General features: G+C 40.8%; 2 protein-coding genes across 2 annotated transcripts in view; one reads left to right on the top strand and one right to left on the bottom strand.

Annotated features, from left to right (window-relative positions):
* The first annotated feature begins 99,240 nt into the window (after positions 1-99,240).
* Positions 99,241-201,049, top strand: LOC124590031 (meiosis 1 arrest protein-like). Its single transcript, XM_047131616.1, has 6 exons — positions 99,241-99,306; positions 112,333-112,678; positions 112,774-112,922; positions 191,459-191,570; positions 191,646-191,860; positions 200,912-201,049. Exons 1-6 carry the CDS (start codon positions 99,241-99,243, stop codon positions 201,047-201,049), a joined length of 1,026 nt encoding a protein of 341 aa, XP_046987572.1.
* Positions 201,050-222,790: 21,741 nt separating this feature from the next.
* The window catches only part of LOC124596533 (intraflagellar transport protein 27 homolog), a 54,042-nt gene continuing 46,291 nt past the window's right edge, over positions 222,791-230,541 (bottom strand). The window contains exon 4 of the mRNA XM_047135708.1: positions 222,791-223,263. Within this exon, the coding sequence (XP_046991664.1) occupies positions 223,168-223,263 (96 nt within the window). The 3' untranslated portion in view covers positions 222,791-223,167. The remainder of the gene's footprint in view (positions 223,264-230,541) is intronic.

Genomic DNA, 230,541 nt, shown 5'->3' with positions numbered 1-230,541 from the left:
AAGAACAAGATGTTGGCCAGGTCGATAAGTAGCCAGGCACGGGGCCTGTTTCAGCATAGTCTTCAATTTCTGGAAAGCCACATTGCATGACGCAGACCACTGAAAAGGCACGTTTTTATGCAACAGGGGATGCAACGGCTGAGCCCCCGAAGGAGCAGACGATAATAACTTATGATAGTATGCTATTTTCCCCAAGAAGGCCTGCAGTTCATTAAAAGATTTAGGGCGAGGAAGGGCATCGATCGCAGCGACAGTTTGCCGAAGCGGTCGAATACAATCCCGAGAGAGTTGAAACCCCAAGTACGTGATAGATGCCTGAAAAAGTTTTGATTTCTGAAGATTACACTTAAGACCGGCAGTCTGTAAGACATGAAAAAGTGTGCGGAGATTTTGAAGATGTTCGTCAGTGGTGGAGCCAGTGACAACAATGTCATCCTGGTAATTTATACACCCAGGGACAGTGAGCGATAATTGTTCCAAAAATCGCTGAAAGAGAGCTGGGGCGCTGGCAACCCCGAATGGCAATCATTGGTATTGATAGAGGCCAAAAGGCGTGTTAAGCACCAGAAACTGCCGGGCGGCATTGTCGAGAGGAAGTTGATGATAAGCTCCTGACAGGTTAAGTTTAGAAAAATACTGGCCTCCAGCAAGTTTAGTGAACAATTTTTCAGGTCGAGTCATAGGGTAAGTGTCAATAAGGCACTGAGCATTTACAGTGGCTTTGAAATCACCACAGAGACGAATATCACCATTTGGCTTAGCAACAACAATGACAGGAGAGGACCACTCACTGGAAGTGACAGGAAGCAAGACCCCTGAAGCAGTGAGATGATCCAGCTCCCGTTTGACCTGATCACAAAGGGCCACAGGAATGGGCCGAGCCCGAAGGCCGAGCAGTGGGTCTGAGCGTGATATGAGCTTCAAAGTCGTTTGCACGGCCTAACTCAGGAGAAAAAAGGGATGAAAATGTCGTCGACAAGGAATCCCATTGAGCATAAGCAATAGCATCAGAGATGATATTGACAGAGTCATCTATGGAGAACCCAAAAACGCGAAAGACATCGAAACCAAAAAGATTCTCCGCATTACTATGGTCGACCACAAATATGGGAACAGTGCGAAAGACAGATTTGTAAGATACCTCAGCATGAAATTGTCCCAAGAGAGAAATCTTCTGTTTATTGTAAGTCCGTAATTGCCTAGTGACAGGTGACAGGATTGGAGAACCCAACTGAAGATACGTCTGAGAATTGATGATAGTGGCAGCAGAACCAGTATCCACCTGCATGTGAACATCTCGACCAAGTATTTGGACAGTGAGGAATAACTTCCCTGAAAGGGAAGAAGTACAATTGACAGACAACACAGAATCAGATTCAGCGGCATGTTCATGAACATTATGTATGCAGTTGGATTTGCAAACGGATGACACATGACCCTCTTTTTTTGCATTGGTGACACACGACCCAACGTTGTGGACAATCTTCTCGTGAATGTTTCATAAAACACCGCGGACATGAAGGAAGTTACCATGGGTTTCTTAGAGGTTTGCTTACGGTTAGGCTGAGGCTGCGCTTGGGAGCGTACTGCAGCCACGTCGGCTGGTGGGGACACGCCACACGCTTCGTCAACATCGCACAGAGGTTGTATTTCCCTGACGTCGCCCCATGCCTCTATTTGCACTCCAGTGGCGTGAGAAATTTCAAAAGACTGAGCGATGGATAAGACTTCATCTAGAATCAGATTTGCCAACTGGAGGGCGCGTTGCCTAACTTCTTTATCGGGCACCGATCGGATAATAGCATCCCATACCATGGAATCGGCGTAGGATTCTTTGTGAACTTCAGTAACAAATTGACACTTTCTACTGAGGCTGTGAATTTCAGCAGCCCAAGCGTGATAGGATTGATTCGGTTGTTTTTGACAATGATGAAAGGCAACACGAGAGGCTACCACATGCATTTGCTTTTGAAAATAGACGGACAGAAGTGAGCACATTTCAGCAAAGGACAAAGACGTAGGATCTTTCAAAGGAGCCAATTGCGACAACATCCAATACATTTGAGGTGAAATACATGAAAGGATCAGAGACTTACATGTTTGTTCGTCTGTGACATGAAATGCCAAGAAGTGCTGTCGAAGACGTTTTTCGTAATCAGACCAGTCTTCCGCCGTCTCGTCGTAAGGAGGAAAAGTAGGTAGAGACAACGACGAGAGACGCCCGGCATTTGATGCTGTGACGAAATCACGAATCACATTTGTGAGAAGCGTTTGTTGTTCTATGAGACATTGCAATAGTTGCTCTAAAGTAGCCATGGAAACATGTGGGTCAACGATGGAAAAGAAAAATCACTACCTCGTCGCCAATTGTAATAACTTCAAGTTGAACAAATATGTTTCAAGGAAGACACAATACGTGAAAGTCACAGATCAAGTAAACAGAGTAAGATGTGTGTACACTTTAACAGTCAAATCATAACTGAGTCCAAGTCTAGCGGCCGCTAGACAGTGATGGGATAGATATTGTGCCTCCTGTCTAAGAAGAAAAAAAGACCAGAACACCGCCCCACCCAACATCCGATCTATCCCAATATGCATGACCAGCACAAACAATAGGGGCACCACTCGAAAACTCGAGTAGATGAAAATCCTAAATGAAAGTGCAAAAATTCTCAATAAATGGTGTGTACATTCAATTGGTTGTGTAAATTTTATTGTAATACACCTTGACGAGGTTTCAGTACCAGTAGGTGTATCTTCTTTAGCTGGAATAATGTAACCTATAATGTTTTTAACATATCACAAAATACTTTAAATATCTAAAATAATAAATGCATTACAACACTAAACTACAGTACATGGAATAAAAGTGTTATTTATATAACTTACAGTGCATTAAAATTATAAGTCAAATAGCAGACACCATAGATCAAGACCACCATGGAAAACAGCAAGAATTACTCTGCAGGTACACCTTACTATGACAACTGCCATGTGCAGAGTGCTAGTGGCATGATATTTCTCAACGATATAAAATTTGTGATTGAAGCAGTAATACATAATTTTAATATATATCTCATTCAAAGTGTAAAAGCAAGGACCTTATCAAAGAGATTACAATAGGAAAAAAATGATTTTTCCTTAAAGTCTACAGCAATGTGTAACAGAGAAATGAACAAAATGATTAGTTAAAAAAATGTCATTATGAAAAATAGTAAAGAATATACTGTAGCAGGAATTTAACAAGATATTTCAGTGTACAAAAAAGAAAAATATTCTTTACATCAAACCTGAATCTGTACTATCTGGTGTGTTATCGGTAAGGAAATACATAGTCCTTAAAGTTAAGGGGAAAACAACATTCCCAAAACAGAAGTGCAAAGAAACAGAAGCCAAAACATCGTGCAGGTGTGAGCAATGGCTTAAAAGCGATAAACAAACTTCTGTTTCTTAACTGTAGTTGTTCATTTAAAATGAGACCATCTTCACTAATCATATGTCTAAAGATCTTGAGCTGATCAAACAATGGAAAATCCAGGATGGAATGTAACATTATTATGTAAAGGAAAGTTGCAACTCACCATATAGTGGAGATGCTGAATCACAAATAGGCACAACAAAAAGACTGTCTCAAATAAGCTTTCAGCCAGTAAGGCTTTCATCAGAAATAGACGACACACACACACACACACACACACACACACACACACACCACACACACAGAGATATATATATATATATATATATATATATATATATATATATATATATATATATATATATATATCGGGTGATCAAAAAGTCAGTATAAATTTGAAAACTGAATAAATCGCGGGATAATGTAGATAGAGTGGTACAAATTGACACACATGCTTGGAATGACATGGGGTTTTATTAGAACCAAAAAATACAAAGTTCGAAAAATGTCTGACAGATGGCCCTTCATCTGATCGGAATAGCAATAATTAGCGTAACAAAGTAAGACAAAGCAAAGATGATGTTCTTTACAGTAAATGCTCAATATTTCCACCATAATTCCTCAACAATACCTGTACTCGAGGAATAATGTTGTGAACAGCATTGTAAAGCATGTCCGGAGTTGTGGTGAGGCATTGGCGTCGGATGTTGTCTTTCAGCATCCCTAGAGATATCGGTCGATCATGATACATTTGTGACTTCAGGTAACCCCAAAGCCAATAATCGCACAGACTGAGGTCTGAGGACCTGAGAGGCCAAGCATGACGAAAGTGGCAGCTGAGCACACGATCATCACCAAATGACGCGCGCAAGAGATCTTTCACGTGACTAGCAATACTTTTTTGTTCTAATAAAATCCCATGTCATTCCAAGCATGTATGTCAATGTTTACCTCTCTATCTACATTATTCCGTGGTTTATTCAGTTTTCATAATTATACTGACTTTTTGAAGAAACATTCCACATGGGAAAAATATATTAAAAAAAGATACTGTGACTTACCAAACGGGGAAGTGCTGGTAGATAGACACAATAAAAACCACACAAATATCAAGCTTTCGCAACCCACGGTTGCTTCATCAGGAAAGAGGGAAGGAGAGGGAAAGACGAAAGGATGTGGGTTTTAAGGGAGAGGGTAAGGAGTCATTCCAATCCCGGGAGCTGAAAGACTTACCTTAGGGGGGAAAAGGGACAGGTATACACTCCCACACACACATATCCATCCACACATATACAGACACAAGCAGGCATATGTAAAGGCCTTTACATATGGGGGGGAGGGGGGGAGTAAAAGGAGAGAAGTAAAAAGACGGTGCGATGGTGGAATGAAGGGTCTGTAGTGCTGGAATGGAAACAGGGAAGGATATGGATGAGTGAGGACAGAGACTAGCAAAGGTTGAAGCCAGGAGGGTTATGAGAATGTAGAATATATTGCAGGGAGATTTCCCACCTGTGCAGATAAGAAAAGCTGATGTTAGTGGGAAGGATCCCTATGGCACAGGCTGTGAAGCAGTCATTGAAATGAAGGATGTCGTATTTAACAGCGTGCTCAGCAACAGGGTGGTCCACTTGTTTCTTAGCTACAGTTTGTCATTGGCCAGATGGCTTGCTGGTTGTCGTGCCTACGCAGAATGCAGCACAGTGGTTGCAGCTTAGCTTGTAGATCACATGACTGGTTTCACAGGTAGCCCTACCTTTTATGGGATAGGTGATGTTAGTGACTGGACTGGAGTAGGTGGTGGCGGGAGGATGTATGGGACAGGTCTTGCATCTAGGTCTATTACAGCGGTATGAGCACCTTGAGATAAGGGGATGGGAGCTGGGGTTGTGTAAGGATGGACAAGTATATTGTGTAGGTTCAGTGAACAGTGGAATACCACTGTGGGAGGGGTGGGAAGGATAGTGGGGAGGGCATTTCTCATTTCAGGCTATGGCAAGACATAGTCGAAACCCCTGGCGGAGAATGCATTTCAGTTGCACCAGTCCTGGGTGGTACTGAGTTGCAAGGGGAATTCTACTCTGTGGCCGGATGATGAGACTTTGGGAGGTGATGGGAGACTGGAAATATAAGGCATGGGAGATTTGTTTTTGCATAAGATTGGGAGGATAGTTGCAGTTTGTGTAGGCTTCACTCTGACCCTTGGTATATTGGGAGAGCGACTGCTCGTCACTGCAGATGCAACGGCCGTGGGTAGCTAGCCTGTATGGAAGGGACTTCTTGGTATGGATTGGGTGTCAGCTGTTGAAGTGGAGGTATTGATATTGGTTAGTAGGTTTGATATGGAAGGAGGTACTGATGTAGCCATCTTTGAGGTGGAGGTCAGTATTCAGGAAGGTGGCCCCCTCTCCTCATGCCCTGAAATGAGAAATGTCCTGCCCACTATTCTTCCCACCCCTCCCACAGTGGCAGTCCACTGTCCACCAAACCTACACAATATACTCTACCATGTCCACACTACCCCTGCTCCCAACCCCTTACCTCATGGCTCATACTCCTGTAACAGACCTAGATGCAAGACCTGCCCCATACATCCTCCCACCATCATCTACTCTAGTCCGATCACAAACATCACCTATCCCATCAAGGCAGAACTACCTATGAAACCAGTCATGTGATCTACAAGCTTAGCTGCAGTCGTTGTGCTGTAGTCTATCTGGGCACGATAACCAACAAGCTGTCTGTCCACATGAATGGCCACCAACAAACTGTAGCCAAGAAACAAGTGGACCACCCTGTTGCTGAGCGTGTTGCCAAACATGACATCCTTCATTTGAATGATTGCTTCACAGCCTGTGCCATTGGAATCCTCCCCACCAACATCAGCTTTTCTGAATTGCGCAGGTGGGAAATTTCCCTGCAACATATTCTACGTTCCCGTAACCCTCCTGGCCTCAACCTTTGTTAGTCATTGTCCTCACCCCTCCAGCCCCTTCCCTGTTCCCATTCCAGCACTACAAAGCCCTCATTCCACTATCACACCTAGTCTTTTTACTTCTCTCCTTTTCTGAGACCCCCCCCCCCCCCCCCCACACACACACACAAATCTCCTGAGCCCTTCGTCTAACCTCAATGTCCCAACTGCACATAGTTGCCCTTCCCTCTCTCCACCTCATCCCTGCCCACCACGCCTACCCTACTAACCCTCCCCTTCTCCACCCCAGCCCCCTCCTTATCTGCACCCAGTCACCACTCCCATCATGCACTGGTGAAGCTGCTCGCAGTGTGGCATCAGTTGCCAGAGACAGCAGTCGTTGCATTTGGGTGGGTGGGTGTGTGTGTGTGTGGGGGGGGGGGGGGGGAGGTTAGTTGTTGTCTATATTTGACAGAGGCTTTGTGGGACTGAGGATGTGTCAGCTCAGAAGATATGATTTGGGTGGTGCTTGCTGCTTTATAGAAAATGACGTAAGTTGTTCTATCATCTGTTATGGTCAAACTGAGATCCAAAAAGTTTAGTCCACATTTTCACTATGTAGCCCGCATGTGAAATTAGTTTTCTCATTAAGTTTATTAAGTATTTCAAAAAGTTGGTGTACTCCATCCTTAGTTCCATTGTATATAATTAAAATATCATCCACATACCTCAAGTAGGACTGAATGCGTAATTCTGTAGAGTCATAACTTCTAAAACAATTTTCTTCTAGTGAATTTATAAAATTTTTTGCTAGAATGCTTACTAATAGATTACCCATTGCAAAATGATCTAGATGTTGCAACAGTTTTCCATTAGATTTGATGTAACTGTACTTAACTACCACTTTTATTAGCTGTACAAGATCTACAATCTGTTCATCTTCCTTATCTTTCTTAAAAGTACACAGGTCTTTGTCCATAATTTCCATTGTTATTTGAACAAGTTTGTTAGTGTACAAATTAGTAATATTGAAAGGTATTAACTTTTTTCTCTTGGTTACAGCCCAAATTTTTAATTATATTTACTATAATTTTCTCTTAGCTAGTGAATAATTATTTTGAAAAACATATGATTGTATAATCTTTCAATGAAGAAACATGGCTAATTCATGATACCCATTGCTAATGCTGTTTATAGTCGGACCAACTGAATGGTTTACTTCATGGACCATGAACTAAGAACATAGCTAAGGATCCTCTGTATTGATGTTAATGAATTGTTTCCTTTGAAAAGGTTTTAACAGATGTTTGGCTTGACCTACAGCACACCTAATTTCTTCTTGTAAAGTGAAAGTCACTACGTCCTCCAATTTGGAGCTATGTTCTCAACTCAAGGTTCATGAAATAAATTGTCCAGCTCTTCAAATTGTAAATATGTGGTGTTCTACCACAGTGGTGTGCAAACTGCATAATTAATACACATACAACCGGTAAGTGCTGATTTATTACTGAGCATTGGAGCTTACATAAAATGTGACCGGTGTGTTACAAGTGAGAGAACAGACTGTCAAAGCAAAGAGAGTCCACACAGTACACTACTGCTGTGAACCAGAGAGAGATTTTTCGCTTGTGGCAGCAATGTTATTATTTGAGTCCCCACACAGCCCCCTCCCCTTCCATAATGTGGAGCAGGGGAAGAAGCAAGGAGCACTTAGTGTTGTTGTGCTATAGTGCATCATGTGGCTGCACCTGGCAGGACATTTTAGGTTATGACATATGCTGTAGAGAGATTGGCTGTAGCCAGTGGATGACAATTAGGTGGTAATCATTTAGGTGTTTCGGTAAACGGCGATGTCATCCGAAGCAAAGCGTACCAGTATCAGTAAGTGTCAGGGATGAGACTGTGGGACATGGGGTTGGTGTGGTGGTTGGACCATCAGCAGTCTGATCTGAGGCTGAGGCTGGAAGCAGTATAATCCTCAATGTCGTGATGTGCAGGATCCCATCGACGGGGAGGTATGACGTGAGTCTGGCCACATTGACGTTGAATGGCAGGGGGCTGGTGTGAGAAAACTGGTGCGCGATAGATCTGTTGTCTGACAGACAGTCATCATGATAGGTGTCAATGATGAGGTGGTTGTCAGCTAACTTGACAGAGATGTCTTGCGGGAGGAAACCATGAACGTCAGTGTTGAATTTGAAAGCACTGAGTATACTTCGCAGTGAAGGAGGCACATTGGGGATAAGCTTGGTGCAGTCAGTGTCTGATAATGTCCACGCGGACTTTAATCTTTTAACGGAGATGGTGAAGCATTGAACATTAACGATAATGTCAAATGTGTTTGTGCCACTTTGGAACACTCTATACTGGCCAGAATTGGGGAGGGGGAGGGGGATGGTGTAGAGCACGACTGACGGTGTCATCACAGAGCATGACATGGGAACATGGGACGAATGCCTGGTGAATGAATGTGAGGCATAGTGTGTCGAGTGGTATGGGGACTGTAAAGGCAGGCTGTGTGATGATGCATGCGTGTGCAACTAGTGTCGGGAATTAGGAGTCATGGAGAGGGAAGGGGGTGAGTTCGTGTGACAAAATCATCAGGGAAGGATAAAGATTCGCCATAGAGGGGATCTGCAAATGGAACAAGAAGTTCCTCTTTGTGGGCTGCCCTTAATCCCTAGCAACAGTCATGGAAGGATCTCAGTCCACTATTTGTCATGGCATATTAGAGCTACCTTGAGGCCCCAGTGCCCACGTTTGACCAGCCTTTTGCTCTGCTGGTGGTATGCTGTGCGGTTTCTGCTGGCATCACATTAGTTACACAATTACATTAATAAGGTGGACTCAAATTGACATACATGATCATTTGTAATAGACACCGTGCATCCAAAATGGAAGATCCAGATATAGACGAATGTTTTGGTGACAGTTTCATCTGCAATGGGTGGGGCTTCCACTCTCAGTGTAACTCTGTCTAGGATGGAGAGGATATATTGGAAACGCTTTCACTTTTGGAGGGGCCCAACAAGCTCCAACAAGCTCTATGTAGATATGTTGGAAATGGCCAAGGGAAATCTCAAGGCATGATCCCATATCTTACAGTATTTTTTTGCAGTCAGTGAGATGAACTGTTCTGTTACATGATTGACTGATGGCCAAATTCCGGTGTTAGATAGATAATGCAGATGGTTGAATTTGATTTTCCAAAAAAGCTCAGGTGCAACTGGGCCAAGTCTGTTCTGGGAAATATCACACAACACACATTTACTAGAGCCCAGAAAGCAATGATTTTTGAAATGTAGTCTGGTATTTGGTTTCTGGAGTACGTCAATGATCTACTGGATGTGGGATTGTGCATTGGCAAGTTGGTCATAGTCCATGTGTGATGCAGTCATAGATGTTTTAGGCAAGTAGTCAGCAATGACATTTTCCACACCCTTAAGGTGTCTGACATTGGTAGGAAATTGGGTGTTGTATTCCATGTTGCGGAAGTGCCCGGGGATGGACTCGATTGATAAGTTTTTGATGACATCTGCTTGGGGACGGTGATCTGTGTAGATTGTTCAGGGTTGGCCTTAAACAACATCCTGAAAGTAAAGTATGGCCTCAAACACCGTGACCAGTTCACGGTCAAATGCGGACCATTTTCATTGGCAGTTAGAGAGTTTCCGGGACAAGAAGTGCAGTGGTTGGGTAACACCCCGAAGTTCCTATTGTAGAATGAGCCGAATAGCATAGTCTCTCGCATACGTTGTGATTGAAGCTGGGATAGAATAGTAGCCTTGCCAAGGTCACATCTGATGCTGTCAAATGCTTGTTGCATATGTGAAGTCTACTTGTACAGGTGCTTGCCAGTTTTATTTATGCCTGACAGTACCTCTGTTAGGAGTAGACAGGTGGCAGCACCATAAAAAAAAAACAGTGTAATTTGTGTTAGTCCAAGGGTGGTGGTAACAATCTGATTTGGTCCTTTTCTTTTTTTTTCCCCCTTCTTCTTTTTCCCCCTCCCCGGGAGTGGGGCAAATACTATTGGCGTCGACCAGGTGGGCAAGGAAGATTACCTCGCGTATTCGCACCTGACACTTGGTGTCATTAATGATCTCACAGTTCTGTGCTAGTGTGTCAAAAACTAATTTTAGGTGGTGCTTGTGCTTGTCTGGTGTGGTGGAGAAAATGATGATATTGTCAGGATAGGCATAACCGAAGGGTAGTTTGAAGAGGATGCCCTCAACAAAATGCTGCCAAGTTTACACTGCATTTTTGAGTCCATACACCATGAACAGAAATTCAAAAAGGATGAATGTCATAATGATAGCAGTCTTTGGAATGTCCTCCTCACTTGTACGAATTTGTAAGTACACTTTCTTGCAATCTGCCACACTGAAGATTAATGCACGCATGAGAGTGTGTGTAGCCTTGCATGTTAGGAATCGGGTAGCTGTCAGTTATGCGTAAGCTTAAAGCTTTGTAATCAGCACTCAAACACCAAGTACCATATTTCTTTAGGACAAGTTTAATGGGTGACGCCCAAGCACTGTCAGAAAGGCGGATGATTCCTGCTTTTAATAATTCATCTGCAGCAGTTTTTGCTGTGTGTAGTCTATGTGTCTAACACATGAACCATCGATGGGTATAGTCTGGTGTACAATTCATTACAGATAGCACTGTGTGCAAGGGGAGTAAGGCTACATGAGGGTAGCATGCCAGTTGCGCTGTCAGCTTCATGCACAGTATCCGATAGCAGCACTTCACTAACCTTGTGTATGAAATCCAGTTAGGTCACTGAGTTGGCCTGTGAGGTACATCGTGGCTCTGTCATGAGAGAGAGAGACAGGGAGAGCAGAGTCAGTGCCTCGTAGTTGAACTCAATGGAGATGGAGGCACGTGGTGATGTCTTAAATAGATGAAATTGTGCTGTGTATCTTGCAGTGAGGCAGTGGCTGCAGTGATACATTGGTGAAGGTCATCATTTTCATTACACGTATGAGCTTTGGAGAAGCATATGATAAAATATTGAGCATTGAGTAATTGAATCTCGTCAAGAATGATAAGGCACTGGATGGTGTTTCCCTGAGTATCGAAGGCGTTTTTCTCTGGGAACAATGATGGTAGGTCAACTGCCATCTTGCCACATTGCACGAAGTTGACGTGCAACGTGACAGTAGGAGGGGACGTGTCGATCGGTGGCATTTTGCTGACGTCAACACCTGTTTTGCGAAGTAGGTAGTTTTCTGTTGTCAAGTGAAACACATGGAGGCAAGAACTGGAAGGTCGTAGACATGGTGCTTATATTTATTTATTTATTTTTATTTGTTATTTTACACATCTAGTTCTGTAGGACCAAATTGAGGAACAAATGTCATGGAATGTGTCAGTACATGAAATTACAAAAGATAAGTAATAATAGATAAAATAAAATGGCAGGTTATAAGTTTCATATAAACGCAATCACCACTGTAGCATAGGAACTAGTTTAATTTTTCATGGCGCTCCTTGACTGAATAGAAGAAGTGAACTATGAGGAAACTCTTTAGTTTGGATTTGAAAGCAAGTGGATTACTGCTAAGATTATTAAATTTTCTGGTAGCTTATTGAAAATAGATGCAGCAGAGTACTCTGTGCCTTTCTGCACAAGAGACAACGAGATGTGATCCAAATACAGATTGGATTTCTGCCTAGTATTAATTGAGTGAAATCTGCTAATTCTTGGGAATAAGTTGATACTGTTAACAAGAAATGACATTAAAGAATGTATATATTGAGAAGTCAATGTCAGTACCCAAACTAATGAACAGGGGTCGACAAGAGGTACGTGAAATTGCACCACTTATTGCCCGAACTGTGAGTTTCTGTATCAAAAATACCCTTTGAGAATGAGAAGTATTACCCTAAAATATAATACCATACAACATAAGCTAATGAAAATAAGTAAAGTAGACTACTTTTCATGTCTGACTATCGCTTACTTCAAATACTGTTCTAACAATAAAAATGGCATCATTATGTCTTTGAACAAGATTCTGAACATGAGCTTTCCACAACAGTTTACTATCTATCTGAACACCTAGAAACCTGAACTGTTCAGTCTCTCCAATCACATACGCATATTGTGTAGAATAGTAGCCTTGCCAAGGTCACCTCTGATGCTGTCAATGTTGAATTGTGTGTCTGAAACTGTAAAAACTGAGTCTTAATGTGACTTAGCATTAGTTTATTTTCTACAAGACATGAACTTATTTATTGAGCTACATTGTTTGAAATAGTGCCAATGTTGTACACAACATCCTTTACTACCAACCTAGTGTCATCAGCAGACGGAAATATTTTAGAATCACGTGTAGTACTAGAAGTAACATCATTTATATAAATAAGGAACTGAATTGTCCCAGCACTGATCCCTGGGACAACTTCATTTAACTGTGCCTGACTTGGACCCCACATCATAGCCGTTCTCAAAACTGTCAGTACTGCAGAGAATGACCTTTTACTGTCTCTTCTTAAACTAAGAGGGGAACCAATTGTGAGCTACTCTCGTATTCCATAATGGTCAAACTTCTGGGACCATCAACACAATACAATTCTTTAGTTAACCCAAAAAAGATGCCTTACATTCAAAACCTTATGTTTAATTCACCCAGTACCGCGCAGAGAAAAGAGAATGTAGGATTTTCAGTTGTTAAACCACTTCTCAATCCGGACTGTACATTTGACAACAAATTATGTGAAATGAAATGATCAATTATCCTTAATACACAGCCAATTCAATAACTTTAGCAAACACTAATGGCATAGAAATAATCTAAAATTGTCTACGTTATCCCTTTCTCTCTTTTTATAAAGCAGGTTTACTAGTGAGTATTTCAATCATTCAGGAAACTGACCATTCCTAAATGGCAAATTGTGAATATGGCTAAATACAGGTTTAACATGTGCATTACAGTACTTTAGTATTCTGATAGGTACTCCATGAAAGTCCTTAGACTTCAGTGGTTTAATTATTGGCTCAATCTATCCCTTGTCAGTATCAAGGAGGAGTATTTCGGATGTCAGTCTCGGAAAGCCATTTTCCAAGAGAGTTATATGATTCCCTGTGGAGACTATATACGTTTTTGTTTAATTCAGTAGCAATGTTCAGAAAGTGATTGTTAAACACTGTACATATATTTGACTTACCAGTAACAGAAACATTTTTACTATGTACTGACTTTGTGTACTCGACCTTATGTAGCTGACCACATGCTTTCTTCGTGATTGAGTATACGATTTTAATTTTATCCTGGGAATTAGCTATTCTGTTTGCATATCACATACTCTTTGCCTTCCTAATAACATTTTTAAGCACATTTACCATGCTGTTTGTAATGGGATACTGTAGCTCGATTGTAACTACTTCTAACGTGTTGATCTAATTCACACTCTGTTGTACTTGATGTCCCACTAGTCAGCCATCCAGGCTACTTTTTACTGCTAGTACATTGTTTTGAACATTATAATGGAAAGCAACTTTCAAAGAGTATGAGACATGTGTTAAGGAAAGCATTATATTTGCCATCTATTATCAGCATTACAAACATCCTTCCACTCTTGTTCCTTAACGAAGTTTAAAAGACACTCTATTGCCATTGGTGTACCTTTTCTACATAGTTTGTAATTAACAATATAACATTTGTTTGAGTTCAATAACCTTTTAATGTTAAAATTTGTGCATCATGTTCTGAAAAGCCATACATCCTTCTACTAACAGAATGCCCATCTAGTAATGAAGAATGAACGAAAATATTGTCTGTTGTGCTACTGTTCTCCTGCAACCTAGTTTGGAAAAATACAATGTGCATCAGATCATATCAATTTAGGAGATCTTCCAGTACCCTTTTTCTTGAGCAGTTACATACATAATTAATACTGAAGTCACCATATACAACAAAATTTTATTCTTCTTATTAAGTGAACCAAGAACCTTCTATAGCTAGAGCTGAAATGCCCTGAAGTCAGAGTTAGGGGACCTATAAATAATTATAATTAAAAGCTCAGTTTCACTAAATTCAACTGCCCCTGCACAACATTCAAATACCTGTTCAATGCAGTGCTTTGATACATCTGCAGATTCAAATGGAATGCTGTTTTTTACATATTTGGCCACTCCCCCACTCTGCAAAGAAGTTCTTGAAAAACAGCCAGCCAATCTGTATCCTGGTAGAGGAGCCCTCTGAATTATCAGATTATTTAAGTGGTGCTCTGATGTACCAATAATATCAGAGTTAACATCTATAAGCAGTTCACTAACTTTATCTCTAATACCTCTCATATTTTGAAGAAATATGCTAATTCCTCCATTACTTGGATACCTGACTTCCTTTGAAGGTGGGCCCTTTGTTAGAGAGTTTTCCTTTAAGCAGGGATACCTATCAGCTGACTTCAATATATATTCATTCCCATGGGTACTGTGCGTGGAGGTGGCTGGACTGATGAGAACAATGTGGTGCGCCTACTGCAGACCATTGTTGGAGTTTGGAAACATACACTGTGACCAGCAGTTGCGCACCGTGTTCAACAGAGGAGGGGGGTTGGCTGAGGTGATGGGAAAGGCTGTGTTGCTGTGTGGGTGGGGATGTGTATCAGCATACTGAATGTTGTTGCCCCTTGTGGCAGCTGGCACTGGTAACTTGGGCAGAATCAGATGAACTCGGGTGGCTTTGGAAGTGTCATGATGGGTCGCACAGCAATATGGCCATGAGTCAGTGACTTGTGCATTGTTAGCTGGCTGATGGCTTTTATTCTATCTGAAAACCCTGATTTCTTATCGGTGAGTCCTGTTCATGTGAAATCATAGCGAGTTGCACCTCTGATGGCAGTTTCAAGACCCACAGAGTCTGATCAGGTATTAGATTCATATGCAACAGTGTTCGGAGATGGCTCTATAGCTGTGGAGGAGTTTGTCACCAATGGCTTCCTCACAAATAACTTGCTTGAGTTGTTGTTATAGTGTCTGTGAGAGGTGCTGGAGCAGCAGCAACTTGGCTGTGTCATACTTGTCCACTGCAGGAGGTATGAAAAATTAGTCACTAATCAGATCCAAGTGCTCACTATGTTGGCCCAGGAGAGTAACGAATTTAGCATTGTCATCTATTATCCCATGTATAGCCATGATGCACACATTGAGGCAAACTATATGATGGGTTGATAGGCGTGGAACAGTGGAAACCTGAATGTTGAATGAAAAGTAGACAGGTTGTCACGAGGTTGTAGGTATGGTATAGGCTGGGGCACGAGTGGAGCCGGTGTATCAGGATCTGGCATGGTAGGCACAGCAGCAGTGTTGTTAGCTAAAAGTTCACATGGTTGTATCACCTGTTGTGACACAGATGGTGAAATTGTAGATACATGTGACGTGATAGGCGCTGCATACATAAGCGAGGAAAACGAACTGTGACATTGCACGGTCATTTGTGTGGAAAGCACTGGAAATGTTGTGTGTGCAGTAAGAACACTGTGCACACTCGACAAAATGTCTTTCTTATGCCACTGTACATGTGGGAGTGTAGACATGCAATGCAGTAGGTGCAGCATACTCAAGTGGCGAAAATGGATCTGAGGTCGGAAAATGCTGAAAATGTCACCGAAGCAGTAGATACACGAGGAACATTCAATGAAGTGTTTCTGTGAAGCCATTGTTCAGGCAGTAGGTGTACATTGTTCAACGTCAGTACAAGGCACTGTTGTATCACATCCTCAATTTTAGGCATAGTCTGATGAGTTGTATGTTGTTGTGGCACAGCATGTAACACGAAGTAGCAGGAAAGTCACTGTCTGTTCGCGGTGTACGGAGTCTGAAAATGGCTGTGTTATTACTGTGTAGTTACCAGTGAGGCTGTACGACAAGAAAATGCTGCCAGATACATTCATTGTGAGTCACCACATTCTTTATTACAGTGGTGGGTAAACAATATAATTAATATACATATGACCGGTATAAAAGACAATTTATTGCGAGACATTAGAGCTTACAAAAAGTGCAGGCAGCATGTTAGAAGTTGGAGAATAGACTTATCATACCAAAGAGAGCCCACACAATATCCTGCTGCCAGGAATCAGAGAAACAGTTTTTCCTCATGTCAGTGTTGTTATTAGTCGAGTCTCTACAAAATTAGTTGTGTGTACGATGAAATAGCCAGGTATATTCATGTCAAGATTTAAAATCATATGCTTTTCAAAATAACTATTCACTACCTAAGAGACAAATCATGGTAAATAAAATAAAAGTTTGGGATGAAACCAAGAGACACATTTTACCTTTCGATATTACTAATTTATACACTAATGTGCCAGTTCAGACAATGATGGAAATTGTGAAGAAAAACCAGTGTTCTTATAAATGAGAGATAAAGGACAGACAAATTACTGATATGGTACAGTTACTGATTATGGTAATTAAATATAGTTACTTTGCATGTAATGGAAAACTTTTCAGCAACCATATGGTCTTGCAATGGGTAATATATTAGTGGGCACTCTAGCAGACATTTTTATAAATTCACTAGAGGAAAATCATTTTAGGAGTTGTGATTCTACTGAATTAGGCATTCAGTCCTACTCAAGGTATGTGAATTATATTTTGATTATATGCAATCAAATTAAGTGTGGAATAGATCAGCTGTTTGAAACATTTAATACTCCTCATGATAAAAATACCTTCACTTTTGAGTTTCAAAATAAAAATCATGAGTTAAATTTTTTGTATCTCAAATTGACCATACTAAATGACAGAATAACTTTTGGTGTATACTTCAAAGTAAGAAGCAACACTCAGTGTTCCTTCTGATTCGTCACATCGTCAGTCCCATAAGAAAGCTTTCTTTCATGCAGATATTCATCACACTGTACTCACACATGTATCACCCACTAAACTAAAGAGATAAATTAAATTCATTAAATCAGTAGCCATAATAATGCTTGTGAACCCTCATTAGAAGAAAACATTTTCAAAGTGAAAACTAATAAAAGAGTTACTACTCAAGGTAACTGTCGAAATGGGTATAATGATAAAGGCTTCAATACATTTAAGCTGTTGTTCGCAGCTGCTTGATATTTTGGATTATGTTTCTTTGCACTTCTATTTTGCAAATGCTATTTTTTCCCTTTACTTAGTGGACCCTGTATTACCTCACTGAGAGCACATCAGATTGTACTGCATCCTTGTTGTAGGGGGTTTACATAAAGAATATCTTGTTACATTTCTGATTTAGTTTATTCTTTATTATTTTTCATAACAACATATTTTTATAATTAATATAATAGAGGGAAACATTCCACGTGGGAAAAATTATATATAAAAACAAAGATGAGGTGACTTACCGAACGAAAGCGCTGGCAGGTCGATAGACACACTAACAAACACAAACATACACACAAAATTCAAGCTTTCGCAACAAACTGTTGCCTCATCAGGAAAGAGGGAAGGAGAGGGGAAGACGAAAGGAATTGGGTTTTAAGGGAGAGGGTAAGGAGTCATTCCAATCCCGGGAGCGGAAAGACTTACCTTAGGGGGAAAAAAGGACAGGTATACACTCGCACTCACGCACATATCCATCCACACATACAGAGCCAGTGGGTGTGTTGGACCTTCCATCGACCTACGGCCCCCATGAAGATGTCTCCCGCAGTCGGATACGAAACGTTGGGAATTGATACAAAATTCATCAACCGACCACGGCATAACAGCCCGGGTAATTATAATGGACATGATATTTCCAGCCGTGAAAGTCTACATTTTAGTACCCCCATGAAGATGTCTCCCGCAGTCGGATACGAAACGTTGGGAATTGATACAAAATTCATCAACCGACCACGGCATAACAGCCCGGGTAATTATAATGGACATGATATTTCCAGCCGTGAAAGTCTACATTTTAGTACCATGATGTAGGGCCATTGTCAGTATACTATGGTTATAACTACAGTAAAAACGGTTGAAGGGGTTTGGCCATTAGGTGTTGCTGACAGTAAGAACAATTTACAAAGCTAGAGGGGGGTCCATGAAATTCTACATAAGATAAAATCAGATGCATTAAAATACAATTAAAAAAGAGCTACAGTATATAAGTGAGGCCAAAACAGAATACTAGTAAAAATTACAGATGTCAGCTCTCATACTGTATCAGAGACATGAAATTACAGATGTCAGCTCTCATACTGTATCAGAGACATGAAAGCAGGGTACTGAGATTTGGAAGAGCTACAGGCACACAGATTCCATGAAAACAGAATCTAGAAGATGCATGCACATGTGATCAAGTCACGGACGGTCAGGGGCGGAAAACAGAATCCAAATGTGAAAATCTACAACAGCCAGTCATATAGTGAAAAATAGATGTATGGTGTAAATTTTTTATGATCAATCAGAATTTTATTGAGGTGATGTTTCTTAAACCCATGGACCTCTATTTCCCCCAGTATGTTTAATAGGTGACCTGTTGGTACAGTACGTACAACATGCATGTAGAAGAAGAAGAAGAAAAAGAAGATGATAATGATGATGATGAAGAAGAAAGAAGAAGATGCTCGTGTACAGCTACTGGAAGAAATAAAAATCTACAGATATAAGAAACACCATCTCAATAAAATTCTGAACAACTTTACACCAACTGGCTATTTTCCATTGCATGACAGACCATTTATATCTTACATATCCAGATGTCATGATTCTGTTTATTTGTTTTCTGTCCCTGTCTGCCCATGTCTTTATCATGGATATGTGCATCTTATCTGCTCTGTTTTCACACAGCTGGTGTGCTACAGCATTTCCCGTGTCTTGACACATTGTTTTCAGTTAATTTCAATGTGTGCCATATAAATAGTGGACACCTGTTTGAGAATCGACATTTGTAATTTTGACCTAGTTTTTTTGCTGTAGACCTGATAATATCCTTTAGCTCTTTTTTATTGTGTTTTAAATCACGATACTTTGGCTTGTGTGGTATTTTAAACATATCTTCTCTGGCTTTGTAACACATTATACTGTAAATTGTGCTTAGCTGGTATTTATTGTTCTTGTGATATGGTTCTTTTTAAATTATATTTTAATGCATTCATTTTAGCTTACCTGGAATTTCAAACATCTCCTCTCTGGCTTTGTAACACACCTTTGTAAACTATGCTTACTGACAACGACACCTGATGACAGTGCCACTAAAGCAGAGTTATTAAACACAATTTTCCGAAACTCCTTCACCAAATAAGACGAAGTAAATATTCCTGAATTCCAATCAAGGACAACTGCCAAGATGAGAAACATAGAAATACATATCCTTGGTGTAGCAAAACAGCTTAAATCACTTAATAAAGGCAAGGCCTCCAGTCCAGATTGTATACCATTCAGGTTCCTTTCAGAGTATGCAGATACAATAGCTCCATATTTAGCAATTATATACAACCACTCACTCATGGAAAGATCCATACTTAAAGACTGGAAAATTGTTCAAGTCACACCAATACCTGAAAAGGGAAATAGGAGTAATCCGCTGAATTACAGGCCCATATCACTAACTTCGATTTGCAGTAGGGTTTTGGAACATATACTGTGTTCGATATTACGAATTACCTAAAAGAAAATGATTTATTGACACACACTCAGCACTGATTGAGAAAATATCGTTGTTGTGAAACACATCTAGCTCTTTATACTCATGGAGTGCTATCGACAGGGGATGTCAAATTGATTCCATATTTTTAGATTTCCAGAAGCATTTCGACACTGTTTCTCATGAGCATCTTCCAATCAAACTGCATGCCTATGGAATATCGCCTCAGCTGTGCGACTGGATTCATGATTTCCAGTCAGAAGGGTCACAGTTCGTAGTAATAGACAGAAAGTCATCAAGTAAAACGGAAGTAATATCCGGTGTTCCCCAAGGAAGTGTTATAGGCCCTCTATTGTTCCTGATCTATGTAAATGATATAGGAGACAATATGAGTAGCCCTCTTGGATTGTTTGCAGATGATGCTGTCATTTACTCTCTTGTAAATTCATCAGATAACAAAAATGAATTGCAATATGATTTAGATAAGATATCTGTATTATGGTGTGAGAAGTGGTAGTTGACCCTGAATAAAGAAAAGTGTGAAGTTATTCCCATGAGTACTAAAAGAAAACTGATAAATTTCAATTACGCGGTAAGTCACACAAATCTGAAGGCTGTAAATTCAACTAAATACTTAGGGATTACAATTACAAATAACCTAAATTGGAACAATCTCATAGATAATGTTGTGGTTAGAGCAAACCAAAGACTGTGATTCATTGGCAGAACACTTAGAAGGTGCAACAGGTCTACTAAAGAGACTGCTTACGCCACACTTGTCCGTCCTATCCTGTAGTATTGCTGTGCTGTGTGGGATCCGCATCAGGTGGGACTGACGGATAACATCAAAAAAGTTCAAAGAAGGGCAGCTCGTTTTGTATTACCGCAAAATAGGGGAGATAGTGCCACAGACATGATTCGTGAATTGGAGTGGCAGTCATTAAAAGAAAGGCATTTTTCGTTGTGAGGGTGTCTTCTCATGAAATTTCAATCACCAGTTTTCTCTTCCAATTTCAAAAACATTCTTTTGGCACCCGCCTACGTAGGGAGAAATGATCATCATGATAAAATAAGAGAAATTATGGCTCACACAGAAAAATGTAAGTGCTTGTTTTTCCCACACACTGGTTGAGAGTGGAATGGTAGAGAGACAGCTTGAAGGTGGTTCATTAACCCTCTGCTGCCAGGCACTTTATTGTGAATAGCAGAGTAATCACATAGATGTAGATGTGTGATGAGTGTTCATTACAGCTTTATCATGTTTGTATTTTACGTGATGATTCCAACATTTACTACACTGGTTGAGAGTGGAATGGTAGAGAGACAGCTTGAAGGTGGTTCATTAACCCTCTGCTGCCAGGCACTTTATTGTGAATAGCAGAGTAATCACATAGATGTAGATGTGTGATGAGTGTTCATTACAGCTTTATCATGTTTGTATTTTACGTGATGATTCCAACATTTACTATCATTTTTATTTGTTGCTTTTACTAGGTTCAAGTAGACAGGTGCATTATTTGTAGGAAACTTCTCAGATAATGTGAATCTGTGTTGCTAATTATACTGTTGTAACTTAACATAATGTACTTACTTATGAATATGCAAATTCTTGTTTAGCTTAATCTGATGATGGTCATTGTAATTGAAACTATTTATTGGACGGAGTAAAAGAAGTTTGTGGTTGAAGACTGTTTTGGATTCCACATATATTTTAAATGCAAATTGTAACATTCACTCTCTCACATAATACTTCTTGAATAGACAAAAAAACCTAATGTTCACCTACATTACATTCATCCATACTACTCAAATCTCCCTCACATTTATTTTTATTTTGTAACTTACATTTATTTTGAAGTTGTTAATCCCAAAACTTCTTTTAACTCTTATCTGTTATATCCATTTTTTTTATTTTCATTCATATTTATATTTAATTAACTATCATCTTCATCACTTACGAGTTTGTAAACTAGAAATATTAACACTTTTGAGCAGCCTGACAGTCTCCCTAAGGGATAGGCAGAGTGTGGGGATGAGTGAATGGCAAGGCAGTTGGGTAGTAGTCTTGGATGAGTGCAGACTATGTCACAGTGTAATATTGTTTGATGTGTATGACTGTGACAGAATATGAACTTTGTATAATTAAATGTGTTTATTTCAAAAGTTTCTCAGGAAGCAGTGCCTGGCAACATTGTAATGTGTATTTTGAGTGAATAAACTGCCCATAATTAATTAATTTCAGTGTTTTTCTTTTCTTTTGTTTTTTGAATAAATATCAAAACCATTAACAATTCTATACCCAATGTGCCCTAAGTTATGTTATTTTGGAATTTCAGTTCACGTTGTTCACCATGAGCGAAGAAACGGAAATGTTTCATGCTGTTTCTGTACACTCTTGAGCTTTGCTGTTTATCATCATGTTTTGAGTTGTCGATTTCGGGAGAAAGCAAATACCAGTCAATGGCTGTGTCACTCAACATGTTGGTCATTTATTATTAATTATTTCTTCAAACACATTATTAAGCCAGAAAACTATGCTGAAGCACCAGAGAAACTGGTATAGGCATGCACATTCAAATACAGAGATATATAAACAGGCAGGATATGGTGCTGTGATTGGCAATGCCTATATAAGACAACAAGTGTCTGGCACAGTTGTTAGATCGGTTACTGCAGCTACAATGGCAGGTTATCAAGGTCTAAGTGAGTTTGAATGTGATGTTATATAGTTGGCGCATGAGCAATGGGACATATCATCTCCGAGGTAGCGATGAAGTGGGGATTTTCCTGCCTGAACATTTCAGGAGTGTACCATGAATATCAGGAATCTGGTAAAATGTCAAATCTCCGACATTGCTGTAGTGGGTAAAAGATCCTGCAAGAATGGGACCAACAATGACTGAAGAGCATTGTTCAACGTGACAGAAGTGCAACCTTTCTGCAAATTGCTGCAGATGGATGTGTACAGGTATGGAGACAACCTTATGAATCCATAGACCCTGCATGTCAGCAGGGATCTGTTGAAGCTGGTGGAGGCTCCGCAGTGGTGTAGGGCAAGTGCGGTTGGAGTGATATGGGACCCCTAATATGTCTAGATACGACTCTGACAGGTGACATGTATGTGAGCATCTTGTCTGATCACCTGCAACCATTCTTAGCCATCGTGCATTCCTATTCACTTGGGCAATTCTGGGAGGACAATGTGATGCCCCACACATCCAGAATTACTACAGAGTGGCTCCAGGAACACTCTTCCGAGTTTAAACACTTCTGCTAGCCACCAAACTCCCCAAACATGAACATTATTGAGCATATCTGGGATGCCTTGCAACGTGCTGTTCAGAAGAGATCTCCACCCCCTCATACTCTTACAGATTTATGGACAGCCCTGCAGGATTCATGGTGTCAGTTCCCTCCAGCACTACCTCAGACCTTAGTTGAGTCCATGCCACATCGTGTTGCAGCAACTCTGCAGACTTGTGTGGTCCATACACAATATTTTGCAGTTTCTTTGGCTCTTCATTGTATTTATGACGTAGAACTTATTCTTCATAACACAAATAAGCACAAACATATACTTTTGCTTCTTAACTGCACTCAGTTTAAGTTCCTATTCTTCTAACAACATTAATGATTTGGCACTCCTGCCTCAACAACAAATCACTTTCCTTATTCTGAACATAAATTATTTAAACATACCTCCACTCAGCCATTACTGTACCTGCATTATTGCACTCAACATGCACCTTTGATAACCATTAGACCCTCTGGTCCCTACACCACTGCCACTGACAGTTGAAAGGCGAAGATACCTTTGTTCTTGCAGCATCAGCTGCTGCTACCACAATTCAATAAACTTTCCATCTGTGATGGACCAATGATACAGAAAGGTTTATGTTCTTATTGCTACTTTTGTGTCATAGTATGACAGAAACTAGTGTGTAACTGCCGCAAAGTGTGTGGCATGTGGAAACTGAGATTGACATGAAGTTGATGGTTAGAAACTTAGTAAAAGACCAGATGTTATGATTGGAAGTAACTTGAGCTCTTTCAGTATTGGTGAACAAAGTCCCAGCCACCTTAAACACCACACATACAATCAGAGTCCCAATTCAAAGTCCATCTCGACAGAAGCTTGTACAACAAATGTGAATTATTTATGCAGCTGCTGGGTGAGACCATCAGATATTCCCATCTGATATGTTCATTGTGACTCTTGGAGTTGAGGATTCCAAAAGCAGAACTGTCTGCTACACTATAATATAATTGCCACACACTAAATATGTCTCTGTATTGCTGGAGTTGCAGAATATTAGAGTTGCTCTGTCAAAACTGTAAACCCCCTTAGACATTTTGCTTTTAGAAGCAAGATATGTCCCTGCCGTACCTGTCAAAAGCATTCCACTTCTCAGTCTTTTGATTTTTTCAAGTGTCTCCTAACATATCCTCTCCTGGGTAATTAATATGTTTTGTTAAAAACACTAGTAATATTGTATATGTGTATGGTAGGCAGTGAAAACCTCGTAACTCCATTTTGTTAAATTTTACAGGAGAAGCAGAACAGTTTCTTAAAAATTCAAGATGGCGGCGTGTGTAGATATCCGCAATTTTACTCCAAAAATAAGTTACAGTGAAGCCGTTAAAAATTCGTGTGTAAGGTGCAAAAGTGAATTATTAAAGTATAATGAGCGTATTGCTAGTTTACAATGTGTAATCAGCAGTCTAAGAATGGAAATCGACAGCCTGAAGTCCGAAAATATGGAACTGAAGTCGAAGCGAAACATGGATCCATTGCTTCAAGACAGACAGAAGGACATAAACTTTTGCCAGAACATGGCTACATTGGTGCAAAATGATGCTGATAAATCATCAGAATGGAAGGTAGTACACAACAAGCATCAAACAATCGGCACTAAAACTTCGTCTACAGCAAATGTTTTGAGGGTCGAGAATGTAAACAATTTTGATGTACTTTGTTCTAGTAATAGTCTCACAGAAAGTGAAAACCATCGTAAGAAGAGTGTACCGATAAACTATCGGAAAAAGGTTAGGTTTGATCTTCCGAAGCCACAACGTTCAGTTAACAGCAATGAAAGTGGCAGTGGTGTGATCCAGTCTGCTGTGAGAGAAACATCAACAAATCATTTCCACATTTTCGCTGATAGTCATGGTAGAGGCATGGCTGATATAGTGAAAAGCAGTTTTAATGCTGCCGATGTTTGTGGAATTGTGAAGCCAGGTGATAAACTTCAAGAAGTTGTAGCGGGGTGTGATCCTGAAAAAGTAAAAAACGAGTGTGTGATCTTAATAGGTGGCTCAAACAACGTTGCCTGCAACGAAGGGAATGATGTCATACAGTCGCTCAGGACGATGGTTCTATAGTAATGCGCTGCCTGACAGTAACCACTTAGCTGTAACCTTTCAATATCTTTCACATGATGTTCACTAAAACATAATACATCAGTATCTTTTATTCCTTGTGGTTCCTCTAACAGAACAGTAATGTCATTTACTTTATTACCAAGTCCTCCCACATTTTGGTGAAAAATCGTCATTTCTTTGGAATTAGAGACAGATGTAAACTTTTGCCTAAAAAATTATCTGTAGCTACAGACACAGTACGTTCATTACTAACAATTTCCTGAAACATTTGAGTTTGAAGCCAAGTCTGACTTGATGGCTGGAGCCATTTAAGTGCGATTGGTTCCAACTTTGGGGTACATTTGTGGACTTCTTCCAATATTTTTGCTTTTAAGAGGCTACCTAATGCTTTTTTTCCTGATCTGTTCAAGTGCATACCGTGTCTTGTAAATAATTCTCGTCCAAAACTGCTTATATCTACAACACAAGTATTTTTAAAACGCTTACACAACTTTGCTAACTTAGAGTTCGTTTGTGAGATAGCCTCATTTACACAGGACTGTGGAATTAAGTCATGTCTCTCTGGAATGTTCACAACAAATACCTTAGACTGATGAAGCGCCGATATTTTCTTCCTGAGCGACTGTATGACATCATTCCCTTCGTTGTTGGAACCAATCGCACTTAAATGGCTCCAGCCATCAAGTCAGACTCGGCTTCAAACTCAAATGTTTCAGGAAATTGTTAGTAATGAACGTACTGTGTCTGTAGCTACAGATAATTTTTTAGGCAAAACTTTACATCTGTCTCTAATTCCAAAGAAATGACGATTTTTCACCAAAATGTGGGAGGACTTGGTAATAAAGTAAATGACATTACTGTTCTGTTAGAGGAACCACAAGGAATAAAAGATACTGATGTATTATGTTTTAGTGAACATCATGTGAAAGATATTGAAAGGTTACAGCTAAGTGGTTACTGTCAGGCAGCGCATTACTCTAGAACCATCATGGAAAAAGGTGGAGTGGTAATTTATGTAAAAAACAACGTATTTTACAATGCATTAGATTTAAAGAGCCATTGTATAGAGCAACAAATTGAAGTATGTGGTGTTGAGATTACTGTAAATGACTTCACGGCTGTAGTGTTAGCACTGTATAGATCTCCCGCAGGGAATTTGAATGTATTTCTTAAGCACTTAGATTCTTTATTATCCATACTGTACTCAAAGTCCAAGGACTTGAAAATTACTGGTAACTTTAATGTTGATTTCCTAAATGAGAGCAATAGTAAAGCTGATTTAGTACATTTTATGGAGTCTTATAATCTGATGGCAATAGTAGATTTCCCAACTAGGGTTACTGTTAACAGTAAAAGTCTGATAGATAATGTATTTATAGATAAGTCAAAATGCAATGAGATCACTGTGCATCCAATCCTTGGCCTTTCTGATCATGGTGGTCAATTGCTTAGACTGAATTACATCAGTGTGTGCAACAGTTCCGAGGATTCTTGGAAATCTTTTAGGATAATAAATGAACAGGGCCTTAAAAAATTCAGTGATAGCCTAAAAGAGATAGATTGGACCCCAGTTTATAGGGAAACAGATGTAAACAAAAAGTACAATTCATTTTCAAATGATTCATGTCTGTATTTGAGTCCATCTTTCCCAAAAAAGTAGTTAGAAATAGTCATATAGGCAATGCCAAGAAGTCTTGGATCACTACAGGGATAATAACATCTTGTAGAACAAAGAGGATGTTATACAGTTCTCTCAGGACTTGTAATGATCCAAAGAAACGACAACACTACAAACTTTACTGTAGCATTCTCAAGAAGGTTATAAATAAATCTAAAAGTATGTGCATAAAATCAGAAATTGAATGCTCAGAAAATAAAATTAAAACTATATGGAATGTAATAAAGAGGGAAACTGGGAGGACAACAGGGAACATGTCTCAGGTAGAGATTAAAACAGGGGACAGTATCATAAAGAAACCTGAGTTGGTTGCAGAAATATTTAATAACCACTTTTTGAGAGCAGCAGAGAAGACAGGCTGTAATGGTTCTATGGAAGAATCATTGTCCCTCCTACAGAAAGCTATTAGCAACAGAATCCCACAGTTATCCTTACCTCCAGTTACTGTAAGCAAAGTCATAAGAGTAATTAGATCATTAAAAAATAAAAATTCTGCTGGTGTGGACAATATTTCTAGTAAAATACTGAAACACTGTTATAAATTTGTTAGTCCCGTCTTATGCAATATATACAATGCATCCCTACAAGATGGGATTGTCCCTGACAGACTTAAGTTGGCTGTAGTGATTCCTCTCTTTAAAAAAGGTGATAGAAGCATTGTTACAAACTATCGCCCAATATCCCTATTAACTACCTTCTCGAAAATTCTAGAAAAGCTCATGCAGAGGATGATTGTAGACCATCTCAACTTCCACAGTATCTTAAGCAAAAATCAGTTTGGTTTTCGTGCCGGTCTTTGTACTGAACAGGCAATATTCTCTTTCAGCAACCAAGTTTTGGAAGCCATTAACAAAAAAATGTCTCCAGTGGGTATTTTTTTGTGATCTTACGAAAGCCTTTGACTGTGTAAACCACCAAATTCTTTGGAAAAAGGCAGAATACTATGGTTTAAGTGGTACTGTTGGCTTGTGGCTACAATCATATCTACAGGATCGGAAGCAGACTGTAATGCTAAATGGCTCTTCTGGAGAACCTGCCTCGTCTGAATTGGGCACGATAACATGTGGTGTGCCTCAAGGCTCTGTTTTGGGCCCACTGCTTTTCCTCATCTTTATTAATGATCTTCCTCTTTGTTCTGAGACAAACAGCAAATTTACCCTGTTTGCCGATGATACCACAATTCTAATTGACGATTTGATTGATCATGATCGTGAACAAACTACAAATACTGTTTTTAATGACATCTTAAATTGGTTCTCCTCAAATAGTCTCTCACTCAATACAGATAAAACTCATTATATGAGGTTCCATACATCACAAAGTAATCCCGATGAAATTAACATAAAATGTAGAGATCAACCAACACAGAAAGTTGAAGATACAAAATTCCTGGGTGCTTACATAGACAGTAAATGTAATTGGTCAGTTCACATTCTTCGTCTATGTAAAAAAACTTAGCTCGGCAACATTTGCATTACAGGTAATTTCTTCAGTGGCTGAAGTTGACACTATTAAGGTTGCCTACTTTGGCTACTTCCACTCATTGATGTCATATGCTATCATATTCTGGGGGAATCAACCACTTGCAAAAAAAGTTTTCACCGTCCAAAAAAAAGCAATCAGAATAATGTGTGGGGTCCATCAAAGACACTCTTGCAGGCACTTGTTTCGGAAGATAGGTATCCTAACAACTGCCTCACAGTATATTTTTTCCTTGCTGACCTTTGTGTGCAAAAATTATTCCATCTACCAAGACAACAGTAAATTCCATGGTTATAACACCAGAAACACAGACAATCTACATTTCGAAATGGAACGTCTCACTCTGGTACAAAAAGGAGTTTACTACTCCAGCATTAAGCTGTTCAATGCTCTACCACTACATATCAAATGTGTTCACACAGAACTGCCAAAATTTAAACAAGTTCTCAAAGATTACCTGACAGAGAAATCTTTTTATACTGTGGATGAATATCTGAAAGAAAATGTATACCATCACTAAACTTATTGTGTCTAGAAGTAGTTCAATTGATTTTATTGTGCATTTGGGCATTAGCACACTTTTTGTAACAACAGATTGGCTGTACATGTATTTACTCTTGTAGGCCTAATATCTGATTTAACTTTGTGCTCTTATCTTTAACCTTTATTTGAAACTCCTTTTTCTGTTAAATGGTTGTTATGTTATCTAGCTGACATTGTATCTGTTACTGTATTTATAGTATGTCTTACTTAAAATATGTACAATTTGCCATTGAATTGCCCTTGTATTTATTGTAAGTTTAAATTGAAACCTGTACAATTTGACACGTTCCATATCCTTGTGATTGACTCACTAACTTGATCTACGGAACAAGAAATAAATAAATAAATAAATAAAATAATGTGAAGTGATACAGATAAAGTTGCTACATGTGTAGCTATATAGTAGATGCCTAGTTATTGACAGATTAGAAAATCCGTATACTTTGAAATTCCTCTTTGATAATTTATTTATTTATTTATTTATTTATTTATTTATTGTTCCGTGGGACCACATTTAGGAGAAGTCTCCATGGTCATGGAACGAGTCAATACATGAAATTATAACACGATTGTAGAAACAGATAAAATGAAATATAAGAAACATATTCAGGCGACAAGTCGTTAGTTTAAATAAAGAAATCAAAAATGTACACTGGAATTTGCTTAATTTTGTATCTCTTCCAGGAGCTCCTCGACAGAATAGAAGGAGTGAACCATGAGGAAACTCTTCAGTTTAGACTTAAAAGTGTTTGGGCTACTGCTAAGATTTTTGAGTTCTTGTGGTAGCTTATTGAAAATGGATGCAGCAGAATACTGCACTCCTTTCTGCACAAGAGTCAAGGAAGTGCATTCCACATGCAGATTTGATTTCTGCCGAGTATTAACTGAGTGAAAGCTGCTAACTCTTGGGAATAAGCTAATATTGCTAACAACAAACGACATTAAAGAAAATACATACTGTGAGGGCAATGTCAAAATTCCCAGACTATTGAATAGGGGTCGACAAGAGGTTTTCGAACTTACACCATACATAGCTCGAACAGCCCGTTTTTGAGCCAAAAATACCCTTTTTGAATCAGAAGAATTACCCCAAAAAATAATACCATATGACATAAGCGTATGAAAATATGCGAAGTATACTACTTTTCGTGTTGAAATGTCACTTATTTCAGATACTGTTCTAATGGTAAATAAAGCGGCATTTAGTTTCTGAACAAGATCCTGAACATGGGCTTTCCACAACAGCTTACTATCTATCTGTACGCCTAGGAACTTGAACTGTTCCGTCTCGCTTATAACATGCCCATCCTGTCTGATTAAAATGTCAGTTCTTGTTGAATTGTGGGTTAGAAACTGTAAAAACTGAGTCTTACTGTGATTTAGCATCAAATTATTTTCCACAAGCCACGAACTTATATCATGAACTACATTATTTGATAATGTTTCAATATTACACACAAGATCCTTCACTACCAAGGTGGTGTCATCAGCAAACAGAAATATTTTTGAATCACCTGTAATACTAGAAGGCATATCATTTACATAAATAAGGAACAGCAGTGGCCCCAGCACCGACCCTTGGGGAACGCCCCATTTAACAGTGCCCCATTGGGACTGAACATCATTACCACTCTCAATATTGTGGAGGATTACCTTCTGCTTTCTGTTCTTAAAGTAGGAGGCGAACCAATTGTAAGCTACTCCCCTTACTCCATAATGTTCCAACTTCTGCAGTAATATTTTGTGGTCAACACAGTCAAAAGCCTTCGTTAAATCAAAGAAAACACCTAACGTTCGCAACCTTTTATTTAATCCGTCCAAAACCTCACAGAGAAAAGAGACTATAGCATTTTCAGTTGTTAAACCGTTTCTAAAACCAAACTGTACATTTGACAGCAAATTATGTGAATTTAAATGCTGCAGTAACCTTGTATATACAACCCTCTCAATAACTTTAGCAAACACTGATGGCATAGAAATAGGTCTATAATTGTCAACATTATCCCTGTCCCTGTCCCTGGAGGTACTGTGTACTGAAATTACAAGATTTTTGCAGACAGGTGGAGTTACGAGGATTTATTTGCCTAACTTTGATATGCAATAAAGACTTTCACTGTCAGGTGTCTTAGGTGCTGGTGAATCTTCTGAGCTGTGTGGTCATAGTCCATGAAACATTTCCATTCTTAATGTGTTTCATCCAGAGCTGTGCTGGACATGTTCAGAGATGTTCCTCATTACATTCAGTCTTACTGATGGACATTAGGGTGCTACCTTGTGGAAAATGGCCATTGTTGAAGTTTACATGTGCATTTAGGTTCCTGTGTGATTGTGTGTGTGAATGTGTACACTACCTGCAGAAGAAAAGCCAGAGCTCGAAAACTGGTCAGGTAATACAGTCTTCTGTTAATGTGTCTGTGCACCACACATCAATCTGCTAAAAGTGACTAATTCGTAGAACTTAAAATGTGGATACATTACTGTGAAAGAAAAGTGTATCATTTTAAGAACTCACAAAAACTATTCATAATGGTTGCATCTCATCATTGATATATATTTTGACTTGTTCCTTATCTCTATGGTTTCTCTTTCATGGTGGAATCGGTAGTGCAAGATGTTCAATGAATGAAGGAATCTGTCAGTCAGTTGACTTCTTGGAGACAGACTTTTGTTCATTGTCATCTGGGGGTTGTTTTGTTTTGGATTATGTTTTAGATATAGTATTCTTTAAATTGGAAATATTTACAGTAAATAATTCTTTTCTTTTTATCAGGCTGCAGTGAATGAGAAATTGTCGGAACAAGAATTTCAAGACTGTTTAAACTTGGGTATCTTATCTGTCATTGAAGAATTTAAAATGAGGCATAATGGTATGGTAAGTCTCAAATAACTGAGAGTCTAAAAATGAAAATTCTGTGCCAAAAAATCGTTACAAAATCAGAGAGACAGAAATGCTGGCCAGTGCTTATATTCGGGAGATGAACTCACACAGTCCTCTCAGATTTCAGAACAATTGGTAACTTCTTCAGTAAGGAATGAGAAATTAGTTGTGGGATGTTGAAAAGGGAGGGAGGGAAGAGGGTCAGTTAGAGTGCCAACTTAAGAAGGACCCACATGTTAATGAAGAGGGAAAGAAGAGAAAAAAAAAAAATGAAGGAAAATGATTCAAAGAGTAAAAAGTACAATTTTAAGAGCTGTGACAGCATCAGTTCATAGAGGATGGAAGGAATGGAGTGAGAACTGAAGATTGATTAGAACCAGAACAGAAAATGAAAACTTGAAAGAATAAAGAGAAAGGAGGAAATGGAAAAGACAAAGGGGGAGAGATAAAGGGCTATTGAATATCTGTGTGTGTGTGTGTGTGTGTGTGTGTGTGTGTGTGTGTGTGTTTGTTTCTTTTTTTTGGAGGAAGAGGGGGAGATTAAGAAAAAGACTGCAATAAGATAAAGTTCCAACAAATACCGTGTAGGAAAGGATGCTGGAGTATGGGTTGGACCACCTGGGATGCAATTCAGGAATGCGTATTGGAGAGCAAATTCCTATCTCTACAATACATGGAAACCTATGCTGGGTCCTCTTAAGTCATACTGTAGAGACCATTCTAAGAAACTAGTTACTGGATGTTCACAGTTCTCTTGCATACATTCCTGCCTTCTGGTAGTTTGGTTGTGGTCTTTCCTATACAGAAAGTTGTTAAGTGAACAGATGTCATCTGTGTAGGGCCCAGGGAGGAGTAGATGGAATGGCGGGTTGGTGGGGCCCAGTGACAGTCTCATCGTTGAGAAAAACACTTTATTAATCTTCAAGTACACATTTGTCATTGACGATGTGAGGCAGACATGCACCAATCTGGCATGGCGGCTGGCAACGGTCAGCAGATATCTGGCTTTTGCTCCATTGTTGTAGGACTCACATGGGCACCCTGTGGTGTGGTCAGCAGCCTGAACAGTGGCCAGCAGTCTATCAGTTGGCCAAGACCCTGATGTCAGCAGTGCTTTACTACTTCTTGCCGTGTCTGCCCTCTGCAGTGAACACCCACATCCGGGCAACTCAGGCACAGCTCACATCGTCTGAGGTGGTGAGGGAAGATTGCATTGCATGGGACATGATCCGCTGCCCCTGTCAGGAGTTGGGAGTTGGGAGGTGGCAGGTGCAGACGGCAGGTCCCACAGGGTGGTCTTAGCATGAGAGGCAGCTGCCCTGAATAAGTTTCTAACCCATCGCTGCAGCTAGTCATTTAGCATACCCCTGGCATTACTGTAGTGCCGCTGGGCTCTGAATGCATCTGTCCAAAAATTAGCAGTTATTTGTACTGCTCTGGGGACCTTTTGTAACACTTTTATCCAGTATCTGATCATGTAGCGCATAATATGGTTCTTGCTCTGGTGTGATGACACCATTCTGCCAGCTCCTGCTGTTGCTGCTGCATAGTAGTGGTTTCACAGAGCATGCTGAAACCATCTTGCAGTCATTTTGCATACATGTTTGCTATAACCACATATAACAACAGTGCGGTACCAGCCAGCATTAGCTACAACAATGCTCCATGGCAGTTTTATCACAAATTCCTCCAAGTTTCTCTTAAAACTAGGCAGCGATGCTACGTCCCCACGTCCACGGGGAAGTCCCGACCGCTTGGATCTTGCTCACAACTGGTTCCCCACGCAGTTACTTCCATCATTTGATTTACAAAATAAGAGACACACTCCCAAGATTATACTAAACTGTAAATCTCATACATTACTTTCAAAATTATTTAATTGGATTGATAAAAAAATGTATTCCCTAAGTGGCAGCAGAACACACATGTGAAAGCCTGTTGTAATTGTCAAGCTTTTGGAGCCAGTGGCTCCTTCTTCAGGCAGAAGGGTTGAAGGGGAAGGAAGAAGATTGAAGGAAAAGGACTGGAAAGGTCTAGGAAAAGGGGTAGATTTCGGGAAAGTCACCCAGAACTGCGGGTCAGCGGAGACTTACCGTAAGGGATGAGAAGGAAGTCTTCTCATCCTGTACAGTAAGTCTCCCCTGATCTGCAGTTCTGGAAATAGACTGTAAACAGACAGAATACAGCACTGCAGTCGGCAATGCCTATATAAGACAACAAGTGTCTGGCACAGTTGTTAGATTGGTTACTGCTGGTACAATGGCAGGTTATCAAGTTTTAAGTGAGTTTGAACATGGTGCTATAGTCAGCGCACGAGCGATGGGACACAGCATCTCTGAGGTAGCAATGAAGTGGGGATTTTCCTGTACAACAATTTCAGGAGTGTACCTTGAATATCAGGAATCTGGTAAAACATCAAATTTCTGACATCACTGCAGCTGGAAAAAGGTCCTGCAAGAATGGGACCAACGATGACTGAAGAGCATCAGTCAACATGATGGCAGTGCAACCTTTCCACAAATTGCTGTATGAATGCCAGGTCACATTCTTTGTCATGGAAGTTGAATTATTTTCCTGAAATTCTTCTGGGTTTTAGACTGTGTGGGAAGCATAGACTTTTAATAAGAGTTTAAAAATGCATATATTTGTTCATTGGACTTGTTATCTCTAGTTACTGTTTTCTTTATGCTTTGAGTTAGACAGTTCTGCTTTTACTAGCAGTTTTCGAGTTGTATTTTCCTAACTGTGAGAGTAGAAAACCATTTCAGTCAAGTACTGTTGAGTCATTGAATTATTAGCATGTTACGTCTACATCTACACTCTGCAAGCCACCTGACAGTGTGTGGCGGAGGGTACTTTGAGTACCTCTATCAGTTCTCCCTTCTATTCCAGTCTCTTATTGTTCGTGGAAAGAAATATTGTCGGTATGCCTCTGTGTAGGCTCAATATCTCTTATTTTATCCTCATGGTCTCTCTGCGAGGTATACGTAGGAGGGGGCAATATACTGCTTGACTCCTCTGTGAAGGTATGTTCTCGAAACTTCATTAAAAGCCCGTACCGAGCTACTGAACGTCTCTCTTGCAGAGTCTTCCACTGGAGTTTATCTATCATCTCCGTAACGCTTTTGCGATTACTAAATGATCCTGTAACGAAGCGCACTGCTCTCCATTGGATCTTCTCTAGCTCTTCTATCAACCCTATCTGGTACGCATCCAACACCGGTGAGCAGTATTCAAGCAGTGGGCGAACAAGTGTACTGTAATCTACTTCCTTTGTTTCCGGATTGTCTTTCCTTAGGACTCTTCCAATGAATCTCAGTCTGGCATCTGCTTTACTGACGATCAACTTTATATGATCGTTCCATTTTAAATCACTCCTAATGCCTACCCCCAGATAATTTATGGAATTAACTGCTTCCAGTTGCTGACCTACTATACTGTAGCTAAATGATAAAGCATCTTTCTTTCTATGTATTTGCAGCACATTACACTTGTCTACATTGAGATTCAATTGCCATTCCCTGCACCATATGTAAATTCGTTGCAGATCCTCCTGCATTTCAGTACAATTTTCCATTTTTACACCCTCTCGATATACTACAGCATCATCCGCAAAAAGCCTCACTGAACTTCCGATGTTATCCACAAGGTCATTTGTGTATACTGTGAATAGCAACGATCCTATGACACTCCCCTGTGGCACACATGAAATCACTCTTACTTCGGATGACTTCTCTCCATTGAGAATGACATGCTGCGTTCTGTTATCTAGGAACTCTTCAATCCAGTCACACAATTGGTCTGATAGTTCATATGCTCTTACATTGTTCATTAAACGACTGTGCGGAACTGTATCAAACGCCTTGCGGAAGTCAAGAAACACGGCATCTACCTGGTAACACTTGTCTATGGCCCTTTGGGTCTCGTGGACGAATAGTGCGAGCTGGGTTTCACACAATCATCTTTTTCGAAACCCATGCTGATTCCTACAGAGTAGATTTCTAGTCTCCAGAAAAGTCATTGTACTCGAACATAATACGTGCTCCAAAATTCTACAACTGATCGACGTTAGAGATATAGGTCTATAGTTCTGCACATCTGTTCGATGTCCCTTCTTGAAAATGGGGATGACCTGTGCCATTTTCCAATCCTTTGGAATGCTTCGTTCTTCTAGAGACCTATGGTACACCTCTGCAAGAAGGGGGGCAAGTTTCTTCACATACTCTGTGTAAAATCGAATTGGTATCCCATCAGGTCCAGTGGCTTTTCCTCTTTTGAGCAATTTTAATTGTTTTTCTATCCCTCTGTCATCTATTTTGATATGTATCATTTTGTCATCTGTGTGACAATCTAGAGATGGAACTACAGTGAAGTCTTCCTCTGCGAAACAGCTTTGGAAAAAAGACATTTAGTATTTTGGCCGTCTTTAGTCTGTCGTCCTCTGTTTCAGTACCATTTTGGTCAGAGTGTCTGGGCATTTTGTTTTGATCCACCTACTGCTTTGACATAAGACCAAAATTTCTTAGGATTTTCTGCCAAGTCAGTACATAGAACTTTACTTTCGAATTCATTGAACACCTCTCGCATAGCCCTTCTCACACTACATTTCGCTTTGTGTGATTTTTGTTTGTCTGCAAGGCTTTGGCTGTGTTTATGTTTGGTGTGAAGTTCCTTTTGCTTCCACAGCAGTCTTCTAACTTGGTTGTTGTACCACAGTGGCTCTTTTCCATCTCTTATGATCTTGGTTGGCACATACTCATCTAATGCATATTGTATGATGGTTTTGAACTTTGTCCACTGATCCTCAACACTATCTGTACTTGAGACAAAGCTTTTGTGTTGAGCCGTCAAGTACTCTGAAATCTGCTTTTTGTCACTTTTGCTAAACAGAAAAATCTTCCTACCTTTTTTAATACTTCTAATTATGGCTGAAATCATCGATGCAGTAACTGCTTTATGATCGCTGATTCCCTGTTCTGCATTAACTGTTTCAAATATTTCGGGTCTATTTGTCACCAGAAGGTCTAATATGTTATCGCCACGAGTCAGTTCTCTGTTTAACTGCTCAAGGTAGTTTTTAGATAATGCACTTAAAAAATTTTTCACTGGATTCTTTGTCCCTGCCACCCGTTATAGACGTTTGAGTCTCCCAGTATATATCTGGCAAATTAAAATCTCCACCCAGAACTATAACATGGTCGGGAAATCTACTTGAAATATTTTCCAAATTTTCCTTCAGTTGCTATGCCACAACAGCTGCTGAGTCAGGGGGCCTATAGAGACATCCAATTACCATGTTTGAGCATGCTTTAACTGTGACCTTCACCCAAATTATTTCACATTTCGGATCTCCGTCAATTTCCTTCGATACTATTGCACTTTTTATCACTATAAACACGTCTCCCCCTTCACTGTCCCCCTTCAGTGTCCAGCCTGTCTCTGCAGTATACATTCCATTCTGAGTTTAGAATTTCATTACTGTTTACATCTGGTTTCAGTCAACTTTCTGTCCCTAGTACTATGTGGCCACTGTGACCGTTTATTAATGAGAGCTGTTCTGGGACCTTTCTATGGACGCTCCTGCAGTTTACTATTACCACATTAATTTTGTCATTCCTGTTGCGTTTTGCCTACTACTACCTTGTTGAGTCTCAGGAGGCGTCTTGTCGGGCCTAGGGAGGGAATTCTCTAACCTAAAAAACCCACATGTACACTCCACACGTACTCCCCTACCCTTTTAGCGACTTCCTGCATGTAGTGCACACCTGACCTATTCAAGGGGTCCTACATTTGTCCAGCTGATAGTTGAGGTCGAGAAATTTGCACCCCAGATCTCCGCGAAATCGTCTGAGCCTCTGGTTTAAGCCTTCCACTCAGCTCCAAACCGGAGGACTGCGATCGGTTCTGGGAACGATGCTACAAATAGTTAGCTGAGATTCCACCCGCGAGCAAGGCTTTCTGCCTTCACCAACTCCGCCAACCGCCTGTATGAACTGAGGATGACCTCTGAACTCAGACGGCAGGAGTCATTGGTGCCAACATGAGCAACAATTTGCAGTCAGGTGCACCCAGTGCTCTCTATCGCCGCTGGCAAGGCCTGCTCCACATCTCAGATGAGACCCCCCAGCAAGCAGACAGAGTGAACACTGGCCTTCTTCCCCGACCTTTCCGCTATTCCCTTAGGGGCTCCATCACCCGCCTAACATTGGAGCTCCCAGTCACTAATAAACCCCTTCTCATGTGTGTCTGCTCAGACCTTGCTGAAGAAGCGGCCACATGTCCACTCACAGGCAGAGCGGGCGAAGCCACACGGCCAGCCTCCACATTGACCCTCTGCCTCATGCAACACGAACGCTGCAGAACCCGCCACTCCCCTAGGGGAGAGGGTGGCCCAACCGTGCTCGGTACCTGTGAAGATGCCTCGACAGCAGGGACCGTGGGTAAAGCATGTAACACCTGGGGTGTACCATGCATCACACCAGACTCCCCACTGCTGCTACACTCCAGGACAGCAGCCTGAAGACGGCTGACCACGGCCATCAACACGTTCAGCTGTTTGCGAGCAGTGGCTAGCTCCTCCTGCATCCCTACACAGCAGTCACACATCCTACCCATCCTAAGAAATCAACAATTTACTGTAGAGAGTTAATCAATTTTTTTAACTATACTGCTAATTCACTAAAGGCGGCTGATAGCTGACTAAACTGTGGTTACTAGACACTTCTTGTCGGAAACAATGAAAATAAGCACTACCTGTCTCTGGACTGTATTCAAAACAAACACGAAATCTATAGAACCTATTACTAGTACTCGAAAATTAAAGCTTCCTAAAAGCAAAAACACACAGAAAAAGAAGGGTCAAGTAAGAAAAACACAGTTAATACTTAAATTAACGTGGCTTGCTGCACAGCAGATGTGAAGCAGATGGCAATTACTACTACACTAGCACTACTGGTACTACAGCTGACTAAAGGGACTCTCTCTGACTGTATTCAAAAAACACGAAATCTATGGAGCACTATTACTAATACTCGAAAATTAAAACTCGTAAAAGTAAAAACACATGGAAAAAGAAGTGACAAATAAGAAAAACACAGTTAATACTTAAATTTACATAGCTCACTGTACAGCAGACGTGAGGAAGACGACATTTAATTATGGATAAATCCTATAAATAGGTAACCCCTGAAATGTGAGAAAGTGCAGGGACCCCAGTAAATGTACAATGTCAAATGGTGACTTTACGGCATGAAGTCAAACATGTACAGATGGAGACATATCTTTTTCAATTGCCAAAGGATGTACAAAAGCAAATTAACTTCCTTCAAGTTCAAATCAGGACATGAAAGGTCATTAAGTTAACCTCCCATGGGCAAGCAGTTTGCCCACTGATGCCAACACAGTTTCTGCTCCACAAACTTAACAGATTCTGGAGTTTGTACCAGAAAAAAAGAACATTTACACAAAACACCATTATTAGTGATTACACAAAATGTGCAGTGGCAGTTAACAGTTTGGATGCTTGAGCAGTCACCATTGTTTTGGATGTTATATTGAAGCCTTCTTCAGAGCAGCAATAGCTCCATTCGAGGAAGACTATAGTCAGGCAGATGTGCAAATCATTGGAGTAACATATGCAGCAGATATTACAGAGTGAGTGTGTCAGTGACTGAATGCAGTTGGGGTTCTGGTGGCACCTAAGAAGGATTGTTGAAGAAGAAGTAATGTCTAATTCAACATTACGCCATGTGTGGTTGATACAACCACTCTTACTAGTGAAGACAGTTGTTGTGCTGTGTGTGAGAGAAGTGCAATTAACTCTGTACTTGCAGTAGTAGACAAATTTTACACAGTGGTAGAGCAAGCGAATGCCTCGATGGTGACGCAAGTAGCTGATGACGCCAGCTTTGAGAAGGCTGCTGCTATACAGAGTAAGTGATAGATGGACATTAATGAACAGCTTCAAAGTCTAAAATGCCAAATAGACACACAGCAGAATCAGCCGTCAGCACTGACAGTTGGTAACTGGACTTGCACCAAGCAAAATGAAGAAGATAGGTATCCATCCTTCCAGCAGAATCAAGCAGATGGACAAATGTCACAAGAGAAGCAAAGAAAGCAGACAGTTGCTATCTGGAATTGACTTGGGTTCAGACATAGGTATGATACCATTTAGGCAAAGTGAGAACACAATGATAGTCACGCCCCTCCACCCTAAGACAGACAATAATTCATCTATAACAACAGACACTGATCCTGTGGTGCTGATAGTTCACCTGGATGTCCGTAAAAAATTCAAATGGAAGTTTGTGCTGGTAAATGGAGCTGAGCCAATGTTGGGAGCAGGTTTTATTCATCATTAAAGGCTGGAGATAAATATCAGTATGGTACAGCTTATAATGTACAGTGAGCTGATCACAGGTACTGTAGGCACAGGTGCTATCAATATCTTGGCCTGACCCAGTAGCTCGATTATAGTAGCAACCTGACAGGAAATTAGTGGTCATTTAGGTGAAGTGCTGCGTACCACAGTGCACCATATTAAGATAACACCTGGGCAACTGGTCTCTCAACAGCCACCGATAATACCTCATGGCCTGTTTGGGAGGAGTTTAGTTTTAGTTTATTTTTCTGAAGCACAGGTGGAATTCAAATAAATGTTGCAAAATGGCATCACATGCAGATTGGACAGTCTGTGGTTATCATGATTGCTTTTGATACACTCATGTTCGTAAAAAACAGAACACTTTGAACGACTAGATATAGGACATTTGTATTTGTGGGACATATACATTAGTATGTTCTGCAGAAATGATTAGCATTTCAGTCAGCATGTGTCCCACTGCCTAGTAGACATAGGGTCCACCATGAGCCCTGATAACTTGTTCCATGCATGATAGCATCATCATGTATAAGGCATGAATGGTGTCCTGTAGTATAACTATCCATGCTGCATTCATCTGTCCATGTGTCATAGCATTGACATGTATAAGGTGTGAATGGTGTCCTGTGATATATCCAACAGCACTGTACTCATCTGTGGTGGTTGGCATTGGGTCACAGCGGTGGACCTGTTGTTTCACCATGCCCCACATATTTTCAATTGGCAACAAGTTTGGTGGGCAGGCGGGCCATGGAAAAAGGCTGACATCCTGTGACAACAAAAAGGCACATGTTTGTGCAGCAACATGTGGTCATGCATTTTCTTGCTGAAAAATGGTGTCAGGGGTGTTGTGCAGAAAGGGTGTGGCTACGGGTCGCAGGATGTTATTCACATAGGCGACACTAGTCACAGTGGCCTGGACACGCACCAAAATAAATGTGAGGCTTTTTATTAGCAGTGTCTCATATATTGTACTCTTATTTACAATAATTGTGTATTACAAAGTTGTTGCATGATGTGGAACATTCAAAAACACTGATAACAACAAATTACAAAAATATTCTGTATTCAATAACAGATGTCAATTGGATATATCTACATAACAAGTTTTCGCTTGTCCCTGTGATGTCATAGGCTTTGTGACAGCTGTCTTTCCTCCATGGTACATGCTGTATCTCCAAGGCAAGAAACAATGACACGGAATAAACCGCCTGACCGGTAGGTACTGTGAACATGATAAAATTTTTATCATTGTCCCGACATGCAGATATGCTGTCTCAAATCATCTCATGATACATGCAGATAATAAATCATAAACCCAAACATTAGATTACCTAATACATTAGGAAAACAAGTTTTTTATAATGGTGATCATCATTTGTCAGTTTGAAAAATGCTTGTGCAACACATCATTTCATCACTGTGATATGTTTCACTACAACACCTCACACACAGGATTTCCATCAGGATAGTGACATATGGGTGAGGGAAGAGAAGAGTATTGTGTGGCAGAGCATGCAGGGACTAGACGGAGCCATGAAGACTGCCAGGATCCAAATGGCCTGAGTTGCAAAATAGCCATTTAAATCAAGCATGTCACGTTCAGCTAGATTAGATAAGTACTTGTTCCGTAGATCATGAATACGACACTTCGTAATGATGTGGAATGTGTCAAGTTAATAAAAGGTGTCTATAACATTACATAAAATATTACATGACACTTTTTGTGTGTGTGTGTGTGGGGGGGGGGGGGGGGGGGGAGATTGGGAAAATTACCCACTTACTATATCATTAGATGTAATGAGTAGATGGAGTTGCCATTAAGAAATTCTTTTAATTTCCTTTTAAATGCTATATGGCTATCTGTCAGGCTTTTGATGCTATTAGGTAAGTGACCAAAGACTTTTGTGGCAGCATAACTTACCCCTCTGAGCCAAAGTTAGATTTAACCTTGAGTAGCGAAGATCATCCTTTCTCCTAGTGTTGTAGCCATGTACACTGCTATTACTTTTGAATTCATTTGGATTGTGAATAACAAATTTCATAAGTGAGGCTACAGTGAAGATCTCTAGCTCTTTAAATAAGTGTCTGCAGGATGATCTTGGATGAGCTCCAGCAATTATTCTGATTACACACTTTTGTGCAATGAACACTCTTTTACTCAATGACGAGTTACCCCAGAATATGATGCCATATGAAGGCAGAGAATGAAAATAGGTGTGGTAAGCTAATTTACTGAGATGAATATCACCAAAATTTGCAATGACCCTAATAGCATAAGTAGCTGAACTCAAACGTTTCAACAGATCTTCAGTGTGTTTTTTCCAGTTCAACCCCTCATCAGTGCATACCTTAGCTACCGATTTCTGATCAAAGTCTCTATTTATTAATGGTGTCATTCCATTTACTGTGTGGAACTGCATGTACTGTGTTTTGTCAAAGTTTAATGAGAGCCCATTTGCTGAGAACCACGTACTGATTTTCTGAAAAACATCATTTACAATTTCACCAATTAATTCTTTTCTGTTGGGTGTGATAGCTATACTTGTATCATCAGCAAAAAGTACCAGCTTTGCATCTTCGTAAATATTGAATGGCAAGTCATTAATATATATTAAGAACAGCAGAGGACCCAAGACTGAACCTTGTGGCACCCCATTCTTGATTGTTCCCCAGTCAGCTGCACATCATGCCACACAGCAGTCCACTTTGCTCTTAGCCACAGTTTGGTGGTGGCCATTCATCCTGGTGAACGGCTGGTTGATAATCATACCAATATAAAAAGCTGTTCAATGATTGCAGAAGAGCTGGTATATGACAAGGTTGCCTTCACAGGTGGACCAGCCTCTGAAGGGGTGGGATAAACCTGTGGCAGGACTGGAATAGGAAGTACTGGATGTGGAGTTTGGCAGGAAAGGTATATGATTCCTGCAGAAAGGGGTTCGGATTTGGAGTGGCATAGGGTTGGACTAGGATTTTGTGGAAGTTGGGTGGGCAACAGAACACCATTTTAGGAAGGGTAGGAAGGATCTTGTGTTGTGTGTCCATCATTCTGGGGCATGATGATAGATTATCAAAACCCTGAAAAAGGATGTGGTTCAGCCTTTCTTGTCCATAGTGGTACTGGGTGATGAAGGGGGTACTCCTTTGTAACTAGTTCTCGGAGTGGTGGGAGGATTGGTTATGTGCGGGGAAATGGCATGGGAGATCTGTCTGTGAACTATGTCTAGCGGATAACGCGTGTCTGTGAAGGCCTTGGTGAAACCTTCAGCATATGGGGCAGGGGGTTTCTTGGCACTGCAGATATCCCGTCTCCAGGTGGTCTGACTGTATGGAAGGGAGTTTTTGCTTTGGAAGGAATGACAGCTGTTAAAATGCAGGTGCTGTTGATGGTTAGTGGGTTTAATGAAAATGGAAGTGCCCTCCAGCACCTGGGGGAGCATTTCAGACACTACCTCCACATGTGATCCAACCTGTTGATATCCTATTGCTCCTTGGGTCACCACTATCTAACCCCTATCCTGCCCACAGTGTTCCTCCTTGTCAACCTCTTATAGCATCCAGACACTGCCTGCCTGCCTTTTTGAACTTTCCACATCCCCCCAGAACTCCCTATCAACACTCCGCTAAATCCAGAGCCAAAATATTCCCAGAACACTGTTGTTAACCTTTCCACCAAAATCCTCACACTTAGCCCTACATCCAAATTTAACCATGCTGGCCTTGTCAAAGACCTACTCTGCTTCTCCTGATCCCTGCAACGGGTATACTGCTTTGCCACCAATCCCTCCAGCGAAAGCCAACTTAATCCAACCAGTCAACCTTTCGTCTCCTAATCCATACCCCATCTAACCATGATCCTCCCTCCTCCCACCTAACCATTCCCTGGTCACCTTCCAGGAATTCCCTATCTCCCACTTAGCCTCACCATTCTTCCCCAGGTCCTTTCCTAAGAACACCAGCCTTTCAGCAGAAGAAAGGACAGCCATGCACAACCTCAAAACAATTACTTATCTAATCATCCTACCTGCAGACAAAGGTTCCACCACTGCCACTGCCTGTGTGGCGGAAGGCCTCTACCAATTATCTGACTCCTCCATCTATAAACCTATAAACTCTGCCTTAGTGATACCATCTCAGAAGTCCAACATAACCACCAATCCCTGCTTAAAGCCTTATTCCCTTCCCAGATCCTCTCCCCTGAACCCATCTCCCTCCTCACCCCTATTGATATGTCTGCGTAAGCAGAAAAAACTTAACGATAAAAGTCTGAAAACAATTTATTGGACTGTTCAGTTAACCAAAACAACTTCCTCAAGTATAACGCCAACACAAAACAGTGATCCATCTTTGAATCACAACTACATACAAGAATAAGATAGAAAACAACTGAAATAATGTCCTAATAGTCTCCGCCAGAGACGTGTCCGATATACCAAGCCTAATCCAGAGATCAGCAAGAAGATCCAAGCCGGGCTGCCGGGGCGGCAGCTATCCAAGTCTGCTGGTGGTCGATGAACTGCCGATGTGTGGCCAAGCGCCGGCCTTTTTAGCGCTTTGGCGGATGAGTACCTCAGAACTATTTTCCATCACATGGTTTGACGTGCGAAAATAGTTCCGGGATCTGCAACGACCTCTTCCTTATGTGTATGTGGGCTGGTAATGGCCCCTGGTGGCCGCTGGTGTCTTTGCTGTGGTGTTGTTGTTGTGGTTGTTGCTGTGGCTGTTCATCAATATTGCCTGTCGGTTGTGTAGTGCTTCGGTGTGCCTGCGAGGCGAGCAACCCGCGGCTGCAGGCTGTCAGTTTGATTGCTGATACTCTAGGCACCATGATGTCTAGTGGAGAAGGCCACAGCAAACCTCCCACCCCCACCCCACCCCCACTGGCCAGAGTGGGCGGCCAGCCCATGTCGACGTCCAGCCTTGTGTCGGCAGAAGAGAAGAACCCTGGCCTTGGGGAGGCATCCACGTCCATGGGTGTAGGGACCGCCTCAGGACTGACCGCCCGCGCTGATCCAGGAGACGGTGTAGACGGCGGCGGGTGCGGAGGCGGAGTGACAGGCAGCGGCGGCCGCGGTTGGGGCCCAACGGGAGGGAGGAGGGACAACCCCCCCACACCAGTAGATATGTTGGCGCTGCTTGTCCCACGTGAAGGAGTTCTAAGGCACGTTGGTGGAGAGAGGAAAGCAGGACCACCCTCTAACGATCAGCATCTCCCGAGATGAGGAGGACACCGTCGCCGGCAGTGAGGTCCTGGCGCCGATGCCAATAAACGCGGACCTCCAGGGACTGTAGGTGATGGCTGTCCGACAGCCACCCCTGTTGGACGTAGCACAGCAAAATCCGGACGGTAGGGTTCTCGGCCATGCGACAAGCCACCAGCTTGGCATCCAACAGCAAGGCAGCAACAGTGTCAGCTTCAGCAGCATCCAGGTGGAAACAAGCCACAGGGTCGGCCCCCACCGGTAGGCGAGATAGACGGTCAGCATTGGCATGTCGCGCCATGGCCCGAAACAGGGTGTCATAGGAATAACCCATGAGGAACAGAGCCCAGCGCTGGAGCCGGCGAGCAGACCGGGTGGGGATGGCGGACGTAGAGCTGAACAACGAAACCAACGGTTTGTGATCAGTGTACAAGGTGAAACAACGACCATATATGAGATCGTGGAACTTCTTGAATGATCACCAACACTTCCTTCTCGATCTGGCTGTAGTTCCGCTAAGCCGGAGAGAGCGTCTTCAAGACGAAAGCCTCCGGGCGCTCCACCCCGCTGATGATGTGAGACAACACTGCTCTGATGCCATACTCAGACGTGTCAGCAGCCAATGTGAGAGGCAATGCGGGATCGCACAGAACTAGGCAAGCCGGTGTCAGGTGAGCCGCCTTCAGACGGCGAAATGCCCTATCACAAGCTGGAGACCAGTCCCAGGCAACGTTCTTCCGAAGGAGACAGTGGAGAGGTATCACCAAGGCCGCGGCGTGTGGAATAAAATGGCGGTAGTAGTTAATCTGGCTCAAGACGGCCTTGAGCTGGGAGACGTCCCATGGAGGCGGCAGCTTTTGGATGGCCACGATATATTGTGGAGTGGGGCGAATGCCGGAGGTGCTGAGGACATGGCCGAGGTAGGTCACCTGAGGCACAAAAAAAACACACTTCTTCATGTTGCAACGTAATCCAGCAGCCTGAATGACACGGAAGAGGTGACGGAGGTTTCAGGCCAAGTCCAGAAAAGAGGTGCCCGTGACTAAGATGTCATCCAGGTAGTTCGCCGTACGCAGAACGTCCTTCGTCACAGACTCCAGATAGTGCTGAAAAATGGCTGGAGCGCTAGCGACCTCAAAAGGAAGGCAGTTATAGCGGAAAAGCCCAAAAGGAGTGGAGATGACCGAAACAACTTTGGACAGCTCATCCAAAGGTAACTGGAGGTATGCATCCCTCAGGTCAATTTTGGCAAACACCTTGCTGCCAGCCAATTTCGACAAAATGTCCTCAACCTTCGGGATGGGGTAAGAATCAATAACAGACTGAGCATTGGCAGTGGCCTTAAAATCGCCACAAATGCGCAATGACCCACTGGGTTTTTCAAGAACGACGATGGGTGTAGCCCAACGGCTATGGGGAACGGGGCTGAGGATGCACTCATCCTCCAGGCATTGAAGCTCCTGCCTAACTTGTCATGGAGGGTGAAAGGAACCGAGCGAGCCTTATGGAATTTCGGGACAGCCGAGGGATGGGGTTCGATGTGGGCCTCAAACCCTGAAACCCCCGGAGACATCTCGGAGAAAACATCAGGGAATTCCTGCAACAGTTGTTGGAGGTGGACACCCACCAGAAGAGACTGGACCGCTGGCTCCGAATCATGGATCTCCAAGCCCAATAAAGGGAAAAGATCTATGCCCAAGAGGTTGGTGGCCGTGGGCGCGGAGAGGACCAATACCCGAGCCTGAATATCATGCGAGCGGTACTGGACCCGAGCAGGGAACCACCCTTGGAGGTTAATGACATCATTACTGTTGATCCGCAGGGCCACATGAAAAGGGCAGAGAGGTGGGGAACCCAGACGACGGTGGGAGTCAGAATTGATGATGGTGGCAGAAGACCCTGTATCCACCTGAAACAGGAGGGGGACACCATCAACCTGTATTGTCAGAGTGATTGCCGCCCTGGAAGGCAGAAAGACAGACTGCACAAAGGAAATCTGTGGTGGAGGGATGGAGTCGTCCTCCAGAGAATCAGGAGCGTCGACAGACCTGTGGTTCACGAGCATCGGAGAGGACGACCAGCACACCTCCGCCTTGTGGCCCCATTTTCCGCAGGCCGAACAGGTCACAAATCAAAACCAACAATCAGCTCGCTGGTGCAAAATGAGACATTGCCATCAGGACGGTAACCCTTGCCGCTGTTGTGACTGGGGCGGCCGACACCGCCGTCGTGGCGGCTGGTCCGGTGGTGGAGCGACCGCACCCCCCCAGATCTGGGAATGGGAGAGGACCCTCCAGATGGGGGAACCTGCGAGATCCCTGTGGGGCACACTGGCACTGCGACGGGTGTGTGACAAAGACCTGCGCCGGGGGAAACAACTCGATTGATGAGCGAGTAGACTGCTCATGAGCACGGGCAACATTTAAGCAAGTATCCAACGATGGATCCTTCAGCTTAAGAAGGTCGGTCCGCAAGGAGTCATCTGGAGCATGTATGAGAAGCATGTCCGAATGAGCGCTGAACCATATGGCTGTTTACACTAGGGGTTACCACAAAAAAACCGACAGTCCCGGGAGGGGCCTTGAAATGTAGCAATCCACTCCCTGTAAGATTGGGAAGGGAGGGTCTGACAACAAAAAAACTTGTGACAGGCAGCTGCCACGTGAACCTGAGAATCAAAATACTCCAACAAACTCGAAGTCAGCTGTTCGTACGAGAGAGTGTGCGGCTCCGTGTCGGGGTGCAACTGCTGCAACAGATGATAGATTTCCGGACCGACATAGGCAAAAAAAAATGCGCGCCTCTGCACGTCGCCAATGACGTCATGCGCCAAAAAATGTTGTTCCAACTGTGCTACATAATTGTTCCAAGGCTCCAAAGACTTGTCAAACTTAGGAATAGCGGGATGCGTGGCCCGCAGCCCTACAAGCGGGGAAGCGGACAGAGCACTCGCAGCAGACAGAGCCTGCAACTGCTGAATAATAAGTTCATTCCTCTGCTGCATACTCACTAAAAGTGCGAGGACACGTGCCGAGGGCTGATCGATTCCCGGAATAGCCTTTGCCATGGAGGAGAACAAGCAACAAACATGTGAAAACTACGAACCAACTCGTTGCCACTTATATGTCTGCATAAGCAAAAAAAAGAAACTAATGATCAAAGTCCGAAAACAATTTATTGGACTGTTCAATTAACCAAAACAAATTCACCAAGTATAACACCAACATAAAACAGTGATCCATCTTCGAATCACAGCTACATCCAAGAATAAGATAGAAAACAACTGAAATAATTTCCTACTAGACTCTGCCAGAGACTTCTCCGATATACCAAGCCTAATCCAGAGATCAGCGAGAAGATCCAAGCCGGGCTGCGAGGGTGGCAGCTATCCAAGTCTGCTGGCGGTCGATGAACTGCCGATGTGCATCCGAGCGCTGACCTTTATAGAGCTTCGGCGGATGAGTACCTCGGATCTATTTTCCATCACGTGGTTTGACATGTGAAAATATTTCCGGGATCTGCAGCGACCTCTTCCTTATGTTTATGTGGGCCGGTAGTGGCCTCTGGTGGCCGCTGGTGTCTTTGCTGTGGTGTTGTTGTTGTGCTTGTTCCTGTGGCCATTCATCAATATTGCCTGTCGGTTGTGTAGTGCTTCGGTGTGCCTGCGAGCCGGGCAACCCCCCAGCTGCAGGCTGTCAGTTTGGTTGCCCTTACTCTAGGCGCCGTGATGTCTGGTGGAGAAGGCCACAGCACCTATGACACCAAGCACACACACCTTCTACATGCTCCACAAAATCCACAAACCCTACAATTCAGGACTCCCCATTGTGGCTGGTTACTGTGCCCCCACTAACCGAATTTCGGCACACATTGACCAACACCTTCAACCACTTGCCCAAAATCTAGCTTCTTTGTTAAAGTTACCGATCACTTCTTTTACCAGCTCTCCATCATCCCGACCCTTTACCTCCTGTATCCCTGCTCACTACTGTTGATCCCACCTCCCTATACACCAACATCCCTCACGCTCACGGCCTTGCCGCCGTTGAACATTATCTTTTCCAGTGACCTTCAGATTCCAAACCCACTACCTTATTCTTTGTACACCTTACTGGCTTTACGGTTCATGGGTTAGAATAGGTCTGCGGTATTCCTACCTGTTGCAAGAGGAGACTAAAAGGAGTCTCAAACATTTCGGCCTATGTGATAGTCCCCTCTCGGGTTTGACCTCCATATTTCAAAATTCTTCCAAAGAGCAAGCCAATTGGGGAAGGGCACCTCACATGGTGCCTTGTGTCCATCATGCATTGAGACCCTTAGCCAGCTTTCTCCTCGTCGCATTGCCATCGCACTCGTTCTCCATCTCTTGGGCGAGGATACATTCCTGGGTTCGATTTCCACCATGCTTTGTACAGTGTTGCTTTTTGCGGAACCGACGACTATGGACTTCCTTGCACCTAATATTCAGCACGGTAGCCAGTCCATTGTGATGGGGCCGCCATGTACTATGTTTGTTGTAGCCCCCTGACAACACAGGGATTGCTCTGCTGATGCCTGTGCTGTTAACTCCCATGTATGCCAAGGAATAGATGCCTATCTCCCTGGGGCATCGGGACACCTGGCAACGGCCATCCTGCCAGGTGGCCCTTGCTGAGGCTGGGTGGTGCCCTTGGGGAGGGTTCTTCGTTGGAGTGGGTGGCATCAGGGCAGATGACCCGCAATGAAACGTGATACATCACCTCTTGGTGGTGGCCAGCGGTCCGCAGTCTGTAAGCGTTCTTGAGCTCAATTCAATGCTCAGAAATACAATCCCAAATCGTTCCCCTCCCTGGCCACACCATGGGAGGAGCGTAAGGCTCAGGATGGCAGGGACACTTATTCGCCCTGGTTCCTAGTTTGTACGAGAGCTGATGGGGAGTCTTTCATGTCAACAAAGCCTCAATTCTTCGTAGAGCATTTAGAGGACAAGTTTGGGTAGTTGGAGGGCTCGTCCAAACTGCACTCTGGATCAGTATTGATAAAAATGGCATCCTCTGCCCAGTCAAGAAGGTTACTTGCTTGTGGCACGTTGGGGGATGTTTCAGTTACCATCACACTCCATAAGAGTTTAAATATGGTCCAGGGTATTATTTTTCCATAGGGACCTTCTTTTGCAGTCTAATGAATAGCTGCGAGCCAGTTTATAGCGTCAAGGTGTTCATTTCGTCCAGCGGGTTCATCGGGGCCCAAAGGATAATCAGATTGCTACCGGTGCCTTCATTTTGGCCTTCGAGGGTGATACATTAATGGAGAAGGTCAAGGTGATGGTGCACCGCTGTGATGTCAAGCCCTATATCCCTCCCCCGATGCTGTGCTTTAAGTGCTGGAAGTTCGGCCATATGTCTTCCCGCTGTAATTCCAGCCTCACATGTTGAGATTGTGGATGCCCATCACATCCCAATACTCCATGTGCCCCGCCTACCATCTGTGTCAACTGTGGAGAGCATCATTCACCTGGCTCACCAGACTGCAGGATCTTACAGAGAGAACAGAAAATCATGGAATATAAGACCCTGGACCGACTGACCTATACTGAGGCTAAGAGGATATATGAACGACTCCATCCTGTGTGAATGACTTCCTCATATGCCGCTGCCACGACAACCATGATAGCCCCATCAGTTCAGCAAATTCCAGTCAGCTCACTGAGCCGTACAACTCCACATGCCCCCTTGCCCATGGGGGGCACTACCCACCCTGTTGCTCCTGCGCCTTCTACCTTGGGAGCAACATCCCCCCCACCCATCAGGGACACCAGTCTCCGCTTCTAAGCTGGAGAAGCGTAACTTCTTTGGCTCCTCTCGCTCGCAAAGGGTCCCTCCCTTCCCAGGTTTCCACAAGTGGGATGGATGACGCCCGACAGTGGCATAAGTGCCCACAAGCAGCTGGTTGTAGGGCTTCTCGATCCTCCTCCGTCCCGGAGACTGAATCAGTGAAGCTCTCCCAGCCAGTGAAACCCAAGGAGCAGCGAGAAAAGTCAAAGAAGAAGACCTCTAAGACGAAGGAACTTGCAGTGGTACCCACCCCACCACAAACTACAATCTCTGTGTCTGAGGGCGAGGTAGAGATTCTGGCATTTGCTGAGGACCTAGATCTCTCCAGACTGTCAGACCCAATGGGTCACTCGCACAGGTACTCAGTCGGTGGCAGCAGGTGACCCAGTGGCATAATCTGCCTCCTCGGTCCCTTCATGCCTTTCACGGCCAAGGACTGTGTCATCCCCCAGTGGAACTGCAGCAGTTTTTTCCACCATCTTGCTGAGCTCCGACAACTTCTCAGCCTTCACCCTTTCCTCTGCATTACTCTTCAGAAAACTTGGTTTCTGGCCGAACCCCCGCCCTCCATGGCTATCGGGTTTATTATAAGAACCAGGCAGCTTATGAGAGGGTATCTGGTGGCGTCTGCATCTACGTCCTTCACTCCCTTTACAGCGAGTCTGTCCCTCTACAAACACCTTTAGAGGCTGTTGCTGTTCGGGTGTGGACGCCTCAAGCTGTTACTGTCTGCGTTCTCTATCTTCCACTGGATGGTGATATCCCGCAGCATGTCCTGGCTGCACTGATAGCCCAATTGCCACCACCTTTTCTGCTACTGGGCAACTTCAGCGCCCATAACCCTCTGTGGGGTGGATCAGTGGCAACAGGCTGAGGCAGCATTGTTGAGCAAGTATTGCCACAGCTTGACCTTTCTCTTTAAATAATGGTGCCTTCACACGTTTCAGTGTGGCGCATGGCACGTACTCAACCATCAACTTTTCGATCTGCAGCCCTAGCCTATTACCGTCTGTCCAATGGAGTGTGCATGACGACTTGTGCAGTAGTGACCGCTTTCCAATCTTTCTGTCACTGCCACAGCGTCACTCTTGTGGGCGCCCCTGCAGATGGGCTATGATAAGGCTGACTGGGACTTGTTCACCTCCATTGCTACTATTGAGCCTCTTTCCAATGATGCCATTGATGCGATGGTTCACTCGGTCACCACCGGCATCATTACTGCTGCAGAACCTGCCATTACCTGTTCTTCTGGGTCCCTTCGGCAGCGGACTGTGCCTTGGTGGTCGCCCAAGATCTCTGAGGTGATTAAAGATCGCAGGCAGGCACTCCAGCGTCACAAGCAGCATCCCTCATTGGAACACCTCATCGTCATTAAATGGCTCTGTGTGTGAGCCCGCCACCTCATTCGCCAACGCGAGCAGGAGTGCTGGGAAAGGCACGTCTCCACCATTGGCCTCCGTACCTCCCCATCGCAGGTTTGGGCCAAGATTAGGCAACTCAATGGCTATTGGACCCCCGTCAGCGTACCTGCACTTTCGCTGAATGGAGAAGTCTGTACTGACTCCGACACAACTGCAAACCACTTGGCGGAGCATTTTCCTCAGAGTTCCACTTCTGTGAATTACCCACTGGCCTTCCGCTCCCTGAAAGAGCGGTTGGAACGTTGGAGCCTTTCATTTCACACGCGCCACCCTGAACCGTTCAGTGAGTAGGAATTGCAAAGTGCTCTAGCCTCTTGCCCTGATACGATTCCCGGGCCCAATCGCATCCACTGTCAGATGCTCAAACACCTCTCGGTGGATTGCAAGCGATGCTTCCTAGACCTTTTCAACTGTATCTGGGTTGAGGGTGAGTTCCTGTCGCAATGGTGGGAAAGCGTCGTAATCCCCCATGTTGAAACCTGGCAAGAACTCACTGGAGGTGGACAGCTACTGCCCCATTAGCCTCACCAATGTTCTTTGCAAGTTGCTCGAATGTGTGGTGAGCCGGAGGTTGAGTTGGCTACTTGAGTCTTGGGGCCTTCTGGCTCTGTCTCGGGGTGAGTTCCGTAAGGGCCGCTCTACCGCCAATAATCTGGTGTGCCTGGAGTCTGCCATCTGTATGGCCTTTGCCCGCCGTCAATATCTGGTCGCCGTCTTTTTTGACATGTGGAAGGCATACGGTATGACATGGCAACATCACATCCTCTCTATGCTTCATGGTTGGGGTCTTTGAGATCCGCTCCCAATTTTCATACAAAATTTTCTGTCGCTTCATTCCTTCCGTGTGCAAGTTGCGGCCTCCCATAGTTCCTCCCGAGTTCAGGAGAATGGGGTACCATAAGGATCTGTCTTAAGTGTCTGCCTCTTTTTGATTGCAATTAATGGGCTCACTGTGGCGGTGGGAACGTCTGCCTCAGCTTCCTTGTATGCTGAAGACTTTTGCCTATATTATAGCTCCACTGGCATTGCAGCTGCTGAACGTCAGCTACAGGGTGCTATCCGAAAGGCGCAGTCTTGGGTTGTAGCGCATGGCTTCCAGTTTTCGGCTGCCAAGACCTGCGTTATGCATTTCTGCCGGCGTTACACTGTTCATTCTGAGCCATGGCTTTATTTTGACGGCGAACCTCTTGGTATGGTGGAGACGCATCGGTTTTTGGGATTGGTTTTCGATACCCAGTTGACTTGGCTGCCTCATATCTGGCAGCTTAAACAAACGTGTTGGCGGCATCTTAACATTCTTCGTTGCTTGAGTCACACCAGCTGGGGTGCTGGGTCCTGATTGGTCTACCCTTCTACAGCTGTACTAGGCATTAATTCAGTCCCGTCTAGATTATGGGAGCCTGGCTTACAGTTCGGCATCCCCTTCCGCATTGTGGTTGCTGGACCCCATCCTTCACAGTGGGATCCGACTCGCCACTGGAGCTTTCCGGACAAGCTCTGTCATCAGCATACTTGTGGAGGCAGGTGTCCCTCCATTGCAGTTCTGGCACCAATGATTACTGGCCGCTTATGCTACACACGTTTGTAGCTTCCCCTGGCATCCCAATTATTGTCGCCTGTTCCTTCAGACGGTTGTCCATCTTCCAGAACAGAGGCCCCGGTCAGGGTGTACAATCGCTGTTCATGTCAGATCTCTTCTCTCTGGGCTTGAGGTTTTCCCTCTTCCACCCCTTTTCCGGGCCCCTCTGCGCATACCCCTGTGGAGTGTGCCCCGCCCATCCCTTCGGCTCGATTTGGCACAGGGCCCGAAGGACTCAGTCCTTCCTGAGGCCCTCTGCTGCCACTTTCTTTAAATTCTTGCCATGTTTTAAGGCTCTGATGTTGTCTATACTGACGGTTCGATGGTCGCTGGTCGTGTCGGTTATGCTCTTACTCTAGGGGATCATTATGAACAACACTCACATGTCTGAAAGAACAGACACCATATCGATATAAGTATATAGTTCTGGCGATACCGGCCATGACCTCCTTCTTCTGTGCAGATGCACACATATTCCTCATACTCTTACGGGACTTGGAGGAATGTCTTCCACGAGTAATGAGTGTGTTGGGGTGGGACACTACAAATGTAGTGTGTGGACATACATGGTGAGAATGTGAGTGTCGTGGGAGGCTTGTGCAAGATAGTCCCTGCAGTCGCACTATCGTCTGTGCCCTCGGTGGCTCAGATGGATAGAGCGTCTGTCATGTAAGCAAGAGATACCGGGCTCGAGTCCCGGTCGGGGCACACATTTTCACCTGTCCCCATAGATCTATATCAACACCTTTGCACAGCTGACGGTATTAACATAATTCTAATTTCGTTTTAGATGGCTGCAGGTCATCAATGGTGTCTGTTCTTTCGGACGTGTCCTGTTGCAAAAGCCCCTCTGCCCATGAAAGTGGTCATGAGTGTGTGAGTTGCTTTTGTGTGAATGTGTGAGAGTTTTACTTCTGAAGGAGGGCTGTCTGAAAGCTAAAAATATTTCCAGTATTCCCTTCATTATGCCTGTCTGTGATTCAATGCCTCCTCTATGTGGAAGGTAGCAACTATTCTTGTTGGTGCACCTCCTGTACTTCCCACTGTATGACTGAATCCTCACATATTACATTTTGACTATCCTTGTCATTGTAATGTCTTTTTTATTATTCTCAATTTCAGTATAATAGATGCAAAATTCTATTTAGTTATGGTATGGAACAAATTAGTCCATTCGTGCTGACTAACAAATTACAAAAATAATAAAATATTTTCCTTTTCCTTGCAGCCTGGTGGCAGTACTGGAAATTTTATGCCTTTACTGCAAATTACTTTAATTACAAGAAAAACTGGATTACCAATTCTTGAATTTCTTGAGAAATTACTTCACAGTATTGAAAAGACACAACTCAAAAGGATACAGGTAAATTCTCATATAAAGAGACACATTTATATTATAAATATATTCCCATCCGGTACTTATTGGTAAGGTATTAATAGATGACAGGAATATGATTTTATATAGTTTTCATTTAGTTAGTTTCTTTTTGATTAACTCTAGATATTTTAGTGTAAAGTATGTGTTTGCAGTATATACTTATTTAATTTTACTGTGAAAAAGACAATTGCTATTAACCATATAGTGACGCTGCTGGCTCAGCATCCAGAGACTGTGGTCAAGCGCGCGCACGCACGCGCCTGTGTGTGTGTGTGTGTGTGTGTGTGTGTGTGTGTGTGTGTGTGTTTGGCTTTTTCTGACGAAGGCCTTATTGACCAAAAGCTCACTTTCTGACAGTCTTTTTGTTGTGCCTATCTGCTACTCAGCATCTCCGTTATGTGGTGAGTAACAACTCTCCTTTTCATAATATTGTTACATTCTTTCCTGGATTTTCCATTGTTTTATTTAATTTTTTTTGAAATTTTAACTTATGTTAGTGTAACAAGAATTTCTATCTAGTCTTTGTTCATGGCAGAGAGACCTCTACTCAGGCTGTGGAATGTGTTAAAGTTGACACCTCTAACTACTTCTTTATGACAACACGCAGCTCAGCAGTTTACAAGCTATTTTGCAAATTCACATCCACACTCCATGAGAGTGTTTGCTGAATACTTTCTCATACCTTAACATAAAATAAGATCAGTCTTTGCTGTAAAATGGCTCAGTTGAGTCATTCGATGATTCCTGTGGCAAAAGGATTTTGAGATTCTTCAAATTTATCTACACAATTAAATGAAGTATCCTTCTGTTTGATTAAACACTTCCATGTGAACATTAATGTCATGTCCATTTTGTTACTTTAATCAGAAAATTGTAATAAAATTGACATCAAATGCATTAGTTATCTTTATGTCTCAGGTGGTATCAGTATGAACATACTCCCAAATAATATGTCAGAGAATATCCCAAGCAAAAACAAGTAAAAACCATGATTTTGAATACAACATAGTGATTAAATTTTATTACAAATAATTACAAGGAAAAATTATATGTTTCTTTAATCAAATGTGTAAGGAGAGAATTTTAAAAATAATATTAATAAGCTATTCAAAATTTTCAAACTAAATAACATATAAATGCATGCAGATATTTAATAGCTTTTAGTAGCTATATATGTGTAGTCTTAAAACAAATGACTGGCTAGTAACAAGTGATGAAAATCTGACTTGGCAGTTATGTTTTTCATTACAGCAAGTTTGATACAATGTCCGAGCTCATTATATCTCTTGCTGATTAACTGTGGTATTATCATTTTCAGTTAATGCTATAAACTGATCAGACTAACAAACTCATTTCACTCTTGATTATTATTATAGAGCATGTCCTATAACTGCAGCACAAAAATGTGTAATATGGCTTTCAATCTTGATTGACTCATTTATTTCCCTGGTGAAATAACCATTTTGTTATGGTTCTGAATTGAGAATTAAATGGAAAACCACCTGAATGACTTTAGAAAATCTAAATACTTGTAAACATTAAGAGGACAACTATCAATCTGATCTGAGAGGATTCCTTAAACGTGTATTTTCCCAGGGACTTCATTATGGGAGTTGTCGGGAGAATGCGCATTGGCTGATACAGATATTTCCAGTGAGAAACTGCTGCTGAGCATCAAATGCCCCACTTGAAGAAAACACACTCCAAGGAATCAGCATACCATTTACTGATGACTGCCAATCATTCTTCACACTGCTTCAGCAATAGTCAACAGCAGGTTCCCTCTCCATACAGTACCAGAAATCAGTCAAAATAAATTTCTCACTTTTTCCACTACACCAAATCAATAAAGTCAACACATTTTAAAATTGTGACATGATGGCATGCACAGTAGAGGAGACACAACAAAATATAAGGGACTCTTGCTAACACTGTTTGTCCATTAATAGGCCCATAGGGAAGCCACAGCAACCATGGCCAAAATGTTAGTTTTATCCACTTAGTTGCAGTTATTTATTACTTGACTGAAATCTACACTCATGAAACTTTTATGTTAACAGTCTGAGCTGTCAAAGTCTATGAACTTATCTCATAGGAGCTTAGTTTTCTGAGTACTAAGCAATTAATTCATGAAGTTCTTCTATCTGTCATACCATCTGCGAACTACCTTTGAACCTGGTATTGTCATATATTTGCATTGCATGTTTTTCATTCTCTGGAAAAAACTGCCTGGTGTCACACCCCTTCTTGATATATTTACAAACAATTTTGATTGATTTCAGAAACTTACAGTGTATTATGTTGATCCCCTCCCCAAACTGTGGACCTCGGTGAGGTGGGTGGCTTGTTTCTTTAACAGTGCAGATCACTGTACTGTAGATTCAATCACAGTGGAGGAATATTTGTGGAAACGACAGACTAGCCCATGGTTCCTGAAGGAGGACAGCAGCATTTCACTAGTTGCAGGAACAATGGTAACATTAGCCAAAAAGGCCTTGTTGTGCTGGTACTGCTACCAGCTGAAACCAAGAGGAAGCCACAGCTGTTATTTTTTCCCTGCATGCACTTCTGCTGTATATCTTAATGACGATGGCATCCTCTTGGGTAAAATATTCTGAAGGTAAAATAATCCTCGAAGTTTTTTTCCTGTTGGTTTATGATTCTATGTAGCTACTAGCTCACTCCCTCCCTCAGTTGAAGCTGAGTCAGAACACTTCATGAGGTCTGTCTCCCAACATAACCACTGATGTATTTACCATTTTCTTTCAAATCAGCCACCATAGTCGATTCTCTTGAAGTATAGGCCTTGCTAATCAGTGTCTCTGAAATCTCACGTGTCGCCAAGAAAAGGCTTGACTTCTTCACGTTCTGCTGCTGCTGCTGCTGCTGCTGCTGCTGCTGCTGTTGGAGTAAAAGAAGATAACTTCTATTCATATCATGAAAAGGCACATCCACTACTTTCCTTGTACAAACATGTATTTCCTTGAATGGATGTACAGATCATTGGTGGGATTCATGAATTGTGTAGAACACAACTTTACATACTACATATGCCTCGAAGGGTCAACATGACCATCAGGATTACAATATATTTAATTTGTTCCAAAATTGTCGTGTCTTTTGTTTTCATTCTTGGAGAGTGTGGTTGCTCCTTGATGGTCAAGCCACCTCCAAGCCATGATGCCAAAATGTAAAAAGCCCTAGCCCCAGCAGGTGAAGCCATTTATTTGTTGTCACCTCTTGCTGTTTTCTCATATTCTTCACCTCCCATTTAATGTCTGCACATACAAAAACAAAACACCCATGCGCAATATATGTTCTCCAACTTACTCCCAACTTAATATTGTTCTGTCACGATCATCTTTCCTTGTGCTACACAAGGAGTGTGAAATATCATTTGCCTAAGTGGCATGTAACACTTTGTATCCCCCCATTTAAAGGAAAAATGTAGGGACCTCTCACAGTCTCCAAGGGAATTTGATTCTTATTAACATACAACTATAAACAACCAAATTACTTAAAAAATTACTTATTTACTTACTGTGTTGGCCACACAAACCACAGTTGATCTTTGGCCTTACCAATCAGCCTCCTCCAGCGTCCTTGATCCATTATTTAAAAACACTTTATATTATTTCCTTCTTTTAAAGGAATAAAACATCATTTTAACAACCAGTTTTTTCAATTTTGTTGTTTCATTTCAGGTAAACTATGCTAAACAGTGTAGCTCTATTTTGTGTTTGTCCATCTTTATTACTTCACATCCTGTGTGATACAAGAAACTGTCCTACAGTGACCAGTCTTTCCTTATAGCAAGATATCATTGAAATATGTGTATTTGTATTGTGTTAGCGTACTTATGGTTTATATGTCTGTTTATTTATTTATTTATTTATTTAACAATGCAGTGCTTTCAATCCCACATACTTAGAGTTTCAGTTCACTTCTTGAATATGTACATAGATAGTTATCTTTTACTCTTTCTCATGTTATTATTACCTGAGTAGTTGCTTGTTGGGTATATGCCTACTATTACGTCTCTAGAGTAAAATCTCAGTACAGGCTCTAGTCAACAAACATGGAACACTCTTGCTCCAACCTCTCTAATGTCAGTGAAGTCTACTCAAGTACAGAACTAGTTTAAAGAAAACTTTCATATCATGACCACCAGTCGAACCGTGCCGTTGGTGATGACGGAAATGTTGCCGGCGGCGCAGGAGGCGGTTTGTTTACAATGTGTGGCAGGCGGGCAGGGCGAGGCGTGGTCGTGGTGTTTGGAGACACTTGGCGGATCCGACGGGAACTGAGGCGGCAAAGTGTCCCAGGAGTCAATGCTTCAAGATGGCCGCCGGCCCGAAGCAGTGGCACTGTGGTCGGGTGAGCTTGGTAGAGCTCGTGAGCTGTTAGCGAGACCATTGTCCGAGGGCACAACCTGTGACAGCATGGTCACGGGTGCAGAGCTAGGCGCGAGTGCACTGTTTGTGTTGTCAGTGACGGTCGCATGGTGGCACGCGGGAGCTGAAGTTGCATAGTTAGAAGTGCTGTCCGTGAGGGGAGGGGTTGGAGCTGTCAGTTCGGAAACACATGACACTCGTCGTGCAGCGCACTTGTGTCCGGCCGAGTGTCAAATGCCACAGGGCCCTGTGGAACTGTCAGTACACATTATGGCAGACTTGATAGCATAGTTCGAGGGGCAGCGGGAGGTTAGCACACGGAGGCTCGATTGCTGGGATTACAAGCAGATTTGGCGCACTTACTGACCTTGCTGCAGTGTCAGTAATTCCTTTGCTGCATCAGAGAGCTGGAGCTGTGTTTTGTGGAGCTGGAGGGAGAGCTCAAAGTATTCCTTCCGTAGGCGAGCGACGTGTTCGAGCTCGACAAGGCACTTATGTGTGATTTCTTGTAACGTCATCGACAGAGACGAGCGTGTACGGATGAGATGAGCCCAGCTCGATTTGTCATGGGGGGGGAGGGGGGGGGGGGTTTGCTCGCCGAAGCACAGGGGAAGTGAGTCTTGGATGGGTGATGAAACACAGTGTTTCGCACTAGGTCCAGTGAAAGTTTGTGGTGTCGCAAGAAGTCAATGCTTAGTATGGGTTTGTCAGTTTTGCACACTAAAAAAGTCCACTCGAGTTTGCAGTTTGCGGAGAGTGAGACAACGTGGGAAGTTGAACCCAAGAATTGTAGTTTAGTTGAATTCACAGCCTGCAGTAAAGTATGATGAGGGCAGATGTTCGACGATGCTAAGGGCGTAGGCAACAGCGAAACATCGACGCATGTGTCCACTAGCAAAAGGTATCCCGACGAAATGTCTTTGATGTAAAGTCGTCCGCAATTATCCGGTTGTTCCTGGACAGAATGTAGCACTGGGGGGTGCCTGTCATGTTGTGCACAGGAAGTGTTTGGGAAGTAGCAGGGTGGTCTGCAGTTCCGTGCCACCTCACCAAACCATGTGTGGAAGTAACAGTACGGGTAGTGTGGTTGCATTACCTGCAGAAAGTTTGTAGCCAGTGGTGGTGGATGAGGTTCGGTGGCCGCAGCAGATTCGGTTGCAGGAGGGGGCGTGAGCGTAGGCGGAGCCGGTGGTGTCCCAGTTGCTTGTTTACTGCTTCCCAGAGCGAGTGGAACGGTCAGCACAGTATGGCCCCAGCCGTGTCCCACCACAAACATAATATAATAACTCCAGCACAGCACAGATATCAGAAAGGGAAATCAATGGAAACAGCAATTGAATCATTAACAGAATCAATCGTACAGGCCTTGGACAACAAGATGGTAGTGTCTGGAGTTTTTCTTGATCTATCCAAGGCGTTTGACACATTTGATCATACAGTCCTAGTAAAGAAACTAGAGAATACTGGTATTCGTGGACATGCAGCAAACTGGATAATACCATATCTAAGTAACAGGAGGCAATATGTAGCCATTAATAACTAATACAGATTAGAAGTTAGAAGCATTAAGTATGGTGTACCTCAAGGATCTGCAATGGAACCTGTTCTCTTCAATTTGTATGTGAATTATATACAAACATGTGAAAATGAAATCAAAATACTTCATGCAGGTGATATGACTGTGCTAAATGTTTCCGACAATTCGGAGGCACTTGAGCAAAATAGATTCATATCAGTTAGTAGTACAGCACAATGACTCTCTGAAAATGAGTTAATTATTAATCTGGAAAAAAACTATGTACATGGTCTTCAGAAATAAACAAAAAGTAGAACATATGGATGTTTCCTTAGTTGAAAAAGGACTGGAAGAAGTAGCTTCAGTTTCGTGTTTGGGCGTTACAATAGACAGTGAGCTAAATTGGAAACAGCTGATAAATGCTGTTTCCAGTAAGCTAAGCACAGCGATATTTATAATGAAACATTTGGCTCAGTATACCCACGGAGACCTCTTGTGCATTGTCTATCATGGACTTTTTGAACCATACATGTGATATGGAATCACAGTATGGTGGTACTCAACTATCACAGGAATGGAGAGAATATTAACATTACAGAAGCAAGCCATTCGAGTTATATTGGGAAAGAAGCATTCCATATAGACTTAAGATATCTGAAAAAGGACCCAGATACTCTGGCATCAAGTAAATACAAGCAATGCCAAGGGAATTACAAGACCCCAAAACTGAGAAAACGTCCCCAACAACTCTAAAAAAGTTTCTGATACAAGGAGAATTTTACAGTGTAGCTGACTACATTAGCAAACAGTGATCAAAAGTTCATCCTGAGAGTGATAAATCTCACGCATCATAAAAAGAACTAGCAACAGAAATCAGTGTTAAAGAAATTAACCATAATTAAGAACCACTTATGCCTCCCCCCCCCCCCCCCCCATGAACCATAGACCTTGCCATTGATGGGGAGGCTTGCGTGCCTCAACGATACAGATAGCCGTACTGTAGGTGCAACCACAACGGAGGAGTATCTGTTGAGAGGCCTGACAAACGTGTGGTTCCTGAAGAGGGGCAGCAGCCTTTTCAGTAGTTGCAGGGGCAACAGTCTGGATGATTGACTGATCTGGCCTTGTAACATTAACCAAAACGGCCATGCTGTGCTGGTACTGCAAACGGCTGAAAGCAAGGGGAAACTACAGCCGTAATTTTTCCCGAGGGCATGCAGCTTTACTGTGTGGTTAAATGATGATGGGGTCTTCTTGGGTAAAATGTTCCGGAGGTAAAATAGTCCCCTATTCGGATCTCCGGGCGGGGACTACTCAAGAGGACGTCGTTATCAGGAAAAAGAAAACTGGCATTCTATGGATCGGAGCGTGGAATGTCGGATCCCTTAATCGGGCAGGTAGGTTAGAAAATTTAAAAAGGGAAATGGATAGGTTAAAGTTAGATATAGTGGGAATTAGTGAAGTTCGGTGGCAGGAGGAACAAGACTTCTGGTCAGGTGAATACAAAATCAAATAGGGGTAATGTAGGAGTAGGTTTAATAATGAATAAAAAAATAGGAGTGCGGGTAAGCTACTACAAACAGCATAGTGAACGTATTATAGTGGCCAAGATAGACCCGAAGCCCACGCCTACTACAGTAGTACAAGTTTATATGCCAGCCAGTTCTACAGATGACGAAGAAATTGAAGAAATGTATGATGAAATAAAAGAAATTATTGAGGTAGTGAAGGGAGACGAAAATTTAATAGTCATGGGTGACTGGAATTCGACAGTGGGAAAAGGGAGAGAAGGAAACATAGTAGGTGAATATGGATTGGGGCTAAAAAATGAAAGAGGAAGCCGTCTGGAAGAATTTTGCACAGAGCATAACTTAATCATAGCTAACACTTGGTTCAAGAAACATAAAAGAAGGTTGTATACATGGAAGAATCCTGGAGATACTAAAAGGTATCAGATAGATTATATAATGGTAAGACAGAGATTTAGGAACCAGGTTTTAAATTGTAGGACATTTCCAGGGGCAGATGTGGACTCTGACCACAATCTATTAGTTATAAACTGTAGATTAAAACTGAAGAAATTGTGAAAAGGTGGGAATTTAAGGAGATGGGACCTGGATAAACTGACTAAACCAGAGGTTGTACAGAGTTTCAGGGACAGGATAAGGGAACAATTGACAGGAATGGGGGAAAGAAATACAGTAGAAGACGAATGGGTACCTCTGAGGGATGAAGTAGTGAAGGCAGCAGAGGATCAAGTAGGTAAAAAGATTAGGGCTAGTAGAAATCCTTTGGTAACAGAAGAAATATTGAATTTAATTGATGAAAGGAGAAAATATAAAAATGCAGTAAATGAAGCAGGCAAAAAGGTATACAAACTTCTCAAAAATGAGATCGACAAGAACTGCAAAATGGCTAAGCATGCATGGCTAGAGGACAAATGTAAGGATGTAGAGGCTTATCTCACTAGGGGTAAGATAGATACAGCCTATAGGAAAATTAAAGAGACCTTTGAAGAAAAGAGAGCCACTTGTATGAATATCAAGAGCTCAGATGGAAACCCAGTTCTAAGCAAAGAGGGGAAAGCAGAAAGGTGGAAGGAGTAAATAGAGGGTCTATACAAGGGCGATGTACTTGAGGACAATATTATGGAAATGGAAGAGGATGTAGATGATGATGAAATGGGAGATATGATACTGCGTGAAGAGTTTGACAGAGCACTGAAAGACCTGAGTCGAAACAAGGCCCCAGGAGTAGACAACATTCCATTAGAACTACTGATGGCCTTGGGAGAGCCAGTCCTGATAAAACTCTACCGTCTGGTGAGCAAGATGTATGAGACAGGCGAAATACCCTCAGACTTCAAGAAGAATATAATAATTCCAATCCCAAGAAAGCAGGTGTTGACAATGTGAAAATGACCGAACTATCAGTTTAATAAGTCACAGCTGCAAAATACTAACACGAATTATTTACAGATGGGGAAGATCAGTTTGGATTGCGTAGAAATGTTGGAACACATGAGGCAATACTGACCTTACGACTTATCTTAGAAGAAAGATTAAGGAAAGGCAAACCTACGTTTCTAGCATTTGTAGACTTAGAGAAAGCTTTTGACAATGTTGACTGGAATACTCTCTTTCAAATTCTAAAGGTGGCAGGGGTAAAATACAGGGAGCGAAAGGCTATTTACAATTTGTACAGAAACCAGATGGTTGTTATAAGAGTCGAGGGGCATGAAAGGGAAGCAGTAGTTGGGAAGGGAGTGAGACAGGGTTGTAGCATCTCCCCGATGTTATTCAATCTGTATATTGAGCAAGCAGTAAAAGAAACAAAAGAAAAGTTTGGAGTAGGTATTAAAATCCAGGGAGAAGAAATAAAAACTTTGAGATTCACCGATGACATTGTAATTCTGTCAGAGACAGCAAAGGACTTGGAAGAGCAGCTGAACGCAATGGACAGTGTCTTGAAAGGAGGATATAAGTTGAACATCAACAAAAGCAAAACAAGGATAATGGAGTGTAGTCGAATTAAGTCGGGTGATGCTGAGGGAATTAGATTAGGAAATGAGACACTTAAAGTAGTAAAGGAGTTTTGCTATTTGGGGAGCAAAATAAGTGATGATGGTCGAAGTAGAGAGGATATAAAATGTAGACTGGCAATGGCAAGGAAAGCGTTTCTGAAGAAGAGAAATTTGTTAACATCGAGTATAGATTTAAGTGTCAGGAAGTCGTTTCTGAAAGTATTTGTATGGAGTGTAGCCATGTATGGAAGTGAAACATGGACAATAAACAGTTTGGACAAGAAGAGAATAGAAGCTTTTGAAATGTGGTGCTACAGAAGAATGTTGAAGATTAGGTGGGTAGATTATGTAGCTAATGAGGAGGTATTGAATAGGATTGGGGAGAAGAGAAGTTTGTGGCACAACTTGACTAGAAGAAGGGATCGGTCGGTAGGACATGTCCTGAGGCATCAAGGGATCACTAATTTGGCATTGGAGGGCAGCGTGGAGGGTAAAAATCGTAGAGGGAGACAAAGAGATGAATACACTAAGCAGATTCAGAAGGATGTAGGTTGCAGTAGGTACTGGGAGACGAAGGAGCTTGCACAGGATAGATTAGCATGGAGTGCTGCATCAAACCAGTCTCAGGACTGAAGACCATAACAACGACAACAACAACCTTGTTGTTGTTGTTTTTTGTATATATCATGTATCATAAGTAATTTTGTACCATGTTATATTATGAACATACTGCATCATTGTGTATTATGTAATATTATATATATACTGTTAAAGCTCCTATGTATTTTTAATGTGTAAGCTATTTTATATACTTTTATATTTCATATTATCTAGACTGTAAGCCTAATGACCTGTCCTATGTTACAAGTACATATCTGAACAAGAGGTAATTTATGGGACCAATAAAAATCACAACCATTTTTTGTTATGTATCCACTGAGAAATATCTCCTCTCAAAAAATCTTCCTCCATCTCTATCCAAACAATTTTTCTGATACCACCTTTTATGTCCATAGTTTTGTGTAATATGAATGCTGTGGTATGTATTTTAGTTGGTTATCAGAACATGACCATTTGTTCTGGACTCCCTCACATCTTTCTAGAGGTAACATTGCCAAAATAGTCGACATTTCTCCCAATTTGGACTTCTTGTGTTCAGAAAGAAATTATGCCTTGAAAATGGTGCAGGAAAACATTGCCTAAAATGGCATGAATATAGTGGTCATGCATCCAAACCACTTTGAATGTGAACTAGTACTTCCTTCCACCTATTTCTAGTTCCACATTGTGCCAACATTTTGGGTCAGTTACTTTCTTTTCCAGTCCATGCAGTCAATAGTGTGGCAGTTTAAATTCATGAACGAGTGTAGATTTAACAAACAAAACACTAATTTGTGCAGCTGTACAATGGCTTCAGCTGCCAGAGTCTGCAGTCATGTGTGTGTGAGTTGTGTTTGCGTATGTGTGTGTGTGTGTGTGTGTGTGTGTGTGTGTGTGTGTGTGTGTCTGTCACCTATTTTTGACAAAGGCCTTGTTGGCCAAAAGCGTATAGTTTGACAGTCTTTTTGTTGTGCCTATCTGCGACTCAGCATCTCCACTATATGGTGAGTGGCAACTTTCCTTTTCTTAATATTGTACAATAGTAAAGGTAGTTAGTCTACATTTTATTTTACCTTGCAAAATTGTATTTGCCACCCTATAATGTATGTCTCCTTGCTGGCAGATGAAAGTGAGAGAAAGGTTTAAATTAATAAAATGTATGCTGTTTATGAGTATAGGTTTGCCTTGGGAAAGACACATTACAAATTCAATGGGACAATTTGGTTAGGAATTTTACACACATAAATATATAATTAATCCTTTTGACAAAGTAGAAAAAGATAGATTCCTACTTACTGTAAAGATGAAACATTAAGTTGCAGACAGGCACAATTAAAAGATACATACAAGCTTTTGGCTACAGTCTTCATCAGAAAAAGAAAGAGAAACTCTCACTATCCATTCACACTCACAAGCACATTTATTTATTTATTTATTCTCCATGGACAAATGCAAGGGTTTGTTTGGTCATTTCCCCTTATAGCATTGTGGGAAACAATTATATACAATATGTCTAACAGATAAAAAATTATTTTGCAACTTTTTTGTACATGTAAATACTATTTATACAAATGAAAGTGTTCTACTTCTGTGAGAGGAATTCCTTAATACTATAAAAACACTTATTGCTGAGGAACTCCTTCAAGCCAATTTCAAGGAAGCTTCCACTTAAGCTTTTTAATTTTTTTTTAAGTTTGTTATAAAATTGGATCTCCATGTAATAGGGGCTCTTGTCTGCACTTTTTGTATTATTTCTTTCCAGGTGATAATCATCATCCCTCCTAGTATTGTTCATGTGCACATCTCTATTTAGATGATTGCACTGCTTGTATTTTAGCATCAGCTGAACAGTTTTATAAATATATAGTGATGGGGGTGTTAGTAGTTTCTTAATTTTAAAAATTGCTTTGCAAGACTCATTATATCTAAGCTTACACATGATCCTAACTGCCTTTTTTTCAAGGATGAATACCCTATAGCAGCACATTGCATAAATTGATTTGCTAAGATTTTGGCACAAGAAATCGATATGATGCTCCCAAGAGAGATGCTGATCTAACGCCAAGGAAGGAAAGCTTAATCTTTCAGTTTTATTTCTGAACCATCATCAGACACAACATTCCATTGCATTTTATCTTGTTTGTGGTGTATTTGAAATTCAATTAGATTTGTTTTATTGATATTTAAGCTTAAGTGATTGTTTTGGAAGTAGTTTATTTATTTATTTATTTATTCCATGTGATCTGATGGTACACAGTGTGCTGCAGATGTCGGAAAATATCAGTTAATATTGTTAACATATATTAACATAGGCCTTATAGTATCCTAATGTATTATATTGCTCAGTGCTTTCAATTTAACACAGATAGCAAGATTACTGTTCTAAGTATTCATTTACAGAGTAAAAACAGTGACACAACAAATATGACTTCACAGCTTTGCTAAATTTTATGTTGTCTTAGGTGGACTTAATACTAGTGGGAAGATTGTTGAACAGTTGGAGGCCCATGTGGAAAGCTCCCTTTTTACACAGTTGAGTGTTTCTGCATAAAACATGCAGATTTGCATTTTTCCTGCTGTTGTGTTCATGTATTTCATTATTTTTTACGACTTTGGTGTCAGTTGGCACTACGTGGTTTCTGAAAAATTTAAGAGTCTCGAGAATGTATAGGCAAGGCAGTGTAAGGATTTCCAACTTTCTGAAGATGGGTTTGCAGGAGTCTCTGGGTTTGCTCCCAGTAATAATCCTCATTCTTCTCTTCTGGATTCTGAATGTGCTCAGAGCAGTTTGAGAATTACCCTGGAATATCACACCATATTTTAGGTGGGCTTGTATGTAAGTGTAGTACGCGCTGGTTAATGTTTTCAGGCTAGCACATGATTTCAGTACACTCAATGCATAACAGCCAGTACTAATTCTGGCATTTACCTTTCCTGTATGTGTATTCCATTTCAGGTTATCTTGAACCCACAGACCAAGGAATTTGAAAACAGTGTCGGTATCTATTGGCTGGTTATTTACAGTGACAAATTTCTGAGAGGAATTTGCATTTTGTGTTGTGTGAAAGTTCATGGAAGCTGTCTTCTGGTGTTGATAGTTAATCTATTGATTTCAGCCCAGTTGCTGAGTTGTTCAGTGGCCAAGTTCACAGCTTTTTGCACAGCCTCTGTATTCTCCCCTTTGAGGAGTACAGTTGTGTCATCAGCAAATATTATTGTTCTGTGTGCATCAACATTCAGGCTCAAGCATTGATATACAGGAGGAGAAGTAGGGGTCCCAATACTGAGCCCTGTTTGATTGATTGATTTCTTTATTAATCCATGTAGCAATTTACATTGTGTGGATTTCGTCAGCAAAATCATATACAATACAATATACCTACAATTATACAAATATTTTTGTATTTACACACATTTTTGAGGTATCTTAAATTAGTTTTATATCCTTGTGTAATTTGTAATTTTCTTATAGTACTGTACAATTTTTTATTTCATATTATAACTATTTCCTCATGTATTACAATGAAGGCTACTTTAATTACACTACATGTTTTAGTTCAGATAGTCCATTACTGCGTAATAACTTTTATTTAATAAAAAAAATTTTAGTTTTGTTTTGAACTGTCCGATTGTGTCAGTATCTTTTATTTTTTGGGGTAATTTATTATATAATTTAACAGCATTGTACAACAAGCTCTGCTGAGTTTTAACTTTATTTTTCCTCTCTAGATGCAGATTGTATTGGTTTCTAGTTTCATAGCTGTGTACTAAAGAATTTTTCATATAGCAGTCAATATTTTTTTTTACATACATAACACTTTGAAAAATGTATTCACAGGGGACAGTTAGGATTTCCAGCTTTTGGAAATGTTCAAGGCAGTGAGCCCTACTGCCACTCTTGGTTATTATACGAATTGCTCTTTTCTGTAATTTGAAAACTATTTGAATATTTTTACTGTTGACTCCCCAAAATATTATTCCATAGGTAATAACAGAGTGGATATAAGAAAAATATACAGATCTGACACATGTAGTATCACAAACTGCAGTCAGTATTCTCAGAGCATAGCATGCTGTAGCGATTCTGTTACTAAGTATTTTAATATGTTCTTCCCACTTTAACTGACTGTCAACATGCATACCAAGAAATTTTGTGTAGTCTACACATTCTATAGTTTCATTGTTTAACTTAAAGTTGTTATAGTGTGGTTTTTTGCAGACATAGAAGTTAACAGCATTTGTTTTTTTAAGATTTAGTGTTAGTTTATTATTGGATGCCCACTCACATACACTGTTTAGTGTTTGTTTGGCTTTTTCTTTTAGTGCATCTGGTGATTTGTCACTGATTAGAACATTTGAGTCATCTGCAAACAATATTGTTTGTCCATGCTTGATGCTCTGCGGGAAGTCGTTTATGTAAATGAGGAATAGCACTGGTCCAAGGACACTACCCTGTGGGACACCTATATTTACATAATTTGGGTCTGAAGTATACTTTACAATATAGTTTGAGCAACTTGAAATATGTGAGATTTCAGTTATCTGTCTTCTATTTTTTAGATATGACTGGAACCATTTGTTCACAAGTCCCCTTATTCCAAGTTCATCTAACTTATTTAACAACATGTTGTGGTCTACTGTATCAAACGCTTTAGTTAGATCAAGAAATACACCTTGCTTTACAGTTTTATTACTTGATAGGATTTCGGTTATTGAGTTGCTTTGTCTATTAGTGTATTTCATGCTGACCCTCTGCATCTGATTGGTTAGGTATGTAGCAATCCAATTATTTGCAATTCCTCTGATGCCATAGTGTTCCATTTTTTCCAGCAATATTTTGTGGTCAACACTGTCAAAAGCCTTTGACAGATCCAGAAATATGACTGTTATTGGTTGTTTTCTATCTAACAGTTCTAATAGCGTATTTATGCAATCATATACTGCAGTTTCAGTAGATTTGTTGCTTCTGAACCCATGTTGAGCTAAACCTAGTAAATCTTTTTTTTTCAATGAAGTCCATAATTTTTTGTACATTATATTTTCAAAAACTTTAGAAAAGCAGGATGAGATCAAGATAGGCCTGTAGTTATTCATATCTTTATTATCACCTTTTTTGAAGACACGAATTAGTATAGAAACTTTCAGAGCTTCAGAAAAAATACCTGCCTGGAAAGAACAGTCGCAGAGGTGAGTTAGTGGTTCAGCAATTGTGTGTACACAATTTTTTATTACAGCTGCTGGGATACCATCAATTCCAGCTGAATATGAATTTTTTAACTCTGTGAGGGCTTTTGCAACATCATTTTCAGTGACTTTGGTAATGAAAATTGCCTTTGCACATGTGTGATATTTTTGGTTTGCTGGTTGGTAATTTGTGTTAGGATTATTTTTGACCAATTTTTCAGCTATGCTCATAAAGAAATTGTTGAAAGAGTTCACCACAACTTTGGGATTAGATGTAGATACATTGTTGAGTTTGATTTCTATGTTCGTGTGTGGAGCTTTCATTGCCCCTCTTTCCCTTTTTATGATATTCCACATTGCTTTCACTTTATTGCTGGATTTGTCAATGTACTCATCATTTTGCATCCTTTTTGCTTGTCTTGCATCACTCTTCTTAGGATACATGTGTAGTTTTTATAGTATTCTGTCAGTTGGGGGGGGGGAGTCACTACTTTGTTTACATAACATGTGGAGTTTTCTTTTATGTTTGCAAGAGATTTTTTATAGCTGGTGTAATCCAACTCTTGTTTCTCTTATTATTATTATTTATACTTACAGGTTTTTGTGGAAAGGCCTCTTCAAAGTGGTGGTTCATTTTGTCAAGAAATATGTTGAATTTCATGTTGACATTATTGGCTGTGTACATCTCTGTCCACTTTTCTTTACCAAGGAGGGCATTTAGCTTGTTCCAGTTATCTTGGGTGATAAACCTTTGTAAAGTTTTAGGTGGGACTGGGTTTGAGGTATCTTTGCTAACATCGACCTTTAGAACGACAGCTTGGTGGTCGCTGAATCCTGCATTGTATTCTTCTAGAGTCGGGTTAAGTTTATTTCTATTTGCAAAAATTTGGTCTAGAGCTGTCTTGGATGTGGGTGTTATTCTAGTGGGCTCGTTTGCAAGGCCATGCAGATTATAAGTTTCTGTTGTGGGTGAGAAAGTCTATGTTAAATTCACCACATATAATCACATCCTGTTTGCACTGACTTATTTAGGATAGAAACAAGTCTATTTGTGACAGAAAATCATTAATACTACTGGAGGGGGGACGGTAAATTGTAGCTACAGTTAGATTTTGATCTGTAAGCTTTATGGCTGCACATTCAAAGATCTTGTCTGTTCCTATTTCCTTTAGGATAAGAAGTGGGCTATATTCAATGTGTTGTTTGATGAAGATGGCAACCCCACCATGTCCATCATTTGATCTGGAGTAGTGTTCACACAATTTGAAGTTTGGTAGTGAGATTAACTTAACTACATCAGTGCAGAGCCAGTGCTCTGCTAGGCATATTACTGAGATATCACCGAGTTCACTGGTCAGCAAAATGCTTAAGTCATCAGTTCTGTTGCTCAAGGATTGGACATGGTGATAGTAGATTTTCAGGTCTGAGTGGGTATTACTCAGGGTGCTCAAAGTCATATTTACTGTGTCACTGACCTTTAGTTTAAATTGTGCTGTATTCCAGGTATGTTTACTTCCGAGCAGTTGTGCTGATTCTGTTGGTCGTCCTTGGCAGCTGACTCATCTTCCAGGTGGGCCTGAAAAGTATCCACATGCACTTCATACTGCTGAGGCATCACATTGACGTTTTGGAGGGGTGTCTAGATAATGTTCACCATCACATTATTGATCCTTTCAGGTTCCTGACCTGTTTCAGGGGTCAGGGGGTTTATGTTTTGTCTCTGTGACTTCGTGACCCATTTGTCTAGTGTAGTTTGCACAGTATGGCCACTATTACTCTTTTTATTTCCCAACTTGTTTGTCTTTATCCAATTGCTTATTAGCGTCTGCGTATGGTTTCTGACTTTTGGTTTCTTATTGTCCCCCATAGTTGTCAGGAAGGCCAGTCTATTGCAGATAATCTCCTTGCCATATTTGATTAGGTGTAAACCATGTGCTGTGAAGTGGTTTCTGACTAGTCTCTCTATTTCAAAGTTCACAGCAACACAATTTTTGTGTGGATGTTTTGCTAAATTCAGTGCTTGTATCAGGTGGAGGTTTGCAGTATTAATTTTACTATTTCAATTATGAACATCATATCTCCTGGGTATAGGATGGATAATGATATTAATTTTGTGACTTAGAGTGAGTATTGGTTCCAGTGGTTCTACCACATGTTCCAACATTAGATCGAGAGGTTTGTCTATGTCATTAGAACCCCCTATTACAATCAAAGTATCACGTGTGCTGAAGCTTCTTGTCAAATTTTCTGCATTTTTTACCACCTCTTTTAGTGGGGCGCCAGGTTTTACTATGCTTTTTACCTGGTATGAGGGCTGTAGTTTGTCTTGCAGTATTTGAGCAAGTCTCTTCCATGACTGTCACTAAATATTAGTACTTTAATTTTTTCCGGGAATTTCTTGTTATGTAACGTTCTGGAATTTCTTCCGTTTTTGTCCTGCACATTTATTGGTGCTTGAGAAATTATGTTCATTGGCAGATTACTCATACACTTTGTGGTGGATTGTTCACTTTGGGTTAATTTTTGCGTAAGATCTTGTGCGAAGTTAGACTGTAAATTGACCTTGCTAGCATCTTGCACCAGGCGGTTATCAGAAGCTACACTTTTAAAATCACTTTCTGGATCCATTTCACATAGGCCTACCCTCACATTTGCTTTGCTTTTCGTTGCAGTTTGTTTACATGCAGATTGTACAAGGCTACGATCACACGTAGCACTAGACAACACACGATTTCTGAGCATTGCATTCTGAGCACGATTTACGGCTTGACTATTTCTCGTAGTACGCTGTCCCATCAAATGCCAGTTTTTTTTACCGATATTTACATTCGGGGTGCGGATAATGAGTTCATTGTTCGTGGTTTTATTGGTTACTGCCAGTTCAAGTTCATTACACTTCACTAATGGTTCATGATACTTCACCAGTAGGCTTTCATGCTTGAGTTTGAGGTCCATTATTTCTTGTTTCAATTACGTAATTATGTGATCCTGCGTTTTTAGAGTATTGTTTACTTTGTATTCAGTAACTAGTATGATGTACTGGCGGCATGTCCACTGTTCTTCACTGTTGAAGTATTTCAGGTTAATTTTTCATGGTACCAGTAATTACAGTTAATACACAGAATACCTCGTAAAACTCTTCTTGAATATATTTTGCAACGTCTTGCATTACCACATCTTCAATCAAAATAAGACATCAGAACAATTTTGGGCCAAATCATTCTTGCTGGTTCCCCAGTTAACAATGGTTGTGTCATCCGCATAGTTAAGTACCTTACTGTTGTGTTCTGCGGGCAGATCAGTAACATATAGTATGAACAATAAAGGACCTAGAACTGACCCTTGGGGCACACCATACTTTACTATTGCTGGACTGGAGCAGTACTTCTTAATAACATTGCCCACTTTGTGTGTGGCATGTGTGACCTGATGTCTGTCTTGTAGGTATGACTGTATGAGACTTTTGACTATTCCTCTAATACCATAAGTTTCCAGTTTCTCAAGTGGCAGCTCATGAGATACTGTGTCGAATGCACGTGATAAATCTAGGAACAAACATGCCACCCTTTCTGTTTCATCTAATTTCATAAGTATCATATGTACTACATTACATATGGCAGATGATGTTGAATAGCCTTTCCTAAAACCATGTTGGGTTTCTCGTAGCACTTTTCTTTGACAAGAAAGTTTCTGTATTGCTGAAATTTCAAATGTCATTTCCACACTAAGTTCTGTGATAAAATCCAGTTTTGTGACATGTAGATGGTCTTTACAGTATATGGCAGCTCCCCCACTTTTATGTTCTGTTCGACAGAAATTACTACTCAGAGTATAGTTGTCGAATTTAGTCATTGTAGTTAAAGTATTAGACACTTTATGTTCTGTAAGAATAACTACTTCTCACTTAGTGCTTGCTGTAACTGTATGCACTTTTTGCTTAGGTACTGAATGTTTTAATGTAACACTTTGACACCTGTTTTGTTTTTTGTTTCTTCAGGACGTTCCTCCTAAAAAACTGCCTTTTCACAACTTTGTGATGTCTTAGATGCAGAAATGTGTTTAAATAGTTTACTACCCCCATCAAGATATATTAGTTTCCCTTGTTTATGATTTTGCAAACATCCATATACATTTTACTTAAAACTGCAGAGCCTAGTCTGTTCATATGAAAGCCATCCCTCCCTAGACATTTATCATTTAAAAATTTATTAGGATCAATGAATAATTCTCCAAGTCTGTTTGCACTGCTCTCTCACACCACTGTTTATTTACACATGAGCACCAATGTCTGCAGCTCAGACCAGAATGCATTTGCATACACAAGCACAACTCTCACACACATGACTGCCAACTCCTGCAGCTTGGACCGGAATGCATGTATGCATGAGGTGTGCTTGTGTGTGTAAATTAATGGTGTGTATTTCTCATTTTTTCTGGTGAAGGCTGTGGTTGAAAGCTTACATGAAAATGCAGACCTCTCTAAATGAGAGTATATGTGAAAATGTCATAAAGGGAAAGTTGAAAAATTATAATAAAAAGACCAAAAATGATAGTGATCTGTATCTATTTTCAATAAATACTTTGTTCCCAATACCATGAGACATAATTAACATATAACACTTCTGAACATTTTTTAAGTAGACCTATAAAAATTTGTAACTTTTTGCAAATTTCGAAATTATGTTTTGAAAATATGAATAGTGACAGGGAATCTAAAATCAGAGTGGGCAATATTTGTCCGTTACGTAATGTGAGAAATTTTTTTAGGTAGACCTAGCTCTGCTCTCAAGGTCAAAAAATCATGGACACTTAAATATCTAAAGTGATCTCTGATTTTAAGTAAATGCCATGCAAAACTGATATTTCTGATCAAAATAATTGCTTTACAACTTTATAAATGAGTGAGACAACAATTCATAATTTTCTTGAAACCATTTTATAACAAAAATGAGATATATAGAATATTTAGACCCATTTTTTCTTTTTGATGATATTATTCACAAATTATTATTGTCTTCTGTCATGATATTACTTCTTCATGACTTTCCATGAATTCAAATTGCCTACAATGTAACAGTCAGCACTGCACTGTTGAAAAGAGTTCATTTGTTTTTTTCGTCTGCTTCTCATTGAACTTGAATAGCCGAGCTGTTAACTTGTATAGTTGAGCTGAATTTGCCACGAACAAGGATGATCCAACAAGAGCAGTATTTGGGAAATTTGAACTACAGACTGATCTTCTAATTATGGTCATTTGAAAGCATTACCAGGACCATGAGGTGTCATAAAGGAGACGGTTATACCTTGCAGCTCATGGGAGACACTTATTATCTGTCCCACCCACCACTGATTGTCATACACGCAAGAAATTAAGTGGCTCACTACAAAGTCTTCTAATGTATAGTGTGGCCTCTGCATTTCACATAGAGTGACAAACTGCATTTTGTGGAGAACTGTTCTTGCACTCCGGGATGCAACCCATTAGTGACTTGATTGAGTTCCTACTACAGACTTCATAGCAGACCACTCTTCTCCCTTTTTTAAATGGAATTCCCTCAATTTACTTTGATTTAGAATTAAGAGTTCCATTTTGTTACTAATGTTGATGTGGTGTGTACAAATACAGTAGCTCCTCTTAGAGCATCAACACCTTCATGCTGGAGATTAAATCTTGTTGCAAGATGTTTACAGAGACTTCCTACTCCATCATGTGCACTTTTTCCATGACCTGTTTCTGAAAATATCCATTTTTTATCTTAATTCCTCTACTACAGCTCATAAAGCTGAAAGAGATTTTTAAAATGAGATCCTGCTCCGTCAGTCACACACACATGTGTAGAAAATACTTGGCCTCTTGATTCTGTGTCATCAATTATCGTGCTGATGGTGTAGTATGCGTGTGAACTGTCATGAGTAAGATCATCAGTGACAGTAGGAAATCAGGGTGATGTTCCAAGGAAGTGTACAACACATGTGAATATTGATACCTGTCGTGTGTGCTAGTGATAACTTTGAATTTCATTCTGCAAAGCAACAGACCAGTTCTCAGCAAATTTTAAATGAAGAACTAATGTGTCAGTATCCTGCTTTTATTTGTGATATGACCTGTCTCTGCATACTCTGGAAATGATGGTGAGCTATCCCTTTCATGACCCAATTCCTAACTTCTGTAACAAGCTTCTTTAGCTCTACTATCTTTTTCAACAACTCTCCTCCCTCCCACAATGCATAAGTTATGTCATTGTCATTATCCTGAGGGTGTATGCTTGAACACTCATCACTTCAGCACCAGGACACATTGCACACTCCTGCAACCAACATTTATCCTGTAGCTCTTGACAGATACACAAAAGCATCAAGTCCATCTTTGTATACTTTTATCCTGCAACATGGCTTATGACAAAATGAACAAGTTTCAAATTAGTGCAGTAAACAGATGTGTATACTTCCTTCAGTGTCTGGTATTTTATGCATTTTGGCCATAAGGAGTAGAATTTTGTGAGACCACTTTTTCAATTTGGTTTCTCCTTTTTCATTAGGAGATGTACTTCTCTTATTAATCTTGTCATACATCTTTCAACTTTTTAAAATTTTCCACCATTTTCACTAACAGAGATAGCATCAACCTGGCTAGGACTTTCCCTGCTGCAATCTTTATCATCACTTAGATAATATTCCAGAGCAACAGTAAGCATATCATCTTGCAATGGATGCCCACAGGAAGAATCTGGGCATCCCCAAATACCTTTGCCAGTCTTTATTTTATGAGCTTTTAAAAATCAAATAATGTGAGGAAGTGGGTGTGCATTTCTGTATCTGCTGCGTAGAGTAGTTACCTGATTCATGTCAGTAACTGTACTTCAGGTTCCGTACCAAGTGCATGTACATTATACACTTAAAGTTTTGAAGATGCTGCTTGTGTAAAACTTGTTTCAGTTCCTTCCACTTTTTTAACATACTGTTGTCTTCTTGTGCTTCTTATCTTTTCTGGATGTTTAAGGGGGGATATAGTAGGGGCTACAGCAGAAATTCTAACATTCAATGCATCAACAACGTCACAACCAGGAATATAAACATCTGCACTGTCTTCTTCAGTTTCACATTTTGGTGATGGTGATCATTTAGGTGGGTTATCACTAAATTTCTTCTTATAGTGAGTGTAGCAATTCCTGCACAATGGATGTGACACTAATATTGTTACTTGAGGACCAAGATATTTCTGCAATACCTCTGACAGATTTCCAACAACTGTGGAGTGTTTTTCACTTTTCTTAAACACCACCTTCTTGTGTCTTCTTTCATAGATCACACACCTCACTCTTTCACTACTGTAGTTAGTTTTTTTACTTGCAAGATAACAAAAATTAACTTTTGTACACATTTTCGTGATATTTTGAATTTTTTTTTTTTTAATTTAAAGTTCATTCATATTAAGGTCATGAATTCCATTATATTTTTGACACTGCCTTTTCATTGGATCCTTTATGCTCTTCAGTTTATGCTATTAAAAGTTTGTATTTCAGTTTAATTGTGTTATAGAGTTTTAATTTCAGTTTTCAAATTACATAACTGTGTTTTACAAAACAAGAGTTTGTCATTGCATTTCTATGACAGAAGATTGAAAGCATTGCTATGCAATGGGTGGCAAGTGTCCATGGAAGGCTGTGATGTCCACAAGGCAGGCATTGGCAATGGTCAGGCCATCACTGCTGCTATGCTGCCTCTGTTGCAGTGTTGTGATCCATTGAAGTCATCATTGATCAGCTGATCTTTTCCATCGAGTTGAATAGCTGCGCATCGGGATTTATTACGTGTAATGATCATACAGGAGTATCTATTGTATGCCCGCCCGGTTGGCCATGTGGTCTAACGCACAGCTTTCCGGGAGGGAAGGAGTGCCTGGTCCCCGGCACGAATCCACCCAGCAGATTTGTGTCGAGGTCCGGTGAACCGGTCAGTCTGTGGATGGTTTTTAGGTGGTTTTCCATCTGCCTCGGCTAATGCGGGCTGGTGCCCCTTATTCCGCCTCAGTTACACTATATCGGCGATTGCTGCGCAAACAAGTTCTCCACGTATGCGTACACCACCATTACTCTACCACGCAAACATAGGGGTTAACTCGTCTGGTGTGAGACGTTCCCTGGGGGGCCCCACCAGGGGCCAAACTGCGCACTAACCCTGGGTTCGGTGTGGGGCGGCGGAGGGGTGAAGTGGACTGTGGTAGTCGTTGTGGGGTTGTGGACCACTGCGGCTGCGGTGGGGACAGAGCCTCTCCGTCGTTTCTAGGTCCTCGGTTAACATACAGTACAATACAATACAATCTATTTTATTGTACACTGAAAAATAATGGTGTTAGTTGGTCGATTCTTTGTTTAAAAATATGTTTTTTTCACCAAGTTTTCTGTTTCTACTGATATGTTTGAATCTTATTGTGTTCCAATAGCTGCAGCAGCTTATAAAATCTCACCATGGTCTCCAGTTTTTGTTTCTTCCTTTGCACTGCTGATTGATTAATTCAAGTCATGGTCCCCTCCCCACCTCCAGGTGATGGGTTATATCCTCACACCCCCACCCCTCAAACCCCACCCCACTCCCATCGTCCTGGTGATGAGTTGATCTAAGTCAGAGGTTTCTCTGTCATGTACACTGCCTACTGGCGTTTCATTGTCATCTGTGGGCATCATTTCAGACAACTTTTATAAACACTTATACAAAATCAAGAAACAAAAAATAATGACTGGTGTTTTGCATGTGAAATAATAAATAAAAATTTTTGTAGTACTTAACATTTATGGTAGATTACAATGCAGTAGAATTTGTAACCTTTCCATTGTGTCCATGTATTTTATCACTCTTATTAGTCCTATTATGTTTCTAATGAAGAACTGATTTTAGTTTGAGTTCTGTAGTGGAACTACTCAATGATGAGTGGAATTTGCTCTGGAAAGACAGACCTCATATAGATTCACAGCTGCATACATACTCTGGCAACCACTGTATGGTATATGGCAAAGAGTGCATTGTACTACTGCCAATCATTTCCTTTCCTGTTCCACTTGCAAATAGAGTGAGGGGGAAACAACTGTCTACATGCCTCTGTACAAGCCCTAATTTCTCTTATCTTAGCTTCCTGATCGTTATGCAAAATGTAAGTAGAATCATTCAGCAGCCAACTCAAATGCAGATTCTCTGAATTTTCTCAGTACTGTTTCCAAAAAAGAATATTGTCTTCCCTCAGCAACATAGCCCATGGACATAACAATTGACACCTGAGGTGTCCCATGTCAACTGCCATTTGGGTTCATGAAGCATTTCTATAATAGTCACATTTGAATCAACATACCATTGACAAATCTAGCAGCTTGCCTCTGAATTGCTTTGGGCATCTGAAACACTTGAACAGTGTTTAAGAATAAGTTACACCAGTGTGCTATATTTGGTCTCCTTTACTCACCTTCCATATTGTCATACGAGGGTTGGAACTTAAATAGTGGCAACTATTTATTCACAACTGATACAAAAGAGTTACATGTTTGTACTTGTTACTGTCCTTCAAAGTAGTCACCAGTATTGTGTAGAACCCCTTGCCAGCGATGTGGAAGGCATAGTATACCATTAGCAGAGCCTGTTATGTTGATAGTGTGAATGGAGCTGTCTACTGGCTGTTGAATCTCTGGAACAGTTCTGAAGCAAATGCCACCAAGTGGTTCCCTCATCTTTCGAATCAAATCAAAGTCACAGGGAGTCCAGGGAGTATGGTGGATGGTACCGTACTTTCCGTTCCCATCGACCAAACAGAGCAGCCACAGCATGTGCTGTATGTGCCCATGCACTGTCGTGCAAAATGGTGGGTGGGTTGCACAGAAAATGTCGCCACTTCTTTCGTAGAGCTGGTTGCACGTGATGCTCCAAAAGTGAACAGTAACACGACTTAAGTCCTTGTGACTTTGATTTGATTCCGAAGATGAAGGAACCACTCCATGGCATTCACTTCAGAACTGTTCCAGAGATTCAACAGGCAGTAGACTGCTCCATTCGCACCATCAAAAGAACAGGCTCTGCTAATAGTATACTATGCCTTCCACATCACTGAGAACAGGCTCTACACAACGCTGGTGATTACTTTGAAGGACAGTAACAGGTGCAGACATGTAGCTCTTTTGTATTAGTTGTGAATAAATAGTTGCCACTATTTAAGCTCCAACCCTTGTACTTACATGCTCATTCCATTTTATATCACTTTGCAACATTATGCTTTGATATTTAATCAATTTGACTGTGTCAAGCAACACTCTACTAAAGCTGTATTCGGGCATTACAGGGTCATTTTTTGCACTCATCTGCATTAACTTAATTTTTTTATGTGTAGAGCAAGCTGCCATCCATCACACCAACTAGAGGTTTTGTGTAAGTGATCTTGTATCCTCCTGCAATCTCCAATGATGACACCTTCTGTACACCACTGTCTCATCAACAAAAAGCTGCAGATTACTGCTCACTCTTTGCATCAGATCATTTATGTAAACAGAGAATATGAATGATCATATCACACTTCCCTGGGATGCTCTTGACAATACCCTTGTCTCTGATGAACACTCGTCACTGAGGACAATGTACTGGGCTCTATTACTTAAGAAGTCTTTGAGCCATTCACATATCTCAGAACCCATTCCATGCTCATAACTTCATTAACAATCTGCAGTGTGGCAGTGTGTTAAATGCTTTCTGGAAATCTAGGAATCTGCCTGTTGCCCTTCATCCATGGTTCAAAGGATATCAAGGGAGAAAAAGGCAAGCTGAGTTCCACATGTGTGATGTCTCATAAATATATGCTGATTTGTGGACATAATCTTTACTGACTCAAGGGAGTTTATTATCCTCAAACCCAGAATATGTTCAAAAATTCTGCAGCAAACCAAGCAAAGTATATTGCTCTGCAATTTTGCGGATCCATTCCTTTACTCTTCTTATATACAGGAGTCACCTGCACTTTTTTCCTGTTGCTAGGAACTTTGTTCTGAGCATGAAATTCGCAATAAATGCCAACTATTAAGTGGCCAGTGTCATAGATTACTCTCTGTAAAACGAATTGGGGTTCCAACCAGACTTGGTGGCTTATTTATGTTCACCTCTTTAACCTGCTTCTCTACACCTGGGATGCCTATACATTAACTTCCAAATGGGAGTCTGTGCGATGGTCAGCTGACTGCTTACCTTTTCTTTCTAGTAAAAATACACATCTGGCCGTCTTGATGGCTTTATTAATTTTAGTAAACAGCATCACTATGTTGATACCATGATCACTGTCCATGTATTTATACTGAAGCAATCAATATGGTCAGGACAATTTGTAGCTATAATGTCTTAAGTATTTCCATTGCACAAGGACTGTCTAACTAGTTGTTCAAGGCAGTTTTCAGAACTCGTGTTCAAAAGTAATTCGTAAGACTGCCTGTCCACACTACCTGCAATGAATCTACAGATGTCCCAGTCCTTACAGGTTAAAAGCACCTCCAGATAATATTACTTGATGTACATCTTTCTGCACTATTGCACTTCGAAGTTCTTTGAATGATTCTAAAACTGTCACAGTGGAATTGAATGGCTGGTAGCTCTATTACTTGCATCCAGATAACTTAGCAATAAGACTGAATTTTTACGTCAATAGACACAATAATTCTGTTGACTACAGTGGACACTACCTCTCCTATGGCATCTAATCTGTAATCTGTCCCCCTCCTCCCCATACATTGAATGCAACAGTTTTCATGGAGGGCAGTAAGGACCTTTATTATGAATATTTCAACAATTTACTGTTGAAATTTCTCGGTCAAAGTCTCTTTACTTTGTACGTGGTTTGATTTTGCTCTCTGCATATTGACTGGAGAGCCTTCAGCAAAGGAGCTCTAATTACCGCCTAGTCTAAAACAACTCCACCCCATAACATAGGTCCAGAAATCTGCAGCCAAAATCATCACAGAATCAGTGTAGACTTTGGTTCCTCCACTTGAATCCAAACAAGGAACCTGATCAATTCTTGAAACAATGCCACAGATTGTGAGCTCTGCTTGCACACTGCAAGTGAGGCCACATTCTTCACCACCACCGCCAGCTGCCCACACAAATTGATGGCCTTAGAACACAAGTGGCAGAAGTTGTTGATGCCAACATGAGCCACAACTTGTAATGAGGCCACCTGACATAAATGCCAAGTGCACAGTGGATATCTTTTGGCCTTTGAGGTTATTTCTCCAATGGGCTCCATAGTGCACCTAACATTGGAGCATCCGATAACTAGCAAACCCCTCCCACCATGTGCTTGCTTATACATACCCTGCTGAAGGAGTGGTCACCTGTCCACACACAAAGGCAAAGGAGTAAGGATAGATGGCCATCTTTCACGCTGACTGTCTGCCTCGAGTGGCACAAACACTTTGCCACCCTCCACTCACTCTGCAGTGAAAGCAGGGTACACATCAAGGTACCTCGGCAACATAGCCCATGGGCATAACAATTGACACCTGAGGTGTCCCATGTGAACTGACAGACTCTCTGACAACATGACACCCCAGTACAGCAACCTGAAGGCATCGGGCAGCTGGAATCTGACTTAAAGATAGCTTGCATGTTTCCGACTGTGTATAAATGTAAAAAGACAAGGCAGGCCCTGACTGATCGTTTTGTACACTGTTTTTTTATATGAAGTTCAAAATCAGTTTTTGCATTTCTCTCTCTCTCTCTCTCTCTCTCTCTCTCTCACACACACACACACACACACACACTCCCTGTCTCTCACCCCCCCTCACCTCTCACCTCCTCCTCCACCCCCCCCCCCCCCACACACACCATATTTTCTATGCAATGTGACATCTAATCAGTATTTCAAACTCACTTGAACATAATCCTAGGCAGAGCACCCATACACTGACATAACTTCTCATCTACACTCCTGGAAATTGAAATAAGAACACCGTGAATTCATTGTCCCAGGAAGGGGAAACTTTATTGACACATTCCTGGGGTCAGATACATCACATGATCACACTGACAGAACCACAGGCACATAGACACAGGCAACAGAGCATGCACAATGTCGGCACTAGTACAGTGTATATCCACCTTTCGCAGCAATGCAGGCTGCTATTCTCCCATGGAGACGATCGTAGAGATGCTGGATGTAGTCCTGTGGAACGGCTTGCCACGCCATTTCCACCTGGCGCCTCAGTTGGACCAGCGTTCGTGCTGGATGTGCAGACCGCGTGAGATGACGCTTCATCCAGTCCCAAACATGCTCAATGGGGGACAGATCTGGAGATCTTGCTGGCCAGGGTAGTTGACTTATACCTTCTAGAGCACGTTGGGTGGCACGGGATACATGCGGATGTGCATTGTCCTGTTGGAACAGTAAGTTCCCTTGCCGGTCTAGGAATGGTAGAACGATGGATTCGATGATGGTTTAGATGTACCGTGCACTATTCAGTGTCCCCTTGACGATCACCAGTGGTGTACGGCCAGTGTAGGAGATCGCTCCCCACACCATGATGCCGGGTGTTGGCCCTGTGTGCCTCGGTCGTATGCAGTCCTGATTTTGGCGCTCACCTGCACGGCACCAAACACGCATACGACCATCATTGGCACCAAGGCAGAAGCGACTCTCATCGCTGAAGACGACACGTCTCCATTCGTCCCTCCATTCACGCCTGTCGCGACACCACTGGAGGCGGGCTGCACGATGTTGGGGCGTGAGCGGAAGACGGCCTAACGGTGTGCGGGACCGTAGCCCAGCTTCATGGAGACGGTTGCGAATGGTCCTCGCCGATACCCCAGGAGCAACAGTGTCCCTAATTTGCTGGGAAGTGGCGGTGCGGTCCCCTACGGCACTGCGTAGGATCCTACGGTCTTGGCGTGCATCCGTGCGTCGCTGCGGTCCGGTCCCAGGTCGACGGGCACGTGCACCTTCCGCCGACCACTGGCGACAACATCGGTGTACTGTGGAGACCTCACGCCCCACGTGTTGAGCAATTCGGCGGTACGTCCACCCGGCCTCCCGCATGCCCACTATACACCCTCGCTCAAAGTCCGTCAACTGCACATACGGTTCACGTCCACGCTGTCGCGGCATGCTACCAGTGTTAAAGACTGCGATGGAGCTCCGTATGCCACGGCAAACTGGCTGACACTGACGGCGACGGTGCACAAATGCTGCGCAGCTAGCGCCATTCGACGGCCAACACCACGGTTCCTGGTGTGTCCGCTGTGCCGTGCGTGTGATCATTGCTTGTACAGCCCTCTCGCAGTGTCCGGAGCAAGTTTGGTGGGTCTGACACACCGGTGTCAATGTGTTCTTTTTTCCATTTCCAGGAGTGTATTTTGTAATATATCATTGAACAATTATATCAATTTTTAAACAATTCAATCATGTTATGAAAGGTGGAATATGTTGAATTTTAAATACTAATCTCTTGTGAGCAGTGCATTGTCATATTTTGGGTAGAGGAGTGAGAACTTAAACAAACCGCAGAATGAAACACTGACTTTTACCATATGTAAATTCTGAACATGGACTGTCGTTGACTGTGTCAGATACATCACAGACAATCTGGACCAATTGCTTGCATAGTTGTATCCCATAAATGTTGAAAAAACATACAGATATTAGAACATTTATTTTATTTTATTATTTTATTTATTTATTTACTTATCCATCCATAGACAATAAATATTGTATGGATATTATCCAAAAGTACATGTAAATTTATGAGAAACAATTTGTGCAAAAGGAACATACAAATTTTTAGATTAAGTAGTACACAGAATAAACAATACAAAATTTACAAAAAATGTACAAAGAATAATACTTGGTCATTCAAGACACAGTAATACAACTTTTTATGCTTGTATACTAACAGTAATGTAACTGCATAGTCTGTTTGCCCTAAGGCTTTACTTTTGTCTTCCCTAAACAGGAAACCCTTATATTCACTACAATAATTCAGTAAAGATTTTACCACACTCAGCAGCTGTCCATCAGATATATAAAACTAACAGAAACTTTAGGGGATGAAAGGCAGTGTTTTCAGTTTTGCCTTAATATAAACATTATCATAATTATTTATTGGCATAAATAGTCATTTACTGAGTAAAAACACTGTTCAAATAGAAATTCTTTAAATTCTACTTTAAATCTGTTTTCATCTTCTGACTTTCTCATGTTGATTGTCAGTCTGTTGTAGAGTATTGTACCTATACAGCTCACATGCCTTTATACTTATTGTGGGAAATTAAATATTCACATGATTGTCAGTATGTATACATACAGGGCTATTACAAATGATTGAAGTGATTTCATAAATTCACTGTAGCTCCATTCATTGACATATGGTCATGACACCCTACAGATACGTAGGAAAACTCATAAAGTTTTGTTCGGCTGAAGCCGCACTTCAGGTTTCTGCCGCCAGAGCGCTCGAGAGCGCAGTGAGACAAAATGGCGACAGGAGCCGAGAAAGCGTATGTCGTGCTTGAAATGCACTCACATCAGTCAGTCATAACAGTGCAACGACACTTCAGGACGAAGTTCAACAAAGATCCACCAACTGCTAACTCCATTCGGCGATGGTATGCGCAGTTTAAAGCTTCTGGATGCCTCTGCAAGGGGAAATCAACGGGTCGGCCTGCAGTGAGCGAAGAAAAGGTTGAACGTTTGCGGGCAAGTTTCACGCGTAGCCCGCGGAAGTCAACGAATAAAGCAAGCAGGGAGCTAAATGTACCACAGCCGACGGTTTGGAAAATCTTATGGAAAAGGCTAAAGCAGAAGCCTTACCGTTTACAATTGCTACAAGCCCTGACACCCGATGACAAAGTCAAACACTTTGAATTTTCGGCGCGGTTGCAACAGCTCATGGAAGAGGATGCATTCAGTGCGAAACTTGTTTTCAGTGATGAAGCAACATTTTTTCTTAATGGTGAAGTGAACAGACACAATGTGCGAATCCGGGCAGTAGAGAATCCTCACGCATTCGTGCAGCAAATTCGCAATTCACCAAAAGTTAACGTGTTTTGTGCAATCTCACGGTTTAAAGTGTATGGCCCCTTTTTCTTCTGCGAAAAAAAATGTTACAGGACATGTGTATCTGGACATGCTGGGAAATTGGCTCATGCCACACTTGGAGACCAACAGCGCCGACTTCATCTTTCAACAGTATTGTGCTCCACCGCACTTCCATCATGATGTTCGGCATTTCTTAAACAGGAGATTGGAAAACCGAAGGATCGGTCATGGTGGAGATCATGATCAGCAATTCATGTCATGGCCTCCACGCTCTCCTGACTTAACCCCATACGATTACTTTCTGTGGGGTTATGTGAAAGATTCAGTGTTTAAACCTCGTCTACCAAGAAACGTGCCAGAACTGCGAGCTCGCATCAACGATGCTTTCGAACTCATTGATGGGGACATGCTGCGCCGAGTGTGGGAGGAACTTGATTATCAGCTTGATGTCTGCCAAATCACTAAAAGGGCACAGATCGAACATTTGTGAATGCCTAAAAAAACTTTTTGAGTTTTTGTATGTGTGTGCAAAGCATTGTGAAAATATCTCAAATAATAAAGTTATTGTAGAGCTGTGAAATCGCTTCAATCATTTGTAATAACCCTGTATTCTCTGTGAATGAATAAGAAATTTGAGATAATCATTATCATTAGTGATGCATGTCTGTTGATCTTGCTTGAGGATTGTTGCAAATCCAAAGAGACAGCACGTGTTGACTAGTCAGCAGGTGAGACAGGTGGTGTTTGCATAAACATATGAAAGTGTGTTGACAATGACTGCGGCGTGAAGACGGGTGTCCAAGTGACAGACAGGATTGGTCCAGCCTCCATTGTATGTGACTTTGAGGGTGTCTGTCCAGCGAAGCCGAGTTGTTGAAGTGACCCCTCATTGTTTGAGTTGACGAGTAAGTTCAGAGGGACGTCAGTAGTGCCTTGGCATGACCTGCTGTAATGAGCAGACAGGGGGCGATTACACGGAAGTTATGTACCTTTGGTTGCTGAGTGAGTATAAGGATCCTCGTTGTGTCACTGTTTTTGTGAGGAAGGTTCTCCTCATATCCCTGAATTCTCTCGGAATCCTTCCATTGATTCTAAACTTTTGTACCTGAACAATAAATCATGAGACATTAATTTTGTAGACAAAATATTCATAGATTCCAATTGCCTTCATTTGCAGATCATCAAGGACAAATGCACTATTAAGTCATGAGTAGAAATGTTTTTAAAGTCGTGTTTAAAGTGATTAATACTTCAAATGTTTATATACTGGATGAAGAGCCACCTTTTTATATTATTTCCTAGAAATTTCCTTGATATAAAATTATGAATGTTTGTCCAAAATTTTTATCCAACAACTGGAATGACATTAAAATGAAGTTTTATCTGTATCAGCCCCTCAAGATATAAAAATTTGAAAAAAAGGAAACATTTGTTTGCATTTTTTAGCATTTTTGCATGAGAATTGCAAGTCTGTCTCAAAATGATTGTTATAAGTAATAATAGAAAGATGTTTATCTTTTATTTTTCCTTCAGTGTCCGAGGTTGATTTTATGAATGTGCTCATTAGTAATAAGACTCTTAAGGGCTTTATGTATGTAAGACTGAAGAATCCAAATGATTCTTGTTTTCAATACTTATTATGATTTTGTTTATCATAAATGCCAAGTACTTGCTAGAAGACGTAACAATTTAAGTGTAACTGAAAATACAGATAGTGTGTTGCATAAGAAGCTGAAGCCTAGCATATGTAGCGGTTCGCCTTCTTTGGTTCTTCTCTTGTTGATTGTCCTTGGCGTTGATGTACTGGTTGAAAAAATAATGGGTGGACATGCAACTACTGTCCACTATAAATGATGCATCCAGCAGATGCACGTTTGCATTTCACTGTCTTTTACTTTCACTTTTCACAACCCCCCCATGAACGCATTTATATGGCCAGTGCACCATAGTTTAACTTTCGGTAAGCTTCATTAATAGTTTGCAGGTGAACATCCACATACTGCTACAATAGTTTACTGTTGAACATCTATGAGCAGTAAAAACCTAACTACAACGTTCACAGTTCTTTGAAGAATTAACAGGTATGTATGGAACAGACACTGTTATTGCTTTAACACATGGGCTATTGGTGTAACACTTACTTCACTGTTAAGTTGATACATTGTTGTTGTTCTAACCAATACAGGTTTCTCGTCTGAAACTCAGCCATGTACTGACTGACTCATGACCAAAAATTGGACCCTTATATATCATCACAATAATAGGTGCTGAAACTACGCATTGATCGAAGTTTGATTTACAGAAATTACAATTAAAACTTAACTCATTAAATTAACTTACTACATCGAAAAATTGGTTCTTTTTAACAGTTTCTTCTACTACAAGGGTTAAGCCGAATTATTTATTTAAATCATGAAATTAACAAATATAGTTATGTAAACAATACTTTTGACAAAACTGTTAATTACTTTGGAATTAATGAAGGTTTGGCTTTGCTAACATGTTTTCGAATAGAGCCAAATAAATACTTTAAGAATACTATGAGTTGTTCCTCCAAATGATTGTAACTAGTACAAAATTTATATTTGTTAATAGAGGGAAACATTCCACATGGGAAAAATATATCTAAAAACAAAGATGATGTGACTTACCAAACGAAAGCGCTGGCACGTCAATAGACACACAAACAAACACAAACATACACACAAAATTCAAGCTTTCGCAACAAACTGTTGCCTCATTAGGAAAGAGGGAAGGAGAGGGAAAGACGAAAGGAAGTGGGTTTTAAGGGAGAGGGTAAGGAGTCATTCCAATCCCGGGAGCGGAAAGACTTACCTTAGGGGGAGAAAAGGATGGGTATACACTCGCGCGCACACACACACACACATACCCATCCACACATATACAGACACAAGCAGACATTGGTAAGTCACATCATCTTTGTTTTTAGAATTTATATTTGTTTATACATCAACAATAGAATTTAAGTTACGAAACAATTACTGATGTCACACTATAACAAATGATACTAACTAGGAATAGTTAAAATATATTAGAAAATCAGTTATATACATAGAACTAATCACAGAATTAGATCTGTTGTTATATTCTTTAAAACTGAGGGCCAACCTCTCTTTTATGAAAATACAGATTATACTCATGTATGTTAATGGTAATTAGTTCAAAAATGAAAAAACTAATTTAAGTAGGCAGATGGCAAAACATGAGGGGAAGAAAAAATATCCCAGCTTGCTTCATCACACATAGATCTTGTGCATTTCAAAGCTATGAACTAAGTGAAGTACTTCTTTCACATGTGACATTTGCTGTAGAACTGAACTGCTGCTAGTGCATGGTTTGGTCTTATCTAACCACGTAAAGTGAACAAAAGACATATACACTCCTGGAAATTGAAATAAGAACACCGTGAATTCATTGTCCCAGGAAGGGGAAACTTTATTGACACATTCCTGGGGTCAGATACATCACATGATCACACTGACAGAACCACAGGCACATAGACACAGGCAACAGAGCATGCACAATGTCGGCACTAGTACAGTGTATATCCACCTTTCGCAGCAATGCAGGCTGCTATTCTCCCATGGAGACGATCGTAGAGATGCTGGATGTAGTCCTGTGGAACGGCTTGCCATGCCATTTCCACCTGGCGCCTCAGTTGGATCAGCGTTCGTGCTGGACGTGCAGACCGCGTGAGACGACGCTTCATCCAGTCCCAAACATGCTCAATGGGGGACAGATCCAGAGATCTTGCTGGCCAGGGTAGTTGACTTACACCTTCTAGAGCACGTTGGGTGGCACGGGATACATGCGGACGAGCATTGTCGTGCTGGAACAGCAAGTTCCCTTGCCGGTCTAGGAATGGTAGAACGATGAGTTCAATGACGGTTTGGATGTACCGTGCACTATTCAGTGTCCCCTTGACGATCACCAGTGGTGTACGGCCAGTGTAGGAGATCGCTCCCCACACCATGATGCCGGGTGTTGGCTCTGTGTGCCTCGGTCGTACGCAGTCCTGATTGTGGCGCTCACCTGCACGGCACCAAACACGCATACGACCATCATTGGCACCAAGGCAGAAGCGACTCTCATCGCTGAAGACGACACGTCTCCATTCGTCCCTCCATTCACGCCTGTCGCGACACCACTGGAGGCGGGCTGCACGATGTTGGGGCGTGAGCGGAAAACGGCCTAACGGTGTGCGGGACCGTAGCCCAGCTTCATGGAGACGGTTGCGAATGGTCCTCGCCGATACCCCAGGAGCAACAGTGTCCCTAATTTGCTGGGAAGTGGCGGTGCGGTCCCCTACGGCACTGCGTGCATCCGTGCGTCGCTGCGGTCTGGTCCCAGGTCGACGGGCACGTGCACCTTCCGCCGACCACTGGCGACAACATCGATGTACTGTGGAGACCTCACGCTCCACGTGTTGAGCAATTCGGCGGTACGTCCACCCGGCCTCCCGCATGCCCACTATACGCCCTCGCTCAAAGTCCGTCAACTGCACATATGGTTCACATCCACGCTGTCGCGGCATGCTACCAGTGTTAAAGACTGCGATGGAGCTCCGTATGCCACGGCAAACTGGCTGACACTGACGGCGGCGGTGCACAAATGCTGCACAGCTAGCGCCATTCGACGGCCAACAACGCGGTTCCTGGTGTGTCCGCTGTGCCGTGCGTGTGATCATTGCTTGTACAGCCCTCTCGCAGTGTCCGGAGCAAGTATGGTGGGTCTGACACACCGGTGTCAATGTGTTCTTTTTTCCATTTCCAGGAGTGTATTTTTCTAAAAAGTATGAATTTACAGTGAATTTATGTATTTACTTAAAATGCCAACTTAAATGTAGTCAAAATACAATTTTCGGTCTTTATCTTTAAATTATATGGTAATATACAACAGAAATTTATTAAATAAGGGGTATGTTTATGTTATGAATTTTAATCATTTATTCTCAAGTAAGTTGTTTTTAATGAATCTGCCCATGTTTATCAGTAAAACAAACATAAGGTAACAGGCAATAAATTATAATTATGAACTTTCTAAATGAATGTTTGTTTATTGTGAACTTTCCAGATTAAACTTAGTGAAAAGTAAAAAACAAAGACTGTCATTAATTAATGTAGTTGTGAGCTGTTACTGTCTTTATAGCTCCTCAAAACTATAGGAGACTACAATGACAAGCTTTGGGAAATATTATGGGAATTTGTTGTGAGTGACAAAATGATTATATTAATTATAAACAGATAAGAGACACATACTGTCTAAAGGCGCATACTTCATTAGAAAACATGTGTTAGTTATTTGGAAACTAAAACAGCATCAAAGGAATCGAAAGTAAAATAGGTATCAAGTATTTCATATGAGAATTTAGCCTGTTTTTGAGTTATGCTACAACATGTTTGTAATTTAGTATATGAAGTGAGATGAAGAACTTCACTGTCTACAAGTCATTAAATTACATTTAATTGTCTGAAATATCTTTTAATACAAGTGGTAGTAACTAAAATTGATGCAAAATGCAGGTAAGTATAACAATACTCATGTACTGTTAGATATCATGTAGTACTATTGAAAACTGTATTTTCAACTCCCACATGGATCTAATATCAGGTATTGCATTACATAGATCTTTTAACATGGAAGTTACATCTCAACTGGCAGACACTTGAAGATAGATGCCTGCTGTCTTATATGTGCTTACTGGCAAAGTTTAAAGAACATATATTAAGTGAAAAATGTAGTAATATATTACAACCATTATACATTGCTCTCAGAGGGATGGCAAAGACATCTACATTATATACCATGCAGATCACAGTGAAGTGCAGGGTAGAGGGTTCTTCCAATTGCCCAAGCTATTAGGCCTTTCTCCCTTCCATCCATGTATGGGGCCTGGGTGCACACTGTGCACTATAGCGGGACTTTGATTTTCACCGCACTACACTCATTCCCTCAGATATAAATTATACTGTCACAGCTGTATGAGTGCTCGATGGCAGAGAAAATATTTATAAGAAAATGAAGGTACAAAAATTGTAACTCTTTTTGTTTTCTACCTGCTCTTGTCTCTTGAGAGCAGAAGCTTAACTTCACTTATTCTCTAGTTTTGGTATGATTCAGATTAAAAACTTATTTGTTAGTCTTGGTCTGATTAAGATGTAAAACTTATTGATGTACAGACATATTGTATTATGGAAGCTTGTATGAAATTTGGAGGATGGAAGTAGCTGTAAAATACATTGCATTCAATATCGAGATGGTTTTAATTCGTAGACATTAGTAATTCCTGGACGATGAAATTTACTGCAAGGTTTTGGAGCAGCTATGATTTTTTCATGCAGAAAAGCAGGAGATTGTTGGAGAACAAGACGAGAAAAGACATATTAACGTGGTAGTGAATGAACTCTTATCTACGCCATTTCCCCTGTTAATCACATTTTGTTATTCTCTGTTCTCTTTCAAATAATTTTTGTAGTGGAAATTGGTTTGACTTTTGCTCAGAAACGCCACAAGGACCACCCCAACAATAGCTTTTCCAAATCACGAAGCCCGATAGCTTTTCTGTAATACGAAGTCCGATTTGCATTTCATTCTTTCCCTTTTTAACGGTCATTAATGATTTTAAAATCCCCTTTTTATTCACCATTTCTTCCCACATTTTCAACCTTTTCTTTTCTTCTCTTTTTCTTTTTTATTAACCACTACAGCACATTGTAATTATCCTGTCCTGTCTTTGTGATTCTTATGAGGATTAACTAATAACAGCAAACACAAACTCATTTAAACAGTCATTCTTCCAGTGCTCCATACACAAGTGGAATGAAAAGAAAACTTAATATTGAGTACAATGAGAAATATCTCCTGCTAAGTACTTTTGAGTGATTTGCAGTAGATCTACATAGCTGCAGATACTCAGCAGGTTTCATTTGCAATAGCATTCCAGCAGCTCTGAAACTATGAGTGAATTTGATTATCTAGATTGAAAGGAGGATTAAATTCATTTTATTTTTTATAGGAGTTATTCGCAGCACCTAGAAGCTGTTCATTGCAATGTGTTACTTATTCTTATATACTATTAACATTACCTTGTTCTCTGTGCTTTTTTAAAAAAATTCTCTACCTTTTTTTAATTTCTTGTGTCAGAGTGCTGTTCATTATGTAGTGATGCATTCCATTAATGGCTTTTGTTCAAGTAACCCTACAGAATCTTAGAGAAAAATTGAAATAAAATGCATATTGTTGGCTTTCAGAGGGGGAGGGGGGGGGGTTCCCTTTTCTGTCATCTTCCTCTTGAAACAAAGGTTATGTGACTGTCTTGCAATACTTTTCTAGCTGTAGTCTAACTAGCAACTTTATATTTAAATTATATGAAAATTACTTGTATTTTATGGTATCAGTAAAATGAGGACTATATTTTTTTGTTATTTCTTTCTCACTATGAATTATAGGCAACAAGCCTCCATTGTTTGAGCTTAAAGTTTTTCATGTAAAATATTAATATAGCACCAAGTGAGTGCATATAGTGTCACATGTGATAGTCCCCCTGTCACCTGTCATACCCACTGACCAACCACTCCTGTGACTAAGTACCACCCAGAACTCAAACAAGTGAATCAGGTTCTCTGCTCTGAAATGAGAAATGTCTTCCCCACCCCAATATCCTTGTCTGTTTCTATTCCACTCCTTCCCCCAACTCTGTGCCCCATGGCTCATATTCTTGTAATAGGCTTAGATCCAAGACCTGCCCATAATACTCTCACTGCCACCTACTCCAGTCCTTTCAGAGGCATCTCAAGGCTGGGCCACCTGTGAAAGCAACCATATGGTCTACCAGCTTTGCTGCACCCTATATGCGGCATTCTAAGTGGACATCACTGCTAACAAGCTGTCTGTCTGCAAGAATGGCAAAGAGACAGCTGGGTCACCCAGTTGACAAGCATACTGCTCAACGTGGTATGCTTGATTCTACTGACTGCTCCACAGCCCTTGTCATCTGTATCCTACCTACCAGTACCAGTTTTGTTCCTTAATTGCCCTGCCCTGAACCTTTGCTAGTCCCTGCACTCCACCTGCCTCTGTACCCTTCCCTGCTCCCAATCTAGCCTCAAAAATGCCGTCTGTCTCCTCAGGACACCTGAAATGGGACTACCTTCCTGTTCCCATCTGAAATTCCTTCCTCATGTCAACATCCTCTGAAGAGGTCAATTTAGTTCGAATTTTTTAACTTTCTGGTCTTTATACTGTTATGTCTATACCCAGTTCCCATAGAAAACTGCCCTTTAAAAAATTTGTGTAAATGAGTTTACTATCTCAGATTAAATTTAACATTAATATGTTACCCAGTTTGTACTAGCAACTAAGGGGAGTAAGCTATTTGTTAATAATCAAACTTTGAAATTTTATGTAATGAGCTGTGCAGTCATGTTGCACAATTTATTCTTGAAAATTTACTTCTCCCCTATTTCTAAAAAGCTATGAAGTTTATTCATTATGGTTATTTAAAATAATAGCTCTAGCTGTTCAAAAAACCCTTAACAATATTTTACTCAAAGTGATTTGTTTATAATTAACTAAAATGCAATTTAAATTGTTGTACTGTCAAACTCATTGAAATTGTATATGAAATTAAATAAATTTTTCCAAATTGAATATCATAACATGTAGGGAAATATGTGGCCCACTTTTTTATGTAAGTAATGAAAAGCATCTAACAACTTTTAATTGCTATTTTGCAAATCTTACATTTAACGGTCTATTCGATTGCTTAGTTTAATTAAAAGGAACTGGCTCATGAGCCCCAGGCAGTAAGAGTTGAAGAAAATGAGACAGACAGTCAGAGGCAGTGAGAGAATCATTGAGTCTGAATTATTGTCTTTCAAAAGCTGTTTCTGTGAGCCTCTTTCGGAGGCTGTCGGACGAGAAATGCATATATCGTCAGTGTATATACATCCAAATTAGTCGTAATACAAATCAAGAAAAGTGATACATTGTGTTTTATTTAAAAATTAGTACATCAACAACATCAAATGCTCGGACTTTCTGAAGCAATGACCCCCGAGAATATTAGAGTTGAGTATCTCATCACATGGAGCAGCTCAGTTATTATGTGAACTTCCATTAACTGTGATTGAAATTTTCTAGTTTTCACTTGTATATGTACTTGTGAGTGGTGGAGACTCAAACTATTAAGTTGCTCTGATGGTATGATTGAGAATTCACTAATACCACTGTCCAATTATTGACAGAACTACGAAAACTTAATATTTTATTCCCACTCAGTGCTTCCCTCCTCTCACATATTTAGGGGTGGCGTTTTAATAAACAGTATTTTTCCCTACTCTCTTGTCTGCTCCTTCCCCCCCCCCCCCCCCCCACCACCCCCACCTTCTGCACCCACCCACCCTCCTTCTCCTCCCCCTCTACCTCATCTACCACAGCCTCCTGTTACTGCGCCTAACACCCCACTTTCCTGTTTCCACTGCATCCCTGCACATGTAGCTCTGCAGCATCTTCTTCCACCTCTGCCCTACTATCCCTCACCCTCTCCCACCCCAGCCAAGATTGCTACTCACTGCAGTCAGGCCTCAGTGCCCACTGATGACAGCGACAATATGTATGTGATTTGTATATAATGAATGTTTTATGTTTCTCTAAATCTGATGAAGAACTTCGTCTGATAGTTAAATAATACCCAACAGTCCTATTTTAAGTGTGCATGTCTGCCACTCATGCCACTTGTAAGAGGTGAATAGCAATCTATCTTAATTCGTATTGTTGTTATTCCATTGCAGTATTCTGTTGTACGATTTTGCATATTATCTAATGATCATTCTCGTTTTAATGGTGTAATTTGTGTTCTCATTGAAGAAAACTGTAGCCTTTCTTCCCTTGTAAGCTCTCTGGACATACGAGACACAAATGATATTGGTACCTTTTGTACTTTCTAGCATAAACTAGATAGTGAATTTGCCATACTGATGTGGTAGGATACAATAAGAAAAGGAGGTTAGATCACTACTTATGAAGCAGAAGAGGTGTAGTATTAAGAGCCAACAGTCGCTTTCTTCGTCACTTAATCTTACTGTGAAATACGAGGCCAGTTCAATAAGTAATGCAACACATTTTTTTTCTCGGCCAATTTTGGTTGAAAAAACCGGAAATTTCTTGTGGAATATTTTCAAACATTCCCGCTTCGTCTCGTATAGTTTCATTGACTTCCGACAGCTGGCAGCGCTGTTCGGAGCTGTTAAAATGGCGTCTGTAACGGATGTGCGTTGCAAACAACGGGCAGTGATCGAGTTTCTTGTGGCGGAAAACCAGGGCATCTCAGATATTCATAGGCGCTTGCAGAATGTCTACGGTGATCTGGCAGTGGACAAAAGCACGGTGAGTCGTTGGGCAAAGCGTGTGTCATCATCGCCGCAAGGTCAAGCAAGACTGTCTGATCTCCCGCGTGCGGGCCGGCCGTGCACAGCTGTGACTCCTGCAATGGCGGAGCGTGCGAACACACTCGTTCGAGATGATCGACGGATCACCATCAAACAACTCAGTGCTCAACTTGACATCTCTGTTGGTAGTGCTGTCACAATTGTTCACCAGTTGGGATATTCAAAGGTTTGTTCCCGCTGGGTCCCTCGTTGTCTAACCGAACACCATAAAGAGCAAAGGAGAACCATCTGTGCGGAATTGCTTGCTCGTCATGTGGCTGAGGGTGACAATTTCTTGTCAAAGATTGTTACAGGCGATGAAACATGGGTTCATCACTTCGAACCTGAAACAAAACGGCAATCAATGGAGTGGCGCCACACCCACTCCCCTACCAAGAAAAAGTTTAAAGCCATACCCTCAGCCGGTAAAGTCATGGTTACAGTCTTCTGGGACGCTGAAGGGGTTATTCTGTTCGATGTCCTTCCCCATGGTCAAACGATCAACTCTGAAGTGTATTGTGCTACTCTTCAGAAATTGAAGAAACGACTTCAGCGTGTTCGTAGGCACAAAAATCTGAACGAACTTCTCCTTCTCCATGACAACGCAAGACCTCACACAAGTCTTCGCACCTGAGAGGAGCTCACAAAACTTCAGTGGACTGTTCTTCCTCATGCACCCTACAGCCCCGATCTCGCACTGTCGGATTTCCATATGTTTGGCCCAATGAAGGACGCAATCCGTGGGAGGCACTACGCGGATGATGAAGAAGTTATTGATGCAGTACGACGTTGGCTCTGACATCGACCAGTGGAATGGTACCGTGCAGGCATACAGGCCCTCATTTCAAGGTGGCGTAAGGCCGTAGCATTGAATGGAGATTACGTTGAAAAATAGTGTTGTGTAGCTAAAAGATTGGGGAATAACCTGGTGTATTTCAATGCTGAATAAAACAACCCTTGTTTCAGAAAAAAAATGTGTTGCATTACTTATTGAACTGCCCTCATACAATGTAAGCCATACATCCTAAATAATGTTGTAAACTATTTGTTCTTTGCTGTATACTATTAGAAGACTCTCAGCTTAGTAATTGGCAGGACTACTTGAATTGATAGAAATCCAATAGCATTTGCTAGAATTAACAAATTTCTGACTGTTGATAACATGGACACGCAGGCAACACTCTTTAGTGGATCTACATCTGTGAGACCAGAAATGACACACAGAGTTAATTCCGTGGCAGCTGCAGAAGACATATCAGTAGACAGCACAGTTGCACTGCTGTTGGCAAACAAACTCCTGAGGTAAGGCAAGAGTCACACGTGACCCATGCAACATATCTGCATGTGTGGTGGCTTAATATGCAGGGGTACAGCCCTGCATATTACATTCCTCCTCTTAAGGGAGATGGTGCAGCCATCTCAGAGAAGCACAGCACCCAGGGGATGAGCCACTGAGCAGCCACTAGAGCTGCAAAACAACAGGATAATCGGTCAATAAACACAAAAAAATTGATCCCGGCCAAAGAAGCACACCTCCTCCATGTAGGATACAGCAGCTGGAAAGGCTGGACATATCCAGGGCTGGCAGCACGAAGTCCAAGAAGGTGCAAGCCAACACACGATGAGACTGCTGGATCACCGACGACAGCCAGCTGGATACAGGGTTGGCTGTGCAGGGGGTGGTGGGAGTGACAGGACCAGCATCAGCTGCAGAGGAGACCATATGATTGGCCGCGATGATGGCTGTGACAATGGTGATGGTGTACAGCAACAACCAAGAATGGCGTAGCGAGGGCTGGCTGTGATAGGGCTGATGAGGACTGGAGGTCTGGTGAGAAAGCAAACAGGGTAGGCCAGCTGTGAAATAAATGGCAATGACTGGACAGATGCTGAAAGTGCTGACAATGAGTGGGTCAGTGTGTGATGGTGTCACATGCAAGGTCTGTGCCAATACCAAAGGGACTTTTGGTGTGGGACTTCGAACTAGAATGAAGTGCCGCAAGGCATCACAACATGGAAAATAGGCTTGATGGCAGGAGCTCCAGCTTGCAACACACAAAATTCCTGAATGCCCTGTCTGATTGGTGCAGAAAAAATTGGAGAACCAGAATGGGCTAAATGATGCACTGCAGCAGGTCCTGAATTGCTCAGTCTTTGAATGGAAGAGTTGAAAGCAACAATGAATTTAAAATTTTAGAAAGTATTCTGGTATTGGAGCAAAGTAACAATTGGCACGAAATGCTAAACATTAAATAAAAACAGTCTCAATCATGTTTTCAGATTTTTATTCATTAGCAAGGTCTATGAAATGTGGGAGTGAAATGATGTCTGTTAACTACCACAAGAGCAGGACATTCCTGTAAAATTTTTATGGCCACATTCATTCAAATGTGAAATGCTTTAGTGAATCACAAAATACTTTAATATCTGATAATGGTTCTATGTTGAGCTAGTGCTAAGTGTTCAATATTCTGTGTGTTATAGAAAATTATATTTACTTTACAAGATGGCGGCGAGTGTAAAAGTAATTCGTGTATCCCCACGAAAAAAAGTAAATTTCGGTAGTAAAAATAATGCGCGTGTAAATTGTAAAGGCGAGATCTCAAAGCTAAACGAACGAATATCCAGTTTACAAATGATAATTGGTTCTTTAAAGCTGGACATACAGAAACTTCATGCAAAAAAATGTGAGTCGCTGAAGAAGCAAGAAGACTCAACCTCTGCACACAAGTGGCAAACAATGACAGGAAAAAACTGCACTCAGAAAGTACAATCCCAAAATAGCAGTGAAACTTCAGTATGTATAAACAGTGAAACTTTAATGCATAAAAACTGCACTCAGAAAGTACAACCTCAAAGCAGCAGTGAAAGTTCAATGTGTATAAACAGTGAAACTTTAATGCATAAAAACTGCACTCAGAAAGTACAATCTCAAAGCAGCAGTGAAACTTCAATGTGTATAAACAGTGAAGCTTTAATGCATAAAAACTGTCAAACTAGAACGTATAACGACCTTGTGGGAGTATTCACTACTGAAGATTCAATGAACATGCCAGCCGAAGTCGAAAAGTTTCGAAATGAACCACAAAAAGTAAACAAACCGTTGCACGGTGAACTTCCAACTGCTAACATTGTAAAATACGGAAAAATATCCGTGTTAGGCGATAGCCACGGCCGTGGAATTGCTGCATTGCTAACGGAAAAATACAATTACAAGGCAAATGGTTTTGTGAAGCCTGGGGCTCCATTAAGTGAACTGAAAAACCTTACAAAATTACGTGAAGCAACTAGTTTGTGTAAGGATGACTTTGTTGTATTGCTGGGAGGATCAAATGACGTATATAGAAATGAGTCGTTCAAGGCTAGAACAGAATTGAGAAAATGCCTCAACACTTTATCTCACATGAATGTACTCGTTGTAAATATCCCGCATCGTCACGATTTACCTAGGTGGTCGTGTGTAAACAGTGAAATTCATGCCGCAAACAAGAGTTTCAGTGAAATATGTTCTCACTTTGTAAATACAGACGTTATTGACATAAACAGTTTGGAGCGAAGGCTCCATACAGTTCACGGTCTTCATTTGAATGCATTAGGAAAGGAGGTACTTACGGAAAAAATTTTTACTCGTATTTTGCGGTGCAATGAAGTACCCAGGACAAGTGGAAATCAATCGCAAGTAACAAAGCGTTCTTTTCATGCAGCGAACAATATAGCCATCAATCAGTGTCAAATCACGAAATGGTTTAAAACCAATAGGCCAGAAAGTAACATTCAAGCTGGGAAACAAACTCAAATTACGAAATGGTTCAAGCCAAAAAGAAATGAAGCACAAATTTTGCAAGCTCCAAAAATACTGGAAGAAAAACAAGCTGCTGTACGTGTGTCTTCCAGAACAAGGAAAGCTCCAGAGAGGAACATTGATTTTTTATGGCTGGCACCAGGGAAATCACTTCAGCACCATCCAGATCCAGTGCCATCAAGAATCTAACTATGGATGTAAGTACACAACATCAAAGTGACAAAGAAATATACAAGCCAAGTGAGCAAGATGATGGGATGCTACAGAAGAATCCAGATCTACCCTTTTGTGAGGATGGCTCATTATTAAATATTAGGCCTTTAAAAATAAAATTGATGATCTTAGTAGTAACTATATAATGCATTGTAATATAAATGGTTTCAGTGCTGAATACTCATGTGACAGAAGCTCTAAGTTGGATGAGCTACAAGTTTTCTTATCTGAATTTCTAAGTGTTAAAGTAATTTGTTTAAATTAACACTGGTTTAGTAGTGATACCATAAAAATCTTAAATAAAATTGAAAACTTCAAGGTAGCTACCAGCTTTTGTAGGATAAATAAGTCACGAGGAGGTTCATGCATACTCATTCATTCTGATTTACATTACCATGTAAGATGTGACTTCAATTGTTTTAATGAAGAGTGTATTTTTGAAAGTTGCTGTGTTGAGTTAAAGGACTTAAATGTTGTTATAATATCAATTTATAGAATCCCAGGGAAAGTGACAACTGAGCATTTCCTACGTAAATTTCAGAGTTTGTTAGAAAACCTCAGTAAAGAAAAGAGGAAAAAAATTGTGGTTGCTGCTGATTTCAATATCAATGTGTTGAATGAAACATGTGAGGTATCAAAATTTACAGACTTAATAAAAAAATATGGCTTCAAATTAAATTTTTCTGAATCTACAAGAGAAAATGCTCAGTCAGCCACATGCATTGACAATATTTTAACGAATTACGTATTTGAAAATGGATATAAATTTTGTCTAGATCTAGGAATTTCTGATCATTTAGCATTATTCATTGAGCTACCCAGAGCAGGTAGAGAAGTCCCATGTAAAAAAGCTTATGTAAAAAAGGATCTTCAACCAAGAAACTTTGACTCTATTCCATGATAAGCTCAAGGAGACAGAATGGCACTTTGATAAAAATATTTCATGCACGGCAAATTTTGAAGCATTTCTAAGGGATTTTCTAAGTGTTTTCAGTGAAATGTTTCCACAAAAAACTTACAAAATTAAAATGGATCACTAAAGGTATAAAAATCTCCAGTGCTAAGAAAACGCAGCTACATAAGGAACTAAGGCATAATAAAAAAATTGAATTTATTGAATATGTTAAACGATACAAAAGTACATTTAAGAAAGTTGTCAAAGCAGCAAAGCAAATGACAAATAATAAATTAATCTTAAAACACGAGAATAAATCAAAGGCAGTGTGGTCAGTTGTAAAACACGAATTAGGTATCAAAGCCTCTAGACATGGAATTAGTACAATTAAGCTTGAAGATGAGATCATTGTAAATCCGGCTCAAATTTCAGAATGCTTCAATGAGTTCTTCATTAATGTAGTGAAACCAGATGTTAATGTTGCAGATTATGCGAACAATGTATGTCCGTTTGGACTAAATCATAATTCTGAATGCCTCACAAAATTCAAAACAGTTTCAACAATAGATGTAGAAAAAATTATATTAAAACTAAAAAACTAAAGTTCTGCAGGTTGGGATGGAATACCAGCAAAAGTCCTGAAATTTGTGTGTAAAATAATAGGATACCCACTATCTAAAATAATAAACCAATCCTTTGAACAAGGAAGCTTCCCAGAGGTGCTGAAGTATGCGGAAGTAAAACCGTTGCTCAAAAAAGGGTCAAGAGAGGATATGGGGAATTATCGTCCCATCTCCCTCCTTCCAGTCCTTTCAAAAATCTTTGAAAATGCTGCTGCTATGCAGATTCGAAATTTTATCGAGAAATATGATATTATTACGGAAATCCAATTTGGTTTCCAGCGTGGCAAAAGTACTACTGATGCAATTAACAAGTTTATCGACAAGATCAGCACATCATTAGACAACCATAATAAAGTTGCAGGAATCTTTTGTGATCTCACAAAAGCCTTTGACGCTGTAAATCATGCACTGCTTATCTATAAGCTTGACAAGTATGGGATCAAGGGTAATGTTCTAAATTGGCTTACTTCATACTTATCAAATAGGAAACAAAGAGTGATTGTCTCATCAAATGCAGCAAATTACTATTCAAAATGGAAAACAGTAGCCCAAGGTGTCCCTCAAGGCTCAATTCTAGGACCTATTTTGTTCTTGTTCTATGTTAATGATTTACCGAACAATATAAATGGTCCATCTATTTTATTTGTAGATGACACATCTGTATTAATTGAAAACCAGGAGCCAGAAAACATCCCTCTCTACATAATAAACACAATGAACGAACTAGAAACATGGTTCCAACTGAATGGATTAAGATTGAACATCCCCAAAACCCACATAGTCCAGTTCAGAACAAAACAGTCAAAGCCCCAAGAAATTAAAATAACTCATAAAAATCAGGATATAAAAGAAGTAGATTCTGTAAAGTTTTTAGGGTTAAACCTAGATAAAAATTTAAATTGGAATAAACATGTTGACTACCTGTTAAACAAAATATGTAGCTTTTCATTTGCTATGCAAATATTAGCTGGTGCAACAGACATGAATACAAGGAAAATTGCATACCACAGCTACTTTCAACCAGTTGTAAGGTACGGTATTATTTTTTGGGGAAATTCAAGCAATATATTGCGCATACTAAAGCTACAGAAAAGAATAATAAGGAACATGTGTACCGCCCATCCAAGGACATCATGTCGCCCACTATTTGAAAAACAACAGCTATTAACAGTTCCCTCCTTATACATCTATGATATTATCAACTTTCTACTTAGCAATTTAGAGTTATTCGAGAAAAACTGTTTCAGTCACTCATATAACACAAGAAACAAAGACAATTTTATGCTTCCCACTCATCAATTAAACCTACATGAGCAGTCTCCTCAGTATATGGCAATGAAAACCCATAACAAGCTAAAAGGAATGAATGTTCTGAGTATGAAGCTAGAGACACTGAAAACAAAGCTATATGATATACTTGTCAAACGCTGCTACTACACTGTTGAGGAGTTCATGAAGGATGAACTGAACATCTGAGCAGGATAAATTTACATATAGTCTTGTGTGTAAATGTAGCTGTCCTTCACAAAAGGGAGGAAAGAAAAATAAAAGTTTTATTAATGTTAAAATTCTTTGTATCAATTAGGCCTAAGTTGTGTTATCCATTTTTTGACGTTTCTCCTGTACATTAATCATATGATTAGAAATTGTATGTTATGAGACGAATAAAACACTATTCACTGTAACATGTTTTGGCCTTTTCCTCTGACCATCTTCAGGCTTTTCCCCACTACAATACAGTAATAATATGTATTCAGTATAGAGGGATGAAATGTGACTAAACAATGTCTAAAATATAAGCTACAGTAATTAAAAAGTATGATGATATACCCATTATAGCTGCTTGTGGTGGCAGATGGAGCAAGATCTGCCAAAGAACAGATGTCACTGCTGAAAAAGACAACTTTAATCGAGATTATAGCTCCACCCATTGTCTACAGCATTACATCATTGACAAGCAGTCATGTGTGATGAGATATGATACATTGATCAGTTTAGTTCAAATTATAAGCAAAATTTCATGTATGTAATTTTTGTATTTATTTCTGTATCAATTTTTCTTATAAATTCAACTAAACCAATAAATACATCGTATCTCGCACATGATTGGTGGTCAGTGATGTAGTGCTGTAGGCAATGGGTGGAGCTTACAGTATATAATCTCTACTAAAGCTGCCTTATTCAGCATTGATATTTTTACTTCTACAGGTCTCACTTCATCTGCTGCTACCAGCAGTCTTAATGGGTATAACATAGTAATTTTTAATTATTGTAGCTTATAGTTTAGACATTGTTTAGTCATATGTTCATCCCTCTATGGTGAATATGTATTATTACTGCATTGCAGTTGGGAAAATCTTGAAGATGGCCTGAGCAAAGTGTAGAAACTGGTTGCTAATGAATAAAAATCTGAAAACACGATTGAGACTGTGTTTATTTGATTTTTAGCAACAGTGAATTGCCCAACACCTGAAATGGAGGGCTGGAGACATTTGACGATAGCTTCAGCAGTGGATAATACACTCCAAGTGAAGTAGAATTTCAATAAATATAGAAACATGAGGAATGCCCAGACCAACAACTGTCAAATTACGCAGAAGAGAGAATATTGCCAAGTGCCGAAAAATTAATCTCATTAATTCCATATATCTAAACATTTTTTATTATATATATTTTTATTGTTTTGACCCATGATGTCCTGGTGAAAAATACAGAGTTTATTGTTTTCTACACTTATGTTTCACAAGTAGTCACTTCAACTCGTGGTATGATCTTTAGAAATCTATTATCACAGCGTTCCATCTTCAGGAAAGTGTGGTTAATGTCATGCTGTTTATCTTCTTTGGCTGCAGTTTTATCCTTGTCACTACTTGGAGTAGGCAGTTATGAGATTTTTTTATGCTAAAAAAATTATTGTCCAAGGAAAAATGACAGTTTAATGTTTTCTACAAACTTATTTTCTGAGTTACAAGACACATTCCAAGATTGTTTAAATACAGCCCATGTCTGGTATGGAATTTTCAACCTACAGTACTAATAATACAATTGCAGCATGGTCCACAGCTACACTACATAACACAAATAAAGGATCCCTTTTTCAAAAACTCATAATTGACTCCCATTGTGATGCAGATGTTTGAAATTTGGCTCAAAGGTACCTATAACCTTCCTCTATAATCACACAAAAGCGTGGAACCCTGTGATGTTACCCTTAGGCTCGGTGAAGATTAAAAGTAAGGTGTCAACACATATGTAAAAAAGCTGGAGCTTAGAAGTTCATGTAGATTAGATTAGATTAGATTAGATTACTACTAGTTCCATGGATCATGAATACGATATTTCGTAATGATGTGGAACGAGTCAAATTTTCCAATACATGACATAATTAGGTTAATTTAACAACATACTTAAGTTAATATAACAACTTTATTTTTTTGTTTTTTTTATTTTTATTTTTTTATTTTTTTAATTTTTTTTAATATTTTTTTTTCTTAATTTATATCTAAAAATTCCTCTATGGAGTAGAAGGAGTTGTCATTCAGAAATTCTTTTAATTTCTTCTTAAATACTTGTTGGTTATCTGTCAGACTTTTGATACTATTTGGTAAGTGACCAAAGACTTTAGTGCCAGTATAATTCACCCCTTTCTGTGCCAAAGTTAGATTTAATCTTGAATAGTGAAGATCGTCCTTTCTCCTAGTATTGTAGTTATGCACACTGCTATTACTTTTGAATTGGGTTTGGTTGTTAATAACAAATTTCATAAGAGAGTATATATACTGACAAGCTACTGTGAATATCCCTAGATCCTTAAATAAATGTCTGCAGGATGATCTTGGGTGGACTCCAGCTATTATTCTGATTACACGCTTCTGTGCAATAAATACTTTATTCCTCAGTGATGAATTACCCCAAAATATGATGCCATATGAAAGCAATGAGTGAAAATAGGCGTAGTAAGCTAATTTACTAAGATGTTTATCACCAAAATTTGCAATGACCCTTATTGGATAAGTAGCTGAACTCAAACGTTTCAGCAGATCATCAATGTGTTTCTTCCAATTTAATCTCTCATCAATGGACATACCTAAAAATTTGGAATATTCTACCTTAGCTATATGCTTCTGATTAAGGTCTATATTTATTAATGGCGTCATACCATTCACTGTACGGAACTGTATGTACTGTGTCTTATCAAAATTCAGTGAGAGTCCGTTTACAAGGAACCACTTAGTAATTTTCTGAAAGACAGTATTGACAATTTCATCAGTTAATTCTTGTTTCTCAGGTGTGATTACTATACTTGTATCATCAGCAAAGAGAACTAACTTTGCCTCTTCATGAATATAGAATGGCAAGTCATTAATATATAATAAGAACAACAAAGGACCCAAGACTGACCCTTGTGGAACCCCATTCTTGATAGTTCCCCAGTTTGAGGAATGTGCTGATCTTTGCATGTTACGAGAACTACTTATTTCAACTTTCTGTACTCTTCCAGTTAGGTACGAATTAAACCATTTGTGCACTGTCCCACTCATGTCACAATACTTGAGCTTGTCTAGCAGAATTTCATGATTTACACAATCAAAAGCCTTTGAGAGATCACAAAAAATCCCAATGGGAGGTGTTCGGTTATTCAGATCATTCAAAATTTGACTGGTGAAAGCATATATGGCATTTTCTGTTGAAAAACCTTTCTGGAAACCAAACTGACATTTTGTTAGTACTTCATTTTTACAGATATGTGAAGCTACTCTTGAATACATTACTTTCTCAAAAATTTTGGATAAAGCTGTTAGAAGGGAGATTGGACGGTAATTGTTGACATCAGATCTATCCCCCTTTTTATGCAAAGGTATAACAATAGCATATTTCAGTCTATCAGGGAAAATGCCCTGTTCCAGAGAGCTATTACACAGGTGGCTGAGAATCTTACTTATCTGTTGAGAACAAGCTTTTAGTATTTTGCTGGAAATGCCATCAATTCCATGTGAGTTTTTGCTTTTAAGCAAGTTTATTATTTTCCTAATTTCAGAGGGAGAAGTGGGTGAGATTTCAATTGTATCAAATTGCATAGGTATGGCCTCTTCCATTAACAGCCTAGCATCTTCTAATGAACACCTGGATCCTACTATATCCACAACATTTAGAAAATGATTATTAAAAATATTTTCAACTTCTGACTTTTTGTTTGTAAAGTTTTCATTCAATTTGATGGTAATACTGTCTTCCTCTGCTCTTGGTTGACCTGTTTCTCTTTTAATAATATTCCAAATTGTTTTAATTTTATTATCAGAGTTGCTGATTTCAGACATGATACACATACTCCTGGATTTTTTAATAACTTTTCTTAATATAACACAGTAGTTTTTATAATTTTTGATAGTTTCTGGGTCACTACTCTTTCTTGCTGTCAGATACATTTCCCTTTTCCGGTTACAAGATATTTTTATACCCTTAGTAAGCCATGGTTTGTTACAAGGTTTCTTACGAGTATATTTAACTATTTTCTTGGGGAAGCAGTTTTCAAATGCATTTACAAAAATGTCATGAAATAAATTATATTTTAAATTGGCATCAGGTTCATGGTACACCTCATCCCAGTCTAACTGCTATAGGCTTTCCCTGAAATTTGCAATTGTTAAATCGTTGACTGAACGTACTACTTTGGAGGACTGTTTAGTATTGCTGAATGGAGCTATGTCATATATTGTAACTAGCTGTGCACCATGATCAGAAAGACCATTCTCAACAGGCTGAGCATTTATCTGGTTAAACTTATCTTGGTCTATAAAGAAGTTATCTATCAGTGAGCTGCTATCCTTTACCACCCGAGTAGGAAAATCAATAACGGGTGTCAAATTGAAAGAACCGAGTAATACTTCAAGGTCATTTTTCCTATTACCCTCTTTCAGAGAATCTACATTGAAGTCCCCACAAATAATAATTTGCTTCCCCCTGTCTGACAGATAGCACAACAAGGAGTCCAATTTTCAGAAATAGATGAAAATTTCCTGACGGGGACCTATATACAGTTACAATTATAAATGTGCCTTTATTTAATTTAAGCTCACAGGCACATGCTTCTATATGTTTTTTGTTTCTATACTTTTTGCACAATGATAACTTTTGACATATATGGCAACTCCTCCTTTCTCCATATTTTCTCTCATTACATGTGCAGAGAGCTTATAACCACTTACATTTACCTTATCCATATCAGTAACAATGTGATGCTCAGACAGGCATAGTATATCTATTTCATTCTCAGCTTCTAAATCTTCTAAACAAACCAGAAGCTCATCTACTTTATTCTTTAAACTCCCAATATTTTGATGAAATATACTTACATTATTTTTAATTGTACTTTTATGAGAACCTTTCCTTATTCTAACATTTGCAGTACTCTCCTGTCTGAGTTTCTCATTGTGCTTAGGCCTAGTTCCTATACCAGTGGTCACATGGTGTTCAGAGAGGCAGATTATGTCAATTGGGTTGGGTGACTTTAATTCATCAATGGAATTACCTAGGACTGAGATACAACTTGGCGGAGATAAAATTTCTGGTGATTGGTGAAAATTTATAATTGATAGTTGTGATTGGTGATCCAATGTGCTACAATTGTGCTGTTTAATTTCTTTCCTAAACTGAAGATTTGTTTCAATCCTGACCTCTCGTAGAACTTGACATCTTTCTGTCTTACCTATCCTAAAAAAGGTGCTGCTCCAACACCTGTAACCACTGGTATTTTACCATTCATGGCAGTGCCTCCCCCCCTTAAATTTCCTGCTATTACCCCAGCCAGTTTCCCCTTCCCTTTCCTGTTGAGATGTAGGCCGTGCCTGGTATAGTCCCACCTACTGAGATAATCAACAGGAACCACACCAATATGAACCCCCGCACCCAATCCAAGCAGCCGTTCCAACTCCAAATTAACTCTCCCAACAGAAGAGTTCAAATGCGGCCGGTCATGGCGTCTCAGGACAGATACAAATTCAACATTGGTGTGTCTCGATGCTGACGCAATCTTTACCAGGTCACACTCTATACTGTACCCAGGATCTCTGTCGATGCTGTTCCCTGGCCCTCCCACAATAACCACGGTGTCTTCCCTGGTAAATCCTTTACAGAGTGAACCTAAATCCTCTGTCACCTGATCCAGACTAGCACTTGGTTTGAAAAAATTTGTGACCTGGTATTCTGGTCCTAATTCCTCCTGCAGAAGTTGGCCTACACCTCTGGCATGAGAACTGCCTAACAACAAAACTTTCTTCCTTTTCGATGACTTTCCTACATTCTTTTTCAATTTCCTATTGAAAGTTTGTTGTGTCCTGTCTACACCTACCTCTGCTTGAGGCTCATCAGTTTCTAACTGAAGCAACAGGTCAAACTTATTTTTGACATTCACCACAAAACTGTCAGACTTAGTTCTAGGCCTATTCCTTCTGCTACCTGTTGCCACTTCCCACCTCTCTTTGCCCTTCTCCCTCCTTAACCTGTCCAGATCTTCCCTAGCCTGATCTAGCTCAGCCTGAAGGGCAGCAATTTTCCCCTCCTGTTCCACTATCTTCCTATCTCTGAGATTTAAGGTGGGTTAATGATGTCACATTCACACCAAATTTCACCACAATTCTGCTCAACACCTTTGAGCCAAATTTCAAACTTCTGCATGCACTGACATCGAAGACACTTAAGGTTTCAAATAGTGATCCTTTAATTGTGTTACCCAGTGTATGGAAACCATCTTTGGAGGGGAGGGGGGGGGGGGGGGGGGGGGAGAAGAAGAAGTTTAGTGTATCATCTGCTATTTATTTCTGTTTTATTTTGTCTGCTATTATGATTTGGCTTTGTGGAAATTTAGAAGTAAAATGTTTAACCCATCAACTACATGTGTTTTGGTTAACAGCCATTTCCATAGGCAGTCCATGATTGGCCAGATTATTGAGTTTGAAAGCTGTGTCCGTGCACCATTTAATATTGTCAGGGAGCACTGAACTGTGTGCAGCAACAACTGACAGTAGGAAATGCCATGGCTGTGTGCTACTATTTGCTACTGTACTAACTATTATATCTATAGAGTTTCAAGCCCAATAATTTGGCCAACCACAGACTGCCCATGAAACTGACTGTAACTCAAAAAAGACTGGGGTATCATTTTAGCAGTGTTCTTCAAAAGTTCACGTATGCCTTAATGCAAGTTGGCACAAAAATGTAGTTTTGAGACAGGAAACTGTATAACTTCCCATGAACAACTAGACAATTAACGAAATGTAACTTATGCAGTTACTGATGAAGCCATAGTAGTTCTTGGTGTGGTCATTCACATTATGCTAGAATTTCCAAAGCCTACAGTTTAGCAGGATCATAGACAATTATTTCTGGAACCCTATGAGAACTCTGTGTAGAATAAAACGTCAGATTACATGGAAGCAGATGTAGTATTAAGTGTGGATTCAAGGAAAATACTACAAACCCAATGCATCACTTTCATAGGGATCACAAAAGCAAGATTACATATATGCCAGAGCAAGCAGAGGCAGTTAAACAATCACTTTTCCCACGATCCATATACAAGTTAGATGGGAAGAAATCTTAAAATGTGGTACAATGGGAAGCAGTCTCTGCTGTACAACTCACAGTGATTTGCAGACTTTACATGTTGATTTCTAATAAGTCTAGTATGTGACACTGCATAAGTAGCTCATTTTCATTAATAAATATCAATATTCTTCTTCAAACACAAAGTATCAGTAGCAGAGAAACAGCAATCTGGAAAGCAGCATTAAAAATAGTTTGTTTATTCTTATGGTTCTTGTGCCACTGCTAGCTTCTCTGGGTGTTGCCATTTCAGCTATTTATGTGTCTCAAGTGTCATAGGTGTAGCTGTTTAGTCATTGTGATGAGTAAAAATAGAGTGTGTTATCACATTTATGTTACTGATGATGATTATTATGAGGGGAAGGACAGGGTGAAACATAGTGCTAGAACACAACTTTCTCCTCTTGGGACACATCAGGAGTGCTGACATGTGCAATGTCCTTATTCTATGGATGGATCACCTTGGACAGTGTGCATGTTCTCACAATGTGAGGTGCTTAAGAGACATGCGCACTTTATCCATATCATTCAAAAATTTTAGTGAATATGAATGTGACAAAACTTTTCTCCATTTGGTATCCAAATACTGATGATGAAAATTTCTTCCACCTCTAGGATTCAAATTGGCTATCTCCGTGTCAAGTGCCACTCCATTAATATGCATTAACAACCTCAGTTTCAGAAGCTGGTTTTTCGTTTTTTAAGCAATCAGTTTCTTTTTGTAATTAATTGAAATTGATTTTTGGTGAATGTCAAACTTATACTATATCCATTCTGTGTTGACCAAGCATTTCACTCAGTAATGTAACAATGTATATTTCTTTTTGCGTAGGTAGCTGAACTTACATCATATGGTGAAAACTCTTTTCAACTATTGCATATGCCAAGCAGAAGGGTTCAAAATTCTTTGGCATTTATTGAACTGGTTTATCTCACTGATTCAGAAGATAAAATGCAAGAATTTTTTAAAATTTGGTTATGTGACTGTGACAGTGATCAAGAACATTTGCGTTTGTTGTTTCCTGGAAAGTCAAAAACTAAAATTGATTTTACTGTAAAATGTGATATCAGAGAAAGTATAATCAACACGCTATCTTTGCCTTATGGACATCGTTATCAGATACAAACTGATTTCTTCAGTTTCCAATTTGGAGGAAATAGTGTGGGGAAGAACTCATGTATGTATGATTCAATATGTGGTTTTCCTAAGTCTCCTTTTTTTTGTAGCTTCTGACGTTATAAATTTATTATTATTATTATTTTTTTTATACAGCAAAAGATCTGCCCATATTTGAATTGGAAGTTATTGCTCGTGTTTCCCTAAGTGGGCTTTGTGAATCTTTTGTCTTCGGATTCCCGCACAGACTTTATCCCACACAGTGTTGGAGACTAGATTGGGAAGAAATCCTTTATAACCAACAGGTAGAGAGTGTTCCTTTATTTTTAATGTTAGCCCATCATTACAGCTGATAAAAGTCTGACATTTTAGACAAGGATTAATCATCTATTTATTAATCATCTATTTGTAGTGAACAACATTTTAAATGTTATGTGGCTTGTATGCTAATACAGTTAATTTTATGACCACAACGTGATCTGCATATCTCTATAATATCATGGGTTATCTATTTTCACACTTTTTTAATTACTTTATACTCATTTCCCAATATATTTATTCCTGAATGGCTTTTGTTACTGATGATAATAATTAGTTTAAGTTGAACTATGATGTATACAATCACAATACAGGATGCTGACTACATATGGAGCTCTCAAGGAAGAGAACATTGAAGTAATGAGAAATGAAATGAGTAGAATAGAATGGGCTAGAATACTAACCATTGACAAAGATATAAATGAAAGCTTTTCTGCATTTATATCCAATATAAAAAATACATTAGACAGTAAATGCCCTCTTATTACTAAGAGATGTAACGGTAGCAATATGCATAAACGACAACACACTAAAAAGTGGTACACTCTACACCTCATTAAAATTAGAATCTTTCTACTCATGCTGAAGGACAAAATTGAAGGCAATCAAGAAAACAAGAATAGATGTATAAACGTAAGAAAAATATACAAATCTGAAATTATAGCAGCAAAAATGAAAGCAAATGAGGAGTATATTTTAAATTCTAACAACAAATGTAAAGCTGCCTGGAACATAGTTAAAAGTGAGATAAAAATAAGGAAAGAAGAAATCAGTAACCCAATTAATTGCAACATTGTCAACAAACACTTCATAAATTCAGTAAATGCCCAGGTACCAAAAAGTGATGATTAAACTGATGCAGAAACTTTTCTTTCGCAATCACAGAATAAAACAGATAAAAGATTTAACTTGAGTAGAATAACTGCTACAGATATAAATAATTCTGTAAACAAGTTGAACAGCTCTAGAACAGAAGACTACTATGTATTCAGTAACTTTGTAATGAAGACTATAATTAAGGAAATTAGAACTCCTCTACTCTACCTTGCAAATAAAATCCTTGATGGTGGTATTTTCCCTGATTGCCTTAAAATTACAGTTACACTCCCCATGTACAAAAAGGGTGACAGAGAAATGCCAGATAACTATAGATCAATATCAATTGTCCCTATACTCGCCAAAATCATAGAGAGCTGCTCACACACACAGATTTACATGTATTTTGAGAGCAATAAATTACTTAATGACAGCCAGTTTGGATTTAGAACTAATCAGTCAACCATAAAAGCTATTGAAAGCCTGATAACTGAGATCCACAATGCTTTTGAAAGGAAACTGATCACCTGTGCTACAGTCATAGACTTAAGTAAAGCATTTGATTCAGTATCACATGAGATAATTGTTAAAAACTTAGAATATCATGGTATTGCAGACAAACCACTTAATTTGATTAAGTCATACCTAAATAAGTGGCAACAGTCAGTGTATGTGAACAATGAAAGATCAGATTCAATGAAAATTAAGAGAGAAATTCCACAGGGCTCCGTTCTTGGACCCTTCCTCTTTATTATCTACGTTAATGACTTCTCAAATTACATAGCCTGCAAAAATGTTTTATATGCTGATGATATGACCATGATCTCCACAGGTGAGAGTATGCAAGAGGTGATGAAAAAAATAATGAACTTCTTGAAAAATGTAGTGTGTGATGTATTGCTAACGAGTTATGTATAAACAACACAAATACAGAGGAAATTTATTTTAATATGAAGGTACAGAAAGCAGAGAATCAGAGTGTCAAATTACTGGGACTAAAAATAGACCAAAGGCTCTCATGGGATGACCATACAAGCTATCTGACAGGCAAACTTGCACGCGTAATATTCCTGCTGTATAAACTAAGAAATTCCGTCAGTAAAAGTTTATTGATGCTTTGCTGCTATGCATTCTTTCAGTCACAGCTACAATATGGGATTCTGTTATGGAGTAATTCACCAGGCACAAACTGCGTATTCAAATGGGAAAAAAAAAGCAATTAGAAGTTTACAAGGACTGGGTCCAAGAGAAAGCTGTAAGGACCACTTCAGTATATTAAACATAATGACACTCCCAAGTCTCTATATGTATAACTGCTTAATATAAGTAAAAGAAAATATACAACAATTTACACAGAGAGAGAACTTACATTTGCACAGCACTCGAAACAACTGCATGCTTGATATACTGTATTCTAGGCTGTCACTGACACACAGCAGTCACAAACACCTACATCTAAAGTTATATAATAAACTGCCACAATCTGTTAAAACCCTCACCCATTTTAATTTAAGGAGGTATTAGACACATGGCTCAAAAATAAAGCATATTACTCGATTGAAGAATATCTTGGAAGTAATTTGAAAGGAATGTATAAACAATGAAATAATGTAACTATCATTAACTAAATGTATGAATGTAAACTGCATAATGATTATTGCTGAAATTGTCTGATTAGTGAAAAGTTTATGTATTTATGTATATGTAAAATGATGATGTGAGTAAAATGTTCAAATTACTAACTATTAAAAAAGATGTATGTATATGTATGCATAATGTATAATGTAAAAATTAGTAACAACTATACTTATATGAAATATGTAAAATGTATTTTGATGAAGCCAATTGCGTGGCATACATGCTGAAGGGCTAATAAATAAACATATGAAACATATACAAAACGCAATAGTAAGTTTCATATAGACTTTGCCTTCTTGTCTAGGGTTCAGAGAGGAGTTATTTACTGTGCTCCAGAGGTACGTAATGAGCGCCAAAACAACATAAATCAAGAAATTGAGGTTTTCTATAAATAAATAAAATGACACATTTCATTAGACACTCTTTCTGCAAATCATCTGAATATTTAGATTCAAGGATTCAGACATTATATTAGCTACATGGCAAGTAATAGTCTATTTTAAAGCTGTATGCCAATTGCTAATGTACTTCATATAGCAGTTAGTGTTCACAGATGTAATTATTTTCTTCGAAAAATACCACCCAAAAGAGGTAAATCTTTGGCTACTAACAAAATAAAAGAAGCAGATATTTAGGATTGTGGCACCGATGAAATCGACACCAACATCGATATGCATTCATCTTTGGACTCTAAGCATTATCTTTGGCTGTTCCGCCATGTTCAGTTCAGTTCTTTGTGATCCTTGTATGTGTTAAGGTTAATAAATGAACAATTGCCAAATGGGTGTGATTATTGGTGCAACCAACCCGGTAATCCTCCTCCGAGTTATAACGTCTTCCGTTTTCGCTGTTTTACTGTGTCCGCGACCTCCGCGTCGGTTATTTTCGCATGTATTACATCGACACAGCATTCGAACAATCGCCTAACGCCAGATTTTGCAATTGACATGCATCGTGTTGCGGACGATGTACACCCGCCAGGACTGCAACACGATGCCTCTCACTCGATGATTTCGCCAGACGTTTTCGAGCCTGCAACAATAAGTGAGGTTAGGAGTGTGCATGACTCTGGCTATCAAACACCTTTGTTCCCTCCACATGTGCCCTGCCTCATTGACTGTGCAGTTACCTCTTATGGATCTTTGTGCAGTGTGGGACCAATGCCGATTTCTGCAAATGCTTCGTCGGACAACCTACTAACGCCAGGACAACGATTTGCCACGCCGCAGTCCATGCAGTACCACACGGAAACCTGCCATGTGACCGGAACTGCTTCGTTCACAGTTCTACCTCCTCAGCATCCAACCACACCCGTGCCTGCCTCGGTTCAGCATCAGCACATTCCTTCCAACTTTGATACCTCGGCCTGCAACAGGAACAATAACTTATTATCTGTGTCTGACCTCCACCTCCGTCCCACTGCTACACCTCAGTGTTTTGTGCCACGACATTCACCATATTCGCACACCGTTTCGAGTGGTGTGACTATGAACAGTGAACATTCACACATTCTGTCCCATGTTCAACATCATTTCCCACACTATGCTTCTGGACAGCCCGCACTTCCGCAGCCTCCCTGCAACACAGGTGGCCCCGGCTCTGATCATACGTTGAGCTTTCCGCAGACAAACATGCGTTCTCAAACTTTGAACTTTTTCTCACCTGTTGCCCCTGCACTGGCTCCAGTCGAGCTTCCACAACCGTTCTCGGCACATCTCGGTGCCTCATCCGTGTCGGTCTTCCACGACGCGTCAATCCGAACTCACCCGCAATGGGTTGAGCTTCCGAGCTTCTGCAACTACTATCGACACATTATGGTGTCTCACCCGCGTCGGCCTTCCGTGTCGCGACGGATCGCACTCAACCACAACATGTCACCTTCACACTGCCACCCGAACAGCCCTCGTTGCCACATACCCTGGAGGCACACTCTCCTGGAATACTACAGCAGCAACAGCTCAATTCAGGCAGTGCCCCAACGAACTCAACTCAACCTGTTCTTCCGAACATTCTACAACACTTACCGATGCTGCCGCCGTTTAATTCCGACAGAGCAACAACCTGGTTCAAAATTGCGGATGAAGTGTTCGACCATTACCAACTCGACGAGTCAATCACGTTTCTGTGCCTCATCACCCACCTGCACGACCAGGAGGACTTTATTGTTGACCTGGTCGACGCCCCGGACTCATCTACCCGGTACACTCTAGCCAAAAAGAGTTCTATGTCGGCTTGCATGCTCAACTCAGGCAGTAATACGGCAAGTGCTCCACGTCGAGCAACTAGGCAATGACAAACGTTCCCAGCTCTGGAGATGGCTACGTGCCCTGGTCAGCGCCGATTTATTCTCTGACACAGCTCTCCTCGCCATCTGGTCAGATAAAATATCTCCTCACATCCGCTTTGCTCTGGCTCAAAGGTCTCCTGAACCTGTTGAGCAAAGAATGACAATTGCTGACAAGCTACACGATGCATCACTGCTCTATTTTGCCAGCCACTGCCTACCTGACAAGTCTCAGGTTCAGGCTCATCGCCCTGCGGCCGGACACAGCCGGGGCCATACTGTGCCGACCGTTCCGCTCGCTCCAGGGAGCAGTAAACAAGCAACTGGGAAACCACCGGCTCCTCCCACGCTCACGCCCCCTCTTGCAACCGGATCTGCTGTGGCCACCGAACCTCGGCCACCGCCAGTGGCAATGAACTTTCTGCAGGAAATGCAACCACACTACCCGTACTGTTACTTCCACTCATGGTTTGGTGAGGTGGCACAGAACTGCAGACCACCCTGCTACTTCCCAAACGCCAATCGCAGGTAGGTCCAGGTGCTGCCTCCTGCACACAATGTGACGGGCACCCCGCAGTGCTCCATTCTGTCCGGGAACGACCAGACAATTGCGGATGACTTTACATTAAAGACATTTCGTCGGGATACCTTTTCCTAGTGGACACAGGTGCCGATGTTTCGCTGCTGCCTACGTCCATTGCGTCGTTGAACACATGCCCTCATCATACTTCACTGCAAGCCATGAATTCAACTAAACTACAATGCTGGGGTTCAACTTCCCACGTCGTCTCACTCTCCGCAAACTGCAAACTCGAGTAGACTTTTTTAGTGTGCGAAATTGACAAACCTATACTAGGCATTGACTTCTTGCGACACCACAAACTTTCACCGGACCTAGTGCAAAGCACCGTGTTTCATCATCCGTCCAAGACTCACTTCCATTGTGCTCCATCGAGCAACCCCCCCACCCCCCTCCCGCTTATGACACATCGGTCTGGGCTCGTCTCATCTCTACATGCTCATCTCTGTCGACAACGTTACAAGAAACTACACACTAGTTTTGTGTTAGCAGAAGAGCCAACTCCATGTTACGAGTGGAGGCCGAAATGCACTCGTTTTAACTCCCACAGGCTGGCGTGAGGAGGGAAGAACTATACTGACGTGAGGTCTGGATCATGACAAGGAATGAGAATTCAGAAAGCGGGTGTAATTAGTTTGATACTTAACTTTAATCCATTAATGATAAACGTCGCTCTTGATGGTACATGATTCACAATATTATCTGTTCAGAATACATTTTTGAAGTAATTATAGTAACTGAATTTGGCGCCTTGCTAGGTCGTAGCAAATGACGTAGCTGAAGGCTACGCTAAACTGTTGTCTCTGCATATGAGAGTGTATGTAGACAGTGAACCATCGCTAGCAAAGTCGGCTGTACAACTGTGGCGAATGCTAGGGAGTCTCTCTAGACAGGACCTGCCATGTGGCTGCAATCACTGGTAGTGGCGACATGTGAGTCCTGCGTATACTAACGAACCGCGGCCGATTTAAAGGCTACCACCCGTGTCGGGCGGTGACACCACATTCCTCCCCTGCAAATCGGCGGACAGTTGTGGTATAAGGCCTCCGCCCGCTGTGGGGAGGACCCCATGTTGACGTATGCGACGAGGGAGAGAGCCTAACAACAGACGAGGCTGTGCCATCTGCACCCTGCCATTCGGACCGCGGGGAGCTAGGGACTGCCTGAAAACCTACTCCAGGGTGCACGCCAACATGCGGTGTGTGTGCCCGTAGAGAGACAGGAGGGGCCGAAGGGTCGACCTCCATCGGGCTGGGACACCCGACGGGCGAAGACGACATATGGTCCGGAGTGGGCAAGAGTTCCATGTCGGAGGACAATAGATCCCAGGGAGCGATCGGCGGCACGTGACCCAGGGGGGCACCCATCGGCTGCAGCGACGCGTCCACTGCTGGCATCGCTGACGGGAGAACAGGCAGTGCCGGCGGCGTGTCGCCATGGGGCAAAATGGAAGGCAGCATCGGTAACACCTGGGGCTGAGGCGAGCCAGTAGATGGGTCCGTGGGGCGCTGACCGGACGGCACCGTCGCTGAAAGCAGATGGCGAGAGGCAGATCCCTTGCGACGACAGAGGCGCAGCTCATTGAGATGCCAGCGCACCTCACCAGAGGCCCCCTAAACCAGATACATAGCGTGTCCAAGGCAGCGAAGAATGCGCCCTTCGAGCCAACACTGTAAACCTCGATAGTGGTGGTAGCAGACGTCGGCTTGGGCAAAAGCACTCATCTGCCACTGCACAGGAACTGGATGCGGCAGATGTAGCAAAGACATCAAGGTTCGATGAGGGCGACCGTGGAGCAACTCAGCCGATGAGCGACCATCTCTGGGCTGAGAGCAATACGAGAACAAAAAGAGCAATAACGCATCCTCCCGAGAATGCAACTCTTTCAACTTCAACATCTGTGACTTGAAAGTCCTGACCAATCATTTAGCAGCACCGTTGGACTGTGGCGAAAATGTCGCGGATGTCAGATGTTGAATACCATTGGCCTTGCAGAATGACTGAAATTCTGTGGACATGAATTGTGGGCCACTGTCGGAAACAATTGTCTGTGGAAGACCTTCAATGTAAAAGATAGCAGATAATGCTTGGATGGTGGCAGATGATGTCGTGGAAGACATCCAGACAACAAAAGGAAAATTACTGAATGAATCTATCACAACCAACCATCGACCAGCAAAATCGATGTGTAAGTGTTGCCAAGAGAAAGTGGCTTTTGGCCATGCAAAGAATTTCCGTGGTGATGCCGATTGTTGTTCAGCACACACCATGCAAGAAGAGCACATATTCGTAATTGTGGCATCGATTCCGAACCAAGTACAGTGCTGATGAGCAAGGTGTTACGTTCTCACTATACCCCAATGTCCTTGGTGGAGAAGCTTTAAGACAGAGGACTGTAACGAACGTGGTACCACGACCCTGGACTGATAATTATCAGAACGCAACAGCAAAACACCACATTGAACAAAAAGTCTCTCCTTGTGAGCAAAAAATCAGCGAACCAACGGGTCCCTGATCCATGACTTTGACAGGGGCCATTGCATAGCAACAAAACGCAGAACGGTAGCAAGGACAGGGTCAGCAATTGTGGCTGTAGCTAAACGACAAAAATAAATCGGAAACGATTCGACCACGTCATCGGTTTCCGAATCAATGAACATTCAAGCAAGTTCGGAGGAATCAAATGCCCTCAGCAACAGGCAAACGGGACAATGCCTCGGCGTTTCCGTGCTTAGCAGTGGACGGGTACAAGATATCGTAGCGGTACTGCGAGAGGAAAATAGACCAGCGAATGAATTTCTGCACTGTACGTGGAGGTACAGGCTTGTTCGGATGAAAAAGTGATGTCAAAGGTTTGTGGTCTGTGATTATGGTAAAGTGACGACCATACAAGAAGTCATGAAACCTTGTAACACCAAATACGAGAGCCAATGCTTCCTTCTCGATCTGTGAATAATTTCTTTGTGCAGACAAGAGCAATTTGGACGCAAAGGCAATAGGGCGATCGTGGGAGCCATCTTTGTGCATAAGCACAGCACCGATCCTGAAATCCGATGCGTCCACCATCAACAAAAGGGGCTTCTGGGGATCGAATGGCGTAAGGTAAGTATTGGAAAGCAACGCCGATTTCAACCGGCGAAAGGCGTGTTCGCATTCCGTCGTCCAGACTAACGGAACACCTTTACGGCGTAAGCGATGAAGCGGAGCTGAAATGGAAGAGGCATGCGGCACATATCGGTGATTTTTTCCAGCACACTCTGTAGCTGCTTCAAATTCTGCGGCGAAGACAAGTCTTGTATGGGACAGAGGTGCGTGGGACTGGGATGTATGCCTTGGGCATTGAGTACATGTCCCAGGTATGGCAAGTCACCAGCAAAAAACACACATTCGTCTTTCCGTAAGTGAAGACCATTTTGTCACAAGACCTGAAATAATGTTCTGAGATTGGCCAAATGTTCTTCTTCTGTCTTTCCGGAGATCACAATATCGTACTGATAGTTTGCTGCAGTAGGAACCGACGCACAAACAGTTTGTAGATATTGCTGAAACAATGCAGGGGCGGATGCACACCTGAATGGCTGACATTTGAATTGATACAAACGAAGATTCGTGTTAACCACCAAAACATGCTGGGATTCCTTGTCCACCGGTATTTGCAAGCACGCATCTGCTTGGTCCAACTTAAAAAATATTTGCCCAGGCACAGTTTGTCAAAAAGATCTTCCGGGCGGGGTAAAGGAAAAGTTGCAATCACTAGTTGTGGATTCACTGTTGCCTTGAAGTCCACACAAAGTCTCAATTTTCCTGAAGGTTTTGGCAAAATTACTAAGGGTGATGCCTAGAGAGAAGCCTGCACACATTCAATGACACCTTGTGATTCCAAATCGTGTAATGTTTTTGCGACCTCATCACGCAATGCGTGGGGAACATTGCGTGCTCTGAAAAATTTCGTTGCGCGTTCACTTTCTGTTACAAATGTGCTTTATAGTTTGTAGCGCAATGAAGGCCCGGTGCAAAAATGTCTGCAAATTCTTCACATAGACGAGAAACACTGTCTGAAGGGACAGTCTGGTTCACTGATAGGACCTGATTTACTATAGACAAGTTAAACAACTGAAATGAATCGAAACCAAACAAGTTCACTGCAGAAGACGAACGAAGGATGTAAAATGACGTAAGTTTTGTTTGTCCTTTGTATGTTGCAAGAAGGCTGCACTGTCCTAACACAGGTATCTCTTGACCTGAATAGCTAGTTAACTTAACATTTGCGGCACGCAACGGAGATGTGCCCAGCAGTTTGTAAGTTGTCTTGGCTGATCAGTGAAACTGCAGCTCCAGTATCAAGCTGGAATGGTATCACTTTGACATTAATGTTCAAGTCTACAAAAATTTTACTGTCCTGCTGATGACAAGAGAGACTGTCTCGTGCAACGTGAATTGACACTGGTACAAAATCACTTGCGACTTGACGGTAGTTCCAGCGATGTCGACGCACACTATTTGTGGGACGAACACAATCACTGTTAGATAGAGTGGCACTGGGCGGAGTGGAATGAATGACATGAATGTCCATGGGCGAAGTTTCGTGAGCCTGAGTATCCATGGTTTGATTCCGATTCCTGTGCAAAGCAAAGGGCTAGGAATGGGTTTGAGTTTCCGATCTGAGCTTTTTCTGGCAAACTCTCTGAACATGTGATTTTTTATTACAGTAAAAGCAAATAGCTTGGCGTGACGGGCAATTCTCACGCGAATGTTTAGTAGCGCTCCATGGACATGATTTAAGCACTGCATTTGCTTGTGGGCGTGGCACACGTGGCTGAGAGCCTGGTGGCAACAGTGCGGCCGGGCGCGATGGCTGTTTACTGCACCGTGCAGCTCGCCCCGGTTAACCTGTCACACGGCTTGTGAAGTTTCAAATGATTCCTGAGCAAAGTCAAGTGTGTCCTGCTGATCCAATATGTCCATCACTTGTTGAAGGGAGGGATTGACTAGTTTCAAAATCTGTTCCCATATACGAACATCAGAAACCTTCTGTGCAATTGCATCATGTACCATAGTATCTGAATATGGGAGTCCACATTGACACTCAAAAGCAAAATCCCTAGTAAGGCCTTGCAAGGTTGCAGCCCACTCCCGATTAGTCTGACCTGCCATACGTTTTGTACGAAAGAAAGTATACCGTTTCACAACTACATTGACTGATTGTTTGAAATATGCATCTAATGCAGACAAAATTTCTTCATAGGACAGAGTTGCTATGTTGCGTCGTGGAAATAATTTGACTATCACACGGTAGGTTTGTACACCGATGGACAACAAAAGAAAAGGCTGCCGCTCGTTACCTCGAATTCTGTAGGCGGCAAGGTGGAATCCAAATTGGCGTGACCATTCCGTCCAGCTTTCCAGTGCAGCATCAAAAGGTTTGAAGGTCAGTGCAACTGCGTGTTGTGGCTGCATTAGCGGTGGAGCGGCGGCTGCCGCATCGTTCTGCATTGCACGTTGACCCTGGACGAGCTGTCCAAGGGCATCCAGTAATGCCTGCGTCTGCTGATTCTGTAAGCGATAAAATTCAGAAGACAGTACATCTGGAGATTGTGGTGAAGCCATTACACAATTAAATCAGGGCAGTCTCAACGACATATGTCAGTATAGTTAAGTACACCGTTTTTACTCCTCGTCGCCAATTTTGTGTTAGCAGAAGAGCCAACACCGCGTTACGAGTGGAGACTGAAATGCACACGTTTCAACTCACGCAGGCTGGCATGAGGAGGGAAGAACTATACTGACGTGAGGTCTGGAACATGACAAGGAATGAGAATTGAGAAAGTGTGTGTAATTAGTTTGATGTTGTTGTTGTTGTGGTCTTCGGTCCTGAGACTGGTTGGATGCATCTCTCCATGCCTATACTGTGCAAGCTTCTTCATCTCCCAGTACCTACTGCAGCCGACATCCTTCTGAATGTGGTTAGTGTATTGATCTCTTGGTCTCCCTCTACGATTTTTACCCTCCACGCTACCCTCCAGTACCAAATTGGTGATCCCGTGATGCCTCAAAACATGTCCTACCAACTGATCCCTACTTCTAGTCAAGTTGTGCCACAAACTCCTGTTCTCCCCAAGTCTATTCAATACCTCCTCATTAGTTACGTGATCTACCCATCTAATCTTCAGCATTCTTCTGTAGCACCACATTTCGAAACCTTCTCTTCTCTTCTTGTCTAAACTATTTATCGTCCATGTTTCACTTCTGTACATGGCTACAGTCCCTACAAATACACGGGTGATCAAAAAGTCACTATAAATTTGAAAACTTAATAAACCACGGAATAATGTAGATAGAGAGGTAAAAATTGACACATATGCTTGGAATGACATAGGGTTTTATTACAACCAAAGAAAAAAAGAAAACAAAGTTCACAAAATGTCCGATAGATGCGCATTGTTTGGTGATGATCGTGTGCTCAGCCGCCACTTTCGTCATGCTTGGCCTTCCAGGTCCCCAGACCTCAGTCTGTGCAAGTATTGGCTTTGTGGTTACCTGAAGTCGCAAGTGTATCGTGATCGAGCGACATCTCTAGGGATGCTGAAAGACAACATCCAACGCCAATGCCTCACCATAACTCCAGACATGCTTCACAGTGCTGTTCACAACATCATTCCTTGACTACAGCTATTGTTGAGGAATGAATGTGGACACATTGAGCATTTCCTGTAAAGAACATCATCTTTGCTTTGTCTTACTTTGTTATGCTAACTACTGCTATTCTGATCAGATGGAACGCCATGTGTCGGACATTTTTTGAACTTTTGTATTTTTTTGGTTCTAATAAAACCCCACATCATTCCGAACATGTGTCAATTTTTTTTATTCAGTTTTCTAATTTATACTGACTTTTTGATCACCCAGTACTTTCAGAAACAACTTCCTGACACTTAAATCTATACTCGATGTTAACAAATTTTTCTTCTTCAGAAACGCTTTTCTTGCCATTGCCAGTCCACATTTTATGTCCTCTCTACTTCGACCATCATCAGTTATTTTACTCCCCAAATAGCAAAACTCCTTTACTACTTTAAGTGTCTCATTTCCCAATCTAATTCCCTCAGCATCACCCGACTTAATTTGACTACATTCCATTATCCTCGTTTTGCTTTTGTTGATGTTCATCTTATACACTCCTTTCAAGACACCGTCCATTCCATTCAACTGCTCTTCCAAGTCCTTTGCTGTCTCTGACAGAATCACAATGTCATCGGTGAACCTCAAGCTTTTTATTTCTTCTCCATGGCTTTTAATACCTACTCCAAACTTTTCTTCTGTTTCCTTTATTGCTTGTTCAATATACAGATTGAATAACATCAGGGATAGTCTACAACCCTGTCTCACTCCCTTCTCAACCACTGCTTCCCTTTCATACCCCTCGACTCTTATAACTGCCATCTGGTTTCTGTACAAATTGTAAATAGCCTTTCGCTCCCTATATTTTACCCCTGCCACCTTCAGAATTTGAAAGAGAGTATTCCAATCAACATTGTCAATAGCTTTCTGTAAGTCTACAAATGCTAGAAACATAGGTTTGCCTTTCCTTAATCTTTCTTCTAAGATAAGTCGTAGGGTCAGTATTGCCTCATGTGTTCCAACATTTCTACAGAATCCAAACTGATCTTCCCTGAGGTCGGCTTCTATCAGTTTTTCCATTGGTCTGTAAAGAATTCGCGTTAGTATTTTGCAGCTGTGACTTATTAAACTGATAGTTTGGTAATTTTCACATCTGTCAACACCTGCTTTCTTTGGGATTGGAATTATTATATTCTTCTTGAAGTCTGAGGGTATTTCGCCAGTCTCGTACATCTTGCTCACCAGAGTGTTGTCTGGACTGGCTCTCCCAAGGCTGTCAGTAGTTCTAATGGAATGTTGTCTACTCCGGGGGCCTTGTTTCAACTTAGGTCTTTCAGTGCTCTGTCAAACTCTTCACGCAGTATCATATCTCCCATTTCATCTTCATCTACGTCCTCTTCCATTTCCATAAAATTGTCCACAAGTACATTGCCCTTGTATAGACCCTCTATATACTCCTTCCACCTTTCTGCTTTCCCTTCTTTACTTACCGGTAGTACTGGGTTTCCATCAAAGCTCTTGATATTCATGCAAGTGGTTCTCCTTTCTCAAAACGTTTCTTTAATTTTCCTGTAGGCAGTATCTATCTTACCCCTAGTGAGATAAGCCTCTATATCTTTACATTTGTCCTCTAGCCAACCCTGCTTAGCCATTTTGCACTTCCTGTCGATCTCATTTTTGAGACATTTGAATTCCTTTTTGTCTGCTTCACTTACTGCAATTTTTGTATTTTCTCCTTTCATCAATTAAATTCAGTATCTCTTCTGTTACCCAAGGATTTCTACTAGCCCTCGTCTTTTTACCTACTTGATCCTCTGCTGCCTTCACTACTTCATCCCTCAGAGCTACCCATTCTTCTTCTACTGTATTTCTTTCCCCCATTCCTGTCAATTGTTCCCTTATACTCTCCCTGAAACTCTGTACAACCTCTGGTTTAGTCAGTTTATCCAGGTCCAATCTCCTTAAATTTCCACCTTTTTGCAGTTTCTTCAGTTTTAATCTACAGTTCATAACCAATAGAGTGTGGTGAGAGTCCACATCTGTCCCTGGAAATGTCTTACAATTTAAAACTTGGTTCCTAAATCTCTGTCTTACCATTATATAATCTACCTGAAACCTTCTAGTATCTCCAGGGTTCTTCCACGTATACAACCTTCTTTCATGATTCTTGAACCAAGCATTAGCTCTGATTAAGTTATGCTCTGTGCAAAATTCTACCAGACGGCTTCCGCTTTCATTTCTTAGCCCCAATCCATATGCACTTACTATGTTTCCTTCTCTTCCTTTTCCTACTGTCGAATTCCAGTCACCCATGACTATTAAATTTTCGTCTCCCTTCACTACCTGAATAATTTCTTTTATCTCATCATACATTTCATCAATTTCTTCATCATCTGCAGCGCTAGTTGGCATATAAACTTGTACTACTGTAGTAGGCGTTGGCTTCATGTCTATCTTGGCCACAATAATGCGTTCACTATGCTGTTTGTAGCAGCTTACCCACACTCCTATTTTTTTATTCATTATTAAACCTACTCCTGCATGACCCCTATTTGATTTTGTATTTATAACCCTGTATTCACCTGACCAAAAGTCTTGGTCCTATTGCCACTGAGCTTCATTAATTCCCATTATATCTAATATCTATCCATTTCCCTTTTTAAATTTTCTAACCTACCTGCCCGATTAAGGGATCTGACGTTCCACGCTCCGATCCGTAGAATGCCATTTTTATTTCTCTTGATAACGACGTTCTCTTGAGTAATCCCCGCCCGGAGATCCGAATGGGGGACTATTTTACCTCCGGAATATTTTTCCCAAGAGGACGCCATCATCATTTAATCATACAGTAAAGCTGCATGCCCTCAGGAAAAATTACGGCTGTAGTTTCCCCTTGCTTTCAGCCGTTCGCAGTACCACAACAGCAAGATCGTTTTGGTTAGTGTTACAGGACCAGATCAGTCAATCATCCAGACTGTTGCCCCTGCAACTACTGAAAAGGCTGCTGCCCCTCTTCAGGAACCACACGTTTGTCTAGCCTCTCAACAGATACCCCTCCGTTGTGGTTGCACCTACGGTACGGCTATCTGTATTGTTGAGGCACGCAAGCCTCCCCACCAACTGTAAGGTCCATGGTTCATGGGGGGTAAATTAGTTGAATACTTAACTTTAATCCATTAATGATGAATGTCGCTCTTGATGGTACATGATTCACAATATTATCTGTTCAGAATACATTCTTGAAGTAGTTATAGTAACTGAATATGGCGCCTTGCTAGGTCTTAGCAAACGACGTAGCTGAAGGCTATGCTAAACTGTCGTCTCTGCAAATGAGAGCATATGTAGACAGTGAACCACCGCTAGCAAAGTTGGCTGTACAACTGGGGTGAGTGCTAGGGAGTCTCTCTAGACTAGACCTGCCGTGTGGCGGCACTCGGTCTGTAATCACTGATAGTGGCGACACGCGGGTCCGACGTATACTAACGGACCACAGCCGATTTAAAGGCTACCACCTGTCAAGTGTGGTGTCTGGTGGTGACACCACACAAGTGCCTTGTCAAGCTTGAACACGTCACTCGACTATGCAAGGAAAACTTCAAGCTCTCCCTCCGGCTCCACGAAACACAGCTCCAGCTCTCCAATGCAGCAAAGGAATTACAGACGCTACAGCAAGGACAAAGCAAGATCAGTATGTGCGCCAAATCTTCTTGCAATCCCAGCAATCGATCCCCCATGTGTTTACCTCCTGCTACCCCTTGCAACTGTGCTATCAAGACTGCCATAACATGTACTGACAGTTCCGCAGGGCCACACCCTCCTAATACAGCAGCGTTTGACCCTCGGCCGGACACAAGTGCGCATGTGCGATGAGCATCATGTGTTCCCGAACTGACGGCTCCTGCCCCACCCCTCGTGGACAGCACCTGAAACTATGCAACTTCGGTTCCTGCGCGCCTCCATGCGACCGCCACTGACAACACAAACAGTGCACTCACGCCAAGCATTTCACCCGCGACTGTGCTGCCACAGGCCGTGCCCTCAGACAATGGACTCACTAACGGCTCACGAGCTCACCCGACCACAGTGCCACTGCTTCGGGCCATCGGCCATCTTGTCGCATTGACTCCTGGTACACTTTGCCGCCTCGGCTCCGGTCAGTCTGCCGAGTGGCTCCGAACAACACAACCACGCCTCACCTGCCCCGCCCGCCACACATTGTAAACAAATCACCTCCCGTGCCACTGGCAACATTTCCGTCTTCACCAACGGCACAGCTTACAACCTTCACCTCATGCCAGGTCCCCCCGATCTCCAGTAAACCATGTCAACTTTGTCCCGAGTGCCTCTCCGACCTTAAAAATCAGATTTCTGATCTACTAAGCTCCAGCGTCATTGAACCCTGTGCCAGTAGCTGGTCTACGCCCATACATATAACACCCAAGAAAGACGGGTCCTGCCGCATGTGCGGAGACTACCATCGACTAAACATACGAACAATTATGGACACCTACCCCATACCCAACATTGCCGACTTTACCAGTTCCCTCGAAGGTGCGACCACGTTCTCTGTCATTGATTGCCAACGAGCCTACCACCAGATCCCCATGGCACCTGAAGTCATCGAGAAGACAGCAATCACCACCCAGATCAGGCTATTTGTTTCAATTCATGCCCTTTGGTCTGAAAAAAGCGACTTAGACCTGGCAACACTTCATCAACGAAGTGTTATTCGACCTAAAATTCTGCTTTGCATATCTTGATGACATTCTTGTGTTCAGCTCCTTCGTCGAGGACAACATTGGACATGTGCAAACTGTTATGAACACTCTCACAGCAGTAGGCGTCGAGACCAACCAGGACAAATTGCAGCTACATCAATCTGTGGTCACTTTTCTTGGTTTTCGGGTCTCTGCCGACGGCATTTCACTGTCCCCTGAGAAAGTACAAACAAACAAACAATACTAAACCTACGCAGACCTTTGTCATTCAAATAGCTCCGGCACTTTCTGGGGACAGTTAATTATTAACACCGACATCTACCTTGGGCTGCGGAGATTCAGGCTCCACTGACGGATGCCTTGGCAGGCACCAAGACTTCTGAATCTCGGCCCATTCCATGGACCCCTGCTATGACTGCTTGCCGAGGCCTGCACCATCACGCATCCTCATCCCAATGTGCAGCTTTTCATCACCACAGACGTGAGCGATACTGCCATCGGTGCTGTCCTTAGCCAGACAATCAACAGCCAAACTTCGCTTCTGCAGTTCTTCTCGCGCAAGCTCACCAATGCACAATGCAAATATTCCATGTTTGATCCTCCTGGGCATTTCCAGCATATTCACATTGACATTGTCAGCCGTCTCTGCTCCTCCAACAGCTTTTGTTATGTTCGCTCATCTATCGACCGAACAACTCGCTAGGTTGAGGCTGTCCCCCTCCCCAATATTATGGCATAAACTGTTGCTCGAGCTTTCGTCGAGTCATGGGTATCGTGTTTTGGATGTCCAGCTATCATCACGACTGACCAGGGCAGACAATTTGAGTCGGCCCTGTTCAACGGGATTTGTAACATTTGCGGCATGCGGCGCATCCGTACCACAGCATATCACCCGCAAAGTAATGGGCTACTCGAGCACTGGCACCGCACTCTCAAGGCGGCTCTTCGATGTCACGACTCTCTATGGATGGAGGCCCTTCCCCTTGTGCTATTCGGCATTCGAGCGATTTATAAGGAAGACCTCAAAGGCACAATAGCCGAGTTCATATACGGCCAGAACATTGTTCTCCCTGGAAAACTTGTGAGCCCTTCCGCTTCTCTCCCTCAGTCTGACTTACCTTCCTTCGTGGACCGCATCAGACGCCATTTCATCAACTTCCATATCCCTCCGCCCACCAGCCATTCTCGCCCTAAGGTTCATGTCCCGAAGTCTCTGGACAATTGCAAGTACGTCATGTTCTGAGATGACACTGTCGGTGCTCCCCTCCAACCTACATATACCGACCCGTACCAAGTTCTCCAGCACTCAGCCAACACCTGTGACATCCAGATGAAAGATTCAGCTGTTACAGTCTCTCTCAACAGACTTAAGCCTGCTCATGTCGAGCCTTCTTCTACCCCCCTTCAGGCCACGACCACACCACTCACTGCCGTGGTTCACGGCGCTCCGACCACTCCCTCCACATCGGAATTACACACTCCTTCAAATGACATCCAACTCCAATCGTCAAGCTCTCCTCCAACCTCGCCCTCTGCTCCGGTCTCATGTACTCCGTCGAGTGACCACATGCTCCCCACATCGAGCTTACCTACGATCACGCCCTCGCCGCCGGGCCCTTCACCAGTCCCTTCGACCTCTCCACCGTCGCCTGCCTCGCCCTGTCGAGGTTTCTCATGGACCCCCGTCTTGAACATGCCCTCGCTCGAGGTGTTTGTGCCTGTCCCCCTGAACATAATCCTCGACATTTAAATAATACTGCGTGATTATACACTGTTCGTCATGTGTTTCTCTTCATCCAGTGCTCATGACACAACCTCCGCCATTCCCTGCCACCTGGTGAAATGTGTTCCCCTCCCATCCGATGTTGACCTGGACATGCTTCATGTGTTCGCCACGCCCACCGGAGACATCATTGTCATTGCTCCGTCCCACCCGCAAACCGCCGGCCTACCTGTCACCGCATGACCGGCATGCCCGGTACGACACCCGGCTCGCTTCACTGACTTTCAGGTTCGGTGGCCGAACCTTCCTTCACGACATCTACCCACCCACACTGCTCCCCAGCGATGCTGTCGAGCTGACTGTGGTCCAGCTCCTGCCGACCACCCCTGTTGACACCGCAGTCACCCCCCCCTCCCCCCCGGCCTCTTAAGAGTACTCCGTACTGTGGGGGAGGGGGGGGGGGGGGGGCGGGCTGGGCTATGTGGTGCCGATGAAATCGACACCAACATCGATATGCATTCATCTTTGGACTCTAAGCATTATCTTTGGCTGTTCTGCCATGTTCAGTTCAGTTCTTTGTGATCCTTGTATGTGTTAAGGTTAATAAATGAACTATTGCTAAATGGGTGTGATTATTAGTGTAACCAACCCGGTAATCCTCCTCCGGATCACTGAGGAGGTAGCAGTGTTTTTTTTAAATCACAGCCTTATTTCTAATTTACTTGATTAAATTTTCCCAACATAAGCATGAATCCATAAAACAGTAAGTGATAGTTTACTACTGACATGCATACAGACTAAACTTCTAGATTTATTTGTCTTTCATTAATGTATACCCTGATTTGTTCCATATGGTTGTCCTCCTTTATGTGGTCTGCGAATTTGGTTAGTAACTGAACAACAAAACTGGTTTTAGCCACCCGACTATTGTATTCCCCTGCAGTGTTAAGAGTTGACTACCAACATGAAAACTGTAAGATGTTCAGAATTATTTCAGAATTACTCAGAAACAAGAGGCATATTTCTTTTCGGTTTCAAAGTATGATGTTAAATTAATGTTGGTACTGCTCTACTGACCTCGAAAGTTATATTATGATAATATGCTTGGATTTGTTTCAACAGAAAACAATGTACAAGAATGAACCTAAATAGGAGGTCTACCTTGTACTCTCTACGATTTTTCATGAGATTGCCCTCAATATACCTCTATGGCTAAGAATATATGGTGGACAATTTAATGCACTCTGAGGATACTGAAGCAGACAATATGCATTAATGCCATGAATGCTCTGATTTTTTAAATTTGTTTTTCTAGTTATTTCACTTTTGATCATTTTACAAGCTATTAATGTCAATAGATTGTACAAATTGAATGATTGATAATGAACATAAATAATCAATTTTTGAAAACGTAATGTAAATGTATAGATAAAAAATTAACTCACCATGTGACAGCAGCAGAACACACCTATAAATGTACTAAAATTTGCTAGCTTTCAGAGCCAGTGGCTCCTTCTTTGGCAGAAGGGATGAAGGGGAAAGAAAAGGACTGGTGAGGTTTAGGAAAAGAGTTAGAGTTCAGAAAATTCGCCCATAACCTCGGGTTAGGGGGACTTACTGGATGGTCCATAAAGTGATGGAATGAAAATATTTCACAACTCTTGTCTTTAGGTGAACATGAGGCAACACCACAATACACTTCACCACAATACTTGAGCAAAACCACCATGTGCTATAAAATGCTTCTTTGTTGTCATAGTTACAGTCATTATTTACAGTTGTTGATGATCTGTTCTTTGTTTTCATCCTATGCTTTCATAATAAAGTTATTATTGAATACTGAACAATATTTATTGTGCATGAGAGAAGAAGTTTGAGTTCCCATAGAGGTGACCCTGAAAAGGAAAAGGAAAGCAAAGGACAAAAGTGAAATGCATCGTCAAAAATAATGGATCTGTTGGTGCAAGCACAAGAAACTGGAACTGGAACAGAACAATGCTTACCGCTTGACCCAGGACCACTGTCCACAACTCTTAATTTGCCACAAAATGGCATGATAGATATAAATATGCAAGACAGGAGTCTGTAGCACAACATAGAAATGTTAAGCTTCCTACTTTCTGGTTGACCTGATTTCAGCTCTGGTTCACACAAGTTGATTGCGTATTTCAATAGTATCAAGTGTCCGCCCCTGGTAGCTGAGTGGTCAGCGCGACCGAATGTCATACCTAAGAGCCCGGTTCAATTCCTGGCTGGGTCGGAGATTCTCTCCACTCAGGGACTGGGTGCTGTGTTGTCCTTATCACCATCATTTCATCCCCATTGACACGCAACTCAACGTGAAAGACTTGCACCAGGCGAACGGTCTGCCCAACAGGAGGCCCTAACCACACGGAATTTCCAATAGTATCAAGTGTTCGATAACACTGATAGATTTCATATCATGGTTTCACATCTGGATTTAGAAGTGAGTGAGGAAATTGAAGAACCATTGTGACAGCAAAATTACACTGTGAAAAGAAAGCTCTTGTTTTGTGCTGTCACTAGAATGATGACCGCAAAAGATTTTTGCAGATTAAAATGTGGGAGATAAGACACTATCAAAGTGCTCAAAACTCTACGTACATTAACAGGCCCAGAACTTTTATGCTGAACGTTCATTCTGCACATTGTGGCTTTGTAAATTTCCAGCCATCATCAGCACTATCATTGCAGCACAAACATGTGTGCCATTGCAATTTTTAGCAAAGTAGGCAGATGCCATTGCAAACAGATTGAGTGAGGTTTCCTCCTGTGCAAAAATCAGCAACAGTCAAGACAAGGACTCAGGAACAGGCAGAGAGGTGGAATGCACACAAATATCTCATATTGATTGCACACGCAAGCCAAACCCAGGAAGGAACAACTAGCAGTACAAGTGGCAAAACTGAAGACGCAGCTAGCCACACACCAACAGCAGCTATTAATAGTTGTAAATATAGGAAAACTGTTGTGGAACAAGACTCACGAATGGTATTGCTGGTACCTTAGGCACTTCCGTAACACAGCCCTCAACCCTACAATAACACAATTCAAAGGCAGGTGCTAACATTAATTGGCAACAACACAAGCACCCAGACCAGAGAAGGTCAATGAGATATGCAAATTCCACGTTAGTAGCAGTCAAACAATCACACCATTTATTTATGCAGAACCAGTTATCAGATAACAAGTTTCTCATTGATACAGGTTTGGAAGTCGGTGTCTGTCCAAGAGGCACCAGTCCCACACTGATGGCAACAACACAACATATACTTACTGTGGCCCGTGACTCCAGGATTGTCACCTATGGTGAAAAAAATTTAGCACTGCAGCTGGATTCAAACTTTCACCCAACATGGACTTTTGTGATTGCAGAAACATAATGCAATGTGCCTGTGGCTCTATACACGAAGATTTCCAGCATCTCTACTGTTCCATCCATGCTGGAGGATATTGATTCATTCCTCTTCCTACAACAACATGAAGTGCACACATGTGGACCATACAAGAAGAATCCCAAAAGTCATAACAATAGTTTGCTGTTGGCAATATAATGGCATTTTTTGAGGAAAACTTTTGCATAATCTACTACTAGACTTTCCAGCACTCACCAAACCCTTCTATGCCACCAGGAAACGCTTACACAATACTCAATATCACATCTGCATGACAAGAGTTCAACCCATCAAATTCTACCCATAGCATCTGCATTCAGAGAATCTTCTCGTAGAGTGAGCAGAGTCCAATCAACTGCTGAAAGCAGGTATTGTGACCAGGTCAGTTAGTTAGTGGGCCTCTCCTGTCTTCATGGTTCATAAAAAAGATAATTCTTGGAGTGTATGTGGAAATTAGAGAGTGCTTAATAGATGCTCAATTCCAGACTGCTTTTTGTACCCAACATAATGGATTTTAATAGCACTATTAAAAACATAAATATGTTCAGTGTGATAGACTGCACCAAGGCATATTCACAAATTCCAATGGCACCAGCCAACATTAAAAACATCAGTGATCACACCATTCAGCTTGTATGAGTACTGTTTTATGCTATCTGACCTCAGGAATGCTGCACAGTTCATTCACACAGTGCTTAGAGAATTACCGTTTGTTTTTTGCTACAGAAGAACAGCATGCAACACACCTGAAGCAACTTTTCAGCTGTCTAACAGAATATAGTATAATTATTAACATAGTAAGTGTGCGTTGGGAAAACAAAAGATTAAGTTTTTGGGATACTTTGTCTCCTGGCAGAACTGTTGCCCTTGCCAGAGTGGATCAAAGCAGTACAGCAGATACCTCTTCTCACAACATACAAGAGACTTTGCAGGTTCTTATGTATCATGAACTATTATTGACGTCACCTGCCTCACCTAGTTGTTATCCAAGAGCTACTCACAGCATTACTTGCCAGCATGGATACTGCATGGAATCTTCAGGTACTGTGTACCTGGTATACAAAAGCAGCTTTCTGAGACCTCAAAAAACGTCTAGCGCGGGCATCGCTGCTGGGCACCAAGACTGAACACCACCTTGCCGCATAGGTAGATGCATACCAAACAGCTGTGGGAGTGGCTGTGCAACAGAATGCAACAGTAAGCTGAAGGAAACTTGCAGCCACTTGGCTTTTTCTCTAAGAACCTGACTTGACAACAGCAAATGTGAAGTGTGATTGATTGTGAGTTGCTTGCTATTTATTTAACAATTAATCATTTCTGCCCTTTGGTTGAAGTGAGCCTTTTTGCAATTTTTACTAATCACAAGCTGCTGGTAGTTGTTTTTCACCATAATGCTGATCTCAACTCACTGTGTCAGTGCAGGCAAGCCAAGTACATTGCACAGCTCTGAAGCGATGTGTGGCACATAGCAGAGAAAAATGACATGGTTGCAGACTGACTGTCTCAGAATTTTGCCAGTTTAAACTCTATTCATTGGACAGAGATTGCATTAAAACAACAGGATGACCCCCATTTGCACTGTATCATAAAGGAGCAGTGAACCGGAGTGCAGCTCAGATGTGGACCAGCCCTGGATGTGCTGGATGATATTTGTTGTGATGTGGAAAGAGGGAAGCAGTGACCTTACATACTGGAACAATACCATCAGGAAGTTTTTCAGCACAAATTAGCACACCCAGGAGTCTGATTGACAGATAAATTGGTCTCCAATAAATTCATGTGTTCAGAGTGCAGAAAGATTGTCACGCATGGACACATACATGTCGGATGTGCCAGCAAAAGTTTGACAGGCATGCCTTTGCACCTGTTGCCCATTTCCCAATGCCATCAGCGAGATTTGCACACACATGTTTGTACAGCATAGTTCCATTACTGTACTGTGCCAGTCAATGTTATTTTCTAATGATCATTGATGATTTTACCAGGTAGCTAAACATTGTTGCTAACAGGATATCCCTGAATCTCTGGCAAGATTGTTGCTACACTCTCAGTTCTCCAGGTTTGGCATATCATGAGGAACAACTAAGATAGCAGGAAACAGTATGAAAGGCAATTTTTCAGTGAGCTTCTCTTACTGTGCAGCTGCAGCAACCTCTGCACTACAAGCTACCATTGAGCAAGCAATGGAATGGTAGAGCAATTCCACTGTACATTCAAAATGACCATAATGTGTAGTTCATCATCATGGTCAGAAGTGTTACCACTGTTTCTGCTCGAGTTGAGAATGGCTGTGGAGAAGGACTCACCAGCACAATTGATGTGGGGTGAGTGACTGAAGCTTCTGGAAGAATTGTTCTTGCCAACGTCTGCACAACTGGTGCTTCCAAAGCTATGTATCCAATTTGCACAACAACTCAGTCACAGAATAATGACTATTCAGCATACCACTCCTGTCAGACATGGAGACTGGTGGGTGTTTGTTCATAAAGACCTAACAAAAATGCCATACAGGACCATACTAGTAATCACCCATGGGAGCTGCACTTCCAAGATTGAAAAAATGATAAACAGTAGACACTGGTCACTAGAACGATTCAAGCCTGCATACAGTGATCATGGTACACCCTTTCTCATGTCACATCATCACACTCCAATGAGGATACAGAGCCTGTGGCATCAGTAAAAGACACCAAAGCATCTACCTTGGGCCAGGAGCAATCTTTGTGTGCGCAAACTATTTTCCCGGAGAACTGGCAGGCAGATTAAGTGCAATTTCCATCACATAACAGCGCCACCTGGTTTCAGAAACTGGGAAGTGGGGGTTGCCATGCCAACACTACAATACAATTCACCGCCATAAGTGAGTAAAACTAATGCAGGCTATAGAAACCCTCTTTATCGCTGTCATTGTTGATCCTGTTCTTTGTTTCCGCCCTAATAAAACTATTATCAAATATTGAGCAGTGAATGAGAAAATAAGTTTGACTTCTAGTAAACACAATGAGAGGTGCTCCTTATGGCAAAATTTGCTAAAGTTAGCCTCTTGCTAGCTTATCTGTACACTTATCCATGTTAATTTATTTTGAGATGTTGAGTCATAGACAGGCACAACAGAAAGACTGCTATAAGTCTAAGCTTTCTGCAAAAAATCCTTCTTCTAACCATGTAGTGAAGATGTTGGGTCACACACAGGTGCAACAAAAAGACTACTAAAAATGTAAAATTTTGGCCAGAAGGCCTTCTTCTGAACTAAACAACACTGACACGCATGTTCACACAAATGCATCTCACACACATATGCCCACTGTCTCTAACTGCCAGGGCCAGACTGTGAGAAGTGCATGCATGATGGGTAGTGGGGGTCTCTGTGGTGGGAAGGAGGCAGAGAGTAGGGTACAGATGGGGGACAGTAAATTGCTCTTTGTGAAAGCATACAGGAATGGGGTGGTGAGAGGGTAGGGCACATAGGTGCAGTCAAGACATTAGGCGAAGGGAGGTGAGGGGGGGCTGGGGAGGAGAGAAGTAAAGAGACTGTGGATGTGCTTGTGGGATAAAAGGCTGTGGAGTGGGAAGAGGTAGGTGGCTGAAGGACAATGGCTAATCATGTTGAGGCCAGGAGGGTTACAGGAATAGGTATAGAAATTCTGGAAAGTCTGGAAGCAGTGGAAGTGGAGGTGGGGCTGGATCACAGTTGGAAGGAGAAGTGAACTGAGTCATGCAACCATGATCCACCCCCACTGCCCCCAAGTCATCCCCTGTTAACTTTTCAGAACCTTGCCTCACCACCATTCCCCAAATCCTTCAATGTCCAAGCTAACCTTACATCTACGGAAAGAATGGCAGTCCACCACCTAAAATCTGATTCTGACCTTAATATCCTACCTACTGTCAAAGTGTCCACCACTGTTGTTTTGAACTGACAGGACTACCTGGCAGAAAGACTCCACCAGCTGTCAAATTCATCCACCACAGTGAGCCCATTCCAGAAATCCAGCAGTATCTCCAGTCTCTCCTCAAATCCTTAGACCCATTCTAGAACCTGTCCCCAGAGTCTACCTCTCTCCTTGCCCCTGCCACTCCCTGCACTCCTACCTTCTACATGCTTCCTAAAGAACATAAATCCAACCACCCAGGATGCCCCATTCTGTCCAGTTACTTTAGCCCCACAGAGAGAATCTCTGTTCTCATAGACCAACACCTTCAGCCTATCACCCACAACCTACCCTCCTATACAAAAGATACTAACCATGTCATCCACTGACTCTGCACAGTTCCTGTTCCTTTACCACATGGTGCTGTGCCTCCTCATCACCACTGATGCCACTTCCCATTACACTAACATCCCTAATGCCAATAGCCCGGCCAGTATTTAACACTACCTTTTCCAGTGCCCTATGAATTCTAAACCTACAACCACCTTCCTGGTCACCATGATCAACTACATCCTCACGTGCAATTACTTTTCCTTTGAAGGTATCATCTACAAACAAATCTGTGGTATGGTAATGGGCATCCACATGGCACCACCGTATGTCAAACTATTCATGGGCCATCTAGAGGAATCCTTCCTAACCACCCAGAATCTCAAATTCCTCACCTGGTTCTTATTTGTTGACAACATCTTGGGGATCTGGACTGAGGGTGAGGTCACCCTATCCATATTCCTTCAGAACTTCAACACCTTCTACCCCATTTGCTTCACCTGGTCCTACTCTACCCAACAAGCTACCTTCCTCGATGTTGCCCTCCAACTCAAAAATGGCTACATCGATACCTCCATCTATATCAGACCTATCGACCACCAATACCTCTACTTTAATAATCATCACCCATTCTATACCAAGAAGTCCTTTGCATACAGTCTAGCCGCCCCTGGCTGTTGCATCTGTAGTAATGAGCAGCCCCTCTCAAACTATACCAAAGGTCTCACTGAGGCCTTCACAGACCGTAAGACCCTTCCAACCTTGTACAGAGACAGATCTCCCATGCCTTATCTCTCCAGTGACCCACCACCTTAGAGAGTCCCACCACCTGGCCACAGAGGAGCATTCCCCTTCTGACCCAGTACTACCCAGAACTGGAGCAACTGTGTCATATACTCTGCTAGGGTTTCGACTATCTCTTGTCATGCCTTGAAATGAGTAATGTCCTACCACTATCCTCCGCACCCTTCTCACAGTAGTATTTCAGCACTCACCAAACCTACACCAAATCTTCGTCCATCCCTACACAACCCCTGCTCCCAACCCCCGCCTCATGGCTCACATCCCTGTAATAGACCGAGGTGCAAGACCTTTTCCATACATTCTCCCACCACCACCACCTACTCCAGTCAGTCACAAGCATCACTTATGCAAGGCAAGGCTACCTGTGAAATCAGTCATGTGATCTACAAGATAAGCTGCAAACAGTGTGCTTCATTCTGTGTGGGCATGACAACCAACAAGCTGTCTGTCCGCATGAATGGCCACTGACAAACTGTGGCCTAGAAACAGATGGAGCATCCAGTTTCTGAGCATGCTGCCGAACACAACATTCTTAATTTTAATGACTGCTTCACAGCCTTTCCCATATGGATCTTTCCTACTAACACAAACTTTTCTGAATTGTGCAGGTGGGAACCATCCCTGCAGCATATCCTACATTCCCGTAACACTTCTGACCTCAACTTCATTTGTCATTATCCTTTATGCACCTATCCCCTTCCCTGTTCCCCCACTCCACAGCCTTCTATTCCACAAGTACATTCACATTTCTTTTACTTCTCTCCTTTCCTTCCCTTGATTAGTATGCTTGTGTTAATAGCAAAAATCACAATTTTTAAATCAATCTTTAAAGTCATTGGAAGATCATTTATATATGTTAGGAACAAGAGCAGGCACAGTACAGATCTTTGTGGAATTCCACATGTTACATCTCCCCATTATGATGGGTTTTTCTCCCCAATGACGTAGTCTGTCAGTGAGAACCTTTGCTTTCTGTTATGAAGGTAAGACTCCCTGCATCCAAGTAACACTTTAGTTTGTCAAGTAGAATTTTATGGGACACACAGTCTGACTTTGACAAGGTTGCAATGTACAAACAAGCTAATATTTCTTGTTTAGCTTATAATGTAACCAGGTATCATGGCTGCATTTCAATTACTTAAACTGTTGGTGGGTGATGACTTTGATTGAGGTGCGTAAATCAGGTTTCTTAAAAGTCCATCACCTGGAATAACATCTGAGTCCATTTTTCTGTATTCCAGGAAATTTTTGTCATGCTAACCAAAACGTAACATATCTACATCTGCATTTACATCCATAATCTGCAAACCTCCTTGAAGTGCATGGCAGAGGGGATGTCCCATTGTACCAGTTGCTATAGTTTCTTCCCATTCCAATCCCATATGGAGTGCAGGAAGAATGATTGTTTGAATGCATCTGTGTGTGCTGTAATTATTCTAATCTTGTCCTCACATAGGGGGTAGTAGTACATTCCTAGTGTCACCATTTAAAGCCAGTTCTTGAAACTTTGTTAGTAGAATTTCTCAGGATAGTTTATGTCTGTCTTCAAAATTCTGCCAGATCAGTTTCTTCAACATCACTATAACAGTTTCCCATGGGTCAAACAAACCTGTGACCATTTTGTGCTGCCCTTCTCTGTATACATTCAATATCCCCTCTTAGTCCTGTCTGGTACAGCCCCCATTCACTTAAGCAATATTCTGGAATGTGTCTCATGAGTGATTTGTAAACAGTCTCCTTTGTGTACTAATCACACTTCTTCAGTATTCTACCAACAAATCAAAGCCTACCACATGCTTTATCCACAACTGTGTCTATATGACCATTCCATTTCATATCCCTACACAGTGTTACACCCAGGTATTTGTATGAGTTGGCTGATTCCATCTGTGGCTGACTGACATTCTAATCATAGGATACAACAGTTTTTCATTTTGTGAAGTGCACAATTTTACATTTCTGAACTTTTAAAATAAGATGCCAGTCTTTGCACAACTTTGAAATCTTATCAGATACGATTAAATATTTACCCAGCTTCTTTCAGACAGTACTTCATTATAGATAACTGCAGCTGAGGTTTCTATTCATATTATCTGCAAGGTCATTAACATACAATGTGAACAGCATGCTTCCCTACACATTTCTCTGGGGTGCACCCAAAGTTACATCTATATCTGACAATGATTCTCCATCCAAGATAACTTGCTGTATCTTCCCTGCCAAAACGTCCTCAACTCAGTCACAAATTTCATTTAATACAATTGAACTCTTGACAATAAGTGCAGGTGTGGTACTGAGTTAAATGCTTTTTGTAAGTCAAGAAATACTGAATCTACCTCACTGCCTTGATCCAAAGCTTTCAATATGTCATCTGAGAAAAGTGCAAGTTGGGTGTCATATGATCAATGTTTTTGGCTTCCATTTTGTTCAAGATACCTCATAAATGAAACACTCAAAATACTTTTTAAGTATGTTTATTGCACCACAAACTGACATGGGTTTGGTGTCTAGAAGATGACATAGGGCTGACATTTAAAACTGAAACAATACCCATTCAATTTGGCTGCTGTTGTTGCTGCTTGCATAGATTTTGAGAACAATGTAGTTACATTCTGCATTATTTCAATCAAACTTATCTGAATTTACAATCAAGGTTTCGATGCTTTTACAAAACTAGATATGAAATTTACATTTACAGATCATTGCAATCTGTCTGTTACTGCTGGCATGTCAGAATATTACAATTCTCATATCAAAATTGTGTGAAATGTGCAACATTTACAATGTGTTGATTATTTTTGTTAATTGATTTATAAATACAGTGTGATTTTAATTCCTAACATAAATCCCATCTATTTACAGTTGGCTGCATTGTAATTACTATCATTTTTCTGTGTATGAATTCCATGAATGATGAACTGGCCATTTGTTTACATTATCTTTTACTAATGTAATAGAGGGAAACATTCCACGTGGGAAAAATATATCTAAAAACAAAGATGATGTGACTTACCAAACGAAAGCGCTGGCAGGTTGATAGATACACAAACAAACACAAACATACACACAAAATTCAAGCTTTCGCAACCAATGGTTGCTTCATTAGGAAAGAGGGAAGGAGAGGGAAAGATGAAAGGATGTGGGTTTTAAGGGAGAGGGTAAGGAGTCATTCCAATCCCGGGAGCAGAAAGACTTACCTTAGGGGAAAAAAGGACAGGTATACACTCGCACACGCACACACACACACACACACACACACACACACACACACACACACACACACACACACACATATCCATCTGCACATGCACAGTCACAAGTAGACATTTGTAAACGCAAAGAGTTTAGGCTGCCCAAACTCTTTGCGTTTACAAATGTCTGCTTGTGACTGTGTATGTGCGGATGGATATGTGTGTGTGTGTGAGTGTATACCTGTCCTTTTTTCCCCCTAAGGTAAGTCTTTCCACTCCTGGGATTGGAATGACTCCTTACCCTCTCCCTTAAAACCCACATCCTTTCGTCTTTCCCTCTCCTTCCCTCCTTCCTGATGAAGCAACCGTTGGTAGCGAAAGCTTGAATTTTGTGTGTATGTTTGTGTTTGTTTGTGTATCTATCAACCTGCCAGCACTTTCGTTTGGTAAGTCACATCATCTTTGTTTTTATCTTTTACTAATTTATAGTGCAATATCTTTATAAATTAATCATAGTTCATCTTCCCTGATTTCAATTCATCTTCATTTGACTTTATGTGCATCAACACAGTAATCTAGTGACCTGACAGTTCAGGCCCTTGCTTCACTTGGTAATGTCATATTCTTCAATTTGTTCAGGATTGTAGTTTTCATTAAATGCTGTCCTGTTCTATTACATTACATACCAATAAAATACTGCACGTAAGAACTATAAGTGGACTGTTGTGGCATGCATGCGACAGAATAGGAAGGTTGTGATTCAAAGTGACTATGATGTCCGTTCCTGTTGGTGAAACAAAGTAGCAACAAATTCTATTCTATTACTAATACTGTGCAGAAATTTTATTCAAAGAATAACTTACACATTTGTTCATATCATTACATAGATTATTAACATATATTTCTTTTTATAAATGCCTTCTTAATGATCTTTCTTTCCTCTGTGACCTCACAGGCACTGCCAAAATTTGTATTTGAAGTATCATCTTTCAGTGACCCATTTTTCCTCAATTTCATTCTGATGCTTTATCTTTCTCTCAGATAGCACACAGTCTCCATTACTAACAGTTCAGCCAGATCACAATACAGAAAATGTTTACAGTTTTAAATGATTGATGCACAATTAAGCCTTAAAGTTTCTAATATTATACAATTAAATGTCTCAGATAATTATATTTTTAAATAATATAATATAATAATAATTCATGCTTCAGATAGCAAAACTCAATCATATATACAGGTTTTTAGTTACTAGAATGTTTTGTCCTAGCATTGGGTGAATGTAGCAATCACATTGTAGTGGAATATGTGTCAAGTGCATTACAAATGTCCAGAATGAAATTTTCACTGTGCAGCGGAGTGTGCAATGATGTGAAAGTTACTAGCAGAATAAAACTGTGTGCCAGACCAAGATTGGAACTCTGGACTTTTGCCTTTTGCATTCAAGTGCTCTACCAGACTGGCACACAGTTGTAACCTGCCAGGAGGTTGCATGATAAACGCGTTTTGTTTTTCCAGTTACCTGTATAAGTGTTCTCCTTTATTTTACAATCTCATCTCTGTCCTTCATTTGACATAAAGTACACTCTTTGATGCAAAACCTGGCTGGCAGCAGGCCGCTGCAGAGTATAAGCCCATGTCTATTGCATAATGACATTGGCTAGCTGCATCGTCTTGCGACACTGTAGGCTGTGGCAGATCGTGAGGAAGTCTTCTCTTCTGTTCAAAGTATTATGCTATGTGTTCACCCATGCTCTAGCAGTGATTAGCACTTCATCTGAAATTTTTATAGTGCCTTTCATCTGAATGATGATGTCTGTAGTGTAATGGTAGCACAACTACAAAGTACTTTACTTTTTGACACACCAGTAATAACAGTTTGTCCAATAACATTTTTATGGAAGATTTCATGGCAGACTGTCCGTCTCTGAACGCCACATGTATCAAAGCTTTCCCCCACTTGATGGTGCACAGCAGTGGGTGCTGTGCTTCTTCACAGTTTGTCAAAAGCACCAGCTAACACTCATCACTTTGAAGAATATAAAATGCTTTACTGATGTTGAGCGATGCTCCACAAAACATGTCTACAATTTGCAATTTCACACTTGATAGCAATGGAGGCGGACGACCCATTTTTATATGATGACTACTGTATTACAGTAATATGTAAGACATGAGTATGGCCCTATTTAATTTTATAGTTTGTGATCAAATCTAACTAAATTACTGTGTTGTTTAATGTTATTCTTAATGTTTTACATCTCATTTCTTTCACCTTTAAAAGTGATTCTTCATTCCATGTTGTCACCAGAAATTCATATATTTTCACCAAGCCACAGACAGTAATTGTGATGTGAAAAGTTTTAATGTCATAATTTCATTTCTTACATTAAATACACATGGTAAACTGTGTGAACACTTTGCAGTGCATGCTCTATAGCAACACAAGCACACAGCACATTCTGAGTTCCATGTGTGGATTCATGGAAAACTTAATGCAGATCGAAAGTGATATTTAAGGTATTTAATTAGATTTAAACCAACAAAATTGTGCAATTTTGGAGCTACCCAGAGTGGAAGAAGTTGCTGATGTCAGTGTCAGCAAATATCTACATGGGTGTTATTTCACAGATATGGCACAGATGAACGATATTCACTTAATAACTATTTCCCTGTCATAAGGGTCCTATGTGATGAGCAGAACTCAAATTTGTGTGGTTGGCATTCGAGATAATGTTCTTCAGAGATGTTTGATTAGTGAAGAAGCTTGGCATTCACAAAACAGACATCTATGACCATTAACACAGGTTACTGAGTCGAGCTTGTGAAAAGACCTAATGTGTAAAGGTTTTCTTCAAATTTTGCTAAAGAATTTCTTCTAGAACTTTGCAGCTGCATTAAAAATTGGCAAATATGAACCTAGAGTGCACTAGTCTGCATCATGACAAGAACTGTGAACTCATGCCAGCCTTGCACCTCCAGACAGGTGGGGAATGACAGAGCTAATGAGATGCTGCTGGAAGCAGGTCTCTCTCATTGCAATATTAGTTGCTGAGCCTCATAATGCAACACTAAAGATATAAACAGTTGTTACTTATCTGAAGTACAGTATTCGTGGTGTCAAAAAAATTAAATTTTCTGTCTCGGTTTCTCATCTTACACGAGACATATGTAGCATAAGTCATTGAAATGGAAAGATAATTCCAGGATTTAGAAGAACAATGCAGGACCACATGAGGAAGTAGGCGCATTATCACAGTGTTGCCAAATATTTGCAACAATTTTGCTAATTATTAGCTGTGTTAGGGACAGCTATGTAGCTAAATATTTGTCATGTTCATCTCATATGGATCCTCAGAAGGGAGGCACAAGTGTGACTGGTTTTTAGCAGTTTATCTCCTGATACTTTCTGGCATCACATATTCTCCATGCCAAAACAATCAACATTCCATCCACCCAGATTCACTGGTCATGTGCATTGGCACCAAAACGGGATAAGAAAGCTCTTGGGAGTGAATAAATAACAACAAGAATAGTGTCAGTAACAAATTAATGATAAATGAAGTTTATTACATTACAGAAGAATGTTGACAGTTAAAAATAAAGTAGGCTGATGTTCAGTTAGCTGAATTTAATTCCAGAGAAAAAAGAAAAAACTGGCAATACTCATCAGCAGTCCGGCAAGATCTGAACCAGCAACTAGCCTTGCATTAGACAACCAGATGAACATGGTGCCAGGGAGCACACAGGAGACTGCTTCATTTAGCTCTCTGCTATTGTTGTTATGGTAAATGGAAATGAGCGTTTGGCGTCATTGGCCGGGAGGCCCCTTACGGGACAGGTCTGGCCGCCATGGTGCAGGTCTTATTACATTCAACACCAGATTGGGCGACTTTCATGGTGGATGGGGATGAAATGATGATTGATGAAGACAACACAACACCCAGCCCCTGAGTGGAGAAAATCCCCAACACAGCCGGGAATCGAACTCGGGCCCGTAGGATGGCAATCTGTCACTCTGACCACTCAGCTATCAGGACGGACGCTCTTATAGTAGTTAATGCAGACAGTTCACGACATGAAATACAAAACCAGTTGTAATTTAAGTATGGAATTACCATCCTAGGGTCAAAAAATTAAATTCATGATCTTTATCTCATATAAACACTATGACTATTAAGATTTCTTCATCAGTATGAAAGAGAGTATGATGAGAATTTAGCAGGCTTACTCAGCACCAGTCCTAAATGTTATTGAATAATATCAAAGTGCCAAACATCATCAACAGTACTGACAAGTCTCAAGTGCACTAGCAATATGAAGAGCTCCATGGTCAGCTGACAATGTCTTCACTGCTATCCACAGTCTGCTCCAGCCAGCCTTTAGTAGAGTTGCTTTGCCAGACACTAATCTAAGGAACAACCTAAAACTGACAGTAGATTGAACCTAGAAAAATACAAATGACTTGCACACTTGTTCTGTTTAGCTTGCAGTGAAAACTCATACTGTGTACAAAACAACGTTGTCCAAAATGGCAATAAACAGTAAGATACTATGGACTGTTGACCTCAAATGGACTGTATCTATGTCCAATATAGTGCATACACAACTGGAATGTAAGGAACACTACCACAGCGTGGAGATATTATGGCTAATAGACTAATATATTGATGTCACAGAGTAATACACTGAGGTAACAAAAGTCATGAGGTAGTGAAATGCACATATACAGATGGTGGTAGCATCACATCCCGGGATTGGAATGACTCCTTACCCTTTCCCTTAAAACCCACATCCTTTCGTCTTTCCCTCTCCTTCCCTCTTTCCTGACGAAGCAACCATTGGTTGGAAAGCTAGAATTTTGTGTGTATGTTTGTGTTTGTTTATGTGTCTATCGACCTGCCAGCGCTTTCGTTTGGTAAGTCACATCATCTTTGTTTTTAGATTTATAATTAATTATTCAGAAGTGGTCAGTCACATGTGTTAGCTAATATCACCATTGAAAAGACGTACCACAAGACACTTCTATCCTATCAAGCAGACATAAATACTTGTATAAAGGGTATTTAACAACATATTGTTGTCATTTAATGTGAGCACTCTGGTGCAAGAATACTGGCTAATTTATTTATGAACAAACCTTTATTTATATTTATTGTGAATGGTCTTAGTGTGACCTAATTTTTATAACATTTCTTTATTTAAAAATTGCTGTAATATATTAATGTAGAGTGATGAGGGTCTAGTTAATTTAAAATCATATCTGCAACATGTGGTGACTATCGACTTCGAGTAACTGCTGCCTACAAAGGGCGGAGTAAACAGTCTTTGGGGTCTTGGAGTTCTTTGGATCGGTCTTGTGGACTTTGGTTGCAATGTGCGTGTTGTGAAGTTCTGTAGTGTTTTTCTTGTGTTTTGTGTAATTACATGAACTTAATAAAAGTGCCTGGTCATAATTGGAGTTTTCTGTGCACAGTCAGTCAATACAGCCAGGAAACCCACATTGGTGACCCCAAGTTGTAAAAATACATTTCATTCGCTCCCTGTGCACCACCAGTTTCGTGCCAATAGACAATGTCGCAACATCCAGTTTTTCCGGCAGTGCAGGATGCTGTGACCGCAGAATGGACATTTGACTATGAAGCACAATGCTTTACCCCATGTGCTACTAATACACTGGGAATGTTTGTATCTCCGGTGTTTGCTTCGACGTGCCAGACAACCCTAACCTCCACTGGCACACTGTACACGTCGGCACGGACACCTTCTATGGCATACTATGCTTGACAGAATGCTCCTCCAGCACAAGATCCTGGAGACCCCTCACCTACATTTCTACTGTGCAACATGGACCATGCAGCTGTCCAGTTTTGGGGCCCACACGCATGGCCGTCCCCTCCTCAGAGCGGTCCACCGTTTAAAGTGTCCCCCTCTGTGTCGGTCGAAGGGATACTCGCGTCAAATGTGTCGGGCAATGTATATGCCTGCCCATCCTGCCGCCCCCCGCACACTTCAGGCAATGCACCTACCATGGTTCCGCCCTATCCTCGGCACTCAATCACAATTTTGCACCTCTGCTCAAGATTTCATCTGCATCAGCTGTTGATCCTTTCGCGCCCGCCACACCATGCTCTTAGTGTGCCCCTGCCACACCATGCTCGTAGTGTGGCTGTACAGATTTCCTGCCTACAAGGACGGGATATCACATCTCACCTGAGCAGCTAATGGATGTTCAATGCAACACATCGTCCGTCACTGAGGCACAGTTTACATCAGTGAACACCGTGCAGAATCCCCATACAATTTGTGCTTTTCCTACACCCCTGCAAGCACCAGTCCCTGGTTGTTTTCCAAAGCTGCCACCATTACAGCCGGACAACCCAGTGATGTGGTTTTCCTTGGTGGACAACATGTTGCACATACATGGTACTGCAGATGACAGCTCTTGCTTTGTGTGTTTAGTGAACCAGCTGCATGACCACCCTGATCTCATCAGTGACTTGATACTGAACCCACCCAAGAGCGACAAATATGTCTCAGCAAGTGCACTACTCACCAAATGCCTTTCTTGTCGGCCAGCAGATACGATTCACAACATTATGTATGACGAGCCTTTAGGTGACAGACCCCCTCACAGCTGTGGCGACGCTTGCTTACACAGGTCAGTACCGAGATCTTGCCGAATTTAGTGCTCTGGCCATTGTGGTTGGTGAAACTGCAGCAAGAACTACAATTACATTTGCTCCCACATACTGCAAGATCACTCAAGGATAAACTATGGCTGGCTGACCAGGCATACGCCATTATTCGGCACCGCCACCTCCCTCAGCGCAGCACAGTGCCTAATACCGCCGAGGTTGGTAATCCTGTGAGTGTACTTCCACCATCAGGCAGTAGAGGCTGGGCACATGCATATCATGGACAGCACACGGAACAGCAGCCATCTAGCAGCCAAGATGGAGTACCACAAGAGGCCCGGCAGCAGCCTCTCCCCATCCCAACTGGGCTAGTGCCTGCCCACCCCACTTTCCCCCCTCACCTGATGCTTCAGCTGGCAGGACGAGTACAGCCAACTCACGCATATGCTGGTTCCACACCACTTACAGGGATGCCTCTTGCAATTGCCACCCACCCTGCGCATTCCCAAACACCGCACGCAGGTTGCAGTAGGCGCCACAGCCCGAGGATGCATGCAAGGGCGCCCACAGACGTTGCATTCTGTCAGATCCCCCACCTCACGAGGACATCTGTATGCCTTGGATTTAGGTCCCCGCCAGTATTTTCTCGTCGATACCAGAGCAGACGTTAGTGTCGTACCTCCCACATTTACCATAAAGAACACGACACCAGCCAAACTGTTCCTTCGAGCAGCAAATAAACGCCACTTCATGTCGACGGTTTGGCCGAGTTACCTATTGAACTCATACCTGGCAAACAGTTCATTTGGTCCTTCTACATGGCTGACGTAGAAGACTCAGTATTAGCATTGACTTCCTTTTTCATTTCAGACTTTCTCCAGACCTCCAGTTGGCCGCATTATTGCACCACGCCTCGTCCACTCATATTGTGTGTTCAGTCACCTCTTCGGCCCCCCCTCCGCCTTAGCTCCCCGATGATTTTGACACGTCTCTCATCGAATGTTCTTCACTGGCAGACAGCATCACAACTTCCATCGCCTGGCTTCGGTCCGAGCGCACTGCAGTCGATGATCTCTGTGCTTGCAACGCCGAACTGAAGCACGCCATATCTTCGGCTAAGCAAGCTGTCGCTGAGGCATGATGCCTTGTACAACTCCTGTCAACACCGCCACCATCTGACACCAGCAATGGACTGCATGGGACTTTGATGCTGCCGCTGCCCAACACTGGTGACGCACATCGTGGAACTTTGTCGCCACCAATGCGAACAGCTTCCCTGGCACATCAGGTTGGTGACTCTTGCGTGCTACCGACTCCTGTGCACGTCAGCCCCCGAGCGAGTTCGCCAGCCCAACTGAACGCTATCATGAATGGCAAGACACACAAAATTGTCATGACAGATGGGTCACCAGTGCATCATAAAGCGCGCCGACTGTTGCCTCATAAACTACGCCTCTCTAAGGCCGCAGTCGAGGAACTTGTGCGGGCAGGTATTGTTTATCCGTCAGACAGTAACTGGTCTTTGCCCATCCAATTAGTTCCCAAAAAGGTTGACACAGTGCGCCTCTGTGGAGACTATCACTGTCTCAACACGCGGACAGTGTTAGACAATTATCCGATACCTCATATACAAGACTTCACGCAAGTACTTAGCGGAGAACACATCTTCAGTGTCTTGGACTGCTGCAAGGCATATTTACAGATATCTATGGAACAGAGTGATATACCAAAGACAGTGTTGATCACACCTTTCGGCCTCTACGAATTTTGTTACATGCTTATGGTCTCAGAGCAGCCCAATCTTGGCAACGTTTTATACACCCACTTATGTTAAACTGCACATATTGTTACACATACCTTGATGACATACTCTGACACTGAACACAAACTCCACCTGGCCATGATTCAGGTCTTACTGGCACGTAATGGAGATGAGAGCAATAATGACAAGTCACAACTCTGCTGCACCACTGTCACTTTTCTGGGGTACACAATCTCCTCAGAAGGTATACGCCCCCCTCAGGAGCAGGTTGACTGCATTCACGATCTACCTCTCCCAGTGTCATTTCGTCAATTACGCCAGTTTTTAGGAACTATCAATTTCTACCATCATAACCTGCTGATGGCGGCAGCAATTGAAGCCCCTTTGACTGACCCATTGGCCAGGAAACAAACCTCGGGCAATCACTGAGTACAGTGGTCTGACAACATGGTGAGAGTTTTTGAAGACCTTAAGTCAGCATTAGCACTTGGTGTCACTCTCACCCATCCTTTTCCAGATGCCTGCATCTCTATTACAGCAGATGCAAGTGATTTTTCAATCAGTGCAGTCCTCCAACAGCACATCGGTGACACGACACAACCACTCCATTTTTTTTTTTTTTTTTAAACTATCTACGGTTCATTGTAAATGGTCAGCATTTGACAGAGAATTGCTTGCTGTTTATGAAGCTGTAAAATATTTCTGCACAGACATCAAAGGAAGGAACATAATTTTCAAAGTCCATTGCCCCCTCAATAACAATTTTCACAGACCAACGCCCCCTCGTGGAGTCTATCTGTAACCCTGCTGTTGACCTTCCCCCATGTAGGTTTCAGCAGATGGTCTTAATCTGCCAATACTCAACAGACATCCGTTACATCCAAGTTCAGAAATGTGGTGGCAGACTACCTATCACGTGTCACTGCAATTTCGTCCCCCATTAATGTTGATGAATTGGCCTGCTTACAGGACAATGATACTGAATTGCACAACATCCGACTGGACCCAGATACTTCCCTCCAGATAGTTTCCCGCAATTACTGGGCTCGGTCAGGCCACTGTGGTGCAATATGTCCATGGTCACCACCCGGCCTATTGTTCCCCCTGTGCTGCGTCACCAAGTATTCACTACATTACATAACCTTTCACATCCTGGTGCTAAGGCTACTATGTGCATTGTTACAGAATGCTTTGTGTGGCCAGGTGTGAAGAGGGATTGTCATACTTGGGCTCGTGCTTGTTTACAGTGCCAGTGCAGTAAAGTTGGCAGACACACATAACCCCGTCTAGGTAAATTCAACATCCCAAAATGCCACTTCCGACATGTACATCTGGATCTCGTAGGACCGTTACCCATGTCTGATGGTTTCAAGTATATCCTGTCTGTAATTGACCGCATTACCACGTTGGGTGGTGGCAATACCCCTGCAGGACATCCCAGCGGATTCCGTAGCACGCGCATTCGTATCACCCTGGATAGCTCGATTCAGCTGCCCTACAACCATAACCACTGACCAGGGAAGGCAGTTTGAATCCCTGCTGTGTAAGAGACTCTGTGTACACTGTGGGGTGGATATATTCTGCACTATGCCTTATCACACACAGAGCAAAGGACTGGTCCAGTGGTGGCACAGGACTCTGAGAGTGGCCCTCATGTGCCACAGTGGTGAGTGGTCTCATGCCCTTCCCTGGGTTATGTTAGGAATACGCATGGCTTACAAGACAGACCTCCAGGCTTCAGTTGCGGAGGTTCTGTATGGGGAGATCCTAGTTCTCCCCACAGAGCTCGTCAACGACAAAACAATCATCAACCTGTCCAACCTCCCCGCACTAGTTGAGCATGTACAGACATACATAGCTGCAATCCATATGCCCCCTCCACAACCAGACACCTGTTGTCGGGTCTTTCTGCATTCGGCACTGGACTCTAGCGAGTTCATTATGTTACGGGATGACACAGTCAAACCAGCATTACAGTCACCTTACTCTGCCCACATCGAGTAGTGGTTCACACAGACAATACTATGGACATTCTCATCAGTGGCCATCAGCAGACTGTTTCCCTTCAATGCACAAAACCAGCCTGGACGATGTAGGAATCGGTATCACACCCTCTTGAGTTGAGTGTTCCTCCGTCAGGTGACAACTCAAAACTCACACAGACCGCCAACTCCCCTGCACCCCACCATGATCATATGTGCACTGAGCCTACACCTGTGGGCAGCTCAGTTGTTGCATGTGACAATACTCTACACATGCTGCACTCAAGCACTGCTTGTGACAACCCACAACCTCAGGCCCAACCAGATGTAGCGTGTGACATTACCCTGTCGCAAGTGTCGGCGGCCAGTGCCACCACAGAGTGTTCCAGTGTTGCTCCTGGACTATGTTATTTTTACCCACCACCTCCCCTAGTGCCCCCTATGTCCACTGTCAACGAAATTTGCATCTTGATCAATGCCTATGAGTGCCCACACGACAAGCTTTCCTTGCAGCTCCACGAGGGATCCATCTTCGTCCTCCGCATAGGGGACACTTCACGTGAGTCCATTCCCATGTCACATATCACCATCCTGCGCACAGTCCCCATCCCAAATAGGGTGGATACGGCTGGCATAGCTGCAACATTCAGCACCAATGGGATGCTGAAAATTCGCATCCCCCTCTCCACCTGTACTGCAACACCAACATCTTCCTTACCAGTCCAGTTCACACGTGCACGTCGACCAGTCCATCCTCCCTACCGGATGGTGGACTGTACCAGCACTAGTCCACCCTGCACAGACAGCATGGACTCTTCGCACACGCCTCTGCCAACCAGCAAGCATCCCACAACACCACTACACAGGAAGACACCCACGTCCTTCCCCCACTGCTCTGCACTCCCGGCGGAGGGGGGGGAGGGCTCTGTGGTGACCATCGAGCGCAAGTAACTGCCACCTGCGAGGGGCCGAGTAAACAGTCTTTGGGGTCTCAGAGTTCTTTGGTTTGGTCTTGTGGACTTCGGTTGCAATGTGCGTGTTGTGAATTTCTGTAGTGTTTTTCTTGTGTTTTGTGTAATTACACGAACTTAATAAAAGTGCCTGATCACAGTTGGTTGGAGTTTTCTGTGTGCAGTCAGTTGCTACAGCCAGAAAAGCCACACAGTACATAAGAACTGTAAGCTTACCCGCCCACATATCACTATTAAATTTTTCTTAGTATCTTCATTTTTGAAAAGTTTTGAGAGGCATAAGTTATACAAAAGAAAAACTTTTTACTTATCTTCATTTTGTTTTCATGCTGTTGGCTGGTTATTGTGTCTATGGGTACATTTATGTAGCTGAAAAATTGCTTTATAACATTGTGGGTTCCTGATGACTAAATAGCTAATGAAGATTTGCCTGCATTTTTTTTGAATTTTATTCTTTGTCACAGTACTAGATATCACACCACCTTTACACTTTACACTTAATATTCCAAATTACATTGTTAGTGTTGACCATAAAAAATTACATCTGTATCCATCACAGGTCTGCCCACTACTACTAACATTCTGTGGTACTCACAAAATTCCAAAAAGTTTACAAAGTGAAAGAGTTTCCAAAGTGAAAGAGTTTACACACTTTCTTGACAAAAGAGGAACCATCACAAAGTTATAACATTATTTTATAAATGAGTCCAGAAACAAATTTAATAATTTTTGTTAGCTTGTGCAATTAATAATATGAATTTTAAGTATGCTAGAAATTTCATAATTTCAAATTATTCTATAAGAAGAAGAATTTTAGCTGTATTGATTGTAACAACTTAATTTATTGTTATACATTTTAGTCTGAAATATAATACATCATATACAAAATCAAATGAAATTCTTTCAGTGAAACAGCTGAGAAGGTTCACCTGTACAAGAATCAATTGTACACACAGTATCGGTTATCTCTAATAAACAAAAAAATAAAAATTAAAAAAATGGGCAATGTTAATAAAGGCTATCCCATTACAGAATGATGTATTTTGGTGGGGATGGGCATCAGCCAATGAGAATCACACAACGATGGAACACTACTGGAGTTAATTGGAGACAGACACTTTATGAGTGTTGCACTCAGGGGAACAAGACACTTTATGTCAGTTCTGGAAGAAGGCAGACCTTCCTGTGGTAATGTGTGTTATTTGGTCGTGTGTGTGATAGATTCTGGTAGGGAACAGCTTCTACAGTCCTTTAACTTTTGATGGGACTTCAACTGTCACAAGGGCTGAATGTTCTCCAGTGCAGAATTTTAACTTTTTCAGCTTGCATTACAGAACTGAGATTAGACAGAGTATGAGTACCTACTTATTATCTCACATGTGTTAATTTGTAAATCATCATAAGGAACTCTGAGTTCTCAACTATTTTGAGCTGGCAAATATTTTCTGTATTGTGGTCACAAAATGGACATAGTTTTTCACATGTTTTGGATGACCATTTAACTTGGGGTTTTGCTGTCACTCTCATAATGTTTTCAATGCAACTTTACTGTGTTTCATAAGGGTAACTTTTCCTGGATAATTGTAGGATAACTTTCCATTTATTTGAGTTTTACTTTCTTGAATAAACATTATTCAGCATAGTTCCCTGTCATCAATGTCAGTTACAGACATTAGAATATGAGCCTTATTATTAAATTATTCATTTACCTTTCATTTAATATTTTGTATGGTTTATTAATTTGCAGTTCTAGCCAATGCATAGAGTATGAAAGTGCAGGATCATAGCTATAGGTTGTTATATGCACCAAGTTAACTGCTGGTCATGACAGCTGATGTGTGTGGCTCGACCCAAAGACATTATGAAGATATTCATTTTCAAACAGTTGCATATCACAGTTACGGTAGGTGTGAGTGCCATGAGGTAAAGTTGCAGCTGATGTGCTTGTATGTAATGCTGGCAGGGGAAGCCACATTAGGTAACACCTCAATTGGGATTTTCTCATCCAGGATATGAATGTAATACCTTTAGAATTACAATTTTTATTTCTTATGGTCTACAGTATTACATGATACAGGTCCCATACCTATTGGATGATAGGTAGTTTGCATGGGGGCTCCAAGATTAATATTTTGCAGCAGTTGCATGCATGAGAATCAGTATCAGAAACTAGATGTAGACAAGTTGGGACTTCAAGAAAGAAGAAGAAGCTACAAAGAGGCTTGCTGAATTCCAATTTTATGATATTATGAAGCAGTTCAATTTTAAACAGCCCAGAACCTCTCCTCAGAGTCCATCTCTCTACTTACCACTACCACTCCCCACACTCCCACCTTCTACATGCTTCCTAAAGTCCATAAACCCAACCACCCAGGACGCCCCATTGTGGCCAGTTACTGTGCCCCTACTGAGAGAATCTCTGCTCTCGTAGACCAGCACCTTCAACCAATTACCCGGAACCTATCCTCCTATATAAAAGATACCAACCATTTCCTCGAGCGACTCTCCACGGTTCCTTTCCCTTTACCACATGGTGCCTTGCTCATCACTATTGATGCCACCTCCCTGTACACTAACATTCCCAATGCCCATGGCCTTACTGCGATCTAACACTACCTTTCCAGATGCCCTATGGATTCCCAACCAACAACCTCCTTCCTAGTCTCCATGACCAACTATTTCCTCACCCACAATTACTTCTCCCTTGAAGACATTACCTACAAACAAATCCACAGTTCGGCTATGGGCACCTACATGGCACCATCCTATGCTAACCTATTCATGGGCCATCAAGAGGAATCCTTCCTAAAAACCTAGAATCCTAAACCTCTCACCTGGTTCAGATTCATTGATGACATCTTTGCTGTTTGGATTGAAGGTGAGGACAACTTATTCACATTCCTCCAGAACCTCAACAACTTCTCCCCCATTTGCTTCGCCTGGTCCCACTCAACCCAACAAGCCACCTTCCTAGATGTTGACCTCTGCCTCAGAGATGGCTACATCAGTACCTCCATCCGTATCAAACCTACTAATCACCAGCAATACCTTCACTTCGACAGCTGCCACCCGTTTCATACATAGAAGACCCTTCCGTACAGCCTAGCCACCTGTGGTCATCGCATCTGCAGTGACGAGCAGTCCCTCTCAAAATATACTGAGGGTCTCACTGAAGCCTTCACTGACCGTAATTATCCTCCCATCCTTGCACAAAAACAAATCTCCCGTGCCTTATCTTTCCAGTCTCCCACCACCTCCCAAAGTCCCACAGTCCAGCCACAGAGGAGCATTCCCCTCGTAACTCAGTACCATCCGGGACTGGAGCAACTGAATTACATTCTCCGCCAGGGTTTCGATTATCTCTCATTATACCCTGAAATGAGAAATGTTCTACCCACTATCCTTCCCACCCCTCCTACCCTGGTATTCTGCCGTCCACCGAACCTACAAAATATAATCGTCCATCCTTACACAACCCCTGCTCCCAATCCCTTACCTCATGGCTCATACCCTTGTAATAGACCTAGATGCAAGACCTGTCCCATACATCCTCCTACCACCACCTACTCCAGTCCGGACACTAACATTACCTATCACATCAAAGACAGGGGTACCTGTGAAACCAGTCAAGTGATCTACAAGGTAAGCTGCAACCATTGTGCTGCATTCTATGTAGGCATGACAACCAACAAGCTGTCTATCCACATGAATGGCCACTGACAAACTGTGGCCAAAAAACAAGTGGACCACCCTGTAGCTGAACAAGCTGCCAAACATGATACCCCTCATCTCAATGACTGCTTCACAGCCTGTGCCATATGGATCCTTCCCACCAACACCGGATTTTCTGAATTGTGCAGGTGGAAACTTTCCCTGCAATACATCCTATGTTCCTGTATCCCTCCTGGCCTGAACCTTTGTTAGTCACTGTCCTCACCCATCCACCTCCCTCCCTGTTCCCATTCCGGCACTACACAGCTGTCATTTCATCGCCACACCCAGTCTTTTAATTTCTTTTATTTTTAGTTTTATTTCTCTCCTTTCCACTACTTACTCCCGCCCCCCCCTCCGCACCTTCTCTCCTACCCTCAGTCTAAACTGCAACATTTCATTGTCCACCACTACCACCATACTATCCCTCCCCCTCCCTGCCCCAGCCTCCTCCTTACTCCCACCTAGTCACCACTCCCATCATGCACTGATGCTGCTGCTCACTGCTCACAGTGTAGTTTCAGCTTTCTGAGACTGCAGATGTGTGCGCTAGTTGCGCTTGTGTGTGTGTGTGTGTGTGTGTGTGTGTGTGTGTGTGTGTGTGTGTGTGTGTGTGCGTGCGAGCGCGCGCGTGCATATGTGTATGTGTGTCTATTGCTGACAAAGGCCTTAATGGCCAAAAGCTATGTTTGTGTGAATCTTTTTATTGTGCCTATCGTGGCTCAGCATCTCGGCTATATGGTGAGTAGCAACTTTACTTTTCTCATATTGTTACATCGAGAATGCAATACTTCATCTCTAAAATCACACATCCTCATCGTCCTTCTACATATGGGAGAGTTAGACTGTGTCTGTCTAAAAACAAAAACTGTACAACAAATTGAATGAAAAAATGTTTTCGTTTGTCTGCACCTTACTGCGCATTCATAATTGACATCTTTGTCAACCCTCTGGTTACTCAGTGGGGGCCTGTCATCATGTACTTATACAATTGTCCCCACACTGTACGTTGATATGTTGTGGAGCTGTACAGTGTTTTTTTTTTTTTTTTTTTTTTTACATAAATTTGCCGATAAGGGTTGATGTCCTATATTGTCGGCTTCTCTTTCTTTTTTTTTTGGAATGGATATGTCAGCTTATCCTATGCGTGTTAAAGTTCTACATGGAATTGAAATATTATATACATTATTATATACCTTGGTCGGACACTTGATCATTGGTCAGATAATCAAACGAATATGAGGAGTCTTTTATTGAAAGAATCCACCAGTTTGGACAGTCACAATGAGATTATCCAGGTGAAGACACTATTCGGATATGGTGGGGTGTCACATTGAGGACAAAGGCGAGTCAGAGTGCCTACTGATGCACTGAATGAACAAACAAACAAGAAACATACTCCACATAAGAAGGTGCTAAAATCAAACAAACCAGGAAGTTTTTCGTATTTTGCAACAGTAAATATTAATTCTTTAAGGAAAGTTAGTAAATTGAAACATTTAACAGATGTCTTAGATCAACAGAACATAGTTATCACAGCCCTTCAAGAGTCACATATTACTGACCAGGACACGATCGAATCAGGAGGATATCGACTTTAAAAGGGACCACCAGGAGAAAGGGTAATAGAAAATCTTCCCCAATTTGGTATGGGTTTGTTGGTACACAACAGAATATTGGATTCCATTGAGAATTTTTCATCCAATTCCTCAAGAATGGCATTGTTAACAATTAAGGTGGAAAAGAAAAGATACGCACTGATAAATATTCATGCTCCAACTAATGTTAAAAATAGAACTGACAAGGACGGAACGGAAAAATTCTGGGGTGAACTTGATCAACTAGTACGGACCATACCGGAAACTAACATTAAAATTCTGCTTGGAGACTAATGCAAAGATAGGACGAGAGAAGAAATTTCGAGGTGTGGTGTGGCGATGGCCAGCACATAAACTTACAAACAAGAACGGGGAATGGTTAATTGAATTTCGTACTACAAATGGATTGGCTCTGAAGACAACCAGGTTTAAGAGAAGACCACATAAGTTAATGACATGGAAATGTCCTAACGTCAAGCTCAGAGAGTTCCAGATAGATCATGTGGCCATGGATCAGAAATTCCATAAGGAAATCTATTATGTTAAAGTGCTACGTGGCATCAATGTTGATTCAGATGACTACATTTCAAAAATTAAAATCAAACTGATGCCTAAAAGAAAAAAACAAACCTCAGAAGTTAGGTACAAAGAGAACATATGACCCTAGTTGTATTATTAATAATCAGATATATTACGAGAGATCAAGAATACTTTTAAGTCACAATCTAGAAGCCACTGTCAACTGATTAAAAGCCTTGGCTGAAGAAGTAACTCCTGTACAAAAACGCAAGAAACATGATTGGTGGAATGAGGAATGTGATGTAGCGATTCAACGTAGACGGAAGGCCTGGTTAAATGTCCAACAAAAGAGAACTGAAAGCTCGAGGGAGGAATTAATAAATGCTAGACAATCAACTGCCAAAGAAATTAGAAGGGTGAAAAGGCAATTTCATAAGAACTTGCTAAAATCTATCGAGGATGCCTTCAGTCGCCACAAGACAAGAGATTTCTATCAGACATTCAAACAGTACCAGCCAAAATATACTCCACTTATTCTTATGGTGAAGGATACAAATGGAAAGATAGCACATAACAATTATGACAATTCAATGATATAGGCTAAATATTTCAAACAGTTACTAAATAGTGTGGAACCTGAACATCATTTGGACTTTGACCCCTATCCAAGAAACAAAACGCTTTTAGAAAAAGTTATACCACCGCAGCCAGATGAAGTACAAGCAGTGATTAACTCACTTTGGAATTACAAAGCAGCAGGTGAGAACAAACTAGTGGCAGAACTTTTAAAATATGCAACTGTACAAATTATTGTGAACTTACACAAACATCTTACTGACATTTGGAATACTGAGAAGCTAACAGAGGAATGGGATGTTGCAATAATCCATCCACTACACAAAAAAGGCAATAGATTGGAATCAAATAATTATAGGGGTATATCCCTGCTGGATATTACTTATAGAATTTTTTCCAAGGTTCTGTATTTTGGAATTCATGAACAGCTTGATGGTGAACTAGGTGAATATCGAGGAGGCTTTTGTCCAGGATGAAGCTGTCCTGATCAAATTATTAGTCTGAAATGGATAGTGAAACATCAAAGGGTAGGGACAAGAAAATAGTTATCACATTTGTCAATTTTAAAAAAGCCTACTATAGGATCCATTGTGAATCTGTACTGTCAATTCTTAAAGAATTTGGTTTACATCAGAAACTTGTCAACCTCGTTGGAGTCATCCTTCAAAATACTAAAGCTAGAGTAAGGTTCAGAAAAGAATTCTCTGAACCTTTTGAGATTCATACTGGCCTTCGACAAGGATGATGGATTGTCTCCATTATTGTTCAATTGTGTGCTGGAGAAAATCATGTGTGAGTGGAACAAGATATGCCCACCATCCATTAAGGTTGGAAGAAAAATTCAATTTAACTGCCTTGCATTTGCAGATGATTTGGCACTGTTGGCAAACAATATTGATGAAGTAAAGGTTCAGATAGAACAACTACAATGAGTAGCGGCAATAGTCAGATTGCAAATTTCGTTTTAGAAAACAGAAATGATGCCCAGCTTCCCAGTTGACACATCCCATGTCATACTCCCTTGTTGTTGTTGTGGTCTTCAGTCCTGAGACTGGTGTGATGCAGCTCTCCATGCTAATCTATCCTGTGCAAGCTTCTTCATCTCCCAGTACCTACTGCAGCCTACATCCTTCTGAATATGCTTAGTGTGTTCATCTCTTGGTCTCCCTCTACAATTTTTACCCTCCACCCTGCCCAGTACTAAATTGGTGATCGCTTGCTGCCTCAGAATATGTCCTACCAACCGATCTCTTCTTCTAGTCAAGTTGTACCACAACCTCCTCTTCTCCCCATTTCTATTCAATACCTCCTCATTAGTTGTGTGATCTATCCATCTAATCTTCAGCATTCTTCTGTAGCACCACATTTCTAAAGCTTCTACTCACTTCTTGTCTAAACTACACTCCTGGAAATGGAAAAAAGAACACATTGACACCGGTGTGTCAGACCCACCATACTTGCTCTGGACACTGCGAGAGGGCTGTACAAGCAATGATCACACGCACGGCACAGCGGACACACCAGGAACCGCGGTGTTGGCCTTCGAATGGCGCTAGCTGCACAGCATTTGTGCACCGCCACCGTCAGTGTCAGCCAGTTTGCCGTGGCATACGGAGCTCCATCGCAGTCTTTAACACTGGTAGCATGCCGCGACAGCGTGGACGTGAACCGTATGTGCAGTTGACGGACTTTGAGCGAGGGCGTATAGTGGGCATGCGGGAGGCCGGGTGGACGTACCGCCGAATTGCTCAACACGTGGGGCATGAGGTCTCCACAGTACATCAATGTTGTCGCCAGTGGTCGGCGGAAGGTGCACATGCCCGTCGACCTGGGACCGGACCGCAGCGACGCACGGATGCACGCCAAGACCGTAGGATCCTACGCAATGCCGTAGGGGACCGCACCGCCACTTCCCAGCAAATTAGGGACACTGTTGCTCCTGGGGTATCGGCGAGGACCATTCGCAACCGTCTCCATGAAGCTGGGCTACGGTCCCGCACACCGTTAGGCCGTCTTCCGCTCACGCCCAACATCGTGCAGCCCGCCTCCAGTGGTGTCGCGACAGGCGTGAATGGAGGGACGATTGGAGACGTGTCGTCTTCAGCGATGAGAGTCGCTTCTGCCTTGGTGCCAATGATGGTTGTATGCGTGTTTGGCGCCGTGCAGGTGAGCGCCACAATCAGGACTGCATACGACCGAGGCACACAGGGCCAACACCCGGCATCATGGTGTGGGGAGCGATCTCCTACACTGGCCGTACACCACTGGTGATCGTCGAGGGGACACTGAATAGTGCACGGTACATCCAAACCGTCATCGAACCCATCGTTCTACCATTCCTAGACCGGCAAGGGAACTTGATGTTCCAACAGGACAATGCACGTCCGCATGTATCCCGTACCACCCAACGTGCTCTAGAAGGTGTAAGTCAACTACCCTGGCCAGCAAGATCTCCGGATCTGTCCCCCATTGAGCATGTTTGGGACTGGATGAAGCGGCGTCTCACGCGGTCTGCACGTCCAGCACGAACGCTGGTCCAACTGAGGTGCCAGGTGGAAATGGCATGGCAAGCCGTTACACAGGACTACATCCAGCATCTCTACGATCGTCTCCATGGGAGAATAGCAGCCTGGATTGCTGCGAAAGGTGGATATACACTGTACTAGTGCCGACATTGTGCATGCTCTGTTGCCTGTGTCTATGTGCCTGTGGTTCTGTCAGTGTGATCATGTGATGTATCTGACCCCAGGAATGTGTCAATAAAGTTTCCCCTTCCTGGGACAATGAATTCATGGTGTTCTTATTTCAATTTCCAGGAGTGTATTTATCGTCCATGTTTCACTTCCATACATAGCTACACTCCATACAAATACTTTCAGAAATGACTTCCTGACACTTAAATCAATACTCGATGTTAACAAATTTCTCTTCTTCAGAAACACTTTCCTTGCCATTGCCGGTCTACATTTTATATCCTCTCTACTTCGACCATCATCAGTTATTTTGCTCCCCAAACAGCAAAACTCCTTTACTACTTTAAGTGTCTCATTTCCTAATCTAATTCCTGCAGACTCACCTGAATTAATTCGACTACATTCCATTATCCTTGTTTTGCTTTTGCTGATGTTCATATTATACCCTCCTTTCAAGACACTGTCCATTCCGTTCACTGCTCTTCCAAGTCCTTTGCTGTCTCTGACACAATTACAATGTCATTGGCGAACCTCAAAGTTTTTATTTCTTCTCCATGGGTTTTAATACCTACTCCGAATTTTTCTTTTGTTACCTTCACTGCTTGCTCAATATACAGATTGAATAACATCGGGGAGAGGCTACAACCCTGTCTCACTCCCTTCCCAACCACTGCTTCCCTTTCATGCCCCTCGACTCTGCTTTCTGTACAAATTGTAAATAGCCTTTCGCTCCCTGTATTTTACCCCTGCCACCTTCAGAATTTGAAAGAGAGTATTCCAGTCAACATTGTCAAAAGCTTTCTCTAAGTCTACAAATGCTAGAAACGTAGGTTTGCCTTTCCTTAATCTTTCTTCTAAGATAAGTCATAGGGTCAGTATTGCCTCACGTCTTCCAACATTTCTACGGAATCCAAACTGATCTTCCCCGAGGTCGGCATCTATCAGTTTTTCTATTCGTCTGTAAAGAATTCGCGTTAGTATTTTGCAGCTGTGACTTATTAAACCGATAGTTCGGTAATTTTCACATCTGTCGACACCTGCTTTCTTTGGGATTGGGATTATTATATTCTTCTTGAAGTCTGAGGGAATTTCGCCTGTCTCATACATCTTGGTCACCAGATGGTAGAGTTTTGTCAGGACTGGGTCTCCAAAGGCTGTCAGTAGTTCTAATGGAATGTTGTCTACTGCCGGGGCCTTGTTTTGACTTCGGTTTTTCAGTGCTCTGTCAAACTCTTCGCGCAGTATCATATCTCCCATTTCTTCTTCAGCTACATCCTCTTCCATTTCCATAATATTGTCCTCAAGAACATCGCCTCTGTATAGACCCTCTATATACTTCTTCCACCTTTCTGCTTTCCCTTCTTTGCTTAGAACTGCGTTTCCACCTGAGCTCTTGATATTCATGCAAGTGGTTCTCTTTTCTCCAAAGGTCTCTTTAATTTTCCTGTAGGCAGTATCTATCTTATCCCTAGTGATATGCACCTCTACATCCTTACATTTGTCGTCTAGCCATCCCTGCTTAGCCATTTTGCACTTCCTGTCGATCTCATATTTGAGATGTTTGTATTCCTCTTTGCTTGCTTCATTTACTGCATTTTTATGTTTTCTCCTTTCATCAATTAAATTCAATATCTCTTCTGTTACCCAAGGATTTCTATTAGCTCTCGTCTTTTTACCTACTTGAACCTCTGCTGCCTTCACTATTTCATCCCTCCAAGCTACCCATTCTTCTTCTACTGTATTTCTTTCCCCCATTCCTGTCAATCATTCCCTTATGCTCTCCCTGAAACTCTGTACAACCTCTGGTTTAGTCAGTTTATCCAGGTCCCATCTCCTTAAATTCCCACCTTTTTGCAGTTTCTTCAGTTTTAATCTACAGTTCAGAACCAATAGATTGTGGTCAGAGTCCACATCTGCCCCTGGAAATGTCTTACAATTTAAAACCTGGTTCCTAAATCTCTGTCTTACCATTATATAATCTAAGTGATACCTTTTAGTATCTCCAGGATTCTTCGATGTATACAACCTTCTTCTATGATTCTTGAACCAAGTGTTAGCTATGATTAAGTTATGCTCTGTGCAAAATTCTGCCAGGCGGCTTCCGCTTTCATTTCTTACCCCCAATCCATATTCACCTACTATGTTTCTTTCTCTCCCTTTTCCTACTCTCGAATTCCAGTCACCCATGACTATTAAATTTTCATCTCCCTTCACTACCTGAATAATTTCTTTTATCTCATCATACATTCCATCAATTTCTTTATCATCTGCAGAGCTAGTTGGCATATAAACTTCTACGACTGTAGTAGGCATGGGTTTCGTGTCTATCTTGGCCACAATAATGTGTTCACTATGCTGTTTGTAGTAACTTACCCACACTCCTATTTTTTTATTCATTATTAAACCTACTCCTGCATTACCCCTATTTGATTTTGTATTTATAACTCTGTATTCACCTGACCAAAAGTCTTGTTCCTCCTGCCACCGAACTTCACTAATTCCCACTATATCTAACTAACTTATCCATTTCCCTATTTAAATTTTCTAGCCTACCTGCACAATTAAGGGATCTGACATTTCACGCTCCGATCCGTAGAACACATGTTTTCTTTCTTCTGATAACGACATCCTCTTGAGTAGTCCCCGCCCGGAGATTTGAATGGGGGACTATTTTACCTCTGGAATATTTTACCCAAGAGGACGCCATCATCATTTAATCATAGAGTAAAGCTGCATGACCTCTGGAAAAATTACGGCTGTAGTTTCCCCTTGCTTTCAGCCGGTCGCAGTACCACAACAGCAAGGCTGTTTTGGTTACTGTTACAAAGCCAGATCAGTCAATCATCCAGACTGTTGCCCCTGCAGCTACTGAAAAGGCTGCTGTGCTCCTCTTTAGGAACCACACATTTGTCTGGCCTCTCAACAGATACCCCTCCGTTGTGGTTGCACCTACGGTACGGCTATCTGTATCGTTGAGGCACGCAAGCCTCCCCACAAACAGCAAGGTCCATGGTTCATGGGTGGGATCATACTCCATAATGATCAAAAACGTTTTTTACTACCTTAATTATTTTTTTTTCGTACTCCATAATGATCAATAAATTAAGGTAGTAAAAAAGTTTAAATATCTTAGTGAGATTATTACCTGAAATGTTAATGAAAGAGCATCAATAGATAGTAGAACATTAAAACTTCAGCGAGTGCAGAGAACCACGTGGTCAACCTACAAAAAACGATCTCTCTCAATAAATGCTAAATTTCGACATTACTCCTTCGTCGTTAAATTGGAAGCAACATATGCAAGTGGAACACTATTCAGACTAAATACACAAGCAACAACTGACAAATTGCAGAAAGTTGATAGAAGAATACTCCGAACAATTATCAGTAAGAAACACCAAGTTAATGGGCAGTGGAGACTTTTGCCCAATTCAGTAGTGTATAAAGAAAGTGAATCCATTATTGATACAATGCGGAAAAGAAGGATTGTATTTTTCGGCTACATATCTCGCCTACCAAATACTATAATTCTGAAGCAACTTTTTACTACTTTTGGAACAGTAAAACCAAAAACATCTGGTTTAAAGAAGTACAAAGTGATATGGATGAAATGAACATCACCACACACCAAATTCTACAAAGAGAAGAGAAACTGGTTCTGAAGAACAAATACACACGGCCAGCATTCAAACCGTCAGAATGGAATGAGCAGCCAGATCACAGAAAATGAAGAAGTTTTGGGAAATGAAGAAATTGCTGACTGCTAAGACTTAAACTTAGTTATTGTAGACTCTGTTGTGTTATGTCTGATTTTAGTACTCCAATGTGGGTGTAAACTATGTAAATAAATAAATAAATAAATTATATACATAATATGTAAGTCCATTACATATTTAAATTTAGTACGCTAACAATAATGTCCAGAATGAGATTTTCACTATGCAGCAAAGTGCGCGCTGATATGAAACTTCCTGGCAGATTAAAACTGTGCGCCCGACTGAGACTCGAACTCGGGACCTTTGCCTTTCACGGGGAAGTGCTCTACCATCTGAGCTACCGAAGCACGACTCACGCCCAGTCCTCACAGCTTTACTTCTGCCAGTATCTCGTCTCCTACCTTCCAAACTTTACAGAAGCTCTCCTGCGAACTTGCAGAACTAGCACTCCTGAAAGAAAGGATATTGCGGAGACATGGTTTAGCCACAGCCTGGGGGACGTTTCCAGAATGAGATTTTCACTATGCAGTAAAGTGTGCGCTGATATGAAACTTCCTGGCAGATTAAAACTGTGTGCCCGACCGAGACTCGAACTCGGGACCTTTGCCTTTCGCAGGCAAGTGCTCTGCCATTTGAGCTACCAAAGCACAACTCACGCCCGGTCTTCACAGCTTCATATCAGTTTCATATCAGCGCACACTTCGCTGCAGAGTGAAAATCTCATTCTGGAAACATCCCCCAGGCTGTGGCTAAGCCATGTCTCCGCAATATCCTTTCTTTCAGGAGTGCTAGTTCTGCAAGGTTCGCAGGAGAGCTTCTGTAAAGTTTGGAAGGTAGGAGACGAGGTACTGGCAGAAGTAAAGCTGCGAGGACCGGGCGTGAGTCGTGCTTCGGTAGCTCAGATGGTAGAGCACTTGCCCGCGAAAGGCAAAGGTCCCGAGTTCGAGTCTCGGTCGGGCACACTGTTTTAATTTGCCAGGATGTTTCATATCAGTGCACACTTCGCTGCAGAGTGAAAATCTCATTCTGCAAACATCCCCCAGGCTGTGGCCAAGCCATGTCTCTTCCATATCCTTTCTTTCAGGAGTGCTAGTTCTGCAAGGTTCGCGGGAGAGCTTCTGTAAAGTTTGGAAGGTAGGAGACAAGATATTGGCAGAAGTAAAGCTGTGAGGACCGAGTGTGAGTCGTGCTTCGGTAGCTCAGATGGTAAAGCACTTGCCCGCAAAAGGCAAAGGTCCCGAGTTCGAGTCTCGGTCGGGCACACAGTTTTAATCTGCCAGGAAGTTTCAATAATGTCCAGTTTGTTTCATTCTCATTGCCGGGTTTTACGCTGGTGCACTGGCTGATTTGGCAGCAATAACTAGTTGCCAACAGTCAACATGCTATATGCTACTGGTTACCTGTGTACATTCATTTTCTTGGTGTCGATGTCAAATTTAGTGTCACACTTTCACCTGAGTGCCACGTATCGAAGAATCGCTGTGGTTTTTGCCTTCATTCTGGGTGCAGTGAGTGTGTGCCTATTGTTCAGAATCTGATGCTGTGGCAGAATATCTCCATTTTTACTGCCCAGGCATCATTACTACCCACCGTAGTCGCATTTTCAGCAGAGAGAACCCTGACCAACAGCATCCGTCAATGAGGTACCTGCTCGAACAACTATAGTTCACTTGTCCATGTATCAAGCATTGCGAGCGACGTTGGTCATAAGTTATTTCATCGCACATGCATGTTCATGTCACCACACTTGACCGTGCACTTGTTGAAAGACACGTATAGCCATCCCAAACATTGGATAAATTGCTTGTCTTTGACGTTCATTTCTTCATATAGAGTTTGGTTTCCAATGAAAATTCATACAAGTATTGAGTTACAACAATAGACACAACATGATAGCTTATACCTATGTCTGATGTTCCATCCATTGGTTATATCATGAACATAAATTTCTTAAGTTCTAAAACGTCATAAAAATTTTCATTAACTGGATTTTGTTACTACAGTTCATTTGTTAGTTTCATTTTATCTTCGTTCACATCACATATACAAATTAATTACGTATCACATTTTTATGACACAATACAAGCACATGATACATTTTTGCTTCTTTTATAGATAGGCTTTTATCACTTATGGGAGCTTATTTCTTTCTTAGGTAGAGGAGGGGAAAAAACATTGGAAATAGGACTACGGTAATACATAGTGCATTGCTGGCCTAACTGCACTTTGCGATGCCTCCTTTGTTTGGAAGGGAAGGAAGGAAATACTCATCCACTGGTTCAAGGATTTATGAGGAAATGTTACTTGTACAATCATGGACTAGTTGCCAAGGAACTTTTGCTTCATCAAAATAATGTGTACTGAGTAATCATTGATGAAGTGTCAGGTTGTTTCTTCAATTACTAGTGTTGTTTACTTCAGTTCACAGATAGCTTAGTGTGAAATCTGGTGCTTTAACCATCATATAGTTATCTTTCTCCAATACCTGGAAATGCCACTATTCAAGCTTTCATGTGTGACGATAAGAAATTAATTGGTTTTTGTAAAATCACATGCTTAAATGTTTGTGTACTCTGCAGTGACTAGGTAGTGATAATTGTCACTGAGACACACTGTGATGATGAATGTTTCATTTTCCTTATGACCTTTATTGTAAATATCCTTATAACTAAATTGTTTACTTGAGGTGTGGCCCATTTCTTAATTTGGTACCTTCTACTCTTAACTTAATTCTCTTCTGTGCTGTGGATGATGCACTGGTCACTGAAATAAAAAAAAAAAAATAATAACTCAAAACTAATTGCATTTTGTAGCTCGATGGCCACTGATACAACCAGTCTTTGCATACATCCGCAGATATTTCGATATTTTGTTTAAATTCATAGACATTCATTTATTCAGTTACCCTTTATGATCATTTGCCCTGCGAAGAAAATTATATGACATTTCTTACTCTATTTTGTCGTTCAGCCTTAGCTTACACGTCTCATACAGTTTTTCATAATGCTTCCTTTTGGTTGTAAATGTGTTGTATGTAGCTTTGTATTTTATTAAATCTCTGTGTACATATATCAATAGGTTCCCTAGTTCTTAGAGAGCAGATGTATTTGCGTAGTATTTCCGTTCACTTTGTATTTAAGTTAGGTACGTATTGCATTCCTATTTTGGTTGCACCTTCTGCCAGTCTATTGTGCCTGCGCACAGGTCAATGTCTCCTCTGCTGCCACTGGCATCTGCGTGTGTTGTAGAGTGCACAACAGCTGAGCCGGAAGCTAATTTCATTTATGCTTTCGCTTTGCAGGAAGCAGTATGTTACTTCTCATTGCAGATAATTTTTATGCCTATGTGTACAAATCAAAAGAATCACTTATGTCTATACACATTACTTTATCTTATAATGCACTCTAGAAGAAAAAATACACTTAGAATTATGTACGCGATGTACAGTTACCGTGTGAAAAAAAATGTCCCCATGCTTTGTCATTCTATAAAGGCTTTTATATCTTTGTGAGGGTAGAGACCTGTGTCTCTTCCTGTTTTCTCATAAGCTAATCTGTACGTCCCAGGATATGGTATTTTGCAAATTACATATGGTCCTGAATAGAGTAATTGCCAAATTTTGTTGATTTAGGGTGAGTCCAAAAGAGAACTCGTTGCCCTTCAAAAAACTGTGTAGCACATTTCAGTTTCTTGTTATAAATTTTCCTTCTATACTCAGACCTGCTTTCTAGAGTAACTATGGCTTGCTTGATTTTATCTTGTAGTGTCATTTCTGTAGTGGGTACCTTTGGTATGGGCAACTCCCACTCATTCATTTGCTTTGTCCGGAATATCAATTCATTAGGTGTGAAAACTGTTGAAGAATGTGGAAGGTTATTGACAACTTGCATAAAAAGAGTTACATATTCTACCCATTGGGTATGTTTGTGAGGGGTGTATGTCCTAATAAACTGGTTAAATTCTTTAAAGACTCATTCAACTGTGCTTGCTTCTGGGTGAAGAAAGCTTGGTAATATGTGCTTTATGCCCTGTGAGGTCATAAATTGTTTCCATTTCCACCCAACGAAAAATGAAGCATTATCAGTTAGTAGTACCTTTGGTTTACCTACTCATCTCAAATATTTTTACTCTATTCTTTTTCTGACATTTGTGGCTGTTGCAGTTTTAGTGGCGTGCACTTTGATATGTTTCAAGAAAATATCATATAGTGCTACTTCATATCTTACTCCTTCTTTACTTCTTGGATATGGACCAGCTATGTCCAGGGATACAATATCTAGAGGGTTTTTATGTGAGTATTGGGTGTAGCTCAGTATATTTTGACACATTGGACTGTTTTGATTTTTGATATATTGCACACTTTCTTAATACCTGTAGGACTCACCTTCTCAAATTTGGAAAATAACAAAGTGTTGCAATTTTTGCAGTAGATTTGCTCACTCCATAATGTCCCCATACTTCATATGTGTGGCATATAAATTCTTCAATATAATCTTCCGGGATACACACACACTATTGATCATATTTTTCATGTTTCCTATGAAACAAAACGCCCTTGTACTCCTGATACCATTTACTTACCTTTCCACCTTCATCTTGCTTAAGGTTTTGCATGACTTTACTCCGTCTGCAATCTTGATGTTGTATAATTTTCATCTGCTTACAAAACTTACGATAATCAGACTGTTCTGTTGTACCTTGCATTAATAATGTTTTGATTTCTGCATCTTGCTCTGTTAATTCACTAAATTCCTCTAAACTCTGTAGTAGCCTAGACAAGGTGTCTGGAATAACGTTCTGACTTCCATTTATATAAATGATTTCAAAATTGAATTACTTTAAATATAGACACCCCCTAGCTAATCTACAGTGCTAAACCAAGTGTGCTATGCCCTTCGAATCATTGCATACTGCACAAGCTCAGAAACTGTCCACACAGCCTTCTATGCACAATTCCACAGTGTAATGCAGTATGGTATTATATTCTGGGGAGACTCTACACATAGTCCAAACATTCTCCTCACCCAAAAGAGAGCTGTAAGAATAATGAACAAGGCAAAGCCGGCTGATAGCTGCAGACCTCTCTTCCAAAAGTTGCTCATCCTACCTCTTAGCAGCCTGTATATACTAGACTATGCAAATTTGTAAAAAGTAATATTACAAAATTTAATAAAAATGTAAATGTCCATGACTATGGTACTAGACAGAAAATGGAACTCCATGTTAAAGAAATGTGCACCTCTGCCTTTAAAAACTCTCCCTTCAACAAAGGCACTAAAATATACAATAGCCTGCCATCAGGAATAAAAAACAGTAATTCCCTGATTGTATCTAATAAAAAATTAAAATCGTTCCTATCTGATCATTGTTTCTACAGTGCAAGTGAATTTCTGCTCCACATTGGTGGAAAGAAACATGAAACAAATTGCAGCAAAGAATTTTGTAAACAGTAAAACATTAATGCATGTATGTGCAAAAATCTTGGATCTGTATCATCTGCTACTAAGCAAACAAGTGCAGAAAGAATATCCAACCAGGTACTGTTGTGCATATGTGTTAGAGGAATATAGCACTAAAATACAAATGTGTAACTGAGTATGTAATTTGTGTGTCCATAACTTCTCAGAACATATGTATGTAAGCTCATGTTTGTGTAAACTTTTGGCGTATTACTTCATGCCAGCAAATTATCACAATCTCCAACATCAAATGTATGTTTGTGCATCACCATGTGCATGTCATGTACAATAAATAAATAAATAAACAATAGTTTACATGTTAAAAGAAATGACAGTGACTGGTGGTCACAGTAAACTTTGGTATTCTTGCCCAACAAAAAATATTCAAACTTTTTAAATGCCCATATTACTGCTAAACTTTCCAATTTTGACACAGAGTAAGATCTTTCTGCATCTGATAATGTGCGACTAGCAAAACTGGTGACATTGGGTACTTCCTTACCTTCTTCCTCTTGCATCTGGAATAAGTATGCTCCCAGCCCTTGAGATGAGGCATCTGTGCATAGACAAAAATCTTTGGACATGGCAGGGTGAATAAGAATGTTTGCATTTACCAATGCCTGCTTAATGTTATTAAAGTCCTCTTGACACTTCTCATCCGATAACCAAAGCCTATCTTTTTGTAACAAGTTGAGCAATGCACCACTGTTCATCAGTTGTTGTGGTACGAATTTACAAAAAATCGAAGCTAGTCCTAAAGAGGCTTTCAATTGTTTTTTATTCCTTGGAGCTGGACAATACAATACATGAAATTGCAGAGTAATGAAAATGAATTCTATGTTTTTGGCGATTCTATACTAAAAAATGTAGTTTCACCAAACTGTGAAATCGATGTTCGCCCTGGTATCCAACCTCATCAGCTCAACAAACATTTTAAAAATCTCTTAAGTGCAAAACAGTCTACAACTAAAAATGGAAGCAATCCAAAGACCAATCACGAAGGTATTTTTATTCATTCTGGGACGAATTCAATGTGAAGCAGCAGTCAGGAAGAAATTGTAAGTGAGACGAGAAACATCATTCTTTCAGCAAAAGCATTGTGCACAAACTGGTTATAAGTGGAATTCAGCACAGAAGGCCAGTAAGCAGTTCTTATATAAGCAACTTAAACAGTGCTATCAGGGAACAGTGCGACAAACTCGGCACAATATTCATTGACCGCAACAAATTTTTAAGTGACAAATGCTTGGGAAAGGATGGTGTGCATTTAAACAGACTAGGCTCAATGAATTTCAGTGAAATGGTTACATACATCTGTAAAATCATTAAGAACAAGGGAAACTGATGCCCTGTGGAGGGGGTGAAAATTCAAAATTGAAAATTGAAAATAAGGCATAAATTCCAATATAAATATAAGTACTAAGGATCATAAGTTTCAGAACTCGTGTTTAACTCCAAACCTGGCGGTATTTCATCAAAATGTACAATTGCTATCCAAAAAAGTAAACGAATTTCAAATTTTGTTGAAAAGTGACATGAAAAACACCTCTGTATTATGTTTTACTGAACATTGGCTTGACAAAGTGAAACTTCATGTGCTATGCATTCCAAATATTGTATTGGGTAGTTATTTTTGTCGGAAATTGTATAAACATGGTGGTAGTTGCATTTATGTTAAAAATAGCATAAATTTTAAATGTATGCCATATGTAGAAAAATTATCCACAGAGAAAGATATTGAGGTAAATGGAATTGAAATCACGGACGAAAAAATTGCTATAATTTGTCTATACAGGGCGCCAACTGGCAATATTAACATCATGTTAAAGAACCCTGAAAATATCTTACACAAGACTACACAAAAGATAGAAAACTAATTATATGTGGGGATTTCAACACTGACTTTGCAAGTGAGTCCAATCAAAAACTGCTTTACTGAACCTCTTAGTAACTTTCAATTTAAAGGCTACTATAGAAACGCCAACACAAATCACAAAAACCTCAGCCACAAGCCTTGATCAAATATTTACAAATGTGCCTTTGAAACATACAACACAAACTCACAATACAGGCTTTGGGGACCACACAGCCCAAGAAATTAGTATAAGATTAGGAAAACTGTTTAGTTCAACTGAATGTCTAACTACTACATCTAGGAAGTATAATGACCAGAATATACAACATTTACTTAACTATCTGTGTAAAGAAACTTGGGAAGACATCTATGAATGTAAAAGTACAAATGATAAGTTCAACAAATTCCTAAATAGTTTTAGCTATTATTTTGAACTTTCCACTCCATAAAAAGACAGTCACAAAAAAGGATCTGAAAATAAAATGAGTCACAACAGGGATACAAATATCTGTGAAGAAGAAGAGATTACTTCATGAAATATCTAGACAGCACACCACATCCCCAGAATTTGATTCCTATTTTAAGAATTACAAAAAGATTTCAACTAAAGTCATAAAAGAAGCAAAAGAATGGCAAATAGTTCCTTCATAGCAAATGCACAAAAATAAAATGAAAGCCATATGGGACATTGTAAGGTATGAAACAGGAGTAAAACGGAGAGAATACCATAATGTCAAACTGAACGAAAACACTTCTGTAACATCTGATCCCCAGCACATAGCAAATAATTTTAACTCATATTTCTCTGAGACAGCTGAGATTCTGGTGAAGCAAAACTTTCAATATGCTGTCACTGCAAATCAGATTAAAACTACCTGTCATAACAAGTCTCTCTTCCTATACCCAATAGATGAACAGGAAATGCTAAAAACAATAGGGGAGCTAAAATCAAAATTTTCCTCTGGTACTGACAACATACCAGACCATATCATTAAAAAATGTGCACCCTTAGTAGTTAGGCCCATGGTAGACATATGCAATAGTTCACTTTCTCAGGGAATCTGCCCAGAAAGGTTAAAAATAGCTTAAGTGAAGCCATTGTACAAAAAGGGTGAAAAAACAGATATAACAAATTATAGGCCAGTCTCTCTACTGTCTGTTTATTCTAAAATAGTTGAAAAAATCTTTTATAAAAGACTCGTAGATTTCCTTGAAAAAAATAAACTTTCCTCAGCTACACAGCATCATGGTTTCCGAAAATGTAAATCCACTGAGACAGCTATTATCGATTTCTTAAATGAAGCTTTAAATGCATTAGATAAAAAAGAACACAGAGCCGCAATATTCCGAGATCTTTCAAAAGCATTTGACATCATTAACCCTGGTTGATTGCTTAGAAAGCCAGAAAATGTTGGTGTCAGAGGCCCAGCCTATGAGTGGCTAAAGTCATATCTACAAAACAGACACCAAATAGTTGAAGTCCTGTACAAAGAAGGAAAAAATTTAACTTCCTATCAATCAGAAAAACAGTGTGTTAAATACAGTGTGCTGCAGGATTCTGTACTGGGACCGATCTTGTTCTTACTGTTTGTAAATGACCTGGAACCATCCATCCCTAAATATAAGTATATTAAATATTCTGATGATACAAATATACTTATCAAAGGAAAGACCCCAGAAGTGCTCCAAAATGAAATAAAAAAGAGCACTTCACATGTATCAGAATGGCTCACAATGAACAACTTAATAATAAACACACATAAAACAAACACTATGCATCTACACACAGTGCAGAATAAACAGCCTTTAACTGCAACCATAGAACTGTTAGGTAAAAGACCTGAAATTTTAAATAGCACCAAATTTTTGGGAGTTTGGATCCAAGATGACCTAAGATGGCAGAAACACACACAACTACCTATAAGGAAAATTGTACATGAAAATAGCAAGATTGCTCCAAAAAACCAAAACATCCATTCATACAACACAAGGAGTAATCAAGATTTACATATGCAGTTTTCACATACAACACTAAAACAGAAAGGACCCTTGCAAGCAAGAAAAAAACTGTATAACAAACTACCTAGAGAAATTAAGGCAATAACTGGCATGCATAAATTTAAAACTGCAGTGAGTGACTACTTGCTACAGAATTGCTACTATAGTGTTGATGAATTTTTATCTACAATGTAAATATGTGAAAAATTTAAATAGTTTATACAATTAAGGCCAAAATGAGAAATGTGTGCATGTAGATGTATCTGTGTATTATATGTGGTCTATTACATATATGTGTATGTCTGTACAATCAAGGCCGAAAGTATGAAATGTGTGCATGTAAAATTTATTTGTATATTTGTGAAATGTTATTCCCATATGTTAGAGTTATATTGCTACATACTGAAAACCATACAATAGTTTTTCTGTTAAACTTCATTGCAAATTATTTGACTTGTCCTATATCATTATGTATCCCTGTACAGTGTATGATTCACAGGACCAATAAATATACAATACAGTACAATACAATACAATTGCGTATGACATCAAGTTTTTTCAGATCAGGTAATATACTTTCTTCCAACACAACGTGTCCTAAAAATCTGACCTGCTCCTTACCAAAACTAGACTTTTTTAAATTGGCTGTTACTTCGTAATCTGCAAATCATTGAAGCACCTGTTCAATGAGCCTGATATGTCCTAACTAAGCAGATGTGGCTATTAGCAGGTCGTCTACAGAGACAGTGACTTTGCTAAGCAATTCTGGTCTTGAAACCTTGTCTAATGCAGATATAGACACTCCTGCACTAATGTTCAGTCCAAAAGGTAGAACACAGAATTCATAACTTCTGCCACCACAAACAAATGCTGTTTATTTTCGACTTTCTTCATGGAGTTTTATTTGCCAGTAGGAAATTTTGAGAACAAGTACACTGAAATATTTTGTATTGCAAAACTTTAGAAGCTGTTTGTCCAAATTCTCTGGCCTTATGCAGACTGGTATTATAATCTTATTGATACATCTAGCATTGAGAACTAACCTAACAGAACCATCTGGTTTCTTTACTGGTAATATTGGACTACAGTAGGGTGCAAATGAAGGTTGTTTAATTCCCCATTTAATCATACGATTGATCTCTTCCCTTATTGTGTCTCATTTTGCCCATGGAATAGGATATGACACTACACAAAATGTCTCATGTGGATAGACTTCAAATTTATATTCATGGTCTTTGGTTACTCCTGGCTCCTTACTGAAAACACGGCATACTTAAATAACAAGTTGAAAAGTTCTTGTTGCTGGATATCATCTAGTGCCTGTGATACACTTAGTTTCTGCTCTACCATTTCGTAACTAACCTCAGTGTTCACTTCATGTTCAGTATCAAATTTGTTTGTGAGATACACAGCTGGAAAGGAATATTGTACTACGACGTTTGACTCTGGTTTGTTTTTCTTAATTTCTTCAAGTGTTTTGACTACATCAGTAGAAAAGATCTGATCCTTCACATGAAAGTAGCATTTACCATTACCTATGTCAACCTGTGTTTTGTACCTTCTAAATGTGTCCATGCCAATAAGACAATTAACTATAAGTTTGTCAATTATAAGAAAGTTGCACTTCACTGTAAAATGTTCAATTTGTACTGGAATAAGTGCTTGATGCTTAACCAATTCATTCTTACTGCCTGTAGCAGTTTGTACCTTGCAATTTTGTACAGGAAATGTTGGGAACTTTCCTCTCTTCTTCAATTCACAAAAAAATGCATTTTACATTAGGTTGGTAGATGAACCTGTATCTAAAATTGACTGTGTGTCAATGTTAAATATTTTCACCTTAATGATTGCTTGTACTTGTTTTTCCTTGACTTTATCTTCTACACCTAACTCATGTTGATACAAATCATCCTTGATGTCACCTCATTTGTCAGATCTTATGAAACATGTTTGTAGTTCTGCCTTGCCCCCACTCCCTGTGTGGCCAATAGCATGGGGCTTAACTATGACCGGTTGGTGTTTTCCGGCAGTGTAGTGTGACTTAGTTCATTACCTGGAGAAGTTTCAGTGAGTTGCACTGTGTGTGTACTTCACCAATTTGTGTTGTTTCCTGCTGTGCAGTTGTTTTGCTGCCCAAAGGTCAGGTGCAATACAGTGTAAGGCATGGCATTGTTGCAGTGTGCCAGCCACTGCTGTGGCTGACTGTTTCTATTCTTTTTTGGCATAGGGCCTTGTGGTGGTGAATTGTAATTCACTCATGTGTGGAAACTACCAATGTTGTCTTGGAAATTTCTTTTAAATCATTTGTTTTCCATTCCCATTACTGTATTCATTACTTCTGAGTATGTAATTTTGCTGTTGTGTGTACCAACCTTGCTGTGTGTTTAAATAACATTTTACTGACTGATTTACACAATTATGTTGTTGTTATGCCTGATTTTCTGTTGCTCTATGGTGTACAGGTCTTCCCTCATAGATTAAATCGATAGAATCGAACACAGACAGAAAATATTAAGTGTCGTGCTCAGGCGTTGTGACTAATTTTCCTCTAATGTGCAATGGTAAACGACTTTTCAAAATTTTTAACAGATCTACCTGTGATATTGGGTTCGTCCAGTAGCGTGTCTTGTTCAGGTATTTTTCAAAGTATCAACGTAGCTACCATATTTGCCATTCAATGGTGCATGGTTGAAAACCTCGTGTCAGAGTCTTTCTTGCACTGCCTCAGATCAGTATTTCTCGAGGTAAGCTTGTTCAAATTGGATATAAGTGCTGCAACATTCAGCCACTTCAGTTGCCCATATGAGCACATCACCTGGCATGTATCCCATGACAAATCTTATTTTCTGTGCTTCCATCCTGTTGTGTGGAAATACATGATGAAAAGTACTAATAAATACTATGGGATTCATTCTTTTACCTACAGTAGTAAATGTAGGAAATTGTCGATGTCTCAGCAAAACTTTGTCTGCAAAAATAGTTGATAGACTTGTGGAATTTTTGATCGTGTTTATGTTGTTTTCTGTAATTTTGGCTGGTAATTGCTCAGATATTGGAGTTGTGGGTATGTTTACCATTTTGCAATCTACAATTGTCACTGTTACCTGCTGTGGGACTTGTGACAGTTTGTGAATGGATACCAACAGGTTGTGGTTTGTTCACTGTAGCCTGTGTATTATTTACATGCATATTTCGAGATCCGGTAATATTTTCTTCTAACAGATTGCAGATCCTATTTTCCGTGGCTTGTAGGTTAATGTTTACTTTGTTCACAATTTCATTTTCTTTTTACTGAATGACCTTTTCTACTGCATCTGTGTATAACTTAGAATCAGTTACTCACTTCTCTGCAATGGTGTTACCCTTATCTAGCTTGCCTGCTTCAGCTTGACTAATGATATCACTCAGATTTTCATGAATCTTCTCTCTCTCCTTCTTAGCACATGCTGAGTCTACTTCTAATGTCGCTACCCTTTAAAGTAAGCTCTTCTACAGCTAGAGGTGTGCCTTCATAGTCTTTATTTAGTTTGTTAACGACAGTGGTTACCTTTTTTTACTGTCGAAATCAACTGGTTTTGTGTGGCTTCAATGTTTGTGTTTGCAATTGTGATTTTCTTTATCCATTGTTCTACTAGATTGTGATGGTCCCATCTACCTTCTGTTTTACCTCTGTAACGTTACTGTTAACTTCAGAAAATACTTCATGCTTTACCTGTGTTTTCATATCATTCAATTTTTCCTCGATTTCAGTGCGAACATTTTTGGCTAAGTCATCACATTTCTGAGAGACCATGTCTTGAAAATCCTTGAATACTTGTTTTTGTTCTTGCTTCATTGTGTTTAGATCTTGTGTAACAGTGTTTTGTTGCTGTTTTATCGTGTTCATATCTTGTGTGACGGTGTTTTGCTGCTGTTTTACCATGTTCATATCTTGTGTCAAATTACTGAAATTGGTGTTTAGTGTTTCATATCATCAAATTTCACATTTATGTTAGATAGTAGCTGCCATAGCAGTGCTTCAGTTGTACTACTGTGATTGCTGTCCACTGTACTTCCCAAATTAATGTTTGTGTTGCAATCAAGTGATGTTTGTAACATGTTGTCAAGATTCATATTAAATCGCTATCTGACGTTTCATTCATGAATGGTGTGTCGCTCTGGGAGATGCGTGACATTGTCTCATCAATTGTAAACATTGTGTTGTCACGGTTATTCTGTTGTGGAGTGTTGCTATCATTTGTCACTCCTGCAACACTTATCTCTGATCTACTTAATCCTTCAGCAGTAGGCGTGCATGGCAGCTGAACTTCAATTGTTCGATCTTGCAATTCTGTGCCATCTTGGCTGATTGCACTTCCGCTATCACTATCAACAATGGGCATACATTTTTCAGCCATGTTATATGAATTTGCAAAAAATGGAAATTTTACAAAAATGTTAAAAATTTCATACAATAATTATTACACTTAATAAATGTAAATTATGTAATGTCAAAGCCTGTTTTACATCTATTATGATGCTCAAAGTATTGTGTCACAAATCTTTACGTTTTACTGACAATGTGTATCACACCGAAAAATTTCTCGCCAGTAAAACCCAAGGAAGGAAATAATGAGGAAAAGGTTTCTATCTACATCAAAAGAGGCACTACCAAGTGTAACCATGCAAGCAACTTGCATGGCAGTCCTACTTTTGCTGCACCAAATAAAACTGCTTACTATGGAAAAAATTTTACGTAACCTGCGTCCAATTCTTATCCCTTTCAAAAATTTTCTCCTCAATTTTTGCCTTTTTGTAATACTTGTTCCCTGCAGTGATTCATGCAAACAGAGAATACAGGCAATTAGTTTTTATAATTCATAACAATGTCATAGAAATTTCTTACTATAACAATAGTTAACAAACATTACTCATGACTGGTGCCCAGAAGTCCTGGCACACAGGTCAACAGTTGTACAATAAAAATGAATAAGAATAGTAATATGGTTGCATTGTTAAAATGTTCTGTGCTTATTGGTATCCTTTTGGGCATCGGACTTCCTTACATTTTTGTTGAAGCTGCAGACGGCGGAGGACTCAGGGCACACTGGCACTTATTGTAATCACAAAAATCCTCTTCCTGTAATTTTCCTCTTCATTTACTTCAATAAATAAAATATTTGATACGGTTCTTTGACATTATATCAGGTCTATAACTTTGCTTCTGGCCTTTTGCAGTAGACGGCGTTAGTGGAAAGTAGTGGTGCAAGTCGTAGGTTGTAAGTGTCATACGTAAGCTTAGGCATTTGTGAACATAACACCATCAGAATATTAGTCAATTTCTGATTGCATCTTAAAGTTATTCTTGGCTGAATATGTCAGCTTATGAGCCCAATCTTCATCATCTGTGGGAGGTTTTAATTTTCTGCTCTTTGATATGAAGAAATCTGCACCTGAAGCTCATAAAAAGCTGGGTAAGACCTATGATGAGACGCCTGATAGTGACAGAACCTTGCAGAGAATGGTTTTCATGCTTCAAGAACGGTGATTTTGACGTTGAAGACCGGCATGGTTGTGAAAGGGAGAAAGCTTTCGATGCTATTGCAACCAAAGAGAACAATCACAGGAGATCATTATTGAAAGTAATTGATGTGTTTGAGCCAAGCACTGAAAGACAAATGGCCACAGTACAATGATATACGTGAAAAGGTGATTTTGCAGCGTGACAGTGCTCGACCCCTTGTTGCAAAACGCACCAAAACGTACCTGAAAACGTTGAAATGGGAAATCCTACCCCACCCGCCGTATTCTCCAGACATCGTTCCCTTTGACTAACAACTTTTTAGTTCAATGGCACATGACCTGGCTGCCCAGCACTTCCTGTCATATGAACAATTGCAAAACTGGATCGATGCATGGATCTTCTCGAAAGATGCCTAGTTCTTCTGCCACGGGATTCGTATGCTGCCCAAAAGATGGGAGAAAGTAGTGGCCAGCAATGGCCAATACTTTGAAATGTAAAGTTTTTGTAAGGTGCTCACAATAAAGCCTCGAACTTTGAGAAGGCGGTGTGTGTGTGTGTGTGTGTGTGTGTGTGTGTGTGTGTGTGTGTGTGTAAATCTTAATTTTACAGCGTCCTGGGGGCCTTTCATCATGTACTTATACACTCTTTGTCCAAATATTTCAGTTTGTTTATTCAAAAGTGACAGAAACCTTTCACAGTCGCCAGAGTCAAATCTCTCTTCTCCCCAAAATTCACTCAAAATTCTCTGCTGCTTCTCTTTGGTCCAATATTAATCTAAAAATGCTTTCTCAAAGCTTTGTCATGAAGTACAACAATCACCTACCTGAGCTGCCCATCCATAAGCATCCCCTTTCAAAAAACCTCTCACAAATGGCCTTTTCTCTTTGTCATTCCATGTTTCAGCCAAATTATTAAACTCCCTAATAAAATCCAGTGGATGCACTTCCCCATATGGTTCAAAATTACTAAATTTCTTACAGCTAACAAATGGAGGACTGTTTGGGACACTACATACTCTCCATACTCTATGCTTTCGATTTTGTACCTCTTCCATCTTTTTCAGCAAATTCTGAATCTAAATTTTTATTTACTTTTACCAGATTTTCCTCTACCACTACTACACACTTGGTTTCTACCCCCATTTCAAAATTATTTGTAATCTGATCGATTTGGCTCTCAAGTTTCACCCTGTTTTCAGCACAAAATTTCCTGGCATCTTTGACTTCATCCTTAAACTATTTTTTGGAAACCTCCACCCTTCTACTATAGTCATCACATAGTTTCTTTCTCTCTACTACACATTTGCTACTCATTAATGTTAAGCTCTCATCAGCATTCTGCTCTACTTTCTTTATCTTTTCATCACAAATCTTAGCTACTGCCTCAATTCTGTTATTTAATTTTGAAAGATTATAGTTGACTATCTGAACCTTCTTTTTAATTTCTTTCTTCAGTTCATCCTTTGAGCCAACCATGTCAGTTTTAATGCTGTCAGTTTTCTTTTCTACCTTTCACATAATACTGATAATATGCCTTAACATTGCTTCCAAGTTTCCATCTGCCATAAACTGTTGCTCTTGCTGACTTTTGCTACTACGTTCCTCCTTCTTAACGATTTCACCCACTTCAGTACTGTTTTCGTCCATTTTGTTCTTTACAAAAGGACATTCACCCCCATCCTAAAAAGTTAATTTCATGTCTAATTTATAACTACATTCGTCTACAGAACTATTCCTACTTAGGTCTTTCTGTTCATTTAAAAACTTAACCCCTACAGCTTTGTTCTCAGTCACACTGTCTTGTTCCTTAGGGTCACTCATTATGTTTCACTTAATACAACACAGCTTTTGCAATGAATTACGTTGTTTTAATTACTCATATGCTGCTGATCTGCTGTGGTTCTTGCGGTTGTCATCTGTAACTGCACGGCTGTGGCACGTTGTGATTCTCTCAGCAAGGCATCTTGTTTGTCTCTGGTCAGCTGTGTCCACCTGCATGCTGACTGGCTGCTCCTGCACTCAATGGCTGCTTCCATACAACCCGCTCACTGGTTGGCTGCTGCACCTTTTCCGTTATGAAACCCCAGTGCTGACTGGCTGTATCACTTCTTCCATGTAAAACTGTACTGTAAACCACTTGAGTTCACACTTCACTTTCAACTTTCATGGGTTCTAGTTTATTGTGCCCACATACAATAATCCTCATGTTGGGGCACCACATGCAGCAGTTCGCCTACTTTTATTCTTCATTTGTTGATTGTCCTTGGTTTTGACGTACTGTGTTGCTACACTTGCTGGAAAATGGGGTTTGTAATTTGGACACTGACTGCAGTAAATAATGCAGCTGACAGGTGCATAGTTGAATTTCACAAATGTTTACTTTCACTTTTCACAACCCCCTATATACACATTTAATATGGCCAGTGTACTACTGTTTAACTTTCCATAAGCCTCATTAATAGTTTGCAGGTGAACATCCACATACTGCTACAGTAGTTTACTGTTGTACATCTATGAGCAGTAAAAGCCTAACCATACAGTTCACAGTCTTTCAAATAAATTGAACAGTCACTGTCATTGCTTTAGCACACTGATTATTGGTGTAACACTTATTTCACTGTTAAGTTGATGCATTTTTGTCGTCTAACTAACACATGTTCCTTGTCTGAAACTCGGCCGTGGACTGACTGTCTCGTGACCAAAAATCTGGTTCTTATATGTCATCGAAATAATAGGCCCTGAAACTACACATTGTTCGATGTTTAATTTACAGAAATTACAATTAAAACTTAACTCATTAAATTAACTGAATACATCAAAACATTGGTTCTTTTTAACAGTTTCTTCTACTGCAAGAGTTAGGCCGAATTACTTGTTTAAATGATGAAATTAACGTATATGGTTACATAAACAATACTGTTGACAAAACTGTTAATTACTTTGGAATTAATGAATGGCTGGTTTTTCTAACATGTTTCCAACTAGAGCCAAATAGATACGAGGCCTATCCACAAAGTACATTACGTTTTGGAATTAAAAATAAATAAAGTGTTGGAAATTTTTTTTATTATATACAGATGGTTACCTCTTCTTGAAGCTGTGTGTCGTCATCAAAACACTGCATAGCCAACCACTTCTTCATTGCTGGGAATAAGTGGAAGTCGCTCGATGCCAGGTCGGGACTGTACGGCAGATGAGGAAACAATTCCCACTTAAAATTTTCGAGAACTTCACGAGTGGCATTTGCCATGTGGGCCCGGGCATTGTCGTGAATCAGCAAGATCTTTTGAGCCCAACTTTCCCCTGTGCTTGTTCTGTATTGCTCTTCTGAGGTTGTGCAGAGTTTGGCAATACCTTTGAGAGTTTATTGTAGTGCCTCTTTCCAGGAAATCCACAAAAATCACACCTTTTCTGTCCCAAAAGAAGAGGTAACCACGTGGTTGAAGGCGCAGGTGGCCGATTTTTACGACGAAGGAATTTCCAAGCTCGTCCATCGCTATGATAAGTGCCTTAATTTAAATGGCAACTATGTAGAAATGTAGTATTTAAGTGTGGCTTTCATCTGTATAAAATAAAAAAAATTTCCAATACTTCATTTATTTTTAATTCCAAAACATAATGTACTTCGTGGATAGCCCTCGTATTTTAGGAATCCTAGCATTTCTTCTTCAAAATCTTTACAATTATTACAGAATTGGTATTTGTTTATATGTCAACAATAGAATTTAACTTACAAAACAATTACTGATTTCACCCTATAACAAAAGATACTAACTAGGAATAGTCAAAATAAATTGGAAAATCAATTACATACATAAAACTAAGCACAAAATTATAGGGCAGATGGCAAAACAAGAAGGGAAGTAAAACTGTCACAGCTTGCTTCATCACAAACAGTGAAACTTTTGTCATAGTTAACCACTCCAAAAATTTTAAAACATTGACAGTATTACTACAAAAATGTTTCAAAGAAAATCAGTATGGTTTTTGGGCTGTTAATGAGAACTATAAAATAGAAAAATAAGATGTCTATGGCAGACTAAGGACTTGCAAGTAGGTCATCTCACAAGCTCTGCCACCCAAAAAAAAAAAAAATATGAACACAACGATCAAAATCTTATAAGGCATTATTAACTGCATAATTAAACTTATAATAAAATGTTCAGATATCAAAATATATATGAAACCTACTTATGTACTTAACAAAATAGAGGTAAACATTTGACATAGTTACCTAAAGGTTAGATATATCTTTAATTCAAAAATTAATGAAAAACATCATTTGACAGCTGATGACATGCTGATCTTTCTGGAAAATTCTATGGAAGTAAATTTTGGTAAAAGAATGAACTGAAAGCCAAAACTGTGGCTGCATGACTAAAAAGTAATTACAAACTCATATGTAAGTGAAAACAAGCCTGAATAAGTTAATAGCTATGTACAGAATGCTTGTTCTACACTCCTGGAAATTGAAATAAGAACACCGTGAATTCATTGTCCCAGGAAGGGCAAACTTTATTGACACATTCCTGGGGTCAGATACATCACATGATCACACTGACAGAACCACAGGCACATAGACACAGGCAACAGAGCATGCACAATGTCAGCACTAGTACAGTGTATATCCACCTTTCGCAGCAATGCAGGCTGCTATTCTCCCATGGAGACGATCGTAGAGATGCTGGATGTAGTCCTGTGGAACGGCTTGCCATGCCATTTCCACCTGGCGCTCAGTTGGACCAGCGTTCGTGCTGGACGTGCAGACCGCGTGAGACGACGCTTCATCCAGTCCCAAACATGCTCAATGGGGGACAGATCCGGAGATCTTGCTGGCCAGGGTAGTTGACTTAAACCTTCTAGAGCACGTTGGGTGGCACGGGATACATGCGGACGTGCATTGTCCTGCTGGAACAGCAAGTTCCCTTGCCGGTCTAGGAATGGTAGAATGATGGGTTCGATGACGGTTTGGATGTACCGTGCACTATTCAGTGTCCCCTCGACGATCACCAGTGGTGTACGGCCAGTGAAGGAGATCACTCCCCACACCATGATGCCGGGTGTTGGCCCTGTGTGCCTCGGTCGTATGCAGTCCTGATTGTGGCGCTCACCTGCACGGCGCCAAACACACATACGACCATCATTGGCACCAAGGCAGAAGCGACTCTCATCGCTGAAGACGATACATCTCCATTCGTCCCTCCATTCACGCCTGTCGCGACACCACTGGAGGTGGGCTGCATGATGTTGGGGCGTGAGCGGAAGACGGCCTAACGGTGTGCGGGACCGTAGCCCACCCTCATGGAGACGGTTGCGAATGGTCCTCGCCGATACCCCAGGAGCAACAGTGTCCCTAATTTGCTGGGAAGTGGCGGTGCGGTCCCCTACGGCACTGCGTAGGATCCTACGGTCTTGGCGTGCATCCGTGCGTCGCTGCGGTCCGGTCCCAGGTCGACGGGCATGTGCACCTTCCGCCGACCACTGGCGACAACATCGATGTACTGTGGAGACCTCACACCCCACGTGTTGAGCAATTCGGCAGTACGTCCACCCGGCCTCCCGCACGTCCACTATACGCCCTCGCTCAAAGTCCGTCAACTGCACATACGGTTCACGTCCACGCTGTCGCGGCATGCTACCAGTGTTAAAGACTGCGATGGAGCTCCGTATGCTACGGCAAACTGGCTGACACTGACGGCGGCGGTGCACAAATGGTGCGCAGCTAGCGCCATTCGATGGCCAACACCGCGGTTCCTGGTGTGTCCGCTGTGCCATGCGTATGATCATTGCTTGTACAGCCCTCTCGCAGTGTCCGGAGCAAGTATGGTGGGTCTGACACACTGGTGTCAATGTGTTCTTTTTTCCATTTCCAGGAGTGTATTTGATTCTGGGGGGATCATTAAAACCGTAAGTCCTGGAACCAATAGCTTCATAACAATGTTTCCCAATCTGCCATGTTGCAATAAATTACAGCCGCCAAGAGAGTTAAGGCAAACAGTGTATGTGATTGTCAGGTAACAGGAACATTTCAGTTTGAAGTATGATGTAGCCAGAAAAATTTCCTTTTTGATCATTTGTTCATTAATATATTCTGGTCACTGCCCGTAAAAACTATGGGCACATTGTGATTTCCCTAACAGTCAGTGCTAAACGATCACTGAGTGTGGTTTTCCTGATTGTCACTTCATGATGTACATTTCCAAACAGTGATGGCTTGAAGTCATTGCTCACTCTTTTAGTGCTTTGAAGAGCTGCTAAATGGATGTTCCAGCTTCCACAAGGTGCTACAAACTTGAAAAACGTATTTCAGGTGTGATCACTTCTTGCACATTCATTGGTGCAGTGTGCTTCCATAATTATCTCAACTGCAAAAGTTTGTCACAAAATGGGAAACCATAAATACACTAGCAGATTGTCTACAGTTTGATATGTAGACATTCTGCTAGTGTATATATGGTTTCCCTATTTTGCTGCAGACCTGAAGGTGGTCATTATAGATTGAAACCGGTAGCCTGATGACAAAAAATTTGTGACCACAGATGTAAAGTTAAGGAAATTTATCCTATATTCGAGTCGCTGTTTTATTCGCAACCATGTCGCACCTTTTGATTGATAATAATGGTTTTGAATCAATGACAGTATTTCTGAAATGCATGGTAATCTGCTTGAATGCTTTATTTTATAAGCAGGAGCCACACACAAAAGTCGAAAAACTTAACAATGTCTGGCGGACTGCAGCAGTCACTGCAGCCTAGCTGGAATGTGTTAAATATAGACACTTCATGTGACCTATATTCTTTCAATCAGTTTCGATTCTCAAGCAATGACAACATGTGCCTATTGTCCATTGAAATCTCATTTAAAGCAGCTAAAAACTGATGTAAAAAAAGTCATTGACCTTTTTTCTTTTGAGTTAAGCTGCACAAAACACATATGACTCAGATTCATGCCAAACCAATTGCAATTCTTTGTTTTTCTGAAGACCAACCTACACGCTGTAATTTCATGATGGATTTAAGGTAGAACTTGAGTGATACTTGTACTGAAAGATTCCCAGTTCTAAATCGCTTAACTAATGACAGATTTACTGCTATATTTTGCAAAGATTTGTGTAATCCAACCCAGTTCAAAAGTAATAGCAGTGCGCATAGCTATAACACCAGGAGAAAGGATGATCTTCACTATGCAGGGTTAAATCTGGCTTTGGCACAGAAAGGGGTAAATTATGCTGCCACAAAAGTCTTTGGTCACCTACCAAACAGCATCAAAAACCTGACAGATAGCCAACTAACATTTAAAAATAAATTAAAAGAATTTCTAGATGACAACTCCTTCTACTCATTGGCTGAATTTTTAGATATACATTAAGGGGGAAAAAATTAAACATTAGTGTCATGCAATATTTTGTATAATGTAATATCTTGTTCAGACATCTTTTATTAACCTGACATGTTCCACAGCATTACAAAGTGCCGTATTCATGATCTATGGAACAAGTATTAATCTAATCTAATCTAATCTCTAATCTATATAAAAAGACGCTGTCTTCTCAAAATATCTTTCTTTGATTTTGAAACTAAAGCTACCTGTTTCTGTCAATGCACACTTACAAACCTCTTTTAGATGAATAGATGACTGTATTTAAGATGAATACCCCCAGATAAACACTAGTGCTTTTGAATAATGAATTGAGAATCAGTTTGATTTTATACACAGCAGAAAAATACAAGTCTGGCAAAGCTGAATACAATGGAATACAATGGAAAATCCAGACTGAAATAATGAAGTATTATGAAAGGGACAGATTGCTACTCACCATATAGAGGAGATGTTGAGCAGCAGATGGGCACAAGATAAAACTGCTAAACATGTAAACTTTCAGCTAAAAGTCTTTCTTCTGACGTAGATAACACACACATACACACAAGCACAATTCGTACACACATGACCACTGTCTCTGGTCACTGAGGCTGTTCCTATTAAGTTCCAGGTCTGTTTAGGCTCTGGATTCTGTATGGTAATGGGAAGTAGTTTCTGAGGGTGTGATAAATGTAATAGGCCTGCTAATCAGGCTTTTTAGCTATATGAGGGTATGTTTGGAGGCTGTTGTAGAGTTGGTGGATAGTGGTAGGCCAAGGTGAGTGTAGAAGGTGAACAGGTTGGAGAGTTTTTTGATGAAGCATTGTACATGCTGCTCTAGTTCCTGGAGGGCCAGAGTTTCATTGTGAGAGGCAGGACACAGTAATTTAGGATTACAGAGCAGGAGAACCTTGTGGTGAGGGCTAAGGACTGGCAGAATCTGAACACAGGGTGGCTCATTGCATAAGGAGGGGTCACAGCAGGAAATGGGTAATTTAATGGTAAGGCCATTTGGGGGATTCCATATGCCAGGCAAGAACACAGAAACAGTGAGTGAGGCTGGGTTCTGGCTAGGGATAAGGAAATGTTTCTGTACTGGTGCAAATAGAAAGAGCAAGGATCCATGGTGGAGGATTAAAACTCATAAAGATACATGCATTGTGTAGAAATGAGTGCAAAATACATGCAAAAATATGCAAAATAAATAAAAATACATGGGAAAAATCACAACTACTAGGGAACAGATGAAGTATAGGGAAACAAGGCGAAGCCTGAGGGACTGGAGCTGGTAGTGAAAGGAGAAAACAAACTGAAATAGGCATGAAAACACAATGAGATCAAAGAGAAAATATTAAATAAAGATGATAGTGTGGGGCGAGTTCAGTGGGTGAGTTTGTATGAAGAAGAGGGGACATCAGATGTGACAGGACTAGGTGACGTCAGTATGTACATACTAAAATAAAAGGGGATAAAGGTTGGGGGGGGGGGGTAGGGGGGGAGGTTTGGTAAGACGAGGTACAACAGATTTGTGTGGCACAGGAAGGTACAGAAAATTACATATTAATTATATCTGTGGAAATAATGTGGCTCTTCACTGACCAAATACAGTGTTCATGTGAGTATGAGTTGTGCTTGTGTGAATGTGTGTCTGTTATCTACTTTAGAAGAAGGCCTCTTGGCCAACAGTTCACATGTTTAGCAACCTTTTTGTTGTGCATGGCTGCAACTCAACATCTCTTCTACATGGTGAGTTAGCAATATACTCCTTTCATGATACTGTCAGTACTCCACAAACATAGAATTGTATTCTACCATTTCATCTTGTGATGGTCATTGAAGTAATGTTAAGAGTTTGACCAGTCACTAACAATGTAATGTTCCTGAACAACAACAGTGTATGTGCCTCTTGCTCAATCCCTATTGGAGATGGGAGTATTGTGCTATTATTTTTAGTTGTGATAAAAATATAGTTTTGTGAAATCATTCAATACTTTTCAGTTACCAATAGGTGAAGAAATACTTTACAATTATTAACAGTTCCTTTTTGTGGTTTTTTGAAATTAAATACATGTTTAAGAAACAAATTAATGGATAATTATTTATGCAAATGCATTTCAGCAATGAAAACAGGTAGAATTTCTGAATTGAAGTATTTGTAATGTTAATATGAAATATGTGTTTTCTGTTTTGCTAGTGTTTTGCAACTATATGCCAGTATCTGACTGAGAATGAAATATATCTACTTACCAGGATAAAAGCCCAGCATCGCTCAGATCAAGTTTTTGGCTTCTATATTTTAGTAGCAGGTAAATATTTTGAAACAATATCTAACACACACACTCACATAGGAAACACTGTTCAAAATGAATTTAATATTACAGGGGACAAGTCACTTCTTCTAAAGTCAGTAGCCTCAGCTGAAATTACTCTTCCTTCGCAAGATGCTGCACATAGTGGTCAGATATCTGAGGAACTTCTCATCAAAATGAGTAACAACTTGACTGACCTACCACTGATTCAGGACTTCAATCCGCAGTTGTTCATTTCAGGACTATACACAGCCCTGAACCATAACTTAATACATGTCAGCTCACTGGTAATGTCAAAATTTTGTTTAACTGGTACTTCACATTCATTGTATGAATATTTGTGCTGTCCTTAGTTTCATTTGTTGCTCATGAGTTATAAAATATTAAATAAATAACTTTGTGCTTCATGTTTGTTCAGGTAATGCGAACATGTAGAGAACAAATTTTGGACTTTTTGTTCAGTTTACAATGTATATGTTTAACAACTCAAACACTTGTCATACAAATATGATTGTTATTTATATATTTACATGTCTAGTTCTGTTGGTTCGAACTGAGAACCAAATCACCAGGGTCACTGAATGTGTCAGTACATGAAACTACAACATAAAAGTAATAACAGAAAATATAAAATGTTTATAAACCCAAAAGAAGTCAAGCCATAAGTTTTAAGTTCCATATCAACAGTTTTCTTTTTTTGTTTAATATGTTCATGTAGAGAACTTATAGAATTACTGTGATGCCCAAGCTACAAACTTCACCATGAAGAGGCCACTTAGTGCAGTTCATGGTACTGCAAACTCCAAGGAATGATGTAAGCACAGTTTTTGTCACCACACAGTGCTCCAGGAACACCTTGGAAATATAACAACAAACAAACAACACCAGAATCATATCAATACCTTAACTAATAATACCCAAAGCTGTCTGAACACGCTATATTTGAGACTATTCATTACACAATTACAGCTATTGTTGAGGGTACAGTTGTTCTACTCATATCTCCCCTGTTTATCAAACATGCCTTTACCATTATACTACTATAGATTACATCTAATTACAAACTTACACTGACAAACTGACTGCATGACTCTCTTTAACTTGATTGACATACCACAATTAACTGAAACATGGTACAGCCATGTATGCAAACCAAATGGATTGCAAAGGTACATCATGAGATGAATAAAACACAATTCACAATCATAAATGACTTGTGGAGTTATCAGTTACATACACATACTTTACAGTGTTCAAATGGTTCAAATGGCTCTGAGCACTATGCGACTTAACTTCTGAGGTCACCAGTCGCCTAGAACTTAGAACTAATTAAACCTAACTAACCTAAGGACATCACACACATCCATGCCCGAGGCAGGATTCAAACCTGTGACCATAGCGGTCGCTCGGTTTCAGACTGTAGCGCTTAGAACTGCACGGCCACACCAGCCGGCTTTTACAGTGTGCAACTTTTTATTATGTAATAATAATAATAATAATAATAATAATAATAATATTTATTCAACATCGAATAATCAAATACAATCCCTAAAAATAATACAGTTTCAGGACATCATACAGATTATTCTTCTGAATACGTCAGTTTATAAATTACAAACTAAAGATTTGTTTGTATTAATAAATTTTATATTTTGATGGATTTTACATTTGGTAGTATGCAATCACGATATTACAAATATTGTTTTTATCAACATTATATTAGTTGCAGGTTACTTAAAACTATGAGCTTGACATACTTATGAAGCACTTTTCATACAGATATAATACTCGTCTAGGGAATAAAAAGGGTTTTCAATTAGAATTTTTTTTAGCTGATCTTTTAATTTGTTAGTAGGAAGGGTTGTGAGACTTTTTGGTAAGGCATTGGCTAGCTTCAGCCCAGCATGAAGTGCATTTTTTTCATATAAAGCTGTTCTGTGGCTATTTACATGGTATCTGAACTTTTGCCTTGTATCATACTGGTGCAGGTCACAGTTGAAATTTGGATTTATTGTTTTCACAAGCAATATAACTTTCAATATGTATACACCTATAATGGTAAGCACACCTAATTTTGGGAACAGATTCCGACATGATTCTCAAGGTTTGGCACCACAAATAATTCTGATAACTTTTTTCTGTAGTATTAATAATGTACTTATGAATATAATAGAGGGAAACATTCCAAATGGGAAAAATATATCTAAAAACAAAGATGATGAGACTTACCAAACAAAAGTGCTGGCAGGTCGATAGACACACAAACAAACACAAACATACACACAAAAGTCTAGCTTTCGCAACCAGCAGTTGCTTCGTCAGGAAAGAGGGAAGGAGAGGGAAAGACAAAAGGATGTGGGTTTTAAGGGAGAAGGTAAGGAGTCATTCCAATCCTGGGAGCGGAAGGACTTACCTTAGGGGGAAAAAAGGATGGGTATACACTCGCACACACACACACACACACACACACACACACACACACACACACACACACACACACATATCCATCCGCACATACACAGACACAAGCAGACAAATTAGAACAGCATGCCACCTTTCACCTCAAATGTCTGCTTGTGTCTGTGTACGTGCGGATGGATATGTGTGTGTGTGTGTGTGTGTGTGTGTGTGCGAGTGTATACCCATCCCTTTTTCCCCCTAAGGTAAGTCTTTCCGCTCCTGGGATTGGAATGACTCCTTACCCTCTCCCTTAAAACCCACATCCTTTCGTCTTTCCCTCTCCTTCCCTCTTTCCTGACGAAGCAACTGTTGGTTGCGAAAGCTGGAATTTTGTGTGTATGTTTGTGTTTGTTTGTGTGTCTATCGACCTGCCAGCACTTTTTTTTGGTAAGTCTCACCATCTTTGTTTTTAGATATAATAATGTACTTAGGTTGGCTTGAGTTGTTGCACCCCATATTTCTGCAGCGTAGTTTAAGTTTAATGAGAATAGGGCATGATAAGCAGTTCTTAGTACACACATGTCCTTACAATATTTGCTAATCATATTTATAGCAAACACATTCTCTGACAGCTTACATGCTAAGGAATCAATATGCATGTCCCATTTGAGGCTGTCCTGGATTGTAATTCCCAAGAACTTTGTCCATTTTTCCTTTTTTACAATGTCATTTCCTATGGATAATTTCATGTCAAATTCTATTTGTTTCCTTGTGTTAAATTCCATCATTGCAGTGTTTGAAGTACTTACATTTAGATGGCTTTCATTAAAATACTTGACTATTTCATTAGTTACATTGTTGCACTGTACCTCCAGACTCTGATAGTCTTTGTGTTTACACACTATTGATGTGTCATCTGCATACAATATTTTTGCACAGTTAGGAGAACAATACTGTATATCATTAATATAAATCAAGAAAAGAAGGGGTCCCAAGACAGAACCTTGAGGCACTCCATATTTGATATCAATAATTTTAGATTTGTAAGACCCACTGTTTCTTTTAAGCAAGACAAATTGTTTTCTATTGCTCATATACAATTTTATTAGCTCATAGCCAGTTCCTCTGATACCCAGGTTCCACACCTTGTCAAGTAATATGGTAATGTTGACACAATCAAAAGCTTTTTCTAGATCAAGGAACACTCCACTTACATACTCCTTGTTCTCTATGGCCGTTATTATTTTGTCTATTAATTGTGCTGCTGCTACTGATGTTGACTTGTTTTTCATAAAGCCATTCTGATTTTCAAATATTAAATTGTGTTGACTCAGGAATGTCATTAGTCTAGTATAAATAACTTTCTCAACTACCTTAGAAAATGCAGGTAAGATTGAGATGGGGTGGTAGTTTTCAATTTTAGATTTATCACCTTTCTTGTGAATCGGGGTTATTTGTGCTGTCTTTAGACTATCTGGGAAACAACCTGATGCAATTACATCATTTACTGCTGTGGCCATGGCATCAGATATGTTGTCTATGCATCTTTTCAGTGTACTGATAAACAATCCATCATATCCTGCTGATTTTGTATTTTTTAATGACATTACTATGTTTTTGACTTCCTTGTTATTGGTTGGGGCCAAGTATATGGTTTGTTTGATTGGAATGCCCCTATATCTATGCTGAAGATTCTTAAAATGGTCATTGACAGATTTTCCAACAGAAGAAAAGTACTCATTAAAAACATTTGCAATCTGACATTGACATTTCATGATATGCCCTTTATGGTTTATAGTAAAATCACTTGTTGATCTGTCCTTACAATCCCTAAAGCTACTTGTTACTTTCCAAACAGGTAAACCTGTGTTAGTAGAGTTTCTTAACATTGTGGCTACATATTTACTTTTCGTTTCTAGCAGAAGATCTTTATGGTAATCCTGATAGTTCTTAAATTCTACCTTTAGTCTATTATTATTGTTATTATCTATCATTGCATATTGGAAAAGTGTAAGTTTCTCTCTTGCTGTTTTTACTTCATGATTTATCCAGTTATTCTTTTTTTTTTTTTAATTTTTTTGCAGTCATTTACTGTAAAGGTCATTTCTGGACATGAGACATCGAAGCAATAATAAAAATCTGATGAAAACTCACTGAAAGTAAAGCTGTTTTTTTCACCCCATAGCAGGCTTTTTAGCAAACTGTTGAAATCTTTAACATTGTCATCATTGGTCATTCTTTTTGTCACATATTGTTTCTCTTTTCTATTGACATGAAGATTTTCAGCTTCTATCAATACCTGTACCGCGTGGTGGTCAGAAATGGCAAGCTTCAGAACTGATGCACTGAATGTTAAGTGGGACATGTTAGTTATAATGTTGTCAATGCATGATTTTACACTATTGACCTCTCTAGTGGGCTCGTTTATCAGAAATGCTAAGTTAAATTGAGATAGTATTAGCATTAGCTTTTTAGATACAGAGTCAATGGACAGCAAGTCAATGTTTGTATCTCCAGTTAGTATTATGTTAACCCAGCCATTTTTATTGCAGTGTTTACTGTCAATGTCAACAAGCAGGTCATTAAGAACATCAAAGAAACTATCTAGGCTACCAGGTGGAGGTCTGTATAGGCCTGTAATAATTAAGTTCTCTTTCCCCCACTTATAATTAATTGCTGCTAGTTCTATTACACCCTCAATGCTGAAAGCACTTACATCTATCACATTATAATTACTACCACTGGCTGCAAAGATAGCTACCCCACCACCACGTTTCTCTTTTCTACTGAAGGCAGAGCAAAAGATCATGGAAAGTGGCTTACATACACTAATTAGCTCATCTGTGTACCAGTGTTCACTTATAACTAAAACATCAGGGTTATCAATTGCTGCAATGGTATCCAACTCGTTGTGCTTATTGCCAAGACTTTGAAAGTTCCGCTGAATTAATTTGAAAGTGAGTTTGGATTGTTGAACGCTTGATGGACGTGTCGCCCTACCAGAACCACTTATACATTTATCCCTAAAAAAGAAATATCAGTTGACAGAGTGGGTTTGGTATTTTTCACTATCCATTTATTCGAATTGGTCTGTTTCCATGTACTGGGAGCCTGTGAAGACTCAGCTTTACCTGTTGTTTTCAGCAGCTATTTGTCCAATGTCGTCTGTCTATACCCATTCCTGCAGTCTTCTTGTGTTGTGGAGCACTCATTCTTCGAATGTGTGAGTTTTGAGTATACGTTGTTCCTAGCATTTACGATGATTTCACAAATAATGGACGCTAAGTGACTTTTCCGCACTGATTGAGGTGAAGGCCGTGAGTGGTGTAAAGATCTCTACTAAAATGTTGCACGTTAACCATTTGTATATTTGCATAACGGTTGCAAATTTCTGCATATTGACTGTATATGCTACTGCCCTGTTTACACACGAGAATTGAGGCGAGTCATACCTGTGTGAAATATTGAGAACAATGATGATTGAGTCATTTAGATGGTTTAGAGCAGATTTTAGGGCATTAACAGCATGCAAACCATCGTTGTGTGCGACGTCATTTGCACCACCACATATTACAATGAAGTCTTCCTTCATTGTCTTTCGAGAGATATTGTTTACAGTTGAAAGCACTTGGTCAAGCATTTTACATAACATTACTTTTATGAGAAAGCAAATGATTTTTATTTTCTGCATTTACATGGATACTCTGCACATCACACTTAAGTGTCTAGCAGAGTGTTCATCAAACTACCTTTACAACAGTTCTCTATTATTCCAATCTTGAAAAGCGCATGGAAAAAACAAACACCTATATCTTTCTGTGCGTCCTTTGAATTCCCTTATTTTATTATGATGATTGTTTCTCCTTATATAGGTCAGCTTAAAAAAATATTTTGCATTTGGAGGAGAAATTTCATGATTGAAATTTAGTGACGAAATTCCGCTGCAACAGAAAATGTCTTTGAACATAATTGTAAAATATAATTCAAAGTATGATGATTGTTTCTTCCTACATAGGTCAGCGTCAATAAAATATTTTTGCCTTTGGAGGAGAAAGTTCATGATTGAAATTTAATGATAAAATTCCACTGTAACACAACATGCCTTTGAACATAATTGTATAATATAATTCAAAATTTATGAATTTCTTATTTTACAAATCATATTTATGGTCAAATTTATGATGAATCCTTCATTATAATTTATAAACTTTTTGAAACATTTATGAAGTACAAAAAGTGACTGGTCAATGCTACAAATTGTACCAGACTATTAAGATTTATGAAATTTATGTCCACCTGCTTAGCTCGGTGGAAACATGATTGCCTTCGATGCAAGTGGGCCCAGGTTCGATTCCCGGCCTGGTTGGAGATTTTCTCTGCTCGTGGACTGGATGTTGTGTTGTCCTCATCATCATTTCATCCTCATCACTGGTGTGCAATTTGCCCAATGTTGCGTCAAATGAAATAAGACTTGCACTTGGCGGTCGAACTTCCCCGAATGGGGTCTCCTGGCCAACGATGCTATACACTCATTTCCTTTTTTTAATGAAATTTTTGCACAGTCATTAAAATTGCAATCCAGAAAGGATAGCAAATAAATAAATTTCACTTATTGCACATGTGCAGTACAGCAAGAAGAACAGATGATTAAATTTGTTGCTGATTTTTCAGTATAAAATTTAGTACACTGAGCTGCCATCTCTGACAGCAACAATGGCTGGGTATTGAGCTGAACTGAGCTTATGTGAATGCCACAGGTATGTCTTACAATGCTGCTTCAACTCTATGCTGGAGTTCATCAATCACAGTGGCTAGTGAGTGGTGGTGTGTCAGTATCTCAGCACTTCATGGGAGGGCAGATGTAGTATTGATGAACTATTCCATTTTTAAAAGGCACAGTGCACAAACTATTCATTGCCTCTCCATCTTGGCTTTGGCTGTCAATCTCTCCACCTCGCCACTTCCTTTCTCACAGTCCACTTTTTTTTTCTCTGGCTTCCATATATACCTTCTTTCCCAGCATTTTCAGTGGTTGTGGAGATTATGTGTCACTCTGCCTGTGTCACTGAACTGTAAATAAAAGTTTCAAAAAGCTTGTTTTGATCCTCCATTCTTTAAAATAACTCATTTTAAAACAAATCTCTGTTTTGACACATCTAAACCAATACTTTTTTATTACAAATGTAATAATTTTCTGAGATATAGAATTTATGCAAGAAGAATCTCTAAATCTATATCATCTTCAATATATCTGCTTTTCTGAACAGCACATAATGTGTCTTAGAATCTTAATGTCTGTCCACCACCCATCATCAAATGACCACCTCATTCCTCCTGTGATACCAGAGTTCCAATTGCTCATGGGTTATTACAGCAGTACCAAAGATAATTGGAGGGAGTTCAGTACTTGGAACTCTCAGTTTCTCATTGGTTAACAGAAACAGATGATTTTGAAGATGAGAGAAATATAGGATCCCTCCTGTTATTTATTTGTACATATGTATGTTAACTGCACTTGGAGGATATTGGACAGACCATCTGTATCTTTGTGAACTTAACAAATTTATGAATGGAATTATTCAATTAGTCATATTATGTCACATTATACAGGATAATTTTTTCCATTGTGTACAAACTCTGTGGACTGATCAAGCAGAGGATGTGGAACAAAACAGGTCTAATAAACTTATGGCCAGAAATGCATGGTTTCCATGCTACAGACCATTTATTCAATCATACAGTATTACATAGACTGCAGTCTAACACATGCTGTACCATGCAGCCACGGTTACAGTATGCATGGTTTCCCCCTAGAGGGTGGTAGTGTTTCTCATACATCATGCCCTAGCGCCCTCACCTGCCATAGTCGTTTGTAATGTTATGTACCCAAAATGATCGGACACAAAACTTGGAGGAAAATGTGATTAACAATGTGGAAGGCGACCGCCGTGTCAATACCAGACAGTTGGCTCACCAGCACAGGGCAAGCCAGATGACCATGTGGAACATTCTTCATGACAATTTTTACCAGCTACCCTTATCACTTACAGCATGTGCATGGCTTATTAGTGACAGACTTTCCACATCAGGAGCATTTTTGTCATTGGTTTCTTCACCAGGCAACCATGATTCCAGGATTTGTGTCATCCATCCTACTCACAGATGAGGCCTTCTTTACAGGGAGTGGTATCTTCAACTTTCATAACAGTCATCTCACGGATAGTATGCAGAATGCCAATAGTATAATGACAGCGAATCACCAGCGTTGGTGCAGCCGGAATGTGTGGGCAGGGATAATTGGCAAGCTTATTGAGGGACCAGTCTTCCTTCTACATCGCCTAACAGGCTGCAACTATCGGTGTTTCTTGCAGGTGACATTCCCTCACCTGCTGGAAGAAATGCCATTGATGATTCGAAGGGTTATGTGGCTGCTGCATGATGGTGCTCCAACCATTAATGTCTGGACCACCTCACTTGTGTCTTCTCTGGTCAGTGGATCAGATGAAGGGGTCCAGTTGCATGCCCTGCTCATTCACCAGATTTCAGCCCATGTGATTTCTGGTTATGGGGACATCTCAAAAGAAGCAATGCCCATTCCAGATGTGAAGACACTGAAGCAGTGTATTCATGAACATGGCACTTACACACCTGCATTGAGGCACATGGAAAGCATTTTCAGCACACAACACATACAGTAACTGTGGCTGCATGCTACAGTGCGTATTAGACTGTGGTCTCCATAACAATGTACGATTGAATGAATGGTCTCTATCATGGAACCTATGCACTTCTGGACATAAGTTCATTAGACCTTTTTTGTTCCGTATCCTCCCATTGATCAATCCATAGAATTTGTACTCAGTGGAAAAAATCAGCCTGTATTTAATCAAATTTTGTGTGAAACATAATTATCTTCAATTTTCTGCTTGTTATCAAAGGGTGCAGAAAGTGGGTTACGGAGCTTTCATCCAGCATTTGATAATTCAGAGCAAGAAGATGGAAAACACAAGAGGACCAAGAAGATCTCTCAACAGCAAAGCTCTTTGCAAACAGACTTAAATCCAAGTTCAAAGTAACATAATGTACAAATGACAGAGCGATACTTCACTGTGATCTTAGTAACAGTTAATATAATAATATATTTTGATTTTTATGGGTTCATTTTCATTCTGAAGTTGATTTACTGATAGCACAGTGCACTGTGAATTATTTACCAATTGTAAGTGGTTAAGATTACACTCTGCTGTTCATATGTAGAATTAAAAGAAAATAAATAATGTATTCTAAAACTTTCACATCAATACCAGACAGTTGGCTCACAAAGTGTTCTGTTCAGACCATCAAAAGTCATCATTACAGTAATGATCAGAAGAGCATTATTTATTTGATTCACGGCATGAAATATGATGGTCGAACATTAGAATCAAGCATATGTTGTATACCGTAAACAACAAAGGTGAGGAAAGACAACCACTCACTCACAAAAAGCATAGATATACTCAACACCATGGATAATTTCATTGCTTTCATGCAAACAAGCATCCGTTTTCTAGTTTATGTATACACTCTCTTTCTCATGGAGCAGGAAAAATGCTGGTATGTCATTTTAAAAGGATTCAACCAATTTCTTTCTCCTTTCTTCTTCAACCATAGCTCAGGCTTTGTCTTTAATGACCTTGTCATTGGGGAGAGATTTTTTTTAATAGTGTAGGTGTTAATGTGTATGTGTCTTGTCCAAATAGATAAAATGGTATATCGTACTTCCCAAAATTCTTTGCTCCAGACAGTTTATTACTTTTGAAAATTTATCCAAAGTTGGTGAAAATGTGTAAGTGGTTGACACCATTTTTGATCATTAATATGTGGGAAGCAGGATTAAATGTCACCCTACTTCTCCTCAAGGTCACCCTTGTATAATACATTCCAAAACTGCACTCACAGATGTAAACTTGAGAAGGTGTACAGTAAGGTATTGAATAATCAGTGATTAAAGTTTTAATAAATAGCTGATGGCACATGCATACCGGGAACACAAGAGTGGTTTTACATCAACAGCTAACATTGGGAATGTTGTTTTTAATTTGGGTGCCTCTTTTTGCTGAATATTAATCAAAAGTTAATGGAAAAAATATTTGGACTACTAAAAAAAACTGTTTTTATTTGATAATTTGTTACTTTGAATGATATGTTATCCAACACTTCATGCAGTGAAAGCAATAGGTGCAAGCCAAAATCTTTACACCAAAATAAAAAAAAAAATTAATCTAGGTTCACCTGCCAAGAATATATGACCATTGTTGCCTGAGATCTAAAGGGAACACTACCACTCCTTGATTACCTTGCAAAGAGTAAAACATTGACTGATGAGTCATCTGGATCAACCAGATGAAAAAATTACATAAGAGGGAGGGGGGGGATTGCAAAATAAGGAAAAAATATATATTGCATCTGGATAATGCATTTGCAGATAAAAATGCTTTGGCAGTAATAAGACTGATAGAATGTCCAACAAATTTACCACTCCTTGTCATAGAGCTATTCCCAAAACTAAACAAAGTAATAAGTGAAAAAATTTGCTTTTACTTGTTATTTATTCATCATATGATGAAAGGAAAAAATACTAGACAGTTACAACAATAAATAGACATGTTTCTGCACAGGTATACATACTCTCAAGTTCATAATGGGTTTGTACCCTACACCCATGTTTGAAATCCAGTCAGAAGCTTCAGCAAACAAATTGTGAATATTTTCCATTGTCCCTCTGAGCTCTGAGGAAACATTCAAATGTTATATGATGTGCAGTTTGCTGCTCTTCACTGCAGTCACACTGAGTGGTGGACTACTATCCCCATCGGTGCAGCAGTGCTCCATATCTGCCACAATCAGTTACAATTCAATTCATTACACACCTGTGTTGCTGGGACTGATGAAAAGCTGCTGCTCACTCTCCAGTAGTTTTAATTATTTGGCGATTCATCAAGAAATTTTGCTCCCAACCTTGACTGTTCTAGGCATCTTGGATGTCGAAATGACTGTTCTGCACACTGACTGCCGCACACCAAGATGGTTTTCTAGACCTTAATTGCTGGGGTACCAATAATGAAAATTCTGAATGAATTAGTGATTCTGGTTTTTTTTTAATTCTTGTCCACATGTTAGGCAAAGTCTGTGATCTTCTTATGGGTGGTGATGAAATATTGGTGAGTACCGGTAGACAGTTTATGCTTGTAGGACAAATATACCATGTGATGAGATATTTCTTGACTGAGGTGTGACAATTATTTTACTGAGCCAGACAGAACAACAGTATTCTGCGACTAAGTACGGAACTGGAATGTCAGTCAGTGACCAGCTAGTTACCAAAACCAGAGATGATACATATGCAGAACACATGACATTTGTGGCAGCCACATCACAACAAACTCTCATTGCTGCATATAAATACTGGCCATCTGACCAGGTTGATCATATTGGTGAGTCACTGAGTTTGCATCCACTGTATTGTGGTCTTCTGCTGTGCATGGGTTAATCATCATCCTGTTAGGGTCACCTGCCGGGGAGTTCCTTCCACAGCATTGATGGACCAAGGTTCGAACAGAGGACCTTGTACTCACTGAGGCCCTGAGTATCTAACACAGTCTACAGGTTGAAGGTTCATATCTGGATGCCTCTGTCACCTCACAACAGGCCGACTGCCAACCTGTCCGCCTGTGGCCTAGCCGGCTGTGCCATTTTACTCAGCAGTAGCGACAGTGCCACTGGTCACCTGAGTATGCATGCATTACGAGGTCTCCTCACTGTCATGCTGAGCTAGATGTAGCAACACCCAGCTAAGTGCACTGTGCACTGCAGTTCATGGGTGCAAGGCCCATACGCTAGTACCCGCATAATATGGGCACAAGTTATCAGTACACAATGGGAATGTGAAGTGTGATTTATCAGCCTCACTACATACTGTATACAAATCATTATATCTGCTGTACAGGAGACACATCAAGTTTGAAAAGCACATATAATGCTTTCCAAAAGACCTTAAAGTTATGCATTATATATAGATTACCAGTGATGCAAAACGCATATAATACTACAAAATGTGTTATATACTAACCACTTACAGACTAATAGTCTATGTCTTTCTATTGTTCAAAGTGCAAAACTGGCTTCCATGAATTCTTCAGTGGTATAGTAACATTTTTCTACTAAAATGTTATGGAGTAATTTTTTCAAAGAGCTAAGGTCCATGTTTAATATGCTCCTACCTTGTGGTTTCATATATCTTTAGCCTCATGTACAGTGATGTCTGAGTGTAAAGCTTTAAGTGATGTGAGGGAAGTTTAAAGTTCTCCTTGCTGTGACTTCCATTGCTTTGATTAAAGCAGTACTTTTCAAGTTTATGTTTGTTACTGTATATAAAAATCAAAATCCAAAAATGTAAATTGAAGGAATGGCCAATATTTGTAATTGCTTAAATAATGGGTGACACGACTCATTTTTATGGGTAGCACAAATTTCTAATGATTTTCTTCTGAATAATTTAAATTAATGGCCTTGTGCTGTTTGTAGAATTTTGTCAGAAAATTACCCCACACTGAATAACCAATTCAAAATAACTATGATAGACGGTCTTTCTAGTGTCAATATGAGTACCAGCAGATAAAATAAACATTTCAAAAGCTAGAGTATATAATTTATTTGCCAGGAAGTCTGTATGTGTCTCCCAGTTTAGACTTTTGTCAAGGTTTAGGCCTAATAATTTCACATGGCTTTCTTCTCTCATCAACTGATTATTATGAGCTATTTTTACAGGGTACATTGCTGATGATGGGTCTCTGTGACATCCAATTTTAGTCCATTTTATGGAACCAGGAGTAAAGTTTTCCTAGAGGATATTGTACACTATCTGGAACTTTTTCAGTAGTGCCAATTTCTGTCACAGGTGTCATCTATGAACAGGACTGAATGAGCATTGGTGAATCATTCACATACAAGAACAGTTATGGACCCAGTATTGAACCCTGTGGGACCCCATGGGAAACTATTTTCCATTCAGAGTAGCAGTTACCTGAATTTGATGTTAAAACAACTCTTTGCTCCTTTTTGTCAGATAAGAACTGAACCACTGTAATACACTATCCTCAATCCTGAAGCTCTTAAGCTTGTAAAGTCATAACAAGTGGTTCACTGAATCAAAGGCTTTTCTTAGGTCACAGAATATTCCTGAAACCTTTTTACCCTGCTCTTATGAAATGCTTATGTTTTCTGTAATTTGCTGGTGGCATTTACTATGCTTTTTCCTATTTGAAACCGAACTGATTTTTAGAAGTAATGTCATTTTCTTTAAGAAAAATTTCAAATTGTTTTGCCACAAGTTTTTCAATCATTTTAGAAAAGACTGGAAGGAAAGATACAGAATAATAATTTTCCATAGTTTCTGGTGCTGTAATTCTGCCAGAGACAGCAAAGGACTTGGAAGAGCAGTTGAACGGAATGGGCGGTGTCATGAAAGGAAGGTATAAGATGAACATCAACAAAAGCAAAACGAGGATAATGGAATGTAGTCGAATTAAGTCGGGTGATGGTGAGGGAATTGTTGTTGTTGTTGTTGTCTTCAGTCCTGAGACTGGTTTGATGCAGCTCTCCATGCTACTCTATCCTGTGCAAGCTTCTTTATCTCCCAGTACTTACTGCAACCTATATCCTTCTGGATCTGCTTAGTGTATTCATCTCTTGGTCTCCCTCTACGATTTTTACCCTCCACACTGCCCTCTAACGCTAAATTTGTGATCCCTTGATGCCTCAGAACATGTCCTACCAACCGGTCCCTTCTTCTTGTCGAGTTGTGCCACAAACTTCTCTTCTCCCCAATCCTATTCAATACCTCCTCACTAGTTATATGATCTACTCATCTAATCTTCAGCATTCTTCTGTAGCACCACATTTCGAAAGCTTCTATTCTATTCTTGTCCAAACTATTTATCATCCATGTTTCACTTCCATACATGGCTACACTCCATACAAATACTTTCAGAAACAATTTTCTGACACTTAAATCTATACTCGAAGTTAACAAATTTCTCTCCTTCAGAAATGCTTTTCTTGCCATAGGCAGTCTACATTTTATATCCTCTCTATTTCGACCACCCTCAGTTATTTTGCTCCCCAAATAGCAAAACTCCTTTACTACTTTAAGTGTCTCATTTCCTAATCTAATTCCTTCAGCATCACCCGACTTAATTCGACTACATTCCATTTTCTCCTCGTTGTGCTTTTGTTGATGTTCATCTTATACCCTCCTTTCAAGACACTGTCCATTCCGTTCAACTGCTCTTCCAAGTCCTTTGCTGTCTCTGACAGAATTACAATGTCATTGGCGAACCTCAACGTTTTTATTTCTTCTCCATGGACTTTAATACCTACTCCGAATTTTTCTTTTGTTTCCTTTACTGCTTGCTCAATATACAGATTGAATAACATCGGGGACAGGCTACAACCCTGTTTCACTCCCTTCCCAACCACTGCTTCCCTTTCATGCCCCTCGACTCTTATAACTGCCATCTGGTTTCTGTACAGACTGTAAATAGTCTTTCGCTCCCTGTATTTTACCCCTGCCACCTTTAGAATTTGAAAGAGAGTATTCCAGTCAACATTGTCAGAAGCTTTCTCTAAGTCTACAAATGCTAGAAATGTAGGTTTGCCTTTCCTTAATCTATTTTCTAAGATAAGTTGTAGGGTCAGTACTGCCTCACACATTCCAACATTTCTGCGGAATCCAAACTGATCTTCCCCGAGGTCGGCTTCTACCAGTTTTTCCAGTCGTCTGTAAAGAATTCGCATTAGTATTTTGCAGCTGTGACTTATTAAACTGATAGTTCGGTAATTTTCACATCTGTCAACACCTGCTTTCTTTGGGATGGGAATTATTATATTCTTCTTGAAGTCTGAGGGTATTTCACCTGTCTCATACATCTTGCTCACTAGATGGTAGAGTTTTGTCAGGACTGGTTCTCCCAAGGCCGTCAGTAGTTCTAATGGAATGTTGTCTACTCCCGGGGCCTTGTTTCGACTCAGGTCTTTCAGTGCTCTGTCAAACTCTTCACGCAGTACCTTATCTCCCATTTTGTCTTCATCTACATTCTCTTCCATTTCCATAATACTGTCCTCAACTACATCGCCCTTGTATAAACCCTCTATATACTCCTTCCACCTTTCTGCCTTCCCTTCTTTGCTTAGAACTGGGTTTCCATCTGAGCTCTTGATATTCATACAAGTGGTTCTCTTCTCTCCAAAGGTCTCTTTAATTTTCCTGTAGGCAGTATCTATCTTACCCCCAGTGAGATAAGCCTCTACATCCTTACATTTGTCCTCTAGCCATGCCTGCTTAGCCATTTTGCACTTCCTGTCAATCTCTTTTTTGAGACGTTTGTATTCATTTTTGCCTGTATCCCTTGGACCTTCACATTGACGATGAAACACATGAATTGCATCGGGATTGAATACAAAAGACACAATGCCAACTTAAGTACAAGAAAAGTGACTCTTTTAAGAGTTTGCGCTTTGAGCCTATCCTGGGAGAACAGTATTAGATTCCGATGGACCAATGCAGGTTTACTGTACCCCTTAGACCTTCACATTGTCGATGAAACACGGAAATTGTATCGGGATTGAATACAAAAGACACAATGCCGAATTAAGTACAGGAAGAGTGATTCTTCTAAGAGTTTGCGTTTTGGGCCTTTCCTGGGGAAACAGTATTAGATTCCAATGCACCACTGCAGTTTTACTGTATCCCTTGGACCTTCACATTGACGATGAAAGAAAGAAATTGCATCAGGACTGAATACAAAAGATACAATGCTATTTTTATATTTTCTCCTTTCATCAGTTAAATTCAATATTTCTTCTGTTACCCAAGGATTTCTATTAGCCCTCGTCTTTTTACCTACTTGATCGCCTGCTGCCTTCACTACTTCATCCCTCAGAGCTACCCATTCTTCTTCTACTGTATTTCTTTCCCCCATTCCTGTCAATTGTTCCCTTATGCTCTCCCTGAAACTCTGTACAACCTCTGGTTTAGTCAGTTTATTCAGGTCCCATCTCCTTAAATTAGCACCTTTTTGTAGTATTTTTGGTATTTAATCTACAGTTCATAACCAATAGATTGTGGTCAGAGTCCACATCTGCCCCTAGAAATGTCTTACAATTTAAAACCTGGTTCCTAAATCTCTGTCTTACCATTATATAATCTATCTGATACCTTTTAGTATCTCCAGGATTCTTCCATGTATACAACCTTCTTTTACGATTCTTGAACCAAGTGTTAGCTATGATTAAGTTATGCTCTGTGCAAAATTCTACCAGACGGCTTCCTCTTTCATTTCTTCCCCCCAATCCATATTCACTTACTATGTTTCTTTCTCTCCCTTTTCCTACGCTTGAATTCCAGTCACCCATGACTATTAAATTTTCATCTCCCTTCACTACCTGAATATTTTCTTTTATCTCATCATACATTTCATCAATTTCTTCATCATCTGCAGAGCTAGTTGGCATATAAACCTGTACTACTGTAGTAGGCGTGGGCTTTGTGTCTATCTTGGCCACAATAATGCGTTCACTATGCTGTTTGTAGTAGCTTACCCGCACTCCTATATTTTTATTCATTATTAAACCTACTCCTGCATTACCCCTATTTGATTTTGTATTTATAACCCTGTATTCACCTGGCCAAAAGTGTTGTTCCTCCTGCCACCGAACGTCACTAATTCCCACTATATCTAACTTTAACCTATCCATTTCCCTTTTTAAATTTTCTAACCTACCTGCCCGATTAAGGGATCTGATATTCCACGCTCCGATCTGCAGAACGTCAGTTTTCTTTCTCCTGATAACGATGTCCTCTTGAGTAGTCCCCACCCAGAGATCCGAATGGGGGACTATTTTACCTCCAGAATATTTTACCCAAGAGGACGCCATCATCATTTAATCATAGAGTAAAGCTGCATGCCCTCGGGAAAAATTACGGCTGTAGTTTCCCCTCGCTTTCAGCCGTTCACAGTACCAGCACAGCAAGGCCGTTTTGGTTAATGTTACCAGGCCAGATCAGTCAATCATCCAGACTGTTGCCCCTGCAACTACTGAAAAGGCTGCTGCCCCTCTTCAGGAACCACACGTTTGTCTGGCCTCTCAACAGATACCCCTCCGTTGTGGTTGCACCTACGGTACGGCCATCTGTATCGCTGAGGCACGCAAGTCTCCCCACCAACTGTAAGGTCCATGGTTCATGGGGGGTAAATTGGGGGGGGGGGGGGGGGGGGGGGGGGGAGGGGAATTAAAACATAACTCGTTAAATTAACTGCATACTTCAAAAAATTCATTCCTTTTAACAGTTTCTTCTACTACAAGGTTTAGGCTGAATTATTTGTTTAAATGATGAAATTAACAGATATGGTTACGTAAAAAGTACTGTCGACAAAACTGTTATTTACACTACTGGCCATTGAAATTGCTACACCTTGAAGATGATGTGCTACAGACACGAAATTTAACTGACAGGAAGAAGATGCTGTGATATGCAAATGATTAGCTTTTCAGAGCATTCACACAAGGTTGGCGCCGGTGGCGACACCTACAACGTGCTGACATGAGGAAAGTTTCCAACCGATTTCTCATACACAAACAGCAGTTGATCACCGTTGCCTGGTGAAACGTTGTTGTGATGCCCCGTGTAAGGAGGAGAAATGCGTACCATCACGTTTCTGACTTTGATAAAAGTTGGATTGTAGCCTCCTGCGATTGCGGTTTATTGTATCGTGACATTGCTGCTCACGCTGTCCAGATCCAATGACTGTTAGCAGTATATGGATTCAGTGGGTTCAGGAGGGTAATATGGAATGCCATGCTGGATCCCAACGGCCTCGTATCACTAGTAGTTGAGATGACAGGCATCTTATTCGCATGGATGCAATGGATCGTGCAGCCACGTCTCGATCCCTGAGTCAACACATGGGGACGTTTGCAAGACAACAATCATCTGCCCGAACAATTTGACGATGTTTGCAGCAGCATGGACTATCAGCTCGGAGACCATGGCTGTGGTTACCCTTGAAGCTGCATCACAGACAGGAGTGCCTGTGATGGTGTACTCAACGACAAACCTGGGTGCACGAATGGCAAAACGTCATTTTTTTGAATGAATCCAGGTTCTCTTTACCGCATCATGATGCTCGCATCCGTGTTTGGTGACATTGTGGTGAACACAGATTGGAAGCACATATTTGTCATCACCATACTGGTGTATCAACCAGCGTGATGGTATGGAGTGCCATTGGCTCCATGTCTCGGTCACCTCTTGTTCGCATTAACGGCCCTTTGAACAGTGGACATGACAACAACATTTCACCAGGCAACGGCGGTCAACTGCTGTCTGTGTATGAGAAGTTGGTTGGAAACTTTCCTCATGTCAGCATGTTGTAGGTGTCGCCACCAGCGCCAACTTTGTGTGAATGCTCTGAAAAACTAATCATTTGCGTATCACAGCATCTTCTTCCTGCAGGTTAAATTTCGCGTCTGTAGCACATCGTCTTTGTGGTGTAGCTATTTTAATGGCCGGTAGTGTAAATGCATATGATGTCTTCACTGCAGGAGCCATGGAAATCTCATAAGTGCACAACAAGTTGGCACTACAAAGTATTTCTCTCTGTCGTGACCACGCACAAACTGCTCCGCTCTCCTAGTCTTTCCCGCGACTGTGCATCCGTCGCGTCATACTGTCCAGCACTCTCTCTGTGTCCTTTCCTGTACTGTCCAGCCACTCCCACTTCCATACAGTCTCTCCACATGTCCTTTTTGGAACGATCGCTGTGATTGGCTAGAGCACCCCCGCCCTGTCTCCAAGCCAACGCATACTCATAAACGTAATAAAACACATTCGAAATACTGGATTTACATTTAAATAACTTGAAATTAAATAAATATTACTACAACTGGACCATAAACACGCTCTAACACACATTATTAAATACATAACCAAATTAAATAAACATAAATCAAAGGAATAGAACAGAAGTAAGCCAATAGCCTAATGTCTCTGTGCTTTCCAAAACACAAATTATTGACCAATTTCTTCATGAATAGTATATATCAGATATAAACAAAGGCATAGATGAATAAATATATTTTTAAGCATACTGCTACGGTTTTTTCATGTAACTGTGGAGTATTTATGGCTGGCGCGATCAATAGTAATCGGCCACTTTGACCTCCAATCACTCATGTACTATTCAAGTTACACGCCTGTTATTTATACCAATTTAAGTTTACACTAACAGCGTTCTAAAGATGCATCGATCGCCAAAGTCGGATGAAGCGTTTAGATTTTGGAAATTTGTTGCTGGGTGTTACTTGTATAACTTATCGTAAGATACTAAACTTTAAACTAATAAATATATTGAAAATCTGATTACACCATCAGAATCGTTGTGCAAATAATGGTATTGTTCATGTTTGTTTTTGGGGTATCATGAGTCATCTGGCTACAATTAATTTCTATACCAACTGTGAAATGTCTGCCATTAAGGTTTTACAAAGTTCGCCATCTTTGGCACTCCCTGCATGTCTCCTTCATCGACACAGGATCACCATGGAATTCCCAGCCACGTAGCTGGACCATGTGGTCCGGCCAGTACGCGGCATCACACAGTTGCTAACAAGCCCCGGCTTGCCAAGCGGCCTGAGCGGTGGCCGCCAACTCTGAACTTAGAATATTTCCAGTGCGCCACAACTCGCGCATTACCTCACAACCCCCATTCAGAAATTATCAGTTTCCCTTGCTTTTCATTATTCAGCAGATCTCTACAAAAATTTTGCTGGAACTCATTGAACCTAGTCCATTCACATATGGTCGATCCTTTCCCACCCATTTATCACTTAAAAATTGTTTGAGTCAATTAAAATTGCACACAGTTTGTTGCACTGTTCCATAATTACAATGGTTATCTTATTTATATGTAAATGACTTACCGACTTGCTGTGCCAGAGTCCACTAACAACAGTTCATGAACTTGTAAAAACAGTGTTGGCTGAGTGAATCAAGTTTCAAGTTTTACTGGTTATTTCTTCCTCACTGCTGTTCTGGATGTAAATTAAAATATCTGCTGTCAACAAGCCGCTCTTGACTCACCCTGACCCAACAACCTCCACCAGGGAACATCCACTTCAATACAGTGTTTTATGACGCCCTCTTATCATTTGATATCATTTATAGAATAAGTGTAAATGAAAGAAAAATTACAGAAAAATGAACATAACTGAATACCTTTAATGTAATACCATTAAATAATATAAGAACTGACAAAGTAGCTAGGAAAAAATTGAGATATAGAAGTGTACCCTGAAGTACACTACTGGCCATTAAAATTGCTACACCAAGAAGAAATGCAGATGATAAACGGGTATTCATTGGACAAATATATTATACTTGAACTGACATGTGATTATATTTTCACACAATTTGGGTGCATAGATCCTGAGAAATCAGTACCCACAACAACTACCTCTGGTCATAATAACAGCCTTGATACGCCTGGACATTGAGTCAAACAGAGCTTGGATGGTGTGTACAGGTACAGCTGCCCATGCAGCTTCAACACAATACCACAGTTCATCAAGAGTAGTGACTGGTGTATTGTGGCGAGCCAGTTGCTCGGCCACCATTGATCAGACATTTTCAATTGGTGAGAGATCTGGAGAATGTGCTGGCCAGGGCAGCAGTCGAGCATTTTCTGTATCCAGAAAGGCCCATACAGGACCTGCAACATGCAGTCGTGCATTATCCTGCTGAAATGTAGGGTTTCGCAGGGATCGAATGAAGGGTAGAGCCACGGGTCGTAACACATCTGAAATGTAACGTCCACTGTTCAAAATGCTGTCAATGCGAACAAGAGGTGACCGAGACATGGAACCAATGACACCCCATACCATCATGCTGGGTGATACGCCCGTATGGCGATGACGAACACACGCTTCCAATGTGCGTTCAGTGCGATGTCGCCAAACACGGATGCGACCATCATGATGCTGTAAAGAGAACCTGGATTCATCCAAAAAAATGACATTTTGCCATTCCTGCACCCAGGTTCATCATTGAGTACACCATCGCAGGCACTCCTGTCTGTGATGCCGCATCAAGGGTAATCGCAGCCATGGTCTCCGAGCTGATAGTCCATGCTGCTGCAAACATCATCGAATTGTTCATGCAGATGGTTGTTGTCTTGCAAACGTCCCCATGTGTTGACTCAGGGATCGAGACGTGGCTGCACAATCCGTTACAGCCATGCGGATAAGATGTCTGTCATCTTTACTGCTAGAGATACAAAGCCATTGGGATCCAGCACGGCGTTCCGTATTACTCTCCTGAACCACCGATTCCATATACTGCTAACAGTCATTGGATCTCAACCAATGCGAGCAGCAATGTCGTGATATGATAAAATCGCGATAGGCTACAATTCGACCTTTATCAAAGTTGGAATCGTGACGGTACGCATTTCTCTTCCTTACACGAGGCATGACAACAACGTTTCATCAGGCAATGGTGGTCAACTGCTGTTTGTGTATGAGAAAGCGGTTGGAAACTTTCCTCATGTCAGCACATTGTAAGTGTTGCCACCAGCGTCAACCTTGTGTGAATGCTCTGAAAAGCTAATCATTTGCATATCACAACATCTTCTTCCTGTCAGTTAAATTTCGTGTCTGTAGCACGTCATCTTCTTGGTGTAGGAATTTCAATGGCCAATAGTGTATATTAGTTGTGTGTATCATATTGTTCAACAGGTGAGTCTCCATCTGTTACATTACAATACTTCCAGTTTACGCTGCTCTCTAGGGGGCAAATAGTAGGGATGTCATACATAATATAGTTTTGGCACTGTGTCTAGCCTGAGCATTGTGTCTGCTTGAAAGAGCAGTGTGTTTCCAAGTTCTGGTATAAACTGCACCTTAAATTCCCTGCATAAGTTTACTACTGCAGTAATGGTGACCATAGGTCCATAGACTTCATAACTGAAAAGCCAAATGCTGAAAAAAAAATTGAGCCAGTTACTTTTGGTACGGTTACAACTAGCTGTCATTAGGAATTTTCTTTGAGTTTGCTAAGCAAGATTAGAATGTAGAGGCTAGAAATGACCTGCTGAACTGTTGCTATGTCTACTTGTTTAATAAAGGTACAGATGATCCAATTTCTATTTGGCACTGAACATCATAGTAAAAAATAGAAAGAGATAAAAACAACTTGCATATAGTATGTATTAAGGGTTAAATTGTGTATAGCTTACTATCTACCTGCATTTCCATGGCTTCCATGTAGGTGGTCTGGAATATAATAAAAGTCACTGTGCCTCTCCTGAAAGGCAAGAGTCACAATCATGCGAAATAAAACACTTCTTACATAATGGAAGTGATGTGTAATGCAAGAATCCACAGTCTTTACCTAACTTGACACTGAAGAGGGAAATTTACAGCAAAGATGTTTTGCAACTTCCTGGCATCCATACTAAGTTGTGGTGTACAGATTGATTGCGTTATTGGATGTTGATTGTGGGGAAAGAACTGTGTTGTGACATACAAATTCAAGCTACTTCTGTCTCACACTGCAAATGCTCTTTCAACGTTTTAGTGATTTTAGGGACTTTATCAATCATTTTCACTTGTTTTAGGCAAGTATCTGATCTGAAATTCAACTGCAATGGGATTAGCTCTTTATGTCACAGCCCTGGTGGAACTTATGAGGGTTCTCAATAAAGAAACCTCTGTTTTCATATAACATGGGAATTGCAGGAGTAGTAGTGGAGGGGTTAGGATACACAAACAATTGCTACTATGCTGACTCACACCGTACATCAGTGTACTTAGAGCTGTGATAGTGGGAAGACCACATTGCTTCCCATTTGGTTGCAACAGCTATTTGAAAAGAGCACTGTGACTGAAAATCCTACCAAATGAGAAATCTGTTTAGTGTTATGGTTTTTAATATAATAATTTCAAAGCAATTGACATTCATGAGGAAATATGTGCTGTATAAAGACAGAATGTGGTTGAAGGTGTTGTGCATCAAAGGCATCAGTTGTTCAACACAGGAAAGATGAAGATTCATGATGTGATAGAAATAATCATCTATTTACAGTGTGTTCATTTTAACTTACGACATTGAAATACTGTACCTTGAAAACTACACATCAGATCAACAAAGGTTATAGTTCCACACTGTGACCACAACTGCTGTATCGTGAAGACACAGAACAGATAGTGGCCCTACACATTCAATGGTTGCAGAACAGACATGCAAGTGACAATGAATGTTGCAACCACAAAAGAAAAAAATGAAATGATGCTGATTTATGGTGATTGTAGGCTGCTGTTTCCTTGTACCCCAAGCATTTTTCAGTGAAAACTCACTCTTGTTCACTTTTTACAACATTGTGAATCCCTTTATGTCTAATGGCAGTGTTCAGACTGGCAAAAGGAAATGAAACAAACATGTGACAGGAGAAGCTAATGAAATAGCTGTACTAGCAGCAGTGGACCACAACCCCTGGATACGTGCCTGGCAACTACACTGCAACTGTGGTATGTACGTCAGTAGTATTGTCACAATACCGCAATGTCCTAAGTACCATCAATACCATGTGTTACTGCATCAAGAACTCCATGGTGCCAATTTCCATAACTGGGTAGTGCTTTGTGAATGATCACATCAACAAATGCAAATGACCCCCATGTTCTTTGCTGAGGTACTATTTTGCGATGAGTTCACATTCACAAACCCTGGTAGCGTTAACCTGCATAATATGCATTACTGGAGTGTAGACAATCCCCACTGGTTACAGGAAGTTGGCCATCAACATCCTTGGTTGGTTAACAAGTGGTGTGGCATCATGGGGAACAAACTCATTGGTCCATATTTTATCAATGGCAAGTTGAATGGATGCAATTATCAAACATTGTTAACTACCAGTATTACTGCAGGATGTTGGCCTGGACATTCGACAATGTACATGGTTTTACCATGACAGCTGCCCAGTACATTATGGAACTGCAGCATGAGAGATATCAAACAGTGTTTACACTGGTCAGTGTATAGGCAGAGGTGGCCCCGTTAATCGGCCTGCTAGGTCACCAGAGTTGACATTGCTGGATTTCTTATATTTAAAATACAAGGTGTAATAGCAAGTGCCAACAGGTCATAAAGACATGATTGGCTGCATCAGAAATGCCTGCACTGACATTCCCTCAAATATGCTCCTGTCCTGTATATGGTCATTTGAAAAATGGATCACAAAGTGTATTGAAGTCGGCAATACTATACTTAAACACTGACTCTGATTGGAAAAGTAGAGTAGCATTCAACTCAAGCCTTGGCCACAACAGCACATCAATTAGTCCCTTATTTGATACGTCAGAGGAATAAAACATTGTGAATGGAGTTTCCAATTAAAAGTTACGAAACATTGGACTATCCCACCATCACAGCATGGATGTGCCATTGGATATTCAAGGCCATTGAGTAGCAAGTCATAACTTATGATTGTGTACCCATTTCTATTCCTCTGACTACACATTATCTGTGGCAAAATGAAGAAAATGGTTCAGACAAAACATTTGTAGATTTTACCATAATATCATAATCTGCAATGAAAATGGGGGTTTGAAGATTTCAAAGTTGCCTCACCGGCAGCCACACACATGGTGGGGTGGGGGGAATCAACTGTGGTATCATTGGATGTCCCCCTATAAAACAAACAAATTGTAATTACAACTTTTTTCAACCAATGTGTAGTTTTTGAGATATTTCAATGTCTTCAGTTAAAATGAACACCCAGTATAATCAGTAATGAAGTAGCACAGAAAATTGACAATAAAGTTCATGAAAACTGACAATTCCACAACTTTTCAGTGATTTATGAGCATTTTTAGCATGAGATCACGACTAAGCAATGAGGGTATCACAAGTTCTATGGTCTTTTTTTAGATTTCAAAACTACATTCTGAGACTCAATAAACTCAATAGATGACTGGTTCTATGGGATTTCTTTTTTGTTACAGTGAGGAAGGGGAAGGTACACTGGACTGAGTCATTATCAGTGAGAAGACAAACGTTTTATATGTCATGTAGAGGCGAAACAGTATTCAATAGTGGGTGGCCATATGCTTTACCCAACAAATCCAAAAAGGGTATGAAACTGTGTCAGCTAGAAAGCTTGTTGCCACCACTTTTTGGAATGGTAAAGGAATTGTGTTTACAGATTTGACAGAATATGGAAGGACAATCAATTCTGAAACTTACTGTGAAATACTTATAAAACTGTGAAGAGCCATTTAAAACAAGAAACATGGTCCTTGACTATCAGTAGCACAATTTTGCTTAACAATGCTTGACGACCCACTACCCGGTAGACACAAGAATTATGTCATTTCAAATGGGATGTATTTGAACATCCACCGTCCAGGTGATTCTCATCTCACCACACATACTGGGATGTTATCAAGCCTAATGCGTGTTAGAAATCCTACAATACTGGTGGGTATCAATCACTTCATTTATTAAAAAAATTATAACTTTGTGTAAATTGATTTATTCACGTGAAATATTTTATGAACTGCTTTCATTTGACATGAACAGAGTAATTTTTGAAGTTAACTGACAAGGAACATAACTTGTAAATTTTATAAAGTTAGTTACAGCAGTTTTTCACTAAATATCATTACATTTCCTAAAAAGTATATGCCAAGTCAATTTTAATATTTTTGTTGCTAGATCATTGATATCTTTGCCTACAGTTTTAATCTCTCTTCCTTGGTGGCAAAAGACAGTGTAAAGTCAGATGTGTTTGTGCAGCCATAGCCTATGTGAGCAGGTGGAAATTACACTCCTGGAAATGGAAAAAAGAACACATTGTCACCGGTGTGTCAGACCCACCATACTTGCTCCGGACACTGCGAGAGGGCTGTACAAGCAATGATCACACGCACGGCACAGCGGACACACCAGGAACCGCGGTGTTGGCCGTCGAATGGCGCTAGCTGCGCAGCATTTGTGCACCGCCGCCGTCAGTGTCAGCCAGTTTGCCGTGGCATACGGAGCTCCATCGCAGTCTTTAACACTGGTAGCATGCCGCGACAGCGTGGACGTGAACCGTATGTGCAGTTGACGGACTTTGAGCGAGGGCGTATAGTGGGCATGCGGGAGGCCGGGTGGACGTACCGCCGAATTGCTCAACACGTGGGGCGTGAGGTCTCCACAGTACATCGATGTTGTCGCCAGTGGTTGGCGGAAGGTGCACGTGCCCGTCGACCTGGGACCGGACCACAGCGACGCACGGATGCACGCCAAGACCGTAGGATCCTACGCAGTGCCGTAGGGGACCGCACCGCCACTTCCCAGCAAATTAGGGACACTGTTGCTCCTGGGGTATCGGCGAGGACCATTCGCAACCGTCTCCATGAAGCTGGGCTACGGTCCCGCACACCGTTAGGCCGTCTTCCGCTCACGCCCCAACATCGTGCAGCCCGCCTCCAATGGTGTCGCGACAGGCGTGAATGGAGGGACGAATGGAGACATGTCGTCTTCAGCGATGAGAGTCGCTTCTGCCTTGGTGCCAATGATGGTCGTATGCGTGTTTGGCGCCGTGCAGGTGAGCGCCACAATCAGGACTGCATACGACCGAGGCACACAGGGCCAACACCCGGCATCATGGTGTGGGGAGCGATCTCCTACACTGGCCGTACACCACTGGTGATCGTCGAGGGGACACTGAATAGTGCACGGTACATCCAAACCGTCATCGAACTCATCGTTCTACCATTCCTAGACCGGTAAGGGAACTTGCTGTTCCAACAGGACAATGCACGTCCGCATGTATCCCGTGCCACCCAACGTGCTCTAGAAGGTGTAAGTCAACTACCCTGGCCAGCAAGATCTCCGGATCTGTCCCCCGTTGAGCATGTTTGGGACTGGATGAAGCGTCGTCTCACGCGGTCTGCATGTCCAGCACGAACGCTGGTCCAACTGAGGCGCCGGGTGGAAATGGCATGGCAAGCAGTTCCACAGGACTACATCCAGCATCTCTACGATCGTCTCCATGGGAGAACAGCAGCCTGCATTGCTGCGAAAGGTGGATATACACTGTACTAGTGCCGACATTGTGCATGCTCTGTTGCCTGTGTCTATGTGCCTGTGGTTCTGTCAGTGTGATCATGTGATGTATCTGACCCTAGGAATGTGTCAATAAAGTTTCCCCTTCCTGGGACAATGAATTCACGGTGTTCTTATTTCAATTTCCAGGAGTGTATGTTACTGAGGAAGTTGAACAATTATTGTAAACCAGTCATTCGAATGTTTAAAGAAAACAGAAGCTAAAACGATCGAGCTTTTATTATTTAGTACTTAAAGTCATCCACAAAACTATTGTTGTTGTGTGTTGTTGTGGTCTTCAGTCCTGAGACTGGTTTGATGCAGCACTGCATGCTACTCTATCCTGTGCAAGCTTCTTCATCTCCCAGTACGTACTGCAACCTACATCCTTCTGAATCTGCTTAGTGTATTCATCTCTTAGTCTCCCTCTACAATTTTTACCCTCCACGCTGCCCTCCAATACTAAATTGGTGATCCCTTGATGCCTCAGAACATGTCCTACCAACCGACCCCTTCTTCTAGTCAAGTTGTGCCACAAACGTCTCTTCTCCCCAATCCTATTCAACACCTCCTCATTAGTTATGTGATCTACCCATCTAATCTTCAGCATTCTTTTGTAGCACCACATTTCGAAAGCTTCTATTCTCTTCTTGTCTAAACTATTTATCGTCCATGTTTCACTTCCACACATGGCTACACTCCATACAAATACTTTCAGAAACGACTTCCTAACACTTAAATCAATACCCGTTGTTCACAAATTTCTCTTCTTCAGAAACGCTTTCCTTGCCATTGGCAGTCTACATTTTATATCCTCTCTACTTCGACCATCATCAGTTATTTTACTCCCCAAATAGCAAAACTCCTTTACTACTTTAAGTGTCTCATTTCCTAATCTAATACCCTCAACATCACCCTACTTAATTCGACTACATTCCATTATCCTCATTTTGCTTTTGTTGATGTTCATCTTATATCCTCCCTTCAAGACACCATCCATTCCATTCAACTGCTCTTCCAAGTCCTATTACAATTTTAAAAAGTCCCAGATTTCTTTGTAAAGGTAAACTTCAAGACAAAAATCATATCCCAAGAAAACAACAAAGCCGAAATAAGACTGATAAGTAACAGATTAATAATTTATCAATGTAGACATGATTTCCTTCAAGTGTAAGCAAGTGATGAACGTAAGTAAAAATTGATGTGCCATTGGAAGTGTTATCATTATTGAAAGATCATTTCACAATATGAAATATTAGATTGCCTCTGAAAAAGAACAAGAAACAGTTACAGTCTGGCTGTAATCTCAGGTTGCAAAATATTATGAGAGGCAATACAAAGATCTACTTTCAAGATTTTTATAATAAATTTGCTTGAACAAATACAGTATTTTATTTATTTTATATTATTTTTCTCCACAGCCCTCATAAATCAGAAAACTACTACACTGTTCTAGCTATGGGAAGATGTCTCAAATGTATCACTCATTTCATAAATCATCCTAGGAGGATTAGTTCAGAAATGAAATATAAAGTAACTGACTTACACCAAGAAAGAAACAGGGATTTCTAAGGGGATTCATCTGTTACCCTCTAGGCTATAGGGTGTTGTTCAACTTGATGTAAGTGTGAGCTACATTATTTGTTTAACTGCTTGAAATAAAATAATTGAATTGAAAGGGTGAGCTTTGTGTATATCACGGTCTGTTTCTGCTGGGGGTGTTGCAGTTTCATCAGTTGTTCCAATTGTTCTTGCTGTTGTCTCAACAGCTCTTGCTTTCATTTCAGCACTCCTTCTCATTTCAAATGCAGCTGCTGTCACCACCACCAAATTTTCACAACTTTTGGCTCCATGTGAGTCACCAGCTCGAGTCAACTCTCTTGTTACCAATAAAATATTGCTGTAAAAATATAATAAAATGCTTAATTCAGGTGGAGAGTCATTGAAGCAAAAGACAAATTAGAGCCTAACACCATAGGTGAAGATGAGATTTCATAGAATGGAACACATACTATTCCTCATAATTTGTTGGATCTGAGTTAAAGTAAGGATTTCCACATCTGTTGAACAATGTTCTCACCTTTGCTAGCAGCTGAATTGAGATCATTTGCTGATCATGAAGTGCTGGCAGCACTATAGTAATCATTAGCAAAGTCAAGAGCAATGCTGCCTGTATGAATTCTCTTGTTTTAGGCACCAACCCCTACACCATTCCTGACATAATGCCATCTGCACCTATAGCTTCAGTGGTAGATTGGCACCACCTGCAGCATGTTTACCTTCTCAGCTTCCACCTTGTCTCACTATCAAAATCCTCAAGTGTAGATTGACGGTTCTGCTAGCATATGACCAGTAAGCAAATTCATATAGTTGACCCTAGGTTCTGTGATTCAAATGTGCTCAAGCCTGGGCTGAGAGCGCTGTGCAAAAAACTTGGGCAAAGATGTAGTACTGTTAATGTGTCTCAGGAAAATCTTCAGTCCTGGGATGAAAGTGTATCATGGGCACAGCTGTCAGAGGCTGCCCTGCAACATGTGAGTGCCTGAGACATAAGTATTCTGGCCCAGATGAAAGATGATAGGAGTAGTGAAATGAAAGAAATCGGGCATTGGTTTCCAACCATGGGGCACAATCTGGTACTAGGGTATTCTCACTTTGCTGCATGAAGTTTGACTAAGTAGGAAATAATTTAGGTGTTAAAAACTTGACTCCTTATAGTTTTTATATTGGTAGTATTTTCACCTTACATGCTTTATCAAAGGGAACTACTCCAACTAAAGATGAAATAATGTGTATCACAAACACAGTGTGAAAACAATCAAAACACTTGAATCTTGTGTAGAAAGAAGTACAGTATTCTGGCACAGAATAGTTCAGTGTAATTCCATCACACAACCAAAGTGCTGTTAGTACTAGATAATTTTAACTAGATAATTTTTTCCTTTGGGGGGGTTACAAAAATGGCTGAGGTCATAAGTGCACAAATAATGACTTAAAACTGACTGTCTCCTAGGGAAAGCACCTGTGGTTCTTTAAGTGTGTTGACATATATATGCCTAAACTGCACTAGTAGATGAATAATGACCATGAGCCTGGAATGCTGGTCATAAGGAAACAAACATATCAGTGAAGTAAAATGAGCAATTGTGATGACCTTTTTTTTTAAGAGGACATTCGGTAAGAGTTTCTGTATTGGTGTCCACAGCTGAAAATTAAATCTCTTCACCATGTTCTACAGCCTGTGCTATATCGTTTGTGACATTGGATAGCTCAGATGATAAGCACACATTAAAGTGTAAGCAGTTATTAAATTGACATTGGGTTAAAAAGTGGTACACCATTGTCACATATTCATGTAACAATGAAAAAAGCAAGGCACGTTAGGAGTATGTGTCAAGAAAGAAAACAAATGAAACTGAAATAATGGAACCTCTAAACTAACAAAAAACATTTTCCAAATAATTTGAGTTAAATGCAATAGATTACATTTTATCCATGTTTAAATGTCATTAACTGTTTTATGAATATTGAAAACATTATTATTATTATTATTATTATTATTATTATCTAATTTTAATTATGAAGAATGCTAATACAAATACATTTTTAAGTGGCTTGTGAAAATTTAATGAATAAAATGTTGGTACAGAAGTATAAAATTGTTAAATTGTGAATATCAGAGCGTATTTAGTTATTACACAAAGCTCAAGACTGGAGTTTTGTAAATGGATATCTAAAGCAGCTATACAATAAAATACATCAATTTTCATGACTAGAAGATACTCTGTGACATCAAGTCCACAGTAACCAAACAGACATGTAACATCATCACACAAATTACATATTACTACCTGTAGAAAATATCAGAAGACTAACAAGATAAATTGCTTTTGTAAATATAGTGAAGTGGTTGGAGAATATAATCAAAATTTTATATTTTATAAGTAAACAAAGAAGCACATTAAAGTTTTTAAGGTATTTTATGAAATATACAATCAAGTTCCATTAGGAAACACCAAAGTTTCTTGGTGTTCTGTGAACTATTCCAAACCATTCTTGAGCCAGCAGAGAAAATGGTTCCTTCACACCTAGGTTCTGCTTCTGGAAAAAAAAAGTCAGTGACTCAACAGTAAAAAATGCAATTTACTTCTTTGAATTGTGCCATGATATGTACATGAAAATGTTTATATTTGTATAAAAAAATGACGAGTTGCACCATGGTTGAGTGAACACATTAAAAGGTAGGTCCCCCTATAATTGGCTGATAGTTCAGTTGAAAAGTTGGAGGAAATAAAGGACATATCATACCCAACAGGACACAGGGTTGCCACAAGTTTCCCCAAGTGAAATTCCTTGATATTTCCCTGATTTCCAGACAAGTTTTAGCATTTTTCCCTGACAAATTTTGAGATCTCAAGGGTAAGTTAAAACATAAGTTGAGAATCTGTCTTTGCAGCTATGGTACAAGAAACAATAATGCAAACAAGGAAATATCTAAAAAAAACTTTCAAAAAGATGATGTTTCCTGATGTGAGCAAAAATCTTTAAGTACTAACATCAACATCTTTTGTAATGAACTGTTTTTATACGGAGAAAGCAAGCCAGATGGTATGTGTTTTTCATTAAGACCACTGATGTTATTTTATTTCACTAAAACTAAACACATTTGGTGGCAAAAATACACATTTCCTTAGAGTCACAGTACAGATTTAAAATATCTTCACTGCTTTCAGAAATAACCTCAATAAAAAGCAGGCCTCTTGAAAGAAGTGTATAAGGTAGGAAAGAATTGTGTAAACCAAGACTGTAGGTGACCGCCAATAAAATGTTGGTTCTAATATGTTCATTATTGTCAGTTATTACCCACTGTGTTATATTTATTATTTTATAGGTAATTCTTTCTAGAAATATATTAAGTACATAGCATACAAACTGCCAGTGACTGACACAATTTTCTTCTTCTTGTCATCCATACTTTCTAACATATAAACTACTTTTTAAATGCCAAAATATACTAGAACAGATAAAATGTCTACAAAATGCCACACTGTGCAAAGTACTTGCAGTGAGACAGTCATAATTCCTGAAACCCATCACCCATGGCCTCTGGCCTGCTGAGGAGCACCACAGTCCTGGGTCCATAGATAAACCATGACAATCTGTTGCATTACACCACACACTAACAGACCCAGCCTGCGGGCCGTATGGTGAGATTAGATCCAACAGGCAGGGCCTGCACATTAGTGGGAACCAAACAGCTTCAGATCGGCAGGCCCAAACCATTACAGATACCCACAGAAACGGCCTGCAGTTTTGACCCGTGATTGAAATCCACTTGTGTGGCCAGCTATTCGTGAGCCACAGACAGCATGTTGATGAAATGAGACCAAAGCAATCAATCGATGCAACGGATAACTTGTGCAAGTACTCTGAGAGTCAATAATAATGAGGATAGATAGCAATTCACCATAAAGATGATTGCTGAGCTGCAGACAGGCACATAGAAAAGACAATCACATTCTCACAAATAAATTTTCAGCAATAGCTTTTGTCAGAAAATGAGGGCACTCATACATCCACACAGTCACTCAGACAGAACTCCGTCACTCAGACACTGTCTCCAGCCACTGTGTCTGCAGTCTCTGACAATCAGATACAAACAAACTACTACTTATGCCTCCCTGCCTCTTGTTGGTAGCTGCTAGGCTAGCGGCAAGAAGTGGTGGCAGCATTGACTGCAAGTTGAGGGGGGTGGTAGGAAGGCTAGAAGCAGTAGTAATGAGAGAGTACGGGAGCAGCACATGTACTCGGCTGCACCCAACCAGTGACAATGTATCACACCTCAGTAAGCAAACAATTTCATCTACTGAGAGAAAAACAAGATTTTTTTCCATTGTTTTATTTAAATTTCTCTGATTTTTCTGATGTGTTTAAAATTCCCTGATTTCCAGAACCTGTCGCAACTCTGAGGTAACGTTAAGCACTGTGGTGTCCAAATCAACTGTTGGGTTGAAGGCAGTTTCACTTTACTTAGAAATAAATTAGACACATTATTCCTCTTCACTCAAGTGCATTGTGTGTGTGTGTGTGTGAGAGAGAGAGAGAGAGAAAGAGAGAGAAAGAGAGAGAGAGAGAGAGAGAGAGAGAGAGGGAGATAAATCCCCATTTTTAAATACACAGAACTGTAATAATATATGTATGCTTTCTGAGAAACAAATATAACAAGGAAATGGATGACAGTGACACCTGGAGTGACCTCCACCACACATAATGAGGGGACACATGAAACATATATGCAAAAGTGTTATAGCAATATAGGGGGACACAGAATTAATTGAGTAAAATTCTCTGTTATGCATAAATATTTGAAATACAATTTATTATCTCTCAGACCTTGCTGTTACACATCTCAGTAGTTGATTTTTCCCAAAATTGTCATGTTATTTGTCCAAATATGCAATAAAACTATATTTTGATAAGATACTTTTGTTATGAAGTATGAAATTTTTGCACCCAATTTTTTTAAAATTTTCTGTCAGTTTCAAGCCACTGACATTCATGTATACTTTTATATGTAAGACAAGATGTTATAATGTAGTGGAAGACTTGTAGAACATTAACATGTACGAAAACTTATAATTAGAGTGCACATTTGTGGAAGCTCCAAAGAGGATGTCTTGTATTTTGTGTAGCATTCATTTGTTAATTATCTCCTGAAATTTTGATGTCCTTGTGCAATGAAGATGGGGAGAAAAAGCTGTCATATTCTACTCTTTACTACCTTTTCATGAATTATGTATGTCAATTACTACTTTTCCCAAAACTGCAATTAGTCTACATGTCATGCTTATTTGTGGGCAAACAGAAAGTTGGCACAGTTTTATCTACATTTACATCTATACTCTGCAAATCACTGTGAAGTGCATGGCAGAAGGTACACCCCATTGTACCAATTATTAGGGTTTCTTCCTGTTCCATTCATATACGGAATGTGGGGAGAATGATTGTCTCAATGCCTCTATGCATGCTGTAATTATTCTGATCTCTTTCTCACAATCCCTATGTGAATGATAGCTGGGGGTTTGTAGTATATTCCTAGTCATCATTTGAAGCCAGTTCTTGAAACTTTGTTAGTAGACTGGCACAGGATAGTTTACATCTATCTTAAAGAGTCTGCCAGTTCGGTTCTCTCAAACATCTCAGAAACACTCCCCCCCCCAGGTCAGAAAAACCTGTGACCATTCACACTGCCCTTCTCTGTATATGTTCAATACCCTGTGTTAGTCCTATTTGGTATGGGTCCACACAAGAAGCAATATTCTAGAACCAGCCAAACAAGTGATTTGTAAACACTCTCCTTTATAGACTGATTGCAATTCCTCAGTTTTCTCTGCTTTACCCACAACTGAGCCTATATGATCACTCCATTTCATTTCCCTAAAAAGGGCTTCACCCAGGTATCAATTCCTACAGTGACTCATTGATATTATAGTCATAGGATACCATGTTTTTTCATTTTTTGAAGTGCATAATTTTACATTTTTGAACATTTAAAGCAAGTTACCAATCTTTGCACTGCTTTTAAATCTTATCAAGACCTGAATGAATATTTACCGTATGTAGCTTCATCCAGAAATTATTTCACTGCAGATAACTGCATCACAAGCAAAAATTTTGTGGTTGCCTTCAATATTGTCCGCAAGGTCACTAATACAGAACCTGAACAGCAAGGTCCCAACACATTTCCCTGGGGCACACACAACATTACTTCTGCATCTGACAGTGACCCCCCATTCACGATAATGTACTGTGTCCTCCCTACCAAAATGTTCTCAGTCCAGTCACAAATTTCATTTGATGCCCCATATGATGAAACTCTCCCCCCCCCCCCCTCCCCCATGACCCATGGACCTTGCCGCTGGTGGGGAGGCCTGCATGCCTCAGTGATACAGATAGCTGTACCGTAGGTGCAACCACAATGGAGGGGTATCTGTTGAGAGGCCATACAAACGTGTGGTTACTGAAGAAGGGTAGCTGTCTTTTCAGTAGTTGCTGGGGCAACAGTCTGGATGATTGACTGAGCTGGCCTTCTAACATTAACCAAAACGGCCTTGCTGTGCTGGTACTGCGAACGGCTGAAAGCAAGGGGAAACTACAGCTGTAATTTTTACCGAGGGCATGCAGCTTTACTGTATGGTTAGATGATGATGGCATCCTCTTGGGTAAAATACTCCAGAGGTAAAATAGTCCCCCATTTGGATCTCTGTGCAGGGATTACTCAGGAGGTCATTATCAGGAAAAACAAAACTGGCGTTCTACGGATCAGTGTGTGGAATGTCAGGTCCCTTAATCAGGCAGGTAGGTTGGAAAATTTAAAAAGAGAAATGGATAGGTTCAAGTTAGATATAGTGGGAATTAGTGAAGTTCAGTGGCAGGAGGAACAAAACTTCTGGTAAGGTGAATACAGGGTTATAAATACAAAATCAAATGCAGGAGTAATGCAGGAGTAGGTTTAACAATGAATAAAAAAATAGGAGCACGGGTAAACTACTACAAACAGCATAGTGAACACATTATTGTAGCCAAGACAGGCATGAAGCCCACACCTACCACAGTAGTGCAATATGTGATTGGAGGCTTTCCTGGCATATGTGATGTTTCCAGGGCACTCGGGTGTCCAGCCATATACAATTGTTGAAGTCCAACGATATCTCTGTGAATAACCTTTCCGCCATCATCAGTTGATTCTTATGGAATGATCTGTCTGCTCATTGTTGGTGTTACTTATGTCCGTTATTCGGGCTTCGATTCTTTGTATCGATGGTCCGATTGCGGCCACCGACATTCCAATTGCGAGCGCCAATGCTCCGATTGTGGCCACCAACATTCCATTTGCAGGCGCCGACCCAGGTCTGCGCTGTCCCTGGTGTTGCAGTGGGTGGTGGCAGATGCAGAATCCTGTGGAGTGTTCCCGGCGGCTGCTGTGGAAGGACCTTGAATCCGCTTGAGGCATGACTCCTTGATAGAGCTAAGTAATGGTTTCCATGCCTTGCTGAGTTGAAAATCTGTGTCTTGGTTTATGAGATTGTCTGTTACGCAAATTTCAATGGCCTCCTTGAAGATGTTGTCTCAGTAGAAGCTGGTAGGGGGCCAGAATCTTGATTTCTTTGTATTTCGCATTGTATCCAGTGTCCAAAGAGTGTTCTGACAGTACTGGTTTGTTGGGCTGGCCTAGACACGTGTGGTGTTGGTGTTCTTTGCAGCAGTCTTCAACTGTTCAGATTATTTGACCAATGTAGGATTTGTTGCAACCACAGGGAATATTATATATGCACACCTTCTTCAGGCCAAATCAGTTTTTCACTGTCCCCAGTAAGATACGTATCTTGGACAATGGTCGAAAGACCATGTCAATTTTGTGTTGTTTTACCAGTCTCCCAATTTTTGATGTCACGATGCCTACCTATGGTAGAAAGGCAAGGCCTGGTTCCTCATCTTTAGACTGTTCTTCATCTGGGTTTCTGCTCTGTTGCTGTCATCTGAGGGCTGTCTGAATCTGTTGATTGCTGTACCCATTCTTGAGGAACATATTTTATAGGTATTTGAGTTCTTTGTGTAGATTTTGTTCATACAGTTCAAGTATGCCCTGTGAACCAGTGTGTTGAGCATCCTGTTGAGTTGTGCAGGATGGTGGCACCTCAAGGCATGTAAATATAAGTCCATATGTGTAGGCTTGCAGTACATGCTATGACCCAGTATGCCATTTGATCTCGGTTCTACAAGTACGTCAAGAAAGGGTAATTTCCCTTCCTTCTTGATTTCCATGGTGAACCAAATGTTGTCGTGGACGGAATTTGGATGTTCTAAAAACGTCTGTAGATGATCAAGTCCATGGGGCCAGATGACAAACGTGCTATCCATGTAATAGAAAAAACACACAGGCTCCCGTTCGGCTGCTTGTAGTGCATCCTCTTCAAAACTCTACATCAATAAGTTGGCTACCACTGGTGAGAGAGGGCTCCCCATAGCCACACCGCTGGTCTGCTCCTAGTATTGGTCATTGAAGATGAAGTAGGTGGATGTACGTACATGCCTGAAAAGTTGTGTCAACTCGAGACCAAATTTCTTGCTGATAAGGTGGATTGAATCTTCTAGCGGGACCCGTGTGGAAAGTGACACGACATCACGACATCAGAGCTGACCATGATGTCTGTTTCTCGCAGGGTCATCTCCTTAAGATGAGTTAAGAAAATGGTGTTTACATTTTCCCACATATGGTCTGAGCAAGCCCACCAGGTGTTGTGCAAGAGGGTACGTGGGTGCCCCTATGATGCTAACAATGGGATGCATCACTTCCTAATGTGTCTTAGGTAGGTCATATATTCTCAGAACTGGACACACCTGAAATCCACTGACAAACACATTGACAAGTCTGCAAGGCTACCAGGCAAACAACAAAAAGAGATGGAGCCAATAAAAAGAACCGTGATTAACCCCATGGGGAAGCCATTGGATGACACAGCTACTTCATACTCGAAAAAGGACTCAAATTTGCACCGAAGCCTGTGCGGACCTGGGTTGGTGCCCACAAACAGATTTTCAGCGGCTGCAATCGAAGTGTCGGCACTCGCAATCGGAATGTCGGTGGCTGCAATTGGACCGTTGACGCAAGGAACCAAAGCCCAACTGACGGACATAAATAACATTGACAATGAGCAGACAGACCATTCCATCAGATCCACCTGATGATGGCAGAAAGGTTATTCACCAAAATATCATAGGCCTTCAATGATCGCGTCCAGCTGGACACCCAGGAGCCCTTGAAATGACAAAGTAGTACAAGTTTATATCCCAACTAGCTCCGCAGATGACAAAGAGATTGAAGAAATATATTATGAGATAAAAGAAATTATTCAGATAGTGAAGGGAGATGAAAATTTAATAGTCAAAGGGAACTGGAATTCAATAGTAGGAAAAGGAAGAGAAGGAAAAGTAGTAGGTGAATATGGAATGGGGGTAAGTAATGAAAGAGGAAGCCACCTGGTAGAATTTTGGCACAGAGCATAACTTAATTATAGCTAACATTTGGTTTAAGAATCTTGAAAGGAGGTTGTATACGTGGAAGAGGCCTAGAGACACTGGAAGGTTTCAGATAGGTTATATAATGGTAAGACAGAGATTTAGGAGCCAGGTTTTAAATTGTAAGAATTTCCAGGGGCAGATGTGGATTCTGACCACAATCTATTGTTTATGAACTCCAGATTAAAACTGAAGAAACTGCAAAAAGGTGGTAATTTAGGAGATTTGACCTGGATAAACTGAAAGAACCAGAGGTTGTAGAGAGTTTTAGGGACAGATTAGGGAACAGTTGACAAGAAT

Source organism: Schistocerca americana, chromosome 2 (genome assembly GCF_021461395.2).
Source record: "Schistocerca americana isolate TAMUIC-IGC-003095 chromosome 2, iqSchAmer2.1, whole genome shotgun sequence".
NCBI lineage: Eukaryota > Metazoa > Arthropoda > Insecta > Orthoptera > Acrididae > Schistocerca > Schistocerca americana.
This window is presented reverse-complemented; position numbering and strand designations above follow the sequence as displayed.

Bases quoted from the DNA above. Each gene is read 5' to 3' on its own strand.
- LOC124590031 (XM_047131616.1), top strand. From the start codon at position 99,241: ATGACTGGACAGATGCTGAAAGTGCTGACAATGAGTGGGTCAGTGTGT. The intron at 112,923-191,458 runs GTAGAGAGTGTT...CTGTTTTGCTAG, and splicing joins AAATCCTTTATAACCAACAG to TGTTTTGCAACTATATGCCA. The intron at 191,861-200,911 runs GTAATGTCAAAA...TTGTTATCAAAG, and splicing joins TAATACATGTCAGCTCACTG to GGTGCAGAAAGTGGGTTACG.